The 258858-nt window shown below is 38.8% G+C and overlaps 1 protein-coding gene and 2 pseudogenes across 12 annotated transcripts; 2 read left to right on the forward strand and 1 right to left on the reverse strand.

The window, feature by feature from the left end:
* The first annotated feature begins 858 nt into the window (after positions 1 to 858).
* MLLT10 (MLLT10 histone lysine methyltransferase DOT1L cofactor) lies at positions 859 to 238504 on the forward strand. Of its 12 annotated transcripts, none has more exons than XM_047868456.1 (24): positions 859 to 1126; positions 1399 to 1558; positions 4815 to 4894; positions 42240 to 42294; positions 85402 to 85511; positions 112034 to 112137; positions 113545 to 113638; positions 115493 to 115588; positions 142706 to 142801; positions 165147 to 165399; positions 168716 to 169285; positions 176906 to 176950; positions 177779 to 177811; positions 191090 to 191137; positions 209632 to 209810; positions 221211 to 221328; positions 222682 to 222754; positions 225547 to 225701; positions 227696 to 227884; positions 228313 to 228401; positions 228538 to 228899; positions 229938 to 230034; positions 234241 to 234450; positions 236746 to 238504. In XM_047868456.1, exons 2-24 carry the CDS (start codon positions 1399 to 1401, stop codon positions 236788 to 236790), a joined length of 3261 nt encoding a protein of 1086 aa, XP_047724412.1. In that variant the 5' UTR covers positions 859 to 1126; the 3' UTR covers positions 236791 to 238504. The 12 variants fall into 12 exon arrangements, with proteins under 12 accessions (XP_047724412.1, XP_047724409.1, XP_047724411.1 ...); XM_047868453.1 differs by lacking the exon at positions 859 to 1126 and adding an exon at positions 1164 to 1257; XM_047868455.1 differs by lacking the exon at positions 859 to 1126 and adding an exon at positions 1164 to 1231.
* Positions 21551 to 21640, reverse strand: LOC125171346 (uncharacterized; annotated as a pseudogene).
* Positions 104120 to 104469, forward strand: LOC125171231 (NADH dehydrogenase [ubiquinone] 1 alpha subcomplex subunit 5-like; annotated as a pseudogene).
* Positions 238505 to 258858: the final 20354 nt, after the last annotated feature.

The following is a 258858-nucleotide window of genomic DNA, read 5'->3' on the forward strand; positions in this document are numbered from 1 at the left end:
AAATTTTCAAGAGAGTAAATCTGGAGTACAGAGTCAGATCAGAGAAATCCTCAAACAAAACTGGGCTCCCCTCTCTCATGGTGTTATCATTTGGTGACCGACTAGAACTTGGGTTCCTTCATCCTTTGGTATCACATTACGGCATTTTCCAGGTCATCACTTTATATTGCTAATTCCTGATTAACAACCATTTGTTCTTCTAACAGCAAGCTAAAGGTAGCCTTGGTGTTCCCTCTTTGAGTATTACCCTAACCCAGGCTTTTGACCTTCAGTGTGTGATGCACTTTCATTTGTCACTGGGGCCACTGTGGTGTGTAAACGGGCTGCGGATCTGGTGGCACTTCCACTGCGTGAACTTTGGGTAGAGTCCAGGATGTGAATTTAATGGGTGGAGAAGCTGCGGCAGCACTGTGAAGTTAGCGCGGCCAACTGCAGGAAGCCATGCTTCACTGCACCCTTCATGGAAGCTGGCATACTTGCCCTACCCCTTGTTACCCACGGGCCAGCTCTTGAGGAAAAGGCCCGCAGGTAGGTTCTCAAAGCAGAGAGGTGCCCCGGGGAAGTCAGTCCCCTCTGGCTACTCCGATTAAAAAAAAAAACACAAAAAACAAACCCTCCCTCCGGGTCTTCGGCATCCTCCTCCCCTCCCTCCCTCTGAGGCCCCTTCCAGACGTGCACGCTCAGCCCGCGCGACCGGCGCGGCGCTGCAGACGGCGGCCCCAACGTCCCCGCCCCCGCGTGCGCGCCCCCGCGTCCTCTCGTTGGCTCGTTCCGGCCTCAGCGCGCCGCCGGCTCCACTCACCACCCCCTCCTTCCCCCCTCCCCTCCCCAAGCACACCTCGGCGGCTGCGAGCCGCGCGGGGGAGGGGAAGGGGCCGGGAGGTAGGCCGGGGCTGCGGGCCGGACGCGGCGGCGCGCACGCAGGCCTTGCCTCTCCCGGGCCTTCTCCCTCACGCCGGCCGCAGGGCGGGCGCGCACGCCGAGTGACGCTCGGAGGAGGAAGCGCAGCCCCCTTCCCCTCCCTGGCTGCCCCTGCCCCAGCGGGAGCCCCCCCAGTGCGCCTGTGCGGAGGCCTACTTGATTATGTGTGCCCTCTCCGGGCTCCAGCGTTAGCGGCCGGGTGGAGGTGGGGAGGGAAGAAGACGAGGAGGAGGAGGAGGAGGCGGAGGAGGCGGTGGAGGGGAGGTGGGGGGAGTCAGCAAGGACATGGCTCCTGACTCCTGTGCGGAACGTGAGTGACTGAGCGGCAAAGCCCGAGTGAGCGAGCGGCCGAGCGGCGGGCGGGGGCCGGGGACGTAGGGAAGGGAGCGGGGACGCGGGTGGCTGTGCGGTGGGGGGGGGGGGAAGCGCTAATTGGCTTGCATGTGTTTTTTAATGGTCCCCCCAACTCCCTCTTAGATGGTCTCTAGCGACCGGCCCGTGTCACTGGAGGACGAGGTCTCCCATAGTATGAAGGAGATGATTGGAGGCTGTTGCGTTTGCTCAGACGAGAGAGGCTGGGCCGAGAACCCGCTGGTTTATTGCGACGGGCACGGCTGCAGCGTCGCGGTGCATCAAGGTAAACACCCAACCGCCCGCCGGGCCGAACCCGGCCTGCTCCCAACCGTCACCGCTTCCCCCACCTTGGCAGCAACTGCCAGTTCTCCTACCGCCCCTCCCCCCGCCCCGCCCCGCCCCCGCCCCCGCCTCGTTCCGCGGCCCGGGATTGACTCCGAGGGTCCGCAGCGGGGCGGAGGGGGTGTGGGCTGTGCATGTGGGAGAAAGTGCGTGTGGCCTGGGCTGTCATGTGATTCTGCGCTCACTCTCTCAAGTGTCATTTGGCCGCCGCCTGCGCCCGGAGCCGTGGGGCTGGAGACTTTCCGAGGCGGTGGTTGGAGGCGAGGGGGTGGGGTGGGGTGGGGTGGGGTGGGGGGGTGCGGGGCCGCGGCCTGCGCCCCGGGGGCGGCGGCAGGACCGAGTGTGCGCCCTTCGGTGGTGTCGCGGTGGCCGTGGGTTTGGGTTTGGGAACGTGGAGGCCCCTCCCCCTTCACTGGCTGCTCCTGTCTGCCGCAGTGTGTCTGGAGACTTCCTGTGGCATGGAGTCGGGCTCGGGAATGCCACTCGCTGCGCCTGGGCGGGTCGCGGAGGCAGAGGGGTGGCCTTGGCGCTTTAGATTAGGGAGGGACGGCGCCACTGCTGCACCCCCAAGCTTTTTGGCGGAGACCCTGCTGCTGCGGACTGGGAGCTTCCTGCGTAGAAGACGGTGGCCTTCCGCCTTCGCCGTCGTGTGCTGCAGGAGTGGCTTGGCTGAGCTGCCCTAGGCTGGTGGATAAGGCTGTTCAGTGGCCGTATCTGGCCACTTCCTCAGCTAAAGTGACTGGAGAGAAGAGGAGGTGGTGGTGCGCCCAGTGACTTGGGGAGCATCTTAGCTTATTTCTGGGTGTTTCCATTCGGTGAGTTTTTTTGGATATTACAAAAAAGGCGAGGGCACTTAGGGAGTTTTCTGGCCATTGAAGTTTGACTTTTCGGGAAAAGTCTTGTGGTAAGGAAACCTAGATAATTTTTGGGTGTCTGTTACACATATTGTCCCTGTTACCAATCCGCCCCGCTTCCCATTTCTGTATTTGGCCGAGTGGTGTTGATATTTAGTAGTATATGGAAAGGACACTACCAAATGAGACAGTGTGAAACATAAGAGGTTGAAGTGCATTCTTCGTAGAATGAAATCTCAGAATGGGGAAGGGAGACTTAGGAGATAGTGAATTAATTACTGGGGTGCAGTCAGTTTTAACGAAAACCTAATTGCACATCTTCCGTTTAAACTTTGTTTTTTGTTTTTTTGAGAGAGAGGGAGTGAGCAAGTAAGGGGCAGAGAGAGGGAGGAAGAGAGAAGTTCAAGCAGGCTCCACACCATCAGGACAGAGACTGATTTGGGTTTGAACCCAGGAACCACGGGGTCATGACCTGGGTGGAAACCAAGAGTTGGGCCTTTAACCACCCTGTCGAACCCTTGACCCACCCAGGCGCCCTGCACACCTTCCTTTTTTAAGGAGTGAAAACAATATGTGTTGAAACCTATATGCTGTTTTTAAAGTTTTAGAAATGATGTATAGCATTTCCATCACAGTGTTCGTTCGCATTTGTGGACATATTTCTTATGAATTGGATCCTCAATTATCAAGTTTTAATAAGTAATGTCATCTCCCAATACGGAAGACATTCATTTAAGCATAAATTTTCTTGTCTGGAAGTAGTACTTCTGAATTAAAATGTAAGTTTTTGGATATTCATGCAGGGTTTCTTGACCGAATGTTTTTACACTGATATATTTATGAATTTTAAAAGGAATTTCAAGTTTAGCTTTTGGGAACTTTAAAAATTTGTGTTGATTTTGTATTCTTTGAGTGTTTTCCAATATTTAAGATATTTTCAAGCTTCCTGTGAGCAAGTTCATGCGAGAATGTCAGTTGGATATTAGTGTTCTAGGTTTTTGGGAAAATTTCAATTCCTAGTTAAATACCAATAAAAATTTTTTTTTAAAATAGAGTGTGATTTACATATACTCAGATCACTTGTTGGAACATTCACATCATATATTTAGAAATAAATATGCACTTTAAAAAAAAAAGATTTTTAAGCTTTATTTTTGAGAGAGAGAGAGAGAGAGAGAGAGAGAGAGAAACAGTGTGAGCGGGGAAGAAACACAGAGACACAGAATCCAAAACACGCTCCAGGCTCTAGGCTCTGAGCTGTCAGCACAGAGCCCGAAGTGGGGCCCAAACCCACAAACCACGAGATCATGACCTGAGCCGAAGTTGGACGCTTAACGACTGAGCCACCCAGGTGCCCCAATAAATACACACTTTTTAAAGTAATGGCTTTGAGATTTGATTTACATACCAAATAATTTACCCACTTAAAACGTACAATTCACTGGTTTTAGTACATTTAGGGTTTTGCATTTATTGCCACAGACTCCGTTTTAGAACATTTTCATCAACCTAACAAGAAAACCGTGGACTGTTAGCAGTTACTGTCCTTTTTTTCCCAACACCTCCCCAACTCCCCTAGACAACCACTAGTGTACTTTCTGTTGATTTGCCTTTTCCATTTTATACAAATGGAATCATTTCACGCTTAACATTACATTTCGTTTTCTTTTCTGCAATACTTGTTGCTCATTTTGACAGGTGATTTAGAAGTATTTTCATTAGCCTTACCTAAAATGCTTTCTATTTAAACTGTAGGATACAGGAATGAATTAATGAGTTTCTTAGTAATTCTTTGTAAAGAATCTATGTGTTAATTTTTACTTGATATTTTTTCTATCATAAAAGAATAAACAATTTTTTTAGATTTATTTATTTTGAGAGAGAGGGAGAGAGAGTGTGAGAGAGTGAGCAGGGAAGGGGCAGAGAGAGAATCCCAAGCAGGCCCCCCAGTGTCAGTGTGGAACTGGAGAGGGTGTGTGTGTGTGTATGGGAGGGGAGGTGGGGTGGGGGTGGTCCCAGCTTGAAATCAGGAGTTGGATGCTTAAACAGCTGAGCCACCCAGCTCCCCAGATAAGTACCCTTTGTAATGCTTATACTTATTTAAGTAAAATAACAAAAGGCTGGTCCTTTAACATTTTTATTAAAATGTCATACAGGTTTTATTAGGTGGTGGTAATATATATGTGGTAAATAAAAATATAAAATGTTTTAATTCTTTACAAAGAAGGTGTTTTATGTGAATAGTCTGAGAGGTAATTATTTTAAGAGGGCTTTGAAAGGGTATTTAATTTTCTGTAATTCTTTAAATTTTAATATATTTTAAAATATTTTATTTCCCAATAGCTTGCTATGGCATTGTTCAAGTACCCACTGGACCATGGTTTTGCAGGAAATGTGAATCTCAGGAGAGAGCAGCCAGAGTGGTAAGAACTGTTTTATCAAAAACATTAAAATACTTCAGTGAGTAGCTTAGGATGCTACACATTTATGTTTCAGTTTGAAAGGTTTTCAGTCTTGTTCAAATTTGAATTTGGGCCAGATATCAACTTAACTGTTTTAAACCAAATTTACAAACTCTGAAAAAACAAATTGAGCCACATAACTATATGTTGAACAGACAAAACAAAGTTGTAGCTGGGCTTTAGCCCTTTTTACTGGTTTGAAGGGTTAAATTAGTTAATCATTAGTGAGAATATGATGGCAGTAGAACATAAGGAAGTTAAGCTGATAATTCTGCTAGGGTCTGTTTAATGAATAAAAAAAACACACTAGAGTTTAACCACTCATATTTTTACTGCATTGCACATGTATATTTTAACTTTGAATGTTCAATATTTTCAGACATTTAGTCTCTTTGGCAAAGCAACATAAGAATCTTCCTTTTTCACATGGCTGGCTACCTTCTTTCTGAACACTTTTGTAAACTTCTTGTAATCATAAGGGAGATATGTTTATTCTTTGTGGCCCAAGGCATTTTTTACAATTGAGCTTCTGGAAATGTTAGGGAGAAATAAACTTAATTTTCATCAATCATATAAAAGTATTACTGTTTGCTATGCGATAGTTCCTTTTTGGTGTTGACTAGAGAATTTGACAGAAGGTAGAAAACAAACATTTCGGCTTTTCTACCTACATGAGTAGCATGGAAACTTTATTTTTGCCTAGGCAATTCTTGATTAGAAGTCATAGCTGAGTAGCCTATTTAGGACTGTGAAACTCAGAGCATTATTCTGTTCATATGTTTTGTTTGTGTGTGAGAATACACTATAGCAGAATTATAGCTTATTCTAGCATTACAATGGTTGGAATTAGCAAGTAGGGGATGGAATCAGTCATATAAATTTTAGGATTTGATGTATGCATAGGTCTCCTTTTTGGTTTTTGTTCCTCTTTGTAGCATTTTATAGTTTTGGGGTTGATGGGTTACCAAGCAAAGGAAGTTATGTTTTAACTCATTAGTAAACATTGATAGTAGATGAGGCTATTCCAGAGGGTTTCACAGTAGATTCAAGGCCAGAGGAAGATTAGAAAATAGGAAGGCAGATATTGAGAGAGGATAAAGAGCTCTGTCAATGGGGAGTAGTAGAATGCCAAAATTATTTGCCTTAAATGCCACTTGTTGCCTGTTTTTATTCCTTTATTCTCTGAGGGCATGGTTAAGATATCAAGGTGAATTGAGGTAGTTACCTTACAAGGCATATTGAAGAACACATTTTATTTTAGTGTTATTCGGTAGGATGTGGGGGCCATTCGAGGTTCTAAAGAAGAGGCACAACTTCCTTTAATTTCCTGTAGTGTACAGTTATAAAAGATAAGGTCCTTTGTAAAAACAAAAACTCATTCTAAGCTTAAATAGGCAAAGATAGGTCATCTTATTGTTTATTTTAAGGTTTTATCTTTAACTTATCTGTACACCCAACATGGGGCTTGAATCCACAACTGGGGATCAAGAGTCACATGCTCTAGTGACTGAGCCACAAGGGCATTTTAATGTTTATTTTTGAGAGCTAGAAAGAGAGACAGAGTACAAGCAGGGGAGGGGCAGAGGGAAACACAGAATCCGAAGTAGGCTCCAGGCTCTGAGCTCAGCACAGAGCCCAAGGCGGGGCTCGATCCCACGAACCTCCAGATCAGACCCTTAAGCGACTGAGCCACCCAGGTGCCCCATCCACAAGGACATTTTAATGTGAGGATAGAGGAGCCAAGAAGCCTAACATGGAAATGTATCCGTTACTTAGGGAATTAAATTAGTCTTTTTTTTTTTTTTTAAAGTAAATCCTTCCCTTTCAGTAATTACATTATTACTTTGCTTATTTATTTATTTTTAAAATTATCTCTACCCCCACGGTGGGGCTCAAACTCAGGACCTCAAGATCAAGAGTCATATATGCTTTGAGGCAGGCAGGCACCCCAAGAATTGAATTAGTCTTTATTTTATTTTATTTTATTTTAATTTTTATTTATGTATTTAAAAAATTTTTTTTCAACATTTTATTTATTTTTGACAGAGACAGAGACAGAGTGCGAGTGGGGGAGGGGCAGAGAGAGAGGGAGTCACAGAATCCGAAGCAGGCTTCAGGCTCCAAGGTGTCAGCACAGAGCCCGATGCAGGGCTCGAACTCACAAACCATGAGGTCATGACCTGAGCCGAAGTCGGACGCTCAACCCACTGAGCTACCCAGGCGCCCTGTTTTTATTTTTTTAATGTTTATTTTTGGGAGAGAGAGAGAGAGAGAGAGAGCATGCACACGCTCTCACGTCAGTGTGGGAGGGGCAGAGAGAGACAGGGAGACAGGGAGTCTGGATCAGGCTCTGCACTGCCAGCGCAAAGTCTGACATGGGGCTCAAACAAACTGTGAGATCATGACCTGAGCTGAAGTTGGATGCTCAACCAACCAAGCCACCCAGACGCCCGTATTTATTTATTTATTTATTTTTATTTATGAAAAAAAAAAAATTTTTTTTTAATGTTTGTTTTTGAGAGAGAGAGAGAGAGAGAGAGAGAGAGAGAGACAGCGTGCGAGTGGGGGAGGGGCAGAGAGAGGGGGCAGTGGGAAACAGAATCTGAAGCAGGCTCTAGGCTCTGAGTGCTCAGCACAGAGCCTGATGTGGGGCTTGAACTGACAAACTGCAAGATAATGACCCCGGCTGAAGTCAGATACTTTATCGACTGAGCCACCCGGGTGGCCCTTATTTATTTATTTTAATGTTTATTTATTTTGAGAGAGAGCGTGAGTGTGTGGCACGCAAGTAGGAAAGGGACAGAGAGAGAGGAGAGAGAGTATTCCAAGGGACAGAGAGAGAGAGAGAGAGGAGAGAGTATGCTGACAGCTTGGATCCCCACAGACTCTCTCACAGACTGCGAGATCATGACCTGAGCTGAAATCAAGAGTTGGATGCTTAACCGACTGAACCACCCAGGTGCCCCAGAATTGAATTAGTCTTAATCTTATTTTTGCTTTTCTTTGTCTGCTTTATTCTTTTCCTTTCTGCAGGTTTCTCTGCTACTAGCTGTTTACTATCTGTCAGGAACTATGTTAAATGTTCTACAATTATCTGGTTTAATCATCTTATCAAACCTTTGAGGTACTTTGTTCACATTTTATGGGTAAAGATATGTTTTTTAAAAAATTTTTTAATGTTTGTTTATTTCTGAGACAGAGAGGGACAGAGCATGAGTGGGGGAGGGGCAGAGAGCGAGGGAACACAGAATCAGAAGCAGGCTCCAGGCTCTGAGCTGTCAGCACAGAGTCCCGACACGGGCCTCGAACTCACAGACTGAGTGAGATCATGACCTGAGCCGAAGTCGGATGCTTAACGGACTGAGCCACCCAGGTGCCCCAAGACATCGTGATTTTAAGAGAAATGCATATCTATTTGGAGGCTGGGCTGTGATTAAGCTCTCAACCATCATGTTCTGTATTGCCTCCTGTGGTGAAAAGTGGCCATACTTCAGCTCCTAATATTTTCTGTTTCCTGTCTCAAGAGACTAAATGTCCATCTGAATCTCCTGTTCCTTTGGGGAGGAAAGAAACTGGGTTGGCTTGGATGAGGTGCCTGACTCTGGACCAGTTAGCCATGGCTAGGCAGTAAGGTTGCTTAAGACACAAGATGTCTGTGGGTTTGAGATAGCTCATTTCTCAGAGAAGAGGGAATTATGAGCTGGTAGTACCTTGGCAGATATTATAGAGTAAAAACCAGAGTAATAAAGTTGTAATTTCACACGAGAAGTTTGGTAGTGGATGGAATGGATTTGAAATGGGAAGTTAGAAACTGAAACACAGGATGATATTACACTAAATATGTGAGACTGGAAGGGGAGGGAGTGGAAAGGAGGAGAGGGAGTGAAAAGGAAGGGAGGGAACATTTTAAAAGATGAAATGACACATGGATATTGGGTAAAGGAAAGGGAGTAATCAAAGACAATTCTGAGTACCAAAGTTAATCACTCTGGAATGGTGGTACCGTAAATAGTCATAGAGTAATGGCAAAAGGAGAGCAAACTTGAAGAGTAAAGTTCTGTTTTGGGCATGTTCGTTTTGATGCTGCTGGGAGTTTTCATTGGAAATTTAGGATTAATGTAATGGAGTTAAGTTGGAGTTGTAGCTGCCTAGAAGGAAGACTGGGAACCAATGACATTTTTTTGTTAGGGAAAAGAAAAATGAAGATGGCTATGGTGAATATCCATCCACACTTGTGGAGAGTAAGAGAACAAGTTACCACAAACGGATCATGAACGTTCAGGAAAGGAGAACCTGCAGTAGAACCTTGCTGTAAGGACCTGAAGGACTGAGAAAAGTTTCTAAGACCACAGTCGTAGTTCCCTGGTTTGGGCAGACCTCTCATTATAGGGTACTGAAGAGAGTAGAGATTGTAGGATTAGACTGAATGTTGAGAAAGTAAGGGAAGAGGAAAGTAAAAGAGTGAGGGAAGGTTTGGATGGTTTTTAAGGGAAACTCTTTGTAGGTAGGCATTCATTGTTCAGAAAAAGCACTTGAATTGCTTATTTATCTCAAGTGAACATGTATTTTTGCTGAAGATTTTTGATTAGACTTAACACTGTTTACTAACTTCTTGGTGGTTAGAGATTAAGACACTTATTGATGACTGTTTTGTATTTAATGGGTATTTATTTTTAATTACCACAGGCTGAAGAGACTTACTAGAAATTTTATCTACTTATATAATTTTAATGAGATAAAGAGGATATATTAGGTTTTAAATATTCTACTTTGAAAACATAGAGTGGATTGTGCAAGAGAGTAAAATGGCCAAAAGCCCATTAGGATTTTACATTATTTAGGTATTGCTATTCTAGCTCTAAATGAAAAGACAATTTCTACCGGAGGTGAGATGTAACTTTTTCCTACTCTTCTGCCTCTTTATATTGTATTTATTCCTGGCTTCTCAACATTGTTGGGGAAGAACTACTAGATGGAATGTAAACCCAGAATTTGGGGATTGACCTAGAGTTGCACATTTTTCAGTTTTTGTTTAATGAAGATATATAATGCAAAAGTCCCTATATATCTATAAAACCATCTAAACTATATGCTTAACTGTAGTGTATATTTCTATTTAATTTTATTAAGTAAAATTACATTAGTATATATTTAGTTATCACAAGTTGTTATGAATATAGAACATAAATATTCTTCACTCACAATGAACTAATGCTGATTCTTCATATTTGCCTCAACTCTTACCTTCTGAAAAAGAATAATAAAAAAAAATTAACTTGAAATACTTTTGTACTGTCCCCAGTCTGAGTCATCCGTTAACCTTTTAGCGTGTCTTGGGACCAACCTGTCCGTCTGTCTGTTTCTCTCTCTCTTCCTCTCCAGTTTCATTGGGATATAATTGACATATAACATTGTATTAAGGTATACAATGTAATGATTTGATATGTTTATATGTTGTAAAATGATTACCACAGTGAACTTAGTTAACATTCATCACCTAACATAATTACAATTTTCTTTTTCTTTTTCTTTTTTAAGTTTGTTTATTTATTTATTTTGTGAGAGAGAGAGAGAGACACAGAGAGAGAATCCCAAGCAGGCTCCGTGCTATCAGCACAGAGCCTGATGTGGGGCTTGATCTCACAAACTGTGAGATCATGACCTGAGCCAAAATTGAGAGTTGGTCGCTTAACCAGCTGAGCCACCCAGGCGCCCCTCTTTTTTTTTGTTTAATTATTTTTTAAGTAGGCTTCATGTCCTACTTGCAGCCCAACGTAAGGCTTGAATTCACCATCCTGAGATCATGACCTGAGCTGAGATCAAGAATTGGGTGCTTAACTGACTAAGCCACCAGGTGCCCTGTTTCTTTTCTTTTGACGAGAACCTTTAAGACTTATTCTTGGGACGCCTGCTGGCTCAGTTGGTAGCGCATAGGACTCTTGATCTTAGGGTTATGAGTTCAAGCCCCATGTTTGGGTGTAAAGCTTCCTTAAAAACAAAAAACAAAACAACTTGAAAAAAATTTACTCTTAGTAACTTTCGTTCCAATTTTAGTATATGTGCTGCCGAAGCGAGCACCTCTTAGTAACTTTCGTATACACAATACAGTCTTGTTAACTATAGTCACCATGCTGTATGTTATGTTTCCAGACCTTATAACTGGAAGTTTCTGCCTTTTGACTGCACCTCACCCCTTTTCCCTACCCTCCATCCATTGTCTCTGGCAACCACCACTCTGTTCTCTGTTTCTATGAGAGTGGTTCTTTTAGATTCCATATGTAAGTTGAGAGCATATAGTACAGACGGTTCCTGACTTGGGATTTTTTGACCTTACGTGGTTGTGAAAGCAGTATATATTCAGTAGAAGCTGTATTTCAAGTTTTGTTTTGATCTTTTCCCAGAACAGTGATACACGGTACGATACGCTCGTGATGCTGCTGGGCAGCACCTGTGAGCCTCATCTCCCAATCAGCTGCCAACTTGATTAGGAGGGCAAATAACCAGTATACTTAACAGCCACTCTGTTGTTCATTTTCAGTACAGTATTCAATACATAACACTTTATTATAAAATAGTTCTGTGTTAGATGATTTTGCCCAACCGTAGGCTAATGTGAGTGTTCTGAATACATTTACGGTAGGCTAGGCTAAGCTGTGATGTTTGTAGGTTTAGGTGTATTAAATGCATTTTTAGCTTATATCATATTTTCAACTTGTGATAGGTTTATTGGGACATAACACTGTTGTATATTGGGGAAGATTTGTATTTGTCTTTCTCTAATTTGTTTCACTTAGCATAATGCCCTTAAGGTTGATCTGTGTTGTTGCTAACAGCATGATTTCCTTCGTTTTTATGGCTGAATAATATTCCATTGTATGCATACACTGCCATCTGTTTTAATACTTATACTACATGTCTATATTCATAAATACCATCTAGTATTATTTTATAGGAATGGTATCATTGTATATGTGTTCTGTAAATTGTGATATAGCTGCATTAATACATACTGATCTAATTCATTCTTTTTATCTGCTTTTTAGTGTTTTGTTATAGAGCCACAGTGTATTTAATTTCCTTATTTTTATGTTTATATTTTATTTAGTTTTTAAAAGTTTGTTTTCGGAAAGAAAGAGCTCATGAGTGGGGGAGGGGCAGAGAGAGGGAGAGAGAGAATCCCAAGCAGGCTCTGCACTGCCAGCACAGAGCCTGATGTGGGGCTTGAACCCATGAATTGTGAGATCATGACCTGAGCTGAAATCAAGAGTTGAATACTTTACTGACTGAGCCACCCAGGTGCGTCCCAAATTGTGTTTTTTTTAAATAGGGGTTTATAATTTAGATATAACATTACTGATGTTTTTGTGTAACCCAGTTTTTTGTTTGCCTTGCTGCTTTATAGTCATTTACTTTTCTTGAAAAAAAAATTTTTTTTTATGTTTATTTTTGAGAGAGAGATAGACATACAGAGTACGAGTGGGGGGAGTGTCAGAGAGAGGGAGACACAGAATCTGAGGCAGGCTCTGGGCTCTGAGCTGTTAGCTCTGAGCTGTCAGCACAGAGCCCAACGCGGGGCTTGAACCCATGAACCATAAGATCATGACCTGAGCTGAAGTTGGATGCTTAACTGACTGAACCACCCTGGCAGACCCCTCTTTTTAAAATACAGTTCTAGGGTTCAGTGCCTAGTAAGCAGTAAGCAAACTATATTCATCTCTGTCTAAAAATGTTATTATTTTGCTGTCTTATATGCTAGTTTGAATTTTAGAGTAATAATTGTTTTCCTGTAAGTAAAGAATTTATTCTAGTTTGTCTTCTGGTATCTAATTGTGCTAATAGAAAATCTGTTGACAGTATGCTTATCCTGCTTCAGAGCTGATCAGCTTTTGTTCTGTGGACTCAGTTTTTCTTACATGTTGGCAGATTTTCTGCTCTCTCTTCATATGTCACCTTCCCATTTAGTTTTCTTCTGGAACTGTTAATTAAGGTATATGCTTGAGATTCTTGTTCTTTTTTGCTTGTCTTTTAATTTCTTTTTCATCATATTTTCTATCTTATCTCTCTATTGTGGATAATCTCTTTAGCTCTGTCTTGAAATTTATGCATATTGTTAACCCTATGAGTGAATTTCTTGTCTGAGTAAAGTATATGTAGACTTTCTATTTGTTTTTATGTTTCCATTTGCTTCTTTTTTTATAATATTTTGCTATTATTGCCTTATGGATTATATTCCCTTATTACTTGAACATTTGAAATATACTTATTTTAGGGGCCCCTGGCTGGGTTGGTCGATGGAGCACATGACTCGTGATCTCAGGGTCACGAGTTCAAGTCCTACATTGGGCAAAGAGCTTACTTAAAAAAAAAAAATACTTATTTTAAAACCTCTTAGAGATTTTAGATTTCTCTAAATTAGAATTAGAATTGTTTGTTAACTCTGGTGGTAGATGTCTTCATTGTAATTTTTGGCTGTGAGCTAATCCTCAGGAGTTGTCTTCTTTGGGATTCCTGTTCCTCTAGGAACACAGTGAAGATGTTACTATGGAAAGTGTTTGCATTTGCTCTGTCTCTGAAGAACCCTGTGTGACCTTACCAAAGACCAGATTCTAATGGCTTCTATAGATTAGGAATTTACCGATTTACAGATTCTTTCACTTAAAAGGAGTTCAGAAGGCCTTTTAAAGCTTTTATGACAGCTCTTGTGACATCATTTGGGATCAGGCTTTTTTTGTCCTCCTACTATACCAACCTTAGCACATGGTTTTTGTTTTCAGGGTTGTCCCACAGTCAGAGAGAGGATGGCAGCTGAAACAGTCATTGTGACTGTGGAAAGAAGTTCTAGGCAGAAGGGGGGTGCAAAATGAAAATTGATTTTCCTCCCAGCTGACTGATTCTCTTAAGTTTTCTTGAAGCCCCAGGCAACAGATTATGCTTAATTTTACTGGCTTTGAATTGTTATAATTCAAAATATGGGTCAATTGGAGAAGTAAATACAATTGGAGTTTTGTTACTAGGGAAGATCTGGAGAATGGCTTTGGGGTTGGTAACAGCAGACTGTTAGAGTTTGCCTACTGGATGGAGTTCATTGCTCCAGACTGATTTTTGTTTCTTGATTTGGATTGCAGTACTAACTATCTATCTATCTATCTATCTATCTATCTATTTATTTATAAATAATTTATTTATTTTGAGAGAGATCATGAGCAGGGGAGGGTCGGAGAGATAGGAAAAGAGAGAATTCCAAGCAGGCTCCACCCTCAGCCCAGAGCCCAGCACAGGGCTTGAACCCATGAACCATGAGATCATGTCCTGACTTGAAACCAAGAGTTGGACGCTTAACTGAGCCACCCAGGCACCCTTGGTTTTTTTTTTTTTTTAATGTTTATATATATTTTTGAGAGAGCATGCATGCGGAGGTGGGTGGGGGAGGGGCAGAGAGAGGGAGATAATCCCAAGCAGGCTCCCTGCTGTCAGTGCGGAGTGAGAGGTGGGGCTCAGTCTCCCTAACCAAACTGTGACCTAAGCTGAAATCGTGAGTCTGCCCCCCAGGTGTCCCAGGACCCTTTAGATAATGGATTTTGGGCCCCACTCTCCCTCAACATAGGTTTGAGTTTCCAGTTTTTCTAGTGACTCCTCACGTCCAGAACAGACATCTTCAGTGCAGCATCTCTAGTCTTACTGGTCTAGGCCATGTTTTTCTAGGATAGATTCCCCTCCGGTTGTGGGATAGGCACTTAACAACTCCTGTCCTCATGTAGGGAACCCAGTTAGAACTTTTTTTTTTTTTTTTTTTTAACATGTCTAGGGTCTATGCTGGTGTCGTAGTCCACCCCAGTCTCTAGGGTGTATGTATTATATATTAGATCTGATATTTTCATTAAGTGCCTCAGCTTCAACTGATGTTTATTCTTTTAACTTTTCTTTTTTATTTCTGCCACTTGGAGATTTACCATGATATATACATAATTAAAAATTGTTTTCAAATTTATCTTTGATTTCTTTTTTTTTTCAATTTACCTTTGATTCCCGAGTGCAAGAAGGCAGTTAAAATTTCATATATAACTTTCTCCCTTTTATTTCTGTACAAGCAGTTTAGCTTGTATACTTTAAATAGAGTGCCTTCTGAATTGGGGTGCCTGGGTGGGTGGCTCAGTCGGTTGAGCATCTGACTTTGGCTCAGGTCATGGAGCCTGCTTCAGATTCTGTGTCTCTCTCTGCCCCTCCCCAACTCGTGCCCGGTCTTTCTCTCTCTCAAAAATAAACAAACATTGGGGCACCTGGGTGGCTCAGTCGGTTAAGTATCTGACTTCGGCTCAGTCATGATCTCACAGTTCGTGGGTTCAAGCTCTGTGTCGGGCTCTGTACCGACAGCTCAGAGCCTGGAGCCTGCTTTGGTTTCTGTGTCTCCCTCTCTCTGCCCCTCCCATACTTGCACTCTGTCTCTCTCAAAAATAAATAAACATTAAAAAAAAAATGCCTTCAGAGTTAAATATTTGCTAACATTCTTTTCTTATTGCTGATTCATATCTAATATTTGCCTTTAAATTTCTCATAGTTCATTAAGTTCTTACAGCTTTGAAAGAGGTGCTTTTAGAAAGTTAACAGATTTAGTGCTTACCACCATAGATAAAATGTAGTAAGTGGCCAATTTCTCTGGTCTCTCTTGAATTCTTCTTTTACTGTGAGAAGAGCGTAACCTAATGGCTGATATGAAGTAGGTGCTTAATACTTGTTTGTATTAACAAGTGTAACTCTCACCTGTGTAACTAGTGAGAGAAAGGAAATTGATACCTTGCCCAGCATATGGCACCTATTTATTCCCTTTTTTTTGGATTTAATTTTTATGTTTACCAGAGCGATAAATGCACATAGTCTAAGTCTGGTATTACCAAAAACTTTTCTCACTCAAACAAAACAGTACCTGCTGCTTTACCCTTGAACCCTCATCTCATTACCAGAAGCAACTTCTTTTGGCCGTTCCTTCTGGTACTTGTATGTTTCTGAAAGGAATGTGTAAGCAGCTATTGTTTATTTTATTTACAGAATTTTAAATGTTTATTTATTTTGAGAGAGAGGAAGAGAGATTTAGAGCGCGAGCAGGGGAGGGGCAGAGAGAAGGAGAGAGGACCCCAAGCCCACTCTGCACTGTCAGCTCGGAATCTGACTTGGGGGCTCCAACTCATGAGCCATGAGATGATGACCTGAGGTGAAATCAAGAGTTGGACGCTTAACCAGCTGAGCCATCCAGGTGCCCCACAGCTATTGCTTTTTAAAGTTTATTTTTGTTGAGTAAGCTCTGCACCCCAGCTGCACCCAACTCCTGAGATCAAGAGTTGCATGCTCTACTGACTGAGCCAGCCAGGCACCCCCATAAGCAGCTGTTCTTGACATATCAATTTTAGTAGTTGCCTTTCAGTATATCACAGATTTTTGTTAAATCAGTGGTGTTGAACAGTAATATTTACATTATTAGGACTACTTAAATATTTTGTTCATTTTTGAGCCAAAAGTATACTGATTTTTTTTTATTAATTTCATTTCCTTGGGATTAATAATCATCTTGTATTTTAAGTTTCCTTGTATTCTTTATTTAAGGCTAAATTTTTTCCCTCTGTTGCTTCTTCATATGATCTTCCAAATGGTTAATGAATCAGGTAGTGTATTAGTAAAATTTTCCATGAATTCAATTTTCCTTTTCCTTTTTCTCTCTCTCCTCTCCCTCTTTTCCTCCTCCTCTCCATCCTCTTCTTCTCTTCTTCCTCCCCCTTCCCCTCTTCCTCCCTCTTCTTTCTCTTTCCCTCCCCCTTCTTTTCTTCTCCCCTTCTTTTCTTTCTCCTTCTGCCTCCTCTTCTCCCTCCTCTTTCACTTTTCACTTTCCTTTCCTTTTTAAATCAGTAGACCTTCTTCTGGGTACCATCTCCCTGCTGTCATCTGGGCTGGTTTCTCTTTAGGCCTGGATCTTCCCTTCACTATAATCTTGGGAGTTTCTTTGTTTCTTGCTTATTTTGGATTCTGTTTTGTAACACCTCACTTCCCCATTTCTTCATCTCTAATGGTTTATTTTCTTGTTTCGGCGGGCATCTCTAGCAACTTCATAGAAAATGGTGTGTGAGGAATAATTTTTTAAAGGTTTTTCAGGTTTGATAAAATTGTTGGCTTTGTCATCTTGATTGATAGTTTGGCTGAATATAGAATTCTTGGTTGGAAATCATTTTCCTTTAGAATTTTGGCAATTTGCTTTTTAGCTTTCAGTGTTTCTGTTAAGAAATGTTGTAAAGTCCTGATTTCTAATATTTTGTATGTGATTGTTCTCTCTGGATTTAGTATTTTTTTATCCAGGTTATTTCTGATATTTTTCATGGTAGTGTGTTTCCCTTCACTCATTGTATTAGGCATACAATGGCCCTTTTGATTTGGCAAATCATGTTAGGGAACTTAAGTTCGGTCAATAGTAGAACTTTTAAAAATTATTTCTTTGATGATTTCATCAGTTCTGTTGTCATTTTTTTTTCAGTATTTTTCTTTATTTTCTTTTTTCTTATTATTTTTAATCAAAAAAAATTTTTAAATTTACATCCAAGTTAGTTAGCATATAGTGCAATAATGATTTCAGGAGTAGATTCCAGTGATTCATTCCCTATGTATAACACCCAGTGCTCATCTCAACAAATGTCTTCCTTAGTGCCCCTTACCCATTTAGCCATCCCCCTACCCACAACCCCTCCAGCAACCCTTAGTTCTCTATATTTAAGAGTCTCTTATTTTTGTCCCCCTTCCTGTTTTTATATTATTTTTGCTTTCCTTCTCATCTGTTTTGTATCTTAAATTCCACATATGAGTGAAGTCATATGATATTTTTCTCTAATTTCGCTTAGCATAATACCCTCTAGTTCCATCCATGTTGTTGCAAATGGCAAGATTTCATTCTTTTTGATTGCGAAGTAATACTCCATTGTATTTATATACCACATCTTCTTTATCCATTCATCTGTTGTTGGACATTTGGGCTCTTTCCATACTTTGGCTATTGTCGATAGTGCTGCTATAAACATTGGGGTGCATATGCCCCTTGGAAACAGCATACCTGTATCCCTTGGATAAATACCTAGTAGTGTAATTGGTAGGTGGTTCTATTTTTAACTTTTTTTTTTTCAAATGTTTGTTTATTTTTAAGAGCAAGACAAAGCGATAGCAGTGCGGGGGGTGGGCAGTGGGGAAGGCTCAGAGCAAGAGGAAGGCACAGAATCCGAAGTAGGCTCCAGGCTCTGAGCTGTCAGCAAAGAGCCTGACGAGGGGCTTGAACTAAAAATCCTGAAATCATGACCTGAGCCGCAGTTGGACGTCCAACCGAGCCACCCAGGCACCCCCGCCCTTTTTTTAAAACTTTTTGTGGAACCTCCATACTGTTTTCCAGAGTGGCTGCACCAGTTTGCATTCCTACCAAGCAGTGCAAAAGAGATCCTTTTTCTCTGCATCCTTGCCAACATCTGTGGTTGTCTGAGTTGTTAATTTTAGCCGTTCTGACTGGTGTGAGGTGGTATGTCATTGTGGTTTTCATTTGTATTTCCCTGATAATGAGTGATGTTGAGTATTTTTAACTGTTTTTTTTAATCTAGAGAGCATGCGTGTGTGTGCAGGGGTGGTAGGAGGGGCAGAGGGAGAGAGAATTTTAAGCAGGCCCCATGCCCAGTGCAGAGCTGGATGCTGGACTTGATCTCATGACACTGAGATCATGACCTGAACTGAAATCGAGTTGGACACCTAGCTGCCTGAGCCACCCAGGCATCCCTGTATGTTTCTTTATTTGGATGTTGGCCTTTTTTTTTTTTTAAACATATTGTCAAATTTGTTTCCATACAACACCCAGTGCTCATCCCAACAAGTGCCCTTCTCAAATCCCATCACTCACTTTCCCCTCTCCCTAGCCCCCATCAACCCTCAGTTTGTTCTCTGTAAGATGTTGGCCTTTTTGAACTAATTTTCCAATTTTTAATATTTTGTGTTTGTTTTTTTTTTTTTGGTTCTACTTTTTTTTTTTTTTTAATGTTTATTTTTCAGAGAGAGAGAGAGAGAGCATGAGCAGGGGAGGGTAGAGAGAAAGGGAGACACAGAATATGAAGGAAATTCCAGGCTCTGAGCTGTCAGCACAGAGCCTGATGTGGGGCTTGAACCCATGAACTTTGAGATCATGATCTGAGCCGAAGTCGGACGCTTAACCGACTGAACCACCCAGGCGCCCCTTTGGTTATACTTTTTGAGGCAATTCCTTACTTTGTCTTCTGACCCTTCACTTAAATTTTTAAAGTCTATTATACTTTTCTCTTGTGTTCTTTTTTTTATTTTTTATCTTCTGTTTTTATTTCTTGGATGTCTTTATTTCTTTGTTTTTTAGTTGTAGTTGACATACAAGGTTACATTAGTTTCAGGTGTGCAGCATAGTGATTCCACGACTCTCTGTGTTATGCTGTGCTCGCCACAAGTGTAGCTGCCATCTGTCACCCTATGGTGCTGTGACACAATCACTGAATATATTCCTTCTGCTGTGCCTTTGTATCCCTGTGACTTATTCCATAACTGGAAGCCTGTATCTCCTACTTCCTCTTCACTCATTTTGCCCATTCCCTCAGGGTCTGTTTTTGCTTATTTTCTTTGTTCCTTCATTTGTTTTGTTTAGATTCCGCATTTAAACAAAATCATATGGTATTTGTCTTTTTCTGACTTATTTTAGTTAGCCTAATATCCTCTAGGGCCATCCTTGTTGTTGCAAATGGCAAGGTCTCATTCTTTTTTCATGGCTCATTCTTTTTCCACGGACACTTGAGTCGCTTCTGTTATCTTGGCTGTTGTAATACTGCAGTAAACATAAAGGTGCGTATATGTTTTTGGATTAGTGTTTTCATTTTCTTTGGGTAAATTCTCAGTAGTGGAATTACTACGTCATATGGTAATCTATTTTTAATTTTTGAGGAACCTCCATTCTGCTTTCCAGTGTGGCTGCACCAGTTCATACTGCCACCAACAGTGCGCAAGGGTTCCCATTACCCCGTGCATATCCTTGCCAACACTTGTTATTTCTTGTGGTTTTGATACTAGCCATTTTGACTGGTGTAAAGTGATTTCTTATTGTGATTTTAATTTACATTTCCTTGATGATGAGTGATGTTGAACATCTTTTACTGTGTTTGTCGTTCAATCTGTATGTCTTGTTTAGAAGAATGTCTGTTTCAGGTCTTTTGCCCATTTTTAAAAAATATTTAATTTTTAAGTAATGTCTACACCCAACGTGGGGCTCAAACTCTTGGGATCAAGAGACACACGCTCCACCAGATGAGCCAGCCAGGTGCCTCAACCTCTGTCCATTTTTAAATTGGATTTTTTGGTGTTAAGTTCTTTTTTTTTCATTTAGCATATTTTTTAATTTTTTATTTTTTTAAGTAGGTTCCACACCCAACATGGACCTTGAACTAATGACCCTGAGATTAAGAGTCACATGCTCTTGTCGATTAAGCCAGTCAGGCCACCCCCATTCTTTATAGATTTTGCCTATTAATCCCTTATCAAATACATCATTTGCAAATATTTTTTCCCATTCAGTGAGTTGCCTTTTCTTTTCATTTTGTTGAGGGTTTCCTTTGCTGTACAAAAGGGTTTATTTTGATGTAGTCCCAATAATTTATTTTTGTTTTTTTTTTTCACCCTGCCTAAGGAGACCTACCTAGAAAAATGTTTCTATGGTTGATGTCAAAGATATTACTGTCTATGTTTTCTTTTAGGAGTTTTCTGGTTTCAGGTCTCAAATTTTGATCTAATCCATTTTGAGTTTATTTTTGTTTGTGACTAAAAAGGGGTCCGGTTTTGTTCTTTTGCATGTAGCCGTCCAGTTTTCCCAGCACCGTTTGTTGAAGAGACTGTCTTTCCTCCATTGTATATTCTTGCCTTCTTTGTTGGAGATTACTTGACCATATAAGCGTCGGGTTATTTTTGAGCTCTCTCTTCTGTTCCACTTATCTGTGTGTCTGTTTTTGTGCCATTGCATACTGTTTTGATTATTATAGCATTGTAATGTATCTTGAACTCTGGGATTGTGTTATATCCAGCTTTGGTCTTCTCTCTCAAGATTGCTTTGGCTATTTAGTCTTTTGTGGTTTTCCATACAAATTTTAGTTTTATTCTAGTTCTGTGAAAAATGTTGGTATTTTGATAGGGATTATAGCCTGCTTTGGGTAGTATGGATATTTTAACAATATTGCCTCTTCCATTCCATGAGTGTGGAATATCTCTTGAATGTTGTATTTCCCTTCATTGTGAAGGTATTAACCAGAAGGTTTTTTTGTTTTGTTTTGTGTCAGTTTTCTGAAGTTTTCTTTTGCTCCTGGGACTCTCTTCCTCAGAAATTCTTTGTATTGTTGTTTTGGCCTGTCCTGTTAGAGACTTTGCTTAAAAATCTGGTGACTCTTGGGAGTGCTTAGGTGGATCAGTTAGTTAAGCAGCTGACTCTTGAGTTAGGCTGAGGTTATGATCTCAAGGTTGTGAGATTGAGCCGGGTGTTGGGCTCCACGCCTAGCCTGGATCTTGCCTAAGATCTCCATCTTCCACTTTGTCTACCCCTCCCCCACTCGTGTGTGCGCACTCTCTCTCTCAGAAAAAATTAATAAAAAAATAAAAGAATTCCTACACTTGATCTTAGCCAAAAGGCTGAGAAGTGATAAAAAAATAAATAAAAGAATTCCTTTAAAAAAGTGTGGTGACTCTTAGGCACCTATTTGAGATTGGAAGCTCTGTGTGCGTGGGCAGGGATTGTTGCTGATTGCCTTCATTTTAGGTGATCTAACTGGATTCTTTTATTAGGAGACCACCAGCTGGTTAGTTTATTGAGAGGGAAGTCTTTCATCTGGTTGGGATTGACAGACCTGGTTACCAGTATTCTTTGAGACAGATGTTTGCTGGAATTTCCTATTTGCAATTAGATTTTCAGTTAATTCTTCTTTTTCAGTATGGTACCCCTTTCCTCAGCTGTGCTTGGTATCCTCAAATCCAGATTTCCTCATTTACCCTTTCTGCAGTTTCTGAGGATGGGGGTAGTTGAGAAGTAGATTAGAGGGGAGTTTGGTTGTTTTTCAGTATATCCCGTCTGTCCTTTTTAGCTTCACCTGAACGCATTCTTTTTGGATACATACACCAGCAGTGTGCATGTGTGACTCCTACCCCCTAGTGCCTGGTACCTAAAGTTTCTCCAGTTTCTGGTGCTATGTAGTCTAACATACATTGCTTTTGGGCTTATCTTATTGCAGCAACCTTTTCTGATTTGTTAAGTCATTTACTCCTTGTCTCCTTTCTAGTTTCCAAAATTTTATAGCTGTTGTCTTCTCTTATGTTCTTTTTCTATTTGTGACTTTATGTCCTTTTACCTCACTTACTGGAGTTCTAGGAAGGAGGGTGGAATTAACTACCTGTGCTCATGATGTGGTCTTTTCCCATTTCTTCCAGGGTCTTGTTTTATGTTTTAGTCTGTCCTTTTTACTTGATTTGTTTCCCCTACTCACTTTACAGACATTTTTGAATCTTCCCATGGATTCTACTTTCCCTTTACATTTTTCCCTTTTCATTTCTTGTCTTTTCTCTTTCCCTAGCGAGCTTCCTGGAAGAATAAAGCTGTAGTTGATACTTCTGCTTCACCTGTCTAGTATAGTCTAGCCTCTTAGTTGTACATAATGATTGAGATACAACTTTGTTGTCATTTTAAGCAGCTGTGTATGAAATCTGTATTTGCTGTAAGACTCTCATCATGGACACTTGTCCATTTCGTCTTTTAGTAATCCTTATATAAAAGTTCGTGTACAAGAAATTCTTTTAATAACTTAGCATCAGGAAAAGTGACTCCCTTGAGGATTTGGTATATTTTCTCCTTTTTGATAGCTCTGGTGATACACATTCTGTTTTTCTTTTTGTTCTGGCTATCAGGCAGCCCAGAACCAAATCTGGTCTTTAGTTACATCAGTTATATTAATCTGATTATTAGTATGTTTGTTTCTTCCTTCTCCTCCTGTGGGGTTTAGGACTTCACCTCTTATCTCTGTTTCTCTGCGTGTTGATTTCATTCTCTCATACTACAGACTCTCTACTTCATGAGGCTGGAACCATGACTGCTGGCAGCTCTTGGCTCTCATCTTCCCAGCCCCTTCTACCAGAAGAAGGGGCTCTCTTGAAGAATCCTGGGAAGGACTCTGATTGGCCTGTCTTGGATCATGTACCCACCATCCCTGTGGCTGGAGTGGGGAGGGTACTATGAATGGCAACCCTCACTAGAACTACATAGTTGGAGTCAGGGGTAAGAGCAGTTTCCCTAAATCAGGGGGATGACCTTCATACTGGCTTTCAATGTTCATTTTTCTATTTTTTGTTGTTATAATACAGGTTGTTAATGTGTGCACTGCCTCAGATCCTTTTCTGAAAAAAATTTGAGTGTCAATAAATAAGTGCATAAGATATCACAAACTCCTGTTCATTCACCTTTGATATTATTACATTTGGCTCTAAGTCTGCCATTGTTGATTATGCTGTTAACTTCAACGTTTATTTATTTTTGGGACAGAGAGAGACAGAGCATGAACGGGGGAGGGGCAGAGAGAGAGGGAGACACAGAATCGGAAACAGGCTCCAGGCTCTGAGCCATCAGCCCAGAGCCCGACGCGGGGCTCGAACTCACGGACCGCGAGATCGTGACCTGGCTGAAGTCGGACGCTTAACCGACTGCGCCACCCAGGCGCCCCAATTATGCTGTTAACTTCAAATGGGCAAATCTAACATTTTTTCAGTTTTCATTCTCTTTGATCCACTTGTCAGCATTTAAAACTGTGATCACTCAGTTGCTCTGTGATCACTAGTGTCATTGTAAAAACTGATCACTCCATTGCAACTCTCTCTTCTCATGACTTTTGGGAAGCTGCTTTCTTCTAACCTGTTTAAACATACTGCCTTTTGGTTTCCTGTTTGGCGTTACTTCCTTCCTTCCTTTAAAATTTAAGTTACACGATTGCTTTTCTGGCTTGTTTGTTTGATTATCTTAACTCTGTGAAAAATTATGATGTATGCTTGGGGATCTAAGTATTAATAATATCACCTGAATAATTTTTTTCTAGCCTTCAGATCCATATTTGCAATTACCTTCTGGATATCTATATCTAGGTATCCTAGGCATCTTAAATTTGATTTCTCAGGGTGTCCGGGTGGCCCAGTCGGTCAAGTGGCCGACTTCAGCTCAGGTCATGATCTTGCAATCTGTGGGTTCGACCCCTGCGTTGGGCTCTGTGCTGACGGCTCAGAGCCTGGAGCCTGCTTCCGATTCTGTGTCTCCCTCTCTCTCTGCCCCTCCCCTGCTTGCTCTCTGTCTCTCTCTCAAAAGTAATAAACATTAAAAAATTTTTTTAAATTTGATTTCTTTATCTCTATAGTCATTGGCATAATTTAAGCTTTAATTTTTTTTTTTTTTTTTTTTGGTCTGGAGAATTGCAATAGCTTGAATTAACTTACTTAGTTTTTGGTAAGGTGATATATTTACATCGTTCAAAAATATAAAAAGATAAATAGTGGGGGCACTTGGTTGGGTCAGTCCATGGAACATGCGACTCTTGATCTCTTGAGATCATGACCGGAGCTGAAGTTGGATGCTCAACCAACTGAGCCACCCAGGCGCCCCTCCTGTAGTGTATCTTTTTTTTTTTTTTTTTTTAATTTTTTTTTTTCAACTTTTATTTATTTTTGGGACAGAGAGAGACAGAGCATGAACGGGGGAGGGGCAGAGAGAGAGGGAGACACAGAATCGGAAACAGGCTCCAGGCTCCGAGCCATCAGCCCAGAGCCTGATGTGGGGCTCGAGCCCACGGACCGCGAGATCGTGACCTGGCTGAAGTCGGACGCTTAACCGACTGCGCCACCCAGGCGCCCCATCCTGTAGTGTATCTTAACTATTGGTGGAGGGAAACTTTTTTCCCTTGTCCATAGTATTTTTACTGTAAGTATTGTATTTCTCACTGACCCCTTTTTTAAATAATTTTTAAAAATGCTTATTTTTTGGGGGGGAGAGAGAGAGAGAGAGAGAGCACTCGTACACGTGTGCACGCACAACTTGGGGAGGGACAGAGAGAGAGGGAGACACAGAATCTGAAGCAGGCTCTAGGCTCTGAGCTGTCAGCACAGAACCTGATGCCGGGCTTGAACTCATAGACGCCAAGATCATGACCTGAGCTGAAGTCAGACACTTAACTGATTGAGCCACTCAGGTGCCCATCTGTTGGCACTTTTATGTAGTTTTCAGCCTACAAGTCCTATACACATCTTGTGGATTTATACCTAAGTATTTAATTTTTGGGGAAGCAGTTAGAAGTAGTATTGAATGTTTAATTTTGGTGTCATGGCATGGTAGTAACAATTGATTTTTACCTTAGATTTTGCAACCTTGCTGAATTCTTGTATGAATTACAGGAGTTTTATTACAGAGTCCTTGGGATTTTCTTTGTAGGGTTATTATTATTTCTTCCTTCTCAATTTGTACTCCTTTAGTGAAATTTCTGGCTAGAAATCTCAGCATGGTTTGGATTTAAGATTTAAGACCTTTGGGGAAAGGATTGATTCCATGATGAAAACCACTAAGTAGGCTTTTTTGTAGATGATGAAAACCACTGTAGGGTTTTTGTAGTTGTCTGTATGAAGTTGAGGAAGTTACCTGCTTCCTCAGGAATTGTATTCCTATTTTTCTTATGTATGTGTGTATGTATTTATTAAAAAATTTTTAATCTTTATTTTTGAGAGAGAGAGAGACAGAGCACGAGCAAGGGAGGAACAGAGAGGGAGGGAGACACAGAATCTGAAGCAGGCTCCAGGCTCTGAGCTGTCAGCACAGAGCCTGATGCAGGGTTTGAACTCACTAACCATGAGCTTATGACCTGAGCCCAACCCACTGAGCCACCCAGGCGTCCCATTCTTATGTATTTATTTTAAAAAGTCACAAATGGGTGTTGAATTTTGTTAGGTGCTTTTTCTGGCTTTAATAGATGTACTTTTTTTTTTTTTTAAACCTGTTAATATGGTAGATTACGTTCATTGATTTTGAATATTTAACTTAAGTGGAGTAAGCCCCGCTCGATATGGCACATAACTCTTTTTATGTGTTACAGGATTCTGTTTATATTTTGTTAAGGATTTTTTCATCTCTCTAGTCATGAGAGATAATGGTCTGTAGTGTTCTCTTTTCATGTTCTATATGGTTTTGGTATTGGAGTAATACTAGCTTTGTAGAATGAGTTGGGAAAAATGCTGCTTTTTCTGTTTCCTGGAAGAGATTGTGTAGAATTGGTGTTAATTCTTTAGATGGTTGGTACAGTTGTCCACTGAAACTACCTGGACCTTCATATTTCTTTTTTGGTAGTTTTTAAGGTACAAATTAAAATTTAAAAATAGTTACAGGGCTATGAGTTTCTGGCTGGCTCATTTGGAAGAGCATATGACTCTTGATTTTGGGGTCATGAGTTCAAGCCCCATATTGGATGTAGAGATTACTAAAAAAAAAATAAAAAAAACCCCACAAAAAACCCCAAAAAACTTAAAATAGTTACAGGGTTATTCACATTACCAGTTTCATAATTGGTGAGTCAGAGTAGTTTGTGTTTTTCAAGGAAGGGATCCATCTTATCTAAGCTGTCAGTTATGCGTGTGAAGTTGTTCATGGTATTCCCCGATTATCTTTTTGTTGTCTGCAGGTTCTGTGCTGATATCCCCGGTTTCATTTCTGATACTGATTTGTCTTCTTTCCTTTTCTTTGTCAGCGTTGCTAGAGGTTTATCAATTTTATTGATCTTTTCAGAGAAGCAGCTCCTTCCTTGTTTTGTTGATTTTTCTTTTTTTTTTTTCTAGTTTAAATTTTACTGACTTCTCCTCTTTATTTTTAATTGCTGTCTGCTTGCTTTGGGTTTATTTTGTTCTTTTTTTAGTTTCCTGTGGTAGAAGCTTCGATTATTGATTTGAGACTCTGACTTTTCTGTGCATGGTTATAAATTTCCCTTTTATTACTGGTTTAGTATGTCCCACAGGTTTTAGGATTTTCACTGAGTTGATTTTTTTTTTCATTTTCTTCACAACTTTCTCTTTCAATATTGTGTCACTTTCTTGCCTCTGTGGTTTCTTTTGTTATTAATTTATTTACAACATTTTTAATGTTTATTTATTTTTGAGAGAGAGAGAGCGCGTGAGCGCTCGCACAAGTAGGGGAGGGGTAGAGACGGAGGGAAACACAATGCAAAGCAGGCTCTAGGGTCTGAGCTGTCAGCACTGAGCCTGATGTGGGGCTCAAATCCACGAACCGTGAGATCACGACCTGAGACAAAGTCAGATGCTTAACCTGAGCCACCCAGGCACCCCAGGCCTCTGATTTCTGATGAGAAATTTGCTCCCAAGTTAATTTTATTGTATAAAGAAAATGTTTTTCTCTGGCTTCTTTTCAAGATATCTTCCTTGTTTTTAGATTTCAGAAGTTTAATCAGGATGTGTTTAGGGGTAGTTGCCTTTTGAATTATCCCTTTTGAGATTTGCTCAGCTTCTTGATTCTGTAGTTTTATGTCTTACCAAAACGGAACATTTTCAGCCATTCTTTTTTTTTAATGTTTTATTTATTTTTGAGAGAACGAGCTTGAGTGGGGGGGAAGGGCAAAGAGAGAGGGGGACAGAGGATCTGAAGCAGACTCTGAGATGACAGCAGAGAGCCTAGTGTGGGGTTTGAACTCATGAACTATGAGATCGTGACCTGAGGCAAAGTCATATGCTCAGCCACCTGTGTGCCCCCAGTCATTCTATGTTTGAGTACTTTTTCTTTTTTCTGCTTTAAAAAAAATTTTTAATGTTTATTTTTTTAATTTTTTAGCTTTTATTTTTTTTTAATATGAAATTTATTGACAAATTGGTTTCCATACAACACCCAGTGCTCATCCCAAAAGGTGCCCTCCTCAATACCCATCACCCACCCCCCCCCCCCCCCACCCCCCATCAACCCTCAGTTTGTTCTCAGTTTTTAACAGTCTCTTATGCTTTGGCTGTCTCCCACTCCAACCTCTTTTTTTTTTTTTTTTTCCTTCCCCTCCTCCATGGGTTTCTGTTGAGTTTCTCAGGATCCACATAAGTAATGTTTATTTTTGGGAGAGAGATGGGGGGGGGCAGAGAAAGAGGGAGACACAGAATCCGAAGCAGGCTCCAGGCTCTGAGCTGTCAGCACAGAGCCCGACCTGGGGCTCAAACCCATGAACTGTGAGATCATGACCTGAGCCAAAGTTGGATGCTCAACTGACTGAGCCACCCAACTGATTGAGTACTTTTGTAGTCCCGCTTTATATCTCCTTTTCTTCTTGAGACTGATGACATAAATGTTAAGAATTTTTGTTATGGTCCCAAAGGTCTTTGAGGATCTGTTCATTTTTATTTCTTCACACTCTTCCCTGTTGTTTATATTGAATAATTTTGATTGTTATATCATCTAGCTCATGGATTCTTTTACTCTCTTTCCTTGATTCTGCTATTGAAGTCACATATTGAGCTCTTAATTTTGTTTATTGTAGTTTTCAGTTCTAAAATTTTCCATTTGGTTCTTTATATTTTAGATTTTTTTCTGAGGCTTTTTATATTTCATTTCTGTGTTTGTAATTGCTCATGGAATCATTTATTTATTTATATTTTTTAAGTTTATATATTAGAGAATGCAAGCAGGGAAGGGGAAGAGGGAGGGGGAGAGAGAATCCCAAGCAGGCTCCGCATTGTCAGTGTAGGGCGTGATGTGAGGCTTGACCCAAGAACCGTGAGATCATGACCTGAGCCAAGATCAAGAGTCAGATGCTTAACTGACTGAGCCATCTAGGTGCCCCTGGAATCATTTTTTAAAAAAAGATTTAATTTAATCTCTACACCCAGTGTGGGGCTTGAATTTATAATCTTGAGATCAAGAGTTGTATGCTGTACCGGCTGAGCCAGCCAGGCATTCCTCATTTAGTCATTTTTATTATGGGTGCTTTAAAATCTTCATCGGGGGCACCTGGGTGGCTTAGTCAGTTAAGCGTCCGACTTTGGCTCAGGTCATGATCTCATGATATGTGGGTTCGAGCCCCACGTTGGGCTCTGTGCTGACAGCTCAGAGTCGAGCCTGCTTTGGATTCTGTATCTCCCTCTCTCTCTGCCCCTCCCCTGCTTGCACTCTGTCTTTTTCTCTTTCGCTTTCAAAAATAAACATTAAAATTTTTTTTTTGGTTTTTAAATCTTTATCAGAAGATTCTAACATCCTGGGGTGCCTGAGCGGCTCAGTTGGTTGAGTATCCATCCATCTTCGGCTCAGGTCATGATCTCACGGTTGGTGAGTTTGAGCCCCACATTGGGCTCACTGCTGCCAGTGCAGAGCCTGCTTCAGATCCTCTGTCCCTCTTTTCTCTTTGACCCACCCCTACTCATGCTGTCTCTCTTAAGAAGAATAAAAAAAAAGGATAATTGTAACCTCTGTCAGATGTTAAAATTACAAATATCTACATGTTGACATCTGTTGATTGTCTTTTTCATTCAATTTGAGATCTTCTGGTTTTTGTTACGACAAATGATTTTATTTATTTTGAGAGAGAGAGAGAGAGAGAGAGCGAGCATGGGAGGGGCAGAGAGAGAGGGAGAGAGAATCCCAAGTTGACTCTACACTGCCAGCATGGAGCCTGATGTGGGGCTCACACCCACAAACCATGAGATCATGACCTCAGCTGAAATCAAGAGTTGGATCCTTAACCAACTGAGCCACCCAGGTGCCCCATGACAAATGATTGATTGAAACCTGAACGTTTTGTGTTTGGGACTTTGCATCTTACACAAACCTGTTTTAGCTGGCTTTTTCTGACACTTGTCTGATTTGAGGAGTTGTGGTTGGCATCTCCTTATGCCAGATGTGGGATGAAGTTCACATTCCCTCTTGGGCCTTTGTTGACATTTGAGGGAGGCTGCTTGTTAATGCTAAGCAGAGGTGCGTATGATGGTGCTCTACCTGATCGCCACAATGGATATGGCTTCATTTACCACTGTGTGTTGGTGAAACTCCTAACTCCTTGCTAGATGTTCTGACACCACCCCAGGGACAGGATCAGTTTCCTTGTTACTGCCAGATGGAGGTGAAAGTCCAGGCTTCCCTTGTTGTCTCCATTGACACAGTGGGGGGACATGCTCATTACCAGCCAGTGAGGTTGAGAATTCTGGTTCCCTGTTTGTTCTGCTCTTACACTACCCCAGGGGTAGTCTTGGAATGACTCATAATCTCACAAGAGTGGATGTCTAGGTTCCTTGCTTGACCATAGCAGGAGTGGGTGGGATCAGCTTTTTCTGTGGTGATGTGCTGGAGTAGAGCAGCTACTGTCTAAAAGTTTTCTTTTCCTAGCTAATATGAGCCCTTCCTGGTTGTTTGTCTAGCAAGAGAGAGGAGTCCTTTCATTTGAGCTTTTTTTGGGGGTGGGGGGGGTCTGTTCTGTACTTTTCGGTGCTTCTGGGTTGCTGACTCTTTCCAATCAAAGAGTGGGATATATTAGGCAAAAAGAAAACCTATGGAACCTCAATGCCATGTTATTCCTTGAGTCCTGTGGTTTCTAGCTAATTTGCCTTCTTAACATTTTTCAGAATGTATTTGTTTCATTTATAGTGTCTACAGGTTTTGTTTGTATTGCCTAAGAGGGAAAAGTACATCTCCATCATGCAGTAAATGGAGGAAGTGTAGCCTTTGATTTCAATGAGTTGGCTCTGTTGTTTTTGATTTATATTTCATTTATTTCTGCTCTGATCCTTACTTCTTCTTTTGTTTTTGTCCTTTAATTTCTTGAGGTACAAGGTGAAGTCATTGATTTGAGATTTCTAACAGGTATTTAGTGCTGTAACTTTTCCCCTCAATTATTGCTTTAACTGCCTTGCACAGATTTTGGTAAGTTTTGTTTTCATTTTCATTCATTTAAAAATAGATTCAATTTTCTCTTTTGGTTTCTTTTTTGACTTACTCGTCAGAGAAAATTCTTTGTATTACTTGAAACCTTTAAAATTTATCAGTAGTTGTTTCATGGCCTGAATATAGATCTGTCTTGGTGAATCTTCCATATGTCCTTGAATGGAATGTGTATTTTGCTAGTTTGTGTAGAGTATCCTGTCAGTGTCACTTAATGTCAGTTTGTTTGATGGTGTTCTTCTGGTTGATAATGTTGTTCAAAGTTATTATATTCTTACTGATTTTCTGTTTACTTGTTCTACCAATTGAGAGAGGTTTGTTGAAATCTCCATATATAATTGTGGATTTTCGCATTTCTTTTTGTAGTTCTGTTATTATTACATCATGTAGTTGGAAGCTGTTACTAGATGAATAAATGTTTAGGATTTTTATATTGTCTTAATGAGTTAAAGCCTTTATCTTTGTAAAATGATCCTCTTTTTTCCTGATATTGTTGATTTTTTTTATGTCTTTTTATGGAAGTGTAATTAACGTAGTGTTACATTAGTTTCAGGGGTACAATATTATTCAACAATTCTATACATTTCTCAGTGCTCATCAACATAATCATTAATCTAATCACCTTTATCATTGTTCTTATCTATTTTACCCAGTTACACTTTACTGTTTTCCATTTTACTCCTCATTCCCCACCTTCCCTTCTGGCAGCCCCCAGTTCTTTGTATTTATGGGTCTGTTTCTGTTTTGTTTGTTCACTTATTGTTTTCTTTTTTAGATTCCACACATAAGCTAAATCCTATGGAATTTGTCTTTCCCTGGCTGACTTATTTTAGCATTATACTCTCTAGATTCATTCATGTTGTTGCAAATGGAAAGATTTTATTCTTTTTTTTTTTTAATGGCTGAGTAATACTCCATTACCTACACATACATGCACACCTTCTTTATTCATCTATCCACAGACACTTTGGTTGCTTCCATATGTTGGCTGTTGTAAATAATACTGCAGTAAATATAGAAGTACATGTATCTTTTTGAATTAGTATTTTTGTTTTATTTCGGTAAACATTCAAGTGGAATTACTGGATTATATGATACTTCTACTTTTAATTTTTTGAGGGATCACTATACTATTTTACACAATGGCTGCATCCGTTGAGTTTCCACCAACAGTGCATGAGGGTTTCTTTTTCTGTATGTCTCCTTTGGAGAAATGTACATTCAGGGCTTTTGCCCACTTTTTAATCAGATTTTTGTGTGTGTGGGTGTTGAGTTGTGTAAGTTCTTTGTATTTTATTTTTATTTTTTAACATTTATTTATTTTTGAGACAGAGAGAGACAGAGCATGAACAGGGGAGGGGCAGAGAGAGAGGGAGACAGAATCTGAAACGGGCTCCAGGCTCTGAGCTGTCAGTACAGAGCCCGACGCGGGGCTCGAACTCGCGGACTGCGAGATCATGACCTGAGCTGAAGTCGGACGCTTAACTGACTGAGCCACCCAGGTGCCCCTCTTTGTGTATTTTGAATATTTACCCCTTATCAGATTTATCATGTACAAACATTGTCCCTGTTCAGTGGATTGCTTTTAGTTGAGGGTATCCTTAGCTGTGCGAAAGCATTTTATTTTGATGTAGTCCCAAAGTTTATCCTTGCTTTTATTTATATGCCTGAGGAGACATATCTAGAAAAATTTTTCTATGGCTGATGTCAAAGATATTACTGCCTATGTTTTCTTCTAAGAGTTTTCTGGTTTCAGGTCTTATATTTAGATTTTCAGTCTGTTTTGAGTTTTTTTTGTGTGTGGGTGACTAAGAAAGTGGTCCAGTTTTGTTCTTTTTTTTTTTTTTTTTTTCAAATGTGTGCTTAGAGTGTGAGCAGGGGAGGGGCGGGGGGGGGTGGGGAAGACACAGAATCTGAAGCAGGCTCCAGGCTCTGAGCTGTCAGCAGAGAGCCTGACGTGGGGCTTGGACCCACAAACCGTGAGGTCATGACCTGAGCTAAAGTTGGATGCTTAACCGACTGAGCCACCCAGAGCCCCCTCTCTACTTTGTTGTTGATGTATAGAAATGCAACAGAGTTCTGTATATTACTCTATTATTCTTTTATCTTGTGATTTTACTGAATTCATTTACAGTATAATAAAATGATGGAGTCTTTAGAGTTTTGTATGTATAGTATCGTGTCATCTGCAAACAGTGGCAGTTTGACTTCTTCCTTACCAGTTTGGATACTTTTCGTTTCTTTTTCTTGTCTGATTGCTGCAGCTAGGACTTTGGTACTGTGTTGAATAAAATGGTCAGAGTGAACATCCTTGTCTCCTCCCTGATCTTAACAGGAAAAGCTTTTTTTAACATTTGCACTGTTGACTATGATGTTGGCTGTGGGTTTTTCATATATGGCCTTTATTATGTTGAGAAATGTTCCTTCTACACCTACTTTGTTGAGGGTTTTTGTCATGAATACATGTTGTACTTTGTCAAATGCCTTTTCTGCATCTATTGACATCATATCATTTTTATCCTTTCTCCTATTAATGTGATGTATGTATCATGTTGATTCATTTGCAAATATTGAACTACACTTGTATCCTAGGAAAAAAATCCCACTTGATTGTGGTGAATGATTCTTATTGATTATTGTGGGATTCCGTTGGTAATATTTTGTTGAGAATTTTTGCATCTATATTAGATAGGATTGTAGTTCTCTTTTCTTGTAGTGTCTTTATCTGGTTTTTGTATCAGGTTAATGCTGGCCTTGTAAAATAAATTTCGAAGCTTTACTTCCTTTTTTTTTTTTTTTTTTTTTGGTAATAGTTTGAGAAGACTAGGTATTAACTCTTCTTTAAATGTTTGGTAGAATTCACCTTTGTTAAACCCACTGTCTTTGTGAAATAAGCCTCCTTTTTCTGATAATATTGATTAAAAAAATTTTTTTTAATGTTTATTTTATTTTTGAGAGAGAGAGACAGACCACGAGCGGGGGAGGGGCAGAGAGAGAGAGGGAGGCACAGAACCCGAAGCAGGTTCCAGGCTCTGAACTGTCAGCACAGAGCCTGACGTGGGGCTCGAACCCATGAACCGTGAGATCATGACCTGAGTTGAAGTCAGATGCTCAGCTGACTGAGCCACCTAGGCATCCCGATAATATTGATTTTTAAATCTACTTTAAGTGATATTAATATAACCATTTTTACTTTTTTTGATACTCCATGATGTAATATGAACTGTTTCTCTGTCTGCTTTAAAGATACTTAAAAGTATATTATATATAAAGATTTTTGCCAATTGTAATCATATGTTTTAGTTTACATTTCTTTCTTTCTTTGGATATGTTGACACATGGTTTATATTTCGTTATGTTTCTATTGCTTGGTGTTTAAAGAGTGCTTTTGTTCTGTATGCTTATAATATCATTAAGAATGGCAAATTGTTGACATTTTTCCCGATTTTTTTCACCTGCATTATCTCCTTGTTAGTGGCTCCAAATTCAAGTATATTTGGCCTTTTGAAGTTAACTTACAGCTAACTTAAACTCTCTTCATTTATTTTTAAGTAAACTCTACTCTTGGGGCTCAAACTCACGACCCCAAGATCAAGTGTCCTGTGCTCCATTTACTGAGCCAGCCAGGTGCCCCATACTCTGTTAATTTTTTAAAGTATTTTTTCTATGTGTTTCATTTTAGTTATTAGCTATTACTTGATTTCTTGTGCTGTAAATCTTATACAATATATTTTTCATCTTTTTTTTTTTTTTCAGTATATTTTTCATCTTAGACCTTGGTCATTTTCATCGCTAGAAGTTCAAATTTTTAAAAACTCTTATTCATATTTCTACTTAACATGTTTAATGTTTTTGCCAGCTTTTTGAACAGTGAGTGTATTCACTATAATTGTTTTATAAGATTTGTGTACTAAATTTGTTATGTGTCATTTCAAGATTGGTTTGACTGGTACTTGTTTCATTATTGGATGTAATTTGTTGCTTCTGTGTGTATGTCTTGTAAGTTTGTATTGATTTTTAATCATTGTGAATTTTATCTTGTTATGTTCTCTATTTTAGTATGCCTAAAAATACTTTTTGTACTTTGTTCTGTGACATGGTTATTAGAAAAGTTTGTCCCTTTTGGGTCTTGGTTTTATGTTTTGTTTAGATAGACCAGGGCTCAGTTTAGTCTAGGGTTAACTTTTCCCACTTTCGGAGGCATAATCCTTCTTAGTACTTTGATGCAGTATTAATTATTGGGTGTTTTAATTCTGACTTTCCGAAACAAGCATTATTTGCATCCTTCTGTGAGTTCTGGTGCTGGGGTTATTTCTGATTCAACTGGTGGTTCTCTACCTGGCCTTGAATAGTTCTCTCACATGCAAGTACTGATTACTCAGTATTTTCTAGGACAGGCCTCCGTAGAGCTCTTCCTTTTTCTTTTTCTCTAGCTCTCTCCTCAGTGCCAGTATTCCTTTTGAGTTCTAACTGCCTTGGCTTTCTTGGACGCCCAACATTATTTCTTCAACTTGGGGAGACCACATGCCCTGCCTGGGTTCCTTCTGCCTGTTCATGGCCCGGAAACTCAAGGCAGTAAGCTGGGCAAATGTATGGCCTCTCTTGTTTGTTTTTTGTTTCCCAGGATCAGTCTTTCATTACTTTTCCAAAATATTCAGTGCTGTTGTTTCATACACATTTTGTTAGGTGTTTGTTATCTTATGCAAAAGGTTGAAGTTGGTCCCTTTTACTCAATCCTGACTAGAAGTGATATTATTATGGTTTTATTGTACATTTTCATAATGACTAGTGATGTTGAGCACATTTTAACTTGCTTGTTGACTATTTGTGTGTTCTCCCTTATGAAGAGTTTGGTAAAATTCCCTTCCCCCCTTTTAATTCTGTCTTTTTAAAGATCCTTACATGTCCTGGATACTAGTCTTTTGTTAGATAAATGTTTTGTAAGTACTTTCTCCAAGTCTGTGTTTTTTTCCCTCCTTTCCTTTTCTTTTTTTTTTAATTTTTTTTAACGTTTATTTACTTTTGAGACAGAGAGAGAGCATGAACGGGGGAGGGTCAGAGAGAGAGGGGGAGACACAGAATCTGAAGCAGGCTCCAGGCTCTGAGCTGTCAGCACAGAGCCCGACGCGGGGCTCGAACTCACGAACCATGAGATCATGACCTGAGCCGAAGTCGGACGCTTAACCGACTGAGCCACCCAGGCGCCCCTCCTTTTCTTTTTTAATGTTTATTTATTTCTGAGACAGAGAACATGAACGGGGGGGGGGGGGGGGACAGAGAAAGGGGCAGACAAAGAATCCAAAGCAAGCTCCAGGCTCCAAGCTGTCAGTCAGCACAGAGCCCGACGCCGGGCTCTAACCCGTGAACTGTGAGATCATGACCTGAGCTGACGTTGGACGCTCAACTGACTGAGCCAACCCAGGCACCCCATCTTATTTACTTAACTGTGCTTTTGATGAGCAGAAATATTTGTCTGATGAAGTCTGTCAGTTTTTTGTCTTTATTGTCTACTATGAGCTAAGACACTTTTGCCTAACCCTGAAATCATGAAGGTCATTTGCTTTGTTTCATCTAAAACTTTGTTTTTGTTAATTTATACTTAGGTCTGTACTGTATCTCAAGTTAAGTTTTGTAGGGTCTGTTGTTTGCATCTGGATAACCAGTTTCTGCCCCATTTGTTGAAGAGTCTCCTTTCCTTACTGAACTGCTTTGGTGAAACAGCACTTGGCTTCTTAAGTGGGCTATTGCAGGAGTCTTCATTCGGCTCCATTGATTTATTTGTCTGTCTTTATATCATTGTGATACTAGTTTGATTATTTGTACTTTATAGTAAGTCTTGAAGTTAGATTTGCAAGTCCTTCAACCTTTTCCATCCTTATCAAGATTGCTTTGCATATTTTAAGTATTAAGCACTTTATATAAATTACAATATTAGCTTTTCTGTTTCTTCAAAAAGGTTGGTAGGATTATGATTATCATTGCTTTCAATCTGTAGGTCAGTTTGAGGAGAATTGACATGTTAACATGTTGAGTTTTCCTATTAAAAAAAATATTTTTAATGTTTGTTTATTTTTGAGAGAGAGAGACAGAGCAGGGGGAGGGGAGGAGGGAGGGCAGAATCTGAAGCAGGCTCCAGGCTCTTAAGGTGTCAGCACAGAACCTGACACGGGGTTCGAACTAATGAACTGTGAGATCATGACCTGGGCTGAAGTTGGACACTTATCCCACTGAGTCCCCTGGGTGCCACAAGTCTTCCTCTTAATTACAAGGTATATCTCCATTTATTTAGATCATCTTTGTTTTTTTTTTTTCTTCCCTATATTTTGTAGTTTTCAGTCTTTGGTGTTGCATGTCTTTTGTTTTACTTTTATTTATTAAAAAACATTTTTTTAAAGTTTATTTATTCATGTTTGAGAGGGAGAGAGACAGAGCATGAACAGAAGGGCAGAGAGAGGGAGACCGAGAACTGAAGCAGGCTCCAGGCTCTGAGCTGTCAACTTAGAGCCAGAAGAGGGGCTCAAACTCACCGCAAGATCATGACCTTAGCCGAAGTCGGTCGCTCAACCGACTGAGCCTCCCGGGCACCCCTGCATATAGATTAGAATTTTAATATATCAGTTTTGTAAAGCTATTCCTTTTAGCATTTATTTCTTTAGCAATTTCAATATCTTTCCTTAGCTTTTTATCGTGTATTTATATAGTGTACCACTTACAGTTAATACTGTATCACTTCTTGAATGTGTAGAAATCTTGCAACCATAGAGATTGTTTGATGTACCGTTTGTCTGCTGTCAGTTATGCTCTTGTTATATGTGTTAGATCTATACGTTATAACCTCCAGAAAACAGTATTATAATTTTTGCTTTCAATAATCATTTGTAGTTTTGAGAATTTAAGAACTAAAATTTTTTATATTCTTCAGATATTTACCATTTGTGGTCCTCTTCTTCACTTCCTAAAGATTTATATTTTCATCTAGTACCATTTCCTTTTATTATGAAGAACTTCTTCTATTAGCCTTTGTTGTAGTCCATGTCTTCTGGTGATGAATTCTGTTTACTGCCTTTTACGTGAAAATATCTGTTTCACCTTTGTTTTTGAAGGATATATTAGTTGCATATAGAATTCTGGGTGGAACTACAGTTCTTTTTCTTGAAGCACTTTAAAGATTTTATTTTACTGTCTTTTGGCTTCCATACTTTATGATGAGAAATCAGCCATTTCTCTAATCACCGTTCCCCTGTATCTGATGTGTCATTTTCTCTTGGCTCCTTGAAGAGATCTCCTGCATTTGCTTTTCAGCAACCAGTTTGGCTATTTGGGATTCCCTGTGCTTTTTGAATCCGTAAAGTTGTCTTTCTTCAAATCAAAATTTTCATCCACTAGTTTTCAGAACTCTTTTTGGTATTCTCATATTCTGTATTCTTACTCCCTACCCCTTTTCTTCCTCCTTTTCCAGACCATCAGTTATACATGTTCGATTTGTTGATACCATTCAGTCAGTCCCTGAAGCCTTGTTCATTTTTTCCCCAATATTTTCTCTCAGAGTAAAGATTTGAGTTAGTGTAGCTTCAAGCTCACTGACTCTATTTGTCATCTTGATTCTGTTAAATCTATCCAGTAAATTTTTCACTTCACAAATTTTAGCTTTCGGTTTTAGAATTTTTATTGAATTCTTTTTTATAGTTTCTTGTTGGGATTTCTTATTTCACTTCATAGAGGTACATTTTATTTGCCTCCTAGGACTCTATTATAATCGCTATTTAAAGTCTTAATTCCAGTGTCTAGGTCATCTTAAGGTTGGTTGGCCTTTATTGATTGTCGTTTATCGTAAGCATGATTAACATTTTTCTGGTTCTTAATAGATTAGGTAATTTGGATTGTTTTCTAGACGTTGTGAATGTTGTATGTGGGAAGCCTTGATTCTGTTATATTCCTTTGAGGAAATTGTTACTGCTTTTATTATTTTTTTTAATTTATTTTTTTTTTTCAACGTTTATTTATTTTTGGGACAGAGAGAGACAGAACATGAACGGGGGAGGGGCAGAGAGAGAGACGGAGACACAGAATCGGAAACAGGCTCCAGGCTCTGAGCCATCAGCCCAGAGCCTGACGCGGGGCTCGAACTCCCGGACCGCGAGATCGTGACCTGGCTGAAGTCGGACGCTTAACCGACTGTGCCACCCAGGCGCCCATGTTACTGCTTTTATCAGGCAGTTGATTTGGTTGGATTCAAACTGCTTATTGTATATTTTGAGCAGTTGCTTAAATCTTCTTTTATTTCATTTTTCCTTAATTGGGTTCAAGCTTGTTCTGTGCATGTATGGTCCAAGGTTAGTGAGACAGATCCTGTATGTACAAATTTGCCTTCAGGCTAAAAGTAAGTCCTAAAAAATGGGAGACTTCTTGCGGATTCCTTCCAAGTTTTGACTTCTAGTGGGAAACCAGAATCTGGCTGTTTATCTGTATAGGAGTTTCTCTCTTATAACCTTACTTAGCTGTTTTGGAAGTACAAATGAATTTTATTACAGATTTAAAAATATTTGGTGTGTTTCAGTTCATTGCAGTTATTATCTTTTATTGGTCTTAAATGATTTCATCTTTGTCTGGCAGGAACCTCTTTAAGTTGGCTGATAAATCCTTTGGACATGACTACAGTAGTCTTTTATTGCTTCCTGGCTAGTTGATAGAACAAGTTACCTGGACTTACTTGACCTAGACCAAGAATTCTCTACATCTCTTAGGGGTCCTGGTTCCTTTGGGAAATGTTGTTTGGAGACCACAACCTTGGCACTAGGTTGCTCATTTCTGTTGTAACCTTGAGCCTTTGTAAAACACAAGAGAATATAGATTATTTTGTTTTATTTTTTTAAAGTTAAAAAAAATGTTTATTTTTGAGAGAGAGAGCATGAGCAGGGGAGGGGCAGAGAGAAAGGGAGACACAGAATTCAAAGCAGGCTTCAGGCTCTGAAGGTGTCAGCACAGAGCCTGACACGGGGCTTGAATTCATGAGCCATGAGATCATGACCTGAACTGAAGTCGGACACTTAACCGACTGAGCCACGTCAGGTGCCCCAAGATAGGTTATTTTAGATTTATTTTTTATCTTTTGCTTAAAAAAAAAAAAAAGAAAAAAAGAAATAGTGATGGTAAATGTTTTATCCTACAGATGCGTCTGTGTGCCACAGTTATATCTTCTATATAATATGAGGAAGATCAAACTTAAAACCTTCTCTTTTATCATTTTATTTATTTTTATCTATTTATATTATTTTCATTTATTACCTTGTTGTTTTTGCAATATGATGGTAATCACAGTGTGGGCAAGCCAGTATGAGTGCAATAGATTGTTACATAACCACAGCTTCCTGAAGGTCAGTATTTTTGTTGGCTGTACTTGATTTAGTGAGTTGATATAGTGGGTTTTATCCTTTGGCAGAAGAATCTAATATAAAGTAGTAAAAGTATTTGGAAATTGACATTTACATTCTGAAGATGGAAAATAGTTGCATCATTTTTTGCTATACTGTATGATGTAGAAAAGAAAGAGCCACCTTGTGTAACTTGGCATTTGTTGGGGCCATTTCAATTAAAGGTGTTTTTTCTTTTTCCTTCGTTTTCTTTCTTGTTTTTTTTTGTTTTTTTTTTTCCTCTAAAATGTGAGGTCTTTAATGTGTGCTTGTTTGTTTGTTTTTGGTTTCCTTATAATGTCTGTTACCTTTCATAGGATTTACTTGTACTATTTTTAATTTTTAATTTTTAGTTTTTTCCCCTGCCTTGGCCCCCTACTTATACCTTTTTAACACTACTTCTCACTAAAATAAGAATGGATCTGTGGAATTGTAATAGTAACATGTCTGACTGCATCCTGTCCTATAAAACCTTCCACTTTGGATTGGTTGACTATAGGATCTGGAATCCCTGTGGTCCAAGGTCCCTCATACCAGATCCTTTCTTCCTGGGTTTAGGGTACAGTCTTCTAACTATAACTTAACCTTCTTTTCTTTTCCTGAAAGTTTTTTCTTTAAAGTCTCCTATATTATTTTTATCTTTAGTAGGAAGATATAACATGTAGTAATGTATTGCTACAAAAATTCCAATTATAAAAGAAATGAAGTATTTTGGAATAAAGAAATAAATTCACTCATAATCTTACCATCCTCACCATAATCCTGTTAATACGTTTTGTATATTTTAGAGTTCATTTCTATGTATAAATATTTGTTAATGTACTATTACATTAGTTCTCTCAGTGTTATACAGTTAGACTTTTCATACAATTTTTATAGTTATAATAAAAAGCCATATAAAGTATTTTTATATACATACATTTTCATGTCTTGAAATTAAAGTATATAAATGATATAAAAATGACACATAGTACTTAGTGCCTATTTCTATCATATTTTTCCTTTGGCTCTCTAGAAATGAAGTAATTGAATTAGTCTTTTTCTGGAATCATGTTGCTATAAATTGCTTTCCAAAAGAATTGGATTATAGTGCTATTAACAGTATATGAAACAGTATTTGCCGCCCTCCCCCCCGATTTTTTTAAATGTTTATTTATTTTTGAGAGAGAGAGAGAGAGAGAGAGAGAGAGAGAGCGAGCAGGTGAGGGGTAGAGAGAGGGAGACACAGAACCCAAAGCAGTCTCCAGGTCCAAACTGTTAGCACAGAGCTCGATGCGGGGCTCGAACCCACAAACTGTGAGATCACGACCTGAGCAAAGTCGGGCGTTTTAACCAACTGAGCCACCCAGCTGCCCCTCATTTAAATCAAAATTCAAAGTTTTTGACTTTGGCTCTTTATTTTAGGAGAAACCAAACCTAACTGACTATGATAATACTAGATAATCCTAGACAGAAAGCAAAGGGATAGAGGCACATGTTAAAAACTGTGCTTCAGGCCCCTCTTTGTATTTATTCATGTTACAAAAAATCATGGCAGGAATGTAATAGTTGAGTAATACTTTTGTAAAGTTGTTATCTGATGGTGTTCCTGGTTGGCTCAGTCACAGCATGTGACTCTTTGATCTGTGGGTTGTGAGTTCACACTCCACATTGGGTGTAGCAATTACTTAAAACATGTGTATATGTGTACATATTTATATACGCACATATGTATAGATGTGTATAAAATTATCTGGTGTTCTGAGGATGATCCCATGTCGAGGAGAATTACTTTGTGAGGAATGTTCTGAAAAACTCTTAGTGGTAAGTAGTGCACATACTCCCACATTTTTAATAGTTTTGAAGTTACAGAGAATTTGTTATAGCTTGGTAATCTGAAAAATCTTTTTTTCTTTTTTTTACATAGAGATGTGAACTGTGTCCTCATAAGGATGGAGCTTTAAAAAGAACAGATAATGGGGGTAAGTACAGAGACTTTTTAAAAATTTTTTATTGAAAAGTGGAGTGGGGGGTATTTAAAAATATCTGGCAGTTCATATTATAATATCAAATAAATGTTTACCACTCAAATAATTGTAATAGTAGTGTATGTAATTTATGGATTTCTTCCCCCCTACTTCGTGGGCAAACTTTTAAGCACTTTTCTTGTGCAGAATGGTCTACATACTTCTAATTAAAATCTTGATTAAAAAAAAAAATGGGTACAGTTTCTTATATTAGAAATTATTTTTGGAAACATAAACCACTTTTTTTGTTAGAGCTAAACTCTAGTGTTTTAGAATCTTTTTTCCCCTCTCTTTTGTGTATTGCTAGACAGATGATATTTCCAGTGAATTCTTAATTTTAACACCCTGAGGAATTTTGTTGCTTGAATATAAAGAAATACTGACTTCTGTCTTTAAATTTTGGTGTGCTTTCCTGAGAACCCTTATGTATTTCTCATTTATATCTCCATTTTTCATTACTTTCCTCTGAGAAATCCGTGTTTCTTTATAACTCAGTACCATTCTTAAATATGTAAACATGAATGTCTTAAACTGTGCATACTATGAAAACTAACCGATAAAGAAACTTTTAAAAGCACAGGTTATAACTACTGTTAGTACACTTCCATTTTGGGCAGCCAATTCTAAAGCATTTTGGGATAGAGTAATGATGTTAGTAAATGAAAGGGAAAAATAAAATGTTTTTGCCTGGCTCTACATAAATTTATTTGTATACAAACTTAATGGTTAGACTGTTACACAGTCATGTACAAAATTTAAAAAATGTTAGAAACCTTTTCTCCTATCCTTGTTCACCATTTGCCTAGTTTCTCAACAACTTTCCTGCTTTGATATAGTTGCTGTTATTACTTCTCTACATATCCTTCTAGGTTTTTTATTTTTGCATATAGAAATAAATGTGAATTAACAAATATTTTCTTCTTTAATTTTTAAGTATCTTAATTTTTCCAGTGAACAAATTTATCTATTAATAGTTTAAAGCTTTCTTTTTTTGTGTGATCAGTCACCTGTTGATAGACTTTCTGATCTTCTGCTTTCATGACTTGTATACATGTCATTTTGCATATATGCGCTTATGTCTGTAGGATTATTAATTCCCAGGGGTGGAACTGTTGGGTGAAAGGGATTTTGCAGTTAATTTGGTAGATATTCCCAAATTATTCTCCCTAGTGGTTGTGCCAATTTGTTTCCAGCAGCAGTGAATGAAAAACTTGTGTTCTCCATACCCTTTGGTAATCCAGTAGGTGAAAATTGGTATCTCAGAGCATTTATTTTACATTTCTCTTACTATGAGTAAAGCTGAGCATCTTACGTTTTTAAAAGCAATTTGCATTTTTCTCTTTGTGGTCTGTTAATATGATTTTTCTCTTTGGTTGTTGATCATTTTCTTTTTGATTTGTTGGAGCTTTCATAGGAGCCCCTCATTCCTTAGGCTTTTGTCATATGAGTTGAACCAGGTTTTCCCAGTTGTTCAGTCTTATGGGGCTTTTTACCATGCAGAAGTTCTTGATTTTTATTTAGGTTTATTTTTTAATCTTGTCTTTCATGGCTTCTGTATTTTGAACCATTAGTTAGAAAGGCTTTCCATACTCCAGAGTTAGTAAAGGAATTCTTTCACATTTTCCTCTAGTATTTTTATGGTTTCTTTTTTTTTTACAGTTTAATCTTTGATACATTTGGAATGTATCCAGGTAATACAATGTGAGGTATGGATCCAACTTTATTTTTTCCTAGATGCTAAAATGCTTCCATTTGTCCCATCACCATTTATTAAACTGTTCATCTTTTCTTCACTGATTTGAAATGCCATCTTTGTTAGAGTCTAAATTTGATGTGTATTTAAAACATTCTGACTAAATTACGTTCCAAAATTGATTTGTAAATTATTTTGGAACCTGGAATGCATTTTCCTATAGAAATGCTAATTATATTTCTAGAGTAGTTAACAAAACCCCACAATGTACCTGATGGTACAGTATTGATAATAACTGTTCTTTAATATCTAATACACTTTTTTTCATGCTGGAAAGTATATTACAAGTTTTTAGTTTAGGTTTTCCTTTTCTGGCAATCAGGATGAGGAGTTTCTCAATGCAGCTTTTAATTTTCTCAATCTCAGCTGCTGTATGTAGTTCTCAGTTGTTAAAGGTAAGTAAATACTTAAGCTTAACATAGGTTAGTATGTGAAAAGTGGGGTCGGGGTATTACAGGCAGAAGGAGAAGCAAATGATAAAGACACAGATATACAGAATTGGAAACAATTGGGAATTAGACTAAGGTTTGAATGGCAGGCCTTCTGAGAGGTGAAACCGATAATACACACAAAGTTGTTATTCCTTCCCCTCCCCTGCTCCTGTCCTTCCCTTCTCCTCCCTTCCCTCTCCCCCCCCTTCTTCCCCCCCTCCTTCCCCCCCTCCTTTTCTGTCCTAAGGACTTCATCCTCTTGATTGTGGGGAGCCACTGAAGCTGAGGAGTAACAGATTTCTATTTTAGAAGGATCACTCTCTGATGGCATTGTGGTGAATAGATTGGAAGGATATGACACTACACCAGCTATAAAAAAGAATAGTGGAGCTGAATTATGAGTGCATTTAACATACTTGAAATCAACTATATATCCTGGGGGATGGGGAGAGATATAGGCAAATAAATAAATTGTAGAGGTAATTCAGTTTGCCATTTTACCCAGTGAGCATACACTCTAGGCAAACGTTAATGGGACTCCCTGTGAATGACTGTAAGGCTTTCCCAACCATCATTGACAAAGATATGAAATATATTATTGAGGGGTCAGGCAAGAGGTGGAGATGCTGCTTCTCATTTATTTTTTTAATTAAGAAAATTTTTAATTCTAGTATAGTTAACATACAGTGTTATATTAGTTTCAAGAGTAAAAAATAGTGATTCAACAATTCTGTATATTACTCCATGCTCATCAAGAGTATTACACATTTTTGTTTTGTTTTGTTTTTGAGAGAGAGCCTGAGTGGGGGAAGGGCAGAGGGAGAGAGAGAGAATCTTAAGCAGGTGCCATGCCCAGGCTTGATCTCATGTGATCATGACCCAAGGCAAACTTAAGAGTCAGGTGCTTAATTGACTGAGCCACCCAGGCAGCCTGATAAGTGTTACTCTTCTTCCCCTTCACCTATTTCATACCCCCCCCCCGCCTCTCAGGTAACCATTAGTTTGTTCTCTGTAGTCAAGAGTACTTTTTTTTTTGGTTTGTCTCTTTTTTTTTGGTTTGTTCATTTCTTAAATTCCACATACGAGTAAAATAATACGGTATTTGTCTTTCTCTGACTTTTTTCACTTAGCATTATAACTCTAGATTCATCTGTGTTGTTGCAAATGACAAGCTTTCATTCCTTTTAATAGCTGAATAATAGTCCATTATATGTATATACTATGTCTTTTTTAAAGTTTAAGTTTATTTTCTTTGCAGCAATCTCTGCACCCAGCGTGAGTCTTGAACTCACAACCCTGAGATCAGGAGTTGCATGCTCTTCTGACTGAGCCAGCCAGGCACTCCCACATCTTCTTAGCCATTCATCTATCAGTGGACATTTGGGCAGCTTCCATAATTTGGCTATTGTAAATAATGCAGCAATAAACATAGAAGTGAATATATCTTTTCAAACCAGAGTTTTTTTTGTATTCTTTGGGTAGATACCTAGGAGTGTGATTGCTGGATCATATGGCAATTTTATTTCTAATTTTTGAGGAACCTCCATACTGTTTTCCATAGTGGCTGCACAATTTTGCATTTTCACTAGCTGTGCACGAGGGTTCCTTTTTCCTCACATCCTCACCAACACTTGTTGTTTGTTGTGTTTTTTATTTTAGCCATTATGACAGGTTTGGGGTGATAGTTCATTGTACTTTTGATTTGCATTTCTCTGATGATGAGTGATGTTGAGCATCTTTTCATGTGTCTGTGGGTCATCTAGATGTCTTCTTTGGAGGAATGTCTGTGTCCTCTGCCCATTTTTAATTGGATTATTTATTACTTGAATTGTTGAAGAAATTTCAAAATGAATTGAGGGTCATTGGTAGACACTATGTGACAGAAAGATGAGAAGAACTTACAGAATCTTGATATTTATATATATTCAAAATGATATACAGTGTAATGCATTTTCTGTTGGAATTTTAAGGGATTTTTCAAGGATAGTTTTTTTTTTAAATTGTTTTTCATGTTTATTTATTTTTGAGAGACAGAGTGCAAGTGGTGGAGGGGCAGAGAGAGAGGGAGACGCAGAATCTGAAGCAGGCTCCAGGCTCTGAGCGGTCAGCACAGAGTTTGACACAGGGCTCGAACTCAAAAACCACGAGATCAGGACCTGAGCTGAAGTTGGGCCTTTAACTGACTGAGCCACCCAGGTGCCCCAAGGATAGTTTTGATTATGCTTATTTTTTGCTTTAGAATCCGAACCTTGCAAAGATGAGACTCTGCTTTATTGCAGTCTAAGGGAGAGATTGATGAGGGACTGGTTGAAGATAGTAGTAGGAGGGTAAAAATGAAGGAATGGACAGGAGAGGTATTAAGTGGTAAAAGTTTACAGGTATATTGAAAAATTATATGTCTATTTCATTATGGGAAATTTTGAGCCTGCAAAAAAGTAGGGAGAATCCCCAGGGACCAACCTTTAACAGTGATCAAGTCATGGCCAGTCTTGTTTCATTTATACCTTTCCATACCCCATTCTTACGATTATTTTGAATTTTGTGAGCATCACTGACATGCATGGATATTTAAAAAATACACAATATATTATGACACATAAAAAATTGACAAGAATTTCTTAAAGCCATCAAGCGTTCAGTCTTTGTTTGAAGTTTCCTGATCTCCTAAATGTTTTTCTTTTTCTGTTTTTATCTTTTTCTTAATTTTTTTTATTGTTTATGTACTTGTTTTGAGAGAGAGAGAGAATGTGCATGCGTGCCAGCATAGGGGAGGGGCAGAGAGGGAGAGACAGGATCCCAAGTAGGCTCTGTGCTGTCAGTGCAGAGCCCAGTATGGGGCTTGGTCTCATGAACTGTGACATCATGACCTGACCCGAAATCAAGAGTCTGACGCTTAACCCACTGGGCCACTTGGTACCCCTAAATGTTATCTTTTTATGTTTGAATAAGTCAGTATCCAAATAAGGTCCATAAGCTGGATCTATAAGGTGCCTACGTTGCAATTGCTTAAAATATCTCTTAGGTCTCTTTGTAATCCTCCCCCTTGATTTCCTTGTTGGTTTACTTGCGGAAAATGTGGGACATTTGCCCTGCAGGGTTTCTCACAGTAGATGTTGCTGATGGCATCTCAAATAGTGTGTGTGTGAACACGTTGCTTTGTTCCATGTATTTTCTGTACATGAGTAGTTAGGCTTGTTCGTTCATTTTATTGTGGGGGCAGCTAAAAATACTTCATGGTGTTGTATACTTCTTCATGAAGCATATGATACTTCCTTTTTTCTTTTTTGTGGTATCAGCAGCTGTTGACCAGTATCTAGACCATTATTTTATTGAATAGAGGTTGAATAAATTGTGATATTCTGTCATGCATTAGGATTACTTCTTTTATTCCTACCACCCCATCCCGTCTAGCAGGATTACTTCTATAAAGAAAACCTATTTCTTATCAATTATTTCATTATCCTGAAATATAGTTTGTGAAGGAAGGACAAGATCTTTTATTCTTTTTTCTTAAAATTGAGGTAAAATTCCTGAAGAATAAAATTTACCATCCTAAGATATACAGTTCAGTGGTATTTAGTACTTTGACAGTATTGGTCAACTGCTACCCCTGTTAATTTCCAAAACTAACTAACTAACTTACTTACTTTTTTTTTTTTAATATTTTTCTAATGTTTTATTTATTTTTGAGAGAGAATGATGAGAGAGAGTGAGAACATGAGCAGGGGAGGGGCAGAGAGAGAGTGGGTCAGAGGATCCAAAGTGGGCTCTGTGCTGAGAGCAGAGAGCCCAACATGGGGCTCGAAGTCATGAACCATGAGATCATGACCCGAGCCGAAGTCAGATGCTTAACCAACTGAGCCACCCAGGTGCCCCCAAAACATTTTTTGAAAAGTGGATTTATTTTGATAGAGTGCATTCATGCGTGGAGGAGAAGCAGAGAGAGAGAGAGGGAGAGAGAGAATCCCAGCCAGGCTCCACACCATCAGTGCAGAGCCAGACGGGGCTCAATCCCACAAACTGCAAGATCATGACCTGAGTTGAAATCAAGAGTTGGATGCTCAGCTGACTGAGCCACCCAGGTGCCCCCAATTGCCCTTATTTCCAAAACATTTTTATTACCCTAAAAGAAAATACACTTTCATAAGCGGAAACTGCATTCTTCCTTCTTCCCCTGGCCCCTGGCAACCATCAGTCTGCTTTTTGTCTCTATGGGTTTACTTATTCTGTATATTTTACTTAAGTATAATAATCACACAGCGTATGACCTTTTGAGTCTGGCTTCTTTCTCGGCATAATGTTTTCAAGGTCATCACTGTTGCAGCCTGTATTAGTACTTCAGTCCTGTTTATGGCTGAATATTTGTGTGTGTGTGTGTGTGTGTGTGTGAGAGAGAGAGAGAGAGAGAGAGAGAGAGAAGGAGAGTGAGTGTGTGTGCACATGCATACGAGAGAGATTACATTATGTTGGATGTTTGCATTGTTTCTACCTTTTGACTGTTTTGAATAGTGCTACTGTGAACATTGTTGTAGAAGAACCTATTTTATCTGTTTTTAGATTTGAGGAGTATATAGTAGGAGTGGCATTGATGGGTCGTACAGTGATTCTGTGTTTAACTTTTTGAGGAACCACCAAACTGTTCTTCATAGTGGCTGCACCATTTTTACAGTCCTCCAAGCAAAGTATGAGAGATCCAATTCCTTTTCATTCTCACTACCACTTAACTTTTTTCTGAATTTTTAAATTATAGCCATTCTAGTGAGTTTGAAGTGGTACCTCGTTGTTTTAATTTCTGTTTCCCTAATAAGTGATGTTGAGCATTTTTTTCATGAGCCTTTTGGCCATATGTGAATCTTCTTTGGAGAGAAGTCTATTCCTTTCCTTCCCTCCCCTCCCCTCCCCTCCCCTTCCCTTCCTTTAATATTTATTTGGGGGAAAGTGCAAGTGGGGAAGGGGCAAAGATAGGGGGACACAGGATCTGAAGCAGGCTCTGAGCTGACAGGCTGACAGCAATGAGCCCAATGTGGGGCTTGAACTCATGAACCTCAAGATCATGACCTGAGCCAAAGTCAGATGTTCAACCGACTGAGCCACCCAGCTGCCCCTCTTTTAGTTTTATTGTTTATTTATTTTTGAGAGAGAGACAGAGTACGAGCAGGGGAAGTGCAAAGAGAGAGAGAGAGACACAGAATTTGAAGCACGCTCTCAATTCTGAGCTCTCAGCCCAGAGCCTGACATGGAGCTCAACCCACAAATCGCGAGATCATGACCTGAGCCGAAGTCAGACGCTTAACTGACTGAGCCACCCATGCACCCCTATTTATATTCTTTTCTATTTTGTAATTGGGTTGTCTGTCTTTTTGTTGTTGAGCTGTAAGACTTCTTTATGTATTCTGGATCCCTATCATACATGATTTGCAAATCTTTTCTCCCAGTCTGTATGTTCTCTTCTCATGTTCTTAATAATGTCCTTTGATTCACAGTAGTCTTTGATTAGTATCAGTTTATTTAATTTTTCCTTGTTGCTCATGCTTTTAGTGTCATATCTAAGAATCCATTGCTATCCAAGGTCAGTAAGATTTATACCTATGTTTCTTTCTAAGACTTCTCTTTTTAGAACTTTTTTAGTTATTGATCCATTTTGAGTTAAATCCAACTTTTTTTTTTTGCATATGGATATCCAGATGTCCCAGCACCATTCGTTAGAGAGATTCTTCTTTCCCCATTGACTGGTCTTGGTACCCTTGTTGAAAATCAGTTGGCTGTGGATACATGGATTTATTTCTGGACTCTACTATTCCATTGGTCTTTATGTCTGTTGTAATGCCAATACAAACTTTTGAAAGGCCATAGCTTTGATAATAAGTTTTGTAATTGGGAACTGTGAATGTTTCAATTTTATTTTTCTCTTTCAGTATTGCTTTGACTGTTCAGGTTCTAGTCCATGTGATTTTTGAGGATTGCAAAAAAGATCTGTGGAATTTTGATAAGGGGTTGTGCTGAATCTGTAGATTGCTTTGGGTAAAGTTATTATCTTAATGGTGTTAAGTGTTTTTATTGTATGAATGTGGGGTGTCTTTCCATTTATTTATGTCTTTAATTTCTTTCAGCCTTGCTCTATAGTGTTCAGTGGGGAAGTCTTTCACATCCTTTGTTTAAGTATTTTATTCTTTTAGATACAAAAGGATTTTTTCTTTAATGTTCTGTTTGGATTGTTCATTGTTCACATGTAGAGATAAAACTGATATCTTGTGGTTCTTACACCTTGCAGCTTTACTGAATTTGTTCTAATGTTTTTTTGTGTGTTCTTTAAGCTTTTTTCTAGGTAAGATGATGTGAATACTGATAGTTTTACTTAATCTTTTCCAATTGGGATGTTTTTATGTTTTTTATTTTTCTTGCCTAATTGCTTTAGCTAGCATTTCTAGTACAATGTTGAATAGCAGTGGAACTAGATAGTGGGTGTCCATGTCTTCTTCCTGATATTAGGGAGAAAAGTATCAGTCTTTCATTGTTGAGTTAGTTGTTACCAGTAGATTTTTCAAAAATTCTCCTTATCATATTGAGGAAGTTCCATTTTTTTTATTTTGTTGAGTGTTTATCTTGTGAAAAGGTGTCAAATTTTGTCAATGCTTTTTTTGTATTGAGATGGTGATGTGGTTTTTAAATTTCTTAAAAAATTAATGGTATATATTACATTGACTGTTTTTCTTATGTTGTACACCCTTTGTATTTCTATCATAAATCCCTTTTGATCATGGTGTATAATTCTTTTAATTATTTAACTTTGTCCCCCAAAAGATTGTCCATCCAGAACCTCAGGATATGACCACATTTGGGAATAAGGGTCTTTACAGATATAATTAAGGTAAAGATCTTGAATGGGGTCATCCTGGCCTAGTATGGACACTAAATCCAATGATAAATGTCCTTGTAAAAGATGATTGGAGAAGACACAGGAGACACAGTACATGGCCATGTGAAGACTAAGGTGGAGATTGGAGTTACCTAGTTGTGAACTGAGAAATGCCAAGGATTGCCAGAGCCACCAGAAGTTAGGATAGAAGCCTGTTGACTTTGGATTTCTGTGTCCCAAACTGTGAAAGAATAAATCTGTTTTCTTAAGCTACCAAATTTGATGTAATATTTTTTATGGCTGCTCTAGGGTACTAATACACTGTATTTTGCTGAGATTTTTTGCATGTATATTCATAAGGGATATTGGTCTGTAATTTTGTTTTCCTATGTTTTGTTGGGCTCTGGGGGCATTTGATAACATGCTGACCTTATAGAATGAATTAATTAGGAAGTGATTCTTCCTCTTCTATTAATGGGAAGAGTTTGAGATTTGTGTTAATGCTTCTTTATTTTATTCTTTAAAAAAAATGTTTATTTATTTATTTTGAGAAAGAGGGGCAGGGATAGAGGGTGAGAGAGAATACCAGGCAGGCTTCAGGATGTTATCACAGAAGAGCTGGATGCAGGGCTTGATTTCATGAACCATGAGATCATGTCTTGAGATGAAATCTAGAGTCAGATGCTTAACCAGCTGAGCCACTCAGGTGCCCCCTGTGTTAATGTTGCTTGCTTGCTTGCTTGCTTGTTGCTTTTATTTTATTTTATTTTATTTTATTTTATTTTATTTTATTTTATTTTATTTTATTTTATTTTATTTTATTTTATGTATTTATTTACTTACTTATCTATTTATTTATTTAAATGTTTATTTTTGGAAAGGGAGAGGGAGAGAATGTGAGTGGGGGAAGGACAGAGAGGGAGGGAGACAGAATCCGAACCAGGCTTCAGGCTCTCAGCTGTCAGCACAGAGCTCGATTTGGGACTCGAACTCATGAACCATGAGATCATGACCTGAGCCAAAGTTGGATGCTTAATCCACTCAGCCACCCAGGTGCCCCTAATGCTTCTTTAAATGTTTGGTAGAATTCACTTGTGACTGCATTTGATCCAGGGCTTTTCTTTGCTGAGAGATTTTTGCTTACTTACTCAGTCTCTTTATCTGTTCAGATGTTTTCTTTCAGTTTTGTTAGTTTTTGTGTTTCTAGGAATTTGTCCATTTCATGTAGGTTGTCTAATCTGTTGGTGTGTAATTGTTCATAGTATTTTCTTTTTTCTTTCTTTCTTTCTTTCTTTCTTTCTTTTTTTTTTTTTTATGTTTATTTATTTTTGAGACAGAGAGAGACAGAGCATGAACGGGGGAGGAGCAGAGAGAGAGAGGGAGACACAGAATCTGAAGCAGGCTCCAGGCTCTGAGCTGTCAGCACAGAGCCTGACACGGGGCTTGAACTCATGGACCATGAGATCGTGACCTGAGCCGAAGTCGGACGCTTAACTGACTGAGCCACGCAGGCGCCCCCATAGTATTTTCTTACAATTTTAGTTTTGTAAGGTCAATGGTAATGTCCTCACCTTTTGTTTCCAATTTTAGTAATTTGAGTATTTTCTTTTTTAGTCTTAAAGTTGGTCAGTTTTGTTGATCTTTTCAAAGATTTTTAGGTTTTGTTGATTCTTTTTGTTTTTTTTGTTTTTCTTTTTTTTCAGGTTTATTTTTTTTATGAGAGAGAGAGACAGCACAAGTGGGGGAGGGGCAGAGAGAGGGAGAAACAGAATCAGAAGGAAGTTCCAGTCTCTAAGCTGTCAGTACAGAGCCTGATGTGGGGCTCAAACTCAAAAACTGTGAGATCATGACCCAAGCCAAAGTTGGATGCTTAACCAACTGAACCACCCAGGTGCCCCTTTTATTGGTTTTCTGTTCTCTTTTTTGTCTCCACAGTGATCTTTAATCTTCCTTCCTGTGTTTGGCTTTGGATTTAGTTTGCTCTTTTTCTTCTCCAAGTAGATATATATATATAGTTAATTGATTTGAGATCTTCATTTTTTTTTTTTTTATTTTTTTAAATTTTTTTTTTTTTAAAGTTTATTTATTTTTGGGACAGAGAGAGACAGAGCATGAATGGGGGAGGGGCAGAGAGAGAGGGAGACACAGAATTGGAAACAGGCTCCAGGCTCTGAGCCATCAGCCCAGAGCCCGACGCGGGGCTCGAACTCCCGGACCGCGAGATCGTGACCTGGCTGAAGTCGGACGCTTAACCGACTGCGCCACCCAGGCGCCCCGAGATCTTCATTTTTTAAAGCAGCTTAATTGGGATGTAGTTTATATACTATATATTTCATTTGAAGTGTACAATTCATGTTTTTTTTTTTTTCATACTTACAGATATGTACAACTTCCACAGGCAGTTTTAGAACATTTCCATCATTTTAGAAGGAAAGCCTGTGATTTTAAGCTTTCATCCCCTTATTTGTTCAACCACCCCACCCCTCCTCACCTCACCCCACCTCACCTCACCCGAGCATCTTTCTTCTTTTTCAACATAGGTGTTACAGGTATGAATTTATCTCTTATTGCAGCTTTCTGTGTATCACATGAGATTTGGTATGTTGTGGTTTTTTTCCCTTTGTTTTGTTTTACTGCTTATTTTCCAGTTGTGATTTCTTCATTGACTCATTGGGTATTTAAGTGTTGTTTAATTTCCACATACTTGTGAATTTTCCAGTTTTCCTTCTGTTTTTAACTTTTTTTTTAAGAATTTATTTTTATATAACCTCTGTACCCAAAGTGGGGCTGGAATGCACAACCTCCCTGAGATCGAGAGTTGAATGCTCTAATGACTAAGCCAGCCAGACATCCTGCTTTCTGTTTTTAATTTCTGTTTTCATTTCATTGTGGTTGGATAAGATCTGATCTCAGGTGTTTTAAAATTTATTGACACTTGTTTCGTGGCCTAACCTATGATCTATCTTGGAGAGTGTTCCTGTGTATTTGGGGAGAATGTGTATTTGGCTGTTTTTAGTCTAGTAGGCATAGGTGATCTGTAGTGTTATTTGGTTCTCTATATATCCCTATTGAATTTCAGAGTTCTGTCCATTATTGAAACTTGGGTAGCGAAGTTTCCAACTGAAGAATTGTCTGTCTTTAGCTTTAATTAGATTTGTTTTTGTTTGATGTATTTTGGAGCTGTGATATTTGGTGTATGTATGTTTATAAATTATATCTTCTTGGTGTTTTAACCTATTTTACAATGTGTAATGTTTTTCTTTATCCCTTGTGACAGATTTTAATTTTTTTTTTTTTTAAGATTTTATTTTTAAGTAATCTCTATACCCAGGGCGGACCTCGAACTTGCCACCCTCACATCAACAATTTCATGTTCCACCAACTAAGCCAGATAGGTACCCCACAGATTTTAATTCTTATTTCATTTTTTTATATATATTTTAAGTAGTTACCATGGTGATTACAATTAATCTCTTAAATTCATACCACTTGGAGAAATAGCCAAGGGAAACAAAGGCAAATGCCTTGAGTCAGTTCTTCATGTGTTTTCTCTGCCCGTCATACAGTTAGGCCTGTTAAAAAACACGGGTCTTTGCGAACAAGCTTTGCTGTATCCCTTCTGGAACCAGGGATGAGAGTTCCACACTAGAGACACGGGATACAGTCTTCCAGACCATTGTCAATCTGAGGAGGGGTGGAACAAGAGCAAGTAAAAGTGACATAAAACTTTTAAAAAAAAATTAATTTATTGAAATTCTAATATACAGTGTAGTATTGGTTTCAGAAGTAGAACCCAGTGATCTGTCACTTACCTATAATCCCCAGTGCTCATCCCATCAGGGGCCCTCCTTAATGCCCATCAACCATTTAGCCCATCCCCCCCACCCGCCTCCCCTCTAGCAATCCAGTTTGTTCTTTGTATGAAGAATCTCTTATGGTTTACCTCCCTCTCAGTTTTTATTTTTGCTTTCCTTCCCCTATGTTTATTTGTTGTATTTCTTATATTCCACATATGAGTGATATCATATATTTGTCTTCTCTGACTTATTTCGCTTAGCATAATACACTCTAGTTACATCCACGTTGTTGCAAATGATAAGATTTCGTTCTTTTTGATCGCTGAATAGTGTTCCATTGTATATGTATAGTATATACTCTTTATCCATTCGTTAGTCAGTGGACGTTTGATCTCTTTGCATAATTTGGCTACTGTCAATAGTGCTGCTCCAAACATTCGGGTGCATGTGCCCCTTTGAATCAGCATTTTGGTATCCTTTGGATAAATACCTATAGTGCAGTTGCTGGGTTGCAGGGTTAGTTCTATTTTTAATTTTTTTTTTAATTTTTTTAATTTTTATTTTCAACGTTTATTTATTTTTGGGACAGAGAGAGACAGAGCATGAACGGGGGAGGGGCAGAGAGAGAGGGAGACACAGAATCGGAAACAGGCTCCAGGCCCTGAGCCATCAGCCCAGAGCCTGACGCGGGGCTCGAACCCACAGACCGCGAGATCGTGACCTGGCTGAAGTCGGGCGCTCAACCGACTGCGCCACCCAGGCGCCCCTATTTTTAATTTTTTGAGGAAACTCCATATTGTTTTGCAGAGTGGCTGCACCAGTTTGCATTCCCACCAACAGTGAAAAGTGTTCCCCTTTCTCCACATCCTCACCAATACCTGTTGATTTCTGAGTTTTTAATTTTAGCCATTCTAACAGGTGTGAGGTGGTATCTCATTGTGGTTTTGATTAGTATTTCCCTGACGATGAGTGATGTGGAGCATTTTTTCATGTATCTTTTAGCTATCTGGATGTCTTCTTTGGAAAAGTGTCTATTCGTGTCTTCTGCCCATTTCTTCACTGGATTATTTGCTTTTTGGGTGTTGAGTTTGAGAACTTTCTTTCTTTCTTTCTTTCTTTCTTTCTTTCTTTCTTTCTTTTTTTCTTTTTTTAAAGAGAGAGAGAGGATGCTAGTGAGTGAGAGGCAGAGACAGAGAGATAATCCCATGAGGGGCAGAGCTAGACAAGTGGCTCACCCGAAGCCCGGCTCGCGTTTACATGAAGTGGGGCTCGGACTCCCGAATCATGACATCATAACCTGAGCCGAAGTCAGATGCTTAACCAACTGAGCCACCCAGGAGCCCGATAAGTTCTTTATAGATTTTGAACACTAACCTGTATCCAGTATGTCACTTGCAAATATCTTCTCCCATTCTAAAAAGTCAGTTGCCTTTTAGTTTTGTTGATTATTTCCTTAGCTGTACAGAAGCTTTTCATCTTGATGAGGTCCCGATAGTTCATTTTTGCTTTTGTTTCCCGTGCCTTCTGAGACATGTCTAGTAAGAGGTTACTGTGGCCAAGGTGAAAGAGGTTGTTGCCTGCTTTCTCTAGAATTTTGATGGTTTTCTGCCTCATGTTTAGGTCTTTCATCCATCTTGAATTTATTTCTGTGTGTGGTGTAACAAAGTGGTCCAGATTCATTCTTCTACATGCCACTGTCCAGTTTTCCCAGCACCATTTGCTGAAGAGACTGTCTTTATTCCATTGGATATTCTTTCCTGCTTTGTCAAAGATTAGTTGGCCATACGTTTGTGGGTCCATTTCTGTGTTCTCTATTCTGTTCCATGGATCTTTGTGTCTGTTTTTGTGCCAGTACCATACTGTCTTGATGATCACAGCTTTGTAATATAGCTTGAAGTCTGGGATTGTGATGCTTCCTGGTTTGGTTTTCTTTTTCAACATTACTTTGGCTATTTGGGGTCTTCTGTTGTTCCATACAAATTTTAGGATTGTTTGTTCTAGCTCTTAGAAGAATGCTGGTATTATTTTGGTAGGGTTTGCGTTGAATGTGTAGATTGCTTTGGGTAGTATGGACATTTTAACAATATTTGTTCTCCCTTTTGTGAGCATGGAATGTTTCTCCATTTCTTTGTGTCTTCTTCAATTTCTTAAGCTTTCTGTACTTTTCAGAGTACAGATCTTTTACCTCTTTGGTTAGGTTTATTTCAAGGTTTCTTACGGTTTTTGGTGCAATTGGGATCGATTCTGTGATTTCTCTTTCTGCTCTTTCATTATTGGTGTGCAAAAATGTACCTGATTTCTGTACATTGATTTCATATCCTGAGACTTTGCTGAATTCATGTATCAGTTCTAGCTGTTTTTTGGTGGAATCTTTCCTTGTAGAATATTATGTCCTCTGTGAAGAGTGAAAGTTTGACCTTTTCTTTGCCAATTTTTATGCCTTTTATTTCTTTCGATTGCTGAGGCTAGGACTTCAGTACTATGTTGAACAACAGTCGCGAGAGTTGACATCCCTTTTGTGTTCCTGACTGTCGGGGGACAGCTCTCAGTTTTTCCTCATTGAGGATGATATTAGCTGTGGGCCTTTCATATATATATGGCTTTTATGATGTCGAGGCACGTTCCTTCCATCCCTACTTCTTGAGGGTTTTTTATCACGAAAGGATGTTGTGTTTTGTCAAAAGCCTTTTCTGCATCTATTGAAAGGATCATATGGTTCTTATTCTTTCTTTTATTAATGTGGTGCATCATACTGATTGATTTGCGAATATTGAACCAGCCCTGCAGCCCAGGAACCCACTTGATCATGGTGAATAATTCTTTTAATGTCCTTTTGAATTCAGTTTGTTAGTATGTTGTTGAAAATTTTTCCATCCATGTTTATCTGGGATATTGGCCTGTAATTCTCCTTTTTAGTGGGGTGTTTGTCTGGTTTGGGAATCAAGGTAATGCTGGCTTCATAGAATGAGTTTGGAAGCTTTCTTTCCATTTCTGCTTTTTGGAACAGTTTGAGAATAGGTATTCTTTCAGTGTCTGATAGACTTCTCCTGGGAAGCCATCTGGCTCAGGATTCTTATATGTTGGGAGATTTTTGATAACTCATTCAATTTCTTTGCTGGTTGTGGGCCTGTTCAAATTTTCTGTTTTTTCTTGTTTGAGTTTTAGTAGTGTCTAAGTGCCTAGGAATTTATTTCTTTCAGATTGTCTAGTTGGTTGGCATAGAATTTTTCATAGTGTTCTCTTATAATTGCATTTCTGTGGTGTTGGTTGTGCTCTCTCCTCCATCATTGGTGATTTTATCTATTTGGGTCCTCTCTCCTTTCTTTTTGATAAGTCTGGAATGTCGTGTTTTCATTGTAATTTGCTCTCATGTATTTTTAAATTTCTTTAGTTTCCTGGTTGACCCATTCATTCTTTATTAGGATGTTCTTTAACCTCCATGTATTTGAGGGCTTTCTAAATTTTTTCTTCTGGTTGATTTTAAGATTCATAGTGTTGTGATCTGAATATATTCATGGTATGATCTCAGTCTTTTTGTACCTGTTGAGGGCTGATTTGTGATCCAGTATGTGATCTGTTCTGAAGAATGTTCCATGTGCATTGGAGAAGAATGTGCATTCTGCTGCTCTATGATGAAATGTTCTGAGTATATCTGTTAAGACCATCTGGCCCAGTGTGTCATTGAAAGACATTGCTTCTTTGTTGATTTTCTGCTTAGATGATTTTTCCATTGCTGTAGGTGGGGTATTAAAGTCTCCTACTATTGTGGTATTATTATCTATGAGTTTCTTTATGTTGGTGATTAACTGATTTATATGCTTTCATGTTGGGGGCATAAATATTTACAATGATTAGGTGTTCTTGATGGATATACCCACTAATTATGTTATAATGATCTTTTTTGTCTCTTATTACAGTCTTTGTTTAAAAAAATTTTTTTAATGTTTATTCATTTTTTTTGAGTGAAACAGTGCGAGTGGGGGAGGGGCAGAGAGAGAGAGGGAGAGACAGAATCCCAAGCATGCTCCAGGCTCTGAGCTGTCAGCACAGAGCCCAACACGACGCAGAACTCGAGCCCATGAACCCATGAACCATGAGATCATGACCTGGGCTGAAGTCAGACGCTTAACTGACTGAGCCAGGTGCTCCTGTAGTCTTTGTTTTAAAATCTAGTTTGTGTGGGAGCACCCAGAAGGCTCAGTTGGTTAAGTGTCTGACTTTGGCTCAGGTCACGATCTCACAGTTTCTGAGCCTGCCTCAGATTCTGTTTCCTCTTCTCTCTTTGCCCCTCCCCCACTTGTGCTCTTGTGCATGCTCTCTCTCAAAAATGAATAAATAAACATTAAAAAAAACAAAATAAAATCTAGTTTGTTTGATGTAAGTATGGCTATTCCCACTTTCTTTTGATCTCCATTAGTGTGATAGGTGGTTCTCTATCCCCTCACTTTCAATCTGTTGGTGTCCTTAGGTCTAAAATGAGTCTGTTGTAGACAGCATATAGATGGATCTTATTTTTTTATCTATTCTGATAGCTTGTGTCTTTTAATTGGAGCATTTAGTCTATTTGCATTCAGAGTGATTGTTGAATGATACGAATTTAGTGCCATTGTGTTATACGTAGATTTAGTGTTTCTGGTGATGTTCTCTGTGGTCTTTGATGTTTGGTCTTTGTTTTTTTTTTTTTAAACATCTTCCACCCAGACTCCCCCTTAAAATTTCCTGCAGGACTAGTTTAGTGGTCACAAACCCCTTTAGTTTTTGTTTGTCTGGGAAGGTCTTTATCTCTCCTTCTATTCTGAATGACAGCCTTGCTGGATTAAGGATTCTTGGCTACACATTTTTTGTATTCAGCATATTGAATATTTCCGGTCACTCCCTCCTGGTTTGCCAAGTTTCTTTGGACAGGTCTGCTATTAACCTTATGTGTCTATCGTTGTAGATTAAGGACGTTTTGTCCCTAGCTGCTTTCAGAATTCTCTGTTTATCTTTGTATATTGTAAGTTTCACTATGAGAACTCGTGATGTTGTCCTGTTTTTGATGGTTTTGAAGGAAGTTCCCTGTGCTTCTTGTCCTTGGGTGCCTGTTTCCTTCCCCAGATTAGGGAAGTTCTTAGCTAGAATTTGTTCAAATAAACTTTCTGTCCCTTTTTCTCATGCTTCCTGGGACTCCTATGATATGAATATTATTTCATTTATGGAATCACTTCGTTTTCTAAAGTGTCTCTTCATGATCTAGCTACTTCCTTTCCCTCTTTTTAAAAAAAATTTTTCTTTAACGTTTATTTATTTTTGAGACAGAGAGAGACAAAGCATGAACGGGGGAGGGTCAGAGAGAGGGAGACACAGAATCTGAAACAGGCTCCAGGCTCTGAGCTGTCAGCACAGAACCTGATGCGGGGCTCGAACTCATGGACCGCGAGATCATGACCTGAGCCAAAGTCAGCCGCTTAACCGACTGAGCCACCCAGGTGCCCCATTTCCCTCTTTTTTAAAGCTTCATTATTTTCCATAATTTTATCTTCTATTTCACCTATTCTCTCCTCTGTTTCATTGGTCCTCGCTGTCCCTGTATCCTGTTTGTTTTGCATCTCAGTTATAGCATTTTTAAATTCATCCTAACTAGTTCTTTGATCTTTGATCTCTGCAGCAAAAGTTTCTCTGGTGTCTTCTATGTGTTTTTTTTTTTTTTTTTTTTTTTTTTTAATTCTCTAGTTAGTTAACACAGACTGATACAGCGTAGTCTTGGCTTCACGAGTATAACCCAGTGATTCATCACTTACCTATAACCCCCAGTGCTCATCCCAACAAGTGCCCTCCTTAATGCCCGTCACCCATTTAACCTACCTCCCCCCACCTCCCCTATGCATTTTTTCAAGCCTAGCTAGTAGGGTTATGACTTTGGTTCAAAATCTTGTTCATATATATATTTTTAATATCTTTTGAGCAAGTCCCTGGCTGTGATTTATTTTTGATTTTTCTTTTGTGGAGAATTCCTGCGTCTTGTCCTCCTGGCTAAATTTCCATCTTTTGTGTGTATTTAAATCTTATGTTTCCTGCACCTGAGAGTACAACTATATTAGAAAGGGGTCATACACTGACGAGGGCCTGGCACTCCACAGAGTGCTTCTGGTGTATGCTGTGTGCACTGTGCTGTTGTGATTTGGCTGCTCTTTCCCACTGGTCAGTCTTCTGGAGAGCTCCCTCTTGCTTGCAGTGGTGAAGTGTTTGGACCTTTAACCAGGTGTGCTTTGATTTTTTTTGTTGTTGTTGTTGAAGTAAGTCTGGAAAAAAAATAACGGGGAACAGGGAGCTGGATCCTATAAAATGAGAAAAGGAACAACAATAACAAAAAACAGAGAATCAAAAGTATACATCAGATTCCAAGAAAAAAGAAAGGAAAAAAAGCAGAAAAAAAGAGAAAAGGAAGAAGAATTAAAAAAGCTTCGATAAAAATAAAATGACAAAAAAAAAAAAAATCAAACTATGAGCCTTAATCCAGAAGCACAATATGAAGGAGGTAAAAAAAACCAAAAACCAAAAAAAAAAAAAAAAAGTGTTCTCTGTTGGTGCCTGGATGCTATGCTGGTGGCTGTGCTTGTCAGGAGGAGAGGCTGGCTGTCTTGGCTTAGTGTTACTCTTGCCCCAGTAAGTGAGCAGTTGCCAGGCAGGGTTGGGCAGGGTTTGGGGTAAGCAGGCCTTGCCACCAGTGGCGGCCACTGTATTGCTCTCTGAAATCCCACCATGTTGGTGTTGGGGGGCGGTGATGGCACCACCCCAGTCTCTTGTCCTGTGACCAGGTATCTCAACCCCTGCTGTTCAGGCAGCCCTCACAGATTAGTGAGGGAAGCCAGCTTGTCCTGCACCCAAACTCTCTTGCGGTTTTTTTCTCTGGCACGCAGCTGGGATTCAAAATCCGAAGTCTTCTTTTTTCTTCAATGTCTTACTTACTTATTTTGAAAGAGAGCGCACAAGCAGGCTCTGTGCTGATAGCCTGACGTGGGGCTCTTAACTCATGAACTATGAGATCATGAACTGAGTCGAGATCAAGTGTTGGATGCTAAACGCCTGGCACCCAGGTGCCCCAAAACCCGGAGTCTTAAAGGACCCGGAACTCAAGGTGCGGCTGGGATTCCAAACCCAGGGTCTTAAAGGACCCAGCACAGTGGGGATCTCCCCTCTGGAGTAGAGCCTTGCCACCCTGCTGATGAAAGGCCTTTGGTGGGCACATGCCAGGAATTTTGTCCTTGGCGAGGCAATAAACCCTCTTCCCAGAGTACTCCAGGAATGGGATTGTTCTCTCCCAGTGTGCCTGTGAGATCACTATACCACACTGTGCCCTCCGGGGCCAGCTCCCACTTCCCCAGGAGCATGGGCCATGGTTTCGCTCCAGAGAAAGTCACACAGTTCCAAAACCTCACCATTTCAGGGGCATCTGGGTGGCTCAGTCGGTTGGGTGTCCGACTTCAGCTCAGGTCATGATCTCACAGCTTGTGGGTTTGAGCCCCGTTTTGGGCTCTGTACTGACAGCTCAGAGCCTGGAGCCTGCTTCGGACTCTGTGTCTCCCTCTCTCTCTGCCCCTCTCCCACTTATTTGTTCTCTCTCTCAAAAATAAACAGTAAATAGAAAAAAATTTAAAACGTCAGTGTTTTGGCTCCAAAGGCTGTTTCCAAAAAGAGCTGGCATCCTCAGTGCTTCTTGCTACCTAGTCTGTGTCTCTTGTTGCTAACTCGATGCCACACCTTCACAACCCCTATCTCTTTGTCTGCCTTGTGTCTCTCCACAGAAAGGGTTCTATCTCCTCCATGGGCCCGCCGCTTTATCTCCCCTAGCTCACCTACATGCACCTTGATCCTGCCAAGCTGTCTCCCTCCGACTGGAGATACTTCTGCTGCTCCACAGATCTATCTCCTGGCTGTTCCAAGTAATCTGATTTCAATATAGCTGTGTTTGAGGGATGAGGAAAATCGAGGTCCTCCTCCTACTTCCTCAGTCTTAACTCCTGGAGCCCAAAACTGACTGTTTTTAAGTTGCCTATTGGGTCATTTGGCTGACTCTGTTGGTAGAGCATGCAACTCTTGATTTTGGGGTGGTGAGTTTGAGCCTCACATTGACTATTTATTTATTTATTTTTTTTTTAATTTTTTTTAAATTTTTTTAACGTTTATTTATTTTTGAGACAGAGAGAGACAGAGCATGAACGGGGGAAGGGCAGAGAGAGAGGGAGATACAGAATCAGAAGCAGGCTCCAGGCTCTGAGCCATCAGCCCAGAGCCTGACATGGGGCTCGAACTCACAGACCGCGAGATCGTGACCTGAGCTGAAGTCGGATGCTCAACCGACTGAGCCACCCAGGCTCCCCTCACATTGACTATTTAATTGGTTGCTGTACACTTTTTTGTTTAAGAATTTTTTTTTTAATTACAAAATTTTAATTCTAGTATAGTTAACATACAGTGTTATATTAGCTTCAGGTGGACATTATAATGATTTGAGAATTCTGTACTCAGTGCTCGTCAAAATAAGTGTATTCGTGATCCCCTTTATCTATCTCCCGCCCCCACCTCCCTCTGGTATTCGTAGTTAAGAGTTTGGATTTTTTTTTTCTCTTTTTTCTTGTCGATTTGTTTTCTTTCTTAAATTCTACATGAGTAAAATCATATTTTATTCGTCTTTCACTGACTGTCTTATTTCACTTAGCATTATACCCTCTGGATCCCTACATGTTGTTGCAGATAGCTTTCATTCTTTTTCATGGCTGAATAATATTCCATTGTGTAAATATACCACATCTTCTTTATTCTTTCATCTTGGATGGATGCTTGGGCTGCTTCCGTAATTTGGCTGTTGTAAATAATGCTGCAGTAAACATAGGGGTGCATATATCCTTTCAAATGAATGAATTCTTTGGGTAAATACTCAATAGTGAGTAGTGCTATTGCTGGATTTTAGGGTAGTTCTATTTTTGGTTTTTTGAAAAAACTCCATACTGTTTTCCTTAGTGGCTGCACCAGTTTCCATTCTCGTCAGAGTTCCTTTCTCCCCACATCCTTGCCAACACTTGCTGCTTCTTGGAGTTTTGATTTTAGCCATTCTGAAGTTGTGAGGTGATATCTCATTGTGGTTTTTGTTTTTATTTCTTTTTTTGGTGAGAGCAAGAGTGAGAGTGGGAGGGCCAGAGAGAAGGGGGAAGGGACAGAATCCCAAGCGGGCTCAGCGCTGTCAGCCCCAGGACCTGAGATCAAGAGTTGTGTGTGGTGCTGACAGAGCTAGTCAGGTGCCCCAGCTATTAACCTTTTAAAAGGGAGGACGGATGATATGCAGTATCCTCTTAGTTTCATGTGTATTTCATAGAGATTTGGTATTTGCTTATGTTACAAAATAACCCCAATGTTATTTCTGTGCGCTACATTACATCACCATGATACTATTTTGAGGTGGAGTTTTGTACCTCCTACTCCCCTGTTTTACCCACCATCTTCCCCAGCCTTTCCCCTCTAAGGTAACCAACAGTTTCCTGTATTTATGAGTCTGTTTGCCTTTTGTTTGCTTGTTTGGTTCATTTTTTAGGTTCTACATGTAAGTGAAATCATACCGTATTTGTCTTCCTCCATCTGACTTACTTTCCTTGGCATAATACACATTAGGTCCATTCACATTGTTGCAAATGGCAAGTTTCCATTCTGTTTTATAGCTGAGAGGTAGCTCATTGTGTAGTGTGTGTGTGTGCACCCATGTACCGCATCATCTTTATCCATTCATCTCTTCGTGGACACTTAGGTTGCTTCCGTATCTTTGGTATCGTAAATAATGCCGAAAAGACAGTAGGGGTGCGTGTATCTCTTTGAATTGGTATTTTCATTGTCTTTGGATAAATTCGCAGAAGTGGAATTCCTGGATTGTATAGTAGTTCTGTTTTTAACTTTCTGAGGAATTTTCATACCATTTTCCTTAGTGTCCGCACCACTCTATATTCACACTAATAGCATATGAGGGTTATTTTTTCTCCACATTCTTTTGAACACTTGTTCTTTTTTCTCTTTTTGGTTATAGCCAGCGTGACGTGTAAGGTGATACCTCTTATCATTTTGAGTTGCATATCCTTGATGATTTGTGATACTGAGTATCTTTTCATGTGCCTCCATCTGTATGTGTTCTTTGGGAAACTGTCTATTCAGGTTCTCTGCCCACTTTTTTTTTTTTTTTTCAATATGTGAAATTTATTGTCAAATTGGTTTCCATACAACACCCAGTGCTCATCCCAAAAGGTGCCCTCCTCAATGCCCATCACCCACCCTCTCCTCCCTCCCACCCCCATCAACCCTGTTTGTTCTCAGTTTTTAAGAGTCTCTTATGCTTTGACTGCCCACTTTTTAATGGGATTGTTTTTTGATGTTGATTGTATACCTTTTGTTTTTAATGTTTTATTTATTTTTGAGAGAGAGAGAGAGAGAGAGAGAGAGAGAGAGCAAGCACACAAGTGGGGGAGGGGAAGGGTGAGAAGGAGACAGGTTCTGAAGTGGGCTTTGCACTTGATAGGAGTGAGCCTGATGCAGGGCTCGAACTCATGAACCATGAGGTCATCACTTGAGCCGAAGTCAAATGCCCTGACTGAGCCACCTAGGCACCCTCAGTTGTAGAAGTTCTTTATATATTTTGGATATTAACCTTACTATCAGATAAGTCATTTACAGATATCTTTTCCTATTCAGTTGCCTTTTCATTTTGTTGATGGTTTTCTTTGCTGTGCAAAAGCCTTTTTATTTTGTGTAGTCCTACTAGTTCATTTTTGCCTTCTCTCTCTCTCTCTCTCTCTCTCTCTCTTTTTTTTTTTTTGCCTGAGGAGACTTATCTAGAAAAATGTTTGTATGACAGATCTCAAAGAGATTACTTCATTCTCTAATCCATTTTGGATTAATTTCTGTAGATGGTGTAAGATAGTGGTCCATTTTCATTCTTCTGCATGTAGTTGTTTAGCATTCCCAGTACCATTGTATATTTTTGCCTCTTTTGTCATAGGTTAATTGATTATATATGTGTGGGTTTATTTCTGGGTTGTCTGCTGTATTCCACTGATATATATGGCTGTTTTTGTGCTGGTACTATAGCATACTTGATCACTCTAGCTTTGTAATATAGTTTGAAAGCAGGGGATGTGATTACCTTCTGCTTTGTTTTTTCTCAAAATTGCTTTGACCATTTAGGGATTTTGTTCTTCCATACGAATTTTAGGATTCTTAGTTCCAATTCTGTGAAAAATTCTGTTAGTATTTTGATTGGGTTTGCACCGAAGCTGTAGATCACTTTGGGTAGTATCAACATTTAAAAAATATTAATTCTTCTAATCCATGAGCATGGTATATCTTGCTGTTTATTTATGTTGTCTTCAGTTTCTTCCACGAATGTGTGATAATTTTGAAGTACTGGTCTTTTACCTCCTTGATTAAGTTTATTTCCAGGTATTTCATTCTTTTTTGATGCAATTATAAATGAGGTTTTCTTAATTTCTCTTATAGTTTGTTACTAGTGTATAGAAAGGCAACTGATTTCTGTATGTTAATTTTGTATGCTGTGACTTTACTGAATTCATTTATTAGTTATAATAGTTTTTTTTTGGTGGAGTCTTTAAGGTTTTATGTATTATTATTTACTTCTAACTTTGCTTTTTCTAGTTTTTTTACGTGTAAAGTTAGGTTTTATTATTATTTTTTTTTGGTTGCTATAATTTTTTAACTATTTTCAGGGGTTCTGTCATAGTTGATTCTGACATTTTCTACTCTATTTCAGTGTTTCTGTAATAGGATAGGCACTTGGAGTTACTATCACTCCATATGCTTTATTCTTTTTTTCCTCTGTTTCCCCCCCCCCCCCCCATTTTTTATTGGAGGGAGAGAGAGCACTCATGTGTGTTCCAGCAGGGAAGAGGCAAAAGGGAGAGAGAGAGAGAGAGAGAGAGAGAGAGAGAGAGAGAGAGAGAGAGAGGATTTTAAGTAGGTTCCATGCTCAGTGCAGAGCTCAACGTGGGGCTCGATCTCATGACCCTGACACCGTGACCTGAGCCGAAATTAAGAGTCAGACACTAAACTGATTGAGCCACCCAGGTGCCCTCACATGCTTTATTCTTTTTTTTATTTTTTTAATTTTTTTTATTTTTGGGAGAGAGAGAGACAGAGCATGAACGGGGGAGGGGCAGAGAGAGAGCCGGAGACACAGAATCGGAAACAGGCTCCAGGCTCTGAGCCATCAGCCCAGAGCCTGACGCGGGGCTCGAACTCACGGACCGCGAGATCGTGACCTGGCTGAAGTCGGATGCTTAACCGACTGCGCCACCCAGGTGCCCCTCACATGCTTTATTCTTAACGTTTATTTGCCAGTTTTTAAAATGCAGCATACTATTTGGTGTTGTCAATAACAGAAATAGATCTGGATAACTTAAACAAAAAGTGTATGGAAGGGTATGATAAACTCACAGACTTACAGGGAAAATCAGGCAGCTAGCTTTTTGGAGTAACTAGAGCCACTAACAGAGTCTTTTCAAGAGTGGTGTTCTAGCAAGAAGACAAACTAATCACTGAACATGCTTAAATCTTGGCTATCTACAATAGTATCATATGACTTAATGGATGTGGGCCCAGATGAGGAAGAAGAGCTGCTCAGATTTCCTGTGTGGATAGGTTAATGTAGATGGTCTTAACCTGCATTAGAGGATGTTATATGCAGAATAGAGAATGGGAATAGAGAATGTTGAGATGTACTTTTTTTTTTTTTAATGTTTATTTTTGAGATAGAGACAAGGTCCCAGAGGGGAGGGGCAGAGAGGGTGGGAGACGCAGAATCTGAAGCAGGTTCCAGGCTCCGAGCTGTCAGCACAGGGCCTGATGTGGGGGCTTGAAATGATGAACCATGAGTTCCATGGTTCAACCATGGAAGTTCCATGGTTCAACCATGCAACCATGCAAGTTCCATGGTTCAACCATGCAAGTTCCATGGTTCAACCATGAGTTGAAATGATGGCACATGATGACCTGTGCCAAAGTTGGACGCTTAACCGACTGAGCCACCCAAGTGCCCCAAGATGTACTTGTTGTGTGTGGAGTTTAAGGTGATGGTGAGATAGACAAATATTATATATGTCAGTAGGCATTGGATATAGTACAGCTTTTAGCTCTTTCCTGCATCTTTGTCATGTGGTTTCCTTCCTGGGAGGCCTCTGCATTCTTGATATTTGTCCACAGTTATTTTCTGCATAAACACTCTTTTAAACAAATGTAGGGTACAATGCCTTATGAATTGCTTCTTTATTTAATATTATGTGTTGAATATCATGGGCATAATAATAAAGAGCTCTCCTTTTGTCTCATATACATGTGTGTGATATTGATATTTAATTGTATAAATGAACCATAATTTATTTCACCAGTGTCTTATTGATGGAAAGTTAGTTACTGTCACACTTTTTTTTGTGTGTGTGGGGGGGTGTCAGTTGGTGATAAAGAGGAACATAGCTTTATTACTGCACAGGCTGTGGCCTTGAAAAACTGCAAGCCCGCCCAGAGGAAGGGGCTGGGGGATTTTATAGGGAAATACAGGATTCAGCCAGTTTCAACAGGAATGGTGTAAGCGTTACTAGCCTCCTTCATCTTGTCTTTAAGGTGGTACTGGCTTCCTGAAACAATAGGCCTACTTCTATGGACCTAATCAGTTTTTCTACTGCAAGGTTAAAGGAATCACAGGGATGGTCCTGCTTGGAGGCTTGTCTCAAACAATGCATTGCTCTCTTTTCGTTCTTTACCATGCCAGCTCCTTTCAGGTATCTCTAGCCAGCAATAAGCTGGGCACTGGGATGCTCAAAGTGAGCATAAAGATATGCCACATGGAAATGGAAATTCTGGGAATACAGCCAGAATCTGAAGCACACTCCAGGATCTCTCATTTAGTCCATGGATCTGGAGGTATCGCCTTGTATTTCCAGGGCAGGTTTGCTCCCAAGACATATGTGTCACTTGCCTGGGATTTTGTTTCCTGTTTTTGAGGCATCGAGGGCTTCATCTTTTACTTCTCAGGTTGGCTTCTCTGTTCTGTCTGTACTCTTTTTTTTTTTTTTTCCCTCTTTAACCAAGAGTACTGTAGTGACTGACTGTGATCAGTTACTGTATGTAATCATAGATACACTGGGTCGTTAGTTATAGGCAAAAGTTCTGCAAGTGGAAATGCTGGATCAGAGGGTATGTACATCTGTAATTTTAGTGGATTTTCCCAAATCCTCCTCTGTTGAGATTGCAGTAATTCATGCTTTATTCACAATACATGAGAAGAAACTGTGTATATCATGCTTAATCTCAGCACGGTCACACAACCATCTGAGTGGGTTTCAATTTTGGATTATTCATCAAACTCACAAGTCACAGTTGGTTTATGCCACACCAGATATACTTAATAAAGGAAAAGCATATACAGTTGGAATCGTTCAGAGACCTCCAGACTCTGATGCAAGTCTTAATGTCTTCAGTGTTTGGTTGTAAGGTTGACAAGAAGCTAATGTGAATGCAGGTCACTTTAGCATGGGAAGACACCAGGTTTGTGTACCCTCAGCTTAAAAATGCCTGCTAGCTATACATCCTCTGTATTTGTAAGTGGCTAGCTATCCTGTTTTAATGTAGCTGTGGACTATAAGTTATAACTCCTATAATGTAGACTCCTGACAACCAAGTGCAACAGGCTAAAGAGCATCTTGGACAAGTTACTAGTACATGGCAGACCCTGAGTACTGTCATCTGTCTTCAGGGTTGATGTTGCAGGAAGTTAAACTACCATATTTTCCTCAAGAGCCTGAAGGAGGGATTCTGAGTCTAGCTCTTAACCCTTTCCATCCATCATTGTTAAGGATCTTTTTATATTTGCCAATCTGGTAGATAAAAATTATGTCAGTATAGCTTTCATTTGTATGTCTGTTGTGAGAGAAGTTTTTCACCTTTTTTTTCATATGCTTAAAGCTATTTATATTTCCATTATATGAAGTATTCATTCATATTCTTACCTCGGTTTTCTCTTGGCAAATTCCTCGAGGTACATTTTTGGATTGTTGTGTAGGAGCTCTTGATGTTTTAGGGAAGTTAGTCCTTTGTGGTATGAATTGCTGGACATTTTCCCCACCAGATGATTGGTTGTATTGGTGGGGGGGGGGGGGGGGGGGGGGAAGGGTTGTATTTCACCAATTTTTTTCTTTAATGCCCTTTTGTATTTAATTGCCATGTCTCCATGTCTCCTCTGGTTTGAAAGAGTTTCTCCGTCTTTTCTTGTTTTTCATGACCTTGGCAGTCTTGAGGAATATTGGCCAGATACATGTTCACTGGCCCCCCTTCCCCCAAGTCTGGGTTTCTCTTGATATTTTCTCATAATTAGAATGGGTTAATAGATTTTGGGAAAAAGTACCGCTGAGGTTAAGTCTGCTTCTTATCTTGTCGTATCAGGGAGTATAAAACTGTCCATGAGACATCACTGATGAATGATATTGTCAGGCTAAGTTTTAAAAATCCCTTTGGTATTTTTATGATGCTTGTCTTAAATTAATAGGTTAGCTTAGGGAAAATTGACAGTCTTCAAACAAGATATTTATTGTGTGCTTCCGATGTACAGGCAGTGGTCTAGATACAGCATTGAGCAAAATAGGCTAATAATCCGCCCTTTCAGGGTTTACTTACATTTTGGTGAGGGAAGTTGGGCAATAAATGAGATAGGTAAATAAAATTTGTAGCATGACGTGTATTATGGAGCAAAATAAAGAAGAGGTGCAGAGCGAAATCTGAAATGTGCGTTTGAAGCTTTAAGTAGGGTGATAAGGGAAGACTCCATTGAAGAAATGACATTTGCAAAGGGACCTGAGATTAATGAATTGGAGGAGGGGGTGGGCATAATATGTCTTGTAGGGTTTGTGAAATCACTGTAATAATTTGGTGTCACATAGGGTAAGTTGCTAAGCCACTGGGGTGATTTGAGCTGAGGGGTGCTTGATTAAAGCAAGTTTTTAAACATGATCACTGTGGCTGCTGTGTTGGAAATCAACTTTATAATAAGCTCTCAAGTCTCCAGGCTAGGAGCCTCTTTGTTATTCTTCAGGCGGGTCTTGCGTAGTCTTAGAACATCATTTTTACATATAAATTTTAGAATTGTATTCATTTCTTTATGGTCCAGTTTTCTCTAAGTCTGTAAAATGTGTTTAATAATATGTACTGTATTGAATGAGAGTTAAATGAGTTAATCTATGTGAAGGTTGTAGAACAAGGCCTGGACATAGTAAACTCTACATTAAAGGTAAGAGTTAAAAATTTAAAATGAAAAACATGAACTAGTTATAGCCTATGCAAGTTGTTGAAATTGGTATTCTGTATTTTCTATATAGACAGTGATAATGTATATAAATCACAATTTTATTTCCTCCACTTCATTTCTTATTTTTACATCTCTTTTACTCTTGAGTTTATTCTAGTCCGGCTTTTCCCCACCAAGCCACCAAAGCCTGTTCTTGGTAAAGTAATCTGCGCTCTCCCTGTGGCTGGACTAGTTCTCAAGTTCTTTGTTAGTTCATCTTGTAGCAACATGTGACACATTTGATCATTCTTTCTTGAGCACTTCATTTTGTTGCTGGGACAGCAGTCTTCTTTTATTTTGACGTTATTGATTACCCCTTTTATTTTTCTGCATTCTTCCCTTATGGACATTTACCTCTAAATATAGAGTGCTTCAGAGTGTAGGCCTTCTACACTTACTTCCAGAATGAACTTTTTGAGTATTACGGATTTGAATAACATCTGTGATGTATACATGGATAGCATCCAAATATATATCTCCAGCCTTTTCTCTTGAACTCTGGACTCATAAATATCTAGTTGCTTATACATCATCTGCTTGTGTGATGGGTACATAAACTCAACATGGACATTTGGTATAGAGTTGTGGAATCACTGTGTTGTATACCTGAAACTGATGTAACATGATGTGTCAACTGTGTTTCAATTTAAAAAAGATACTATAGAAGCAAAAACAAACAAACCCCATGGCTATCTGAACTTGACCTTCTCATTCCATTTTGTTACCCTGCCTATTTCAGTTAAAGGCAGCTTCACCTCTCCAACTGTCTGCAACACTAAGTGAACCTACCTCTGCCAGTCCCTCCATAATTAATATTATAACATTTGTCACCTTTTTGTACCTTACGCTCCTTTGCCTTTTTCTTGCATATGTTATAAAGATCTCAAATCAACAACTTAATTGAACTCCTCAAAATACTAGATGAAAAAGAACAAACAAAACAAAGTGAACTGAAGGAAGGAAATAAACATTAGTTGAAAGATAAATGAAATAGAGAATAGAAAATCAGAAAAAAAGCAGTGAAATTAAGAGCTTTTTTTAATGAACAAAATTGACAGATTTTTTTATGGCATGAGTGACATTTATTTCATTTATTTTATTATTTGAGTATAATTGACACACAATGTTACATTAGTTTTAAGTGTATAATGTAGTGATTGAACTTCTTTGTAAGTTACCATCTGTCACCATATAGCTGACCATATTCTTTATTTCGTACCCTTTATTCCTGTGACTTACTCATTCCATAACTGGAAGCCTGTATCTCCCTTTCCCCTTCACCCATTTTGCCTGTTATCCCATTCCCTTCCCTTTGGCAACTGTTAGTTCTTTGTATTTTATAGGTCCGATTCTGCTTTTTTTCTTTATTCATTTGTTTTGTGTTTTAGATTCCATACTGTTAGCTAAATTAAGAAAAAAAGTATACAAATTATTAAAATTAGAAATGAAAAAGGGGAACATTACAGCTGATGCCACAGAAATGAAAAGAATTATTAGAGAATTTAATAATAATTTGATAACACTTGAATAACCTAGAAGAACGGATAAAGTTCTAGAAACACACAACCTACCAAGACTAAGTCATGAAGAAATAAAAAATCTGAAGAGACCAACAACTAGTAAGGAGATTGACTCAGTATTTACAAATCTAACAAAGAAAAGTCCACATCCAGATGGTTTTGCCAGAGAATTAATTCTCTGGAAACTCTTCTAAAAAATTGAAGAGGAGGTCATTGAAACTCATTTTATGAGGCCAGCATTATTCTGAAAGCAAAAGCCAGACAAAGACATTACAAGCAGAACAGAAAACTACAGACCAGTATCACTGATACATATTGATGTAAAAGTCCTCAGCAAAATACTAGCAAACTGAATTCAGCATATTAAAAGGATCATATATGACTTATTTATTCCTGGAATGTAAGAATAGTTCAGCATATGAAAGTCGATCAATGCATAATATACCATAATAGCAAAATGAAGGACAAAACCCATGTGATAATCTCATCTCCATTGATGCAGAAAAAACAGTTAACAAAATTCAACACCTGTTTGTGTTAAATGAACCCATCAGACTTGAATTAGAAGGAAAGTACAACATATATGCAAAGGCCATATATGAAAAACCCATAGCTAATATCATACTCAGTAGTTAAAGACAAGATTTTCCTTTAAGACAAGGAACAAGGCAAGAATGTCTGCTCACCTCACCACTATTCAGTGTATTATTGGAGTCTTAGCCAGAGTACTTAGGGAAGAAAAGGAAGTAGAAAGCACCCAGTTTGAAAAGGAAGAAGTAAAATGATCTGTGTTTGCAGATGACATGATCCAGTATGTTGAAAACCCTAAGGATCCCACCAAAAAAAAACAAAAACAAAACAAACAAAAACAAACAAACCCACAAAAACTATTAGCACTAAAAAAATAAGCCTAATTTATCTTTTTGTTGTTGTTGTTGAGATTTTAGTTTTAAGTAATCTCTACACACAACTTGAGGCTCAAAACGACAACCCCAGGATCAAGAGTTGCACGTTCTGCTGACTGAGCCAGCCAGGCACCCCCCCCCCCCCCAAATTAGTTGTTTTTATATGGTGACAATAAATAATTTGAAAAGGAAATTAAGATTTTTTTTTTATAAAGGTGTAAAAAGAATAATGAAACACTTAGGAATAAACCTAATCAAGGAAGGAAAGACTTGTACACTGAAAACTACAAAACGTTCTTGAAGGAAATGAAAGAAGGCATAAATAAATGGAAAACTATCTTGTGTCTATAGTACTTAAAGTGATCTATGTATTGAACATAATCCCTTTCAGAATCCTGAAAGCATTTTTTGTGCCAATGCTAAAATTAACCTTAAAATTTATGGGGAATCTCAAGAGTCCATGAATAGCCAAAACAATTATGAAAATGCAGAACAAAGTTGGAGGACTCATACTTCTGGATTTCAAAACATGTTACACAGCCACAGTAATCAAGACAGGGTGGTACTGGCATAACAACAAATAGACCAGTGGCATAGGATAGAGAGCCTACAAATAAACTCTTCTGTATGTTAGTCAAATGACCCCCCCCCTTTTTTTTTTTTAAATATGATCCTTGATAAGAGTGCCAGGACAACTCATTGAGGAAAGGACAGTCTCTTCAACAAATGGTGTTGGCAAAATGGGATAGCCACATGCCAAAGAATGAAGTTGGACCCTTATCTTACACCATATACAAATATTAACTCACAGTAGATCAAAGATTTAGGTACATAAGACTCAAATTGTAAAATTTCTAGAAGAACACATATGGGAAAAGCTTCACGACTTTGGGTTTGGAAATGATTTCTCAGGTATGACACCAAATGCATAGACCCCCCCCCCCCCCAAAAAAAGGGGGAGGGGGCGGCGCCTGGGTGGCTCAGTCGGTTGGGCATCCAACTTCAGCTCAGGTCATGATCTTGGAGTCTGTGAGTTCAAGCCCAACGTCGGGCTCTGTGCTGACAGCTCAGAGCCTGGAGCCTGCTTCAGATTCTGTGTCTCCCTCTCTCTCTGCCCCTCTCCCACTTACTCGTTCTCTCTCTCTCAAAAATAAAACATAAAAAAAATTTAAAAAAGAACGAAAAAGAAAAAAATAGACAAGTGGGACCATACACAAGCTTACAAACTTTTGTGCATCAGAGAACCCAATCAACAGATTGAAAAGGCAATAGAATGGGAGATAATATGTAAAGAACTCTTAGTACTCAACAGCAAAAGTATCAAATAACCCGATTTAAAAATGGGCAAAGAACACCAATAAACTTTTCTCCAAAGATAATATGCAGGTGATCAACAGGCATGTGAAAAGGTGCTCTACATTACTAATCATCATAGAAATGCAAATCAAAACCACAATGAAATCAGTGCTCACCCATGCAGAATGGTTACTATCAATCCACCCCCACCCCATACAAACAAAAACCATCCCAGAAAATGACATGTATTGATGTGGAACCCCTGTGCACTGTTGGTGGGATTGAAAAATGGTGTAGCAGTTATGGAAGACAGTATGGAGGTTCCTTAAAAAGTTAAAAACAACTACCCAATGATCCAGCAATTCTGCTTCTGGTTATGTATCCCAAAGTATTAAAAGCATGGTCTCCAAGAGATACTTGTACACTCATGTTTATGGCAGCACTATTCACAATAGCCAAGAAGTGTAAGCAACCCAAATGTCTTAAGTGGATGAATGGATAAGCAAAATGTTGTCTGTACATACATTGGAATATTATCCATCTTTAAAAAGCTGAATATGTTGCAATATGCCACAGCATGGTTGAATCTTGAGGATGTTGTGTTAAATGAAATAAGCCAATCACAAAAGGACAAATACTTTATGATTCCACTCATATGCGGTACTTAGTGGTCAGATTTATAGAGACAGAAAGTATAGTGGTTATAGGAGTTGAGGAGACAGGCAAAAAGGGGAGTGATTGTTTACTGGGTATAGAGTTTCAGATTGCATGATGAAAAAAGTTCTGGAGTTCTCTTTCACAATGTGAATATACTTAATTGTTCTGAACTGTACATTTAAATAGGGTAGTGGATTTTATGTTATGTGCTTTTTAAAAAACTCACAATAAAAATGAATGTATATGATTTTTTTGCCTTAACTACATTGACTAAGACTTAGAGCACAACACTAAATAGAAGTGATGATTGTAGGCCATTATTTCTTCTCCACTTGAGAGGGATCGTGTTGAAATTTCACTTTTAATTATGTTGATAGTTGCAGTTTTGTTCTTTTGTTTCTTTTTTTTTTATTTGAGAAACCTTTTTAAGTTTATTTTTTAAAGTTTATTTGTTTAATTTGGAAGAGGGAGAGAGAGTGAGTGCTTGAGTGTGAGAGCAGTCTTATTTTAGGTATTAGCATATGGTTTGTGTTGAATGTACCATATGCATTTGAAAAGGAATGTATATTCTTCGGTTGAATAAGGTAGTTGAATTCAAGCTCTTTTATTAGTCTTAACTGATTTTTAGGGGGGAGGTCTACTTCATCTGTTAGTTACTGAGTCTGGTATGTTAAACATCTGTAACGATTGGAACATCGTCTGCTTCTTCCTTTAATAGTGTTAAGTGTTTTATGTATTTTAAAGTTTTTATTAGGTGTAGATACTTTTCTAATTGTTGATTTTTGTAATGAATTATTTATCATTAGGAAAATGTCCCCTTTTAGCTATGGAGTATTTGCTTCATAGTGTGCTACGACATCAAAATAGTCATGTCAGCCTTTGTATTCTTACTGTTAGCATTATATATTATTTTCCATACATTTGCTTTATTTGCTTTAAACTTACCAATATTTTTTTAAAGGTTTTAAAAAATTCGTTTTTCATTTTTTTGAGAGAGAGCAAGCGAGCGAGCACACACACAAGGATCAGGAGAGGGGCACAGAGAGAAGGGGACAGAGGATCCAAAGTGGGTTGATAGCAGAGAGCCCGATGAGGGACTTGAACTCATGAACTGTGAGATCATGACCTGAGCTGAAATCAGATGCTTAACTGACTGAACAGCCCTAGGCGCCCCTAAACTTAGCAGTTTTTATTAAAAGTGTGTCTCTTACAGACAGCATATGGTAGTATGGTCTTTTTAGAATTTTAATCGACTCTGGCCCTCTTAATCTCTCCCTTACCTGTTGTATATAAATGACTAACATTTAGTATGAATTGAAATTAGGATTGAGATCTTTTTGTTCTTTAAAAAAGTATTTAAAACAGCTTTATTCAGTTGTGATTGACATTCAGTATACTGTCTATATTTAAAGTGAACAACTTGTTAAGTTCTGACTATTGTATGTACCCATGAAATCAACATAATTAAGGCAGTGAACATATCCATCGCTTTTAAAACTTTCCTCTTATTCTTTTGTACTGTATCTCTTTTGTACCTACCCATCTCCTCCCCAGCCTTGTCCCAGGTAACCATTCATCTGCTTTCCATTACTATAGATTAATTTGTATTTTCTTGTGTTTTAAGTGGAATGTATGTGCTTGTGTGTCTAGACACTCAAATGGGTTTATAGTAATACAGACACTATTTTTGTCTGGCTTATTTCCATCAGTATAAATATTTGAGATTCTTGTTGTGACATGCATTAATATTTTATTCCCTTTTTGGCTCACTGTTTTTCCCCTGTATGGATCTAGCAGTTTATTTACCTGTAGATAGTTTCTAGTTTTTTTTTTTTTTTTTTTTTAAATTTTTTTTTCAACGTTTTATTTATTTTTGGGACAGAGAGAGACAGGGCATGAACGGGGGAGGGGCAGAGAGAGAGGGAGACACAGAATGGGAAACAGGCTCCAGGCTCTGAGCCATCAGCCCAGAGCCCGACGCGGGGCTCGAACTCACGGACCGCGAGATCGTGACCTGAGCTGAAGTCAGACGCTTAACCGACTGCGCCACCCAGGCACCCCGATAGTTTCTAGTTTTACGTGTTGCAAATTAAGATCCTGTTAATATTTGAGTACATGTTCTCTATAATCGTAGTCTTTTTTTGTCTTGGGTAAATACTTAGGCATGAAATGGCTAGTTTATAATAATAAGTGCATGCTTAATTCTTTTTTTCAAGTTCTAATTTAAATTCTAGTTAGTTAACATATATGGTAAAATTGGTTTCAGATGTAGAACTTAGTGATTCATCACTTTCGTATAACACCCAGTGGTCATCACCATGATAATACCCACCACCTACCCATTTAGCCCATCCCCCCACCTCCCTCCCTCCATCAACCCTCAGTTTGTTTTCTATAGTTAAGACTCTCTTGGGGTGCCTGGGTGGCTCATTCCCGTAGGGGTAAGTGTCAGACTTCCGCTCAGGTGATCTCATGGTTCGTGAGTCTGAGACCCACATTGAGCTCTCTCCTGTCAGTGCAGAGCCCGCTTTGAATCCTCGGTATCTCACTCGCTCACTCGCTCTCTGCTCCTACCCCGCTCATGCGCGCGCGCGCGTGCTCTCTCTCTCTCTCTCTCTCTCTCTCTCTCTCTCTCAAAAAAACCCAAGAAAATATTAAAAAAAAAAAAAGTCTCTTATGGTTTGCTTCTCTCTCTTTTCCCTCTCGTCCCCTGTGTCTGTTTGTTTCTTAAATTCCACATATGAGTGGAATCATATGGTATTTATCTTTCTCTGACTTATTTCACTTCACATGTTTAATTCTTCAAGGAACTGACAAACTATTTTCTAAAGTGGTTGTAACATTTTACATTCCCACCAGCTGCATATGAGAGTTCCAGTTGCTCTACATCCTCTTCAACACTTGGTATGATCACTCTTTTTAGTTTTTGCCATTCTAATAGTTATGTAGTGGTATCCTTCTGCTTTTAATTTTCATTTGGGTAATGAGTAGAAAATTTCAGCTCTTTTTCACGTGGTTATTTGACATTCTTGTATCTTCTTTGGTGATGTGTGTGTTCAAATCAAATGCCCATTCAAAAAATTGAATTTTTTCTTATTGTTAGTTGTTTAGATATAATACCTTTACATATCATACAATTGATTGATTTAAAGCACACAATTCATTGGTTTTAAAAATATTCAAAGACTTGTGTGACCATCATCACAGTCGACTTTAGAACATTTTCATAATTAACACTGTCACCATTATTAGCATTCACTTCCTATTTCCCTTCAACACCTCCACCCGAGGCAATAATTAACCTATTCTGTGTCCATTTGCTCTGTTCTAGATATTTCATATAGCTAGAATCATACAATATGTGGTCTTTTGTGACTGGGTTCTTTAACCTAGCACACTCTTTCCCACATTCACCCATGTTGCAGCGTGTCTAAGTAATTCACTTAATTGCCAATTGATATTCCAGTGTATGAATATACCATGTTTTCCTTAACCATTCAAAAGTTGATGGATATTTGGGTTTTTTTCACTTGATTATTTTGAATACTGCTGTGAACGAATAATACTGCTGTGAACATGCATTTACAGTTTTTTTGCAGAAATATGTTTTAATTTTTTGGATTATTCTTGGGAGTGTATTTCCTGGGTCACATGTTAACTGGTATCCTTTTGAGAAATTGCTGGTCTGTTTTCCAAAGTGGAGGTACCATTTTACATTTCTACTTGTAGTGCATTAGTTGTCCAATTTTTCCACATCCTTGTCAATACTTGCTAATGTTTGTCTTTTTGGTTTTAGCCATCCTGGTGGATATGAAGGGTATTTCAGTTTGTTTTTGATTTTCATTTCTCTAATGACTAGTATCTTTTCATGTGCTTATTGACCACTTGTTATTTTCATTCCAACAATTTGTGCTTTTTAATTGGGGTGGTTGGTTAATTTACATTTAGTGTGACTAATGATATGGCTAGATTTGGGTCTACCATCTCGATACTTGTTTTTTTGTTTATTTTTTAAAGATTTTATTTTATTTATTTTTTTAATGTTTATTTTTATTTTTTATTAAAAAAAATTTTTTTTAACGTTTATTTTTGAGACTGAGAGAGACAGAGCATGAATGGGGGAGGGTCAGAGAGAGAGGGAGACACAGAATCTGAAACAGGCTCCAGGCTCTGCGCGGTCAGCACAGAGCCTGACGCGGGGCTTGAACTCACGGACCGCGAGATCATGACCTGAGCTGAAGTCGGATGCTCAACCGACTGAGCCACCCAGGCGCCCCAATGTTTATTTATTTTTGAGACAGAGAGAGAGACAGAGCATGAATGGGGGAGGGTCAGAGAGAGGGAGACACAGAATCTGTAACAGGCTCCAGGCTCTGAGCTGTCAGCACAGAGCCCAATGCGGGGCTCGAACTCACGGACCGCGAGATCATGACCTGAGCTGAAGCCGGCTGCTTAACTGAGCCACCCAGGCACCTCAAGATTTTATATTTTTAAGTAATGTCTACACCCAGTGTGGGGTTCGAACAAGAGTTGCATGCTCTGCTGAGTGAGCCAGCTGGGTGCCCTGATACTTGTTTTTTATTTGCTCCATTTGTTTTTGTTCTCTTTTTTTCTTTTCTGGCTTTCTTTTGAAATGTTTATGATTCCATCTTGTCTACTTTGTTGTGTTATTAGCCATGAATTTTGTTGTGTTACGTTGGTCATTGTCTTAGGGCTTAAAGTTTACATCTTTGTCTCAGTAGAGTTTACCATCAAGTGTTATTATTATACTACTACTCATATAGTGTAAGATCCTCAAAATAATGTAATTCCATTTCTCTTTTTTTTGGCCTTTATGCAATTGTTGTCATGCATTTATTTTTGTTATAAACCCCACAACAAATTCCCGCTATTTTTGTTTAAACAGTTGTTTACTGTGGATCTTTTTTGTATCTTTTGTGTCTGTACTTAACTTTCTGAACTTTCGGAATGGAGAAAGAACTAGGGTTCCGCATTGAAAACTCAAACTCAGTGCTGTCTTCAAGACCTCTGCTAAACGTAGGGTGGGCATGGGTTATAGGAAAGAAAAAATGCCCAAAGCTTTCCTGCCATTTTTAAGTTGCCCTTTTCTCGATTTAGTGTTTGGTTGCTGCAAACCTTTCATTCTCTTTTCCAGAGTGCTAACAAAATTGGTTCTGACGGTTCCTGCGTGATTTTATGATATTTCCATGGTGGAAGGTACTCTTGGAGCTTCCTACTCCACTATTGTGGCTAATGGAAGTCTGGGAATTTTGCCTTCCTTTATATCTTCTTCAGGTTTGTTCTGAAATACAGTTAGGTTCCTTAGAAATAGTTAGATCCTGTCAGGTCCTGCTCTTACGATTTATTAGGAGCAGTACTTGGTCTAGGGGTAATTATTTCCCACTCTGGAAGCAAGATCTTTCTGAGTGTTCAGATACCCAATGTCCTGAGAGTTGAGGTTTTTCAGTCTGGCTAAGGAGACCAGGCAATGTTCCTAGCTCTTCCTGTCTGCTGGATACAGTTTCCTTTACTTCTTTTTGGATGGTTCTTTTTTCAACCTCAGGTAATTTCTTCTCTCATATGTTCAGTCCTTTAATATTCAAATGGTGTTCTCTGTATCTCTCTGTGAGCATTTGTTCTCTCTGTAAAGAGTTTTCATTTCTGGTGCTTTGTCCTTACAGTTTTAGCTGCCTTGGTCTTACCTGATGTGAACTTTGGGAGTGTTCTGGGCTTGGCCTTAGTTTCTCTCTCTGTGCCTTGGCCTGGAAGAATTCTCAAGATGTTAAACTGGGCAAACTGAGAGCTCATCTCATTTGTTTATTGTTTCTTTGGGATTACTATCGTTGTTATCTGATACACAGCGTCTTGAAAACCATTGTCTCAATTATTTTATCTTTTTATTCTTTTTTTGCCATGGGAAATAATGTATTGTTCATGCAAGAAGCCAAATATGGTCCCTGTTTCTCCATCTTGACCAGAAGAAGTCTGCTATTTTTTTCTTTTTTAAAAAAAAGTTTATTTATTTTTTGTATCTCTACACCCAACATGGGGCTTGAACTCATGACCCTGAGATCAAGAGCCTCATGCTCTTCTGACCTAGACAGCCAGGTGCCACCTATTCTTTAACTTTGATTTTTACTTTATTCCTTTCTTCCCTTTTTTCCCCCTTCTTTGTGATTATTTGAATATTTTTTAGCATTGCATTTAATCAGTTTAATAATGCACTTAGCGTTGCATTTAAATTTAATTAATTGCATTAAATTACCTTTTTGGCCGTATTTATGTATATAGTAGTTGCTCTTGGGATTACAGTTCTCATACTAATAATTTTAGACTACTCTGTGTACTGCTTCACACAAAATGTAAAAACACTGAAACCATATAGATCTCTTTTACCTTCTTCTCCAGTCTTTACTGTAGTTTTAATATGTGTTAAATTTATATACACTGAAAACTTTACCAGATAAACTTTTAACTTGTGATGTAAGCAGTCATGTATTTTCACTGGAAGAGAATATTGTTGTTTTCTCTAGTCAGTAGCCATTAAAAGTACCTACATGCTTATCATTTTTTTACTTCATCTTGGAGCTTTCTTCTTGGCTCATTTTTCCATTGCCTGAGGAAAATTACTTAGTGTTCCCTTTAATTGAAATCTGTTTAAAGATAGTTTTGGACTTTATTTATCCAGTTTGTTTGTTTGTTTGTTTATTTATTTAAACACAAAATTTATTGTCAGATTGGTTTGCATACAACACCCAGTGCTCATCCCAAAAGGTGCCCTCCTCAATACCCATCACCCACCCTCCCCTCTTTGCCACCCCCCCATCAACCCTCAGTTTGTTCTCAGTTTTTAAGAGTCTCTTATGCTTTGGCTCTCTCCCACTCTAACCTTTTTCTTTTTTTTCCCTCCCCCTCCTCCCCCCCCCCCCATGGTCTTCTGGTAAGTTTCTCAGGATCCACATAAGAATGAAAACATATGGTATCTCTCTTTCTCTGTATGACTTCTTTCACTTAGCATAACACTGTCCAGTTCCATCCACGTTGCTACAAAGGGCCATATTTCATTCTTTCTCATTGCCAAGTAGTATTCCAGTGTATATATAAACCACAACTTCTTTATCCATTTATCAACTGATGGACAATTAGGCCCTTTCCATAATTTGGCTATTGTTGAAAGTGCTGCTATAAACATTGGGGTATGAGTGCCCCTACGCGTCAGCACTCCTGTGTCCCTTGGGACACACTGTCCTAGCAGTGCTATTGCTGGGTCATAGGGTAGATCTATTTTTAATTTTTTTGAGGAACCTCCACACTGTTTTCCAGAGTGGCTACGCCAGTTTGTATTCCCACCAACAGTGCAGGAGGGTTTCCGTTTCTCCACATCCTGTCCAGCAGTCTCCTGATTTGTTCATTTTAGCCACTCTGATATCCAGTTGTTCTTTTGATGATAACTTGCCTTTTGGTTGTATGAAGATTTTTATCCCTTTCTTTTGGTTTTCTATAGGTTTACTAATTGGCTTAGGTATGGATTTGTTTTTATTTATTCTGAGATTTACTGTGTTTCTTCTGTCCATGATTTGCTGTGTTCTGTTCTGGAAAGTTTTTAGGTATTATCATTTGAAATTTTGCTTTTGTGCTACTTTGTCTCTCACATTTCTCTGGGATTCTAATTACATGTGTGTGAGACCTGCTGATTATATTCTTCATGCTTCTTGTCCTGTTACTGTATTTTTCACACTTTTGTGTTTTGTGCTAACATTCTGGACATTTTCTTCTGACCTATTTTGTTGTTGCCTTCTAATTCTGTTTTCATCTATGTGTAAACCGTTGTTGATCCCATCCATTGATTTTGAACACATTTTTGTTTTTACTTCTAGAATTTTTTTATTATTATTATAGTTTTCAGTTCTTTGAAAAAATTTTCAACTTTGTGTTGTATTTGAGCATAATAAGTATACTTATTTTAATGTCTGTGGCTAAAACTCCAAAATATAGATCTGCTTTGACTTTCTTGTTTCTGCTGGTTTTCATTTATGTTGTGTCTTTCATGTGTTTGGTACTTTTTATTGTGCTGAAAATGATAATGAACCAATAGTAGCAGAAGTTATTTGTAGTCAAGATTACATTGTTTTCCTCCAGAGAGGATGTATAATTTGCTTCCGTCTGGTGCCTGGGGGCACTTGTAATTTAGTATAATATAAGTCCAGTTTCAGAGTTTGAGATGAACTTAAAGCCTAGGTGCAATCTCTTTGAGGGCCTGTGTACTTGGATTATTCTGGCTTGCAGCCTTCAGTGTCTCAGCTGGAAGGAAGGGAGGGGCTTACTCCTTCCCCTTCTCCTTCAGTTGTCTGTGGACATAGATCCCTGTACTTCCAGCCTTCTGAGTTTGTCAAAACCACCTTTTACCCTTTTTACCTGCTTTCTGTGAAATAGGCAGTGGGGGGGCAAAAGTGGCCAAAAGCTGTACTCACCTCCTTGGACTTTCATTATTTTCCAATTTTGGCTCAGTATTTCCTCATTGTCACAGTTCTTTGATAGTTTCAGCCACATTTCAAAAACTAAAACATTAATACTCATTTGTTTATTATTATTAAAAAAATTGTTTTAAGTTTATTTATTTTGAGAGAGCAAGCAGGGGAGGGGGCAGAGAGAGAGGGAGAGAGTGAATCCCAGGCAGGCTCCGTGCTGTCAGCCCAGAGCCCGATGTGGGGCTCGAAGTCATGAACTATGAGATGATGACCTGAGCTGAAACCAAGAGTTGGATGCTTAACTCACTCAAGCCACCTGGTGCCCCAAAACATTAGTATTTATTAATTGCTAAAATATTTTAAGTTAAATATTGAAACAGTAAAATAATGTTAGTACTAGTATTTAAAGTATCAATGTTAATATAAAAGTTAAAATTTTAATAATTGACTTTTAAGATTAAAATTTTAATTTTAGGTATTCAACTATAAAGCTTCTTACTTTTTAATTTAAAGTTTATTTATTTTGAGAAAGAGAATAAGCGTGAGTGGTGGTGGGAGGCAGAGAGAATCCTAAACTGGGTCCACACTGTCAGCGCAGAGCCCGATGGGGGGCTTGAATCCACAAACTGTGAGATCATGCCCTGAGCCGAAGTCTACACTTAACTGACTGAGCCACCCAGGCACCTCTAAAGCTTTCTTATTTTCTCATAGTGGTTCTCAGAAGTAGTGTTGATTCAAATCATTTAGTGTGCTCTTATAAGAAGTGTCCGTGCTAGCATTTGCATTTTAAGAATGTTCTTATGTTTGTGCTGTTGTGCTGGAGAAATGATGGAGTGCTTTATCAGTAGTGGTTTGACTATTTATAGTCAGTAATGAGAATTTGTTCATCTTTTTGTTGTACTTTTGCTTAACTAGGCTTTGAAGGGATCTCTTTAGGAAGTTAATGATTTTGTTTATCTTTGAAAAAGTTTTATTGAAAACTGGAAAATGACATTATTTTTATTTATTTTTAGGTTGGGCTCATGTGGTTTGTGCCCTGTATATTCCAGAGGTACAGTTTGCCAATGTTTCTACAATGGAACCAATTGTTTTACAGTCTGTTCCACATGATCGTTACAATAAGGTACAGTGGATGTTATTTTATTGATGTTTAAATACAACTTTTTTGTTCTAAAACTGGGAAATGTAAAAGGATTTTTTTTTGTATTTTGTTTTATTATAGGCTTTCGTTAAAAAAATTTAGATCATAGGCCTCCAGATTCCAGAGAGATTTGAAAAAAGTATAATTACTAAATGGTAAACTACATTTATTAAAATATGTTGTAAAGTCACAGGAGTACAACACAAACAAAAATATATTACCTTTTATACTCACCTATGTATTTAGCATTTTAACGTTTATGTGACATTTCCGTCCTTATATAGATTTGTCCTTTAAGAATTACTGGCTTTTTAGGTTCTTTCAAACATAAAGGTTCTATTAAATTCGAATTAATCATTATTTGGTATAACATTTGTTTTGATACCATACATCCTTTCTTGAAAAATAACCCTATTACAGAATACTACGTGCTTCTTTTCCTTTCCCTAGTTTTTTTCTATCCCCAAGATAGGATTTTTGTTGTTAGCTTTTTCTTAACAACTTAGTTAATATTTTCTTTGCTTTGCTCCCCCATATCTTTTTCTTGATTTATAGTACATATATATATTATTGCTTCATTCTCTTTTTGTACGTTAGATGATTTTTCTTTCACCCAATGTGTCTTTAGGTTTGGTGTCACCATTAATTTAAGGTACTGTTACTTTATTTCATTTGTGGGGAGAAATTATAACTACCACCAGTTCTAACACAAATATTTTTGTGTTAAACATTTTACAATATAGGTTATTAATATTTATTTTTAAAATTTAAAAATACAGGAAACAAATAGAAAAGTGCAAGACAGAAGTCATCTTAATCTTCTCTTTCTGATCCTTTTAGATTTTTGTGTGTGTGTACATTTTTATATGTAATATATATTTATTAAAATTGGATTATATTGCTTATACTGGTTTGTTTGTTTTTGAAATTTATCAACCCTGAACATCTTGTATCAATCAGTTACGTTTTTGACATTATTTTTAGTGGATAGTTAGCATGTAATATACAGTTATTATTAGTTTTGATAAACTGGTTAAGGAATGCCTAACTGTTGAAGGGCCTTGATTGGGTTTGGCTTTGGCTTTGGCTTTGGCTTGTACGTAGCAACAGAATCTCTGTGTAAAGGGGTGCGAATGTTTTGGAAGCTTCCATAAATATATCGTATGAAATTGTACTGTGGAATGCAGTTTCTAATTTATGCTACATGAGTAATAGGTGACAGTGCTAATAACCTTATATCCTGGTAAGTGCACTATATATTACCATTAAAAAAATCTTCGCTATTCTTTTTAGTGAAAAATATTAGTGTCTGATTTTTTTCTGAGTAAACAGTAAGGTTAAATATTTTACACTTTTTTTTTTTAAACGTTTATTTATTTTTGAGACAGAGAGAGACAGAGCATGATCGGGGGAGGGTCAGAGAGAAGGAGACACAGAATTTGAAACAGGCTCCAGGCTCTGAGCTGTCAGCACAGAGCCCGACGGCGGGGCTCGAACCCACAGACCGTGAGATCATGACCTGAGCCAAAGTCGGCCGTTTAACTGACTGAGCCACCCAGGCGCCCCTACAGTTTTTAAAAAAAAGCCTTTTATGTTTGTTGACCTTGAAAAGCTCTTTGTTTGTTTTAATATTGTAATGTTTTTCTTTTTTCTTTTTCCTTCTTTTTTTTACTGTTTTACTTATTTTTGAGAGGGAGAGTGCACGCACATGCGCGAGCAAGCAGGGGAGGGGCAGAGAGAGGGAGACCCAGAATCAGAAACAGGCTCCAGGCTCTGAGCTGTCAGCACAGAGCCTAAAGTGGTGCTCGAACCCACGAACCATGAAATCTTGACCTGAGCCAAAGTTGGACGTGAACTGACTCAGCCACCCAGGCACTTCTATTTTTTCTTTTAAAATCTGCTCTCTTCCGTAGAGCTTTATTTATTTTTTAAAAGTTTATTTATATATTTTGAGAGAGAGAGAGGCTGGGACAGGGGCAGAGAGAGGGAGAGAGAGAATCCCCAGCAGGTTCTGCACTGTCAGTGCAGAGCCCGATGTGGGTCTCAAACTCAGGAACCGTGAGATCATGACCTGAGTCGAAGTCAGGCACTTAACTGACAGAGCCACCCAGGAGCCCTGTTTTTATTTATTTTTTAACAAAGTGGTTTTTTTTTTTTTTTTTAATGTTTGTTTATTTTTGTGAGAGAGGGAGAGGGAAAGGGAGACTGACAACCTCAAGCAGGCTCTCCGCTGTCAGCGGAGAGCCAGACATGGGGCTGGAACTCATGAATCGTGAGATCATAACCTGAGCAGAAATCAGTAGTCAGACGCTGACTGAGCCACCTAGGTGCCTCCAAAGTGTTTTTATATTAGAGGTTTCTTTCATTTTTCTTATGTACTTGCTGTGTATGCTTTTGCCCATAATTCAACATTTGCTTTTTAACTTTCATTATGTCTTCATTTTTTAAAAATTATTGTTGGTACTCTAGCGGGTTTTTTCTAGTTGATAAGTTTAACATTTTTATATAATTTACATAACTATCTTCTATTGTTTCTGCTTTTGACACCATACAAAGAAAATCTTTCTTTTTTTAAAAAAAAAATTATTTATTTTTGAGAGAAAGAGACACAGCATGAGCAGGGGAGGGGCAGAGAGAGGGAGACACAGAATCCGAAGCAGGCTCCAGGCTCTGAGCTATCAGCACAGAGCCCAACGTAGGGCTCGAACTCACAAACTGCGAGATCATAACCTGAGCTGAAGTCAGATGCTTAACCGACTGAGCCACTCAGATGCTTCCAAAGAAAATCTTTGTTACTGTATAAGACTTTTTTTAGTGCTTTCAAGTTCGTGTTTTTTAAAAAAAATGTTTATTCATTTTTGAGAGAGAGAGCGCGAGCGTGTGCGTACCCCCACAAGTGAGGGAAGGGCAGAGAGAGAGAGAGAGAGAGAGAGAGAGAGAGAGAGAGAGAGACACACACACACAGAACCTGAAGCAGCCTCTAGGCTCTGAGCTGTCAGCACAGAGCCCCACGCAGAGCCCAAACTCAAACTGTGAGATCATGACTTGAGCCGAAGTGGCCTTTTAACCAAGCCACACAAGTGCACCTAAGTTCATGTTTTTAAATACTTGGTTTTCCTTTCAGTTTTCAAGTAACTTCAAACTTAAAGGTTGCATTAATAGTGTAAAGAGCTCTTCCTCTCCTAAACCATTTCAGAGTTATGTATCATTATATACTCAGACCCCAGATGCTTTAACATGCATTTCCTGTAAGAAAGTACTTTCTCCTGCATGACCAGAATACAGCCATCAGAATTCATGCATTATTACTGTCTAATCCACAGACTTCATCATTTCCCTAATTTTCATTCATGTTTCCATTTCCCCAGTTAAGCCGTTCATAGCAAAAAGATCACAGATTGCATTTTGTCTTGTAATCTCAAATAGTAACTCCGTTTTCCTTAACTTTCATAACTTTGATACTTCTGAAGATTACAGGCCAGTTATTTTGTAGAATATTCCACGATTTGGCTTTTTCTGATGTTTCCTCATGATTAAGTTTTAGATCTTGTATTTTGGCAGGAATGTCACAGAAGTGATGCTGTGTTCTCATTGCATCCTGTCAGGTGGTACATGATTTCCCCATTACTTGATGTTACCTTGATCACTTGGTTAAGGTGGTATCTGTAAGATTTCTTCACTGGGAAGTTAATCTTCTTTCCCTTTGTAATAAATAAGCATTTTGGAGGAAGTGCTTTGTATGTAAATATCTTGTTCCTTGTGCCCTTAACCCACTGATTTTAGCATCCATTGTTGTTTCTTGGCTTAATTAGTTTATTACTGTAATTGATAGCAAGTAGTGGTTTTCTGTTTCCATCATTTATTTTACATTCATCGGTTGACACTCCACTTTTATTTTTTTTTAGTTGGTAGTCCACTTAAAGGAATAACTTGTTCCAGTCCCCATTTATATAAGTGTGGACTAACATGGACTTCTGTGTTAACTATTTTATTTTAATGGGTCATTCCCTATTACTGCCATTTATTTTAATGATCATTTTGTCTCAGGTTTGTCTGCTGGGACTCCCTTCAGACTGGCTTTGTGTTTTAATAAGGTTGTGAGCTCTTTAGTTTTGACAGTACAGTATGTTCAGGCTCATCTTGGATCATTTTTGACCCAGCTAGCCATGAATCATCACCATTTATCCAAGGAGTATTGATTCTTTTTAGAAACCAAAGTGGGCACTAAGTGTGCTTGTTGTTATTGGGATGTTGCTATTCCCTGGCCCTCTCCGGAAATATATGTGTATATATAGATACAGAGATATATGCACATGCACATCTGTATTTTTTCAATGATTATCTCTATATATTGAAGACTGTTAAGTCACAGTGATACTTCCGATTCAGTGTATGGGTATACATTATACACATATGTATTTCTATATAGAGAGAGAACCATAAACTCTTAGTAATTTCTCCAAATCCAATCCAGCAATGCAGGATTTTTCAAGTTTACGAACACAAATTTAACATAAACAAACTTTTTTATGTTTATGACTCTCACGCCAACAGTGAGAAATCTGACTCCCATTATCCTCAATGTGTTTGCTTATTTGATCAATCTCTCTTGTATTAACATTGCTCCCATCCCCTAATGCAATGACCACCCTAACCTGGTTTGGATTCCACACATCACTCTGGGTTGCTGTTGCTTCCTGCATTGGCTACCCTTTGTATTAGTTGTGGTATTTGACACTCAGCTCCAGGCCACCACTCTTCCCTCATCCCTCAAATAGTTGGTCTCATCACCTTGCTCAGGGTGTGGCACTGCCTTCCCCTCTACCTCCAAAACCCCGGTGGGAGCCAGCTCTGCTGGGGCTTTGACACCTGTGTTGGACTTTTCCCTTCCCTGGCATGGATGCTGCCATGCTTGGACCCACCTTAAGGCTTTAAGACTAATGTATTCAAGGAGTAAGAGAGGGAGGGAAGAAGGAAGAATTATTTAGGTATAAATCTTTTATCCATTTAGAGTTCATTTTATAATATGGTGAAGTATGTGTCTAACTTTCCCCCTACCACATAGTCCAGTTTTCAACACTAGTGAATGATCTGTGTTTTACACAGTGATTTGAAATACTGTTTGGGCCACCTGGCTGGCTCAGTCAGAAGAGCCTGAGACTCTTTCATGGGTGCTGACTCCTTGCACAGTTGAAAATCCATGTATAACTTTTGATTCCCCCCAAAACTTAATTACTGATAGTCTACTGTTGACCTTACTAAAAAAATAAAGTGAATAAATACATATTTTGTATATGTATTAGATACTGTATTCTTATAGTAAAGTAATGTAGAGAAAAGAAAATATTCTTAAGAAAATCATTCCGAGGGTTGCTGAAGGGGAGGTAGGTGGGGGTTGGCTTAAATGGGTGATGGACATTAAGGAGGGCACTTGTTGGGATGATCACTGTGTGTTATATGTAAGCGATGAATCACTAAATTCTACTCCTAAAACCAGTACTACACTATATGCTAAGAAACTTGAATTTAAATAAGTAAAAAATTAAAAAAATTTTTTTAAAAATCACAGGAGAGTACACTTACAATACTGTACTGTATCACACATATAATTAGGCGCAGTTCAAACTCATGGTGGTCATGGGTCAACTCTCTTGTCTATGTTTCTTGGATTCTTATGAATGTTGATTTGTATAGTTAACCTTGAAAGCTTAATAATACTCTCTTCATGATTATTCAGTGTGGCTAATATGAGGCATGTAATTCTGAAATGATAGGAACAATTGGAAAATGGATTGTTGAGTTTTGGAAGATATCACTTTTTAATGGGTGGTAGTAAAGAGCATTGAAGAGCATTTATTAATATACTGGGCTCATACTGTGGACCTACTTTATATCAAGCATTGTGCTAGACACTGGGAATTCAAAGATGCATAAAATGCAGGATTTTTCTTCATGTGACACTCTCAATTAGAAAGAAGAGTAAATAATGTAATTACAGTGTATAAAAATAATAATATATAAGTACAGGTTTCTGCAGCTATCCAAAAGTAGAAAGCATTCTTGTGAAACTTTTCGTAAGCTGAAATTGGTGTAAAGCTTGAGGAAGCAGTTACCATTAATCTATGTGGAAAAGGTTTTGAGTGTTCCCAGTCTGAAAAAATAACCTTTCTTAGGCTTTTCTGATAACTTAGGACCCATCTTGCTAACAAACGCATGAAATAAACCGAGACAAAGCACAGATGCTTCCAGACATAGTTCAAAGCTCTGGAGGTCTGATGCTGAGATGGATGCTCAGGGTACTTCCTGGGGAAGGAGCTGGGCAGTGCCGCTCTTGCTGCTCTGGGTGCACATTGACACTGTGACGGCTTCGTGGCAAAGCAGATGCTGAACATCGCTTTCCCTCTTCACCTTTTTTCTTAAAAGCAAAAATTCTTTTTGGATTTCTTTCAGTTAGCAAAAACAGTTATTAATGTAAGCCTTTTGTCAAATCAGAGTGGCATAACACAAACTTTCGAAAAATGGGAGATATCTGTCATAATAAAAAATGTGAGTGGAGTGTTATGGAACATAATGAAAGGAGGGATTACCTTTGCCTAAGGAGTTGAATAAAACATAAAAAGGGATTATAGGGACTTTGCAGAATAACTAGGAATTTGACCTGTGGAAAAAAGGATCATATGATAATTCCACTCAGAGAAAGTAACGTAAACTAATATAGTAAGTGCAAAGGAAAGGTGGTAGGCAGTTCACAGAATAATAAATAATCCCGTGTGGCTGGAACATAGTGGGATTTAGGAAACGAAAAAAAAAAACCACGATGGAAATTTTGTGAGTGATAGGAAAGGAAATTTTCTAGAATATCTGTGTAGTATATCTAAATTTCAGAGAACTCATCGTGTTGACTTATTATGTTGTTAAGTTTTCTACATGTCATTAAATACATAATGGCCAGTTTTTCTATTATTTTGTCACCAGATTCTTGTTTTTATTTTTTGACCTCTCATATTGTAGCAATCAGTTCCTCATTTCACTGACATATACATTTTGTTAATAAAATAATGAGTGGCATATGTCACCTTTAAGTTACCTCTTAATAATTTTGAAGAAATGTGAAGAATTGTAATAGTTTTGAAGAAACAGATTTTTTTGAGCTGTTTTTGAAGTTTTTGGGGATAGAGGCTTGTATTCAGAGTCAAGGAATCCTTAATTTAATTTAATTTTCATTTTTTTTATTTTTAAAGATTTTATTTATTTATTTGTTTGTTTGTTTGTATGTTTATATGTTTATTTTGAGAGAGAGAAAGAGAATCACAGGCAGGTTCTACACCCAGCACTGAGCCTAACTTGGGGCTTGATCCCATGGGATCATAACCTGAGCTGAAATTAAGAGGCAGATGCCTAACCAACTGAGCCACCCAGGCGCCTCTAAAGATTTTACTTTTAAGTAATCTCTACATCCAACCTGGTGTTTGAACTTACAACCCCGAGATCATGTCACATCAGGAAGCATGTATTTTAGAAAGCTACAATTTCCAGAGAATAGTTGGTAAATGATACATGTGTTCTGTCTATATATATGCTTTTGAAGAGTCTTTATCGATGACCATGACGAAATGAATGTAAGTATAGGTAGGACCATAATAGACCAAACAGAGAAACAAAAAACAAAAGCATGGTGTCATTTAACTATAGAAGCTTAAAGGTGGAGGAATACTTAGAAATTGCTAGCCTGACTTCCCTTCAATCTTTTTTGAAAGGAGTAGTGGTGAAATAGCTGTCAAGAGAAGTGCTGATCAATATATTTAGCATCTGGTGGGAAAGTTTGAAAGGACTAAATATGCTCTCTGATTGGGGGATTCCTCATTAGTACCGTTTAAAAAGCTAGGTTTCAGAGAGTGGAGCTAAACATTCCATATATCTATCCATTCATTGGGCCAACGTTTATGTATGGCATGCCCTGTTATCAGGCACTGCTGGAAGCATAAGGAATACATAAAGCTCCTACGTGGTAGGATAGATATGTACACATCAGTGATTGTTAGTGTAGTATGTGCGAGGATTAGAGAACACAGAGAACGTTTACTTAGCGTAGTGTAACAGTGCTGAAGAGAGGGAAGGTATATCTTAGAATTGTAGCTTGTAGAAGATTGTAGCTTCTCTGAATTTTGAAGAGTGAGAAGTCTCTGGGTGTTGGCTGTGAGGAGAGGAAAGAGGAGGGAGTGCGACAGTAGCTAGTAATTTTACAGACTGGAGGAGCATAAAAGCTCTGAAGTGGGAAATAGGGAGGGTTGAGAGGGAGAGGGTGAGGGAGTGAGAGTAGTATAGTGGTGAGGGAGAAGGGCACTATTGCTAGGAGTTTGAGCGTGATCTGTAAAATGCTGAGAGATTCTCAAGGGCCTCCTGTGTCCTGTTAAGGAGTTTGAGTTCTATTTCCATAAAGGGTTTTTAGATTTACTTGGGGAGGGATGTACTCAGGTCTACCATCTAAAGGATAGTGAAAGGAAGATTGGGAGAGGGAGTGTAGAAGAGACAAGAGTTACTTAGACACTATTTAAGCTTTTGCAGTGTTCCAGAGGTAATAATGAGGGTCTGAAGTAGGAGAGTAGTACTAGGAAGGAAGAAGGGGCAGATCTCTTGGTAACATATGAGAGGTTTGATTGACTGGGTGTGATGACACACAGATGAGGGAGGAAGAAAAAATCAGACTGGCCTTTTGGTTTCAAGAACTTAAGTACTGAGCACATCATCATCACCTGAGATAGAGTCTATATAGAGTCATCAAGTTAATTGACTCATTTCTTAGAACAAAGACACTAAGCTTTAAATTCTTGGCAGATGTTGGTGGGACTTACTACTTTGTTTGTAGAACAAATCTTGAATCTACAAGTTGTTTGCCAGCATACATTAACAATATGATTATAAGACTCCAAGATAAAATTCACATTTCTGCTGAAGCATTGAATATTTGCTTTTGTATATATCTAATATAATACATGTTTGTTTTTGCTTGGCACTTGTATCCTAGTTACTCAAATGAACACGTAATTTTTTTTTTCTTTTGTGGACATTTGTGTCGTTTGGAAAAGGAAAACAATCTTGCAACCGTCTCTATAGAAAAATCTTTTTGCCCTTTTCTGCACCTCTGCTGATTCTCACTTTCCCTATTAGGCTTCTCTGTATTGTAGTGTTTGTGTCTCTCCCCCGCTTGCCAGTACACCCATGTATACGTATTCTGTTTTGTTTGGTATTGTTTCTCATTTTCTCAGGGGATAGTAAATTATTTTTTTTTTATTTGCTTTTCGTGTATTTGTGCTTTCGTGTTCAGCCTCATTCTTCATTGCCTTCTTTCAACTCCAAGGCTCAGGGGCAGTTTTATTAAGCAGGGTTTATTAAGGACTCTGGAAGAATGGCAGTGTACTTTCTTTCACCGTTATTTCTTCCCTCCTCTTTTCAAGGCAGCAGTCCAGTCTAAACTGGAAATGCTAATACACAGTGGCTAAGTTAAAATTGTTCATGGAAGTAAACTTAATAATCTCACCAACATACAGATTGCCAGTATCAGGTTTTTTTCATGTTTGTTTGGTGTCTTGGGCACTCCTAGATGATAGATGCGTCTGTGGTATAATCTGCTAGGATAAGATTCTGTTAACATCTGTACTTAAAGGGAAATTACATTGCTAGGCGGTAGTTTAAAGCAAGGCAAGTCATACTTGAGAAATTTGGTTTATTCATAGGAAAATAAATGATAACAGGGTTAGAGTTAAGATCAAAAACTTTATCCTAGTCAGAAATTAAATTGACTGAAACTAGCTAAAGTACAAATAGGGTTGGCTGTAAGGCCAGTACAGTAGGTATTCCTGCAACATATGTGGGGAGTTGGACCTGGAACTAGAAAGTCATAGGCTGACTACCATCCATTCCAACTTTGGTGAGGGTCCTACGGTCTCTTTTCTGTCTGTGGTCTGTTCTTGTTTCCACATCATCTCTAATTCCATGTCTCATTTTATCTGAGTTTCCTACAACTTGACTCAGTGTCCAAGTTCTAAATTTTTAACAGAGTAAGTATGGTCTAGGTACTTGGGCTTCGAGGCCATTTTCACCTAGAAAAACATAGATGCCTAGTTACCATTCCATCATTAGCCTGGGTGGCTCAGTCGGTTGAGTGTCCAACTCTTGATACTGGCTCAGGTCGTGAATCCCAGCATTGGTGGCATCTGGCACCATGCCGGGTGTGGAGCCTGCTTAAGATTCTCTTCTCTTCTCTTCTCTCTCTCCTTCTGTCTTCCCCTCTGTCCCTTTCCCCCACTCTCACACCTTGTCTCTCTCTAAAATAAGAAAAATAATAGGAGCACTTGGCTCAGTCAGTTGAGCATTGGACTCTTGATTTTGGCTCAGATCACAATCTCATGGTTCTTTGATTGAACCCCTTCAGGCTCCACACTATCAACATGGAGGCTGTTGGGGTTCTCTCTCTCTCCCCCCCCTCCCCCCCCCCACCCCTCTACTGCTCATGTGTGGTGTCTCTGTCTCTCTTGCTCTCTCAAAAATAAATAAACTTAAAAAAGAAAAATAATAATAAAAAATTAAAAACAATTGAGCACAGTTAGTTTCTACAAAAGACGCCGGAGTTTAGGTGCTCTTGTTTACCTTCATGTCTCGTAAAAATTCTATTTAAATAACTAGGTAAAAAAGCTTATAAACTGTTCCTGATGTACCTGTGCCAAATTGCATATGCTAATTCTTTAATTTTATAAAATAGTGTAGTGTTCTGCATAACCTTCTTGAGAATTTCTATCTTTTTTTTTTTTTTTTTTGCAATAAATTAAAATTGTGTTTAATAATTCACAAAGGAGTTTTTGGCCGGAGGGCCTGGGTGGCTCAGTCATTTAATTTATACATATGACTCTTGGTTTCAGCTTAGGTGATGATCTCTCAGGTCCGTGGAATTGAGCCCCCTGTCTTGCTCACAGCGCAGAGCCTGCTTGGCATTCATTCTCTCTGTCTCTGTCTCTGTCCTCCCCCCCTTCCCAAATAACACCCCCTCCCCAAATAAATAAATTAATTTTAAAAAAGAAAGGAGTTTTGACCAGGTTTAAAAAGAGATGATTTAAGGTCACTTGATGACTTCGTAAAAAACAGATCCAGTGACAATTGTATGTTGGTATGTTTTTTCTCATTATATAACACTAGCATATGAAATTAGGGCATAAACTGTTACTATACTCTATGACAGCATGGAATCATGCTGAATAAAACTGACTAAACTGATCTCTTTGAGTTGTTTGTTTGTTTTTAACTTTTGTTTTTTAGTTTATTTTTTTTTCAGAGAGAGAGCAGGGGAGGGGGCAGAGAGAGAATCCCAATCAGGCTCTGCACTGTCAGCACGAGCCGGATGTGAGGCTCACTTACTGTGAGATCATGATCTGAGTCGAAATCAAGAGTTGGATGCTTGACCGACTGAGCCACCCAGATGCCCCTGAGTTGCTTGATTTTAAAATAGTAAATCTTAGCAAAGTGTACCAGGTGTCCAGGAAGACACTTTGAAGGCATGTCCGATTTTTCTAAACTAGTGCTTCTTTACATTTTTTGGGTCTTCGGGATTCTGATAAAATGTAAGAATTCTTTCTACAGAGTAATATACATCTGAACTATAACAAAATGTTTTACATATACTTTCTGAAGGATTATAAGAATACTTCTTGATACTCAAATTCTCTGCTTCCCTGTCATAGGATTACCAAATTTTAGATTATCTTGAATAATAAATAATTAAATGATTGATTTAATAATTGATGTATTTAAAAATAATACATTTTAAATGTATAAACATTTTTAAATATTTGGCATTTAAAAAATCTGTAAGTATGAGTTATAATAATGCCAAATATGCAGATTTTATTCTTGGCTCTTCTCTTTGGATGACTTTTTTTTTTTCTTTTTTTCTTTAATGTTTATTATTTTTGAGAGACAGAGCGTGAGTGGGGTAGGGGCAGAGAGAGAGAGGGAGAGACAGAATCTGAAGCAGGCTCCAGGCTCTGAGCTGTCAGCACAGAGCCCGATGTGGGACTCAAACCCATGAACTGTGAGATCATGACCTGAGTCGAAGTTGGATGCTTAACCAACTGAGCCACCCAGGTGCCCCTGGATGACTCTTAACTATGATGTTTATGTCATAATTTTCCTAACCATTCCCACATTACCTAGCTATTTTTCTGTTGTAATTTAAAGCATGACAAGAATCCTGCTTCACCAACCCTTTTATTCTGTGTTTAGATTATTTCCTTTGGCTAGAACTCTAGAGTTAGAATTATTATGTCATAGATTATACCTGTTTGTAAGGTTCTGATAAGATTGCCTGTTTGTTTTCCACATTTATATAGCTAATAGTTTATGAAAATGCCATTTTTACCACACCATTGTCTGTATTCATTTTTAAAATCATATTCTACATTTGCCAGTTTGATAATAAATGATATCCAGTTATTTGAATTTTTGATTACTTGTCAGGTTGTCAGAATAATATTTCTTTTTGTGTCTGTTTTTGCCCATTTAGCTCTTAAACTGTTAGGCATTCTTTTTTTCAACGTTTTTTTTAAATTTATTTTTGGGACAGAGAGAGACAGAGCATAAACGGGGGAGGGGCAGAGAGAGAGGGAGACACAGAATCGGAAACAGGCTCCAGGCTCTGAGCCATCAGCCCAGAGCCTGACGCGGGGCTCGAACTCACGGACTGCGAGATCGTGACCTGGCTGAAGTCGGACGCTTAACCGACTGCGCCACCCAGGCGCCCCAAACTGTTAGGCATTCTAAAGTTATGTACTCTTTTTATTTTTTTTAGGTTTACTTATTTTGAGAGAGACAGAGCCAGTGTGCGCTGGGGAGGGGCAGAGAGAGAGGGAGAGGAAGAATCCCAAGCAGGGTCTGCACTGTCAGCACAGAGCCTGATGTGGGGCTCAAACTCAAGAACTGTGAGATCATGACCTGAGTGAAACCCAGAGTCGGACACTTAACCCACTGAGCTGCCCAGGAGCCTCTAAAGTTATGACCTCTTTAAATAGTGATAACAAATTTTTGTTTGTATATACCACAAGTATTTTTTTCACTTTGTCTTCATTTTGGTGCCATAAAATATTCATAGATACACAGTTACACCTTATAGTTTTTTTTGGGTGGCAGTAAACAAGGTGATTAAAAATGGGATATTTGCAAAGTAATTAAGGTATATAGGGTTAGAGCTGATCCTTGAATAACACAGGTGTGAACTCTGCAGGTCCACTTACATGCAGACTTTGTCTGATCAGCATGGTACGGTACAGCACCTAAATGTATTTTCCCTTGTGAGTTTTTGAAAAAAGTTTTTTTTTTAAATGTTTATTCATATTTTGAGAGAGAAAGCACAAGTGTGGAAGGGGAAGAGAGAGAGAGAGAGGAAGACACAGAATCCAAAGCAGGCTCCAGGCTAAGCTGTCAGCACAGAGCCTGATGCAGGGCTTGAACTCATGAGCCATGAGATCACGACCTGAGCCAAAGTTAGATGCTTAACCTGCTGAGCCACCCAGGCCCCCCTTCTTATGATTTTTTTAAATAACACTTTTCATCTGGCTTACTTTATTATAAGAATACAGTATGTAATACATACGCCACGCAAAATATGTGTTAATCTGCTCTTTATGTTATTGGTAAGGCTTCTGGTCAACAGGCTGTTAGTAGTTAAGTTTTTGGGGAGTCAGAAGTTATACCTGCACCTGCATGGGGGATCATCGATGCTTCTAGTCCCCTTGTTGTTCAAGGGTCAGCTGTATAGAGTATGAACCAATTAACAGTGTTACTCTTGTTTTATACACTAATCTCTACACTTGAGCACAGAGCAGCTACCTGGGACTAAGGAAGGTACACATCACATTTACAAAATCATTCAGCAAGCTCCAGAAAATGGACAGAGTAACCCTTTACTCTGGCTGTTTCTCCATAGGTGGTTAAAATCTAATTATTTTCTGCATGTTGTAAGTGAGACCTATAAGGCAAAGTGATACAACTTCTCTTGCTGTTTTCAAAGTTACATGTAGGATGAAAATGACTTTGCTCATTGTCAAAGACTGTCTGTTAGGAGGGAAACTAAAAACCAAAACGTTGAAATTAAAATATGTAAGGATCGTCAGAAGTGAATGTCTTTTGTGCAAGAGTACACACATGGTCCATTCTTTTTTCATGAAGAAAAGAATGGCTGAATTGCATATCTGGATATGTTGACAGTATTTTTTCCACAGCTATGGAAAAACTGATATTATCTTGTATCGTATCGCATCATATCGTATTGTATCGTACTATAGCAGACTGGTCTCTGCCTTCATCCATCCTGCAGCATGGAGGCTTTTTCATGGTTATCTTCCCTACTGCTGCTGGATCAGGCTTCTGTTCTGTCAGAAATATTTTTTTAAAAAAAATTTTTTTTTTTTTCAACGTTTATTTATTTTTGGGACAGAGAGACAGAGCATGAACGGGGGAGGGGCAGAGAGAGAGGGAGACACAGAATCGGAAACAGGCTCCAGGCTCTGAGCCATCCCAGAGCCTGACGCGGGGCTCGAACTCACGGACCGCGAGATCACGACCTGGCTGAAGTCGGACGCTTAACCGACTGCGCCACCCAGGCGCCCCCAGAAATATTTTTATTAGACCAAATTATATTCAGTGCAAGTCAAAATTTATTAACTTGTTAGAAAGGGAAATGGCAAGGTGACAGTAGAATATGCAGGTTCAAAGAGAGAGGATGGAAATGGGGAGGTCATGTAAGTTGGGAGACCCATAGCGTATAGTAGTATTTTAAGAGAAGGAAAACTTGAAGTTTTATTTTACAGGATCATATAAATATCATGTACATATTTATAGTTACAAGGAGTAATAAGATTATCAGAGATGCCAGATACAGGAAAAAACAAGACATCTAAGAAGAAAATGATAAGGATACATTTGGGTCTGAAATTAGAATAATGAGATTTCATCACCCAACGGTAATGTCAGCAGCGGCAGGTAATAGGAAACCATGAAAATAGTGTCAAAGAGAAGTAGAGTGCCTAGCAACAAGTTCTGATTGTCATCAGGTTACTATTGCTGGGGGGGATTTTTCTCTAGGTACAAAGTTGTAGAATACAGTTTGCCATTTTTTTAAATCCATGATGGGTCTGATTTGTTTTTCCCTTTGAAAGTTCAAAGCATTGGCCTGCTTTGAAATTGTGACTACCCAAATCCCCAGTTAACACAGCATGTGACCTTTTTTTTTTTTTTTTTTTTTTAGGGGATAAGCCAGGTACCTTTTGTATCTACCTCCTCTCCTCCACAAGGATGAGGTAACAAAGCAATATATCTTAGCTGCAAAAAGTCTGGTTTGAAAGTAGGCTACTAAATCGGTGTGCTGTGTGATACTGGGGGCATATAGATCTTTATAACAGTATAAAATAATTTTGATGCTTTCTTTACAAATTAATTTACTTTTTTGAATGTGTTGAATACTTTTTGTGTCACCTCATTTCTTTTGGGTTTTCTTCACATAAACATTTCATTGGGGTTTTTACCTTTATCTAAGCTCTTGATGGATCTGTTTTGTGCCTAATAATAAAGAACAGTTTTAGGCTTTATGTCTAATTTTATTATTCTAATGTTTTCTAACTTTTTAAATTATGCTTACGTGAAGTTTTCGTTTTTATTCTACATATTATAACAATATAAGTATTTGGTTTGGAAATTGTCATATGTAGAAAATAATAATAGAATGAAACTACTTCCCATCCCTCCTAGTTCATCACCCAACTCCAAAACATAACCATCTCCTAGCCGGTTTTTCATACAGCCTCTGTATTGGTTTCCTAGGGCTGCCTTAAGGAAGTACCACAAATTGGGTGGCTTAAAACAACAGAAGTTCATTCTCTCACAGTTATGGAAGCTAGAAGTCTGAAATTAAGTTATTGGCATTGGTTCCTCCTGAGAATTGTGAGGGAGCATCAGTTCTGTGCCTCTCTTCCAGCCTGTTGTGGTGACAGGAAATCCTTGGCATTCGTTGGATTATGGATTTATCACCCCAGTCTCTGCTTTTTGACCCCACTGTTCTTTCATTGCCTCTGTGTCCTCAAGTGGAGTGGCCATCTTCTTATAAGGACCAGTCATATTCAGTTAGAGGCCTGTCCTACCCCAGTGTGACCTCATCTTAACTAATTATATCTGCAGTGACCCTTTTCCCAAATAAGGTCACATTCTGAGTTACTGGGGTTATTAGGACTTCACATACCTTTTTTCAGGGACACAGTTCAACACATAGTAATCTCCCCACCTTCATGTTCTTACCACATGCAAAATACTTTTATTTCATCCTGTCATCTCTCAAAGTCTTAATTGATTCTAGCATCAACTCTTAAATTCAGAATTTTATCTAAGTATTAATAATGTCAATGAGATTGTTCCAAATCTCATTGTGAATCATGTAAATCAGATGTGGGTGAAATTCTGGGTATGGTCAATCCTGAGGCAAAATTCCTTTCCATCTGTGACCCTGTGAAATATAGGAAAGGTGTCTGCTTCTAAGATACAGTGGTAGCATAGGTGTAGTATAGATAGTCCGTTTTTAAAAGGGAGAAGTTAGAAGGCAAAAAGGGGTTACTGGACTAAAGCAAAGCAGGTTTGTAACTCAACAGGACAGTTTTTAGGTTCTAAGATTGAGAATAATTCTGCGTGGCTTGATGCTCCGTCCTCTGAGCCCATTGGGGTGGCCTTGCCCCTTGGTCGTCTTCTAATGATACTATAAGTTTAGGTGGAAGGCCAGAGTATTAGGGGTTTTTTTTGGAGGGGAGGGAGGGAGAGAAGCGGGGTTCACCCAAAGCGGGGCTCACCCTAAGGGACTCGAACTCATGAACTGCGAGAGCATGACCTGAGGTGAAATCAAGAATCAGACGCTTAACTGACTGAGCCACCCAGGAGCCCTGGAGTATTAGGTTCTTTGCTTTCACAGTGTTTGTGTTCCACCCCCAGCGTTTAGCTGTATCTGTTCACCAGTGCCACAGAGGGTGGTTTCTTTACCACACTTTTAAGTCCCAAGTTTGTTCTGCTTGCTGTGTGACAGGCCAGTGAGTCAAGAGGCAAGATGTGGATGTAGAGAAGAGACTTGATACTGAACGCCAGCAGACCAAAGAGATGGCAGACTATTGTCCCAAAGAGCCAGTTCCTCAGCTAGAGATTTGAGCTGCTTTGATGTTAAGAAGAGGGGGAAAGTGGGAGGGAGTTGGAGTCAAAAGGCGACTGATACCTGTAGACATCAAGGAAGGTCAAGTAACTTCATTGTTCTTGGTCAGTTTGTTGTTGTGTATAGGAATCTGGTCATGTTGTTCCTGTAAATCTTAAACACAGCATAGTCATTTATGTACTTCCTTATCTCCTCTGTCTCCTCGGGTGAGGTAGATTTTGGATTTTAAAAAGCAGTTTTTTTCAAATCTTAGCTGTAACATTCCTATGTGCAGGGCTAAGCAGAAGTTTCTGTTTTAGGTCATGGCAGCAAGGGAAATAGAAACAATATTGAGTCAGACACGCTAAGTTTCTTCCTGGTATGCTTTTGTTTCTCCCTTAGTGTTAGATTGCCGTTGTTTGTTATTTGATGTTTTGGGCTTGGGATTTCTCTGTTGTTTTGGTCCACCCTCTCTCTTTGGTAGGCCCTGTATGTCTGGGCCTCACAGTTTCACCATTCCTTTCCTCCTCACCATGGCAGACTTATATTTGTGTCTTTGGAAAGACTTGTGAGGAAGAGAACTTTCTGCTTCTACCCCCAGCACTAGAAGACCTCTTAATTTTATTACTAACAGGGTTGGGAATTTGGGTTTGAGAATTTTTCCTGCCCCTTGCCTAGGTGTAAAGAGTTTTTCCTTTGTATTCCTAGTCATGGTGGGCCTTACCCATGTCTTGGATGTGACAGGGCTTGCTCCAGTCCCCCAAATGCTTTTGAAAGGAGTGTTTGGGTGAGAGGTAGGATTTCATATCTTACCATCAGTAGAGTCTGATCCTCTTCTTCATGCCTGAACCTCAAGGGAGATTTTTTCTGGTGGTTTTGTCTCCTTGGTATCAGTCTTCCCCGTGAACCCCTCATAAAAGTTCATGTAGTAGAGCCTGTGAGTGAGTGAGAACTCTTTTATCAGTGGTTCTAGTGGTTCTGCAGTATCATATTAGCCCTCAATCAGCCTTTAACAACAATGTATTAAAATTTTAGCTGATTTCTTCTTACATGCATGTCTTTCTCCATGTCTTCCCTTTCTTGCTGTATCAGTGGTGGAGAGTCTGAACATTTTGTGCTTCTTAGGAAGTTGGGGGGAGAATATGTCTTCCCTTGGATTTCAGGCTACTTGGTTGCCTCACAACAGCACATCTTTCAGTTACAAGAAGAGCTGTATTTTTGTAGTTTAAATGGCTTGTTCAAGTTATATTTGGAGTGATGCTTTCAGCTACTTCTTAGGTGGGGTTGGAATTTGGCCCCAGAATCCTTTTGATATGCGGCCTGTTTCTTTAATTTAAAAAATTAGGTTCAAAGGGCTGTGTGTCCCGAGCCTACTGGCACTGCCATGGCAGATTTGCTGAAGAAGATCCCTGGCCTTGTGGGATTGGCTGTATGTGAGAGTCCACACGAGAGGTTAAGAATATTGGACACAAAGATTCTTGACGTTCTTGAGCAAATTCCTAAAAATGCAGCATATAGGAAATATACAGAACAGATTACAAATGTGTTTGTATGTGTATGGTTACAGTGGAATCAGATGTTAAGCAGTTAGACCAACTTCAGGGTGGGCAACTGGAAGAGGTGACTCTTCAAGCTGAAAATGAATTAAGTCTGGCAGGAAAAATGATATAATGAAAACCATGGGAGCCTTTAGTGGAAGAGTCTCCTGCCAACCAGTGGAAATGGCCATTGTAATCATCATTAACTGACTAGTGTATTGATGGGAAACTGATGTAATTAAATGTTCTGTCATACTAAAAAAATAAATAGTTCGGTTAAAATATTACTTTTCTAAAACAGGGAAAACTTTTTAGGCTATGAATTTGCCTCTTGAGTATAGCTTTATTCACATACTTGACATTTTATTTAGATATGATTTTGTTTGGGAACAATTTTTCAATAATCCTCAGTTATTTTGCGTATTTTCTTCTTAATCTAATAGCTAATATTTAAAAATTATCAAAATATTAGGGTGCTAGTATGGCTCAGTTGGTTGAGCATCCGACTCTTGGTTTCAGCCCAGGTCATTTAAAAAAATAAAATAATCAAATTACTTTTTTCTACTTTGATTCATGTGTCTTGGGGCTCTCTTGTTCTCCCTCTCTCTCTGTATATGTATAGTATATACACACATTTACGCTTATAATTGTATCTTCCTGATGGATTGACTGTTATCGCTATAAAATATTCCTCTTTATCTTTAGTAATGTTTTGTTTCAAGAGTCTATTTTTTTTCTTTTTGTTTTTTGTTTTTGTCCGATATAATGATAGCTACTCCAGCCATCTTATACTTGCTCTTTGCGTACTATATCTTTTTTTTTTTTTTTTTTTTTTTTTTTATCTTTTTAACTTACTTGTACTATCCAATCTAAAGTATTCCTCTTGCAGACAGTGTATGGAACTTTCTTTTTTTTAATCTGGTCTATTAATCTCTGCCTTTTGATTGGAATACATTCACATTCAATGCTATCATTAATATGGTTGGTTTTATGCCCGCCATTTTACTTTTTGTTTGCATTGTCTTATGGCTGCTTTGGTCCTCTCTTTTTCTTTTATAGTACCTTCTTTTACCTTAAGTGGATATTTTCTAGTGTACCTTTTTCATTCCTTTCATGATTTTTAAATTATATTTTTTGGGGTTATTTTCTTAGTGGTTGCTCTAGGGTTTGCAATATTTATCTTATCAGAATCTACTTAACTCCAGTAAGATATAGAAAATTCATTCCTATATGTCTCCATTCCTTTCCCCCTTTTGTGCTATTATTAGTAGAGATATTATGTTTGTATAAACTACAAACAATAATATATTGTTAAAATTATTGCTCTGTTAGGGCACCTGGGTGGCTTGGTCAGTTGAGTGTCTGACTCTTGATTTCAGCCCAGGTCATAATCCCAGGATTGTGGGATCGAGTCCCCCTTCGGGTTCCATGCTGAGTGTGGAGCTTGCTTGGGATATTCATATTCATATTCATTCTCTCCCTCCCCCTCCCCCTCCCCCTCTCCCTCTCCCTCTCTCAATTTCTCCCTTCTTCCTGCCCCTGCCCCTCCCCTGCTTGTGTGCTCTGAGTCTCTTTCTCAAATTAAAACATAATGATTGCTCTATATAGTCTTTTTTAAAATACACATTAAAAAAATGTTTATTTATTTTGAGAGAGAGAGTGGGTGGGAGTCAGAGAGAGAGAGGAAGACAGAATTGCAAGCAGGCTCTGACAGTGCAGAGCCTGACACGGGTCTTGAACCCATGAACCATGAGATCATGACCTGAGCTGTAATCTAGAGTTGGACACTTAATCATGTGAGCCACTGAGGCCTCCCCTTATCTTTTAAAGCTAAGAAGACCACAGATATATTTATATAGTGTGTGTGTGTTGCTAGATACCATTTGCCATTTGTGTTTCTCTTCATTTCTTCATATGGGTTCAAGTTACCATCTGGTGTTACCTTCTTACTCCAATATATCTTTATTCCCACCCTCTTTAATTGTGTTGTCATTGTGAAATATATTACATTTCTCTGTTATAGGCCCAACAATACAATTTATGGGCATTGTTTTATGCTTTTGCCTTTTGAATTAAGAGAAGAATGAGAAATATTTAATCATACTGTCCTTTATCTTTTTCTGTATAATTACCTTTGTTAGAGCCTTTTATGTGTGTTTATTAATTGGCCTGTTAGATTTATTTTTTAAAGATTTCAGCTCTATTGAGGTAAAATTGACTGGAGCTCTTAGACTGTGTGTGTGTGTGTGTGTGTGTGTGTGTGTGTGTGTGTGTGTGTGTGTTGTAATTGTTGTGTAGTGTCACTTGATTTTAGCCTAAAGAACTTCCTTTAGTATTTCTTGTTAGTCAGGATTGGAGCAACAAAATATCTGTTTTTGTTTGTTTGGGAATGTCCTTATTGCATCTTTATGTATGCAATATAGCTTTCCTGGATATTGGACTCCTGGTTGATAGTTTTGTTCTTTAAGCTTTTTGAATATCTTATCCTGCTGCCTTCTGCCCTTCATTGTTTCCTTTGAGACTTCAGGTGTTAATTGTATTGTAGTTTTCCTTGCTTGTGATGAACCATTTTTCTCTTGTTGCTTTCAAGATATCTTTGTTTGTGTGTTTTGGCTTTGACCAATTTGAGCGTGGATCTCTTAGTGTTTATCAAGATTTTTAGAATTGTAGATTATTGGTTTTAACCAGATTTGGGAAATTTTCAGCCATTATTTCTTTAGATTCAGTTTCTGTCCCTTTCTTTCATCTCTTTGTTTTCTCACACGTATGCTGGTGTACTTAATGGTGTCCCACATTTTTTGGAAATTGTACTTCAGGTAGTATAATCTAAAGAAGTCCCTTCTTCAGATTGTATAATCTTTATTGATCTATTTTTTTTTTAAGTTTATATATTTTTAAGTAATTTGTACACCCAGTATGGGGCTCGAACTAATGACCCCAAGATCAAGAGTCACATGCTCTCCCCTCAGCCAGCCAGGCACACGTTTATTGATCTGTTTTTTTTAAATTTTTTTAAAAAATATTTATTCATTTTTGAAAGGCAGCAAGAGACAGAACGCGAATGGGGGAGGGGCAGAGAGAGAGGGAGACACAGAATCCGAAGCAGGATCCAGGCTCTGAGCTGTCAGCACAGAGCCTGACGCGGGGCTCGAACTCGCTGACCGAGAGACATCATGACCTGAGCCAAAGTCGGCCACTTAACCGACTGAGCCACCCAGGCGCCCCATTTATTGATCTGTTTTTAAGTCTGTTGACTGTTTTCTGACTGCCAACTCAAATCTACTGTTGAGCCTCTTTAATGAATTTTTTAAACTCAAGTATTTCCATTTGATTGAAGTCTTTGTCTTCCAAGTCTAACATCTGGGTCCCTCCTCAAAGACAGTTTCTAATGTCTACTTTTATTCTTGTGTGTAGGTCACACTGACCTGTTTCTTTGCACGTCTTGTAATTTTTTGTTGAAATGGACATTTTAGATAATATAGTCACTCTGGAGAATGATCCTTCCTTCGTATGGGTCATGTTGTTTGTTTTGTCATTTATTTGTTTAATGACTTGGCTGGACTAATTTTCTTATATCTGTTTACGCAACAGTGTGTAACTTCAGGTGGCCCTGCTCAGATGTCCTGGGGGAAAAAAAAAGGCCTGACTTCTTAGGGTTGCCTGTGGATCAACATAAACCACTTATTAGTCAAAGATTGTGTTTAAATTAAGCCCCTTTAGCTAGTTACATTTTCACCCTTTATCACTTAATATGTGTGTGATTTAGAGATTATTTTCTAAGGAGATCTGAGGTTCTCTCTGTCGGTTGTTCTCGAACATGTGCAGCCTTAAGCATGCATGCAATCTTTCAGACCATCACGTATGAGTGTGATTTTATTTTCAAGTCTAGATTCGCAGGAGTTGCCTCTGGGTCACAGTAACTTACTTTTCAGCCAGTTTTTCGTCATAGGTTGTACTAAAGCCTTATGAGCCTTATTGGCTGATGGATCTGTGTGTGGCTTTAGGGAATGCTTTTACATCGGCCTCGAGTCCCACTTGGATTTTTCCTGAGTGGGTGCAACCTAGTTCATGTACATAGCCTTCTATACCCCCAGGGATGAATGTGATCCTAGGAGGGCCCTTATTTCTTGTCTTTCTCTCATTCTCTCTGTTAATTTTCAGGCTGGTTTTACTTGTTTCTATTAGTACCTTGGAGCTACCAGTCCTGTCTTAATTGCTTGCCACCAGAGTGATTGATTGATTGATTGATTATTTTTAATGTTCATTTATTTATTTATTTTTTCAATATTTTTTTTCAACGTTTTTTATTTATTTTTGGGACAGAGAGAGACAGAACATGAACGGGGGAGGGGCAGAGAGAGAGGGAGACACAGAATCGGAAACAGGCTCCAGGCTCTGAGCCATCAGCCCAGAGCCTGACGCGGGGCTCGAACTCACGGACTGCGAGATCGTGACCTGGGTGAAGTCGGACGCCTAACCGACTGCGCCACCCAGGTGCCCCTTTAATGTTTATTTTTGAGAGAGAGAGAGAGAGGTAGAGGGACAGAGAGAAAGAGGGAGACACAGAGTCTGAAGCAGGCTCCAGTCTCTGAGCTGTCAGCACAGAGCCTGACGCGGGGCTCGAACTCGTGAGCAGTGAGATCATGACCTGAGCCGAAGTTGGACGCTTAACCAATTAAGCCACCCAGGCGCCTCTCCGCCAGGGTGTTTTTGACAGTGTCCTTAAGCCTCTCCACATAGTCAGTCCTCTCAGGCAAAGCTGTTGGGCTCTTTGTTCTGAAGATGTTCCATACCCATGTGCCTTTCTGAGAATCTCTACATTACTGCTCTGGAACTGGGGATGGGGATGGCACTCTGCTGCTCCTGAAGAGACACAGGTACTCCAGCAGTGTGCTGGGAGGAAGAAAGGGTATAGTAGCCCCCTGGTTTTCTCAACCCATTTCCTCCTCTCATGGAACTTCCATTCTACTAGCAAAAGGGGGAGGGGTGATAATGGCCTCAGGACCCGGGGCCTGTTGTTAGGGTGGGATTCTATGAGTGAGAGCTACCAGCTGTAAGTAGGATGAGAGTCACTGGAGACTGGTTCTTCTGGGGGAAAACGATAGCTTCGGACTAGGAGCTGAGGGGAGAGGGAGCCTTATCTTCTCGGCCACACCCACCCAGAGGGGAATTTCCATCACAGGAAGCTGTGTGTGTGGTAGGGTGGTGATGGGAGCAGATCATGCCTCAGATTCTAGACTCTCACTGTTCTTAGTGAGATTCAGTACACTTTTTCAAAAAACAAATTTTCCACTGTTTGCTGCATGTCTTTAGGATAATTTTCAGAGACTCTCTCCCCAGTGCCCTCCAAATCTTGGAAGTGGAGAGGGGATCCATGGAGGTCTCACTCCACCATTCCAGGAGTCTGGAAGTCCTTCTCTCTCTCTCTTTTTAATATTCATCATAATTTTTAGTTTTATTGAATTGTCAAAAGGTGGTGTCTTTTCACTGTTTTGGAAGTTAACTGAGAGATTCTTTAAGGCCCACTTGCATATTTTCCATGAATTTTGCTATATAAAATGTTACTGTTTCAGTCTGCTCTGTCTTTTCTTTTTTTAATCTTCTTGATCATTTGTAGGTTAAAAAATGTATGTTACAGTTTCCCATTGTAATTGTTTGATACTTTGTTTTTGTAATTTGAACGGATAGAGATGCTCTTATTCACTGTGTCTGGTTTGGTTTTGTTGTAACTTGGGATTTTACTTGTTAGAGGTATAAAATAATTAAGAATTTTTTAATGGTTATTTTATTTTTGAGAGAGAGAGGGAGACACAGAATCCGAAGCAGGCTCTAGGCTCTGAGCTGTCAGCGAGGAGCCCAGTGTGGGGTCCCAACCCACGAATGGTGAGATGGTGACCTGAGCCGAAGTCAGATGCTTAACCGACTGAGCCACCCAGGTGCCCCTACAAAAATTATTTTAGGGACACCTGGGTGGGTTACTCGGTTAAGTGTCTGACTCTTGATTTTGGCTCAGATCATGATCTCACGGTTTGTGAGTTCGAGCCCCATATCAGTCTCCGCCCTAACAGTGCCAAGCCTGCTTGGAATATTTCTCTCTCTCTCTCTCTCTCACTCTCTCTCTCTCTCTCTCTCTCTCTCTCTTCTCTCTCTTCTCTCTCTCTCTCTCTCTCTCTCTCTCTCTCTCTTCCCCCCTCCATTCTCCCTCTCTCTTCCTCCATCCCTCCCTTCCTCCCTCTCTCTCTGCCCCTCCCATGTGCTCTCTTTCAAAAATAAAACAATCTTTTAAAAAAAAATTTTAATGTTTGTTTAGTTTTAAGAGAGAGAGAGAGAGAGCACAAGCAGTTGAGGGGCAGAGAGAGGGAGACAGAATCAGAAGCAGGCTCCAGGCTCCAAGCTGTCTTCACAGAGCCCAACGAGGGGCTCAAACCCATGGACCTCAAGATCATGACCTGAGCTGAAGTTGGATGCTTAACCGACTGAGCCACCCAGGCACCCCCAAAAATAAAATAATCTTAAAAAAATAATTTTTCTCAGTCTGAATCCTTGTATTTCAACAGAGGAGTTTAAATTAACTTACCTGACTAGATACTAGGCTTTTTTGAGAACTGTGTTCTTGTAAATATTGTTGAATTGTGTTATTCTGGCACCACAGTGCATAATGGGGGAAAGCTCTCTAAGTTTAAAAATATATGTGGTCCCACTGAAGTTGGCTAGCTTATACCTTGTTACTCTTCAGAAATTGGTTTTCTTTTAAAAGTGTTACTGATTTTATGTAGACATTAATTTTTGTATACTCCACTTCTAGTCAGCTGGTTAATTTTCTTCATTATACACTGATACTCATAGATTGCCATTTATATAGTTGAGTTGTTCATGAAAAGGTGGTACTGTTTATCAGCTATTTTTACCCGGGAAAAGGACCAGATGTAAGTCAAAGTCGGTGGCAGTGTTTATTGGTCAGTGTCTCCTGGGGGCATCTCTGACCTCCTTAGCGAAAATGTCTTCCCCGCAGGCTCAGTCTGTCAGGTTGGCAGGCTGAATGGCAGCTCAAGTAGGATTCTTGTGAAGAGACGAAATGGCCTAAATTTCGCTCATCATCCAGGACCATGCTTCATCTCTTAGGTCCCAACTCCTTGTGTCAAACTCCCGTAGATATGCTTACTTCCAGCAGAGGAAAAGACGAATCTTTTTTTACACTCTTGTCCCAGAAATCAGTTGAATATTGGTGAGGAAGTTTTAAGACCAAGGTGTCGTAGGCTATGTCCTGGCCCCTGGCCTTGGTGCCTGTGAAGATTCTCGCTGCTGTGCAGGGTATTTGAGCCTAAGGAAGACTGGGTCTTTGTGAAGTTCCACTAGTACTGTTTACCTATCCTTGTTTATGTCTGCATGTTGGTAAAAATCAGATTACTGACAGAAAAAATGAATTCATGTTTTGAAGTAAAGTAGGTTAGACAGTAAACCTAATCTTGACTTCTGAAGATAATTGTAAAACTCATTTTTTTTTTTTTTAATGTTTATTTTGAGAGAGAACAAGCAGGGGAGGGCAGAGAGAGAGGGAGACAGAATCCAAAGCAGGCTCCAGGCTCTGAGCGGTCAGCACAGAGCCCGATGTGGGGCTCAAACCCACAAGCCATGAGATCATGACCTGAGCTGAAGTCGGCCACTCGACCGACTGAGCCACCCAGGTGCCCCTAAGATTCATCGCTATAAAAACACTTGTAAGGTTTTTGCTTAATTTTGTTTATTTTTTCTATCCTAAGACTTGCTACATTTGTGATGAACAAGGACGAGAAAGCAAAGCAGCTACCGGTGCTTGCATGACATGTAATAAACACGGATGTCGGCAGGCTTTCCACGTGACGTGGTAAGTATGCTTCTGTCGTCGTACAAAACCGAAATTCTTGTGCTTCGTGCAGGGAAATACCTTGTAAATTAAAGGCTTAGGTACTCAAATATTTACAGTAAATTTTATTGGGATGATTTCTGTGTTTAGAGTTTCTTCTAATAAAGATGATTCTAATAATTGAATTTACCAGAGCAGATTTTCAATAGGTGGATTCTGGTTCTCATGTTTTATTTAGTTTCATTTTGTTTAAAATATCGGTGTTTGTTACCTAACCTTTGATTTGTTGTTAGGACTGAAAGAGCTGATGTAGGTAAACTTAGTGCGGTGCCTGCAATATTAGTAAGGATTTTAATCAATGATCGTGTTTCTTCACTGCATGTTTGAAGGTGGGGGAGAGGGGGAAAGCAGTCACTATCATATTCTCAGTATTCTGGTGGCTACTTCTTAAGAAGTTACTTAAGATACTTTTTTGGCATAAAATTTCAAGAGTAAAAATTATCCTAAAATAAAATATTCAACATGATAGACAACAGTTCAAAATTAAAGTTTGGGAATAATCCAAGGACTTGGTACTTTTAGGAAATAGTCTGTATTTAGCAGCCAGTATAGACATGCTTTATTTCCTGAGCTTTTAGTGTATGGATTTAAGAAGTCCATTTTAGATTAATTTTGGGGAATGGGAAAGACTTTTGGTTGTATAAATTCTGTTATTAATGAACTTAATTTTTCTAAGATGAAAATTCTTTCTTGGGTAAAGATATATGCTAATACTACTGTAACTTTGGAATATTAAAAGTGGAAGGCCAAATTGACAAGATAATGATTATAAACTTTAGCACTTTGTGGGTTTTTTTTTTAAATGAATATCGTAACTTTAGGATTCGATTCCATTTCTTGTATTGTTTTTGACTGGAAAACACAGCTTATGTTTATCTTGCCTCCTGTATGGTTCTATGAACTGAAGCATTTCCTTGTAACAGTACGTAATCTGCATCTATGGGGCACATCCCATCCCAAGTCATTTTAGTCCTTTAGAAGCCTGGCCTTTCTGTTAGTACCTGTGGTAATAGAGTGAAGAAGTAAAATGGGTGGGGGGTATCTTAAAACAATTTAATGTCTATTTGGTAATGTTAAACATTTATATAAATGCATGTTTAAAACATACATAAATCTTCATTCTTACTAGAGGTAGATGGATCAAAAGTTTATTATAAGCTACAAATGTAACTTAAAAAATATGTACTTGATCACAGTAAGAATAAAGCTTTACATTTGCCCCCTTTACTCTTAGATGTATAAGGTTTAATTACAAACCTTACATGCTTGGAAGTGAGTTTTAATTTATTTATATATACCTAACTGTAGTTTGAGATTTAATGTATACATATTATATTTTTATATATATTTTTTGGCTTTTATTTTCAGTGCTCAGTTTGCTGGACTACTTTGTGAAGAAGAAGGTAATGGTGCAGATAATGTCCAATACTGTGGCTACTGTAAATACCATTTTAGCAAGCTGGTAAGAATTTATCTTGAACTTGCAAAATTCTGTTTTATAAAAAAGGCATAATAGCTGTTGCTTTTCTCTTGATTTTTGTGTGAAATTGTTTGCAATTTCATGGTCTCTCCTGGGATTTAAAAGATCTAGTAATTCTTAAAGATTTTGCTTTGCTTTGGTTCATTTATAATGATGAATATTATAAAATAAGTTCTATTAATTAATAGTACATGTTAGGATACATTTAATAGAAAAAGCATGTGTAAAGAACTCTATAATCTAACTCTGGTGATTTTTCTCACTTGTTAGTCACCTTTTTTGCTATATTACTATTATTTACTTATTTTCATTTTTATTTACTAGGAGATAGTAAAACTGAAACAAAGCTGTTTTGTAACTTCTTGGTTGAAGATGTTGAGAAAATGTATTTAAATACAACTTTGGGAATATTTTAGATTTTTGCCAATTTTTACTGTTACATAATAGCATAGATGATTGAGTTGGTAAAATTTGGTTAGTTGTTACATATATTGTGTCTGTTTTCCTTTGAAGGATCGATATTTAATGTCCTAAGTGTCTATTTTTTTTAGTCTTCAATGATGACAGATTGGTACACGAAAGTTTAAGTCTTCTTTGTTTTTAGTGTCTTGTTTATATTTTTATTAACTTTCCCTTGTGAATGGGGCTTTTTTTAATTCCTTTCTTTTAGGTAAATAGTAAGGGCCTCTTACTCATGAAATCAGCTCATGATTCTCTTCTGGTTCATGCATATAAAATACTTAGATTGTGCAAATATATTGCTTGCTATCAAAAACTTTTATTTTAAGGACAAAGAATATTGAAGTGTTTTAAGACTAATTTTGAGATAGTAAAATTGAAAATTTTGCTTTCTAGATGTTAAAAGCATTTTGGAATCTTAGTTTTCTAAATGGAAGATGATATAGATCAAAATTCAGAAATAATGAAAATGGATTATGAGAGTCTGTAAATTGAATTTTCTCATTGCTAGTTATTGACATGTTGTTGTCCCATTTGCTCGTTAGGGAGGAAAAGTCTAATAATTTAATAAGATTATTTAACCTACATTTGCATAGAATTTGAATGCCTTTCATAGTCATTTTTGTCTAATTTAAACTAGTTATGGTACCACCCAGTTTTAAATACCTCAAATAACTCTCACTGTCATACTTTATTATGAAATTGTTTAAATATTTTAAACAGAAATGTGCATACTTTTATTAATGCTTTGAGAAATGCATGGGTCTAATGCTGACATTTCCTTTAATTTTTTTCTTAATGAATTGCAGAGACAAGTTTTTAGAAAACTATGCCCTAATACTGAAAGTATGAGATATAAAGGCTTCTTGCTTTTTCTAGTGCGGCAGAAAAGTAACTCCTCAAATATTTTCTTTTCTTTTTTTCTAGTCTTGGCATCCTTCCTCAGTATGGCATTCTCTATTTTGGTTGGAACTCCTTTTTTTTTTTTTTTTTTAAAGAAGACAATGAAAAATTATAGTTGATTTCTTTTAAGAGGTGGTTTTGTGATAAAGTGACAAATAAGCTCCTGCTTATTTGAAAATATAATCTATTTTCACACATTTTCATAAATGTACAAAAATATGGCATTAATGTTGAATTTAGGTTTAGATTTTCCTTTATAATGCAATAGACAGCATATAGATGGTGTCTAAACTGGATTATATAGTTTGAAATAGCAAGGTGGTTTTTTTTTTTGTTTTGTTTTTTTGTTTTTGTTTTTACTTCAGTAGACATTTTTAAATACTGCACACTTGAATTGGTTTAAGCCTAACAGAAAGATTATTTAAAAAATTTTTATATACATATACATGTATGTATATATATTTTCTTTTTTAGAAAAAGAGCAAACGGGGATCTAATAGGTCATATGATCAAAGTTTAAGTGATTCTTCCTCTCACTCTCAGGATAAACATCATGAGAAAGAGAAAAAAGTAAGTGGATTTGTTGTTGCTATATATGTAGCACATCTACTTAATAGTTTTTTTTTTTCCCTTTTTTAGATAAAATTAAGTTCTTGATAGCTGGATTGAGACATGGAAATACTGAAAATTTTTGACTAATTGAGAGTATAAAGTCAAAGAGTAGGTTTAAAATAATGCCATATTTGTGAATATGTTTGTATGTACCTGTTTCAACTGAAAATTTGAAATACAGCTTGACCAAAAGCATGAGAGAGATTTCTTGCATGTGTTACTGTGGTCATCTTGTGAAATCTTTAGGTGACTTCAGCGTTTGTGGCTATACATTATTAACTATTTCACATGTAAGTAAAAATCTCATCATCTTTTTCACTTTATAATGGAACAGTTTTGAAGTTCTGTATATTCTTGACTTTTTCTCCCCCAGTGGTGCTGCTAATGGTTTATTATTATTATTTTTTTAATGGCCAAATGTAATATCATTTGAGAATATTTTATCTTTTAATAAAGCACTAAAAGCTTGCCTGATACTAATCTGTCTTTTTCTGACTTACCTTTTTTCTGCTTACGTTTTTATTTATTTTAAAGGATAGGATATGAGTAATTTTTAGTGAACTAATAATAAGTACAGTAGAATCATTCATAGGTTATATTGCCAACATAGGAAAAGGATACTACTGTGAATTGTTTTTAATGAAGTGAGGATAAAAAAGACATCTTCAATTGGAAAGTAATACTACTCTTAAACATTTGGTATAAACTAGTTTGGAACCTTTTCATGTCTGTAAATTCTTAGGATTTGGGAACAGATTTGATTTGAATTTATGTGTGTGTCTTTTTTTAAGGTAAACATTTTTAAAGCTTAAATTTTTAATTTTGAACTTGGGTTTTCAGTTATGAGTGAAATAATAATTATAACTTTGTATTTGCCTTTATAGCATTTGTTAGGTTTATATATATATGTTTTATAGACCTTATAGGCAGCAAGTATACATATTCATCTTGATTTCTTTAACGAGGTGGTTTTGTGATAGTGACAATTATAGGGTTCTATTTTGCTGTCTTGTTTGGATTACTGATGGGAAAATGGCAGATTGGGTTTAATTAGCAGTTTTACTAAGAAGCGCTGTGAGATTTTATGTAAGCTTATTTTAATCCACGAATGAGGGATATAGGTAGGGCTCATTGTAAATTGTGAAGAGGGAAGTCTTACTGATGATATTCTTCTCTTCAGCCATTTCATGAGCATTATCTTGTTTAAAGAAGTGTTTGTGGTATGACCATGTTTATCCTAATATATGCCCGTCATGGTTGTTTTTAATGGTCAGTTATTAAATGTAGTACAGTGTTTAATAAATACAGTGCTAATGACTATATTTATCTTTTTTGTTGTAGGAATGAGATTTTCATTTTATGAGTGTTTTTACAGTTGAATACTAGGTTAACAACATTGTATTTAGTCAAACTGTTTAGCTATGAATTTTAGCAGTTGGTATTTTCATTAGTATATGAATACTATTTGCATTTTGTTTTTGGCATATGTAAGATTAGTATAACTTGATTTTGTTGTCAAACTTAAAATCATTTCTACATTTTATTTTGTAATAGTTTTTCTGATAATCTATAAAGGCTAGGAGGTAGACATAGTATACATTTATTATTCTTGGACGTGGTTGCTTGCCTTGGGAATATTTGGGAAGGGACTTTTTTTATTATGGTATGATGCTAAATGATAATACAGCTGTAAAGACTGGGTGTTATAGACTGTGTTATCCTCTATCCCTCTTTATCTCTTTTAAGATTGTAATATCTAGTAGGTTTATCTAGTATATTCTTACCCTGTTATAAAATGTTGCATTGAACGGTAGCACTCACAATCCATTCTGATTTTAGAATACTGTATATTGTGAGGTGAATTTTGGTCTTATTCATGAGGTATGTTGGAGTCACTCTCCCTTCGAATTTTTTTATCTGCCTTCATACTGGTACATATTTTAAAATCTATTTTAAATATTTTGTATTAAGTTATAACTGAGTGGTCGTCATAAAGAATATTTCATACTGATTGTTGTGCTATCCAGATCCCTTATTTGAAAATGAAATCAACAGTTTATAAATTACCTTTTTATGTAACTATGAGAACATAAAAAAGTGCATAGTTTTTGCTTTTCAGAGAATTTATGTGTGACCCAAGATATATTAATACTGATTAGGTATTAACTGTGAGAAAGGAAAATTAATAGTGAGTTACAACTTTGAATAAAGGACAGTTTCCATACAAATGGAAAAGTTGGCATATATATGTATTTTTAAAGGAACAAAAGTACGTGTTTGAAATGAATTGAAACTATGTATAGGAGGGGTTTAATTCAGTCATTACACAGTTTGTATCTTTATTGTTTAAGAAGAATACCCTCTAAGACTATTTAAAAAACAAATTTTTTTTTTTAACGTTTATTTATTTTTGAGACAGGGAGAGACAGCATGAATGGGGGAGGGTCAGAGAGAGAGGGAGACACAGAATCTGAAACAGGCTCCAGGCTCTGCGCTGTCAGCACAGAGCCTGATGCGGGGCTCGAACTCACGGACCGCGAGATCATGACCTGAGCCGAAGTCGGATGCTTAACCGACTGAGCCACCCAGGTGCCCCTACCCTCTAAGACTATTAATGTTCATTATAAAACAGAATTTTCTTTTAAGCCTAGTATTTTTATGTTTACAGAAGTGAGACTGTGGGCCAAGGTTAGGAAATGGAGAAGGGGTATCAGACATGGCAATACGTGGTTGTATTGTGAGGTTCCCAGCTTCAGAAAGGATTTTTTTCTGAAAGTTAATTTGTGGGTCTTTATTTAGAAATCTGTGGTTATTTAATGCATTGAGATAATGCAGTTCAAATGATCCTCTCCCTACTCATTAATGTTAACTAATCCATGATGTATTAAAAGTGTGGTATTATACTTAACCATACTTTGCAGCAAAGTCACCATTAGTGACAATGTATTATGTGGAAATGCGCTCATTTCCATGTAGGTTTCCTAGAAAATTGTTCTGTCCCCTACTGTAGCTATGAGGGACTATCTCCTGCAGTGTTCTCCACCCCCCCTTACTTGCTCTACTTTACTGTTACTAACAATTGGCAATAGATAAAGGAGCTTTTGCCAACATAAATATTGTTAGTGTATGCTGGGTGTTTGTGGGAGGTAGGTTTGCAGTCAGTGTTTTGTGAACCACAGATATTGACTTACTGTTTTGTAGGAATACTCATTTCTTTGAAGAGAACTGGGCTACTTCTGTGGCTCTCAGAGGACAAACTCTCATTCATAGAGTTGTCATTACTTTTCTGTATCTTTTTAAAAGTTTTCAGCATTGAGAGCTACCTGTCATCCCCTTTCCTTTTTTGTGTACTTTCCTTTTGGAAATCTTCCACTCAGGTTAAGGCTTTAAGCTTCTACATGTGCAAAGAGTTAAGAGAGGGCAAGGTCTTTTCAGGAACAGCAGTTAAGAATGCCTGGGGTGTGTGTTTGGTGGGGCTGAAGAGTGACAGGAGACCACTTGGTCAAAAAAGGGCAGTTCCTGAGGATTTTATAAGTGATGCTCGTTTGATCCTTCATCCTGAGGTGTTGGGCAGCCAGCCAGAAGGATTAAAATTTTGTTGACTTCTGATTTTGCAATAATTTTAGACTCTGAGAAAAGTTGAAAAATAGTACACATTTCTCTGTACCACTCACCCAAATTTTCCAAATGTTGACATTTTAAGCTTTATCATGTCGTCCCTCCCCTCCCCTCTTTGCTGTCCCTCTTTTTCACTCTGTACATTCTTTTTCTGCATTACTAGAGAATAAATTAGAAACGTAATACCCCTTTAGCCTAAGTGTACTACTCAGTGTGTAGTTTTAATAAAAAGGGGGATTTCCTACATGATTATAGTACAATTATCAGAATCAGTAAATTAACATTTTTTACAGAACCATTAGCTAATCTGCACATCCCATTCAAATTTCCCCCACTGATATCCTCCATACTGACGGGGGAAACTTTTTCTGGGTCAGAATCCAATCCAGGATCACGTTTAGTTGTCATGTCTCCTCAGCTTTTCAGTCTGTTCCTTCTGGAATATTTCCTTAATTCTTTGTCTTTCATGACCTTGATGACTATGAAGCCCTGTTTCAGGTTCTTGGAGACATTGCTTTGATCTTAACAGTGGATTTTATGGTCACACCCTTGTTTTACTCTTCCTGGAATGGTTTCCTGAGGGTACTCTTCAGTACCTTGTTACTCTTCAGAAATTGGTTTCCTTTTAAAAGTGTGTTACCAATTTTATGTAGACATTAGTTTTTGTATACTCAACTTCTAGTCAGCTGGTTAATTGTCTTCATTATACACTGATACTCATAGATTGCCATTTATATAGTTGAGTTGTTCATGAAAAGGTGGTACTGTTTATCTTTGTCTGGAAGCCATTCTTTTATATTGTCTGCTTTTTGCATAGTATATGAATTTTCAGGACCACCAAATAACCTTTCCTGATTTAGTTTATCTCTGTATTCCTTTATTTTTTTAAACAAAAAATCAGATTGCACTTGCAACATACTACTTAAAAAATCGCCTTAGTTAAATCATCCAATTCATTAAATACACTTTCTACTTTCTGTGTTACCACAGGCAACAATGTTGTTAAACTTTCAGCTTCTGTATAACAAGGACCCCTTTTCCTCTAATATACAATTAAATTTCTCTCACTTTGTTTTATGCTCTGGTTAGCAGCCTTCCTGAAAGGCCAGAAGGTTTCAAGTAATAGTCTCTTCAGTATTCATTAGTCTTTCCTCATAATCTCCTGAAAGTCCTTTTAGCTTTTGCCCATTGCTTAATTCCATGCCACTCCCCCATCTTAGGGTTTTTTGTGATGGTAGTGTACCACGCCTCATAAGAAAATCTGAATCAGTTACCTCTTGCAGCACAATAAATTTCCCTAAAGTTGAGTAGCTTTACTATAATAAACATTTATTGTCTCACAGTTTCTGTGGGTCTGGAATTTGGACTTAGGGTTTTTCTAGCTCAGGGTCTCTCATCCAATTGCGGTCAGGATTTTGGCAGGAATACAGAAGCTTGATTCAGGCTGGAGGATGTGCTTCCAAGGTGGCTTAGTCCCATGGCTAGCACGTTGGTGCTGGCTGAGTAAGAACCTCACTTTCTGGCTGCGTGGGTATTTCATTAGGGCTGCTTAGGTGCTGTGTGACAGGGCACCTAGTTTTCCCCAGGATGAGTGATCTAAGAGCAAGGTGAAAGCTGCAGATTTTTTTTTTTTTTTAACGTTTATTTTTGAGAGAGCGAGTGAGCGCAAGCAGGGGAGGGGCAGAGAGAGGAGACATAGAAGCCAGAGCAGGCTCCAGGCTCTGAGCTGTCAGCACAGAGCCCGATGTGGGGCTTGAACTCAGGAACTGCTAGATCATGACCTGAGCTGAAGTCGGACACTTAACTGACTGAGCCACCCAGACACCCTGAAAGCTGCAGTTTTTTTTTGTGACCTAGCCTCGCATGTTACATGTTGCCTTCCTACCCCCCTTGTTGAATGACTTTTTTTTTAACTTTTTTTTTGGTGGTAAAATATATATAAAATAGCATTTGCCATTTTAACCACTTTTAAGACACTTCATTTTTGCAATATTCTGTCGCTTACACAGAGCAACCTATTCAGTGTATTTGGATACTACCTATGGGCAAAGATCATGGGATATTCTTGGAGGCTGGCTACTCCACCTTGAGAATTGGGTAGATACCCTGTTTCCTATTAAATTTTTCACTCATAGGTTTTAGCATCCATTGATGCTTCTACCTGAAATAGTGTTTGACAGAAAATAATTTTCCATAATTCATTCTATATCCATTAATTAGTTGGTATTCTGTAAATTAGAGCTTCCCTCCCTTTCTCTCGTTTTTCATCAGTAATGGGGAAGGGAGGATTCTATAAAGGAAGTAGCCATAGATACAGGAAGAAAATTAGGAGAGATCTAGGATGTGAATATTTTAAGAAAGTTAGTGCTCAGCAATTAGATGCATTTGAGAGATCAACTAATATAAAGCAAGTATATGTCTTTTGGATTTAATGCTGAAGAAGTTCTTGAGACAGTCTCAGTGTAATGGTCAGAGGAGAAGCTAATTGAAGTTGGTAGATGAATAGAGTAAATATGAGGAAATGTAAATAGAGCATTTAACTCTTTTAAAAGAATCTTGGATGTCAATAAGAGGGAAGAAATAGGGCAATAACCGGAGGAATACATGATACTAAGGTGTAGTAGTGAACAAGAAGAATACTTTGTCTTCCTGTATTGTGGGAGGAGGAAGGAAAGAGTCATTTAGATCCTTAACTTGGTCACCTGGATAATGAAGCAGAGAAAATAGGTATGGACAGAATCCTAAGGGAGATATTGCTATGCAGATTGGGTGTAAATATAAGGAAAAGGAACAAGTGAGTTGTTGTCAAAAGTGTTTAAAGTAGTAAGTCATGGGATCCAAGTTGGATAAATAGATGGAAGTGAAACTAGGGGACAGGGTCACATAGATTTGGACAAAATATTGGAACAAGGGTCTGGAAGACTCAGTGAGGTCCAAGAACAAGTAAGAGTGTGAATCAACGCAAAGTATGGAGAAAGTATAGATCATAGTGGTTTAATGTTTCACTGGTCGTTCTGACATCAGTTATTGCGAGACAGGTCTCCATGGGTCTCTCGGATTCGTACACATCTTATGAATAGAGGCCTTGACTGCCCTTGTTCCAGGTTATCTTTTCAGAGTTGTTTACGTAATGAACAGTCTTGGAAAATGGAGGCACTGTCATCAAGAGCAAAGGGCAGATTTGCTTATAGCCATGGAAAATATACAGAGATAATATCTCTTTCTGGGGTATTTGGCAGTAGGCCTGCTTACTGTTCAGAATTGGGTTTCCTAAGCCCAAAGTTCCTCTCCTGTAATGAAACCCACTATGTATGCAAGCATCATTTGACACTTTTCAGGTCATCGTGTTAAAACTGGGACTTGGGGAACCCGTGGAAATGCTGACATTTCTGGCTACTCCTGTTGTTGTGAGTAATAAAGCCCTTTGTGTTTTTTTTTTTTTTATTTTTTTTTTAACGTTTATTTATTTTTGAGACAGAGACAGAGCATGAACAGGGGAGGGTCAGAGAGAGAGAGAGGGAGACACAGAATCTGAAATAGGCTCCAGGCTCTGAGCTGTCAGCACAGAGCCCGACGCGGGGCTTGAACTCACAAACCGTGAGATCATGACCTGAGCCGAAGTTGGCCGCTTAACCGACTGAGCCACCCAGGCGCCCCAACCCTTTGTGTATAACCAGGACTCTAGTATCTTCTTGCAGCATCCATGAAGCTGGCAGCTCACTTGTTAAATAGGATAGTAGACCCTTCGTAATTTCTGGCACAAGATGTTATTATACCCATATTGAAGAAGAGAGAATTTAAGTGAATGCTATTGGAATTGAGGATGTTCGGGAATTGTGAGATTTGTCTACCTAGGATTAACCTTATTTTGGCTAATTGTGGTCTTGTGGTCAGGGCTGTTGGGATGCTGTGGTTGAAGGTCTTACATGGAGTAGGGAAGAATTACCTAAAGAAAAATCATGGGCAGACAAAAACAAGAGATACCTACTAGTAAATGACAGAGCCAGGATTTAAGACCAAGTATGCCTGACCCCAAAGTCCATGGATTATTTTTCATATATCTTCCTGTCTTTTTCTTGGAGGTTTAATAATCACATTTCTTTAAAAGTTAGATAAATCAGATATATTACAAAACTTTTCTTTTGTATGAGTACACATGGTGAAGTTTTTTCATGTTCTAAAAAGAATGCTAGTGCAAAGAATCTTGGGAATCTTTTTTTTCCTTATGAATCTTATATAGTGTTTCAGGAGGTTGTTATTTAGCCTAGTAAATGTTTGGGAGAAGGGATTTATAAAGAGTGTGTAGCTTAGAAGGGATAGATACCTTGTCAAAGAGGATGGATGACAAGTGAAAATTACAAGTCGGTGTGAATAACCTTTTTGAAATTTTTCTTGAATTTAGATGTTGAAGACAAACATTAATACAGTGTGCATCAATTAAATGGCATGTCCATGAAATGGGCTTTTGTGACTAATTGAATTGGTTGAAGGCTAAGTTCTTTAGTCTATAGAGTTATTATTTTTCGTAAGGTTGAGATTCCACAAGACATAAAGACTCAAATGCTTACATACATTTAGGTGTTTAGGGTTATATTCCAGCTATCTAAAAACCATAGCATTATGGAGATTCAGTGACTATAAGGAATTGTTTTACTATTATAATACAAATATTTGTCAATATATTATCTATGTTAAACTATCTAGTTTAATTTCCTTTTTCATAGTTGAAGAAATAAGGACATGCATGTTTAATTGATAAACGTTTATGAAGCATCTACTGAATTTCAGACACCATGCTCATTTCCTAGGAAAACAAATTAAAAATGTAGAGTGTCTCATTGATATTAAACAGTTTGTCCAAAGTTATACATTTGGGAGCCTAATAGTGAGAAAGCTCAGTTTATATTTTTAAACTTTTGTGCTCTGTTCATTTGACTTTTGTATGTTTCAGAAATGGAGCTACAAGCAGTGAGACTGTTGAGTAAATAGGTGAAGTTTTTTGAAAAGATGTTTACTGTATTTCCTCTAATTTGATTTGTCACTGATTGATACATACCACTAAGAAAGAAAAAAGGATGCCGAGTAAATTGTGACATAGGATCACCGTAATATACGTGTCCATTTTATAGGTTTAAATAAGTTACTTAGAATCTGTTAAATATGGCATGTCAGGAGCTTAAATTTCATATTCTTTCCCCCAAATAAGTATTAGATAATTACTTTAAGGTGTATATATAAAATGGTTATTTATCACTATTTAGCTACTTATAGCACCTAATTTTTAGAAATGATATAAATGGCCAAGAATAAATGAAAAGTTATGACTCGTTTGGAGTGGGATATGTGTGCCTCATGTTTCTCATTGTGTCTAGGTGATATTAGTATTTAATCTCATAGGATTGTTGTAAAAATTAAGTGAATTAATGCATCTAAAAATGCCTTGGCACTTCTTAAAAAAAATTTTTTTTTTAGGATTTATTTTTGAGAGAGAGAGTGAGGAAGGGCAGAGAGAGAGGAACAGAGGATCCCAAGCAGGCCCCACACAATCAGCGCAGAGCCCAATATCAGGCTGGAACCCACCAACTGTGAGATCATGATCTGAGCCACAGTCCAATGCTCAGTTGATTGGGCTACCCAGGTGCCACCCCTGCCTTGGCATGTCTTAGAAGTGCTAGTTGGAAATCTGGTTGTCCGTGCAGAAAACTGAAAGGCATCTTAAGTGTTAGTTAATATTATTAATATTATTATATTTAAAATCCATGATTTTAAAAGACAAATAATGGGGGAAGGGCCTTTTAATAGGAGTAAAAGATGCAGTATATATACAAAAGATGCAATATGCACTTAAATTTTTTTTAGTTAAAAACACTTTTTAAATAAATTTTTTAAAATGTTTATTTATTTTCAAGACAGCACAAGACAGGGGAGGGATAGAGACAGAGAGGGAGACACAAAATCCAAAGCAGGCTCCAGGCTCTGAGCTGTCAGCACAGAGCCCGATGCGGGGGTCAAATCCAGGAACCGTGAGATCATGACCTGAGCTGAAGTCAGATGCTTAACTGACTGAACCACCCAGGCACCCCTTTAATTAAAAATTGTTTTAATTAAAAAAATTTTATTCCTAATTTTGCTTAATAATTTTATTTATAGAAGACTGGAAGAAAAGTCAATAGGTGTTAACCATGATAGCTCTACTATATTTAGCTTTTTTTTTTTAAGACTATTTCCTAAATATTGTTTAGTTTGTTTTTAAATAACTTATATACCAGGTTATTTTTACCTTTCTATTTTTTCTTTAAGTTTTTTAAATGTTTATCTTTGAGAAGGAGAGAGAGCGAGAGAGTGAGCGAGCGTGAGAGAGAGCATGCATGAACATGAGCAGGGGAAGGGCAGACAGAGAGGGAGACACAGAATCAGAAGCAGGCTCCAGGCTCTGAGCTGTCAGCACAGAGCCAGAGGTGGGGCTCGAACTCATGGAATGTGAGATCATGACCTGAGCCAAAGTCAGATGCTCAACTGACTGAGCTACCCAGGTACCCCTTACCTTTCTATTTTAAAAGATTTTAATATTACAAGAAATTTATATGAATAGTACAATGAACAACTATGTAGGTTTAACCTAGATTCAACAATTGTTGACATTTTACACCACATTTGATTTATCTTTATACATATGCATAAAATACAGAGACATTTAAAAAACCTTGTGTATCCATTTGAGAATTAATTGCTTACATGGTGACACTCCATCTCTAAATAGGCATGCATCTCCTAAGGACATTTTCCTACATTGCTGCAATGTAACTATCTTACTTAAGAAACATAACATTAATGTAGTAGAAAGTCATGTATTATATTATTCATTAATTATTAATGTTATAAATGATCACCTATGATTATATTTAATATATTAGTGTAATATAATACTACTTTGATATAACATTAAATACTTAGGAAATAAAACATAATTAATTATGAAATATAACCACTATTTAATACATAGTCCATATCCAAATATCTCCTTTTGTCCCAGTAATAGCTGTACTTTAATAGCTGATTTGAAAAATTGACTCAGGATAGAGTGAAGTATCAGATATTGCATTTAGTTATTTTTCTTTAATTTGCTATAATCTAAAAACAGTCTCCAGGCTTTTCTGTCTTTTTGACATTGATATTTTTCAAGAGTCCAGACCATTTGTTTCACAGATTATCCTTCTCCAGGGATTTTTCTTATTTATTTACACCTCCTGATTAGATCCAGGTTAAATATATTTGATAGAATTACCACATAAGGGGTGTGTTGTTCATAGCGCATCACCTCCTTTAAAAGAAAATATCATCATATCATATTCTTTTACTGGGGATGGTATTTAGAAGCCAGTTCTGTTTGGCGTGTGTCCCTGTTTTACAGTGGACCCCTGCCTGGAAGGGTGATTTGAAACTTAGATCAGTCCTTCTTCTCTGTAGGCCTCTTGCATTTGTCCAGTATTGGCAAGGACAAAACCCTTGTCTCAGATGCTGTTCTCACACTGGCCCCCAGTGCTTTCCAGTGGAGACTGTTGATTTGGGGGTTTATTTGCTACTTCCTTCTCCCCTCACAAATACTGTTACCATGTATGTCTTTAGGGCTTTGTCCCAACCTGCTTGTATTTTGGAGTTCATGGCGATATTTTGAACAATTGGTTTTGTTGTAAATGTTAGTCCACGGATTTTGGTTTTCTTGTTTAAGCTGTTTCTTTTTATGTGGGGACTCAGATTGGGAAACTGTGTGCTATATGTTGCCACCAAATTCCCTTTCTTACTATTTTATTTTTTCTTATTTTAAAAGGAGTTTTCTACTTGTGTAACTTTATCATCTGTATGTATAAAGACTATAGATTTTTATATGTTAATTTTATTTTTTTTTATTAAATTTTTTTTTAACGTTTTATTTATTTTTGAGACAGAGAGAGACAGAGCATGAACGGGGGAGGGGCAGAGAGAGAGGGAGACACAGAATCGGAAGCAGGCTCCAGGCTCTGAGCCACCAGCCCAGAGCCCGACGCGGGGCTCGAACTCACGGACCGCGAGATCGTGACCTGGCTGAAGTCGGACGCTTAACCGACTGCGCCACCCAGGCGCCCCTATATGTTAATTTTATATGCTACTACCTTATTGTATCATGTGAGGTATTTTTATCACTGATAATTCATGCGATCATTGGTTCACGTAAAATTTTATTTTATTAAAAAATTTTTTTGAAACGTGTATTTATTTTTTGAGAGACAGAGACGGAGCATGAGCTGGGGAGGGGACAGAGAGAGAGGGGAAGTCACAGATTCCAAAGCAGGCTCCAGGCTCTGAGCTGTCAGCACAGAGCCTGATGCAGGGCTCGAACTCATGAACCATGAAATCAAGACCTGAGCTGAAGTTGGACGCCTAACCGACTGAGCCACCCAGGCGCCCCTGATTCACTTAAAATTTTAAAGGGGGTATTAACCTCAAGTGATAATTTGTGACAGAAGTAGTACAAAGTAGTTTTACAATACCTTAGTGTGTTATCAGATCTTTTGTGTCATAATAGCTGTATCTTAACAGCAAGTGATTTTTGTTGTTGTTTTTCACTTCACAAATAGGCAGTATCAGAAACAAATTGATCTGAAACTTTTAGTTATAGCATTTCATTTAAGAGGGGAGAATGTATGGAAAAGAAGTATGTAGCATATAGACAGAACATTTTAATAAAAGCAGTTTGGGGTAGCTCTCCAGCCACTTGTACTTCTCTGTACAAGCTTATTTTGCTTCTCCTATGATAATGATAATGCCTTGGGCCCTATATTTCTCTCTCCATAGTAGTTCTAACTCCTAATTCTGTTTATTATGATAAAATACATGTAACATTTACTATCTGAACCATTTTTTTTAATGGAGCATCTCAAGATTTTTTTTAAGTTTGTTTTTTTAGACAATCCTAATTCTTTTTTAATTTTTTTTTTTTTTTTTTGAGAGACAGCAAGAGAGAGAGAGAGAGAGAGAGAGTGGCAGAGAGAGAATCCCATGAGGGGCAGAGAGAGGGAGAGAGAGTGCAGAGTCTGAAGTGGGGCTCTAGCTCACCCAAAGTGGGGCTCCAGCTTAGCTAAAGCAGGGCTTGACCTCATGACCCATGAGATCATTACCCGAGCCAAAGTTGATGCTTAACTGACTGCGCCACCCAGGCACTCCAATTTTTTTTAATGTTCGTTCATTTTTGAGAGAAAGAGCGAGAGAGCACAAGTGAGGGAGGAGCAGAGAGAGAGAGAGAGAGAGAGGGACACAGAGAATTCAAAGCAGGCTCTGCGCTGTCAGTGCAAAGCCCGATGAAGTGCTTGAACCCATGAGCCAGTGAGATCATGACCTGAGCCAAAGTCAGAAGCTTAACTGACTGAGCCACCCAGGCACCCCTATCTTAACCATTCTTAAGTGCATATAGTTCGGTGCACTGATAGCTGTGTCAGGACAGCAACAAGTCTAAAACCTCAATGCGCGTGCTTTGCCAGAGATTGAAAATGGCAAAATCATCAGTCACAGAAACTTCTAGGTCAAATGCATAATGAGGGGCCCTAAAGGTAGAGAATATAGCTTGCTGCACAGATTCCAGCACAACCTGTTGGTTTGGGCTCCTCTCAAAGAATGCATATTTGCAGGAGAGCTGATATAAAGGAACAAGTAAAAATGCCAATGAATCATATAGAGGCTTTAATACCTAAAAAGTTCGGGGCGCCTGGGTGGCGCAGTCGGTTAAGCGTCCGACTTCAGCCAGGTCACGATCTCGCGGTCCGTGAGTTCGAGCCCCGCGTCGGGCTCTGGGCTGATGGCTCGGAGCCTGGAGCCTGTTTCCGATTCTGTGTCTCCCTCTCTCTCTCTCTGCCCCTCCCCCGTTCATGCTCTCTCTCTGTCCCAAAAATAAATAAACGTTGGAAAAAAAAAAAAGTTCAACAAGACGCCTAGTCTCCTTTTTGATAGTGGGGTAGGGTATGGAGACCTACGAGGGATCAGACATTGTAAATCTGCTCACATAGTTCCAAATAACTTCACTTGTTGAGCAGGTCCCTGAATTTTATTGTGGTTTTTCACCTTGCCTTGGTGGGAGAGGTGTGATAACAACGAAGGAAGAGTGTTGAGAGTGATGCTACTGACTCAACAGCCCATAGTGAAAGCTTTAGAAATCAGAGGATAGAGAGACACTAAATCCTGGCATACCTGTTGGTGTGACATTTGGCAAGGGGATTTAGATTGTCCTGAAGAAGCGCTGCAGACTTCTATCGGAGGCCTTGCAGTGTGCACATGAACTGACTTGATCCTCTGGTTATAAGTGGTATGGCAAAGAAGGCATTGGCAGTGTCCAGGACAACTTAGCAAGTACCATCAGTCCTTGTAATAGATTAAGTCTGTAGCAGCTGTGACTGTGAGAGCAATAACTAACTCAGTTGACAGTAATTTACTATTGTTAAGTCTCTAGCTCCTGTTCACCTTTTTTTTTTTTTTTTCAGTGGCCTTGCAAGGTTTTTGTGTTGAGATAGCACATCTGTTACTGTAAGTCTTTAATCAAGGTTGTGGTTTCCCTTTGTCCTCCTGGAATTTCTGTTCCATTTCTCTTGGGCCACTGAGGGAAAGGAAATGGTTTGGGAAGCTATTTTTATGTTCCATTAGCACTTCCTGATTGGGGGAATACTGTTTGGCACTTACAGGTAGGTAATGACAAGCATATAACACAGGAGTTTGTAAACTTTTTCTGTAAAGAACCAGATAGTAAATATTTTAGGCTTCGCAGATCACATACAGTCTCTGTCACATATTCCCTCTCCCCACCTCCACCCCCTACCATTTTTAACAGTTCTTTAAAAATACAAAGATTATTGCTAGGTTGGGTGTCATATCAATTCCTGCTACACTTTTAGGTATATAAGCAGCACAAGAATAGTTAATTACCCAAAGGCTTGGCCTACAAAGTCATGTTAGCATCCTTGCCCTACTGAATCTGTCCACTGAATCCTAGTGCCTTTTTTCTTTAATGGCCCAGATAAGATAGTGATCTGGGTATCTTCTCTCCACATTCCTCAGCATACTTGAATGGTTATATATGGTCATTGATTGATTCCTTCTTGGTGACAGGGAAACCTCATCGCCATCTCTAATCATTTTTCTTCTTCACAAAACTGGTGTTGCCTTAAAGGATGAGGAGGTTGGGGAAGAGTGAGAGGTTGTGGGGTTAGAGAGTGGCTCTGTACCATTAAATATGCCTTTGTATTTACTTTCATTTTGAAAGGCACGGTGACTGCTCATGAGTCACTCAAATAAATTTCCCATCTTTTCAGAACTTACAATGCCCTATTAAGTGATGTCCTTGTGATCGATGCCATTTATTTCAACCCTCGGAACCCCTTGACTTAGCAGCCAGATTCTGCCCTTTGGTTGACTAGATCTTGGCTTAACATAGTGGGGACCTCTTTTGGAGAGCTTGCCTTAATCTGGAATATCTGCCACCCCATTACTAAAGTAGCCTCTCAAGTTTTCACCTACTTTCAGTAAGGTGGTAGTTTCATAAGGGCTGGGAGAGTGTTTCAGGGTGGCTTTGCCAACTGGTAAGAATTTAGCTAGATTTCTCATTATCCAGTGGTGACCTGTATCACACTGTAAATGCTCTGTTAGCATTTTAAATCCAATCTGGGGCATTAAGAGCCTGAATACTAGTCAAGGTCTCAACTGTAATTTTCCATGGGAATTGGTTTATCTCTGGAAAATCTCCCTGAGAGGACTGGAACTGCCTTTAAACAGCCGGGACCCACTGAGATCTTTTACTGTCATCTCTAAATGAAAATCAAGTTGGCAGGATAGCCTGCAGGAGGTGTTTTGCTACAGTTTTGCTGATGCCATTCTTCCTTCAAGTGAATCAGAGTTTTAAAGATTTGCCTCTTTTCTGTCCACTATGGTTGCATGCTAGCTTTCCTCCTTTCCTGTTCAGTAGAGGTCAGTGTCTCTGTAACTGTTACCTCAAGAGGGTTGGAGCATTTTGTCCTCCAAGGATGAATCTATATCAATAGATCATAGAACCTATGAATGAATCTTACTGTTAAAATTGGATGGAACTGAAGCCAACTGGTGTATTGTCAAGGAAGTCTTTCTCTCTGGAGAAGGTTTAGCAACCACCAGAACATCATTTGGACAGCTCTCTTTGTATTTCCCAGTTCTCAACCTGCAACCATCTCCTCAAATCCTTCTCCTTATAAAACAATAAAATGGAGGACGGTTTATTTACTGCCTGATTGCCCATATAATTTACTTGATAGGTTTGTTACCCGTTCCCATAGACTTCTCTTGGATCCCATTAATTGGCCTGTGGCGCCCTTATCCTTACTTTTCCAGAAGCCCCTGTCTCTCTCTAATGGCATCATGTTCTCATCACCAAGCTGTCAGGCGCTGTGAAAGAGGTCCATGATTACCCTACTTGTAACTGCTTAGGAGACAGAAGAATTCTGGGTCAGGGATGAAGGCCAGTTTGTTACTTACATGAGTCACAGGCCAGAGTATCAGTATTTTTGTACCATTCCCCCAAGACCCAGTTTCCATAAGGCAACACAGAGAGGGCCACGTGACATCTGCTTATGCCATCTGTTGCATTGTAGGAGAAAAACCTTGAGTTTAGGGCATTTGAATCTTTTCTAATGGACAGTAAGCATGGCTGCCCTTTGCTCCTAAGGTAGACACTCCGTCTTACGATTCTGTTCATTATACAACCTTGAAATGATAGTCTAAAACAATGGGTAAGGCATTGCCTCTCTCCTAAGACATGCAGAGAAAACATTAGAGACTCCTATAGAATTGTCTCCCAACACTTAACAGTTCTCAAATTATGAGTTGGCTTAATATAGTGTTAATTTTTCATTCACAGCTAAGTCCAAAACCGGTGATCTTGATTGGCAGACAGCTTTCTTCCAGGTCATGAATCGGGAAATTAGGTTCTTTCCATCTTATGATTTAGCCTTCTTTTCTGTGTTGCTTTGATGGCTGCCATGGTCATTTGCATTAATCTCTGGAAGAGGAAGGAGCATGGACACTTAATTGTTGGGGGCTGTTAAGGACCATGCCCAGAGGTGACTTCCATGGTTTTTCATTCAGATTGCATTTGGCTAGAACCCAAAAGTTCTATAACTGCATATAACTGCAAAAGAAACTGAGGGAAGTGTCTAGTTATATATAGTCTCAGGAAGATAAAGAGATGGGTTTGGTGGATAGCTGGCATACCTCATTTTAGCCCATTCTTTTTGTTAAGTCATATGTAATTACAAAAACTAGAGAACATTTTAACCATTTCAAATTAATAATAATAAAAAAACCCAAAACCCACTCCTGAATCTGCCATCCAGAAATAGTCATCATTCTTACTAAGTAAAACATTCTAGGTGTCATTTTTATACATACATGTAGAAACATTAAAAAGGATGGTTAGGTTGATAAAAGTTATTTTGTTAAGATGATGTAATGCTGTTAATACTTAAAAAATATTAAAGTCAGATTTAGGTACATAGAAGAAAAAGTGAAGCAAAATAGATACCACAATTGAACTTCAAATAAAATTTCCTTATCACAAAGGATATTATTTCTGTAAATAAAACTTTAAGTTTAATAATGGATATTATAAAAACAAACACCATTATCTTTCCAGTTTAGATGCTCTCAGCTGTTAGAGAATATTGCTAAAGGAACAGGAAATTTATTATTTGGCATAAGAAGTTCAGAGGCTAGACTTTTCTAGATTGTTAATTTCACAATAGCCGGTCCAAGAGTGGCAGGGCATTGTGTTTTTGTGGTTCTTTTGGCTTTTCTGGGCATGATTGCCAGGTCGCTGCAGTTATTCCCAGGATCTTGACCTAATACTTGAACATCCGAAAGCAGGAAGGGAGTACCTTTTTAAGAATGGGATGTTCCGTTCATAGTCATCTCACAGAAAATGTCCCCTTCTGTTTTATTATCCCAACCCAAACCTATCCCAGACCTAAAGCAGTCAGTGGCTAAGGAGAATAGATTTATCTTAATTGACTCAGACACACCCATGTTCCCTGTCTGGGTTGGAGTATGAGGCCACTTTTATCAGTATATGAGAGAGTGATTAGCCAAAGAAAATCCCTTCTACAAGGAAGGGATTTATGTGTAATTACTGTTTGGTGGCAAACTATTATGTTTCTGACTAAATGCTTCAAAATCTATATTGAGTTCTGCTATAAAAACCTTAGCAACCCCATTTCTGCTATCCAATGTTTAAAAAAAATTTTCATGTTACATTTTTCAGGTTTGTAAAAACATAATCACTTCCTCAGAGTTCTGTATTCAGTTTGTTAGATGGTCACTACCAGGCCTCTTACCACAGCTTCGCCAGTAAGTTTTTTATATCATCTCTTAAATTGACTGAGTTTTATCGTCAAGTTTTTTCAAAACTAAGTTCTTACAGCCTGTATTCTCTTGAATTTTTTCATAATGGGAAATCATTCCTGCCTTAACTTTAGAATTCTTCTTCCATTCTATAGGTTGCCTTTTAGTTTTGTTTCCTTCACTCTGCAGAAGCTTTTTATTTTGATGTAGTCCTAATAGTTTATTTTTGCTTTTATTTCCCTTGCCTCAAGAGACATATCTAGAAAAATGTTGCTATGGCTGATGTCACAGAAACGTCTGCCTATGCTCTCTTGAAGGATTTTTATGGTTTCAGGTCTCACATTTTGGTCTTTAACCCGTTTTGAGTTTATTTTTGTGTATGGTGAAAGAAAGTGGTCCAGTTTCATTCTTTTGCATGTAGCTGTCCAGTTTTCCCAACACCATTTGTTGGAGAGACTGTCTTTTCCCCATAGTATATTCATTCCTCTTTTGTTAATGATTAGTTGACCATATAATTGTGGATTTATTTCTGGGTTTTCTGTTTTTTTCCATTGATCTATGTGTCTTTTTTTTTTTTTTAATGTTTATTTATTTGAGAGAGAGTATAAGCTGGGGAGGGGTAGAGAAAGGGGGGCAGAGGATCCGAAGTGGGTTCTGTGCTGACAACAGTGAACTTGATATGGGGCTCGAACTCACAAACCCTGAGATCATTACGTGAGCTGAAATCGGACATTCAACCTACTGAGCCACCCAAGTGCCCCTGTGTGTCTGTTTTAAAAAGATTTTTTTTTAACTTAAAAAAAAAAATTCTTTTAACTTAAAAAAGTTTTTTTTTTTTTTAATGCTTATTATTTTTGAGAGAGAGAGAGAGGGAGAGACAGAGCAAGCAGGAAAGGGGCAGAGAGAGAGGAAGACACAGAATCGGAAGCAGGCTCCAGACTCTGAGCTGTCAGCACAGAGCCCGACGTGGGGCTCGAACTCACAGACTGTGAGATCATGACCTGAGCTGAAGTTGGCCACTTAACGGACTGAACCACCCAGGCACCCCTCCCCTTTTTTAAAAACTTTTAAAAAGTTTATTTATTTATTTAGAGTGAGAGAGAGATAGCACAAGTGGGGGAGGGGCAGAGAGAGAGGGAGACAGAGAATCCCAAGCAGGCTCCACATGGTCAGCATGGAGCCTGGCCTGGGGCTCAGACTCACGAAACTGTGAGATCATGATCTGAGCTGAAACCAAGAGTTGGATGCTTAGACTGAGCTACCCAGATGCCCCTGTTTTTAATGTCAGTACCGTACTGTTTTAATTACTACTGTTTTGGAATATAACTTGAAATCTGGAATTTGTGATACCTCCAGTTTTGTTTTTCCTTTTCACAATTGCTTTGGCTATTCAAGGTGTTTTGTGGTTCCATATAAATTTTAGAATTGTTTGTTCTAGTTCTGTGAAAAATGTTGATATTTTGATAAGGATTGCATTAAATGTGTAGATTGCTTTGGGTAGTATAGACATTTTAACAATATTTGTTCTGGGTGCCTGGGTGGCTCAGTCGGTTGAGTGTCTGACTTCAGCTCAGGTCATGATCTCACACTCCATGAGTTTGAGCCCCGCGTCGGGCTCTGTGCTGACAGCCCAGAGCCTGGAGCCTGCTTCAGATTCTGTGTCTCCCTCTCTCTCTGCCCCTCCCCTGCTCATGCTGTGTCTCTCTTTGTCTCAAAAATAAATAAAAACATTTTTAAAAAATTTAACATATTTGTTCTTCGGACCCGTTTCTTTACATTGTTGTGATTTTCTTTCATCAGTGTTTTATAGTTTTTCAGAGTACAGGTCTTTCACCTTTTGGTTAAGTTTATTTCTAGATATTTTATTAATTTTGGTGCAGTTATAAATGGAATTGTTTTCTTAATTTCACTTTCTGCTACTCCAATTTTAGTGTATAGGAATGCCACAGATTTCTGTACAATGCTTGATTTTGTATGCTGTTATCCTCTGGTGGTTTTTCGGTGGAGTCTTTGAGTTTTCTATATGTAGTTATCATGCCATCTACAAATAGAGTTTTACTTCTTCCTTAACAGTTTAGATGTCTTTTATTTCTTTATGTTGTTTTATGTGGCTAGGACTTCCTGTACTGTGTTGAATAAAAGTGGTGAGAGTGAACATCTCATCTTTTGCCTGACCTTGGGGGGAAAGCTCTCAGTTCTTCACCATTGAATGTGATATGGGCTGTGCGTTTTTCATATAAAGCCTTTATTATATTGAGGTAGGTGAGGGCTAATAAGTATTTTTGCCTCTTTTGGAAGCCAGAGGGAATGGCAAGGATACAGTGTAAAATTTCAGCTAGGGCGGTATAAGTTTTTTTGTAAAACCCCAGATTCAGCTCTCTTTTTTAATACTTGATTAAATGCCTTGTACTAGGTTTTAATCAACTATGTGGGATGTCTCATTCCTATGGGAGAATACCCTGATTTTATACAATTCATTCTTAGCCTAGATCCTTCCTTGACTTCCAAAGAGTCAGCACCTCTTCACTCTTCCTGTTTTTGTATCCTACGTGTTCCTTTTTCTGCCCTGAAGCTGGTATTACTCTTTAGGCAGAGAAATAACAAATTAAGGGGGCAGGAAAGCAAAAAGATAAAAAGATCTCTTCTTTCCAGATTTGGGAGTTTTTTGTGATATTCTCAGAATTCTAAGGAATTGGAAGCAGGATGAAGAGCTGAATTCTGTAGCTCAGACTGGGACAGTTTCTGCTCTTATTTCTAAAATTTTCTGTTTTATTGCTTGGTTGCCAGTTTTTGTTTAATGCATTATTATTTTCCTACATATAAGTATTATCATAACCTAAAAAAATTATTTATTTATTTATTCATTCATTCATTTATTTATTTATTTAGAGGGAGAGGGAGGAAGCGTGCGTGTGTTGGGAGGGACCGAAAGAGAGTCCCAAGTAGTCTCTGTGCTGTCAGCAGGGAACCGTGAGATCGTGACCTGAGCTGAAATCAGGAGTGGGATAGGTAACTAGGTAACCAGCCTGAGCCACCCAGGCGCCCCTGTTAATGCATTATTATCTGCTTTTGTTGTCGCCCCAGTTTCAGTTACTGTTGGGTTTGTTGTTTCATTTCTTTTTTTCTACTGGTTTTTGTTTGTTCATTTGTTTTTTACTTGGTTAACGTTGGAAATTTTGGGATTTTACATCACCTAATTTTTAAGCGCTTGAGAGTTAGTTGAACATAGGCAACTTAATAGAAATTCACTCAGTTCCAACACAGAATTATGTTATATTAAAATAACTCATATTCATTTCCTTTCTTTTTTAATTTTTTTAAATGTTTTTATTTATTTTTGAGAGAGAGAGAGAGAGAGAGAGACAGACAGCCAGCCAGCACAAGCGGGGGAGGGGCAGAGAGCAAGGGAGACACAGAATCAGAAGACACAGAATCTGAGCTGTCAGCACAGAGCCTGACACGGGGCTCAAACTTGTGAACTCCCAAGTTCATAACCTAAGCCTAAGTCAGAAGCTTAACCAGCTGAGCCACCCAGTGCCCCCGTTTTCTTTCTTATGTTATGGCTACACAATTACTTTCTAATGTTCGGCTTCCTGGTGAACTCTTCTTGGCACTTAGTAATAATGAAATTCTTTACTACATACCAGCGAACCTTTGTTAAAAGTTTAGATTTTTTTCTGGAAAGTAACCTCCCGCCTGATAATGCATTCCTTCTAGAATTCACTTTTTAACTTACACCAAACATTTCTGTCAGTGGTTCACTGATTATATGTGTACTTTCAAAATTCTCTAAGATATCTCTGATTCTTTTGGGTCTAAACACATGAGTTTATTTTAAGGGTTATCTATTGTTGTGTACTTTAATTTTCCTTAAAAAAATTTTTTTTAATGTTTACTTATTTTTGAGAGAGGGAGCAGGGGAGGGGCAGAGAGAAGGAGACACAGAATCCGAAGCAGGCTTTAAGGTTTGAACTGTCAGCACAAAGCCCACTGTGGGGCTCGAACTCACGAACTAACTGTGAGATCGTGACCTGAGCCGAAGTCGGACACTTAACCAACTGAGCCATCTGGGTGCCCCTTAATTTTCCATCAGGAATTTCTTTACCCATTCCACTTTGCACACAAGAACTCTACACATAGGTTAAAAACTCCTGTATCATTGTCCTTAAAGATAGTTCATTCTGGAACTAAAGCTACTTTAAAATTGAAATTTTTTTCTCCCTTCTTTTCATCTTTTCCTTCCTTTCTCCACTCTTTGACCTTTCCGTGTAAAAATTTCTCATCATAGCCAACTTGTCCATTTGTTTTTTCTTTAAATTAAAAAAAGTCTGCTTTTTAAAAGTTTCTTTTAAGTTTCTTTGAGGGTGTGGATAAAAGAGTCTACTCTGTGATTAAGTGACTTGGTTTATAAAAATAGGTCCTCACAGGGCTCTTTTAAGGATTAAATGAGATATATGTATTTGTATGGTTCTGATTATTTTTATTGTTAGTTGTGCTCACTGATTCAGTTGGGAGTGACACTGGTTCTGACCTATGGCTTTATATAAAAGATATCCAATACTGGTTTATTTCCTTCTGGTTGTTTTTTATTCATGCATATATTAACCACTTTCCTAAATCTCTAAGCATTTCTTCAGAACATACTAATTTTAATGGCCATTGTATGGTTTTATAATGATTTTTTCAGTCACATCTCTGTTGTTGCATACTCAGATTGTTTGCAGGTTTTTCTCATGGCAAATAGTACTGTAATAAACAGTATTTAATCCTTTGTTCACCTCCTAGAGGTGAAATTTCTAGGACAGAGAACATTTTTATGGTTTCTAATTCTTTTAAAATTGTCCTTCCCAATTTATACTGTCTCTAATATATGCAAGTGCTCATTTCACCATAACCTGAGCAACATTGGGTCTTACAAAAAGCAAAACTCAACAATTTTGATTACTAGTGAGAGCAAAATACTACCTTTAATTCTTTAAAGGTTGAGTTTCACATTTTTTGTTATTTAGTGACTCTGTCTTTTGTGAATTGTCCTTTTTACATTGTTCTATGGCATTTATGTGTATGTATGTTCAGTGATTTGTAAAAAAAAATTAAACAGTGCTGAAAATGTAGAACATATTTATTTTACTCATTTTCCAAATTTTTGCTTTTGAAAGGTTTTTAAATTAATGTAGAAGCATTTCAAATGTCAGTAGCTAAACCTGCTTTTTCCCTTTATAATTTTTGGTTTGTTTTTATATGTAGAAAAGAGTCTTTTCTTTTTAAAAGTTAAAGATTTCAAAAATACTGTCTTCCCATCCATTTAGGTTATTTCAATTATTATTTAACTCTTTAAAATAATCCATCTGGATTTTATTATATTTTGAATAATGTACTTTTGCTCAAGTTATTAACCAGTTTTTCTAGTACCAGTTTTAGGTAATTTTAGTCTTTCCTTGCAAATTTGGAATCCCTTCCTTATCATATGCTAAATGTTTACACATAACTGAATCTTGTTCTACAGTTTCCTCTTGTTGTGTTGATCTATTAAAATCAGCCTCTCTCTTTTTAAATTTTTATTTATTTTAATGTTTATTTACTTTTGAGAGAGTGCAAGCAGAGGAGGGGCCGAGAGAGAGGGAGCCTCAGAATCCCAAGCAGACTCTGTGCTGGCAGTACAGAACCTGATGCGGGGCTCAAACTCGTGAATGTGGAGATCCACGACCTGAGCCGAAATCCAGACTTGGACGCTCAACCAACTGAGCCACCCAGGCACCCTTTTCTTTTTCAAATCTTATTCCAAATTTTTATTTAAATTCCAGTTAGTTAACATACAGTGTAACATTAGTTTCAGATGTAGAATTTAGTTGCTCATCGCTTACATAGAAGCCTAGTGGTCATCAAAACAAGTGCCCTCCTTAATCCCTGTCACATATCTAATCCATCCCCCTACTGTCCTCCCCTCCAGTAACCCTCAGTTCTCTATAGTTAAGAGTCTGTTTCTCGGTTTGTCCCCCCTCTTTTTTTTTTTTTCTTGCCCCATGTGCATTTGTTTTGGTTCTGAAATTCCACATATGAGTGAAATCCTGTGGTGTTGGTCTTTCTCTGACTTACTTTGCTTAGCATAATACTCTCTAGCTCCATCCATATCATTGCAAATGGCAAGATGTTACTCTTTTTGATGACTGAGTAATATTCCATTGTGTATATATGCCACATCTTTATCCACTTACCAGTTGATGGAAATTTGGGCTCTTTTCATAATTTGGCTATTGTTGATAATGCTGCTATAAACATTGGGGTGCATGTATATCCCTTAGAATCATTATTTTTGTTTCCTTTGGGTAAATACCTGGTAGGGCCAATTGCTGGATTATAGGGTAGCTCTATTTTTGTTTGTTTGTTTGTTTGTTTTTTAAGTTAAACCCCAGCGTGGGGCTTGAACTCAAGACCCTGAGATTAAGAGTGGGATACTGGATACTGACACCAGACTCCCCAGGGTAGTTCTGTTTTTTAACTTTTTGAGAAAACTCCATATTGTTTTCTGGAGTAAAATCATCCTATCTCTTTAGTGAATATAATTGGACTGTTTTGATTCATATTTTACAGACTAGTGATATAATCTGTTCACAGTCTGTTTCCACTGAACACTTGCAATCCTCATGTCAGGATACCTTTCCTGATGTACCACATAGAACCAGAATTCTGTGTAATTCCATGATGATTTCTGTATGTTTGTATTTTCATACATGTACATGTGCATTCTTTGCCTTTTACTCCCAAGCAGTTTCCACATTTTAAGAGTTTGTTTGTCTACCTTGTTGTTAGGGTTATTTACTATTAAATCATCCCATCTCTTGTAGAGTAAAACCCTTGAAGAATAAAACCCAGTATGGGAAGGAGAACATGAAGGATAAAAAAGCTTCTTCATAAACTTTATGGGAGAAAAATATTGATACAGAACTTAAAGACCTGGGATCATTTGAACCTCATATTTATAAGTTATACTGTAATTTATACTTTCTTTAACTCATTACCCAATTGTGTATTCTAGTCTTGTTACAATTAGCTACTGTTGCTTGGTAAACCACCCCACAACTTGTAGTGGCTTATAACAGGCAGTGCTCAGCAGGAACAATTCATCTTGCTTCCACATGTTATCAGCTGGGTTTCCCTATGAGACTATATTCAGCTGGTGGCTGGCAGGGTAGTGTAAGATAGGCGTTTTGTTTGTTTGTTTGTTTTTATTCTTTTGACATTTTAAGTCATTTTACTAAATTATTCCAGCAAGGTAGTCTTATCCACATGTCTGGTGTTAGATGCTGCTGGCTATATGGGCTGGGGTACTTCAGTTTTTCGCCACAGGGTCTCATTCTCTACTTCTCTACTCATTCTCAAGCTGTCTGTATCAGAAAGCTTGAAGTGGTTACTTACATGGTGACTGGAATCAAAGGGGCAAAGGTGGCAGCCATCTAAGACTTTTGTAAAGCTTTGGGCTCCTGAACTTGTACATCGCTATGCACATTCTCTTGGCCAAAGCAAATCACAAAGCTAATGTAGGTTCATGGTGGGGTGGGGGCGGTGGAGAAGGGGACATGTTATGATGGGAGGAGCAGTGACATCCTGCTACAAAGAAACAGAGGCAGGATTCCTTGGTGGTCATTACTAAGATCTGTTGCAATGAAAATGTAACTCTATATCTTCTTTTATTTTTATTTTAAAATGTTTATTTTTGACAGAGCCAGTGCGAGTGGGGGAGGGGCAGAGAGAGAGAGGGAGACACAATCTGAAGCAGGCTCCAGGCTCTGAGCGGTCAGCACAGAGCCCCACACAGGGCTCAAACTCATGAACCCTGAGATCATGACCTGAGCCGATGTCGGCCGCTTAACCCACTGAGCCACCCAGGCATCCTTAAAATGTAACTCTTTAAGTAATAGTAAATTTTACTTCCCATCCCGATTTTTTCAATTCGGTTTCAATTCTTTCAATACAATTGAAAACAATTTGTTTAAATTTTTTGTCATTAAATAAAGTTGGTCTCCTAATATGTAATTAATTTCTAATTTAATTGAATTCTTTTTATATTTAATTCATCAGTTTTAGTACTTTAAATTGAAAGTAGCACACCAAAACTTTAAATGATTAAAAAAATTTTTTTAAGTTTATTTTCGGAGAGAGAGAAAGTGCAAGTGGGGTAGGGCAGAGACAGAGGGACAGAGAGAATCTCAAGCAGGTTCCATGCTGTCAGTGTGGACTGAGATCATGATCTGAGCCGAAATTAAGAATCGGACGCTTAACTGACAGAGCTACCCATGCACTCCTAAATTATTTTTGTTTGAGATAGCTGATTCATACATTTTTCTGAGTAAACCTAGGAAAAAGTTTCTTAACCTAAGTTTCTGTGGCCTGGTTTCCAGTTTGTGGGCCATACAATTTAATGCATAGTGATGTAGAATCTGACCCTATTCTAATGTGATAGTGTATGTCAAAGTGCTATGAAGTTTTAAAGTGCAGTGTATAAAATATACCAAAAGTATTTGATGTTTTTTTGTTTTAAGTGTTTATTTATTTTGAGAGAGTTGAGGCGGGCGAAGGGAGAGAGGGAGAGAGAGAGTATCATAAATAGGGTCCATGCTCAGCACAGAGCCCAATGTGGGGCTTCGTCTCATGACTGTAGGAACCTGACCTGAGCTGAAATCCAGAGTCTGATGCTTAACCGACTGAGCTACTGAGGAACGCCTTTGGTGTTTTTAGGTAGAAAAAAATATAGGTTGCCTGATATAAATGTATCAAATAATTATAGACTTCAGTTGTTCATATATTATTTTAGGTTGGTCAAGAATAAGGGAGCTGAAATCACTTAAAATAATTTTTACCAGTGTTACTATACATCTTAATGTATAATAACACTATTTTACTAGTATTGTTTATCAAATAATATGAATACAATCAAAGGAAGTAATGTTTTATTATTTGTCAAGTATTCATTAACATTTTGAGTTACTAAACAGAATTATGAAAGAATCTAATCTTTATATACATGGTTTATGATTTAAATTTAAATTGGATTTTATTTCTGTGCGTTTCTAGAAATATAAAGAAAAGGACAAACACAAACAAAAACACAAGAAGCAACCAGAGCCATCACCTGCGTTGGTTCCTTCTTTGACTGTTACCACAGAAAAAGTAAGTTTTAAGTGCCATATTTTGTTTTATATAATAACTAGTTATGTGCTGGCTTTTACCTTTAAGAAGTAATATCATTCTCAGTGTCCTGGTTCCCTTTAACTTTTCTTACCTCTTTAACCCTACGTTAAACACTTTAGGATTCCCATTTCTTAGTCGTTTATTTTACATTCTGTTTATACTCAGTTCTGAAAAATAGTAAGTAAGGCTAACAACTTGGGGGGCATCATTGAGATTAAGAATTTGGGCTATAGAGTGGGCTTTGTTCACCTGTGATTTTGAATTCTGGCTTCACCACTGAGTGTTAATTAACCTCTTTGTAACTTTGTTTGATCATCTGTAGAATGGGTGAAATAATTATTGGAATTGAGTAAGATGATATATGTAAAACAATTACAACAGTATCTGGTTCATAGGAAGTATTATAGTAAATGTTATATGTGCCTAATGTGAAAACAAGTGTGGACAGGGAAAGGTGCTGGGACATAATGAGCAAGGAGCGGGGAGAACCACAGAAGGTGATACTGGCCAAGGGGCCAATCACGTAAGGCTGTGCAAACCAGTGCAAGGACTTGGTTTTTGAGTTTGACTCAAAAGCCAGCCATTGGTGCATACCATCTGACTTAGGTTTTATTAGGATCTCTGGCTGCTTTGTTCTGGAGAGACTAGAGAGTCAAGGATGGAAGCTGGGAAGCCCTTAGGAGATTATTATAATAATGCAGAGAGATGGTGGTAATAGTGGAGGTGGTGAGAGGTTATGAGAATTTGAATTTATTTAAATGTAGAACCCACGTAGCTTTCTCAGAAAGAAGATGAGACGTGTGAGAGAAAGAGAGGATCCAAGGAAGAGTCAAAGGGTGTTGGATCAGATAACTGGAAAAATGCAATTGCTGTTAACAAAGATGGGAAAGACTGTGGGTGGGGTGTGGTAGGTTGAGGACAAGATGAGGAATTCAGTTTTGGATATGGTATTAGTGCTCTCTTGCTTCCAGAACAAATGTAGCAATTTAAAACAATATAAAAGTGTTATCTCCCTGTTCTGGAGGCTGGAAGACTGGTGGGCTCAGCTGGTTCCTCTGGATCTCTCAAAGCTGGCCTGGGTTCTTATCTGGGAGCAAGAGCTTCTAAGCTCATTCAAGTTGTTGATTTACAAAAAAAAAATTTTTTTTTTTTAACGTTTATTTATTTTTGAGACAGAGAGAGACACAGCATGAACGGGGGAGGGGCAGAGAGAGAGGGAAACACAGAATTGGAAGCAGGCTCCAGGCTCTGAGCCATCAGCCCAGAGCCCGACGCGGGGCTCAAACTCGCAAACCGCGAGATCGTGACCTGACCTGAAGTCGGACGCTTAACCGACTGAGCCACCCAGGCGCCCCCCAAAAAAATTTTTTTTAATGTTTATTTTTTCTTGAGAGAGAGACAGAGTATGAGTGAGGGAGGAGCAGAGAGAGAGGGAGACACAGAATCTGAAGCAAGCTCCAGGCTCTGAGCGTTCAGCACAGAGTACGACACGGGGCTCGAACTCACAAACTGCAAGATCATGACCTGAGCCGAAGTCGGACGCTTACCAACTGAGCCACCTAGGCACCCCCAAGTTGTTAATTTATGTCCATTTTATTTCTGGTTCTCAGCTGCGGTCTGCCCTTAGCTTCTAGAGGCTCTCTTCAGCCCTTACACGTATGTCCATCCATCTCAGAGCCAGCACTAGCCTATTGAGTCCTTCCCATACTTGGGATCTCTCTGACTTCTTCTCTGCTGCACCTTTTCTGCTTCTGCCCACAGAAAGTTCTCTTCTTTTAAGGGTTCATGAGATTAGAATGGGTCTGCCTGAAAAATCCAGAATAATTTTCTTATTTTAAAGTCTGTAGCCTTACTTAAATTAGCAAAGACCCTTTTGCCATGTAACATAACTTACCACATGTTTTAGGGATTAGGATGTGGACATCTTGGCTGGGCTGTTTTGCCTACTTTAGGGTTGAAATATTTATTAGACATCCAGGTAGAAATGTTAATTAACCAGTGGCATGCATAGTGTAGCATTTGGAAAATAGGTCCAGACTCTGGGTATAATTTTGGCAACTGTGTGCATAAAGAGTTTACGTAAAGCCATGAGAGTGTGTGCCAGTGGAGGAGTGAGTGCAGGTGGTGAGGACAAGAGGCCTTAGGACACCCTACGGCTGCCAGTAGTGAAAGGTCTTGGAGCAGAGGTGAAACTAGCAAATAAGACTGAGAAGAGGGCCAGAGTTTGGAAGAACACCAAGAAGATGTGAATATGCTGGAAGTGAAGTTAAAGAAAAGGAAAAAAAAAGTTAACTGTGTCATAATAATATAAGGACTAGCTATCATATTTAGTTACATGGTAATCTGAAAGTTCTAGTTTGAACTTTCTAGAATGTTAAAAATGGAAACATACAATATTTTACACTTTGTCTTCTTTCACTCGGCATACTTTGAAATTCATCCATGTTGTGTGTATCAGTACGTTCTTTTTATTGCTGACTACTTTCTTTTTTTTTTTTTTTTTTAATTTTTTTTTAACGTTTATTTATTTTTGAGACAGGGAGAGACAGAGCATGAATGGGGAGGGTCAGAGACAGGGAGACACAGAATCCGAAACAGGCTCCAGGCTCTGAGCTGTCAGCACAGAGCCCGATGCGGGGCTCGAACCCACAGACCGTGAGATCATAACCTGAGCCGAAGTCGGCTGCTTAACCGACTGAGCCACCCAGGCGCCCCAATTGCTGAGTACTTTCTATTGTCTGGACATACCATAATGATTATCCATTCAGTAATTGATGGACATTCAGATTGTTTTCCAATTTTTGGCTATTAACAAAGCTACTAGGAATATAATACAAATCTTTATATGGACAGATTTTTCTTGCATAAATACCAAGGAATGGAATAGCTGGGTCACCTGGTAGGTGTAGCCTTAAGTTTTAAAGACACTATCAAACTATTTTCCAAAATAGTTGTACCATTCAATGATTCTGCCAGCAGTGTATCAGGGGTCTGTTCCTCTACATTCTCTGCACTACTTGGTATGGTTTAATTTTGGCATTTCTAGTGGGTGTGGGGTACTTTCTCATTGAAGTTTCAGTTTGCATTTCTTTAATGATTAAATTATGTTGAATGTCTTTCCATGTGTGTATTTGCCATTTCTTTATTTTCTTTGGTGAAGGTCTGCTCAGATCTGTTCATCACCTGTCTTTTTTTATTGACTTGGTTTGTTTTCTCAATTTTGTGAGACAACATGTGTTCTAGATGCAAGTCCCTTATCGGATACATTATTTGCAGGTATTTTTCCCACTCAGTGGCTTAAGCAGACATTCTTCTTCTTTTTTTTGTTTTTTAATGTTTATTCATTTTTAATAGAGACAGAACAGGAGCAGGGGGAGGGGCAGAGAGAGAGGGAGACACAGAATCCAAAGCAGGCTCCAGGCTCCAGCCCCAAGCTGTCAGCACAGAGCCCGACGTGGGGCTCGAACTTGTGAACTGCAAGATCATGACCTGAGCTGAAGTCAGATGGTAACTGACTAAGCCACTCAAGCGCTCCTTAAGCAGACATCTTAATTAAATGGTTAGTATATACATTTTTTTAATATGTTTTCTTCTAGAAGTTTTATATTTTCATCTTTCACATTTACCCTTTTGAGTTAATTTTTGCTTATGTGACTTATACATCAGAGTCCACTTATTCGAATTATAGATACCAGTTTTTCTGGATCACTTGTGAGACAGACTGTTCTTTCTCCACTGAATTGCCTTTACCCACATTTGTTGAATCCCACTTGACCATATATATATTGGTCTCTTTTTGGAATCTGTTCTCTGTTGATCTGTTTGTCTGCTTTTACATTTTTTAAAACTAGTATTCATTCATTCATTCATTCATTCATTCATTATTTATGTGCGCGAGTGCATGAGTGTGAGAGAGGAATGGGGAGGGAGGGAGGGAGGGAGGGAGGGAGAGAGAGAGAGAGAGAGAGAGAGAGAGAGAGAGAGAGAGAGAGAAAGGGAATCTTAAGCAGACTCCATGCTCAACGCACAGCCCAACGTGGGGTTTGATTCCCACAATGCTGGGATCATGACATGAGCAGAAATCAATTCTTGGATGCTCAACTGACTGAGCCACTTAGGTGCCCCTGTCTTTTACATTTAATACCACACTATCTTGATTACTGTAGCTTTATAATAACCAGTTAGGTCAGGTAGGATCCATTTTCCAACTTTGTTCTTCTCTTTCAAAGTCATTTGACTATTCTAGGTTCAGTTTTTACGTGAGTTTTAGAATCAGATTGTCAAGTTGTTGAAATAAAACTGCCTGTATTTTGATTCAAACTGCATTGAATCTACAAATCATTTTGAGGGAGAACTAATGTCTTTAACAATATTGAGTCTTCTGATTCACGAACACAGTATATCTCTTTAATGTATTTTAATCTCAGTAACAAGTATACAGGTTTTATACATCTTTTTTCAGCTCTGTTCCTAAATGTTTGATGTTTTTTGGTGCTGTTATAATCTTTTTTAAGGTGTAAATTTCTGGTTGTTTCTTACTAGTGTATAGAAATACATTTTTGTAGTTTTGTATGTTTATGTGGTGTCCTGCAAACTTGCTGAAAATTCTTATTTCCAGTAGCTTATTGATTCCGCGGGATTTTTTTCATAGATGATCAGGCCAACTACAAATAAGACAGTTGTACTTCATCCTTTCTGGTCTGGATGCCCCGTATTTCTTATTATATTGTTAACTACAAGTGGTGAGAGTGAGCATCTTTGCTTTATTCTTGAAATTAGGGGGAAAGTAATCTTCTAACATTGTATATGATGTTGAAGTTTACTTCTGTTCCTAATTTGTGGAGTTTTTAATTGGCCATGGATATTAGATTTTGTCAAATAATTTTTCTATATATTTTAATAGATACATTAATATGATGGATGTTTTTTCTTTTTTTAATCTGTTAATATGATGAAGTACATTCATTGGTTGATTTTTTTTCCTGCTGTTAAGCCAGATAAATGCCACTTTGTCTTGATATATTACCAGTTGTGTACATTACTGAATTCAGATTTTTGAAATGTGAAGACATTTTTGCATTTGCATTCATGAGAGATACTGGCCTATAGTTTTTTTTGTAGAATGTCTTTGGATTTGGTTAAAAAATAATGCTAGACTCAGAATGAGTTGCCAAATGTTCACTCTTGTTCAGTTTTCTGGAAGAGTTTGTCTAAATTTGGTATTATTTCTTAGTGTTTTATAGAGTTTCCTCTTTTTTTTTTTTTTTTTTTTAAGTTTATTTATTTTGAGAGGGGGTAGGTGGGGGGGAGGGAGGTGGGGAGAGGGAGAGAGAGAATTCCAAGCTGTCAGTGTGGAGCCTGATGCAGGGCTCAAACTCACGAACCATGAGATCATGATGAACCATGAGATCATGACGTGAACCATGAGATCATGACGTGAACCAAGATCAAGTCGGACGCTTAACTGACTGAGTCCCCTGGCTGCCCCTGGTAGAATTCTGAAGCCATCTGGGCATAGAGTTTTTCTTGGGAAGTTTTTTTAAAACTATAATTCCATTTCTTTAATAGATAGAAAACTATTTAGGCTGTTCTTCTTGAGGTACTTTTGGCAGTTTGTATCTTTTTTTCTAGTCCAGGCTGGATAGAGGTTTATGAAGTTTATTGATCTTAAATTATTAGCTTTTGGAATCTGGTTTTTTTTTTTTTCTAATGATCTTAAGGTTTTGTATTTTAGTTTTTAGTAGTTTTAGGTTTTTATTTCTGTTCTGATTTTATTTTTTCCTTCCTACTGCTTGGTTTGGCTTTACTTCATTCTTTTTTTTCTAATTTTTTAAGGTATAAGATGATTTAATTTATTTGAGGCCTTTTTTTGATATAGCAGTTCAAAAAAATAAACTTAAAAAAATTTTTTTTTGACATTTATTTATTTTCAAGAGACAGAGACAGAGTGTGAATGGGGGAGGGGCAGAGAGAGGGAGGAGGACAGAATCTGAAGCAGGCTCCGGGCTCCCGTCAGTGTCAGTGCAGAGCCCAACGCGAGGCTCAAACCCACTAACCGTGAGATCATGACCTGAACTGAAGTCAGATGCTTACCCGACTGAGCCACCCAGGCACCCCCCCCCCCCCCCCCAAATAATAAACTTAAATTAATTTTTTAGATTTTTTAAATTAAATTTTTAGTAAGAATGGAATCATACTTTCTAGTGTAGAATCTACAAATAATACCTGTTTTGCACTGACATTTTTATAAAGGAACTTTGGAAGTTTCCATGCATAAAAATTAAGGAATAGATAAATGGGTAGATTTAAATGCTGTGTGGGTGGGGAAATTTTGCCTTGCAATCTAGTGGCAGACAAATAGCTCTTTTCTTTTTTTTAATGCAGCTTATTTGAATTTAAATCAAAACAAAAGGGGTTCATCCATTTTTTTTCTCATCCCCCAGTGCCTCCCTTGCCTCTGACAATACCCACATTTATTTTTTAGAGCAGTTTAGAATCGCAGCAAAATTGAGTGGAAATTACAGAGGTTTCCAATGTACCCTCTGTCCCATATTCATCTTCCCCCACTATCAGAGTGATACATTTATTATAATATGTGAATCTACACTGAAACACCATTATTGCCCAAAGTCCATAGTTGATATTGGGGTTCACTCTTGGTGTTGTATGTTTGGTTCTGTGAGTAACTATTTGAGGACACGTATCCATCACTATAGTATCCTACAAAACTTTTACTCCCCTGAAACTTCTCAGTGTTCTGCCAATTTATTTCTCCTTCCTTTCAAACCCCAACAACCACTAGTCCTTTTAGTGGTCGCCGTAGTTTAACTTTTCCAAAATGTCGTATAAAATTGGAATCACACAGTGTGTAGCTTAATCATATTGACTTCTTTCATGTGGTTTTATGCTTTAAAGTTTCCTCCATGTCTTTTTCTTAATATTTTTAAGATGTTATTTTTTTTTAGAGTAGTTGCAGGTCCAGAGCAAAATTGAGAGGAAGGTACTAGGATATCCCGTATATCCCTTTTTTCCCTATTCCCACACATTTATAGCCTCCCCTGTTATCAACATCCTTCAAAAAAGTGGTAAATTTGTTACTGCTGGTGAACCTACATTGACTCTTAATTATCACCCAAAGTTCATAGTTGATGTTAGGATTCACTCTTGGTGTTGTGTGTTCTATGGATTGGACAAATGTATGGTGACATACTTATCCACTATGATAGGATCATACAGCATAGTTTCACTGCCCTAAAAAGTCCTGTTCTCCAGCTATTCATCCCTCCCACCCTCTCTAGCCCTGGCAACCACTGATCTTTTCACCGTGTCCATAATTTTGACTTTTTCAAAATATTGTAAGTTGGAATCATAGTATGTAGCCTTTTTGGACTGGCTTTTTTCACTTAGTAATATGAATGTAAGATTCTTCTATATCTTTTTGAGGCTTGATAACTGATTTCTTTCTAGGACTGAATAATAAGCCATTGACTGGATATACCAGTTTGTTTATCCAAAAGGACATCTTGGTTGCTTCCAGGTTTTGGCAATTATGAGTAAAGCTGCTTTTAACATCTGTGTGCAGGTTTTTGTGTCGATGTAATTTTTCACTTCTTCTGGGTAAATACCAAGGAATGCAATTGTGGGATAATACAGTGTAGGAGTATGTTGAATTTTGTAGGAAACAGCCGAACTGTTTTCTAAAGTGGCTGAATCATTTGGCATTTCCACCAACAATGAGTTGAGAGTTCCTTTTTCTCTACGTTCTCTCCAGCGTCTGGTACTGTTGGTTTTTTGGATATTGGCCATCCTAATAGGTGTAGAGTGGCATGTCATTGTTTAAATTTTCATTTCTCTGCTGCCATAGGATGTGGAGTTTATTTTCTTGTGCTTACTTGCTATCTGTATATCATCTTTGGTGAGGTTTCAGAATTTCTGGTCCTTTTAAAAATCAGTTCATTTGCTATTGTTTTATAAAGGATTCTTTATATATTTTAGATAAGTCTTCTTATCAGGTATGTCCCTTTTTTTTTTATAAGTGTATTTATTTGTTTTGAGAGAGAGTGCATGCACGTGCACAAGTGTGAGAGGGGCAGAGAGAGAGGAGAGAGAGAATCCCAAGCAGGTTCTGTGCTGTCAGCACAGGGCCTGACACCAGGCTTAATGCCACAAACTATGAGATCACAGCCTGAGCTGAAACCAAGAGTCAGACGCTTAACTGAGCCTCCCAGGCACCCCCTTTATTTTTAATTTGAGTACAGTTGACACACTATGTTAGATTAGTTTCAGCTGTACAACATAGTGATTCAACAACTCTATATATCATGTTATGCTCACCACAAGTGTAGTTACCATCTATCACCATATAATAGTCACGAAAATGCCATCGACTGTATGCCCTATGCTGTATCTTTTAACTCCTATAACTTATTCTTTCCATACTTGGAAGCGTGTGTTTCCCACTCTCCTTTATGCATTTTGCTCATCCCCCCATACCCTTCTTCTCTTGCAACCATCATTTTGTTCCTTGTATTCATTAGGTCTGATTCTGCTTTTTGCTTGTTGATTCATTTGTTTTTTAGATTCTACACGTAAGGAAATCATATGGTATTTGTATTTGTCTGACTTATTTCACTTAGTGTAATACCCTAAGTTAATTCCTGTTGCAAATGGCAAGATCTCATCCTTTTATATGGCTGCATAATACTCTATTGTGTATTCCATCCCATTCCATATATATATAATCACATCTTCTTTATTAAGCCATCAGTGGACGCTTGATAGCTTCTGTACTTTGGCTATTGTAAATAAAGCTGCTGTAAGAATAGAATGTGCATGTGTCTTTTCAGATTAGTGTGTTTGTTTTCTTTGGGTAGCAAATACCCAGTAGTGGAATTATTGGATCATACGGTATTTCTATTTTTATATTTTTTTGAGGAATAGAAAACTTTATTGCATGTAAATAAAAGGGTTATTTAGTTATCTTCTGAATTCTCTTTTTAGTTTGTCAAAGAACTTCCATACTGTCTTCCACTGTGGCTGTAACAATTTACATTCTTAACAACAGTGCACACAAAGATCCCTTTTTCTCCACATCTTTGTCAACACTTGTTTATCACCTTTTTGATTTTAGCCATTCTGATGGGTGTGAGGTGATACTGTTTTGATTTGCATATTTCTCATGATTAGTGATATTTGGCATCTTTTCATGTGTGTGTCTGCCATCTGTATGTCTTCTTTTAAAAATGTTTATTCAGGTCCTCTTGTCCATTTTGCAGTCACTTTTATTTTGTGTTCAGTTGTATAAATTCTTAACATATTTTGGATGTTAACCCTTTGTCAGATATATCATTGACAGATACCTACTCTTTTTTTTTTTTTTTTTAATGTTTATTTATTTTTGTGAGAGAGTGTGAGCAGGGGAGGGGCAGAGAGAGAGGGGGACAGAGGATCCGAAGCAGGCTCTGCACCGATAGTAGTGAGCCTGATGCAGGGATGGAACTCAGGACCCATAAGATGATGACCCTAGCTGAAGTCAGAAGCTCAACCGACTGAGCCACCCCTCTGATCCAGCAGATACCTACTCTTCCGCTGTGGGTTGCCTTTTTGTTTTGTTGATGATTTCCTTTGCTGTGCAAAACTTTTATTTTGATGTAGCCCTGACAGTTTATTTTTTCTTTTATTTTCCTTGCCTGGGGAGATATATTTAGAAAAGTGTTTCTATGGCCAGTGTTAAAGATGTTTTTCGTCTAGGTTTTCGTCGTGGTTTCAGGTCTCACATTTAGGCTTATTTTTAGGTATGGTGTAAGAAAGTGGTCCAGTTTCATCCTTTTGCATGTCACTGTCCAGTTTCAGCACCATTTAGTGAAGCGACTTTCTTTTCCCCATTGTATGTATATTCTTGACTCCCTTTGTCATGGAGTTAATTGACCACATAAACACAAGTGTGGGTTTATTTCTGTGTCCTTTGTTTTGTTGATGTATGTGCCTGTTTTTGTTCAGCATTGTAGTGTTTTGATTATGACAGCTTTGGTAGTGTATCTTGAGATCTGGAATTGTGAAACTTCCAGCTTTGTTCTTCTTTTTCAAGATTGCTTGGGCTATTTGGGGTATTTGTGTTTCAATATGGATGTTGGTATTATTTGTTCTAGTTTTGTGAAAAATGTCAAGTATGTCTTTAAGTATTTTCTCAGCCTGTGGCTGATGTTTTCATTTTCTGGATGATGTCTTTGGTAGAGCAAAAGTTTATTTTATTTCATTACTAGTTTTTAAAATGTTTATTTAGGGGCGCCTGGGTGGCGCAGTCGGTTAAGCGTCCGACTTCAGCCAGGTCACGATCTCGCGGTCCGTGAGTTCGAGCCCCGCGTCGGGCTCTGGGCTGACGGCTCGGAGCCTGGAGCCTGTTTCCGATTCTGTGTCTCCCTCTCTCTCTGCCCCTCCCCCGTTCATGCTCTGTCTCTCTCTGTCCCAAAAATAAATAAACGTTGAAAAAAAAAATAAAATGTTTATTTAATTTTGAAGGAGAGAGAGAAAGAGCATGGCTGGGGGAGGGGCAGAGAGAGAGGGAGACACAGAATCTGAAGCAGGCTTCAGGCTCTGAGTTGTCAGCACTGAGCCCAATGTGGGACTCTAACTCACAAACCTCAGGACCATGACCTGAGCCGAAGTCGGACACTCAACCGACTGAGTCACTCAGGAGCCCCAAGCAAAAGTTTTTAATTTTAATGAAGTTCGGCTTACCATTTCTTTCTTTCATGGATTGTGCTTTTGGTGTTATATCTGAAAAGTCATTGCCAAACCCAAGGTTATCCTATTTTCTCCTATGTTATCTTTTAGGAGTTTTGTAGTTCTGTGTTTTACATTTAGATCTATGATCAATTTCGAGTTAATTTTTGTGAAGGGTGTAAATGAATTTTATGTCTAGATTGATTTTTTGCATGGGGATAACCAGTTCTAGCCCTAGTTGTTGAAAAGCTTGTGTTTGTTCCATTGTAGTGCTTTTGCACCTTTATCAAAGGTTAGTTGACTGTAGTTATGTGGGTCTGTTTCTGAAGGTTTTTTTAATCAGTTCCATTGATCTGTTTGTCTATTCTTTCAACAGCACTACACTATCTTAATTACTGGAGGGTTTTTTTGGTTTTTTTTTTAGTTGCTGTAGCTTTTAAGTAAGTCTGAATTTGAGTAATGTCACTACTCCAGCTTTATTCTTGTCCTTCACTTTTGTGTTGGCTATTCTGTATCTTTTTACCTTTTCGTATGTGCCTTAGCATCAATTTGTCAGTATCTGCAAAAATTGGCTGGGATTTTGGTTGAAATTGTATTGAATCTGTAGATCAATTTGGAGCAACTGACATCTTGACCATATTAAGTTTTGCTGTCTACGAAGTTGGGATATCTCTTCATTTATTTAGTTTTTTGATTTTGTTTATACAAGTTTTGTTGCTTTTCTCATGTAGACCTTATACATATTGTTAGGTTAAAACTTTAAGTATTTAATTTTTGGAGGTGCTTTTGTTCATGGTATTGTGTTTTTAATTCAAAATTCCACTTGTTCCTTGTGAGTATATATGAAAGCATTTTCTCTCTTTCATTTAACCTTGGTTTTGCAGTCTTTACGTAATTGTTTATTAGTTCCAGGAATTTTTTGGTAATTTTGGATTTTCCACATGGACAACCATGTTCTCTATGAAAAACCACACTTTCATTTCTTCCTTCTCAATCAGTTTATATTTTATTTCCTTTTCTTGTCTTTTTACATAAACTAGGACTTCCAGTATGATGTTGTAATGGAGTGGTTCCTGATATTAGTGGGAAACCTAGTTTCTCACCATTAAGCATGATGTTAGCTGTAAGTTAACCAACTTTACCAAGTTGAGGAAGTTCCCCTTTTATTCCTAGTTTTCTGAGAGCTTTTAAACTTCACCCATTGTGAATGGGTATTGTACTTTGTCACATGCTTTTTCTGCAACTATTTATTTTTATTTATTTTTTAAATGTTTATTTACTTTGAGAGAGAGAGATAGAGACAGAGAGCAAGCAGGGGAGGGGCAGAGAGAGAGGGAGACACAGAATCCGAAACAGAGCTCAATGCAGGGCTCAAACTCACGGACTGTGAGATCATAACCTGAGCCAAAATTGGACGCTTAACTGACTGAGCCCCCCATGTGCCCCTTTTTCTACAACTGTTGATATGATGTATGATTTTTTTTTTATCTTGTTGATGTGATGGATTACATTAATTTGTTTGAAGATTATTTATTTTGAGAGAGAAGGAGAGCGTGCATGATCAGGGGAAGGGGGGACAGAGAATCCCAAGCAGGCTCCCTGTTGTCAGTGCAGAGCCTGACGCTGGGCTCAATCCCACGAACCGTGAGATCCTGTCTCGGGGCTCCATCTCATGACCATGAGATCATGACCTGAGCTGAAATCAAGAGTCAGGTGCTTAACCAACTAAGCAACCCAGGTACCCCTCCATTCATTGATATTTAATCAATGAGTGTCTTCATATTTAAAGTATTTCTTGTAGATAGCCTATAAATGAGTCTTTTTTTAAAGTTTTTTTACAATGTTTTTATTTATTTTTGAGAGACAGAGAGAGAGTAAGAGAGAGAGAGAGAGCGAGCACGAGTGGCCAGAGACAGAGGGAGACACAGAATCCAAAGCAGGCTCCAGGCTCTGAGCTGTCAGCACAGAGCCCGACATGGGGCTCAAACCTGTGATCTGTGAGATCATGACCTGAGCCAAAATCAGACGCTCAACCAACTGAGCCACCCAGATGCCCCATAGATGAGTCTTGTTTTTGATCAGTTCTTTTAATTGGTATATTTAAACTATTTATGTTTAAGGTAATTATTGATACAGTTAGGTTAATATTTCCCAGATTTGTAACTGTTTTCTATTTGTTGCTCTAGATCTTTGGTACTGTTTTTGTCTTCCAAATGTTTTCTACTTATGAGGGTTTTTGTTTTTCTTTCAGTTTAAAAAATTGTTTTTAGTGTTAATTTTGATAGAGAAACAGAGTGTGAGTGGGCAAGGGGCAGAGAGAGAGGGAGACACAGAATCCAGAGCAGGCTCCAGGCTCTGAGCTGGTCAGTACCTCGTTAATGGCAGAATGCCCTCCCCCCCCCCACACTTTTAAAAAATGTTTTAATGTTATATTTTATATTTGAGAGAGAGGGAGAGAGAGAAGAGGGGCAGAGAGAGAGGGAGACAGAATCTGAAGCAGGCTCCAGGCTCAGAGCTGTCAGCACAGAGCCTGATGAGGGGCTCGAACTCAAGAACCGTGAGATCATGACCTGAGCCAAAGTCAGATGCTTAACCGACTGAGCCACCCAGGTATCCCATAATGGCCTTTCTTCTTGCCAGGCTTCTTGGAGGGAGCTATTCTGCCGGGCCCTGGTTGGAAAGGGAAGAGCGGATATATTGTGGGAGAGGGAAAGCAGCAGAGCAAGTACAATTTCCCGGTTATCTGTCAGCGCGAGGAAGGGGAGAGGTGACCCTCCTCCTAAGGATTTTAATTGAGTTTTTTTTAAATGGTTCCATTTTCTTTCATTTCTTAATATATCAATTATACTTTTTTCATAGTTGCTCTACTGTTTGCAGTATATATAAATATAGAGCTAATCCAAGTTCACTTTCAAATTATTCTACACCACTTCACAGTTAGTACCTGTACCTTATAATGACAAAATATTCCTAAATTCCTCCCTCCCATCTTTTCTGTCAATGCTGTCATTCATTTCAGTTATACAGAAGCACATGTAAGCGTATATGTGCTTAAGACTATACAAACATATTGTTGCTATCATTGCTTTGAACACTGTTAGATCAAGTAAGTATAAGAAAAATCAGAGTGTTAATTTTACCTTCGTTGATTCATTCTCTGATGCTCTTCTTTATATAAATCCAAATGTATGAGCTGTATCATTTCCTTCTCTCTGAAGAATTTCGTTTTACATTTCCTGCAAGGTAGACCTATGGCAGCAACTTCCCTCAATTTCTGTTTGTTTGAGAAAGTCTTTGTTTTCACTTTTGAAGGATGATTTTGCAGTGTACAGAATGCTAGGTCTTTTCCCCCTGTCAACACATTATTCCATATCATTCTCTTCTTGGTTGTATTATTTCTGAGAAGTCAGATGTAATTCTTATCTTTGCTACTTCATGGATAAGGCTTTTTCCCCTTCCAGCTTCTTTCAGTACGTGTGTGTGTGTGTGTGTGTGTGTGTGTGTGTGTGTTTTATCTCTGATTTCTTGCGGTTTGTGATATACATACCTAGGTGTATTTTTTTGACACGTGTCTTACTTGGTAGTCTCAGAGCTTCCTGGATTTGTGGTATGGTTTCTGACACTAATTTGGGAAATTTGTAGTCTTTTTTGATTCAAATATTGCATCTCTGTTCTCCTGTCCCCTCCCGTAAGTTCCCCTCCTCTCCCCTCCCCCACCTTCTCTTCCCATCTCTCTGTCCTCTTAAGTTTTTTTACATGCTGGACCAGAATCCCAGAAGTGTTAATATAGGCATTTAATACTACAGACTTTGTTCTAAGCACTACTTATGAATTTTGATATGTTGTATTTTCGTTTTTATTGAGTTGAACAATACCTTGTGGTTTCCTTTTGATTTCTCATTGATCCATGGGTTATTTACAAGTAGATTATTTACTTTTGAAACATTTGGAAACTTTTCACATTTTTTATACTGATTTGTAATATCTTTGTGTTATATAATTTCTTTTAAGTTTTTTAAGATAAAAAAAATGACACACAATATGGATTATTGTGTGTAATGTCCTGTGTGCTTTTAAAAAGAATGTGTATTCACTCTGCTCCTCGTATATGGAGTTTTTCTATAAATGTGAGGTCAAGTTGATTTATACTGTTTAAGGTCTCCATATGCTTACTTATATTTTCTGTGTACTTGTTCAATTACTGAGAAGAGGCTTTGGATCTCTCTTACTGTAGTTATGGATTTTATTATTTTTCCCATTTTCTTTTTCTGTCAGTTTTAATTTATTTTGAAGGTCTCTTATTAGGTGCAAAAGCGTTTAGGATTTTTTATCCTCTTGATAAATAGGTCTCTTTATCCTGGTAATATTCCTTGTTCTGAAATTTATTTTGTTTGTACTAATGTTGTGAATTCAGCCTTCTTTTAATTAGTGTTAAATTGATATTTCTTTCCCACACTTGCACTTTTGATATCTTTGTGTCTTTATATTTACATTTAAAAAAAAGTTTATTTACTTTGAGAGAGAGAGCAAGCAGAGGAGGGACAGAGAGACGGAGAGAGAGCATCCCAAGCAGGCTCTGCACTGTCAGTGCAGAACCCGTCGCAGGGCACAATCTCAGGAACTGTGGAATCGTGGACTGAGCCGTAATCAAGGGTCTGACACTCCCCTGACTGAGCCACCCTTAAAGTGGTTTTCTTATAGGCAGCATATAGTCTTGAGTTCCTTTTTTCAGTGTTCTAATCTCTGCCTTTCACTGGAGTGTTTACTTAATTAGCATATGATTATTGATATTCTTGTATTTAAAGCTATCATTTGCTAATCCTTATTATTGGCCTGTTTCATCTTTTTTTTCTGTCTTTGTCATTGAATATTTTTTATGATTCCATTTTGGCTGCTTAGTAATGATTCTTTGTTATTTTATTTATTGATCGCTTTGGGGTTTATGTCATACATGTTTTAATTTATCAAAATCTGCCTTCAAATGATATTATGCCATTTCACATATTGTGTAAGCATATACAATTCAGGGTTGCCTGGGTGGCTCAGTCAGTTGAGTGTTTGACTCTTAATTTGGGCTCCCAGGCATGGGATTGAGCCCTGGGTCTGGCTCTGCACTGAGTGTAGAGTCTACATAAGATTTTCTCTCTCCTTCTGCCCCTCTCCCCTGCTTATGCGTGTACATGTGTTTTTTCTCTGTCTCAAGGAAAAAAAAAAAAACAAAAGAATATACAGTTTAGAATTTACATACTTGTAATTCTACCTTTTTTGGTTCTGTGCTATTTTTGTCATATTTAAAATTTTTATATATATTATTAAACCTCACAATTGTTACTAATTTTACTCTAAGCCTTCAGTTATAAAGAGATTAAATATTTAAAAAGTCTTTTTTTCCCCCCCAAACTTTATTTATTTATCTTGAGATAGCACAAGCATGGGAGGGGCAGAGAGAGTCTGAAATCAAGAGTCAGTCGTTTAACTGACTGAGCTCCCCAGGCACCCCGAAGAAGTCTTTTATATTTACCCATGTAATTACTGTTTCTAGTGTTCCTAATTACTTTGTGTAGATCCACATTTCTTTTGTTGTTTTCTTTCTGCCTAAAAGACAGCCTTTAGCATTTATTGTAGTCTTGCTTTGCTGATTAGTTCTTTTAGCTTTGTTTGTTTGTTTGTTTGTTTAAAATCTGGAAGGCAATTAAAGTTGACCTTTGAAGAGTGTAGTGGTTAGGACCCCCGCATAGTAGAAAATCTGCATATAATTTTTGACTTCCCTAAAACTTAACTTCTAATAGTCTGCTGTTGACCTAGAAGTTTTACTGATAATGTAAACAGTCAATTAACACATATTTTGTATATGTATTATATACTGTGTTCTCACAATAATATAAGGTGGAGAAAAGAAAATGTTTTTAAGAAAGTGATATGGAAAAGCAAATACATTCACAGTGGTGTTTTGTATTTTTTGAAAAAATTGTATAAATGAAGTCATACAGTTGAAACTGGTGTTGTTTAAGGGTCAGCTATATATTTTGCCTTTGCTTTTGAAAAAATATTTTAGCTTGGTATAGAATTCTAGGTTAAAAGTTTTTTTTTTTTTTTTTTTTTTAAGTTCATTTATGTTGAGAAAGAGAAAGAAAGTATGCACAAGTGGGGGAAGAGCAGAGAGACAGGGAGAGAGAGAATCCCAAGCAGGCTCCCTGCTGTCAGTGCAGAGCCTGATGCTGGGCTGCAGCTCACAAACTGTAAGATCATGACCTGAGCTGAAAATCAAGAGGCAGATGCTTAACCAACTGAGCCACGCAGGTGGCCCTGTTTCTTTGGTCTTTGAAGATTTTTTATTTACTCTTGTTTTCTAACTTGCATTATTTCCATGAGAAATCTGTTTTTATTCTTAACTTTGTTTCTTAGCAGATAAAGCATTTTTTTTTTCTTTTTTAAAACTCCCTGGCTGTTCTTACCATTTTCTCGTTATTGTTGGTTTTTAATGATAAGTAGTTTGATTGTGATGTGGATTTGTGGATTTTTCTTCATGTTTCTTGCGCTTGGAGTTAGTTGATCAGTGGTAGATTTTATAGTTTTCATCAAATTTTATAATTTTTTTCCTGCTTCTTCACATTTTTTCCCTCCTACTTTCCTTTGGGTACTCCAGTGACATAGGCTGCTTAACCTTGTCCCACAGCTCACTGATTCATCCCTGTACCACCAAACTCCCTTTTAACGTCTTCATTCCCTTCTGTGCTTCATTTTTGATAGTTCCTGTGCTTTGTTCTTAGACTTGTGTGTGTGAAAAATTTGTGGCTTTTATCAGACACTTGAATACTACATAATTAAAAAAATATTTTAGCCAGCATAATTACATTGGATCATGTTGGTAGAAGACATACAACTGTTGGTTGTTTCTTTTCCCTCTGCCTCTTTCTCCCAAATGTGGATTACAGGCAACCAAAGTTTTGAAAATATCTGGTTTTTTGGTTAGCCTGTTACAGAATCATTGTTGACTTGTGAGTCTAATTTAAAATTTTTTGAAGTTGGGTGTATTTTTGGCTCCAGTGAATACTGTTTAGTAGGTATACCAATTGCATCTTATCTGAGGACTAACAATTGTAGCTAGCCATAAAACAAAAAATCACACATGTTCTAAATATTTAAAAGATTCATTAAGTTGCCTGTAAATCACAACATAAACCGAAGTATGTATGCATTTCCTTAGAGACTCTCAATAAGACCAAATATGCAGTTTTATCTCCAGTGGAAAAAGGGGAAAAAAAGACCGTATTTTATTCAGACAAGTTCCAAATGAAGTAGTTTGTATTTTATGGGTTAATTTACATGGAAGATGTGTATTTTTAAGCACTAGAATTGCTCTCAGAGCAGTGAGATGCTCATGCAACGAGAGTTATTTAGGTTGAGAAACTAAGGAAAGAGTAGATTTGTGGCATCAGGTTACTCCTTGTGTCTCAGCTCCTCCCCACTGCCCTCTTTTACTTCTTTTCCACTTCTTGATTTTGATTAGATTGTGTATTTGTAATGGAATTCCACCATTCCATATTATTTTAACTGTGTATTATGGAACAGATACGCCTTTTTTTTTAATTAAAAAAATTTTTTTAAATGTTTGTTTTTGAGAGAGAGAGAGCACAAGCAGGAGAGGGGCAGAGAGGGAGAGGGAGACACAGAATCCAAAGCAGGCTCCAGGCCTTGAGCTGTCTGCAAAGAACCTGACACGGGGCTCAAACTCTCAAACTGTGAGATCATGACCTGAGCTGAAGTTGGATGCTTAACCAGCTGAGCCACCCAGGTGCCCCTGGAACAGATACTCTTGAATTAACTTAGAAAGGTGGAGTTAAGGTGGAGATTTCTTCTTGAGTAAAATCATACAGATTTTTCCCTCTTGTTGTTATGTGTAATTTTTAAAAAGAGCTGTTAGAATCTTTAGCTAAAGTTTTATATTTTTCTTGTTAAAACATCTGATATTTCGGGGGGCACCTGGGTGGCTCAGTTGGTTGAGCATCCAACTTTGGCTCAGGTCATGATCTCACAGTTCCTGGATTTGAGCCCCACGTTGGGCTTTGCACTGTGACAGCGTGGAGCCTACTTGGATTCTCTGTCTCACTCTGTCTGTCCCTACCCTGCTCACATGCACTCTCTCTCAAAAATATATAATAACTAAAAATTTTCTTAAATCTTTGATAATTTTTAAAACTTAGAAATAACTTTTTAAAAAAGAAAATGTTATGGGAGTGCCTTCAGTCGGTTAGGCATTTGACTTCAGCTCAGGTCATGATCTCGTGCTCTGTGAGTTCAAGCCCCGGGTCGGGCTCTATGCTGGCTGCTCAGAGCCTGGAGCCTGCTTCAGATTCTGTGTCTCTCCCTCTCTCTGCCCCTCCTATGCTCATGCTCATGCTCATGCTCATGCTCATGCTCATGCTCATGCTCATGCTCTGTCTGTCTCTCAATAATAAAAAAAAACGTTTAAAAAGAAATGTTACGATTTTGTTTAGTATGACTTTTGTCAGTGAAATTTGCTTAATTTGTATTCATTGCTTTCTTTGTAATACCTTTTCTTCCATGTGGCATATTTTCATTGGGTTTATGGACATATTTATACTTCAAGGGTAAGCAAGGATATTCTATTAAATGAGTGGGAAAATTGACCAACGCTAGTTTAGGTTGGTATGTGGAAATAGTATATTTTTGTGTTTGGTTCTCCACCCAGTTTTTTCTTCTTTGCTTATTTGGTACGTGGTCAGAGTACATGAATGAAGAACATCACTGTGTTCTCTTTAGATGACTTTTAGTATATGTGCTGCCGAAGCGAGCACTTTAGATGACTTTTAAACTTCATTAGGCTTGTATGTGAATGGGATGGAGAACCTCAACTCGTTATTAGAAAAAAATATTTGAAAAGTAAAGTAGGTGGTTCCCAAAGTGACCCTGCCCAGCATGGAAACATTCATGTTTCTAAAGTAATCCATGAAGTTTGTTTTTGTAAGTTTATTTATTTATTTTGAGAGAGAGTATGCAAGCAGGAGAGGGGCGGGTCGGGGGGGATGGGTAGAGAGAGAATCCCAAACAGGCTCCGCACTGGCAGCACGGAGCCAGATGCGGGGTTTGAACTCATTGACCAGGAGATTGTGATCTGAGCTGCAGTCACATGCTTGACCAACTGAGCCACCTAGCCCTCCCCCCCACCTTTTAAAGTTTATTTATTTATTTTGAGAGTGTGCAAGCAGGAGAAGGGTGGAGAGAGAAAGCATCCCAAGCAGGCTCCTCGCTGCCAGCACAGAGCCTGACGCGGGGCTCAGACTCACGGACCGTGAGATCTTGACCTGAGCCGTAGTTGGACATAAAGCAATCCATGAAGTTTAATAAGCCTAAACATGATTGTCTTTCTCCTAAAACTTACTCTGGGACCTTTCTTTCTCATTTGTGGAGTCTCTGTTATTAGAATAGTGATTGGTTTGTTTTTATGAGATAACGTCTCTTGTACTTGATGAAAATCTGTTTGACAGTGTGATGATGTGGAGTGAGGACAGTATCAAGAGGCAAGTAGCAGACAAGTAGTAGTGAAGAATGTTTGATTTGCAGAGCATTTGAAGTCTTCTTTCTTTCTGCATTTTGAACGTTGATTTTGCTACAAATGCCGACTATTTTGACACCTGATTTTAGCATCCCTTTCTTGTTTTTCACATTTATCTGATGGTTTGTATTGAGTGGTTTGTATTACCGCAGAGATTTTATTTTTTTGAATTAATTAATTTATTTATTTCATGTTTGTTTATTTTTGAGAGAGAGAGAGAGAGAGCACAAGCGAGCGAGCATGCAGAGGAGGGGCAGAGAGAGAGGGAGACACAGAATCTGAAGCAGGCTCCACGCTCTGGGCTGTCAGCACAGAGCCCGATGCAGGGGCTCTAACACACGAACTGTGAGATCATGACCTGAGCCAAAGTCAGATGCTTAACTGACCCAGGTGCCCCTGCATCAGAGATTTTAGATAGATGATTCAGAAAAATATTTATTCATTTATTTATTCAGCAGAAATTTAGGGCTGTTTGTCTTTCAGGCATTTAGTGAACGTAAACAGGGACAACAAAAATCCTGACCCATTGGACTTACAAACCTTATACTTCTTTTTTTCTTTTTTTTTTTTTTTTTTTTTTTTTTTAAATTTTTTTTTTCGACATTTATTTATTTTTGGGACAGAGAGAGACAGAGCATGAACGGGGGAGGGGCAGAGAGAGGGAGACACAGAATCGGAAACAGGCTCCAGGCTCTGAGCCATCATCAGCCCAGAGCCCGACGCGGGGCTCGAACTCCCGGACCGCGAGATCGTGACCTGGCTGAAGTCGGACGCTTAACCGACTGCGCCACCCAGGCGCCCCTCTTTTTTTCTTTTTTAAATGTTTATTTATTTATTTTGTTAGAACATGAGCAGGGGAGGAGCAGGTGTGGGGAGAGAATCCCACGTAGGCTCTATGCTGTCAGTGTAGAGCCTGACATGGGGCTTGATCCTATGAACTGTGAGCTCATGACTTGGCCTGAAATCAAGAGTTGGATGCTCAACAGACTTAGCCACCCAGGCACCCTAAACCTTTTAGTTTGAAGCATGTTGATTAATATACATCTGTTAGAACACATTCTCACCTTTCATAGTCATTTAATTTACTATTATTTGCATATACCTTGTCTTAAAAATGATTGTTAAACTAATTGGAAATGATTGGAAACTAATTGTTTAGACAGGTCTTTATTTTGTATTTTTCCTAAACATATCTAGATCATGGGGGTGATTACAGATCCATTTTAGGGTATATAATACTTTCTTTCAATTTTTTTTTTAATGTTTATTTATTTTCGGGGAGGCGGGGAGGAGGGACAGAGAGATGGAGAGAAAGAATCCCAAGTAGGCTCCAGGCTCAGTGCAGAACCCCATGCCAGGCACATTCCTACGACCTTGAGATCATGACCTGAGCTAAAATTAAGAGTTGGACGCTTCACTGACTAAGCTACCCAGGCGCCCCAATACTTCTAATTTTTAAAAATCTTAACTGCAAAGTATAACAGTTCCTTCATCTTAATACTTGGAAGAAATGGTTTGTGTTTTAAAGGCTTTAATCTTTCTGTTTTGGAAGGTAGCCTTCACCTGAATTAAAGATTCTTGCTCTGACCTGTGCTGAAGCCTTATAATCTCATGGATCTAGTCCTCTAATGAATTTGTAGCACTTTATTTCTTGCTCATTGTTGCCTTTGTGCTGGACGTTAAAGCTGATGGTAATTTCATACTAGGAAGTAGTTTTTTCTTATTGAATTGTGTTGCTTGAGAAGCAAGTACCTTCAATACTAAAACTGTGTTGCTGAAGAACTATAACTAATATGTACTTTAACTTACTGTTGCAATTTATAAATATTTGCAATAGACTAAAATAATTGTTTTCATGTGATTTTCTTAGGTGGTCTCACTTTATAACTGAAACTTTAATATGTTTATCTTAGAAGCTGAACAATTATTTATTATTATTAATATGCATCCCCCTCCGCCCACCTATAGCTAAAATCTAATCCGTTCTTTTTTTCTTTCAACTTCCTTTCTCAATCAAAATGTTAGACTTATACAAGCACTAGCAGCAACTCTATATCTGGATCATTGAAGCGTTTGGAAGATACTGCAGCTCGATTTACAAATGCAAACTTCCAGGAAGTCTCTGCGCACACAACTAGTGGAAAAGATGTTTCAGAGGCTAGAGGGTCAGAGGGAAAAGGGAAGAAATCTTCAGCTCACAGCTCAGGTCAAAGGGGAAGAAAGCCTGGTGGCCGAAATCCAGGAACGACTGTGTCAGCAGCTAGTCCTTTCCAGCAAGGTATTAATTATGATGTTTTAGTTAACATAATTGTTCTTGCGATGATCAGCAGCAGTTAAGTTTTGTAAAATTATTTTTTCTTTATAACTAATGGATAATTGGAGATTATTTTACGAATAGTTGCTGTAGTGAGATTACTTTAAGACTAGTCTTCCTTGTTAAAATGTTTCTGGGACCTTTTATGTTATGACATGTGCTTCCAAAGCTGAATTGTAAATTTTAATGTTTAAATAGATGTGGAATAAAGTTTAAGTTTGGGGAGAAAAAAGAATAAAAGCTGGAGTTTTCCTTTCTGCTCTATAGAACAGTCTTTGTTTTTAATAAATTGTTATCATTTATCTTTCCTAATTAAACACTAGAATAGTTAAAGCATATATTTTTAGTAAGTAAACAAATACTGGGTAATTTGTAGGGAATCTAAATAGTTCTCAGAAAATAATAGCTGTTGATTATTAATGCATTTATTACAAAGTTTGAAGTTTAAAGTAGAATTTTGCTAAGTTTGCATATTCTTTTAGTAGGGTTACTATAACAAGATGCCCATTTAATTTTGAATTTTAGTTTAACAACATTATTTTTCAGTATGTCTCAAAGAAATGCATGGAATATATTTATACTGAAAAAATAATCTGTTCCTTAACTAAAATTCAAAATTAACTGGGCATGCTGGATTCTATACGATAACCCTATTTTATGGAGAACAGAGTAACGCAGCTAAACTTTACAATCCATTAACCCTATGTTCTAGGTTTTTATCTTGTGTTAATCTTTAAGAAATTTTTTTTAATGTTTGTTTATTTTTGAGAGAGAGAGAAGGCGCGCACGCGCGCAAGCAGGGGAGGGGCAGAGAGAGAGTGAGACACAGAATCCGAAGCAGGCTCCAGGCTCTGCGCTGTCAGCACAGAGCCCAGCGCGGGGCTCGAACCCATGAGCGATGAGATCATGACCTGAGATGAAGTTGGATGCCTAAGTGACTGAGTGACCCAGGCGCCCCTATTTTGTGTTAATTTTTAACTTGAACGTAAATATTTTGAGAAATATAAATGTTAAAAACTGTTGGAGATAAATGTATTAGTGAAGTGTACAATATATATACCTCCTTCCCCCAGTTTTTTGCCCCCTAGGAATAAACGAGAGGGGACAAGTTGTCTTTTTTTTACTTTCAGCTTTTGCTGTTAATAAAAATTTGAATATGTAGAGAGACAGCTAAGTGCTGATCTTTCATTAAAAAGTTTGTATATTTTAAAGTAAATTATTTTGGGCTTCAGGATTTTCAAGTCCTAGATTTTTTTTTTTTTAATTTTTGCCTTATATTACAAAAAATTCAGACAAGTAGAAAAAGAAATAAAATGCCAAACCTGCCGTTTTAGTTTAATACATTTACTTTATATTTGTTGTTATTTTTATTCCACTGTGGGAAATAAGTAGTAAAACCTTAATTATTTTTAATGTAACTATTTACATTTTGAATGTGATATTAGCGAATTCAGTTATCTCTTTTCTATAATTAAGACCTTATTTTCCACTGTTAAAAATTGCATTTTTTGGTTTTTAATCTTTGAAGTACTAATCCATTTAGAAAAGAAACACCTCATTTTCTTGAAGTTTATAATGTTGAAGAGTCTTTTCCTGCCTCTGTTGAGACATGGTAGAATGATGTTATGTTTTCATATCTGAGGTAATATTCAATAAAAGTTTTAAAAGTTGAAATTTAAAGATAGGGTATTTAAGATGCTTGGTTTTATTTTTTTCATTGTGGGCAATATGTGAATTTTAGAAAATATATGTTAAAGTATTGCATATACTAAATGTTTGAAAGTATTTGCTACACTGTAGTGAGCTTTTAACACCAGCTGTAAAAACAAAAATGTGTGGAAAAAAGACAGATGGTGACAGATCAGAATGGATAATAAAGAATTTCTTTATAGTTGCTAATTAAGTGGCAAATTAGTTATCCTTAAATGATTGATGTAATGTAAATGGCTTCTTAATATGTATGTTTTTCTATACAGATATAACTTGAAAATGCTCACATAGGTACAAATAATTTTGTAAGTGAATAAAATGGATATTCTCTTCAAAGAGTTAAATTTTAGACCTATTAATGTTCTTCCTTTATAAGCCATTTCAGAAGAGCTTAAGATTTAAAATTCAAAACCTTGAAACTTTAGTTAAAAAGAAATTCTTGTGTGTGGGGGAAAATACTGTTGTAAATATTTAGGTGGATTTATGTGTGATTATATTTTAATGTGCTCTGCAATAAAATTAACCCTTAGCTTGAAATTTCCCTTCCATTCTGATGCAACACTTTATTTTGAGCTTTTGTTTTTAAGACATTAATTAAAATATGATACAGTGTAAGTTTTATGAAACGTTACTAGATGTGTGGTCACAACTGAGTCTGGTGAGCCTAGAGACAGTTTGGTGAATTGGGATGGTGGACCAAACTATTGTTTCATCCCAGCCATATTGTTTTTCTGCCAAGTAACTAAGAACCTTTATTTTACAATGGCATAGTGGGCTACTAATGTTCTTTAAAGAGTGAGGAGAGAAAAAGCAGTTGTGAAAGGGATTCCTTAGGGTGCCTCTCTTATGATTTTACTTTCATCAAAGCAATCGCACAGTGTTAGTGGCTGATTTCTTTATGCAGCTGCAGAGGAAGTGGACTGGGAGAATGTAAGGTACATAGATTAGGGTTCCATGTGATCATTATTATTTTATCAAATCCATGTTTTGGTGGGGTAGATTAACTGAATAGCAGAACTCACTAACACTGTCTTGAAGTTAAAACTCGGAACTTAAAATCTAAGCAACGTCTTTTGGTTCTGGGTGTGTGTTGGGAACATTTAAATCTTCAGTAATTGAAAAAGAGGAAGTTCTCCCAGTTATTCAGATTAACAGTAGTAGTCTTGTCAAACTCTCTTTGAGAATTGCTGTTCTTCAGTCCTTCCTCCAGCATACACAGGTATTTGGGGAAACACTGAGGAATGTTGCCATAGCAAAAGGTAGGTCGAATAAAGCACATCTTTTATCTTGGTCATTGTAGAAGTAATAGCTTACAATTTAAGAGTTAATACTCAGTTTAATAACTATGAAATGACAAATATTTTTTTAAGAAAGTTTTATAGATAAACTTGATTTCATAATCACCTTTTTTAAACTCTACTTTGTTACATAGTGTTGTCCTAAGTTTTATAGTTAGTTTTTTCTTCTCCATCTCTTTTTGATGATTGTATCATTTCTATTGCTCATGGGAACTTTTGCATCCAATTTTTTTCTTTTCCTATCCCCCCCCCCCTTTTTTATTTTACTACAGGCAGTTTTTCAGGAACTCCAGGCAGTGTAAAATCATCTTCGGGAAGTTCAGTACAGTCTCCCCAGGATTTCTTGAGCTTTACAGACTCAGATCTGCGTAATGACAGTTATACTCACTCCCAACAGTCATCATCAACCAAAGATGTACATAAAGGAGAGTCTGGAGGCCAGGAAGGGGGGGTAAATAGTTTTAGTTCCATAATGGGTCTCCCTTCGACCTCAGCTGTTATTTCACAGCCTAAAAGCTTTGAAAATTCACCTGGAGATTTGGGTAATTCCAGCCTTCCTACAGCAGGATATAAACGGGCTCAAACCTCTGGCATAGAAGAAGAAACTGTAAAGGAAAAGAAAAGAAAAGGAAGTAAACAAAGTAAGCATGGGCCTGGTAGACCTAAAGGAAACAAAAATCAAGAGAATGTTTCTCATCTCTCAGTTTCTTCTGCTTCACCAACATCATCGGTAGCATCAGCTGCAGGAAGTGTAACCAGCTCTAGTCTTCAGAAATCTCCTACCTTGCTCAGGAATGGAAGTTTACAAAGTCTTAGTGTTGGCTCGTCTCCAGTTGGTTCAGGTAGGGATTTGCCCCCCCCCCCCCTTTTTTTTTTACTTATGCCCCCGCCCCCTTTCTTGTACCCCAAAAGGGAAATTAAGCTATTATTATGTTAATACTTTGAGTTGCTGAATGACATTTACTTATCTGAATGAAAAGAAAATTGTGTTATGTAAGATCTTAGTTCGGTATTTGGACAAGATGTTTGGCACTAATCTGATAGTTTGCTTAACTAAAAATAGGCTGAATAGTTTATTTATTGGTCATTCAGTTCTTATGAAATACCTGGAATTAATTTCCCATTTTTGTTTTTGCTTTACCTGCAAGTATTTTAAAACCAACTCAAAATTCACAATTGAGGTGTGAGAGTTTTGCATAGTTTTGCACTGTTTTTGATTGGTGCTTGTTTTGGGGCTTCCGTTCTCTAAAGTTTACATTGTTTTAGTTTTCTCAGTTCCTCACACAAATTCTACTTGAAGTACTCCATCTGGAATATTTTTTAATCAGTAATAAATGATTTGAAAAATGGACTTTAACAGTCATATTTTATTTCAGGAGATATCTGAAATGATTTATGTTCATTTTGTTTTCAAGTATGTTTAGCAGTTTTTTTTTTTTTTTTTACCATTGACTTTATAGTATGAATGAATTTTATATATGTTGTTACATCATTGGGATGCCTCTTTAACCTATACTTTGCATTATGAATATTTTCAGTTCTTACAGATTTTAAGGTTCATGTTTTTAGACAAAAACTTAACAGTTGAGATATTACCTAAATGCCAACATCTGTCTTTTAAATTGTTCTTCAATTTGAGGTAAATGGGAATTTGCTCCCATTCTAAGGGAGTAAAGAGCATATGAAAAGGTCAGAAGTGAAAATTATTAACTATAAGTATCATTTGTGCTAGGGTCTGTTAATGCTTTATGGTTATTATCTTGTTTAATCCCTACACAAGTTTTACAAAATATGGGCTATTTATTTCCCCCTTTTACAGCTGATAATCCCAAGGCTTAGATAGGTAAAATAAATTGCCCAAGATCACAATGGACAATTTCTTTCTTTCCATTTTTCTTAGCCAGCTTCATTGCCACAGTGGATCTGCTTGTTTTTGAGGAATGAGTAGAAACTGTGACAGGATTGTTTCATTAGAAGCATTAAGGATGGATTTAGAGCATGATTTCTCAATCTTGGCACTGTTGACATTTTGGCCGGGACAATTCCTTACTGTGCAGTCCTGTCCTGTGCTTTGGTAGGGCATTTATCAGGATCCCCAGCCTCTACCCACTAGATGCCAGTAGCATCCAAAGTTCCCCTTCACCCCTCAGTAGTGACAGTCAAAAAATGTTGGGGGAAGGGTGCAAAATCCAAACCCACTATTTTAGAGGGGAATAATTCAAATTGTAATGAGAAATAAATCCACTGAAAAAATTTATATTGCACATCTGAATATACATTTTATTTATATGTGTTCTTTTAGACCAAAGGGCTTAGCAACTAGGATTAACCCCTAGTCACAACAAAATAAATTTAGACAATTTACTTAAAAAATTGAGTTCATACTCATTTTTTAGCAAGAGACATAAGTAATCAGGTGAATAACTTACTGAGAAAATTAAGCCTGAATTTACTTTTGTGAAGAGATCCCCACTGATTTCCTATATACGTAGAAGCATAGTCTGAATATTACTGCATTTCAGAAATTGCATTGATTCGAATAGATGCTGTTTGAAATACACATCCTCAAGTTAATGGAGTTAAATCTTGATTTACATCTCTGAAAAGATTTTCCTACCTGTTACAGATTTAGGGAGATTTTAGCCATGGGAGATTGTGTTCTTTTCACAATAATTACTTTCTGAGGGCAGTGTTTGTGGTATATCTATAGGAGAAAAGCATGAATTTGTGTCTTTTTAACCTCACCGTTAGGTAAAGAAATTTAGGGAGAAACTCCCATAAATATTATTTCATTAACGTAAATGATGTAAATTTAGACTTGCCAAGATTTTTTTTTTCCTTAAAATTGTGTTTAAAAATAACTGAAGATTTATGTTTTGTTAAAGCTATAATCATGGACTAAGATTACTTAAAATGATTTGAGATAATATATCCTTAGTATACATTTTAATAAAAGTTTTATGACTAGATCAGAGCATACCCTTATTGATAAGCTCACTACTAAAAAGTCTATTCCTTACTTAGAAGAACCTGGATATTTAGGAATTACCATGGATATTTAGGAATTATGCCCTCTAAATCGTAAGTTAAGAATTGTTAACCGCTGTTGACACATAGTATGTACTACACAATGTCTTTTTGTTTTCTTTTTGTTTTTCAATGTTTATTTTTTTGAGAAAGAGAGAAACAGAGCGAGAGGGGAGGGAGGGGCAGAGAGAAAGGGAGACAGAATCCAAACCAGGCTCCAGGCTCTAAGCTGTCAGCACAGAGCCCAAGGTGGAACTCAAACTCGTGAACTGCGATCATGACCTGAGCCGAAGTCAGGCTGCCTAACCGACTGAGCCACCCAGGTGCCCCACTACACATTGTCTAAGCACTTGATAGAAATTGAGTGTTATTACTCATTGTAAAGAAGTGGAAGCAATTTTCACAGCTCTGTATGGTGGAACCATGCATGCATTTTCCTTGATTCGAGAGACCCTCGATTATAATATTCAAGAGGTGTTTACTGATGAAGGTCTAAAACCACACTAGTATATAGTGTCAGTCATACTTTAAGCAGTGGAATCAGTGAGAAAATTTGAGCCAATAATTTCACTTGCAAAGTTGAATGTCTTACTAGTATGAAAATGCTAAATTTTCTTTGAACTAATTTTAGATTGAGAAGTTAGTAGTTTTGTAGTTTTAAAACCGGGAAACTTTTTTCCCATATAAGTAAGTAAGAGGGAGAAATGTATACTGTATACTGTGTTATCCAGAATTGTTTTTGCATGATGACCTTTTCAAAAGATTTGTTTGCTTTCATGACAAGTTGATAATTTAGTAATGATGAAGGTGACCTTTGTAAGCACTTGTTGGCTATGATGTTAGACTATAACATGCTCTATATAATCCTAGCTTCATGAGGCAAGGGGGTCTGTTTGTCATGTTCATCGCTGTCTCCTCACTGCCAGCACAGTGCTTTGTATATAATAGATTGTAAACATATTTTTTTTAAATGAATGAATACTATTAGTAATTACCGAGAACACGTCATGTGGTTAGTAGTACCTGTGTGATTTTTAGCTTCTAAGTGTTTATAGCCAGGTTGCAAGTGAAATTATTTATTTATTTATTTATCATATAGTATTACAGACCAGTTTAGGATGTGTTAATTAAGTTGGAAAAGACCATAGAGAAGTTGGGATTTGAATTACACTTCGGAGTAGGCAGAGAAATGCCCACAGCAGTATCAGAAATGAAAGTAAAGTTGTATTTGAAGGATAAACCTAATTGAAACAAGAAACTTGTGTTTGTGGGATAGGTAGAAGTAATGTGGACTAAGTAGGACAGGATGAGTTTGTGGGAAGTTGAAGGTCAGGCCGAAGAAATCCAACTTCCAGGCTGGTCTTAGAATAGACATCCTGGACTTAATTCTGGCAACTTCCTATTAAAAGAACTTCATTGACAGAAAAAAAATACATTGCTTCCATCAGCTTGCAGTAATCGTTAATGTCCTATATTTGAAAGCACCTAACAGTTTCCAAAGAACTCTTAATTAGTATCTTACTTGTTCCTAAGAACAACCTTGTGAAATAGGGCAGCTGCTATTATCGTTGTTGTATTTCCTCTGATTTTACCACAACTAGGATATATAGCAGAAGTAGAATCAGATCCTTGTAATGTGATTGTCTTAAAATTGTTAGAAGCATTGACTTAATAGTAATCAAAGTTTTATCATGACGTATTCAAATTATAGTAGCATGTATGTAGCAAAATATTTCTTCTAGGAACTTCAGATCCTGTCAGAGTAGAAATCCAGAAAATATCTGTAAGCTCCTTGTCTGATCAAGGGTTTGGATTGTAAGATTTTTATTGTAAGTTGAAGTACATCTTGATAAGTGATTTACTGTAATAGTGACTTGTACAAAATGGGAAATCAGTGTGTTGTTTTCAGTGGCTACTAAAGGTTGTAAGTTTGGGTGTATAGATTATGTTAAGCTTTTTTTTTTTTTAATGTTTTTATTTGATTTTTGAGAGAGACAGACACTGTGAGTGGGGGGAGGGGCAGAGAGGAGGAGACACACAATCTGAAGCAGGCTTCAGGCTCTGATCTGTCAGCAGAGACCCCGATGCAGGGCTGGAACTCACGGACAGTGAGGTCATGACCTGAGCTGAAGTCGGACACCCAACCGACCCAGCCACCCAGGTGCCCCTGTGTTAACCTTTTTTTTTCTATATGTATTCTAGACAAGTAGAGCTTTTGAAACATTGAAAATTAATACAGCATTTGGAAAAGTTGACCTGTTGTATTTGTCCTTTTTTCCTATTTATCTTAACCACATTGCAAGAGTTTGCGATTTACTAAAGTGGAAGTTAACATTTTTTTCTTCATAAAAATTAACATCTTATTTGAGAAAATTCTGGTTTTCATTAAATGATAAGTAGTTGATGGTTTAGCGTTAACTTATTTTCTTTGAGCATCCTTTCAAAGTTTCTCTGTTTTTTATTTTATTTTTGAATTGTATTTATTTTTAAAGTTTATTTATTTATTTTGAGAGAGAGAACAGGAGCAGAGGAGGGGCAGAGAGAGAGAGAATCCCAAGCAGGCACCACGCTGTCCATGGAAAGCCTGATGCAGGGCTCGAACTCATGAACTGTGAGATCATGACCTGAGCTGAAACCAAGAGTTGGTCACTTAACTGACCTAGCCACCCGGGTGCCCCCTCCCCCCGTTTTTAAAAATCTTAGTCTCTAGTTCTTTAATATGACGCTGCCATACCTTTGCAAGTTAAGGTACTTGAAATCTATTTTAGTGATGGAATTCTTTAGTGGTGATAAATGCTGTAAAAGGAGATTCTAGGAAGGCAGTTGTTTGATTCTGACCTTGAGTACTTAGTCATGAAGTCTTGAGGTTTCATGGAGATGAGTTATTAATATGAATAGATCACTTTAAGAGAAGTTTGTTCTTGTGGCGCCTGTGTGGCTCAGTCAGGTAAGCGGACGACTTTGGCTCAGGTCAAGATCTTGCGGTTCACGAGTTTGAGCCCCATGTCCGGCTTTGCGCTGACAGCTCAGAGCCTGGAGCCTGCTTCGGATTCTGTGGCTCCTTCTCTCTCTGCCCCTCCCCCACTCACGCTCTGTCTGTCTCTCAAAAATTAATCAATAAATAAAACATTAAAAAATTTTAAAAGAAAAAAGAAGTTTGTTCTGACTTCTGAAAAGTGAAGGTTATGAAAGTTTAACTTGAGCCCACGTAACTATGAATGGGTTTGTGTTAAATATATGCTTATTTATGTTATATCCTACTTAGGTTACTAAAATGAAATTGAGAAGTATTTTCCTGGTAAAATATTTTAATTAGGAATAGTCTGATTCTGTAAACAAATAAGGGAATCATAAAGATACAAATAATCTAATAAATTCACAAGAGTAGACTTAACAGTTATTGAACATACTTCAAACCCATCTTAATGACTCAAGTTCATGGTTTTATATATATTGATTATGTTGGGTCATAAACGAAAATCATAGGATATTGGATGCTGCTAAGACCAGAATATACCTTGAAATTTGCTTCCTCAGAAAATCCTCTGATTTTTGTTTTCGTCTTTGATGATTTGAAAATTTGCTGGCCCTGTACCATGTAGGTCTTTTTGCAAAAGTACCAGGTCAAAGGCCAGAATAGCCATATTCTGTTTATTTCCCCCCCAGAGAAAATCCTTTTGGTATTATGAGTGTCCTTTGGTTCTTTTTCTGCACCATTCCAGACAACTACCATTTCTCTATAATGTACCATTTCAATCTTTTCAGTAGCCCTCACTCTCTTTTTTTAAATCTCACTTGAATTTGTTAATGAGCATTAAAGATGGCAAATTCTTCCACCATGTCTCAGTTTTTGAGTATCATCTGGAAAGGACTTCATTAAACTCATCAGAAGTTTGGTTTTTCAACAGTAGCTAATGTGAAGGTTTTTTTCCTTTTTTAAAAAAACATTAGAACGATTAAAAGTGAGTGCTCGCTTGCCTCTGCCTTGCTTTGTCTTTCTTATTTCAAGTTATTTGGAGGGTGCCCATGATTGGACTTGACTTCTGAGATATGCATATGTGTAGATGTGTGAGTGATGGTTGCCTAGAAGACTCCGTTGTACACATGATTCCTAGAAGTCATATTTTTGGTTAAGTAATTCCAGAGAATTTCCAGATATTCTTCTTTTTAAAAAAGCCCAACTGTGTTAGCCACAGAGGAATACCTGTTGTTTCCCTGGTTAGCAGGCCGAGTCCTTTGAGTCACAGACTTAGTCCTGTGTCAGTTAGCTTTTCCTTTGGAATGCCATACAGAAATTTATTTTTCATTTTCTCAGGAGCTTTTGCTTTTAGCAGTGTTTCATTGCCTTATGTCATCCTCTGCTTGTTCTCTTCATTTGGGTGGAGCAGAAGAATAAGAGTGATGGCTTATTCATTCATTATCGCCATCAAAAATGAAAGAAAAGTACAAGAAAGTAAGCTGGGTGTAGTTTTGACAAGTTTTATGTTAAAATCATAGATTTCTGCTCATATATAAACTAATTTTTTGTACTTGAATTGTAATGTCTAATTGACCACAGAATTCAGATGTTTTTGACAAATTGTTCTCGTCTAATGTATTATATAAAACACATTAGTTTATCACATTGCTGACTATACTCCCTCTTATTATGAATCCATTTTTTCTTACACGCTTGTTTCACAGATTAATTTGTAAGCCCTTATGTCTTTTCCTCTTTTTTTTAAAAGGTTTTTTAATGTTGGGATGCCTAGGTGGCTCATTTGGTTAAGCGTCCGACTTTGGCTCAGGTCATGATCACAAGGTTTGTGAATTCAAGCCCCATGTCAGGCTTTGTGCTAACAGCTCAGAGCCTGGGGCCTGCTTTGGATTCTGTGTCTCCCTCTTTCTCTCTGCTCATCCCATGCTCATGCTCTGTCTCTCTCTGTATCTCAATAATAAATAAACATTTAAAAATTAAAAAAAAATTATTTATCTTAGAGAGACAGAGAGAGAGACAGAGACGGAGTGTGAGTGGGGGAGGGGCAGAGAGAGACAGAGACACAGAATCAGATACAGGCTCCAGGCTCTGACCTGTCAGCACAGAGCCCGACATGGGACTCAAACCCGCAAACCGTGAGATCGTGACCTTACCCTAAATTGGCCAACTGAGCCACCCAGGCGCCCCTTTTCCTCATTCTTTGTATACACATGCACATGTACACATTCCCACACTATCCCATCAAAGAGTTGTGAGAATTCCATCATGTTTGGTCCTTCTTCCCATCACATTATCACATGCCAGATACTGGTTTATAATTTCTATTCCCACACTTCTGTTTGCCCTTCTCAGCTAGACTTTGAGGTGAATGTTTCCTTGTTTTTCTGGCCTATTTTCTTTTTTCTACCCTCGAATCACTGGCAACTTCTCCTGATTCCTTTCTCCTCCCTCCCAACAGAAATTTCCATGCAGTATCGGCATGATGGAGCTTGTCCAACAGCTAGTAAGTTGTCGAACTGGGTTGGTAACCCAGGCTTTTTGACTTCTACTTTAGTGTTTTTTTTCCTATTATATAATGCCACCCCTGAACCTCTTTAAGTTTTAATTTTCCATAATGCAGTTGGTTCTTAATTGGGTTTTTTTCCTCCTACAGAGATATCTTAACTTGCTGCTTGTCTTGTGGTCAGGATCCATATTAGTCCAATTGCGACCAAATTTTAAGTATTGTTGGCTTTTTAATAAATGGTGTTTCTTGTGACTTCTGTTCCCTGTTGAAGTAATATTTTTAGAATTTGGTTCCCACTAATCTTAATGTAATTTTTTAATATTTGTATGTTGATATTAGATAGAATTCTTGCCTTGACTTCTATATATGTTGAGACTATTATACTGAAGTCTAGGAAATGAGAATTTTTGATTGGGTTAGATGATAAAATGAAGATTTTCTTTATAATAAATACTGCTGAGTGTAGAATTTGTTGTGATCGATTTACCTTTACAGAATTGAATCCTACAGATACTTTAGCAAGAAAGACATTACATAGACTATGAAACATCTTTTTAAAAGTAATTTTATATATGTATTATTAAGAAAATTTGTCACTATTATGACAATATATCTAACATATTAAATTTATTAGGTTGACAAATGAAATACAATATTTAGAAATTTATACCATATAAAAACTGAGCCAAGCTTACAGTTTTAATGATTCAAACAATGAAACATGATACTGAGATTTTATTATACTGTTTCAGTCTATGCCTATGTATTTCTTTTGTGTGTTTGAGAATGATCTTAACCTGAAGTCCTTTTTTCCTTACTTAAAAGCTTTCTCAGAGTTGCTGAATGCAATACACAATGGTAAGTTTTATTAGAATCTTCTCTAGTGGTTCATTTATCACAAAGGTTGCCTTTTATAGAGAACCCGGGTTGAAAGCGTGCATGTTCTATTGATACAATGAAACCCAGCTCTGCAGTGAGGCAATTGTTCAGCCCCTCAGTGAGAACTTTCTGTAGATTGCCTACAGGAGGATGCTAGGTCAATATAGTTCATCAGTTTCGCTTTTATTGTCTCTCTGGAAGGCAAAATGATAATAGTGTTGTTCTAACTTTATGAAACTCTTTTTTTCTATTTTTGTAAATAGTTTTTCTAGTTCTTTTGAGCTCTCTTGTGGCAGTGCAGTTAGTAATTGGTACTTAGGTCAAGAATTAGCTGCTTCTTCAACAACTTGAAATGTGAATTTTGTTGTTGGGATTTAAAAAAGTTACTGTGTAGAATACTTTTACTGCATTGCCCCTATATTTTATATGCTGAATAAATGGAAGATAGCCTTTTAAATGATGCTTAATTTGGAACCAGGTTTTTACAGGGGAGTTGCATCTTCTGCAGAGTTGGGTTCTAAAATCAGGACATGAGGCAAATGCTAGCTTTTTTCAATGTTGCAGTGTAATTATAATGAGAGTCATGTTTGCAGTAATGTTTGAGTGATTCTTCGGTTTTGAAGAAAATTGAGTATTCAAAAAAACTCTTTGGAATCTAGTGTCCTCTTTGTTGCTTGTTTTCAGTTATTAACTGACATAACTTACCTGCTCAAGATAGTTTATGTAATTCTAAGAGGTTTTTGAGCACATTTTTATTAACTTTATGAAATCTTGCATATTTTGATAATGTAGTTTAATTTGCCAGTCGCTTTGTGTTGTATTTGGAGTATATTGTCAGATGTTTACAAATCTATAGCAAGAAACCAATGGCATGATGAAAAGGCATAGACACTTGTGTTGATTCTGAGGGTTGGGGTGGTCAGGATGGGAAACCCATTTTACAAATGATCATTTTATTAATGAGTATCTTTATTTATAATCTTTGCTTCCCTGTGTAACCGGAATTGCAGACTCTCAGTGAATTCTCCAGATAACATGGAACTCTTGAACTTTAGGTATCTAGAGGAAAAAGGGATTGGAAGCATTCCTGAAAATAAACTAAATATGTTACTATTCTTTGGTAGGGAAGCATAAAAACAGAAGAGGTTTAACATCTTTTTCAGTTTGCATAAATTTGGCTGTCTAATTTTGGAATATTAGAGTTTTAGAGACATAAAGAAAGTTTGAAAAGCGTATACTTGGAATAATAAAGTAGATTTTGTGGGGAGCGATTGAGAATGAATTGTCACATAAATCCTTTGCCATTGTTGGCCAACAAAGTACTGGAATATGTCAATTTAATGGGACAGTTGTCATGTTTTTCTCTATAGGTGAATGAAATTAATGTCCTGGGATTAATAGAATGAACACAGGTTTTCTTTAAAATTTTGTGTTTCTTTAAAAGATTGTGTTTGAGACAGAACACTGTGGTAGTATAGTCAGATATTTGTGTGTTCTTAGTCACATAATTTTGAAACATGAAATAATGTTTTTTTTATATCTTTATTTTATTTTATATCTAGAAGTTTGTACCTCTTGACCTCCTTCACCCCTTTTGCCTCCTCTCTTGCTTCTGTTTACCTAAGCAACCACCAGTCTGTTTTCTATATTCATGAGCCTGGAGTATTTTGGATTTTGTTTTGTTTTAGATTCCATATTTGAGATCATATAGTATTTATCTTTTTCTTTTCTATCTGACTTAACTTCACTTGGCATAATGCCATCAAGGTCCATCACTTTGTCACAAGTAGCAAAATTTTGTTCATTTTTATAGCTAAATAATATTCTGTTGTATGTATATATAGCACATTTTCATTACTGTTCACCCATTGATGGACATTTAGGTTGTTTCCATGTCTTGGCTATTTGTAAATAATGTTGCAGTGAACATGGGGTGCACGTATTTTCTCAAATTAGTGTTTTCATTTTCTTTGGATAAATATCCAGAAGTGGAATTACTGGATATATGTTCAACTTTTAATTTTTTGAAGAACTTCAAACTTTTCCATAGTGGCTCCACCATTTTACATTCCCACCAACAGTACACAAGGGTTCCCTTTTCTCCGCATCCTATGATTTCCTAACTTTTTGATAATAGCAGTTCTAACAGATATGAGGTGATAACTCAGTGTGATTTTGATTTGCATTTCCCTGATGATTAGTGATGTTAAGCATCTTTTCATGTGTCTTTTGGCCACCTGTACATTGTCTTTGGAAAAATATCCATCAAAACCAGATGGTTTGAGGATTTTTTTGTTATTGAATTATATGAGGTTTTTAAAGTATGTTTTGGGGGTGCTGGTGGCTCAGTCGGTTGAACGGCCCACTCTTGATTTTGGCTCAAGTCACGACTGTAAGGTGGTAAGACTGAGCCCCATGCTGGGTTCCATGCTGATTGTGGAACCTGCTTAAGATTCATTCATTCACTCTCTCTCTCTCTCTCTCTCTCTCTCCCTCCCTTCCTCCCTCCCTCCCTCCCTCCCTCCCTTTCTTCCTCCCTCTTTCGCTTTCTCTTCCTCCCTCCCTCTTTCACCTTCTTTTAGTTCCTCCCTCCCTCTCTTCCTCTGCCCCCTCCCTCACTCCCACTGTGTATGTGTCTCTCTCTCTCTCTCTCTCTCTTTAAAAAAAAACAAACCAACAATACATGGATATTATCAGACATATGATTTGCAAATATTTTCTCCCATTCAGTGCACTGCCTTTTTATTTTGTTGATGGTTTCCTTTGCTGTGCAGTGCCATTTTAGTTTGATGTACTTGAGGGGTTTTTTTGGCTTTGGTCAAATCCAGAATATCATAATTCATGTTAAGGAGCTTACCGCCTATGTTTTCTTCTAGAAGTTTTATGGCTCAGGGTCTTATATTCAAGTCTTCAATCCATTTTGAGTTAATTTTTGTGTACAGTGTAAGGTAGTGGACCAATTTCATTCTTTTGCATGTAGTTCAGTTTTCCCAGCATCATTTATCAGAGACTGTCCTTTCCCCATTGTATATTCTTGGCTCCTTGTAAATAACTTGACTCTACATGCATGTGTTTTTTTCCTGGGCTTTCCATTGTGTTCATTGACCTGTGTGTCTGTTCTTATGCTGATATCATATTGTTTTGATTGTTATGGCTTTGTAATGTAGTTTGAAATCAGGGAGCATGAAGGATCCAGCTTTGTTCTTTGTTCTCAAAATTGTTTTGGCTGTTCAAGGTCTTTTGTGGTTTCATACAAATTTCGGGTTTATTCTACTTTTGTGAAATACTACTAGAATTTTGATAAGGGATTGCACTGAATCTGTAGAGTGCTTTGAGTAGTGTGGACATTTAAACGATACTATTCTGATCCATAAACGTGGAATATCTTTCCATTTATTTGTGTCTTCAGTTTGTTTCGTTGATGTCTTCTAGTTCTCAGTATACAGATCTTTCACCCCGTATTTAAATTTATTCCTAGATATTTTATTTTTTGATGTAATTGTAAATGGGATTGTTTTCTTAATTTCTCTTTCTGGTAGATTGTTTTTAGTGTATAAAAACACAACAGATTTTTGTATGTTGGTTTTTTATCCTGCAACTTTACTGAATTTGTTTATTAGTTCTTAACTGGTAGAATCTTTAGGGTTTTCTATAAATAATATGTCATCTGGAAATAGTGACAGTTTTATTTCTTCCATTTCAATTTGGATGCTTTTAATTCCTTTTTCTTGATAGTTGCTCTGGACTTAATATTTTTTATTGCAAAGAGAAGAATAGTAGTGATGCCTGGTGAAGTGGTATTTTAACCTAATGAGGATTTGAGGGAGAAATACTTGGACTTAGTTGGGAAAATCCATGTTTGTGTTCTCTCTCTCTCTCTCTCTCTCTCTCACTTTTTTTTTTAAGTGTTAGCTTATTTTTTTAAATTGTGAAATACACATAAAATTTGCCGCTTTAACCATTTTTGAGTGTTATATTCACATTGTTGTACAACCAGTCTCCAGGAGTTTTTAATCTTGTAAAACTGGCACTCTGTAGTTATTAAACAACAGCTTTCCTTTTCTCTCTCCACCCTGCCAAGAGCAACTACAGTTCTTTCTGTTTGTATCTATTTGACTGTTCTAGATACTTCATAAGAATAGAATCATACGGTATTTGTCTTTTTGTGAATGGCTTATTTCCCTTAGCAGTAATGCCTTTCAGGTTTATCCATGTAATAGCATGTATCCGAATTTCCTTTTTTTAAGGCTAAATAATATTCTATTGTGTGTATATACTGTCATTTTCTTTATTCATTTATCTGTTGAGAGACATTAGATTGCTTCTACATTGTGATTATTATGAATAAGCTGCTTTGAATGTAGATGTGCAAGTAATCTCTTTGAATCTCCATTTTACCCAGAGATGCAATTGCTAGATCATATGGTAGTTCTGTTTTAAGACAGAGTGTCATACTGGTTTCCACAGTGGGAGCACCATTTTACATTGTTGCCACCAGTGCACAAGGATTCCAATTTTTCCACATCCTATTATTTTGCTCATTTGTTTGTTTTTTATAGTAACCACACTACTGGGTGTGAGGTGTTAAATGTTAGACTTTACATATTTTATTTCTTTATTATATTGAGTATGAAGCAATAAAAAGCTTGAAACTTGTCAGTCAGAGAGGAATAAAAAAAGAATTTGTGTTTTATCTTACTCAGTCATTTTCTATGGTCAAACAGTATACATTTATTATCTTACAGTCTGTAGGTTAGAAGTCTGACATGGACTTGCTGGGTTAAAATCAGGGTATTGGCAGGCTTTGTTCTTTTTTTTTAAGGTGATAGGAGAGAATCTGTTTCCTTACCATTTCCAACTTCTAGAAGCTGCCTGCTTATTTTGCATAACGGCCTCATCCTCTGTCTTGAAAGCCATCAGTGTTGGGTAGAGTCTGTCTTATGCTCATGCTTGTCTGATTCTCAGATTCAAATTTTATGACAGCTTGGATGATTTGATTGGGCTCTCTCAGACTGTCTAGGATAATCTGCCTTTCTCAGCGTTCTTAATTTAAATACATTTGTTTAGTCCCTTTTGCTATTTAAGGTAACATACTCACAGGTTTATCTTTGGGGTGGGGGGAGGTATTATCTGCCTACCATATCTGCCTCATGGTTATTTAACTGCCTTATTACAAGTAAGTATTACTGCTTAATCTAACAAGAAGATATAACATGTATAAATATTTATGTACCCAATATAGGAGCAACCAAGTATGTAAAAGAAATATTAATGCCTAACGGGAGAAACAGCAATACAATAATAATAGGGGACTTTAACACCTCATTACATCATTGGATAGATCACTGAAACAGAAAGTCAATAAAGAAATACCAACCGTAAGCAGCACAGTAGACAGGATGGACTTGCACAGATAATTTATAGAACATCCATTTAAAAACACAAGAATGTACATTCTTCTCAAGTGCACATGGAATGTATTCCAGGACATATCATATGTTAAACCATTGAACAAGTCTTAATAAATTTAAGAAGATTGAAATTCTATCACCCATCTATTCTGAACACAATGATATGGAACTAGAAATTAATCGCAAGCAGAAAACTGGAACATTCACAAATATGTCAAGATTGAACAACATTGTTACTGAATAATTAATTAATGGGTTAGAGAAAAAAATCGAAAGAGAAATAAAAAGACGCCTTGAGATAAAAATGGAAATGTAACATACCAAAATTATTGGTTGCAGCAAAAACAGTACTAAGAGGAAAGTTCATAGCAATTAATGTCTACCTCAAGAAACAAAAACTGCAATGTAGCTTTATACCTCAAGACACTAGAAAAAGAAGAACAAATGACGTCTTGAGTTCGTAGGAGGGAAATAACAAAAACTAGAACAGAAATAGAGACTTAAAAAGACCAATAGAAAAGATCAGTGAAACTAAGATCTGGTTCTTTGAAAAGATAAAGAAGATTGACAAACCTTTTGACTCAATCAAGACAAAAGAGGACTTAAATAAAATCAGAAATGGAAGAGGAGATTACAGCTGATACCACAGAAATACAAAGGGTCATAAGAGAGCACTGTGAACAATTATACGTACCAACAAAATGAATAACCTAGAAGAAATGGGTGGATTCCTAGAAGCATATTACCTTCTAAGACTGAATCATGATGAAATGAAAAATCTGAATAGACTGATTACTAGTAATGAAGTTGAATCAGTAATCAAAAACCTCCCAACAAACAAAATTCCATGATCAGATGGCTACACTGGTGAATTCTACCAGACATTCAAAGAAGAAGTAAGATCTGTCTTTCTCACACTTTTCCAAAAGATAGAAGTGGCAAAACTCTTCCAAACTCATTTTACTAGGCCAGCATTACCCTGATACCAAAACCAGACAAGGGCACCACAAAAAAAGGGAATTACAGGCCTGTATCCCTGATGAACATAGATGTAAGAATCTTCAACAAAATATCAGCAAAACAAATTCAATAACGCATTATAACTATTGTGCAGTGGGGCGCCTGGGTGGCTCAGTCAGTTAAGCATCCAACTCTTGATTTAGGCTTGGGTCATGATCTCACGGTTTCTGAGATCAAGCCCCACACCAGGCTCCAAAGCCTGCTTGGGATTCTCCCTCTCCTCTCCCTGCCCCTTTCCCACATACACACATGTATACTTTTTCAAAATAAATAAACATTTTTTAAAATGTACCATACACCATGATCAAATGGGATTTATTCCAGGGATGCAAGGATGGTTCAACACCTGCAAATCAGTTCATGTGAGACACACCACATAACAACATGAAGGACAGAATTATACGGTCATCTAAGTGGATAAAAAGTACTTTACAAAAGTTAACATCCAGTTATGATAAAAACTATCAACGAAATGGGTATAAAAGGGGAATATACCTCAACATAATAAAAGCCGTATGTGACAAGCTCACAGCCGGCATCATACTTGACAGTGAAAAACCGAAAGATTTTCCTCTAAGATCCAGGAACAAGACAAGAACGTCCACTCACCACTTTTATTCAGCATAGTACTGGGAGTCGTAACCAAAGCAGTTAAGCAAGTAAAAGAAATAAAAGGCATCCAGATGGAAAAAGAAGTTAAACTATTTTCAGATGACATATTATATATAGAAAACCCTGAAGACTTCATCAGAAAACTGTTAGAACTAATAAGCAAATTCAGTATAGTTGCAGGATGCAAAATCAGTATGCCAGAAGGTATTACATAAATTGTTTCCAAAATTAGGTTTCATTAGCACGTGCATTTATGAAGTATTTTTGGCTTTAGTACCCTTTTTGTTAACTTTTCTCTCTTAAACTGCTAGTGACTAGTTCGGTTGCCAATTCCTTGCAGAATAATTGTTGGCCACTCTGTTTTGAACCTTTTTGTATACACTACAACATTCTCCTCTTTTAAATAAAATATTTCAGAATTACGTAAAGTACAGAGACTGATACACATCATGAATTTATTACTAATTTAACATCTGTTAATATTTTGCCATATTTTCATAGATCCTTTTCCAATTTATGAAATATTTGATACATTTTAAGCAATATGTGTAAGCTCTGTAGCATGCAATAATAAATACTCAGGAACCTTTCACCAATTTAAGAAATAGAATGTTACTAATGTTGTTGAACCTAGTGCATGCTCTTTACCACTGTATTCCCCAAAGTTTAACTACTGTCCTGATTTTTACATTTATCATTCCTCTGCTCTATTCTGAAAGTGTGCATGTATAAAAAGCACATTCCCTTACCCTGTTTCATTCTTTTCTGTGTCAGAGTAAATGGTGGTTCTTCTTCTTCTCCATTATCTCATTATCTCATTATCTCATTTCCCCCCTAAATTTTTAATGAGATAAAATTCACATAACATAAAAGTTACCATTTTAAGCTGTTTAAAAGTATACAATTCGGACATTTTTAGTATATTCACAATGTTGTATTAACTGTCACCACTAATTCCAGAACATTTTCATCAAACCAAAAAGAAATCATATATACCCCCAAGCCCCTCTTCCCTGCAAAATCACCCGGGAATCACTACTCTACTTTCTGTCTCTATGGATTTGCCTGTTCTGGACATTTCATATAGAGGGAATTGTACAGCAGGGGGCCATTTAAGCATACGGTTTATCTGTGTTGTAGCATGCATCCGTACTTCATTCTTCATTTATGACTGAATAACACATTGTATGAATATTCCATATTTTATCTGTTCATTGGTTGGTGGACATTGTTGTTTGTACTTCTTGGATAGTATGAAAGATGCTGCTGTGAACATTCATGTACAAGTTTTGGTGTGGGTATGTGTTTTTATTTGTCTTGGGCATATTCTTGGGAGTATACTTGCTAGGTCATATGGTAACTCTGTATTTAATGTTTTAGAAACTGCAATACTGTTTCCCATAGCATTTGTAGTATTTTACATTCCTATTAGCAATCTATGAGGGTTCCAACTTCTTCAGCCCTCACCAAGATTTGTTATTTTCTTTCTTTTTTTTTTAAATCATAGCTATCCAAGCTGGTGTGGTGTCTCATTGTGGTTTTGAATTGCTTTTTCCTAATGACTAATGATATTAACATCTTTTCATGCTCTTATTGGCCATTTCTAGATCTTCTTTGGAGAAATGACTATTTCTATTTTCTGTGTGTCCGTTCTTGAAAATTTTATGTTTTTAGGAGTCTTCCCCCCCCCAAAGAATTTGCCCATTTCACCTGCATTTTTTAATTTGTTTGCATACAGTTATCATAGTATTCTCTTTATAATCTTTTTAATTTGATAAGGTGAATATCCTTACAATCCCCTTTCATTCCTGATTTCAGTAATTTGAGTCTTCTGTTTTCTTTGTCATTCTGAAAGATTGGTCAGTTCTGTTCATCTTTTAAACCAGCTTTTAACATTTAACATTTTCTCTAAAGTGTTCCTGTTTTTATTCCATTTATGCTGTTTATTATTTTCATCCTTTTGCTTGCTTCTGTTTAGTTTGCTTTTTTTCCTAGTTTCTAAACCGGAAGATTATTGATTTAAAATTTTATTTTTTAATTTCTTAAAATGTTTATTCATTTTTGAGAGAGAAAGAGAGAGTGCACAAACATGGGAGGGACAAAGAGAGAGGAGGACAGAGGATATGAAGCGGGGTCTGGGCTAACAGCAGCGACCCCAAAGCTGGGCTCCCAACTCACAAACCATGAGGTCATGACCTGAGGCGCTAACCAGCCAAGCCACCTGGGCACCCCTAGGTTTTTTGTTTTGTTTTGTTTTGTTTTTTTTAATAGGCCTTTACAGCTATAGCTTTCTTTATGAGGGCATATGGGTATCTTTTATGATTTTGAGTATTCTTTGTTGTATTCCCAGTATTCTCTCTCTCTCTCTCTCTCTCTCTCTCTCTCTCTCTCTCTCTCTTTTTTTTTTACTTCTCCTCCTGCACATATTTTCTTAGAAAATGTTGTAACACATATCTATAGCTTTAGCGATCGTTGATGCTCATTAGATTCCCAAATCTGTTCATCTAAATATCGAATTATCTCTTGAGTTCCAAGTCCATTTCCAACAAATTAATAAATCTCTGTTCCTCTTACATTCCCATTCAAAGCCTGCTCCTTCTTTTGTGTTCCTTATCTCTGTATGGGATTTAGCCACCTAAATCTGTTATGCTACGGAGTTAAACTAAGCTCATCGTGACTTCTCATTTTCTTGGTTATCATTTTATTTTTAAAAGTTTTTCATGGGGCGCCTGGGTGGCTCAGTTGGTTGAGCGGCCGACTTCGGCTCAGGTCATGATCTCACAGTTCGTGAGTTCGAGCCCCGCGTTGGGCTCTGTGCTGACGGCTCAGAGCCTGGAGCCTGCTTCAGATTCTGTGTCTCCCTCTCGCTGACCCTCCCTCGTTCATGCTCTGTCTCTCTCTGTCTCAAAAATAAATAAACATTAAAAAAAAATTTAAAAAAAAGTTTTTCCTGTTATATATCGCTTTTTTTTACCTTTATGTTTTCCCTGCCCCTACTTGGGTCATATGAACTCTTTCAGCAGCTTCCTAAACTTCATGTCATTATCTAATTCATTCATTAGCTGCTGCTAGAATCAGTGGCCTACTTAAAAATGCAAATCAGGGGCACCTGGGTGGCTCAGTCGGTTAAGCGGCCGACTTCGGCTCAGGTCATGATTTCGTGGTCCCTGAGATCGAGCCCCGCATCTGGCTCTGTGCTGACAGCTCAGAGCCTGGAGCCTGTTTCAGATTCTGTGTCTCCCTCTCTCTGAGCCTCCTCTGTTCATGCTCTGTCTCTCTCTGTCTCAAAAATAAATAAACTTAAAAAAAATTTTTTTAAATGCAAATCAGGGGCACCTGGGTGGCTCAGTTGTTTAAGTGTCCAACTTCGGCTCAGGTCATGATCTCATGGTGTGTGAGTTCTAGCCCTGCGTTGGGCTCTATGCTGACAGCTCAGAGCCTGGCACCTGCTTCAGATTCTGTGTCTCCCTGTCTCTCTCCCCTTCTCCCGCTTGCACTCTGTCTTGCTCTCTCTCTCTCTCTCTCTCTCTCTCAAAAATAAACATTAAAAATTTTTTCTAATGCAAATCGGATTGTGTCACTGTCTTAAATCCTCAAAGAATTATCTGGTATTTTTGAGATAAAATTAATATTTTTCAGCATGGCACGTGGAGTTTTTCATAATCTGCCTTATCTCTTCTTTCCAACTTTATGCTGCATTAGTATAACATACTTGTAGCTAATATTGTAGGAAATATTGTGTATTAATTAATAGTCATGGGCATTATGTGTTAAGCTACATCTTAATTTAGTATTTCTCAGAGAGGAACCTAGGACTTAATGGTGGTTGCTCTTTTGAAAAAAAATTTTTTTTAATGTTTTTATTTTTGAAAGAGATAGAGAAAGGCTCTGAAGCAGGCAGTCTCCAGACTGTCAGCACAGAGCACAGAGCCTGATGCGGTGTTCGAACCCATGAACCGTGAGATCATGACCTGAGCCAGTCAGAAGCTTAGCTGACTGAGCCACCCATGTGCCCCAAAATTGGTACTTTCTGATAAGGAAATATTATCATCAATACAGAGAAAAACACATTTAGGAAAACACGTCAACCAGTCTAAATAAAAACCAAAAAACAAATTAGGCACAGTGGGATGAATTTTATGTGACCAGAGAAATTTAGGAGAAATAATATTAAAATTACTGTCTCAATAAAGGAAAAAGAGAACCGGTAGGAGAAAGATAAAACGTAAAACTCTGTTAGCACATTTTGGGAACTTTTACAACAATTTGGAAAGACAAAATAGTCATTTAAATATTTTAAAGAACACCGTATGGAAGGTAAACTTTAAATAGGTGTGCCCGTGGAGTGAAGTGCCTTATGTTTTGTGACATTTGGTTTTATGGTGGTGCCTGGGAGCTAGCCAGCTTGACTAGGAGAATTTAGATTTCATGATGCCTCTAAAGTGTAAGTGTGACTTCTTGGTTTCATCTAGTAGGTGTATTTAAAATGATGAAACAAATGATATGAATACAGGGATTATGGTTTGCTTTTCATAGTCCAGTTGCAAACTAACATCTCATCTGCCTGGTTCTAATTGTTCTGTTTCAGGTGTGATTTTACTCTAGTGCTTTTTAGGTTGTTTAACAATTTATTTATTTACAAGTTTTTCTTACTAGACTATAAACTCATTTACAGTAGGGGTTGGGTTTTATTCATCTTTGTTTCATTGGTATTTAGCTCATCATCTACTTGATGCTCCATAAATATTGAATGAATAAATCATTGTCAGTTGCTACATAGTCCTGGAAGAGTTTTCATATATTCTTGGTAATATGTTCATTTTCTTTGGAAATTAAACTTTGCATTAGGCAGTCTTGTTTCTCTCAAGAGTAGTAACTTGGTTCTTCCTACAATAATGCATTTGCTTCATTTGTTTATCTTGGAAATTCCTATTTTTAATATAATTTTGAAATAGTAGATTAAAGTAGCTAAAGTGCTTATTAGATCTGTTTTCACAGCAGTATATTGCTAATTGATTTCTGTGCCCCATTTACTATGCTTTTAAATTTTCTTTAATTATGGTACTTCTGGTTTGTCATGACCATGCTCATTAAACAAATCTCATTTGATGGAGGAGGCAAAGTAATGTCAACCAATTATTCATAAATATCTGCTATAGGATTTAGAATAAGCATGAATGCTAATTGATTTTAGGAATGAACGTTCTTCCTCAAGAATGGAATCCTACTGAGGTTTGTCGTAATAGTTTGTAGGAAACTAGATCTTTGCTGTTTACATGTGCCCCCTTTTCATTTCAGGGAAGCATTAAGAAGGTGTAGGGATCTGAGAACAGAGATGAGCAATTTTCAGACATCACCACAGCCTATTAATCATTTGAGATTCACTGCACGTAATGAGGTATTTAGTGATAGGAGGAGCTGTTGCTGTGAACAGTAGGGAGATTGAGAACCATAGATCTAGATGATTCTAGATCTAATTTCTTTTTAATCACAGTAGACTTGTTTTTCCTTCTTACGTGATGTAGAAGGCCGTATTCTTTATTTTTATACAGTACATTGCTACATTCCAGGATGCAGCAAATGCTACTGTTTGTTCCAGTGTTTGTTCCTATGCCGGAAGGAATTTGGCTAATACTATATAGCCTTGCTAAGTAGTAGAAGACATATACTGTCCATAAGATGGTACGGTTTTTTCCATTTCAAATCAGCCAAGGTATTTATCTCTTGGATCACTTCTAAGCTTCTGGAAGATAGGCTTCATCTTAAGTGATAAACACAGAAGGATATTAACATTTGGATGGTGAATCAGCACTGGGAAGAAAACGTAATTTTCAGTTTGCATGTTAACTACTACAAAGCAAAATGAACTTACAGGAGTTTCATTGAAACTATAAGAGAGAACCTGAAAAGGGAAGGGATTAGTATAAATGCTAATGAATTTGTAAGAATTACTTTTAAATTAATTAAATGGTAATGCCATTAACAGTCTCTTTATTTAGAGTGCTGCCTTTTTATTTTAGCAAAAACAAATTTATAATAACTTAAATTTTCCACAGTTTTTTTTTGTTGTTTTGTTTTACTTTAACCCTACTGATTCCTGTCCCCTCCTTCCCCCCCCCTCCCCATAGTGTTTTAAATTTCTCAACTTCTTATCATGGTAGTTTTTAGGAACTGCTTATTAAAAATTTTAAATTCAAGTGTGTCTTTTCTTTAGACAGAGATGACAGTTCTACACTAACAAAGCAGGAACTTAAATTCATAGGTATGTACCAAGTTCAAGCATGATTTTAAAGGGTAATAGTGTTAATTAATCCTAATGAAGCTTAGAAACCTTCCTATATAAAGCAGTAATGGGGATCTGTAGTCTCAGAAATGATAACCGAAAGGAATTCTCCATAATTCTGGGTGGTTGATGGGATGACTGTTATCATGTTCTTGTTGTACTTGTTTGGATTTGTCCTATTGCCTAAGACATGGTAAGGTGGGTTTTAGGATTTCTAAAGTTATTTACCTGTCAGGATCTAGATGCCTAGACCACTTTGTACATCTGTGACCCCTCTGTCTCACTGAGGGAAAGAAGAATCTGAGACCATATTTTGTGATTTATAATACTTTTCTAATTCTGTGATGTACTTTTCAAATACTTCTGGATCAGTTGAGAATGAGCATGTGCATTCTGAATCCAGTATTCTTAACCAGTTAATGTATGCAGCTACTCCCTCCCCCAAAAACCTCAGTTTCACTTATTTATAAAACTAATCTTGTGGGTGTGATTATCTGCACTATGGAACTTTTCCTTCTCAAAAGTGTCTTAGTCTTTTTTCATTTGAAAAGTATAAAGTTCTTTCTGTATCTAAAAATCCTGGTCATTTTCTTTGGGGAAATAATTCTATACTGCAAATGGATCCTTTCAGGAGCAGTAAAATTTAAAAGGATAAATATGTGCATAAATAATAATTTCAAGACATAGAATTATAACTTCTTTAATGATCTACAGTATAAAAAGAATTCAGGGCAGGGAAAACTACTTTCAGCTGAGGAAATGAGATGTCCAGAGAATGTAACATTTTACCTGATGCTTAAGGAATATGTAAAATTGAGCTATATGGAGATAGGGATCCGGGGTAGACTCCAGTCCCTGGAATACAGATAGCACAAGCAGTGGAACATAGGTGTGTAAAGTGATGGTGATACGATATTTGATATGAAATGTATGAAAAATAATAACCTTATGTATTAGCCAAAGGAGTTGAAAATAGTTGGTAGATGAGAAATAGTTTGAGTTGGGGAAAAAAATAAAACCTGTTGTTCAGGAAGGTTCATCTGGCTGTAGCATATAAGAATATTGAAAGGAGCTAGAGAACAGAGAAACCAATTAGATTTTTTTGTAATCTAGCTGAATGTGTTAAGGGTCTGAGTGAGGGTAATGGAAGTCAGACTAGTGGGACATCTGTTACTCAAGAAGAACTGGTAATAATTGTCAGTAAATTGAATGGCAGTAGCTGGGGGAGGATGGGTATTCATTTACCAACAAGATGTTTAGGTATAGATGTTTAGCATGCAAATGAACAGATGAGGTTAGAGTGAAACAGAATTGGAAATAAATTCATATAGGGGGTAAATATAAACTCTGAAATCGGTCATGGCTGAGCAAGGTTGGTAGAGAAGACAGAAAGGTTGGATCAGGTTTATTTTAAAATAGAAAAGTATTAATAAGTGGAAAGGAAGACTCTAGAGAGATAAAGGGTTAAGATGCAAGGGAAGACTATTTCATGAATCAAAGAAACTGGATAGATGAACAAGTAGAAAAGTAACTTGAAGGAAGACAGAATAGCTGTGGAAACATTGAGTATAAAAGAAAAAAAATTAACCTCCACAATTTGGGGTTAATGAATGTTAATTAATGAATTAGATAATTTTAGAAGTAGGTTTTCTCTCCAAAACAAATGATTACTTTCAGGTATACATTAGTAACTTGAGAGTGTTTACAGAAGTTGTCCTGTTAGTGTACTTGAGAAAAATGTTTTAATGATTACATAATAGTGATAATGGTACCTGTATATGTAAAGACTTTATTTTGTAATTCTCAGGGTTTCCTGAGAAGTTATCTCCTTTCCTCTTGTGTGCATCTTTGATTCTGTTCTCTGCCTGCTCCCAACTGAATTAGTCACCAAGTGGTACCTTCTAATTTGAAGGTAGCTAAACATGGTTTTTTATATCTAATTTATTATTTTCAAAACCCCACCTTCTCACAGCTGTAGGTTGGTACAGATCCTTATCATTTCTTTCACACATTATTGTATTAGTCTCCTTTTGGTTTTGTCAGTATACCTGGAATTGATCAGGTGGGCTAACTCAAGCCAGTATGGCAGAAATGAATGTCATTTAATCATTTATGGTTAAAACGTTACTGTCAAGAATTGCCCAGAATTGCTTATCTTACTTTTCCTTAAAGTAATCTTGGGAAAACGAGTTATAATTGTAAAGTTACTTCATTACTGAACCTGACATCAGAACAAGGACAATTAGTTAGGTCATGTTTAAAGATTATCACCATGTTGGGGCACCTGGGTGGCTTAGGCAGCTCAGCTTCCAACTCTTGATTTCTTCTCAGGTCGTGATCCTCAGGGTCCTGAGATCTAGGTCATGATATCAAGCCTGGTGTAGGACTCCACGCCCAGTTTAAGATTCTCTCTCTCTCACTGCCCCTCCCCTGCTCTTGTGTGCAGGCACTCACCCTGTCTCTCAAAAAAAAAAAAAAAGGTTATCACCATCTTGGTAATGTTCTTTTTCTTTCTGTATAATGCAGTTGATTGCTTTCTTAGCAGCTTCCTTCCACATTAATTTCTAGTCCTGTGTTTGCAGGAACTATGTCCCAGTTACCTTGATGACTGAACTTGGAGTTAGAAACCATGTCTTATGGGGGCGCCTGGGTGGCTCAGTCGGTTGAGCATCCGACTTCAGCTCAGGTCACGATCTCGCGGTCCATGAGTTCGAGCCCCATGTCGGGCTCTGGGCTGATGGCTCGGAGCCTAGAGCCTGCTTCCAATTCTGTGTCTCCCTCTCTCTCTGCCCCTCCCCCGTTCATGCTCTGTCTCTCTCTGTCTAAACAATAAATAAACATAAAAAAAATTAAAAAAAAAAAAAAGAAGAAACCGTGTCTTATGGTGAGCCCTTTCCATAGATGGCCTGTATTACTTGTTTCACACTCAGAGGGTCATTTTATTTAAGGATCTGTGGGTGTATGTATGTGCCTATTGACAGGTGGTATTTTTGTATAATAATCACTAGGTATTTGAAATTATACTTCTCAGACTGTTTGGTATTATGCTTGTAATGTTAGGAGAAACTAATATATTCATTCAAAAGATGTATAAAAAATTATATTCAAAGTTGTTGGATGTGTCAAGATTTAGGAGACCAAAATTAAAAAAAAAAATTTTTTTTTAAATGTTTATTTATTTTTGAGAGAGAGAGAGAAAGAGAGAGAGAGAGAGAGAGAGGCAGGAAGGGGCACAGAGAGAGGGAGACATAGAACCTGAAGCAGGCTCCAGGCTCTGAGCTGTCAGCACAGAGCCTGACGCGGGGCTCGAACCCACGAACTGTGAGATCATGACCAGAGCAGAAGTCGGACACTTAATCGACTGAGCCGCCCAGGTGTCCCAGAGACCAAAAATTTTTAATCCATGTTGGCAGTAATAGGAAATCTGATTTTCTACAGACCAGGTCCTAAAGAAATTATAGAAAGAAAATAAATCAGTGTAAAGAAGATTGAAAGACATGAGGGAAGATAATAATTTGAAACAAAGTAGATCTTTAAAATCAAGTACAGGGGCACCTGAATGGCTCTGTCTGTTAAGCATCTGACTCTTGATTTCAGCTCAGGTCATGATCTCACGGTTCGAGGGATCAAGCCCCACATTGGCTCCAGCACAGAGCATGCTTGGGACTCTCTCTCTCCCCCTCTGTGCCCCTCCCCCATTTGCTCTCTCTCTAAAAAATAAAAAATAATGATACAAAAAACAAGTAGAAATTTTAGGTATGGAAAACTGTAACAGTCAAAGTAAAGAACACAATAGATAGGACAAATAACAGTGGATACAGTGAACAAAAAAATAATTAATGGGTTTTATACATATTTAAAATAAAAACTATATAGTATGGAGGATAGAAGTAGAATCCAGGTAACAGGAGCTCCAGAAAGGGAGAGAGAGAAAAATGGAGAGGAGGAAATAACCTGAAGAAATAATGGAAATAAATTTCATTAAAAAAAAAAAAAGATGAGATATCTTAGTTTGAAGTGGCACATAGTGGGCCTAAGAAAAAAAGAGTGAAGGAAAAACTCTCATCTAGACACATTATAGGGGAAATTTTAAAATCTCACAGACAAGGAAAGGATTCTAAAACATGGACTGTTAAGATGAAGTCTTTCTTGGAGACTACATAAAAATAACTTCAGTTCTAAGGAGGTGGTGCAAGATATGAAATGTCTAGATTTAACAGAGCTAATTATCATAGCAAAAAAATTGAAAATGCTGGGAGTATAAAGATTACAGTTACATTTCTTGTAGCACCTCCTGGATTCAATTATTAAATGGTATTTATGTAGCTTACCTAACAACTTGGAAATATATCCGTGATAGGTTTTCCCTGACCCCAACAAATTGTATGTATACTGTGTATAAAATAATGTATACATGGCACAAAGGATTATCAGTTTCTTATTCTGTTTTCATGGTGCTCAAATTCTATTGGAAGAGTCAGAAATATAAATGAATAATTGCAGAATAAAAAGTTAGGCAAAATTATCATGGCGATTATGTTAAAAGAATAGATTTGAGAGTAGTTTTTTTCTTGTCTTCATTTTTAAAAATTGATTATGGTCATTACTTATATGTTTTTATTTAAATCATAGATAACCTTTAATGAAAAACGGGAAATGGTTTTAATAGCTGCCACATCTAATAAGATTATGTTCTTCATTTTAATTAGCAATTTATTTTTTCCTACTAAGCCTCCCTTTCAATTTTCTTAAGCTAAAGAAACAGTAAAAAAAAAAAAAAATCACTGTGTAACATACTCAATGATGTTTGTTATCTGGGCTTATGATTGATAAGAACTTCAGTAAGTCTTTTTTCTTCTTAGTTGAAATGTGTCCTTCATTAACCTGACCACCTATATTTTTATCCTTCATCTGAGCTAAGTGTTTCTGGAGAATACAATTTACGCCATGTACACATGCATATCATTATAGATTTGTGATACTAGCCTTCACTGACATTTAAATTGCTTGGCAGTGTTAATACGAATCTCTAGGAAACTCTCTTTTTGCCATGATTGTTTGTATTTTAAAACTTTTACTGCCAGTTAAAATTGCATCTTTTAGTCCCCCAATTCTGCAAACCTACTTGGTTTGTATCCATCCTCTTTTCTTTCTCTCCAGTCCTGCTTGCAGTGCAAGGCTAGTCTGTACTTGTGCTCCACATCTCACCCTTCTGTGCCCTCTCAGAGGCCTTGTCATGTTAGTTTCCTTACCCTCTCACCCTCACTTTTCTTTCCCATCTACATTTAAGCATTCTCTCCTGTCCGTCTTCCTGAACAAAAGAACCCAAACTCCTTTAATCACACATTGCTGTTCATGTGCCTACCCCTTAAACTGTTCTACCTCCACTCACTCGTTTAAGATTTTCTCTTTGTTCTGGGTGGTATGTCTAGATGTGATTTTATTCTTCTTAGGACCTCTTTGCTTCCTAATTGAGAGAATTCTTTTTTTTTTTTTTTAATGTTTATTTTTGAGAGAGTGAGCATGGGGGAGGGGCAGAGAGCGAGGGAGACACAGAATCCAAAGCAGGCTCCAGGCTCTGAGCTGTCAGCACAGAGCCTGACACAGAGCTCAAACTCATGAACTGTGGGTTCAGATCATGACCTGAGCCAAAGTCAGACACTTAACCCAGTGAACCCACCCAGGTGCCCCAAGAGAATTCATGTCTTTCGTCAGTTCTGGATACAACTCTAGCCATTACATTTTAAAGTATTTTTATATTTATATTTATATTTTTATTATTTTTATTTTTATTGTAGAGAGAGCACAGGCAAGCAGGGGGAGAGGGGCAGAGAGAGAGAGAGAGAGAGAGAGAGAGAGAGAGAGAGAGAGACTCTTAAGCAGGCTCCAATGCTTAGTGTGGAGCCCAATGTGGGGCTTCATCCCATGAACCTGGGGTCATGACCTGAACCCAACTCAGGAGTCGGAAGTTCAACCAACTGAACCACCTAGGTGCTCCTATGGCCATTTAAAATATTGATCCTCCCTATTCTTTCTGTTGTTCAGTAACTTTTGTTAGACATATTTGGACTTTGATTCTGTCTTCCATGTCCCTTAACCTTTCTTTTATAATTTCCATTTATCAATCTCTCTGTGCTCTAGCAGGATAGTAGTTTTTAGGTTTTATTAATTTATTTTGAGGGAGAGAGAGACAGGGAGTGAGCAGGGGAGGGGCTGAGAGAGTCCAAGAGAGAATCCCAAGCAGGCTCTGCACTATTAGTGCAGAGCCTGATGTGGGGCTCGATTTCAGGAACCGTGAGATCATGACCTGAGCTGAAATCAAGAGTCTGACGTTTAACCAACCATCCACTCAGGCGCCCCTGGATAATTTCTTTTGATCTTTTATATTCACTCATCATCTCTTCAGCTATACTGATTTATAATTTTACCTGCCTAATGGGTAAAGATTTTTAGTGAATGTGCTTTTCAATTTTTAGAATTCTTAAAAAAAAATTTTTTTTAACGTTTATTCATTTTTGAGAGGCAGAAAGAGAGCATGAGCGGGGAAGGGGCAGAGAGAGGGAGACACAGAATCAGAAGCAGGCTCCAGGCTCTGAGCTGTCAGCACAGAGCCCGACGCAGGGCTCGAACTCACAAACCGTGAGATCATGACCTGAGCTGAGGTCGGATGCTTAACCGACTGAGCCACCCAGGCGCCCCTCAATTTTTAGAATTCTTTTTGGTCCTTTCTAAAATGGATCTGGTCTGGTTTTGTTTTTCTCTTTCTTGTTTTTAAGAACATGTAGCACTTTTCTCACATGTAAAATATTTTTATTTTCAAACAGTCTCAAACTTACAGAAAAGTTACATAGAGTATAATATACAGAACTGTATCTTCCCAGAGTATTTGAGAATAAGTTGCAGATACAGTGCCACATTAGCCCTGAATACTTCAGTCTTTATTTTTAAAATTTTATTGTTATTTTTGTAATGTTTATTTTTGAGAGAGAGAGAGAGAGCGTGAGCAGGGGAGGGACAGAGATAGAGGGAGACATAGAATCTGAAGCAGGCTTCAGCACAGAGCTTGATGCAGGGCTAGAACTTGTGAACCGGGAGATCATGACCTGAGCTAAAGTCAGACACTTAACCGACTGAGCCACCGAGGTGCCCAGAATACTTTAGTTTTTATAGACTAGGACATTTTACTGTAAAATCACAATACAGTGATCAAGAACAGGAAATTAATATCACCATATTACTCCCATCTACTCGTCAGATGGCCATTCACGTTTTGACTGTTGTCTCAGAATTTTACAGGTTAGTTATTTTTGGGTTTGGTTCATTTTTTTTCATTATTAGAGCTGTGTTATTTATTTATTTATTTTGGAGCAGGATATCATAGATGTGATCTTTCCATTGCATCTATCAGATGACACATAATCAGGCATTTCCAATGAAAAGGTTTTCTTTTCCTCTTTGTAATTATGTATATTGTGGAATTAAGTATGAGACTATAAATATCCCATTCCTCATCATACTTTTAATTTGTATCAGTGTGGACTTACAGATTTGTGTGGGGGTATGATGTATTTATTGTGATGCTCAAATTGTTCACAGTTTAGCTAGTGGGAGCCCCTTTAAGCTGGCACAGTTGTCCCCATTCATTATTCTTTGAACACTTATTTTCTGGCATTGCAAGTATATTAGTCTTCTGTTGCTGCCATAACAAATTACCACAAAATTAGCAACTTACAGGCACTCAGATTTATTAGCACATAGTCAGATGTCTGGGTTTGGTTATCTGGTTGCTCTGTTAGAGTCGCACAAGGCTAAAATCAAGGTGTTGGCCAGCTGGGCTCTTACTATCAGGAGACTCTGGAATTCATTCACTTCCAAGAAGCTCATTTAGGTTGTTGGCAGAATTCAGATTTTTCCTTGCAGTTGCAGGACTGAGGTCATCATTTCCTTTCTGACTGACAGCTGAGGGTCTCCCTTAGCTCCTCGAGGCTTCTATCCCATCCTTTCACATGTGCCTACATTTTAGAGTCGGCAAAGGTGAGTTGAATCCTTTGCACGCTTAGAATCGCTCTGACTTCCTCTTCTGTTGTATCTCTCTTTTTTTCTCAGCTATTACATCTCTCACTGACTCTTTTGGCCTTTGTCTTCTATTTTTAAGGGTTCATGTTATTACTCTGGGCCTACCTACATAATCCAAAATAATCCACCCGTTTTAAGGTCAGCTAATCAGTACCTTAATTTAATCTGCCAAGTCTCTTCACAGTAGTGCCTTGATTAAGGGAACCTTGGGGTGGAGGGTGGACATCATTAGAATTCTGCCTAGCACAGCAGGATATGTCAGGTGCCTTTTTTTAATAGAGAGAGTGTTGTTTCTTTCTTACATTTGTGAGTCCTTGGCTTAGTCATTTAGTTTCTTAGTCATTTGAAATATTTGTCTTATCTTTATTTGCTCTATTTTCTTTCTAAGGTTCTTGGAATAACAGTCAAATAATGTTTGTGTCTGCTAATTTGTGATCAAGGGGATTGTTTTCATCTGTGTTTTCTAATTGTGGATTGTGAACTCATTTTATAGCCTGAATTGAGGTTATATCCCTTCAGAGAGGTTTTGTGTTTGCTTCCGCTGTGTACTCAAGTGACAGTACCAGCTGGCCCCGTCTTACGTTAATTTAATGTTTGGGATCTATCAGACTAGGCACATATGCCCCAAAACCTGGGGCACCTGGATGGCTCACTCAGGAGTGTTTGACTCCTGATTTCGGCTCAGGTCATAATCCCAGTGTCATGGGCTCAAGCCTTGCCTCGGGCTCTGCACTGAGCATAGAGCCTGCTTAAGATTCTTTCTCTCCCTCTACCCCTCTCCCTAGCTCACTCGCTCTCGTTCTCTCTCTAAAATTTAAAAAAAAAAAAAAAAATCAAACTCAAAAAGCTATTTGAAGGCAAAGCTATGGCTCTAAATTCTAAGTGCAGACTTTTCATCCCCTACCCAGAGCTTAAATCTAATTGGATGAGCTTCCTTGTCCTGTCTCTGTGCTGTAATTTCCGTGTTTTGATAGTTTTGTAGGGTTTTGGTGGAAGCATTGGGGGAAAGGGCTGGTCTGTCTTTCCCCAGAAATGTAGCTCTTGGAAGGTCCAATCTATATAACCAAAGTCTTACTACTTTTAACTTTTCAGCCATTGGAGGCCCAATGTGTTGTCTCTTTTTCTTGTGGGCACTAAAGCCAAAGCTCCAGGGTTACTGACACAGGCTGACTCCTCCAGGGCAGCCTATTAAAGCTTTTCCCTCCTCATTCATAAAGATTTCCCTCACTGTCCTATGGGCTCAGCTATTCATTTTGAGGTCATTTTAATTGGGGAGGTTTTTAGGTTATCTGGTCTGCCTCATTGCCAGAAACAGAAATTCTCCTACTGATTTATTTTTCAAACCCCCGATACTGGCTCTACAACTACTACTCTACTCAGCCTACAAGTAGTTTTCACGTTGCCAAATCAAGTGGCTACTTTTCAGTCTTTAGCCTAGATGACTTTTTAGCATATTTATTTTTGTTCAGGACTTCCTGCTACTGGAAGCTCCTCTCCTGTTCCTGTCCCTCCTTTCCCCTCTCATCCTGTTCCCATCCCTTCTCTCCCTTCCCATCCTGTTCCCATCCCACCCCTCCCTTCTCTCCTCTCCTCCCCTCCCTTCCCCTCCCCTCCCTTCCCCTCCCCTCCCCCTTGTCTTCTAACATTATACTTAACTTGGTTATCCTGCAGTTTTGACTATTTCTTAACTAGTTTTTTGTTTGTTTTTACTTCACCTTTATCCTAATTTAGTGTCGAAATTCCTTGGGGCTAAATCTGAGCCTCTCCTTTTCTCTAAAATTCTCACCATATTTAAGCTGCTTAAAATCTTTTGTCTACCGTATTACAGTAACTACTTAAATTATCTCCCTGATTCAACTCTTCCATTGTCTTTCAGGGCATCGTTCACATTGTATCCAAAAGGATCTTTTTAAAAGTAAAGTTCTAATCATGCCACTCTCTTGCTTAAAATGCTTCAATGGCTTTCCAGTAGGATGAAAGTGGAGAGTCCTCTATGACCTGCAAGGTTCCACATGAGCTGGCTCTTGGACTGACTTCTAGCTTTATCTTAAGCATTTTATTTCTTTGCTTATTATACTACACTGGCTATATCTTTGTATGTAAGTCACAGAGTGGATTCTGTCAAGTTAAACAAAAAAAGAATTTGTTGGATAGGTACAGTCATTTAGAGAACTAAAGGAAAAAACCCCTTCCCAGACCTCTGAGAGGACAGAAATAGGGTAGATTCAAGGGCTGGGTAAAGAAGGATTAATAGAATCCTAATGTTACTACCATTAGACTAACAGGTCTGACCATTTTCTGCCCTGGTGTGTATGCCTTCAAGATACTAATTCCCAGGAGAGACTATTACAGCTTGGGTCACATGTTTATCTCTGGGCTGAGAGTGTATGAAATGGAGGAGGGGTACTTCCCTGACAGAAAATAGGATGTTATTTGGACACAAAAAGGGAAAGAATTATGGGCAGGTAAAAACAATAGAAGTGGTCTCTCTTTTAGTTTATGTGTCACTTCTTCACTGCAGCCTACTCTGCTGATCTTAATTAAGTTATCCCTTAGATTTGGTCACAGTACATTCTGCTTTTTCATCATCGCACTGGTATCTGTGTGCTTACTTAATATCTGGTTCCTTCATTTTAAGAACCATGTATGCAAGGGTGACACCTGTTTTTGTTTTTTGTAGTATCTTCATCTAGTATTTTGTCTGGGTACATTAGGCAGTAAATAATTGTAGAATATTGTAAAACAGAGTCAATTACGCAGTATTCAATTGATTATGTCAAAATAACATTCAAAACATTTGTAAAGATTTTATAATGGAATAGGAAAATACGTTAAGTATAAAAGGATTAAAATGTTTAGTTTCATACATAGGCAGCTATATAAAGCTAAACAAAACCATAAACTATATACCAAAAAATTTGAAAATACATAAAAATGTCAACAGTGTTTGTGGATGAATTTTTCCCTACTTTGCCATCTACTTAAGATTTTTAATAATTAGTATGTAGTATTTTTATAGGTAAAGTCAAAAGGAGCAATACAGAATCGTTCAGATCTCTGTAAAAATAGAGCAGCTTAAGAAATAGTTAATGCTTGCCTAATGAGATTTTGGAACACCTATATTCCATCAAGGTGGCCAAGAGTCTCAGGAAAGAAAGCTCTTTTTCTAAATTTTATTTTACCCTCTCTGAATAATGAAGGTGTTAATCATATAGAGATATATTTCACAATCTAAAACCAAAGGGAAAGGGAAAACCAAAATAATCCTGTTATGCATTAGTTGCCAAAGGGAAAGGATGTTAACATTTACAGTGGAACATTTACATTGCAACATTTACAATGGAATCTTCTATTGTTGTGTATATGATTCTGTTTACTTCTTTTATCATGGAGATAGATATCGCTCCTTTATAATAATATGGCTACTGTTTATCAAATGCTTTCTATGTGGTAGGAGAGCATACTAATAGTATTGGTACATGTATTAGCCAATCCTTACACCAGCCCTGTGAAATATTGGTGCCATTCTCACTTTACAGATGAGGTGTACTAGGTCCAGAGAGGTTATTTGCATGAGGGAGCAGGATTTGGACTTAACTACTTTCACACCATATTAACCTCCAGAAAAGACTATTCAGTCATAGGATATGGGTTAGGGGTAACTTAACAGGTTTAGTCATTTACTAGCTTAAATATTCCTCAAGACTGTCCCATTCATTTACTCTGGTTCAGTGCTGGACAAACAACCTGATGTGGCACTGATTTGGCTTCCTAGGCAGTTTGAAATTGGGAGTCAGGAACTCTGGTTGGTGAACACTAATATTTATGTCGCTGGTCATGTATAGTTCTGTCTTATATGTTGTTTTTATATCATTGCCATGGGCACACTAATAAAAGCTTAGGTCTCAGCAGTGTTTTCTTGGCTCTGCCCACCCTATCCTGTTCCCACTAAGATCACCATTTGTCTCCATATTTCAAATCCAATCAATGGACGTTTTCAGTCTATCTCTTAATTAGCCATTCAGCATCAGTTGATAACCATCTATGTGCCCTTTCTTTAGACCCTTTTCTTGACTTCAGTGATGCTGCACTCATGGTGTTCTTCTTACCTCACTGATACCAATTTTCTGTACTGATTCCTCTTCCATTAACCCTCTTTGAAATGTTGGAGGTCTTCAGGACTTAGTCCTAGACCGATGTTTTCCTCTTTTATAAGCAAAAATGCACTTTCCCTTTTTTCACCGCCTCAGTGAATGGTACTTGTAACCTTCATAATACTTTATCTATCAAATGTAGCTAACTATCAAGTTGAGTGCATCTGACTTCTAGATGTACTTCAGATCCATATCATTCCAAGTGTTTCCATACCACTACCACCTTCGTCCTGAGGGACATAATCTTTGATCTAGATTGTGGAATAGCTTCCTAGATGACCTTTTTGTTTCCACTCTTCCTCTTTTCAATTCATTTACTACATTTAGAAGGATGATCTTCTGAAAAACCAAGTCATGCTGTATTTGCCTTTGGTGTCTTCCCATTGATCTTAGTGTAAATTCTCAACACCTCTACATGGCTTGCAAGGTTGTGTGTAATCTGTTCCTTCCCTTCTCTCCAGCTTTGTCTTCCACCACTCTCTCCACTATGCTTTACCCATATTACCTTTTTTTCCCCTCTTTTTTCTATTTCATTGTCAAGTTTGAACAAGCTTTTCTACTTCACTCTGTTCACTTAATGTCTGCTTGTGTGAACTTCAGGTTTTGGCTTACGTATCTTTTCTTCAGATAGATACTTTCGGCTTCCTAATTTGTCATTCTCATGGTACTTTCTCTTCAATCACAACACTTGTCACAATTTATAGTTATGTGTTTGTTTTATTGTTTGCCTCCCTAATTAACTTGTAAACTCTTGGAGAGCCGAGATCTTGTCTGTCTTGTCTGTCATGTTCCCTACTTTCCCTGCTCCTAGCACAGTGCCTGTCTTCTAGTAGGCACACAATAAATATTGGGTGGATGGATGGCTGGGTGGATGGATCAGTACATCATTGCCAACCTCTGTATCATTCTATATCTTTGTGCCTACCCTTTATCCTGAACAGATGAATTTCAGGTATTTTCCTAGAGTTTATGCATTACAGGATTCAGTTCTATTTAATTCCATGAATATCACCTTGATTTAGATTAAAATAACATAGGGGTGCCTGAGTAGCTCAGTTGGTTAAGCGTCTGATCTCATGTGAGTTTGAGCCCCATGTTGGGCTCCATGCTGACAGCTCAGAGCCTGGAGCCTGCTTTAGATTCTGTTTCTCCCTCTCTGTCTGCTCCTCCCCCACTTGCAGTCCCCCCCTCCCCCCAAATAAATAACCTTTAAAAAAAAGTTTTAAAAAATAACATATAATTTGTGAAAGATGGAAATAGAGTAAGTTAAAAAGAAAGCAGGCACAGAACAATTTAAGGAGGATCATTTAACTTTTGAAAGTTCTAGAGGTCTTAGTAAACTGTTGGTTCATGAGGTATGAGGAAGTTTAGGAGAGTCAGTGATCCTCATACTCAAAAAAAGATTTGGGTATTTATACTGCCCTGCCTGGATAAGAAAAGATAATTTTATCTGTTCTATTTATAGTAGTAACCCGAGTACCAGACACAGTTTCAAAGTTGTGTTCACCACATTGCATATTTAGTTGTGCACTTTCCTATTTAAATATGCTCTAATGCAATGTAAAAACAGATACAAGTTTAGATATTGGAGGTCCTCAGTCACCACAGTTTTGCTTCTCAGCATTACACTTTTAGGATATATTATTGCATGTGGCAATGGTATTTTCAATTTTGAAAGAATATTAGAGACATTAGAGGGCCTGGTAATTAATACTGTTCTTTGCTGACTTAAACCTAAAATTTTTATTAGAGCAATAACTCTAAAATAGTTATGGCTACCCTTATGGAGACTTACTTACTCTTAGACCCTTTACATGGATGTTCTCAAATAAAAGCCTCTAAGATAGTGATTACTTGTTGTTTTTTAAAAATTTTTTTAAATGTTTTTATTTATTTTTGAGAGACAGAGCATGAATGGGGGAAGGGCAGAGAGAGAGGGAGACAGAATCTGAAGCAGGCTCCAGACTCAGAGCTATCAGCACAGAGCCTGATGCGGGGCTTGAACTCAAGGACTGTGAGATCATGACCTGAGCTAAAGTCGGACGCTTAACCAACTGAGCCAGCCAGGCGCCCCAGTGGTTACTTGATTTTATAGAGAAAAATATGGAGGCTGAGAAAGGTTAAGTAATTTGATTCAGATCACATAGTTGAGAGAGCCAGGATTTCTGTCTCAAACACTTGTTCTGTTTTTTTTGTTTGTTTGTTTGTTTGTTTGTTTGTTCTTTGTTTTTTTAGCATGCTGTCTCCAGTTATCTTAGTTTTAAGAGTTGGAGATTCCATGTATGCTTTCCATCACTAAAAAATTAGATTATTATCATTCTACCTTTAAGGTACTTTGCGGCAAAGGCTGAGTTCAAGTGCTTCTCTCTGGAACTACCTCCCCTAGTCTCTTCCTCTGAACTCAGTCATCCCTCAGGTCCTGTGTCCTTATGGTACCTAGCATGTCTTTAGCTTATGAATACTTACTAGTTCTGCTATGAGAGTATTAGTTCTTTGAAGGCAAAATTCCTTTCTGTTCTTTGTTATCTTCAGTGCCTTTTTTGTTTTTTAATAATAAGAACCTCAATAAATATTTGTTAAATGAATTATGAGATAACAAACTTTTTAAAAACTTGTATTTCTCAGGTGCATGTCTTTTGGAATGTAAGGTTTATGAGCTCCATTTACATGCTACCTTTTTTCTTTCCTTCACAGCCAAACCTCTTAAAACAGTTACTTTTGCCAAGATTTATTGTCATATTTGGTGACTCCTTTTTCTGGCCTGACTTTAAATGACCAGTGGAATCATTTGACCTATTCCTTTGAAATTCTCTAGTGGTTCCTAAGATTCTCTTAGTTTTCTTATTTTGTTCTTTGTGGTCTATTTTTTGTTGTTTACTCTTCCAGTGGTAATGTTCTGTAGGATTCTGTCTTTGGTCCTCTTGATCATGCTGAGAATTTTGTCTAGGTGATTTCATTTTTCCATTCCTTGGCTTTGACCAGCTTCCATATCAGGAGTTGTAAATCACATATTCACAGGGGCCAGGTAGGTGACGTAAATGAGTGAAGAGATGAAGAATAAGGAATGACAGGACTCTGGTGGGTTAAAGAATCTATACCCTGACCAAAGTTCCAGCAGATTATTGCTATTTCAGAACTTGGTGTCCAATATTGACAGAGCTTCAGTTTTTCAGGAGAAATTAGAATTCGCTTTGAAACGTGAAGTTTCAGTGTTTCTAAATATGAACTAGTTTAAGATTTCAAACACAGTGCAAGCCAACAGAAAGCCTTTTTGAGTTTTCATGTTTACTTACGCTAACTTTATTATTCTTCTGACTCCTGGGTTTGTATCTCCACACCTGATTTTCCTGCTGAGCTCCGGGCTGGTCCTGTTCTGTTCTAGACTCTAGAGGAAGGAGTTCTGTGTTCCACAGGCATGTCAGAGACCATGAATGATCAACCTGTACTTCAGTCTTGTCTTACAAAGTGCTTGCAGTTTTAGAATCAGGCAGCTGCGAGTTTGAATCCCGATTCTACCATCTGCTAGGTCACTAAGCAAATTATTTCCTTATTATTTTTTTTAAAGTTTACTTATTTATTTTGAGAGAGAGAGAAGAGTGCAAGCGGGTGAGGGGCAGAGAGAGAGGGAGAGAGAGAAAGTCCCACGGGGCTCGAACTCACAAACTGTGAGACCATGACCTGAGCTGAAACCAAGAGTTGGACGCTCACCCGACTGGGCCACCCAGATGCCCCAGCAGATTATTTCTTTAAACTTCTGCTTGCTGTTGTGTGAAATGGGAGTAATATATACCTCATTGGGCTATTACGCCAGCACAGTGACCTGCATATAGTAACCACATACAGTACTAGATGCTCCCAGTTGCTATCCCTGTTTCAGTGAGTGGTATCACCACACGCCCACTTACTGGTACTGAAGAGTCATCCTCGACTCTTCCCTCTTATTTCTTCTTGAGGTCCTATTAGGTACCAGTCCTATCAACTCTGCCTTTAGAATGTATCTTTACTACTATTACTGTAGTTTAATCTCCTTTTTTGCTCATCGGTATTATTGTAGCAACCCTTAAACAGCTTTCTCAGTCTCTCTTTAAATCCCCTCCCCAGTCTGTTCTCCACTTGTGTCATGGATTGATGTCTTGCTTAAACTTCAGTCTGATCACACCATGCTTCTGCTTACAGTCCTTCAGTGGCGTCCTGTTGTTTCCAAATTTCCAGCATTTTAGCTTTTAATGTTCTTGATCTGATTCCTGCTCATTTTTTAGCCTCATTTCTTGCTTCGACTACCCAGATGGTACTTACATGTTCTTCTGTTTCTTCCTCAAACCACCCTTCACCTCGGTTCTACAGCTCCTTTAGAAATGAGCTCTAAAGGCATCCATCGCTTCCAGTAAGTTTTTTGACCCTCATCCTCTCACCTCAGGTCTGGGTTATATACCCCTTTTCATGTGCTCAGAGCCCCTGAGGATGTCTCTATCATAGCACTCTTCACAGTCTTTTGTAATAGTCTCTTTTTTCCACTAAGCTTCTTGAAGGCGGAGACCACATTACTTGAATGGCTTTGTATCTCCAGGGCTTAGAATAATGTCTGGCAAACAGTGAGCTCTCAGATGTTTGCGGAATGGATGCATTTGGTGAATGAATAAATTATCTTTTTTTCCTGGAGAAATTGTAGAAAAAGGATCTTAGGACCCTCAATTATAGTTGTAAGGCCTTTACAAATGTCACAATTCCCTTATTTTTCTTGTTTGAGGATTATGAGTACTTCTATTTATTATGAATCAATAATACTTATGTTCTTTAGAACAAAATACATTGTACTGTTAGTGTAAATAATTGTTGCTTGCAAGGGCTATAGTTTCTAATCTTTCTTTCTTTCTTTCTCTTTCTTTTCCTTTTTTTTTTTTTTTTTACTACATCCCACTTAGGTTCATTTTTCTCTTGCTTTCCTCTTGTTACAGTGTCAAATTCTTAGGATCTTGGGATCTTATTTTCTCCCACCCTCCCAGGAGCCTTGGTTTATATCAAGATTTCTCAGCTTCTGCACTGCTGACACTGTAATACAGATAATTCTTAGCTGTGAGGAGCTGCCGTGTACATTTTAAGATGTTTAGTATCATCCCAGGCCTCTACCTACTGTATGTCAGTAGTGCCCCCTAGTTTTGACAACTAAAAATGTCTTCAGACATTATCACATGTCTCTGTGGAACAGAAATCATCCCTGATTGAGAACCCTATTGGTTTATTGATATTCCCATCTCTCACCTTTATCCTCAAAGAGCCTCTCCTGTGGAGCATATGAGCATGATCTCCTGTCTTTAAAAAATCAACATCTTTTTCTAGTCACTCCTCTTTCGCCTTAACTTTTGCTCATCATCTCTCTCCTTCCTCTTCCCATCCGCTTTTCAGAATGGATTGCTTTCACCCAGTCCTCCCTCCCTTCCTTTCTCTTTCCTTTCCTTTCCTTTTCTTTTTTCTCTTCTCTTCTCTTCTCTTCTCTTCTCTTCTCTTCTCTTCTCTTCTCTTCCAACTCCATGATGCTTTCTGAAAGTGCTTTTGTGCCTCCATCCTTTTTTCCTGTGTCCTTGAAGTGACCCTTACCACCACCATGTAGTCTACGTTGTCATTATCTTTTAATCCTCTCTCCCTGTCCATCCCTACCCCTACTCATCCGCCCCATTCAGTCATAAAGTCTGTTCATTCTTCCTCTTGAATATTTCTAGAATCCACTTACTGATCTTTGAATCTCAAGTCTAGTTCTCTTCTATTTTCTATATTGTAAACTGGGTGACCTTTCTAAAACATAGTCATCCATGTCAGACCTCTCTCTCAATCATGAATTCTGGGGCTCTAGTATCTGCGTTTTGAAAAGCTTACCAGGTGATTTTTAAGCAACTCTAATTGCTTCATTCTCCTTTTTAAGAAACATTTCTTTGCTCTTAGGAATTCCTAAAATACTTACTGTTAGTTTTACGAGGCACTTCCTGATGTGATCCCAGTCACATGGCAGAGCCATTTTTGTGACAAATTAAAAATGACTTAGGTTCTTTTTAAACAAGTGTTTTATGACAAGTCAGTATTTAGTCAGTTATTAATACATTTTTTTTATCACCACCAATAAAATTTATCATTGAGGGGAGGGATCAGGAAGAAATGTGGGTGTTTTCTGACTTAATGGTTAATATTAAGTATCTGTGACAAATTTGACAGCTAAGTTGCAAAGTATTTAAATAATTTTTTTTCTTTCAGGTATTTATAACAGCAATGATGTAGCAGTATCCTTTCCAAATGTAGTATCTGGCTCAGGATCTAGTACTCCTGTCTCCAGTTCTCATTTACCTCAGCAATCGTCTGGGCATTTGCAACAAGTGGGAGCTCTCTCCCCATCAGCAGCATCATCTGCAGCCCCAGCTGTTGCTACAACTCAGGTAAATTATTGCAGTGCTATGAAGTGACCTGTAGGTGGGTTTGTTGTTTCTGAAAGCGAATTCCATTAGGGAGGAAAGAAAGAAAATAGGGCTTCCTATAGGAATTTCTAAAATGCCTCAATTTATTTTGACATGTTAGTGGAAATAATAGACATATTTACATGGTATTTATGAGAGACGACAAAGGAATATGTTGTCTTCAACTGACTCTTTTTAGTTTCTGAGTTTCTAATTTTGTCCTAATGTAAACTGGTAACTTGGTGGGGACTTTTTCTTTTAAAAAGTAGGACTTGGGGTGCACGGGTGGCTCAGTTGGTTAAGCGTCTGATTCTTGGTTTCGGTTCAGGTCATGATCTCGTGGTTCATGGGTTCGAGCCCCACGCTGGGCTCTGTGCTGACAAACCGGAGCCTGCTTGAGATTCTCTCCTCCTTTCTCTCTGCCCCTATCTCACTCTCTCTTTCAAAATAAATAAGTAAACTTAAAAAATAAAAATAAAAAAAGTTAAAAATAGGACTTCAAAAGTGTGAACCGATTTTGTGGTTTTAAAAATTCCTTTTATAATTTTAAAAATCACAGAAATAATATATGATCGTCTGCTGTCTAAATTTTCAAAAACCAGTGTAGGAGAATATAGGTTAAAGAGTGATTGATCCCTTTGAGTACTATATTGTTTTCTTCCTAGTGGGAGAGGAAAGAATGTACATGAATATTATAAATAAGTGACTCTGTTGGTGATTGTGCATAAATTTATCCCTTTCCTTCACTTTAGACTTGTAACTTGATAGGCCAGTAGTCTTCAGGAATCCTTAAAAGCAAGAGTCAAATCAGAAAAACCATAATCTTGTATTTATAAATAGGACAGTAAATTGGCAAAGCTGTACACACATACCTACTCCCTCTCCCCCACCACCTCACCAAAGGTGTAATAATGTAAAATTCCTAAAGTATATATAGATATTTTTATTTGGAATTCTTTATAATTTTACTTTAATTTTATCCAAGCTTCTAGCAGTAAATCTTAGTATTTAGAGAAATTTATAAAAGACAAATTCCTTTAAAAAAATTGCTTTTAAATGTTTGTTTATATTTGAAGGAAAGAGACAGAGCGTGAGCCGGGGAGGGACAGGGAGAGAGACACACAGAATTCAAAGCAGGCTACAGGTTCCGAGCTGTCAGCACAGAGCCTGATGCGGGGCTCGAACCCATGAGCCATGATGAGATCACGACTTAAGCTGAAGATGGACGCTTAACCAACTGAGCTACCCAGACGCCCCATATAGACAAATTTCTAATTACAAACTATGAGCTAGTTGTTTGTAAGTTGCTATAAATTTATGCTTTACATATGTGTTCATAATTTCCATTGTCCAGGCCTTTTTTGGAGCACCTGAGTGGCTCAATTGGTTAAGCGTCTGACTTCGGTTCAGGTCATGATCTCTCAGTTTGTGAGTTCGAGCCCTGTGTTGGGCTCTGTGCTGATAGCTCGGAGCCTGGAGCCTGCTTCAGATTCTGTGTGTGTGTCTCTCTCTGCCCCTCCTCCACTTGCATTCCATCTCTCTCTCTCTCTCTCTCTCTCTCTCTCTCTCTCTCTCTCTCTCTCTCAAAAATAAATATTAAACAAGAGTTAAAAAAAATATATACACACTTTTTAAGTATTTTCTGTAAGCTGTACATCAGAGTACAGCCTTAGTTATTTTTAAAAATATGTAATGGCTCAGCGCAGTCACCATTATAATTAGATCAGGTATTAGAATAAACAACAGACAGTTCAGCACAGAAAACCAGTGGTGTGATTAGTGGTATCATGTTTGAAAATGAAAGTTAACTATGTGGTGAACCTCTCAACCTGAATAAGGGGAGTTTGACTAATTTGGGAGAGTTTTTTGTAGCTCATTTCACTAGCCCTGGTGAGATAGGCAGCATAACAGGGGTGTGGGGTTAGAGAGGGTGAAAGGATAAATGAGAGAATGGTTCTTGTAAATAGTTTCATCTCTTTTAATTAAGTGTAGCCATATGCTGTTGATAGCTTTCTATCCTTGGACAAAGTCTCACATGAACATTTCCAGTGTGCGTTTTTCTTTTCTTTCTTTATAAAAGTCTGTTTTAATTACTCTCTGGTTAATTCCAGGCTGAATTAAGCAAAAATCTCATTTCTTCTCATTCATTATGTTTGTGGTTTTGGGGGTTGGCATTAGGGAGGTAGATGGGGGAAGTGGTGGTGAAGAGAAATTTATAGCTAGAGGGAAAATTCCACTTAACATATGACTCAACTGAAGAACAAAGAAATCATAGTTGCAAGTAATCCAGGATTCAGTCCAATTAAAATCCTTACTGTTTATCCTCTTTCCATGTTCAGTAAGATGGGTCTCTTATAAATATGATCATCTAGTTAGACTCAAATGCTGCATGCTGAGACAACTGCATCTATGATTCTGTCCGGCAGTAAATGCTTTCTGCCTTCAAGCTGAAGCTTATTTAGCCTGGCTTATCTGTGCTGCTGTAGCAACCATCAGTCTCCAGGCAACTGAGGCACATTGACCTCTCAGTTGAACTGAGTGCAGAACTACTTCAATTTAGCTGCCTGAGACCATAGTATTGGTATTGAATGTGCAAAATGTGAATTTTCTAGGCAACGTGTGAGGGAAAGGGTACAAAAATATTTAGAATAAAGGGAACGTTTAGCTAGGACTCTGACAAATTGGGATGTACTTGGTGATTGAATCCTCTCTTCAAATTGACAAGTTTATTTCTGGTTAACTTTTATATGGGCCCTGTTTGTTTTCAAATTGCACAATTCATTGTGTTTAGGTAATCAAATCGTAGTCTGTTATTTAGGGTTTCTTTACAGGTAGCTGATTAGCAATGCTGTAAGTGGGTTAGTTAAAATTACCGATATTTAAAACGTGATTATGGAAGTCTTGTTACAATTGTAACATCACACTAGCAAGCAAGTATTTTAGAAAATATAAACAGATAATGGAAATGTTAAATTTGAATAATGCCCTGCTCCCCCCCATCCCCCCCTGCCAAATTTAATGAAGGTAGTAGTTTTTAGTGACTGGCCTGGTGCCAGCAGGATAAAAATCCAGGGGTCATTCTTGATCTTTCTGGCCTCGGTTTTTTAAGTAAGATAGACAGGCCTCTTGTTTGGCTTATTTGCTGTCTTAAGAATTGTTCCTTGGAAAGTGGTCAGGGAGGTAAGATCAGGAAGAGCTTAATAGAAATTAAAAACTGAGAATAGAATTGTGCCTTAATGGGGGGAAAAGGAGACACTTGTAAAATTGTAGGGGAAAACGTGATGCTTAGCAGCCCTAATTTGAAAACACCTTTTAAAAATGTTTGATCAGCTAGTTTTATATTGTTCAGTGTTAAATCCTTTTGTTTTATTTATTTGTTTTTAGAGTAATTATTCTTTCAGATAACAATATAGTTAATAGTTTTTAACATTATTGGAAGATAGAACTACTGTTCATATGATTTATTTTAAATGATGTGCTCTGCCCTTGTTGTATCATGAGCAGAGGTATAAATTAGTTTCTGTAGGTGTGTCATTAATTTTTCATTTTGCCTTTCAAATTCCACTCTGTCTCCTAGTTCTACATTCATTCTGTTTGTCTTTTGGGAAAATTCAAGTGCTTTTGTTTGAAGGATGATTCCTTTAATAAACAAATTTTAAGACTGAATGTAATGAAAAGTAGTTGTATTTTCTGCATTCTGGGTTTTGCTTTTGGGCACACACTTCATAAATATAATCCTGGTTTCTTGATAACTCTGTATTTACTATCATAAACAATAAATTTAAATAATTTTAGGTGAAGGAACTTTCAAGCTTTATTAATGTGATACTTAGTAAATGCAGGTGTTTAAGTATTTTTAAGGTACAGTTAATTTAAGGATTAATATTTTGCACATTTCTGTGAGACTTTTATTTCAGGCAGCTTTGAATACTTTGTTTTCCAATATGATAACTTTGTGGTGGTGGTGGTGGTGTGTGTGTGTGTGTGTGTGAGTTGTCTTAGGTGTAGTCCTCAATTTCCTTTCAGATGATGTCTGTCTGATATGACATTTCCATTCTGTTTGAGAAAATGGCTCAGTTTCCCAGGCAGATAGACGTGACTTCAGAAGATCTCTGACTTGATTGGTCAGAATGAAAGTTTCACCTTTTATATTTTAAATAGTTTCATAATGACTTGTAATTTCAAGGACATTAACATTCTGAGCAAAATAAGTTTTTATAAGTGCTTTGTGATGTCACTTGCCATTGGGCGATGTACAGGTTCAGTAACCGTGCAGCGTTGGTTGTCTGGGAAGTGGGGGAACTAAGTTTGGAAGCCAGGCAGTCTGCCTCTGGAGGCTGCTGTCTGGTTTACTGAATCCCTCCCTCCCATAAAAATGAATTTCCCAGCGATGTGCCTCTGTGTCAAGAGGTATCTCTTTGAAAAACATTGTTAGGAATGTTACTGTGTCCATTTGTGTGCCATAATGCCAAACAGCAGAAATTTGAGTCAGAAATCCATGGTTCCAGGAGCTTTCCTACTCACGAGTATAACTATGGGCGGGGCTTTTTAAATTTGTGGGTGTCAGTATTTCTCATGTGTAAAATAAAATACTTTAAATACATGTCCTACCGGCTATAGGGACAGGTACATTATGAAGTTCAAATGAGAATACTTTCTAGACCATAAAGTACTTTGGAATTAAAGGTTATTACACTGATGTTACAATTTTTTTAGGACTTAATTTTGGCTGTTACAGAAACAGCCTGTTTACCAGTGAGATAAATTGTACAGAAGCACTTCCCTTACTAAAAATAGTATTAAAAATTTTTGTTAAGATTTATAATTCCATGTTAACATAGGTATATGAATGTTAGTCATTTTAGGTTCAGCTGTTGACTGAGGTTTTTCCAGTTCTTAAATTATTTCAATAGCTGCTTTAGTCCTTGGGGACTAAATTTTTTCCCCTAAAGTTGGGTGATGTATTGATTAGGTATTAACCAATTAGGAAACCTGCTTAGAGTTGGTTGGTTATTCTGCCATCCTCTTGTCCAATCATGAGTGTTCAGTGATGGTTTAACTATAATTTAATCCCTCCCACTACTTTATAGAAACTCAATTGTGGGGCATTTCAGTATTAGCCTAAACAATGGTTTTGAATACGTTAAGCTCCTAACAATTAGGGAGCAGTTTGAGGCATTGAATAATGTGGAATGATGCAATTGAACCTGACAGCTTTAACAGTCAGCCTACTCATGGGACCTGAAAGTTGTTCACACTTGGTTTCATCTCTCATCACACGCTGAGTATTAAAGCCTTACTGGTGGGAGCTGACACAGAAATGGGGTCTGTTATCAGAATATGTTTCATAGTGCAAAGTTTGAATTGAGTTGGAGAATATCTGGAACTTTCCGTTGTTCTCTAATTTTTCCTGGAAACTTTTCTGGTCAAATTGTGTTTGCAAATTGAAAAGATGTATAAATGATCATTAAAATATTTGAATTTTATTGTATTTGCAGTATTGCTATACTATTAAAAAAATTTTTTTTAATGTTTATTATTTTTGAGAGAGAGAGAGACAGAGAGCAAGCAGGGAAGGAGCAGAGAGAGAGGGAGACACAGAATCTGAAACAGGCTCCAGGCTCTGAGCTGTCAGCACAGAGCCCAACGTGGGTCTCAGACTCACAGACCACGAGATCATGACCTGAGCTGTAGTCAGCTGCCCAACCGACTGAGCCACCCAGGCACCCCTGCACTATTGCTATATTATTACCAAAGAATACATAGATTACAATATCATTGCATAATGAGACATTTATACCATCTAGTTTTTCTTAGGGAAATATGTTTTAATCTTTGAAGTCTAGCCATATTAGTATCAAAATTTAATTGATATATTATATTCTCTAATGAAGTTAATGAAAAAATGGAAGCCGTAATAGCTTATGAAAATAATTTTTAAAATAACAAGTTAAAGTTTGCTTACCATGTGCCACGGATTCTTTATAAGCCCTGTATCCTAACTCAGTTAATTCTCACAGTATTCTTATGAGGGTGGGTACTCTTATTATCTCTGTGCTTCCAGATGGAAATTGAGGACAGAGAGGTTCTAGTACCTTGCCCTCGGTGAGAAAGCTTGATTTATGGAAGATATAGTGATAAAAGTATTCTCTTCTAAGGATGTATATATGAGATAGAAATTTTTTTTTTTTTTAATTTTTTTTTCAACATTTATTTATTTCTGGGACAGAGAGAGACAGAGCATGAACGGGGGAGGGGCAGAGTGAGAGGGAGACACAGAATCAGAAACAGGCTCCAGGCTCTGAGCCATCAGCCCAGAGCCTGACGTGGGGCTCGAACTCACGGGCCGCGAGATCGTGACCTGGCTGAAGTCGGACGCTTAACCGACTGCGCCACCCAGGCGCCCCGAGATAGAAATTTTTAAAAGTAATATTCAATTTAGTGAATCTGACAAGATTTTGAAAGAATATATTTTATATCATATGTCAGGGTTGGAATGCTTGAAGAAGCTCTACTGTGTTTTGAGCTTGTTTGAATCATGTGATTTTAATGTTTATTGACAGGTTAATTGTGCATTTAAAAAAGCTTACTATAACCCTTTCCTGTATGATCAAAGTATAAAGTTTCATATCCACCTCTAGGTATTGCTATGATACTTTCCAAAAGTGAAGTTTTTATAGGTTCTGTTCTCTCAAACTGAATTTTTGTTGTTTATTCTGTATTATTCTGCCTTTACCAACATTTGGGAGGAAAAAAGCCCTAACAAAACAGCATCCATTTTTGTCTGATATTCAAATAATTGAGTAGGCTTAGTCTGACTTTTTTCCTTCATAATCTGACTCTTTTAGAAGGAACCAAGTGCCTAGGAATTGGGTAGTGTTGCTTTGCAGCTAGAGTTCTTTTAAAATTTCTCCGTGGTCATAAGCAGACATTTGAAATATAGGAGGTGAACTATTAACAGCAGGGGAAATTTCAAGCTGAAATGTCATTTTAATCTTGTTAATATTTTAATATGGTCCATGAGTCTACTTATGAAACAATAAATTTCTTTGATTTGATTTGCTTTGAGTTGGAATACTGCCTTGGTAGAGACCTGTGTGTCTTTCTAGGTGTTTTAGTATAACTTATTCTAAATTTGCTTAGGGTTCTTTGACTCAGGCACCTAAACATACTCTTTTTTTTTTTTTTTTTTTTTCAAAGTAGCTTGAATTTACCTCAATAATTATTCAATTTATTCTTCCTCTACTTGCCTTTGGGTCCATCTGGTAAAATACCTCTCTTACTGAGGCTTTATTACTAGAGTATTAGAATAAGTGTTCTATAACATCTTGGGTGGAAGTGGTTCCTTTCAATTAATCTTGGGGAGGGAACAAAAACTCTGAGGTATCATATATTGGAAATGAAAGCAGAAGTTTATTACGGCGAGGCACCTGGCTGGCTCAGTGGGTTAAGCCTCAGACTCTTGGTTTCAACTCAGGTCATGATCTCATGGTTTGTCAGATCAAGCCCCATGTCGAGTTGGGGAACACAGAGTCGGCATGGGATTCTCTATCTCTCTCCCTCTCTGCCCCTCTTTCCCATTCCCTCCCCCCTCTCAAAATAAACGAACTTAAAAAAGTTTATTATGGCAATATGAACTTAAAATATTTACTAAATATTTTTATCTTGATCTAATCTAACCTATTTTGATTAACACTGTGTTGATTAGATGATATGATTTCAGTGAGACACTATTAACTAGTTTGTCTTATCATTTTTTTGTTTTGTTTTAACTTCTAATTTTGTTTTTGTTTTATTTTAAGTTTACCTATTTTGAGAGAGAGAGAGAGAGAGAGAGAGAGAGAGAGCGCGCACGCGCAAGCGTGAGCAAGGGAGGGGCAGAGAGAGGGAGAGAGAGAATCCCAAGCAGTCTCAGTGCTGTCAGTGCAGAGATCATGACCTGAGCTGAGATCAAGAGTAGGTCACTTAACTGACTGAGCCATCCAAGCATGCCTTAACTTCTTACTTTGAAATAATTATAGATGTACAGTATATAGAAAAGTTGCAAAAGTAGTAGAGTTCACATATATCTTAGATTTCCTTCCTTCGGCCTCCCCAGAGTTAACAACTATTCTTATAGTGCCGGTAGATTCAAGGAGGATCTCTGTCCCTAGTAGCCCTTCCGCTTACTTGGGCAAGATAAAATTGGAATGTCCTAAGGTGGGTGGTTCTCTCCAAAAAGAATTGCCTGTCTTTTATATCAGGTCTCCTGAAGCAGACTTCTGGTGTGTGAATCATTGGCTTTTGATGCTCTTTTAAAAATTCCCATCTGACATACTCTGTGAGAGAAGTATGTGTATGTTGTTTTCTTTATTCCAGATTTCTTTTACAATGAAAGCTTTCAAGTGCCCTTTATGTTTCTTTACCAGTGTTTCTTTAGGTTCACATGAACTTCCTTCTGTCCTCCAGAATCTTAGTGCTTTCACTTGTTAAAGACAACAGAAAATTTTGAGTCTACAAAATGTCCAACATTATATGTATGCTCTCCTAAGTAAGTTGCCCCTGCCCACCTCACTTACCCTTCTTATTGCTACTAACTTGTAGAATCTTTTCACTAAACTGATGAGGGTTTCTTGGCCCAGAGGTGGCAACAAGCTTATCGTGGGTTCCCAACATTAACCATTCTAAACATCATTTCAGAAGTATTGGCTAAGCAGTGTCAGACATTTGTGGATTCATAACTCTTGTTACCGCTTAAAATGACGTTAATGACTTGAGTTTTAATGTAGAGTGGTTTAGATGTTTTAATACACCATAAAATGCTACCTGATAATATTAATAACTTTTAATCTCATTCCAAAGTTTCTGGTTTCAATAAATGCAATAATTCTTTAAAAACAAACTACCAGGTAATTTTTACTCATTCAGGGAATTTGGGAAATTGATCATTTAGGAGGATGAAAAATGTATTCCCATTTTAGGTTTTTATTTTATTAACTTTACTTTTGTCTGCCACCTTTATAAAATACCTACTTTCTTCTTTTGGAATTATGCTAAAGATGATTTATCTTCTTCTTGATGATAGTCATTATGCAAATCAGTTATTATGCAGTACTGCTCTGCATTTTGATCCTGTAGTATGGTGGGTCTAATGTGTGATAGAGACACTAAGATAATTTGAAGACTGCATCAAAAAATTTGAAAGCTAATAAGGATAAATATAAAGCCCTTGCAGGAAGAATTCTTCCTGAAAAAGGGTATTTCTGATTGGAGTAGGATCTTTTGATTCTTATCAAGAGACTAGGGCAGCTCATAAAACTGATAACCCAACTGGTGTAACGTTAGTTAAGTGTCAACCGTTATGACGACTGCACGAAACAGGAGAGCCAGAAGGCTGAGACGCAGGTTTAAGGCATCTAGACGTCCATGTTCTTTGAGCGCCACCTCACTCCTCTTTTTCTCTTTCTTCTCCTCCTGTCAGCTGTTGATTCCTGCTGCCAGCAGATATCTCAAGAAATGACTTTTCTTCCTCTTTCTAGTGAATTTTCCACTTTTTAATCTTTTATATGCTTAGTTGATCTTTTTAGAATTGTATCTAGAGTAAGAGCAAATCGGCTCTGCAAAGGATATTTTTAAGTGTAAGGTACCTGAGATGTTAGCACATGGGACTAGTAACATCTGTACTTTTCTGTTTGTCTGTTTGGTGGTTTTTCTTACCCTAAGTTATTTTATGAGTAACCAAGAGGTAAAAAAACAAAACACCTAGCTATATTTCCATTTATGAATTGTATATTTTAGTATGCTACACTACTAAATACCTGGTAAGCATCTAGTATGATCTTGAAGTTAAAATTATGACTTACCTTTTCCTGAGGGCTAATTGATTGTTAAGCAAGACTTTATGGTGTACATTTATTGGCTTTGTATACACATCTTTAATAGGAAGAAAAATGAAACCCAGAAATTGACCAATTAAACTTAGACATTGAAGAATGAACTAGGAAATATACCCTTTGAAACAGTGGAAAGCAAGGACATGATTCTATCTCACAGACTACTTCTGTGAATTGTAAAGTCCAGTTTTCATGCCCAGTAAGTTGGCCAGAAGCCATATATAATGTCAGGGTCTGAATCTTCCCAGAAACCCAGTTTATTTTCTGTAATATTTTGCTTTTTATAACTACTGTGTCGACATGTCTTGGTCTCCTGTGTGTAGTTAGTTGTACGTGTGGTAGAACATCCCACATCTTTTGTCCTACGATTACTTAGCCTCTTTATATTCGAATTGCTTCAAGCCTTTGAAATTCTTTTCCAGAATTCTGTTATGAAATAACTATACAATAATTTCATTTTATAAAAGGTTAAGTTTGATCTCATTCATGAAAAAGAATAAGAAGTCTGCTTTAAATCTATGGTTATGTTAAATCTGAAAAGTATTGAGGCTAGGAATAGCCTTCTTAGAGTAACAGTATTTTGTGTACAGGAGATTTGCTCCCAGAATGCCACATTTTAAGGTTATAATATTCTTAGAAAGTGGGAGAAAGCATTCACATCAAAGAAGGCATTTTTATTACATTGGATTACGCAAGACTTTGGCCAGCCTCCGTAGCGTCATCTGTTTAAGGGTTCATTTTCCCTTGTTTGGCACAAGGCCCAGTAGAGGCCCTCAGAATTGTGGTTAGCAACATGAATGAATTACAAACTTTGGACCAGCTCTTCAGTTAGTGGAGCTGGCTTCCTGCCAAAAAGACAGTGCCTTATATGGGGTCAGGGCAAAGCTGTGATTCGTTGAGCTCTGCATTGTATAGAAAACATACTTGTGATGCCTGTTTGCTTTCTTTTAAAATAAAAACAAAACAAAACAGAAAAAGCAGCAGGCTTCCAAGTCTATCAAAATAGGAAGTAACAGAATAGTGTGCAGGTTTTACTAATGACAGAGTTAAGCAATGGAAATATAGCTCTGTGTAGTTAAAATACTAAAAGTAGAAATTGGCCCTTTTGACCTCCTTAGCCAGCCTGTGATGTAAGGGACTGAAGCATTTGTTAGACATCTGTTGTCTACCTGCCTTTATTTTGTAAATGGTTTAATAAGATTAAATAATTAGTCATATGTTCACATGGTTACCATGCCACTGGGTTTTGTTAGTGACTAGATACTTTGAAATTAAAGTTAGCGTAGTTAACTTTGAATGTGCCAGTCTTTGTTTTTTTTATTTCGCATTATTTCAAAAAAGTTGAAATGTTGGAATGGTAAAACAAGAAAGAATAAAATTTGCTCTTTAGAAAGTCAGGGATGTTTGCTTATATTCTTAGGTTAGAGAAAACAGTTGCTAGGTCTATTAGGAAAAGTGTGAAGATATTTTCTAATATCATTCATTTATTTTTGTAATTCTTTTCATTTAGGCAAATACCCTATCTGGATCTTCTCTTAGTCAGGCACCATCTCATATGTATGGCAATAGATTAAATCCAAATTCATCAATGGCAGCTCTTATAGTTCAGTCTGAAAACAGTCAAACAGGTAAGTTTTCAAGAATTTTTCAGCTCTCCCCCAGCGTAAATCCCGCCCCCCCCCCCCCCCATCCCTGCCTTTGGCTCATTTTCTTTGAAAAGTCTAAAGGTGTGGTTAATACAGGATTGTGCCCACCCCCACCCCCAACCAAAAGAGTCACAGTTGGAAGTAAATAGTGTGCGGTGCTGCAAAATAGTGATGTGCTTTTTTTACTGTCTGAAATGTAAATGTTTAAGCAGAGCCATCAGCAGGCAGGAATGCAACAATGTCTCCTGTGACTTTTGTGATTGATGTGTTCAGTTCTCAGTTCTGTGCAATGAAAGTAACATAACACTGGGCTTTTCTGTGAATAGCCTAAACCTTTATTTGCATAATTCATGAAATTGCATTACACAAACTTGGTTAAGAAAAAATCCTGTTAGAGAATTTCTACAGTGTTTAGTAATCCTGTGAATTTTTACCAGTTGACATTTTGTAGCATTTGCCTCTTGTACTGTTTTAATGAGCCACTGGATTTGCTTTGTTTCATTCCATCCTTAAGGATTTGTTGACATGTCCAAGTAGTCATGCCTGTTTGGGGGAAGGGAATGGGTTTAGCAGTTCACCAAGAATGGATCAGTCATGTCTTTACCCTTTCAGGTCAGAGGTTACCTGACTCAGAATAAGGGGAGGACAACCTTGAAAGAGGCCAGATAGGGTGATTTTATAAGGAACTGACTGTAGGGGAGACACAGGTTACTTGCCAGGCAGAGATATTTGGTGTTACCTAAGAATTATTTTGAAGAAATTAATTTTTTCCTTTTAAGTCCAGCATGCTATCTTCCTACTTGTTTTTGTCAATTTAAATATTTAGTGTTATATTTAACTTTATTCTTGGTGTGAAGATCCGTGTAATATGTGTAATTTTAGTTATGGTGTGTGGCTTTATGTCGTCCACTATGTATTTTATGACTTGTCTTGGGATGCAAAGTGTTAAAAAATACAAAGCATAAGGATTTGCTGTGATAAGCATACAGATTAGCTGTCCACAGCTGTGATTCATTACTTTAACCGTAGAAATTAAAAGTGGCTGAGGGGAGGGTACTGCAAATGCAAACCACGCTTCTGTGCTGTAAAATTGAAAGGAATGAAAGAATGGAACATAATCCATGGCCTTCTACACCCACAAAAACGTGTAGGGACAACGCCTTACATGCCACAGTTCAGCAATTCTGAACTAGCAACATACTAGATCTACTTTCAGAGTAACTGCAAAGTAGTGGTAAAGGTTTTATGTACGTTTTAGGGAAAATCAGGGCAAGAGCTTAAAACCTCTTATCTAGCGAGAGTCACTTTATCAGCTATGAAATATTTACACTGCAGATCAAGATCTCGGAGACAATGGCCGCAGCCTTGCTGGCAGAGGAAGCTCACCCCGAGGAAGTCTCTCACCGCGGTAAGCGCTGTTTACTCTGCAGAGGCGAGGCAAAGGAGACGTTTGGAGATTTGGAAACTACTTTATCTCCTATCAGAGCACACATTTGTGAGGCTGTAAAAGCATTCTGTAGATAAGAAGCCTGTCTGGACAGTCAAGAAAAATGATTCTCAATTAATTTGAATATTAATTTAAACACATGGTCAGACTTTAAGCTTTTAGAAGGACCTACCTTTTCTTAGATTTCCAGTCAATTTGAACTCTCTTGTTTTTATCATTTGTACATTTAGCGACTGGTACTGTTAAATACGTTAATTTGGCTAATTCTTTTTGGTTATGAAATAGTCTTTAAAACCTCTCGAAGCTACCGACTCCAGGCTTTCAACTTAGGGTTCCAGTTTTAGCTCTGTTGTAGGCAATGCACTTGAACCCTTTCATCTCCGGTTCCTAGTTCTTGGGGCTCATTTCTGAATTCCCTCTACTTCTCGGGGCTCCTGGGTAGCTCAGTCGGAAGAGCATGGGACTCTAGATCTTGGGGTCGTAAGTTCGAGCCCTACATTCGGTGTAGAGATTCCTAAAAAAAATAAACTAAATAAAATAAAGTAAAATCCCTCTAGTTCCTAAAATTGTTTGAATCAAAGTATAATAAATGTTTTACATTGTTCTGTAAAATTGTCTTAGATATTATCTGAACGAACTTAGGTGCCTTAAATATCTCTGATAGGAGATAAAGGAGTTAGCAGGACACTCTTAGCAAAGTTCTACTGAAATGGTTGAATTTTTCTGAGCACAGTCTAAATGCCCACATCTTCTGTTCTCAGTGGGGAGAATGGCAGAAGGGAATATTGTGCCAGCTTATGGAAAACAGTCGAACTTTAGGCCCTAGCTCTCTTTTTATTAATTATATACGACTTTTAACTTCTATACCTTCTTCTAGTTTGTTTGCTCTCTGCTGTCTAATTTTGTAAACTGTGCCTCAAGCGTGGTTAGACTGGGTGAGAATGGAGAACAGAAGGAGAGAAAAGCCCATTCTGGAGTCTTTTTTTTTTTTTTCAACTATGCAAACTTAAAAATTCTATTAAAAATTAAATTTTTCATGCGATGATACTGTTAGTATCTGTTGTTGTATTGCTGATATATTGATAATGTCTGTTAAGGAACATCTTTATCAGTAGATTAGTTCAGTAACGTCGAATTTTGCTATTTTCTAGTGGTACCACTCACTAGGTGTGTCTTTTCCTATAAAATTCTTGGATGACCTAAAAGTAGTAGTATTTTTCATAATTGAGCACTATAGGAAATGAAATATTTCTTCTTTTGAAACTAGGAATCAGAAGCACACAATGATAACATCAACGACTAATTTGTAATTTTATGCTGTGATTACTTCTGTACTATTCTATTATTCTTCTTTTCAAAGTAGAAAACTAGGCGGACTTTTGCTCGTGTGTTTAGTGGAGGAAGCATGTCCATGTTCCCCTCTTAAAATATCCTAGAAACTACCCAGAAATTCTGCGAGATCCCTTAGTGCTATTTTGCTTAGCACAATAGTTCTCAGGTTTTCATTAGCTAAATGGAATTTCCAACAATAAATCATACTAAATTATTTTTAGCATATATTTCCAACTTTATATTATCCTTTAAAAATCAGCCTGACATGTAATAGCCTAAAGTATCCTGGCATAATGTATTATTTGAAGAGGGATGGTCAACTATATGTAGCATGTGATGTTTATGTGTAGAATAAAAAACCTCATTTGTCTAACTTGTTATTCAAAGAGATTTTTATAGAGAAGCATACTGAGGCAGTGGCAGAACACCGGTGGTTGTTAGAGACCTGAGTTGTGGCCCCAGCTCTGCCATTTATTGGCAGTGTGTCTTTGGACAAGTCACTAAAGCCCCATCTTGTTTCCTCCTGTAGAAATGGAACCAATAAGCCACGCTTTTGACTTCTCTCTCTCTCTCTCTCTCTCTCTCTCTCTCTCTCTCTCTCTCTCTCTCTGGGTTGTTCTGACGATCATATGAGATAATTACATGGAAACACTTTGGAAACTCCAAAGCCCTTTACTAATATATTATGTTAGTGTAGAGGCTGGAGACCAGAAATGGGCATGCTTACCAATTTAAGACAAAAAGTGGACGAGAGAACATTATATATTTATCTTAATATAAGTAATATTTGCTTTGAAAGAGTTAGTTATTACCATTTGAAGTATAGGTCTAAGACGTTTTAGAAAAATGTGTATAAAGGGCTCAAATAAAAATTTACTTTGGTCTTGCTAATGCTCCTTAATCCTGAAAATACTAGAAAATAAGTATTTTTTACTTTAAAACAAAGGGTTCCTTCAAAATCATCTTTTTACTGATATTTGAGATTCTGTTGATTGTGTATTAAAATGCTTTCTACATTATTATAATTGTACAGTGTTCCTCTGGTGTTTTGCATATTAAAGCAGAATTGTGGAACTCTTCTTTTCTGGCTAATTATTTTAAAGTTTTCTAATACTATCTTTCCCTCCTTTGTCTAAGGCTGTATCAAGTTCTTTTACAGCTTATTTCAGAGATTATTGGTGTTGTGTTTATGTGTTCTAGTGGTTTTTAATTACTGAGTCTAGCCAGCTATTCCTGTGATTTTTATAATTTGGGGAGGAAGAATGGTAATTACTCAATTTTAGGGTGGATAATGGTTTTATCATTCTTCCAGCATAGGCAGCCTAGAGTTAGAAAACTTGTACGGGAAACGGGCCAGCATAAGGTAAGAAGCGTAAATGCACTCTCTTTCTGTTTAACCTGAGAGTTAATATTTTCAACAGATCTCCTGTAAGCAGCTTACAGATTCGCTATGATCAACCAGTCAACAGCAGTTTGGAAAATCTGCCTCCAGTAGCAGCCAGCATAGAACAGCTTTTGGAGAGGCAGTGGAGTGAAGGACAGCAGTTTTTATTAGAACAGGGTACTCCTAGTGACAGTAAGTATTCTTTTCATGTCTTTACAGAAAGATAGATGGACAGACAGACAGATGGATGGATGTAACAGACACACTTCATCAGGAGTAGCAGTGAAATTATGAAATATGTTTTCTGTAATATGGTGAGAAAGTATAGAGTGGTGGTTTAATAGGGATTCTACAGTTTTACTACTGGACTTCACTTTACCTGTTCTTAACAATATGATCTTGGGCAAATTTCGTGATGTCAGTATGCTTTAATCTCCCATTTGTAGAATGGGACTAATAATGTACCTATATCATAGTGTTGTTTTGAGGATTAAATGGCATAAAAAATGTGAAGAACATTGCGTAGCTCATAGTAAGCACTTATCTGTTGAGTGGTTATTATTACTCTTTTGAATTAGTTTCACGTTGGTACTTTGTTCTTACCAGTTTTCACATTTTGCTAAAACACGTGAGTTACATCTTCTCTTCACTTGTTGGAAGAAAACTTGCTTACCTCTAGAGAATTCATTTTTAAAAATGCATATAGTCAAGTATGGCAAGCTGTCTTCCTAATTTTACAATTTAGATGAGCAAGAATAACGATTACTAAATTACATACAATTTTCATTCATTAAATATCATTCACTTATTAAGTTGTATCATATATCTATATCTATATCTATACCTATATATATATCTTTATATACATATTTAGTATTTCCAGTGTTAAGTATTATGGAGGGCCATGGGTGAAAAAAGCCAAAAAAGCAAAGTTCCTGTAAGTGGTAGGTACCTGGAGAAGCTGGGATAGTGTTAAGGATATATATTTTGGGGGGAAAAAATAGATGGTTTTTTATCATTTGGGGATATAAACTTTTGCTAGTTTATTATATTAAAACAAAACATTTTGCTTCTTGTTAGTAGACAAGTGCCATAAATTGTGGGGTTTTTTGTTTTGTTTTGTTTTGTGTGTGTGTGTGTGTGTGGTTTGTTTTTTTTTTTTTTTTTTTTTTTTTTTTTGGTGAATGGTGCCTTGACAAAAAATGCTAATTGTGAGGAAATTCATGCCGGGATAATCCTTTAAACATGATAGCTGGAGGACAGGTTTAGCTTAGTCTTATTGCATCTCATTTGGGTACACTAAGGACTTCTTTGTGGGATTTTGAAGAGGAGGGATAAAAGTTAAATCCTTGGGAAATGACCACAGACGGCTGTACCAGTACAGTTGTGTCTTCGGAAGGCCCTGAGGGCATGTTAAACAAATACAACTTTTAATACGTACATAGAACTTTTAAAGCGTCCATCACCCTGGCATAACTACTCTGTGTTGTCAGTTGAGACGTCCGAGTTGTGGAAGGAATCGAAACTGTATTTGAGGTGTCGAGGCCGGATGGAAACGGCCTCGTTTACAGACAGCACACGCCTTCCTGTGGGAGTTGGGATGTGGGCTGCGGTGCGCGCACACTGCTCCCTGCTGGGCAACGTGTGCAGCAGCAGGCCGGGCGGCTCGCCCTCGCTGAGCGGAACCGAGCCGCGCGGGCGCACTTGCGCTCTTGATTGCGGTGAGGGATATTGGAGGGATTCTTTCCCATCTGAACTACGATTTGAATGAAGGATTGGGGCAGGCACTTCGACTTTGTGATTAGGTTTTTATTTTGGCGAGAATAAAACGTAAACGTTCTATCAGTTTTGTTTGAGAAATGGAAATTACCTGAACCAAGTGGGCGGATTTTTTTGATACGTGGCAACAAAGTTCCCAGAAGGTATTATCCAGGCCCACTATCCCTTTATGCTTACATACACACACATACATTATGCTGTATTTATTTATTTCCCAATTTATATCTACATATAAATTTAGAAATAAAAGGAAATTTAGAAATAAAACCTAGTAATATAAAAGTGCTTTACAGAATTTCCGCTTTCCTATTTTAACTTATTTCTAAAGTTATTGACACTTAGGTCTGTAAAATACTTAGTCGTGTGTGGGAACTTGTCCTTATTAAAGCCATCCAAATGTTTGCTAGTTTTAGGAATGCTGAAGTCATTACATCAGCTTCAAGTTGAAAATCGAAGATTAGAAGAACAGATTAAAAACTTGACAGCCAAAAAAGAACGTCTTCAGTTACTGAATGCACAGCTCTCAGTGCCTTTTCCAACAATAACGACAAATCCTAGCCCATCTCATCAAATGCATGCATTTTCAGCACAGAATGGTAAGTGTGAAATGTTTATTTTGTATCTAAGGGAAAGTAGGATAGACTCTCAATATCTTTTTCATAATAAGTGAATAATAACTGGTTACCAGTTACATGAAGATGGTTAAGAGAAGGAATGATAGCTTATTCTCAGAGAACGTGAAGAATCTGTTAAGTGATCGACTTGAATTTGCTCTGACTTCTTTAGTACATAATTTAACGATAATAGTTATTTAAACGTGTAGTGATCTCTATTGATTTAAAGCCATAGTCTTCAATAGAGGTATAGATTTTCCCATTTAAACTGGTATTAGAAATAGCAAGACTTAATATTTAAGTGTTTTTAATGTGGGCTCCAGGATAAGCTTTTTAGATAAGCCTTTAATCTTACACATGACGTAATTTAACAGGGTAAATAGGTTTCTTTTTGTCTTTTATTATTCTAGCTCCTACTACTGATTCCTTGAACAGCAGTAAGAGCCCTCATCTGGGAAACAGCTTTTTACCTGATAATTCTCTTCCTGTGTTAAATCAGGTAATTTGGGTGTGGTTAGTTTCATTTCTCTGTTTTTCTGATGAACAATAGTAGATCCCATTAAATGGCTTCAAATGATTTTACACAGTTCTGCTGTGTTCTTCCACACTTAAGTTTCTGTTCCTTCTTGCATTAGGACTTGACCTCCAGTGGACAGAGCACCAGCAGCTCTTCTGCTCTTTCTACCCCACCTCCCGCTGGGCAGAGTCCAGCGCAGCCGGGCTCAGGCGTTAGCGGAGTTCAGCAGGTCAATGGTGTGACAGTGGGGGCACTGGCTGGTGGAATGCAGACTGTAACATCCACCATTCCTGCAGTGCCTGGAGTGGGTGGAATAATTGGAGCTTTGCCAGGTAACCAACTGGCAATTAATGGCATTGTAGGAGCTTTAAATGGGGTTATTCAGACCCCTGTCACAATATCACAGAACCCTACCCCCCTCACCCACACCACTGTACCACCTAATGCAACACATCCAATGCCAGCCACACTGACTAACAGGTAAGAAACTCCACTTAATTATACTTTGGGTTTTTCCGTGCCACACAGTACTAGTGCTGTCCATGCGTTAGATTGGGAGTTTTAATGTGCTTCTTGTAGATGCAGTCAAAGAAATTAAAATCCAGCAAACTTCTAGGCCAACTGTGTTATCGCGAGAACTGTTTTTGAAACTTAAGTCATTCAGATTAAAACAAAATGAAATCACTGTTAGTAGCAAAGCATGAAATATATTCTGTGCGAAAAATTTCATTCTTGATCTGTGTTCTCTCCCCTTGTACCTTCATCCCCTTACGATACCTTCATGTATCATAAATTCCGAAGAAAAACAGTATTGTAATGAGGTCACATATGAATATTGATTTCTTAAAATTGAGCTATGCAATTTTGCTAATTTTATAATCAAAGCTTTTGGTACCGGTGAAGGTCAAATATTTATCTTGAATTTCCAGTGAGTGAAACTGTTTCATTGTACTGGCATTTCATTTGACTTCAAAATAGGGAGACTAAAGCCATGTTGTTATCGAACATACTTTTGAGGAATAAATCATTTTAAATGGATTGCAGGGGATACTAGTAAACTATCTCTTCTGGCTCCCTTTTGATTGGTGCTTAATTTTACTGACCATTGGGACCATTAAAAAAAAAGGTTAGGTCAAGTCAATTAGTAGTTGAAATTCTTTCTTTGTTTTACATATGTCTTACTTAGTATGGGTTAAATTCTCCTTAAATAAATAAAAATTATTACATGTATGTTACAAACATTTAAATTTCTATGCCATAAAATACTTAGTGCCTTCTTGGTGTATAATAAGAAGGAAAACAAAACGTTTCTTGACAATGTGAATTCTTGTTTATCTGTATACAGAGAGAAAGGGAAATAAGATATTTGTACATGATTTTGTGATCAGAAAGTGTTGTGTTTAAAAATTTGACTTTGCTAACTTATTGAACGTCAAGTTGTAAAGTTGTCTTTCATTTTACATGTTAAAAACCATTAAAGGTATCTAGTAGAAAGTAAGAATTGTAATCGTTTTTCAGTGCCTCAGGACTAGGATTACTTTCTGACCAGCAAAGACAGATATATCTTCACCAACAGCAGTTTCAGCAGTTGTTAAATTCTCAGCAGCTCACGCCAGTAAGTTCTGCGTTTTGATAATACTTGATTTTTATTAGGAGCAAGTGACCCAAGTTGTAATAGGCGTTCAGTGTGGGTATAGGTTATCCACTTTGTGAACAGCATTATGGGATGCGTCACCCAAAAACACTTTGTCTTGCCATTTGGTATAGTCTGTGGTACCTGTGGCGACATTATTACCTATTCATTTACGAGTATTAGACCATGTAGCGTGGTCCTCTTGGAGACCATGGTGATGTGATGAGGGCGACTTTGTATTTTCACGGAGTTTCGCTCTGACGGTGGAGATGGACGATAAATACATGTATAGCTTTTGGTAGTGAGGTACTGAGAAGAAAAATAAAGGAGGATGAGGGGACAGAGGAACAGTGGGACGGGGGCCTTTCTACATAAGAGAGTCTTGCCTCTTCGCGTATGTGACTTTTGAGTACAGACCTGAATTAACAGTTGAAGGAGCGTGAATTTGGGCCATGGGTGAATGGAAGGGAGACAGTTGTGAAAGACTGCATGTGTTTATGTTGTGAACACTAGAAAGGCCGGCATGACTGCAGAATAAGACAGAGGCTGGTACAGAGGAAAGGAGGTCACAGGTGGGCCTTGGTTGGCCGTCCGGGGCAGGAAATTTAGATGTTAAGTATGATGAAAAGCCGTTCGTGTTTTTTTAAGCTTGTCTATTGTGGAAATTGTCAAATGTGTCAAAATAGTATATAGTGTACTAATCACCTCGTTTTAGTAAGTATCTCAGCTTTTAAAATCTTGTTGCGTATAGCCTCACTTTTCCTTTGAGGATTATTTTAAAGAATTAATTGGAGGATGTGAACAGAATAACAGTGATATAACAATTCACATTTTTAAAAGATCGGCTTAGCTGTTGCATGGGAGATGGTGGCACAAGAAGAAACAGGGAGGCTGCTGGAGTAGTTCGCAGACAAGATGTGGTGTCGCAGAACAGTGTAAGTAAGGGCAGGCGACTGTCGGGGATTGTGTATTTTGAAGATAGAACCAACAAGACTTGTTTGTCAGACATTCAAGGTAAAGAGGAGTCCTAAACAGTTGGGTGTTGAGTCTTCCTGAGATCTGGAAGACTCGGAGGAGCAGCAGGTTTTGCCGAGAAAACGGAAGTTCTGTTACAGGCAGGCCGAGTTTGCCACGTGTGTTTAGATGTTCAGGTGAGATGTGGACGGGACAGTTGTAGGAGTCTGGAGTCCAAGGAAAGGATGCAGAAATATAAATATCTGAACAAAGGTAAGACTCAAGTTGTGTAAAATGTTTCTGGGAGGACAAGAACTGACCACTGGATTTGGCTGTCTAGAGGTTTTTGGCAGTTGTGCTTTTGGTGAGAAGTAAACGTGGTGTCTTGAAGAAGAGAGGAAGAATTGACCAAGATTGGAAGTGTGTGTGTGTGTGTGTGTGTGTGCACGCGCGCGCGCGTGTGCCGGGGGTGGGGTGGGGTGGGGGGACGGCGTGCCTGGCTGGCTCAGTTGGTAGAGCATATGACTGCTGATCTTGGGGTTGTAAGTTCGAGCCCCGTGTTGGGTGTAGAGATTTACTTAAAAACAAAGTGTTTAAAAAAAGAAAAAAAAAGATTGGAAGTGTGTGGCTCACATGCAAGGAACTCTGGCCCTGTGCAGTCATAAACTTAAAGCGAGACGGGGTTAGATGTGGTCAGTGACTCTGTCCAGCTCTATTTCCTTAGCGTACTTCATTGAGTTGGACTGCTTGGAGAATGCACTATTTAATTAACTCAGAATTTTAGCCTTTGTTTGTAATTTTTTTCTAAAATGTGTCTACTGCCTGGGTGGGGTGAGGGTGGTGCCTGGGTGGCTCAGTCACTTAAGTGTCAGACTCTTGATCTCAGCTCAGGTCTTGATCTTGGATTTGTGAGTTCAGGCCCCTCTGTGGGCTCTGTGCTAAGCGTGAAGCCTACTTAAAAAGAAAAAAGTGGGGCGCCCGGGTGGTTCAGTCAGTTAAGCGTCTGACTTCGGCTCAGGTCATGATCTCCCAGTTCCTGGGTTTGAGCCCTGCATTGGGCTCTGCACTGACAGTGCAGAGCCTGCTTGGGATTCTCTCTCTCCCCCTCTCACTCTCTGCCCCTCTCCCACTTGCTCATGCACACTCTATCTCAAAATAAATAAACTTAAAAACATATTTTTAAATCTTCTTAAAAAAATTAAAATCTTTGAAAATAAAATGTATCTACCCACTTTTTGCTTTAGTCAAAAATATATTGAAAATACTTGTTTTGATTCTGGATCATCATTTTCACTGTTACTGTTCTTACGGTGGTAAAAAGAGAGATCGTATATAAATTCTTCTTTAATGGTTGCACTAAATTGTGGCCTTGTTTTCTTATCTCTTTCTCATCTTAATGTGAAGTACTAAAATTCAGTTTATTGGGGGTTCTTCCTGTTAATCAAGATTATAATAGTCTCATTTCTAGAACATGGTCGATTAGGAGGTTTTAGCATACTGTTGCTTAGAGGCCACAAGAACCGAAGTGGTTTAAACTCTACCTTTTCTTTGTCGGCCAAGGTTGTGGGGTGACATTTGTTCCTTTACAGGCATCACGTTTTATTTTAAGGCGTACTTACTTCTCTCATTTTAAGAAAAACTCTTGCTTGGCCATCCCCCAGCCCCAGCAACTGCTGCCCCGTTTTTCTGCTTGCCAGAATGGCCTTCGTACTGCTGAGTCCAGTGGACAGTTGTCGTTCTTCTTCCTACTTGATCTGGCAACAGCATTTGACAGAGTTGATCACTCCCTCCTCCTTGCAAACTTTCTTCCCTTAGCCTTCAGGATACCACATTATCTCGGTGTTCTTCCTACCTAACCATTCATTCCTTTTTAGCCTCCTTTCCTGGGTCCTCCTCCTCTTCACCTCAGCCTCTCAGTTTTAGAGTATCCTAGATTTCAGTGATCTCCTCCTCCAGTCAAAGAACTTAAATCCCATCCTCCATTCCAGCTTGAAATATGTGTGGATGTTCCCTCGTCAGCCCAGGCCCCTCTCTGGAATTTCAGACTCCTGTATCCAGCTGCTTATTTGAGATCTCCACTTGGGTATTTTAACGGACATTTCAAGCATAACACGTCCAACACTGCACTGCTGATCTATTACAAACCTGCTCCACCCGTAGTTTTGCCTACCTTAGCCAAAGCCAGCACCGTACTTGTAGTTGCTCAAGCCAAAAACCTTGCAGTCATCCTTCATTCTTGTCTGATGCCTCACATTGAATCCATCAAGAAGTCCCAAGTCAGACTGCATCCCTCCTCGGCTTCCCATATTCCTCTGAGCAGAAGCCAGAGTGTTCACGGCCTACCACCGTGAGGCCCACATTTCCCACGTGTCCTACTTGTGCACTTGTCTCTTGCCTGCCCCCGGGCCCCTGGCTGTTCCCTGATCACACTGGGTATACCCCCACATCGCCCCTTAGCACTGGCTGCTTCATCGGTCTAGAAGTCCCCTCCCTTCCCCCATACCCACGTAGCGAATTCCCTCCTTGCCTCCCAAGTCCTTGGCTAAGTGCGAACTGCCCTGACCTGTGTGTTTCAGACTTTCACCCCTGCTGTACTGTCTTACCCTCCTGTTTACCCGGATCCTTACCAATAATCACATGGTAACATTTTTGTTTGTCTCTCCCTCTTCCCCCCACCAGGCTGAGACACAGAGGGCAGAGATTTTTTTCCCCCCACTGATATGTCTCAAAACATTGGCTGGCACATAGTAAAACACTCGAGAAATAAAATACATATTTGCTGCAAAGAATAGTCTCATAACTACAGCAAGAGAGCACTCTCTGTTGACATGAATGAGAAATTGGAAAGTGTCTTTAGGTTCCCAGAATTGAGAATGAGAATGGCCTACCTTCTGAAGTCAGATCCAGATAACTTGTGACTTCTAGGCTGCTGCTGCCCTTCATTATCATGGATAACCTAATTTGAATAGAGATCTCCTATATTGGTTTGCCCTGTTTTGAAAATACGCCATTCGCTGATAATACAGACATTTTATAGCAGATGGTTATTACCTAGTGCAGTGTATTTTTCTGGATGAGATACTCGTTTTCTTTCTTAGTAGTATGAATGTGACCTCTATTTAAATATCTAGTATTATCTAATGTAAAGAAGAAAACAGAAAGTCAGGCTTCACTGCCTGCTGAATTCTGTGCCTGGGATGGGAACTCATCTTGTCGCACATGTTCTTCCCTAAGGAACAACATCAGGCCCTTCTGTATCAGTTGATGCAACAGCACCACCACCAGCAGCACCACCAGCCTGAGCTACAGCAGCTCCAGATGCCTGGGCCCACGCAAATACCGATCAACAACCTGCTCGCGGGCACCCAGGCGCCGCCGCTTCACCCCGCGACCACCAACCCCTTCCTCACCATCCACGGCGACGGTGCAAGTCAGAAAGTAACGGTAAGTGTCTTTGCTTTATCCTGTCTCGTGGAATTAGGGAAAGAATTGTATTGATTAATCAGAGATGACTGTCTCTAGTTTTCCTCTCTCACTGTTTTTTAGACGTATTATTCCCCTGATAATTTCATCTTAAAACCAGTTGTTCCAGCAGCTGGCCAGTGTGAACATGAAGGACCCAAGCCAGCTTCTATGTCCCCTGAGTATATTGGTTTAAATTTGTGCATATGGTTTGAAGGACGTTTTATAATTTAGCAATTTGAAAATGAAAATGTATTTTAGCTATGTAGTAAGTGGTATGGGACAGTCCATTCAAAAGTTAATAGCTGGGGTTTTTTGAGGATCTCTGTCTAATCAATCTGTAATTATAAAACCAGTCTAGATAATTTTGGAATATTTTTATTATTTTGCTTTAAAGTACTTTCTAAAACTGAATTATATTTATAATAAGATTAATGCATAAATTTTAGGGCACTCCAGTTACTCTGCCAGATGAATTTTAAAAAGAAAGTAAATCATAATCACATTTGTAATGGAATTTAAATTTTTTATTAATTTCCTTTAACTGACAGCATCTTACCCTTTCACCGTACACGTGAAGATAAATTAAAAATAAATGCAGGGACAGTGTACTGTCCATATAGCAGCACACATTTTGAGGCTGTTTCTTTCTATTAATTCCCCCCTTCAGTCAGGTCTGCTTTACTGGAGTATAAATGTTTCCCCTAAATTCGAGTTCAGGGCAGAGCCGTGTTAGAGGAAGGATATTGGGATAGAGAATGGAGACTGGACGTCAGGAAAAGGAAGAAGGGAAACAATGAGGTGGGACACTTGGCAGATAACGGTGTGGAAAGTCACCATGTTTGCTCTTTTCTGTCACTTTGAAAGCTTGCTGTGTGCTGTGCTCTTCGTCCTCAGAAGCTTTAGTTTGTCTTTAGTGAACAAGGGTTGGTTCAAAATACAGGTTTATTGGTTGTCATCAACTCTTCGGTGCCTTTGCCCCACTGTTTCTCTGACTTCCTGATGGTGAATACTGTCATTATCACAAACCTAGTCACCTCTCCAGTGTTTCCCAGACGTGGGAAATTTCAGTGATTCTGTATTCAAGTAGGAACTTCTTACACCGTTTTTCTCCTTTCTCAATTTTTTTCTTGTGTTAAAAAAGCAAATTACGGGTTTACCCTGAAGGTAGTGGGAGTTCAGTGCCACTGTTAACCACTGCAACAAAGCAAATACTGTAACAATAACAAAGCGAGTCAAATGAATTGTTTTGCTCCCAGGGCATATAAAAATTACACTATACCGTAGTCTGTTAAGTGTGCGGCAGCATTATGTCTAAGAGAACAAAGTACATACCTTAAATCGAAACTGCTTTTCATTGCTGAAAAAGTGCTAACATCTGAGCTTTCGGCAAGTTGTAATCACTGATCACAGACCCCCATGACGATTATAATAATAATGAGAAAGTTTGAAATACTGCAAGAATTACTAAAATGTGGCATAGAGATACGAATTGAGCAAATGCTGTTGGAAAATAGCAGCAACAGACTTGGTTGACACAAGGTTGCCACAGACCTCCAGTTTGAGGGGGGCGCAATAAAGCGAAGCGCAGCAAAACGAGGTGCGCGTGGATTTATAAGCTGCCCTTTCCTGAGTTGTACCGGGATGCATTTTCTAATGGAATGCATATTTTAATGGAAAAGCTTTTGGTTTTAAAATAATGGAAAACCACAATAGTAAATAAGGAAAATAAGCAGTATGACCTAATGGGAGAAAAGCAAGGCTGGGAAATAATATTTCTGAGTACCCTACTCTGTGTTATAATGTTATCTCCGTTAGATACAATAGTATGTGTGATTTCAGTCTTTGAAGACTTTAAAATTTTTTTATAGAGAGTAAAAAGGAGACTCAAAGAGATTAAAGCTTAAGGGACAAATAGGACATGTGGGATCAGAACTATGACTTTCTTAGTTCATTTTCTACAACACCATGTTACTACTTTTGTGGAAGAAGTCAATTTGGGGGATGATATTTACATCCGTTCTCTACTTCTGACCTTCAGGTGGGCACTTCTGTCTTTGTGCCCTGCTGAAGTTAATATAAAGCAGCCAATAATGTTTATCAGTAAATTCATGTCTTTATATTGTGCGGAGAAGTAGTCATGCCAACTTGTAGAAGATTGGAATAACCATATGTACCACCATTTATCTCAGTTTTAATCCCAGTTTAAGAGAAGGTTACCTCAAGTGTGGGCCACAAATTCGTTTAGCTAATGCCTTTGATTTTGTTTAACTGCAGAGACTTAGTGATAAAACTGGGCCTGTCACTCAAGAGAAAAGTTGACACTTGAGAAACCTCTAGAAATTGCCTCTCCTGCTGCTCTAGCACTTGATCTGGCTGCCATTGCAGCCCTCCTACACCTATGAAGAAATGCGACAAGAAATGAACTGCACAGCAAAGGATTAATTGCCACAAGGACATTCTTGTAAGGCTTTGATTAATTTTCTTGTTGCTTTGTTGCACTGAAATGGAATTTCCATGCCCCCCATCCCTCAACCCAGATTTTTTTGAACTTTGAGAAAAAAATTTAATAACTAACTTTTGTCAGTGAAATAATTTACATGCAATGAATTTATCAACCTAAGAGAAATTTAATATAGTTGGTGCACAACTCATTTTGTTATAAATTGGAGAGATGAACAGCAAAACTAAAGACGTGTTCCATTATAAACTTTGATTTTGTTGTACAAGTTGGAATATGAAATACAGTCTTTTGTTTGGGTTACAGTATGCTTGCTCTGTGAGTCCGATCTTAAGACAGATTTTAAGGAACTGTCCCAATTTCTTCTATTGGAGTTTTATTGGTTAAATATTGCAAATTAATAGGTCATCAACTGGGACTTGGCAATCTTTGTTCTAAAAATTTTCTTTATGATGGGATTTGGCCAATTTTGGTAATCAAGTTAGGCTGGTAATGTCTGCTTCTGCTAAAGGTAATTTTCTTTTGCTAAACACTTTTTTTTTTTTTTAAAGTGCTTAGACCTACTCGTGTTTTAAAGTTAACTACTCATATTTTGAGTTAAGTGAGTTCTAAGGCTGCTGGGGGAACCAGATCAATTCAAAGTGAAAGATTTCTTTCAGAAAGAGGGGCCACTCTGGAAACTGCTGGCAGGGTTTGGCCTGAATCAAGTGCCTGTTCGTACCTCCGTTGTGTTGAAACGGCTCTGGACAGCCGAGCCTGCAGCGTCGTCAGTCCTGTGAGTAGTGGGAGCAGTCGGTGCCGCACAGCAGCCTTCCCCGTGCTTCTGCCTTGATTGAAAACTTTCTATGCCACTGTAGATAGCTCAGGCAAAACTATTACCTGGGTGTTTATCCACTAATGAGTCACAAGAAAAATGAGTGGATTTGGTAAGGTTTTTAGTTTATTTTTTTTACTTTGTTTTTTTTTGTTGTTGTTAATTTAAACAGCTTCCCGTTTACTGACGGTGATTTCAAACAGACCGAACAACTGCAGTTCCTGAAACAGGTGAAATCTGTATTTACAGTCCTTACACTTGGGGTAGCCACGCCCCTGGGGTGACGCTATGGCAGAGTAGAAATTAAACAATTGGGGATGTAATCACTGAACTGTTCTCAAATGTGTGAATTATTAGTGGAAAAGACCCAGCTGTAATTAGACCTCCACTGTGTACTTAGCTGGAAGAACATGTTAATTCTGCAATATGTCTCTTGGTTAAACATTGCACAGTTCTTACCTCATTTCTGTAAATAAGGTTTTGTGAATCTGTTTTGTATTGTGAAAAATTCATAACATTGATATTTTGATTTGTAATATTTCTAATTGGTAGATTTAATTGAAAAGTAAAATTAATTTATTTTTATATGTTCAGGGGAATTTTAAAGAAAGTCAAATCTTTTGTAGATAATTAAAAAAATCGGTGTGGTTTATTTTACTTATTTAACCCACTGGTTGTTATTCTGTAACAATTTGTATAAATGGTAAATTTTGAATGTGTTGTTATTTTACCTAGATGTAAAATTCCACATGTATTAAAGAAAATGTACAAAGTTTTTGTTAATAAAATTTAATAATGTTTATAACTCTGTGTCATTTCCTTTTCCCAGTTTTGTTAAGATATAATTGACATACAGTACTGGGTAAGCTCCAGGTATATAGTACAATAACTTGACTTCTATGTATTGTGAAATGATCACCACAATAAATTTAGTTACCATCTGTCGTCTCCTGCAGGTGCAAAAATAAGAGAACGAAAACAGTTTTGTCTTTGTGATTAGAACTCTTAGTATTTACTCTCTTAACGACTTTCACGTGGTCCTACCGTAGTGTTAACTGCCATCGTGCTGTGCAGTACCTCCCTGGTACTGATTTATTCTAGAAAAATGGGACATTTTTACCTTTTGACCACATTCATCCAATTCTCTCATCCAGGCCCCTTCCTCTGGAAACCACAAATCTGATCTTTATGAGTGAGTTTGTCTATCGCTCTCTCACTCTTGGGCTCTTTTTTAATAGATTGTAGATGGCATGTATGAGATCATGCAGTATTTCTCTATGTCTGTCTGGCTTATTTCACTTAGCATAATGCCCTCAAATTCCATCCATGAGTCACAAACAGCAGGATTTCCTTCTTCCTTATGGTTGAGTACTATTCCATGTTATATGTGTGTAATATACATATTTCATACCATGTGTGTGTGGGGGGGGGGAGAGAGAGAGACAGAGAGAGAGAGAGAGAGAGAGAGAGAGAGTGTGTGTGTGTGTGTATACCACAGCCTCTTTATCCATTCATCTGTCAGTGGACACTTGGGTTGTTTCCATGTCTTGGCTTTTGTGACTAATGCTCAGTGAACATGGGGTGCAGAAAGCTCTTTGACATAGTGTTTTTGTTTCCTTTAGATACGTTACCAAAGGTAGGAATGCTGAATCATATGGTGGTTCTATTTTTAACTTTTGAGGAACCTCCATCCTGTTCTTCACAGTGGCTGCACCATTTTACAGTCCCACCAACAGTGCACAAGGGTTTCCTGTTCTCCATTTCCTCACCACCATTTGTTAACTCTTGTCTTCTTTTTTTTTTTTTTTTCCCAACGTTTTATTTTATTTTTTGGGACAGAGAGAGACAGAGCATGAACGTGGGAGGGGCAGAGAGAGAGGGAGACACAGAATCGGAAACAGGCTCCAGGCTCTGAGCCATCAGCCCAGAGCCCGACGCGGGGCTCGAACTCCCGGACCGCGAGATCGTGACCTGGCTGAAGTCGGACGCTTAACCGACTGCGCCACCCAGGCGCCCCTGTTACCTCTGGTCTTCTTAATGATGGCCATTCTAACAGGTGTGAGGCAATATCTTGTTACGGTTTTGTTTTGAATTTCCCTGTTTTTTTTTTTTTTTTTTTTTTTTAAATTTTTTTTTTTTTCAACGTTTATTTATTTTTGGGACAGAGAGAGACAGAGCATGAACGGGGGAGGGGCAGAGAGAGAGGGAGACACAGAATCGGAAACAGGCTCCAGGCTCTGAGCCATCAGCCCAGAGCCTGACGCGGGGCTCGAACTCACGGACCGTGAGATCGTGACCTGGCTGAAGTCGGACGCTTAACCGACTGCGCCACCCAGGCGCCCCTTGAATTTCCCTGTTAATTAGTGATGTTGAGGACTTTCTTATGTACCTGTTGGCCACGTGTATCTTTGGAAAAATGTCTGTTTGGGTCCTTTACCTGTTTTTAAAATTGGATTATTTGGGTTTTTAGTGTGTGTGTGTGCGCGCGCGCGCGTGCACGTGTGTTTTGAGTGGTATGAGTTCTTTATATATTTTGGATATTAACTCCTTATCTGGTATGTGGTTTGCAAATCCCATTTCATAGGTCTTTCCATTTTGCTGATGGTTTCTTTTGCTGTGCAGAAGCTTTTTAATTTGACAGAGTCTCACATACTTCTTTTTTATTTTGTTGCTTGTGCTTTGGGTTTCATACCCAAAAAATCATTGCCAAGACCCATGTCCAGGAGTTTTTTTCCCTATGTTTTTTTCTAGGAGTTTTACAGTTTCAAGTCTTACATTTAAGTGTTTGATTCATTTCAAGTTAATTCTTGTGAGTTGTATAAGATAGGCATTCAGTTTCACTCTTTTACATGCGACTGTCCAGTTTCCCCAGTGCTGGGCATTATTGAAGAGACTGTCTTGTCTTTATTGAGTATTCTTGGCTCCTTTGTGAAATACTAGTTGACCATACATGCATAGATTTATTTCTGGGCTCTTGATTCTGTTCCATTAGTCTATGTATCTGTTTTTAGGCCAATCAGACTGGTTTAATAACTATGGCTTAATAATGTAGCTTGAAATCAGGAAGTGTGATGCTTCCCACTTTGTTCTTTCTCAAGATTACTTTGGCTGTTCAGGGGCCTTTGTGGTTAAATACGGATTTTAGAATTGTTTTTTTTTTTTCTACTTCCGTAAAAAATGCCATTGGAATCTTGATACGGATTACACCGATTCTATATATGGTGGTTCAGTAGTAGGACATTTTCACAGTATTCTTCCAATCCATGAATGTGGGATACCTTTCCATTTATTTGTGTCTTCAATTTCTTTCATCACTGTAGTTTGCAGGTTAGAGATCTTTTACTTCCTTCATTAAGTTTATGCCTAAGTATTTCCTTGTTTTTGATGCTGTTGTAAATAGGATCATTTTCTTTATTTCTTTTTCAGAGAATTCATTGTTACTGTATAGAAATACTACTAATTTTTCTATGTTAATTTTGTATCCTTAACTTTATTGAATTCATTGATTTGGTCTGTTTTTGGTGGAGTCTAGGATTTTCAATACTAGGTTGAATAGGGGTGGTGAGAGTGGGCATCTTTGTCCTCTTCCTAATCTTAGAAGAAAAGCTTTCAACCTGTTGCCATTGGATGTGAGTTTAGCTGTGGGCTTGTCATGTACGGCCTTTATTCAGTTGAGGTACATTTCTTTTTTTAAAACATTTTTTAAATGTTTATTTTTGAGAGAGAGAGACAGAATGTGAGTGGGGGAGGGGCAGAGAGAGAAGGAGACACAGAATCCGAAGCAGGCTCCAGGCTCCGAGCTTGTCCACACAGAGCCTGACGTGGGGCTCGAACCCATAAACTGTGAGATCATGACCCAAGCTGAAGTCAGTTGCTCAACCGACTGAGCCACCCAGGCACCCACATTTCAAATTTTTTTTTATTTAAAAAAAAATTTTTTTTTTTTAACTTTCAAGAGCGAGAGAGAGCACAAGCAGGGGAGGGCAGAGAGAGAGGGAGACACAGAATTCAAAGTAGGCTCCAGGCTCTGAGCTTGTCTACACAGAGCCCAACACAGGGCTCGAACTCATGAACCATGAGATCATGACCTGAGCTAAAATAGGATGATCAGCTGACTGAGCCACCCAGGTGCTCCTAGATACATTTCATTTATACTGAATTGGTTAAGAATTCTTATCACGAATGGGTGTTAAATTTTGTCAAATGCTTGTTCTGCATCTGTTGAGATGGTGATCTGATTTTTTTCGTTGTGTGAATGTGATGTATCACATTGATGTGTGTATGTTGAACCATCCCACTTGATCATGGTGAATGGTCTGGGTTTTTTTTTTTTTTAATTTTTAACGTTTTTATTTATTTTTGAGACAGGGAGAGACAGAGCATGAACAGGGGAGGGTCAGAGAGAGGGAGACACAGAATCTGAAACAGGCTCCAGGCTCTGAGCTGTCAGCACAGAGCCCGACGTGAGGCTCGAACTCACGGACCGCAAAATCATGACCTGAGCTGAAGTCGGCCGCTCAACCGACTGAGCCACCCAGGCGCCCCGGTCTGGTTTTTTTAAAATATAATTTATTGTCAAACTGGCTTCCATAGGAGTGATCTTTTTAATGTGCTGCTGAATTAGGTTTGCTAGTATTTTATTGAGAATTTTTACATCTGTATTTATCAGGGATATTGGCCTGTAGTTTTGTTTTTGTAGTGTTGTTTCTGGCTTTGGTATTAGGGTAGTGCTGGCCTCATAAAATGAGTTTGGGGCATTCCTTCCTATTTGATTTTTTGGGAAGACTTTGAGAAGGATTGTTGTTAATTCTTTCAATATTTGGTAAAATTGACCAGGGAAGCCCAACTGGCCCTGGGCTTTTTTCTTTGCTGAGAGATTTTTGATTACCGAGTCAATCTTATCAGTAATTGGGCTGTTCAGGTTTTTTTATTTCTTCCTAATTCAGTGTTGGTAGGCTTTATGTTTCTAAGAATTTTTCTGTTTCTTCTTCTTGCCCTGTTTGTTGGTTCATAGTAGGTTCCTATGATCCTTTGTATTTCTGTGGTGTCAACTATAATGTCTTCTTTTTCATTTATAATTTTATTGGATTGGATCTTCTCTCTTTTTTCCTTGGTTAGTCTAGATAAAAATTTGTCAATTTTATCAAAGAACCAACTTTTAGTTTTGTTAATTTTTTTCCTGTTACTTTCCTGTTCTCTATGTCATTTATTTCTGCCCTAATGTTTGTTATTTCCTTTCTTCTGCTAACTTTGGGCTTAGTTTGTTCTTCTTTTTCTAGTTCCTTGAAGCACAGAGTTAGGTCGTTTATTTGAGATCTTTGTTTCCTAATGTGGGTGTTTATTGCTATGAACTTTCCTCTTAGAACTGCTTTAGCTACATCGTATAAGTTTTGGTATGTTTTGTTTCCATTTTTATTTCAAGCTGCTTTAATTTCCTCTTGAATTTCTCTTTCAAACCATTGGTTGTTCAGGAAAGTATTGTATAATTTCCATTTATTTGTGAGGTTTCCAATTTCTTTCCTGTTATTTTCTAGTTTCATACCACTGTGTTTGGAAAAGATACTTGGTATGATAATCAGTCTTGTTGAATTTGCCAAGGCTTGTTTTGTGGCTCAACATATTTTGTGTCCTAGAAAATGTTGTGTGTGTGCTTGAGACGAAGGTGTATTCTGCTATTGTCAGAAATTTCTTTATGTCTGTTAGGTCCATTTGTTCTATTGTGTTGTTCAAATCTGCTGTTTCCCTTATTGATTCTGTCTGAATTGTTTATCCGTGTTGATTTGAGAGTGGGATATTAAAGTCCCCAATTGTTTTTGTACTGCTGTTTATTTCTCCTTTTAGCTCTGTTAGCTTTTGCTTTATATATTTAGGTTGTCTGATGTTGGATGCATAAATATTTGCAGTTATATCAACTTGGTGGATTGACTCCTTTGTCACTATTTAATGACCTTCTTTGTTTCTTTTTACCATTTTTAAGGTCTGTTTTGTCTGATAAAAGTACAGCTCCTCTTTTTTTTTTTGTTATCATTTCTTGAAAGGTCTTTTTCCATCTCTTCACTCAGTCTGTGTGTGTGTCTTTAAGGCTGACGTGAGTCTTGTAAACAGCATGTAGTTGTAACTTGCTTTTGAGTCCATTCAGCCATTTTACTTACTTTGTAGAATTTAATTCATTTGTGTTTAATACAGTTTAGGTTATTTATGTTATAGTTTACATGTTTTTTGTATTGCGTATTCAGTAATAAGTTTATTATAGTCATGGTTACTTTTACTGTTTGCTTTTAACTTTTCAACTACAGTTGTGAGTGAATTTTACACCACTGTTCCCATATTACAGAATCTTTGATTAGATATTTACCATTTCCAGTGAGTTTTATACTACCTTTTAATGTTTCTATGATGTTAATTAGTGTCCTTTTACTTCCACTCAAAGAAGGCTGGTCTTACAAGTGGTGATGCACTCCCTCAGCTTTTTGTTTTTCTGGAGAGTCTTTATCTCTCCTTCATTTCTGAAGGACAACTTCGCCGAGTATAGAATTCCTGGTTGACAGTTATTTTAATATTTTGACTATGTCATCCTAGTCCCTCCTGGCCTGAAATGTTTCCTTTGAGAAATCTGCCTATGGTCTTAGGGAGTTTACCTGTGTGTAATTGCTCTCCCCTCTTTTATTGCTTTCAGAATTCTTTGTGTTTCGGTTCTAACAATTTAATTATAATGTGTTTTGGTGTAGCCCTATTCATATTCAACCGTTTTGGGGTCCTTCAGGCCTCATGGAACTGGATGTCCATTTCTCTCCCCAGGTTTGGGAAGTTTCAGTTGTTACCATTACTGCTTTAATTATACTTTCTGACCTTTTCTCTTTCTCTTCTCCTTCCAGAATTCTCATACTGTGGTTATTATTTCTTTTGATGGTGTTCCATAAATCCCATAGGCGTTCTTTACTCTTTCTTTTTGTTTCTCTGACTGAATAATTTCGAATGTCCTGTCCTCTAGGTCACTGATAACTTTCTTCTGCTTAGTTAAGTCTGCTTTTGAAAGCTCTCCATTGAGTTCTTCAGTCATCATATTTTTAAGCTCTAAGATTTCTGTTGATGTTTTTTTATATATAATTTTTTTTTAATGTTTATTATTTTTGAGAGACAGAGACAAAGTGCAAGCAGGGGAGGGGCAGAGAGAGAGAGGGAGACACAGAAGCTGAAGCAGGCTCCGGGCTCTGAGCTGTCAGCACGGAGCCCGACACAGGGCTACAACCCACGAATCACGAGATCATGACGTGAGCTGAAGTGGGACGCTTACCCGACTGAGCCACCCAGGTGCCGCTGTTGATGTTGTTATTTTTTTATTTTTTATTTAAAAACAAAAGTTTTTAATGTTTTTATTTTTGAGAGAGAGAGAGACCGAGTACGAGTTGGGGAGGGGCAGAGAGCGAGGAGACACAGAATCCGAAGCAGGCTCCAGGTGCTGAGCTGACAGCAGAGAGCCTGATGTGGGGCTCAAACTCATGAACCACGAGATCATGACCTGAGCCAAAGTCGGACACTTAACCGAATGAGCCACCCAGGCACCCCAGTGTTTTTTAATAGTTTCTTTGTTGAACTTTTCATTTTGTTCATGCGTTGTTTTCCTAATTTCATTTGGTGTCTGTGTTTCTTATAGTTGACTAAAGTTTGAGTATTATTCTGAATTCTTTGACAGATCATAGATCTCTATTTCTTTAGGGTCAGTCATTAAAGTTTTATTAGTTTACTTTGGTAGCATCATGGTTTCCTGAGTTTTGTGATCATTCATTTTTTTATACTGGTATCTATGCATATGAGTAAGTAGTCTTCTTTTCCCAGTTTTTACAGGTTTGCTTAGGCAGAGACCGTTCATCAGTCAGCTTACTTTGGATTTCTGAATGTGTCTGCTGGGTATGTCCAGCTGTGGGCCCTGCTACCGGGCGGGGTGGGGTCATTTTTGGGTGAGGCCGTTGCCTTAGGTCTGAGTGAGAGGTGGGGGATGCTGAAGGATGGGCTCCACTGTTGCCTGGGTTCTTTGGTTCGGCTTCCTAGACAGTCAGGACTGGGTGCTATGCTCAGTAGTCGGTGGGGCTCTGAGTTAGCTTCCCTGACCTCGCAGGGCAGCAGAATGGACCCCACGGCCTGCATGGTCACTGGGGAACCTGATCAGGCAAGATTAGGCACTGAATTCTCTGGCCAGACAGGGCTACTGGTTTTGCCCAGTGGGCGGGGAAACCACAGGCTGTGCCCTCATATTCAGGGGCCACACCGGAAGTAGGGCTGTGCACTCTGGTTAGGCTCCCTGGTTGGGCAGTGTGCAGGCTGTGTTCAGCAATGGGCAAGGCAACCAGTGAGTCTCCCCACCTGGGTAGGGTGGGAGACCTGGCTCCAAGACCGGCAGGACCCCTGGTCTTGACTCAAGCCATCTCCTGCCCCAAGTTCTCTGGCCGAATGGAGTGTTGCTGTGCTATGCAGCTTTCCAGGTGTTCTGACCAGGGTCTCTGTTCAGGTGGGGGCCTGGGGCTGTACTTCGGTCCGGGCGGGCCTATGAATTAGCTCCCCTGCCTGGGCAGGACTGGAGTGCGGGTCCCAGGCCCCCTCCCAGGTGTTCCCCACAGCTGGGAAGGGCCAGGAGCTACTCTGGGCCACAGGTGGGGCTAAGAATTCGCTCCCCTGCCTGGGCAGAGTCAGGGGATGGACTTCAGGCTCGTCAAGGCTCTTTGTGGTCTTGACTCCAAGCCTGCCCGCTCCCCACGTTCCCTGGCTGAACGGGGCCACCCTCTGCCCTGCAGATGATCAGCTCTGCCTGTAGGATTTCCTACACAGCTTCCGGCATTTCCTACACAGCTTCCGGGCCCTCTGGCCAGGTGACTGGGAGCCGTAATTAGCAGTGGGCGGGCCTGTGAAGGCGCGCTCCTGCCTGGGCTCCAGTTGCTCTTCCCGGTGTTCCCAGCCTCTCCCGACCAGAGGAGAGACCTGCCGCGCTCAGCAGTGGCTGGAGTTGTGCGATAGCTCCATTGCCGGAGGGTGGGCGGACCGGCACCCCACCGAGGTCCCAGGTCACGGTGTCGTGGCTCTGCAGACAGCAGAGATGCTGGTTCGGACTGTTCGGGCGCTGCAGGTAGGAACTCCGTCTGTCAAGATCCGAATGCTGGGTGTTTTCCAAGTGCGTCCCCGCTTCTCTGTCAGATTCCCGGTGGTCGAGCCCCGCAGATTCCTCTGCAGTCCCCGTGGGTTGGAACCAGGGTACGCGTTTCCATGAAGCGACCCGCAGTGCTGGGGCCGGGGCCGGGTGCTCCCCCTGGGCTCTCCACCCTGGGGGAGCGGTAGGCTCGGGGGAGGCCTCGGGGCGGTGCTGTGCTGGCGGGGTGGGGGGTGTGCTTGCGTGGGGTGATGCCGCCCGCGCGTGGCTGCTTCTCTGACCTTCGATGCAGACTCTCTCCGTCCCTGAGGGTACTTCATCCTCACCCCCACATTCTGGGCTTCTCTTAATGGTGTCTTATTCTTGAGTAATCGTTAGTTGTTCTGTGAGGTGGGAGTGAAGTCAGGAATGACCTATGTCACCAGCTTGGCGACCTCACTCTGTGCCTTTCTTGTTTGGGGAGAATGAAGGCCCTGGGGAGTGGGGTGCCTCAGGTGCCAGTGTTTTCCGGTAGTTTCTGCCTGTGCTTTACCGGTAGAAGTTCATCTTGGGGTTCTCTAAAGTTTGCTCATGAGTAAACTTGACACAGCGTGAGAAACTCTGCAGAGCAAACGGACCCTGTGTTCAAATCTTAGGTAATCAGAGAGAGTGCTCTCTGAAAACTGCTGTCATGCAAAGAAGAGGAAAATAATTACAGTGGAAATAAAAGGAAAATAAGTTCCAGATGCGATCATTAATTATAGCACATTAATAGTATTCATACTTGGTAAAGTTAAATGAAACAAATTTAAGCGTACTTCACGGCTCTCGGGTCTTGGTTTCCATCAGAATCACCTGTGGGGCTTTGCAAATGCTCAGACTTCAGAATTTGGGGATCTGGGTAATTTGCTCCTAGTGATTAAGAGTTGAGAAACAAGGAAAACTGGTTCTATAGGCTTTTAACGTTACTAAAGAGTTAAGTTTAGGTTCCCGGAGAGACTTTTCTATATACAAATGGAAAATACCTGATTCTGGAGAGTCTTGTCTCCCGAAGGACTAGGGAAGGTCGCTCCTCTAACACGACAGATGACTCACTCTCCGAGAATCAACTCTGAACCGAACAGTACTTGGCCATGCATGTTCTCGCCTTGGCTGTTGATCTGAATAGTAGTATCTCAGTGTAGCTGCACTTGCTTTCGTAGGTTTCTAACTGCCTGGAGGCCCTGGGTGGCTTCATCACCTCCACTAGGAAGCACACCTGGGTTTTCCGGGTTGCTGCTCTGTGGTTCCCTGGTGTTGGCTGATTCTCTGCTCTGAGAAGTTGCTGAGGAGCTGCTGCCCCCCAGCCTTCCCCCAGCCCTTGACCCTTGGAAAAGGCTGCTCTGCAGGGACATGGGTTTCCATCAGTGGGTTCCTGTCTGGGCTTCTGTGCATAAGTCCTGTGGGTGTGTGATCGGTGTCAGGGTCCAGAGGGAAGCACTGGAATGAATGCCAAGAAAAGCAAGTTGCCAACTTGTCTTAAGCTCCCTGTCAACCAGGCAAAAGATGCCACAATCGCTGTATCCAGACTCTCTCTGAAGTAGACAGGAGAGGCCCCTGGAATTGTAGGCAAAAGGTTGCCTTCCAGTGACCTGTAATTCTGTTTTTTAAAGTAGGGGATGGGCTTTTGCTCTGGATTTTAGAACTCTCAATGAGAACAGTACTATTAGCCTTAGTTTTATTTACTAATGAAAACCTACATTGATGGCACCAATCTTTTTGTAGAAATTAAGTGAAGTAGTTGTGAACTTTTGTAAACATTTGGAAGCTCGTATATCCTTAAGTAGTTTTACCTTGTTAAAAAGTCATGCCAACTGTTACTCCCCTTCTAGTCCCATTCCTCACCTTGTTATTGGCACCAAAAAAAAAAAAAAAAAAAAAAAAAAAGCCTTCATACTGATAATTGAATGTTTACAGTCCTGTAAGTACAGTGAAGTTTACAGCAAAACGTGAGTTTCTTTTGATGGAGACTTTGGTCACAGCTCAGGTTCCACAGGTCTGTCTGAGGAACGGACCCTCACACGCATCCTCACTGGTGGTCTGCTCCCCCTCTGCTTCCTGCTGGAAGTCCCAAGCCTCAAGCTGGGGAGCAGACAAGCTGTTGGGTCCAAGCCTGAAAATCCCTTCCGGGTGCTTGTAACACTGTTAAGTGCTAGCAGTAACATATATTTTTTAAAAAGTTTTTTTTGATGTTTGTTTATTTCTGAGACAGAGACAGAGCGCAAGCAGGCGAGGGGGAGAGAGAGAGGGAGACATAGAATCTGAAACAGGGTCCAGGCTCTGAGCTGTCAGCACAGAGCCTGATGTGGGGCTCGAACCCACACCTGAGCCGAAGTCAGACGCTTAACCGACCGAGCCACCCTGGCGCCCCAGTAACAAATATTTCTAAAAATATTTAATCTCTACACCCAACCGTGGGGCTTGAACTCACTATCCGGAGATCAAGAGTCTCACGCTCTTCGGACTGAGCCAGCCAGGCGCCCCAAAGTATTTTCTAAATTACAGAAGTTATCGTGACCACTTTGTCAAAACTTTGAAAACTAGAAAAAGAAAGAAATGCCCTATTTAGTCCATCCTTTTACTGGCAATTTTTATATTAAAATATACACAGGTAGCCAACAGTCCGATCTACTTTTATGTGTACTCTTTTGACATAGTTGAATCATAGTCGATGCCTAATTTTGTGGCCTGGTTTTGTCACTTAAGTAAAAAGTGACCCTTGAAACATTTCAGAAACTCAATTCTGTATTTTGTATCTGCTGTAACTCAGTAATTTTCTGGGTCAGATGTGCAGTTTCCCCTGACCGGCGTCCCATTCAACAAATGTCAGTGCGTCGTCTTTATGGGTATTTTCTGATGACGAGTTTCTTGAAAGGGTGTTTTCTGATGACCAGTTTCTTGGGCCCACAGCTCAAAACCCTCAATATTATTAGCGAGTCTTCAAAAGGAAAGCCATCGCTTTTGGCCAAGGCCTTCTCCCGACACCATCTGGGGATTTACGGCGCAGGCGGGAAGGGGGTGGCGGGCCTTTTTACCAGAGTGGATGTCATAGCAGGAGCTCCCTACGGGTGGGTGATTTCCTCTGTTTCAGGGAAGGGTGTCTGGGGCTTAGGGGAGGGGACGAGGCAGGACAGAGAGGCAGGCTGTAGGCGGACCGTGCGGTGCCGTGGAAAACAGGAGGGCGTGAGCTTTTCGGACGGTATTGAACGGGCCCAGAACACGAGCTGGAAAGGTGCTGTGGGCTCCTGGAGAGGCGCTGGAGCCCACGGTCACACGGTCACAAGACGCACATCACTGGATGTTGAGGGGGCCGGGAGGTGCAAGTCGGCAGGGCAAACGTCCCGTTTCCGGATCCGGTCAGGAGGTAGCAGACTCTTTAACCCACGCCGCCAGGTCGCGTCTTCACGGGTGCGTCCTCCACTGCAAAGGCTCGGACCCCCGAGCGGCTTCAAGTGACTGGAGTTCACGGCCCTCGACACTCAGGGTTTCCGAAGGCCTGGGGCAGGCGGGGATCTGCTCCCGGGGCGACCCGCCCGGCGTGGGTGGGAGTTGGGGGGCGCGTCAGCGAGGCCACCCCCACGGACCCGAGGGCGGGCGGCGAGCCCCTGTCCACACGGCAGGGAAGGCACCTGGGGCGGCGCAGGGTGAGCTGGCCCCACGCACACACAGCCAGGCGAGTAAGGTAGGAAGCACTTCAGCATCACCCCGGAAAAGAGGGTGCTCCTTCACCGCCCCCCAAATCCCCTGCGGAATGACGGGGTGTGACCCAGCTTCACGGGAGCGCGCAGGGCACACAGGCCCGTCGTCACTCCGCCTCCCCGACACGCGGGCCACGCCAGGCTGGTGGCTGTGGGACAGGACCCGGGAGCTGGGGAAGGAAGGCCAGAGATTCGTATGCCTGGTCTTGCTTCTCGACTGGGGCGGGCGCGGGGGTGCGGACTGAACCCCTCCTTTGCGAGCGAGGGGCCGGAGACCCCCGACTCTTTCACAGGGTCTGACCTCGGGGGAGCGGTGGCCCCGGGCCCAGCCGGGTCTGGAACCGGGAACCCTGGAGCCCTCGGGTCACTTGCACAGGAATCTGGGGACGAGCCAGGGAGCGTCCCGGTTTATTTATTTACATGCGCTTCTTCCAGAAGGACCTGGAGGCCTCACCGCGGTTGAAAGGCAGCGCGGGGCCCCGTGAGATCACACCAGAAAGTACATGAACCCGGGCAGAGTTGACATGACCCGAAGCCCCAGGGTGTGTGTGTTGGGGGGGGCGATGGCCCGGCCAAGGGTGAAGCCACCGATGAAGAAGCTAACTCACGTCATTCTGATTTTGATTGTGCCTTGTGAAGTTTAGAAAAGGAAATTGACTTTTTTGCTGATCAAGTTAATTTGATTCTCCTTAAATTCTGATTGATGCATCTGGTGTTTTTTCACTTGGCTCACTTAGCAAGCAGACGGATTAATTAGGAGATTTTACATTTTTGGCATCGCTGCCGCTCCCCTCGCAACTATCTGGTTCTCCTGGTCTCTCCCAGAGCAAGCACGGACAGGTGTCTTCTGCAGCTCGACTGTTCAGTACAGAGGACTCTTGACCAAAATAAGGTGTACATCTGCTTTGCAAAATGCAGTGGCTCTCCTCCTGCGGGAGCCGCGGGATCGCCTGAGGATTAGGACCCTGAGCATGCTCTCTGGAGCCGCGACCAGGAAAATCGGAGCCCTTGGGGCGGCTGCAGACGTCCGGGCCAGCCCAGCGTGCAGCCAGGACTGAGGACTCCAGCAGTCTGGTCCTGCTGGCCCTGCCCCCCTTATGGGTGCCACTGGCCATCAGGCTGCTGTCCTGCCCCTTCCCGGCCTCTCTTGGGAACTCCCGCCTCCTTCGGGGCTCATGGTTGGAGCCTTGTGGAGGGACATTCCTGTCCGTGGGACTTGGCGGGCCGAGAACTGGCATGGTGCTGGAGAGCCTGTCCTCCCAGCTGCAAATCAGGGGGCCTTGTCGCTCTTTCCGATGTGAAGCTTTGATGTTGTAATCACAGACACAAACGCTCAGTCTTGGATTTTGCTGCAGGACTGAGTGTCCCTTGGTGCCATGGCCTCAAGCTCTGTGGTGGGTGCGACCACCTCATGGAGCATGGGCCGGCCTGCCCCCGCCCTCCCCTGCCCTGCTGCTTTGCCACTTCCTAGGTTCTTGGAAGTTTCCTTCTTTTGATTTCTGACCTTCATTTACTCCTCCATCAGAACTTACTGCAGCTCTGTTTTGGGTTTGACTTTTGGAATCAATGTCCAGCCCAAGACCAGGAAAATGATACCAAACAGGCTTAGAGACACGCACCTCAGCAGGGGTGTGGCCTGTGGCCCTGCCCTTGCCCGCCCACAGGCTTTGCTCTTAGGGAGGGTGGCATGTCCCCAGGCCCCCTGTAGCTTGCTGGAAATGAGCAGGTTTCTTGGGTGCTGAGGAGGTGGAGGGTGGGGGGGGGGGGGGGCCCAACAGTTTGAGGATCAAAACCAGTTTGGGTTCACTGTCACCGGTACCTCCCACTGCCTGCCTTCCTGTCCCACCTTCGGCCAGAATCTGCCCTGCCCCCTCCTGGTTAGACCACCCCAGGCAAAGATGTCCACATCTAATTCTTAAATGCCAGTTTTAACATAACAGGATAGATCTCCTCTTAGCCCAAGAGATTTCCAGTAGGCATTTCCTTTTTATTTTTATTTATTTTTATTTTTTAAGTTTTTTAATTTTGAGAGAAAGAGAGAGTGAGTAGGGGAGGGGCGGAGAGAGAGAGGGAGAGAGAGAATCTCAAGTTGGTTCCTGGCTGTCTCAGCACAGAGCCCGATGCGAGGCTCAAACTCACAAACGGTGAGATCATGACCTGAGCCGAAGTCGGTCGCAGGCACCCCTCCGATAGGAATTTCTTAAGCCAAGCCTCTTAGGGAGACAAGCTGCTGATATCTAGAGACATCTACTCTTGGTTTGCAGTAACATCTTCCTTCCTGAAACAGATTGGAACTGAGATAATTTGGAATAAACAATTCAATACTATCTCAAATTTTCCAATTAAAAAAAAAATTTTTTTTTAAATAATGGTGGAAAACAAAACCTAACCGACTGTTCATTTCCTTTATAACTTGAGACCTACCGAGTAAGAGAAAGACTCCCTCACTGCCACTCCCATCTTGGTCAATTTCATTTTGCCAGACTTAGGATTCTGTTTAAATGGCGGTGACCGAAGATGGGCTTGACTGAGTTCAACTCATGTAATACTTCAGGAGACACCGCCCCGGGGACCCTTACACACCTGGCTTGTTTGTTACAGGTCGCGAAGGCAAGAGGGGAACAACTGAGTGTGTGTTTTCCCTCCACTCCTGGAATAACTGTGAGGATACACAGAGGGTCCGAGGCAGGGAGCGGGATGTGAGAATGGGCTTCGATCCAGGAGCAGCGCAAGGGGGGGGGGGGGGGGGGAGGGGCGGAAGGAGGCGGGAGTCCACCCCACCCCCCAGTCGGGGAGGGCACAGCGCTGGGCCTCAGCTCCCTTTAGGACCCCTGCTGTTTGAGGCACTAGGAGTTTCCGCCTGGGAGTCACATTGATGGAGTGATTGCCCTGTTTCTGTTCCACATGAAGCCGCTCTTTTTCCCCCACCCGACCCGAGGAAAATACTCGTAGCCGCTCAGTTTTACAGCGTGTTAATTTAGCTCCCCAGTGAATAAAGTCCGAGGCTGAAGGCCAAGTCGTTTGCTCAGACAGGAGACTGGGACTGTTGCCAAGACAGTGGGGTGGCTTCCAGGCCAGCCCCGCGGTGACCCCCCGAGCTACAGGTGGAGCGGCGTGTGGCTCCCGCAGGGGAAGCCCGGCCGTTTACTGCCACAAGCGGCTGAAAAGAAAGAGCCGCCTCCGCATGTTTGCGTGACAGACCCATGCCACCACCCACCGCCTTTACAGTCTATAAAGGGGCCTCCTCCTGGGACCTGTGGCCAAACCGGCCCCGCCCGGAGCACCCTGCTCCGTGTGCAGAGAGCGAGTGAGGTTACACGGGACACTGGGCCAGAGACAACGGCGCTTATTTTCAGCCTGTTGCTTGGAAAGCTGGCTTTATTTTAGGACCATTTGGTGGGAAGGAACTTCAAAATGTAGGAACCGATGGGGGGCTGGGGTGTGGGGACCCTGGGTGGCCCAGTCCGTTAAGCGACCCGCTTCCGCTCTGGTCAACATCTCGTGATTGGAGCCCCGCGTCGGGCTCTGTGCTGACAGCTCGGAGCCTGGAACCTGCCTCAGATTCTGTGTCTCCCTCTCTCTCTGTCCCTCCCCCACTAGTACTCTCTCTCTCTCTCAAAAATGAACATTAAAAATAATATTGTTAAAAAATTTAGGATGGGGTGTCAAACTCTGTTTTGACCAATGACTAATATTGACTCATCTAAGCCACTGTGGTTGCTTGGACCCACCCTGAGGCCTCCCTGCCCCTCAGCCTCCGGATGCAACCTCGGCCCTCTCTCAAAGGCAGTGGGACCACAAGAGCCAGTTGCAGGAGTCCCTGGTCCGTCTGGACTCTGACTCAGGTGTGTCCTGTGCCTCAGTTTCCCCTGAGTGGGGTGGGGTGCCTTGGGAGGAACTGGGGGTAGGGATCAACACACCCTTGGGACTTTCTAAAGGCAAAGGCAAACCAAATGCATGCCGAAGTCTCCTCGCTGTCTGTCCTCTTCGGAGGAATTCAGAATCCCTCAGGGTCTTTGGGATCAGCCATCTGTTAGCAATCACACATGGACCCGTGACCATGTTACACACTGTCCAAAATGGGTGTATTGAATCAGCTGTAAACTGGAACTGTCCTGGGCCACTTGGGACCGTGTGGATAGAATATCAGAATTTAAACTGTGCCCTTTAGATTCTGGGGGAAAAACCTAAATGCTAAAACAACTACAAAAACATACTCTGCAGAAACAAGCAGGAATGAAATAGTTGGTCATTTAGAGGGATCAGGTCTCTGCTTTCAAAGGGGTAGGTGGACGTGGTCTGGGGGGCGGAACTGGCACCGGACAGCAAGCGGGCCCGAGGTGAGAGGCGTGTTTTTAGGTTATCCCAAGACATTTATGGTAGAAAGCTTATCATCATCTTCCTCTAAAACCAAGCAGGGAATTTGAAAACACAAACCCAGGGCAGAGTAAACCCGCTGGCTGCAGTGTTTCTGTTGGAAAAGATCGTCCCCTAGCGGGGTCGGGACGTCTGGCGGGAGGCTCGTGCAGGACCTCTAGGTCGTTCCCGTACAAGTTCCACAGAAAGCAGCACATCGTGTTCGAGAAACCTAAGTGGAGCCGTCTGTCTGGTTTCTACAAATAAAGCCGGTGAGGCACAGCGCAGGTGGCTCGACGCCCCGGGGCACCTGTTGCAGGCAAGAGCTGGGCTGAAGCCGGGCAGCCAGTCGGGGCTTTTGTGAGGAAAAACCCAAGAACATGGGAGCGGCCTTTAAAAATGGGTGCTATTGGGGCACCTGGGTGGCTCAGTCGGTCAGGCATCCGACTCTTGGTTTCGGCTCAGGTCGTGATCGTGCAGTTTGTGGGTTCGAGCCCCACCTCAGACTCTTGTGCCGACAGCGTGGAGCCTGCTTGGGATTCTCGCTCTCCCTTTGTCTCTGCCCCCCACTGCTCTCTCTCAAAATAAATAAACTAAAAAAAAAAAAAAAAAAAAAAAAAAAAGGGTGCTATCACGGTTTAGAGAAGTGTAGCTGGGGGGTTTTTGCCCCAGTGGAGAAGGTCCACCTAAATCACTGGAGCTCCCTCGCGGACTCCGCCTGGCCGTGTGGGGCTGGTGACACGGCGTCCTCAGGGGTTGTGTCCTCTGCCAGCCCAGGGCTTTCCCAACCCAACAGGAACGGACTGGGGTCGGCGCGGCTGGTTGTTCTCTGCTGGGGTCTGAATGGGCGTGTGGACCTCGAAGAGTCAAAACGGAATCCTGTGTCTCAAGCCCGGTCTCCACACCCTCTGCCGGGTGCCCCCCCACCCCCGCCTCCTTCCAAACCCCCGTCTTCGTGGCCCGGTTCCCCCCTCGCTCACTGCACTTGACCCAAGATTCCGACGTGGGTCTTTTGACTCTGAGCCTCCGCCCTTTCCCTAGACCGTATGGGAGCACGAGGTGGGGGCCGGGGCCAGGCGGCCGCTGCTCTGAAGGCCGTTGCCTTCCCGTGAGGCTGCGCGCACACTCACACCTGCGTGTTCGGGGCAGGAGACGGACGCCCCGGTTCACAAGCAGCAGAGCTGGGGCCCGAGCCTCTGGTTGTCAGAGGCCAAGTCTGAGGCTTCTCCTTGTCCCACTCTGGCCCTCCCTGGGCCGCGTCAGGATAAATACTGCAGCACAGGCTGGAAAGAGGCTTTTTTAGGCGAGAGACCCGGGGGGCACTTAGTGAAACGTGTGGACTCGCTCCCTGAAAACTACACAATCAAAATAGATTTTGCCGGGGACCCCCGGGACTAGGAACCGCAGGACACGAGGGGCCGTGCACCCCGTCGGGCCCATCAGCCCTGCTAACGCATCAACAGCCACTTGAAATGATGGAGACAGGAAGTCTGGCTGGTCAGATAGAAAAAGAGTGCTATTCTCAGCATGTAAAGGTTTTACACGCATTATCTAGCTTTATCATCGTAACAACCTACGGAGCAGCTACCGTTATTTCCTATTTTTCTAGTTGAGGCACGGAGACAAAGAGGTAAACCGAGGCACCTGATGTCACACAGCTTGGCCTTGGAGCTCCAACAGCTAAGGCGGCTCTGGAAAGGGGAGCGCGTCTCTGGGGAGCCCGGCCTGGAGAAGGCGGCGTGGGAAGGGGCGGCCGGCTGGTGTTGCCGAGCGCTTTACCCCCTCCCCCTCCCCGTGATCTGTGTAGTGCGTTCTTCTTGGAGGCTCCCTTGCTTTCTGGGCCGTGACCTTGTTCAAACTGAATCCCATGGGTCTCCTGTGTGTCACTGAGCTCTGGCCTGCCCACTGGCCCACCGACCTCAACACAACTTGATGGCTTCCAGAGTCTCCTGAAGAAAGGGCTCCTTTCTGACTTCTTCCTTTTTTTTTAAGCTTATTTCTTTTGAGAGAGAGAGAGACAGAGAGAGAGACAGAGACAGAGACAGAGAGACAGCGAGAATCCCAAGCAGGCTCCATGCTGATAGCAGGAGCTAGAACTCACGAACCACGAGATCATGACCCGAGCCGAAATCAGGAGTCGGACACTTCACCAGCTGAGCCACCCAGGCGCTGCTGACTTCTTTCTAAAGAAGTTAGTAGGCAGTGGGGCGCCTGGGTGGCGCAGTCGGTTAAGCGTCCGACTTCAGCCAGGTCACGATCTCGTGGTCCGGGAGTTCGAGCCCCGCGTCAGGCTCTGGGCTGATGGCTCGGAGCCTGGAGCCTGTTTCCGATTCTGTGTCTCCCTCTCTCTCTGCCCCTCCCCCGTTCATGCTCTGTCTCTCGCTGTCCCAAAAATAAATAAATGTTGAAAAAAAAAAATTAAAAAAAAAAAAAAGAAGTTAGTAGGCAGAACAGTCACGCATAGAAAGCCATGCTAGACTTATTTCCTTGAGTCTAGAAAAGAGGCCATTCTATCTCGGTTGTGCTATCATCGGGCGTGTTTGGAGCCCTGTGGGCTGCTCCCCCCCTCCGCCCAGGACACTTGTCACGCGGTCTGGGGGTATGTGTGACAGGAACCCCAAGTACTGCAAGTAAGGGGCGTGCTTTCACGCTCACGGACCCACAGACGCTCACGGACCCACAGACCGGCTAAGCTGGACCACGAGGCTGCATGAAAGCCAGGCCTGAAGCCGGACTCAGAGATGAGTGGGTCCCGGGCCCGGAATGAAGCCAGGACGGACTCGTTCTCTCCTTTGTTTCCCTCCGTGCACGTTTTACTCGCGCAGACCCCCGGGTGAACGGGGAGGTGAGCTGTGGCCCGCGACAAATGCAGCGACGGCCCCACGGCTTTGGGAACGAGCCCTGGGGGAGCAGCCGTTGGTGGTGGAGCCGCCCCGGTGGCCTGCGGAGCTCCGGTTCGCTGTCGGGAAGGGTGGCCAGCACGGCCGGGACGACACGGTGACAGCACCGGCCCCCCACCCCTCTCCACGCCCGCCCGTCCCCCGGCCCAGGACAGAGCAGTGGCCTGACTGGGACGGGGCTGGACGGGGCTGGACGGGGCTGTTTGTGAAAACCAAATGACCACAGAGCCAGTTAGTTGGTAACCTGCCCTTTTTTTGCATTTCAGTTTCCCTGGTGGCGCGACCTGCGCGGGGGGTGAACGGTTATGGGACCAGTGGGGCCGCTGCCACCAGACTGTCCTGCAGGAAATGAATCTTATTTCAGTCCTTAGAGAGAAGTGATCTCTTCATAGATGTTTTCTCAAGTCCCTCCCTTACATGTGTCCTCGTGATCGTAATGCTTTCCGAGTTTAGACGGTTCGCACTTAGCAAACCGTGCGCAAGCCCTGACCCAATGACGGGAGCTTTGGAAGGCAGCGTTCGGCGGATGGTGACAGGGCAGCAGAAACCGGCACAGAACAGTGACTTTGGCTGTCGAAAGCCAGGACCAACCTCACGGGTCCCTACCCCCTCTCCCGCGTGTCCCACGTGTCCCCTGGAAGCTCTTGCAGTGGGGAACGCGTTCCTCCGAAGCAGCCCGAACTGGAGTAGGCTGCCTTTGTCACCTTGTATCCTTGTTCATCGACACGGGGTTTTCTTCCAGATGCATCTGAGATAACCTCACGCTCTTCTCAGCCAGCCGGCTAGCTCAGAAGTGAGCCCGCTTTTCTCCCCAAGCACCTGCCTCCCGCTACCAATGAGCTCGTTAACCCGTGTGCTTTTGACTCACAGAAGCACATTAGGTTTTTTCGGGGTGGGGGGCGTGGGGGGGGGGGAGAGAGACAGTGTGAGCTGTAAGCAGGCTCCACACTCAGCGCAGAGCCCGATGTGGGGCTCGATCCCACAACCCTGGGATCGTGACCTGA

This window comes from Prionailurus viverrinus, chromosome B4 (genome assembly GCF_022837055.1).
Source record: "Prionailurus viverrinus isolate Anna chromosome B4, UM_Priviv_1.0, whole genome shotgun sequence".
Classification (NCBI taxonomy): domain Eukaryota; kingdom Metazoa; phylum Chordata; class Mammalia; order Carnivora; family Felidae; genus Prionailurus; species Prionailurus viverrinus.

Excerpts from the sequence above, each read along its gene's own strand:
- MLLT10 (XM_047868456.1), top strand. The coding sequence starts at position 1,399 with ATGGTCTCTAGCGACCGGCCCGTGTCACTGGAGGACGAGGTCTCCCAT. Across the intron at positions 4,895-42,239 it reads AGGAGAGAGCAGCCAGAGTG|AGATGTGAACTGTGTCCTCA; the intron begins GTAAGAACTGTT and ends TTTTTTACATAG. Across the intron at positions 85,512-112,033 it reads CACATGATCGTTACAATAAG|ACTTGCTACATTTGTGATGA; the intron begins GTACAGTGGATG and ends TTCTATCCTAAG.